General features: G+C 48.4%; 14 protein-coding genes across 38 annotated transcripts in view; 6 read left to right on the plus strand and 8 right to left on the minus strand.

The window, feature by feature from the left end:
- The first annotated feature begins 1091 nt into the window (after positions 1-1091).
- On the plus strand, positions 1092-3571 carry DNPH1 (2'-deoxynucleoside 5'-phosphate N-hydrolase 1). The gene is made up of 4 exons (XM_053602149.1): positions 1092-1384; positions 2820-2888; positions 3034-3144; positions 3324-3571. The coding sequence occupies exons 1-4, from the start codon at positions 1198-1200 to the stop codon at positions 3470-3472; spliced, it is 516 nt and encodes a 171-aa protein (XP_053458124.1). The 5' UTR covers positions 1092-1197; the 3' UTR covers positions 3473-3571.
- Positions 3572-3993: 422 nt separating this feature from the next.
- On the minus strand, positions 3994-47253 carry CUL9 (cullin 9). 6 transcript variants are annotated; one of them, XM_053600991.1, is made up of 41 exons: positions 47143-47253; positions 43051-43651; positions 42073-42227; positions 41248-41748; positions 40665-40800; positions 40317-40504; positions 39653-40058; positions 39085-39277; positions 37122-37329; positions 34727-34923; positions 34136-34353; positions 33052-33298; positions 32859-32964; positions 32073-32300; positions 31703-31793; positions 31394-31565; positions 29045-29150; positions 28653-28748; positions 28226-28401; positions 27827-27960; positions 27280-27459; positions 26980-27089; positions 26722-26904; positions 26422-26582; positions 25925-26150; positions 25642-25828; positions 15163-15308; positions 14921-15044; positions 14587-14786; positions 13724-13974; positions 12473-12818; positions 8175-8315; positions 7864-8028; positions 7458-7621; positions 7021-7114; positions 6192-6266; positions 5978-6088; positions 5697-5814; positions 5203-5336; positions 4428-4501; positions 3994-4345 (listed from the first exon to the last, which is right to left on the minus strand). In XM_053600991.1, the coding sequence occupies exons 2-41, from the start codon at positions 43643-43645 to the stop codon at positions 4144-4146; spliced, it is 7545 nt and encodes a 2514-aa protein (XP_053456966.1). In that variant the 5' UTR covers positions 43646-43651; positions 47143-47253; the 3' UTR covers positions 3994-4143. The 6 variants fall into 6 exon arrangements, 5 of the variants coding, with proteins under 5 accessions (XP_053456966.1, XP_053456967.1, XP_053456969.1 ...); XM_053600992.1 differs by lacking the exon at positions 47143-47253 and having other exon boundaries at positions 33052-33217; XM_053600994.1 differs by lacking the exon at positions 47143-47253 and having other exon boundaries at positions 13841-13974.
- Positions 47254-48207: 954 nt separating this feature from the next.
- Positions 48208-57649, minus strand: SRF (serum response factor). 2 transcript variants are annotated; one of them, XM_053600996.1, is made up of 7 exons: positions 56753-57649; positions 54789-55055; positions 52950-53211; positions 52284-52403; positions 50847-51038; positions 50437-50513; positions 48208-50251 (listed from the first exon to the last, which is right to left on the minus strand). In XM_053600996.1, the coding sequence occupies exons 1-7, from the start codon at positions 57275-57277 to the stop codon at positions 50156-50158; spliced, it is 1539 nt and encodes a 512-aa protein (XP_053456971.1). In that variant the 5' UTR covers positions 57278-57649; the 3' UTR covers positions 48208-50155. The 2 variants fall into 2 exon arrangements, with proteins under 2 accessions (XP_053456971.1, XP_053456972.1); XM_053600997.1 differs by lacking the exon at positions 56753-57649 and adding an exon at positions 55166-56664.
- Positions 57650-63399: 5750 nt separating this feature from the next.
- On the minus strand, positions 63400-137776 carry PTK7 (protein tyrosine kinase 7 (inactive)). Its single transcript, XM_053601000.1, has 20 exons — positions 137493-137776; positions 91279-91566; positions 90737-90839; positions 90132-90322; positions 89893-90043; positions 88787-88935; positions 88248-88514; positions 84174-84307; positions 83896-84031; positions 83635-83754; positions 81791-81940; positions 81518-81668; positions 81299-81426; positions 80037-80240; positions 79109-79264; positions 78392-78624; positions 77133-77213; positions 66255-66406; positions 64830-65008; positions 63400-64400 (listed from the first exon to the last, which is right to left on the minus strand). Exons 1-20 carry the CDS (start codon positions 137569-137571, stop codon positions 64240-64242), a joined length of 3213 nt encoding a protein of 1070 aa, XP_053456975.1. The 5' UTR covers positions 137572-137776; the 3' UTR covers positions 63400-64239.
- Positions 127618-128123, plus strand: LOC128593208 (60S ribosomal protein L32-like). The gene has a single exon (XM_053601026.1). The coding sequence runs from the start codon at positions 127666-127668 to the stop codon at positions 128071-128073; it is 408 nt and encodes a 135-aa protein (XP_053457001.1). The 5' UTR covers positions 127618-127665; the 3' UTR covers positions 128074-128123.
- Positions 137777-138944: 1168 nt separating the features above from the next.
- Positions 138945-158079, minus strand: KLC4 (kinesin light chain 4). Of its 4 annotated transcripts, none has more exons than XM_053601008.1 (16): positions 157962-158079; positions 155531-155812; positions 153470-153700; positions 152057-152138; positions 150462-150681; positions 149933-150020; positions 146544-146645; positions 146134-146307; positions 145693-145792; positions 145472-145524; positions 145218-145291; positions 144660-144768; positions 142031-142171; positions 141629-141744; positions 141231-141294; positions 138945-139414 (listed from the first exon to the last, which is right to left on the minus strand). In XM_053601008.1, the coding sequence occupies exons 2-16, from the start codon at positions 155786-155788 to the stop codon at positions 139364-139366; spliced, it is 1863 nt and encodes a 620-aa protein (XP_053456983.1). In that variant the 5' UTR covers positions 155789-155812; positions 157962-158079; the 3' UTR covers positions 138945-139363. The 4 variants fall into 4 exon arrangements, with proteins under 4 accessions (XP_053456983.1, XP_053456987.1, XP_053456986.1 ...); XM_053601012.1 differs by lacking the exon at positions 157962-158079 and adding an exon at positions 157506-157618; XM_053601011.1 differs by lacking the exon at positions 157962-158079 and adding an exon at positions 157388-157505.
- MRPL2 (mitochondrial ribosomal protein L2) lies at positions 157489-163898 on the plus strand. Of its 2 annotated transcripts, none has more exons than XM_053601016.1 (7): positions 157489-157624; positions 160036-160204; positions 161280-161421; positions 161535-161650; positions 161724-161834; positions 162161-162234; positions 163642-163898. In XM_053601016.1, the coding sequence occupies exons 1-7, from the start codon at positions 157523-157525 to the stop codon at positions 163852-163854; spliced, it is 927 nt and encodes a 308-aa protein (XP_053456991.1). In that variant the 5' UTR covers positions 157489-157522; the 3' UTR covers positions 163855-163898. The 2 variants fall into 2 exon arrangements, with proteins under 2 accessions (XP_053456991.1, XP_053456992.1); XM_053601017.1 differs by lacking the exon at positions 157489-157624 and adding an exon at positions 158215-158348.
- Positions 163899-164248: 350 nt separating this feature from the next.
- On the plus strand, positions 164249-180317 carry CUL7 (cullin 7). Of its 2 annotated transcripts, none has more exons than XM_053600998.1 (26): positions 164249-164546; positions 165301-165984; positions 166332-166483; positions 166913-167413; positions 167697-167838; positions 167938-168134; positions 168737-168977; positions 169525-169762; positions 169858-169963; positions 171856-172083; positions 172367-172457; positions 172561-172732; positions 172883-172988; positions 173265-173360; positions 173493-173668; positions 173968-174101; positions 174420-174602; positions 174863-174969; positions 175059-175241; positions 177276-177436; positions 177614-177830; positions 177942-178209; positions 178966-179111; positions 179244-179370; positions 179457-179662; positions 179922-180317. In XM_053600998.1, the coding sequence occupies exons 2-26, from the start codon at positions 165309-165311 to the stop codon at positions 180243-180245; spliced, it is 5178 nt and encodes a 1725-aa protein (XP_053456973.1). In that variant the 5' UTR covers positions 164249-164546; positions 165301-165308; the 3' UTR covers positions 180246-180317. The 2 variants fall into 2 exon arrangements, with proteins under 2 accessions (XP_053456973.1, XP_053456974.1); XM_053600999.1 differs by having other exon boundaries at positions 164250-164546; positions 165301-165888.
- Positions 180318-184518: 4201 nt separating this feature from the next.
- On the minus strand, positions 184519-196743 carry KLHDC3 (kelch domain containing 3). Of its 3 annotated transcripts, XM_053601015.1 has the most exons (15): positions 196502-196743; positions 194120-194332; positions 193769-193945; positions 193497-193612; positions 193255-193326; positions 192913-193126; positions 192751-192837; positions 192494-192602; positions 192288-192361; positions 187511-187658; positions 187317-187383; positions 186828-186932; positions 186301-186375; positions 186009-186126; positions 184519-185114 (listed from the first exon to the last, which is right to left on the minus strand). In XM_053601015.1, the coding sequence occupies exons 2-15, from the start codon at positions 194271-194273 to the stop codon at positions 184975-184977; spliced, it is 1656 nt and encodes a 551-aa protein (XP_053456990.1). In that variant the 5' UTR covers positions 194274-194332; positions 196502-196743; the 3' UTR covers positions 184519-184974. The 3 variants fall into 3 exon arrangements, with proteins under 3 accessions (XP_053456990.1, XP_053456989.1, XP_053456988.1); XM_053601014.1 differs by lacking the exons at positions 184519-185114; positions 186009-186126; positions 186301-186375; ... (1 more) ...; positions 187317-187383; positions 187511-187658 and adding exons at positions 190083-190712; positions 192084-192162; positions 195312-195432 and having other exon boundaries at positions 196502-196632; XM_053601013.1 differs by lacking the exons at positions 184519-185114; positions 186009-186126; positions 186301-186375; ... (1 more) ...; positions 187317-187383; positions 187511-187658 and adding exons at positions 190083-190712; positions 192084-192162.
- Positions 194910-198579, plus strand: MEA1 (male-enhanced antigen 1). 5 transcript variants are annotated; one of them, XM_053601025.1, is made up of 4 exons: positions 194910-195054; positions 197434-197714; positions 197801-197903; positions 198202-198579. In XM_053601025.1, the coding sequence occupies exons 2-4, from the start codon at positions 197445-197447 to the stop codon at positions 198351-198353; spliced, it is 525 nt and encodes a 174-aa protein (XP_053457000.1). In that variant the 5' UTR covers positions 194910-195054; positions 197434-197444; the 3' UTR covers positions 198354-198579. The 5 variants fall into 5 exon arrangements, with proteins under 5 accessions (XP_053457000.1, XP_053456996.1, XP_053456997.1 ...); XM_053601021.1 differs by lacking the exon at positions 194910-195054 and adding an exon at positions 196832-196934; XM_053601022.1 differs by lacking the exon at positions 194910-195054 and adding an exon at positions 196854-196963.
- Positions 198469-232340, minus strand: PPP2R5D (protein phosphatase 2 regulatory subunit B'delta). The gene is made up of 16 exons (XM_053601007.1): positions 232159-232340; positions 226969-227046; positions 205055-205259; positions 204639-204838; positions 204436-204546; positions 204205-204297; positions 203133-203263; positions 202946-203005; positions 202746-202854; positions 202467-202520; positions 201986-202156; positions 201754-201881; positions 200216-200317; positions 200049-200121; positions 199781-199897; positions 198469-199637 (listed from the first exon to the last, which is right to left on the minus strand). The coding sequence occupies exons 1-16, from the start codon at positions 232183-232185 to the stop codon at positions 199500-199502; spliced, it is 1797 nt and encodes a 598-aa protein (XP_053456982.1). The 5' UTR covers positions 232186-232340; the 3' UTR covers positions 198469-199499.
- A 7107-nt stretch (positions 232341-239447) lies between these two features.
- PEX6 (peroxisomal biogenesis factor 6) lies at positions 239448-254541 on the plus strand. 7 transcript variants are annotated; one of them, XM_053601002.1, is made up of 18 exons: positions 239478-240462; positions 243746-243909; positions 244341-244424; positions 247968-248070; positions 248155-248288; positions 249056-249167; positions 249863-250071; positions 250766-250961; positions 251179-251255; positions 251687-251807; positions 251888-252093; positions 252199-252260; positions 252466-252574; positions 253154-253270; positions 253395-253472; positions 253626-253765; positions 254074-254251; positions 254342-254541. In XM_053601002.1, the coding sequence occupies exons 1-17, from the start codon at positions 239581-239583 to the stop codon at positions 254208-254210; spliced, it is 2931 nt and encodes a 976-aa protein (XP_053456977.1). In that variant the 5' UTR covers positions 239478-239580; the 3' UTR covers positions 254211-254251; positions 254342-254541. The 7 variants fall into 7 exon arrangements, 6 of the variants coding, with proteins under 6 accessions (XP_053456980.1, XP_053456977.1, XP_053456978.1 ...); XM_053601003.1 differs by having other exon boundaries at positions 239478-240198; positions 240310-240462; positions 254074-254541; XM_053601001.1 differs by having other exon boundaries at positions 254074-254541.
- A 124-nt stretch (positions 254542-254665) lies between these two features.
- Positions 254666-257323, minus strand: GNMT (glycine N-methyltransferase). 2 transcript variants are annotated; one of them, XM_053601019.1, is made up of 6 exons: positions 257091-257323; positions 256141-256268; positions 255636-255752; positions 255302-255444; positions 255087-255208; positions 254666-254950 (listed from the first exon to the last, which is right to left on the minus strand). In XM_053601019.1, the coding sequence occupies exons 1-6, from the start codon at positions 257294-257296 to the stop codon at positions 254899-254901; spliced, it is 768 nt and encodes a 255-aa protein (XP_053456994.1). In that variant the 5' UTR covers positions 257297-257323; the 3' UTR covers positions 254666-254898. The 2 variants fall into 2 exon arrangements, with proteins under 2 accessions (XP_053456994.1, XP_053456993.1); XM_053601018.1 differs by having other exon boundaries at positions 254666-254997; positions 257091-257322.
- Positions 257324-268085: 10762 nt separating this feature from the next.
- CNPY3 (canopy FGF signaling regulator 3) overlaps positions 268086-278297 on the minus strand; it is a 10762-nt gene continuing 550 nt past the window's right edge. The window contains exons 2-6 of the mRNA XM_053601020.1: positions 273836-273959; positions 271939-272035; positions 269644-269766; positions 269281-269398; positions 268086-268796 (exon numbers count right to left, since the gene is read on the minus strand). Coding sequence (XP_053456995.1) covers positions 268573-268796; positions 269281-269398; positions 269644-269766; positions 271939-272035; positions 273836-273959 — 686 coding nt within the window. The 3' untranslated portion in view covers positions 268086-268572. The remainder of the gene's footprint in view (positions 268797-269280; positions 269399-269643; positions 269767-271938; positions 272036-273835; positions 273960-278297) is intronic.

Here is a 278297-nt window from a genome sequence, read left to right on the forward strand (position 1 = left end):
ACAAAATTAATAAATTATAAGGCCCAAGAGAAGGGGAAAAGGCAAGGTAGGAAAGGGTGATACCTGGGGCATGAGGGCTGCCATATTGAATAGGGTGGCCAGAGAAAGTGAACTGTGAACAAGGACTTGGAGGAGGTAAGGAGGGAGCCAGGGAGCTACCTGGGAGAACATAATTCTAGGCAGAGGGAATAGCAAATGCGGTGGCTCTGAGACCAGGGAATGACTTGGCATGCTTGAGGAACAGCCAGGAGGCCAACTCCACATCAGAAAGGTGAGCGAGAGTAATGGGAGCTGAATGGAGTTAGGGAGGTAGGAGGGAGACCAGATCATTTGGGGCACTAGGGGGTTTTCGCCTTTTACCCTAAGTGAGATGGGGCCGTTGGAGCGCTCTGAGCAGAGGAGGGTCACGTTCACAGGGTTGCTATGGCTGCTTAGCTGAGAGCAGGTCGCAGTAGGGAAAGGGGTAGACCTATCTGAAGGCTGTTGAGAGAGGTGGGGTGGAGGCTTAACCAAAGGTGGTGGCGGTAGCGGTTACCGTGGTGGGTGGCAGATTTGGTATGGACGTGGTGGCTCATGCCTGTAATCCCTGTAACCCTAGCACTCTGGGAGGCCGAGGCAGATGGATTACTTGAGCTCAGGAGTTTGAGGCCAGCCTGAGCAAGAGCGAGAGCCCTGTCTCTACTAAAAATAGAAAAACTACTCGGCGTCATGGTGGGCGCCTGTAGTCCCAGGACTTGGAGGTTTGCTGAAAGCTAACGCCATGGCACTCTAGCCTGGGCAACAGACTGAGGCTCTGTCTCAAAAATAAATAAAATAAAAATATAAAAATAAGGTGGGTGTTGGGGCGGGCACTCATTGTCACAGGAATTTGGGCTGAGACTGAAGGATCGCTTGAACCCAGCAGTCTGAGGGTGCTGTGAGCTAGGCTGAGGCCATGCACTCTAGCCTGGGCGCAGAGACACGGCGCTGTCTCAAAAACAAACAAACAAAAACAACCGAGATGTAGATTATGCCGGAAAGTCCAGTCCGCGTAGGGGCGGGTCCTGGGCTGGTCTGGCCGGATCCTCCCACCCCGCCGCCCCATCCCACAGTGGAGGAGGACACTCGGGCACAGAGCCCGCGCCGCGCAGGCCGGCCGAGTCACGTGGCCTCGAGCACGCGCCCCCTGGCGCGCGAGGGTGTGCGGCGGCGGGCAGGATGGCGGCGGCCGCGGCGCGGGAGCGCGGGGAGCCGGGGGAGCCGGCTCGCAGAGCCCTGTACTTCTGCGGGAGCATCCGCGGCGGACGCGAGGACCGGGCCCTGTATGGAAGGATCGTGTCGCGGCTGCGGCGCTTCGGGGTAGTGCTCACCGAGCACGTGGCGGCCGCCGAGCTGGGCGCCCTGGGTGAGGCCGCGGGGCGCGGGCGCGGGTGGGACGGGTCGGGCCCCCGCCTCTCTTCGTACCGCTGCTGCACTGGCAGCGGCCCAGCTCGAAGCCCGCCCTCCTGCTGGGGTGCTCCGTGCAGCCCCCGTCCTAGAAGGAAACGGGATGGGTCTCAGTCTGCTGTGCCCAGCAAGCTTGCGGGTAGGTGCCCGGGCGCAGAATTCAAGGATTATCCTCAACTTTGCTTCCTTCTTCAAGAACTCTCAATTCCTTTCTGGACGTTTGTAGGGAGGAGCAGAAAGGTGGATTGGACTGCTTTGTTCGGTTCCCACCTCACCCCACGGCACCTTCTTCCAACCCCAAAGGAAGCTTACCCTCCTGCCCGACTGACCGCGGTTCTCGGGACCACCCTCTCGCGCGCATCCTGTGTTCAGGCTGTTACTAATGTGCCCTGCCCGAGTTGCATTTTTTTGGCCGGGGCTGGGTTTGAACCCGCCACTTCCGGCGTATGGGGCCTGCGCCCTACTCCTTTGAGCCACAGGCACTGCCTGCTCCGAGTTGCATTTTTCTCAAGCGTAGCTCTGATGCGTTTGTCTGGAATCTTGTTGACCCTTCCAGTTGAAAATTGTGCTTTTAACTCTCGTGCTTCTGATCAGAAAACCTAAATTGGTTTTTCCCTTACCCTACCCAAGAGCAGATCCATGATTTGTGGGCTCTAATGCAATTCTGGGAGACCTCTTTGAAAAAACAAAAATCACAAAACAAAATCACTAGGAGGCTGGAAAAGGCATGTGCCAGTGAGGGACCTTGAAGCTTCAAGTTCATTAGTTTCATGATATTTCCACTTTGTGTGCTCAATGTGTCATCTGAGGAAGCTTTTTTAAAATGCAGTTTCTGATAGTCTGGGATAAAGCCTTCAAATCAGTATTTTGAACAAGCTCTCCAGTGGTTCTGCTTTTTTTTTTTTTTTTGTGGTTTTTGGCCGGGGCTGGGTTTGAACCCGCCACCTCCGGCATATGGGACCGGCGCCCTACTCCTTGAGCCACAGGTGCCACCCCAGTGGTTCTGCTTTGATGTGGGCAGTTGTGAACCTCAGAGGATAACATTTAGTCAAGCTGCAACCTGATATCCTTGCCCTCTGAACCCAGGATCCCTCTCCTACCTTAGGCCAAGTGCACAGGCACCTTTCCCTAATCACTCTGTTCCCTAGTTAGTCCTTTTCATATTCTTTCAGCCCTAATCACATATCCCACCTTCCACAGGATTGGATTCTTCCTGTGGCTATTCTATTTTCTCACTCCTTTTGATGAAATCTTAATGTTGGGCAGCCCCTTAGAGGTCTTGTAGCACAGGTCTCCTTCCCTCCTTGAGCAGGGTGGATATGGATGTGCAAGAGTATAGAGTTACGGAGAACCAGGGTGGGGCATGTCCTTGACTAGCTTTCCCTCAACTACAGGGGAAGAGACTCCAGAGGGTGACAGGCTCATCCATGAGCGGGACTTGGCCTGGCTGCAGCAGGCAGATGGTGAGTGGCCTGCCCTCCTACAAGCAAATTCCTCCAAATGTTAGATTCCTTGGACATCACTGACCTACACACCTAGAAGGGATGCCAGAGTTCCCTTCTCACCACAACCACACTGCCATTGCCTTAGTCTCTGCTTTCTTCCCAGTGGTCGTGGCAGAAGTGACCCAGCCATCCTTGGGTGTAGGCTATGAGCTGGGCCGGGCTGTGGCCCTCAATAAGCAAATCCTGTGTCTGTTCCGCCCGCAGTCTGGCCGAGGTGAGCACCCTAAGTCCTAGAGGGCCGCCCCTTCCCTCCCCAGCTTTCTGCAGGCATAGCCCTTGATTCCTTCATTCCAGGCTCTGTGCACAGTGCCTATCCCCAAAAGGGCTCAAGAAGGGGAGTGACATAGGGGGAGTGTGGAAGGGAGCCAGCTTCATCTTTCCCCTCCTTCCCAGTGCTTTCAGCCATGATCCGGGGAGCAGCTGATGGCTCAAGGTTCCAGGTGTGGAACTACGAAGAGGGGGAGGTGGAGGTCTTGCTGGATCGATATTTTGAGATTGATCCTCCTGAGCAAACAGCTGCCTCCCCTGGCCCAACCACTTGACTTAATCCCATTGAATAAAATTCTTATTTTCCAATCTCAGATACTTTTCTAGTACCATTCCTGCATCTTAGTTCAAGTAGCAAATTAAAAAGTATATCTAAAATTCTAACTTTGTCTGTAAATGTGGAGGGGGTAGGACAGGTCCTCATAAACATCCTTTTCCCACCCCACTTCACTTTAAGCTGTACAGAGACCCTTCAAAAGTCTGTAGGCCAAGAAGTGACACCCAATGCCCCCAACCACCTTCCAACCAGTGGAACATGTAAAGCTGCTTATGGGTGCTGGCCATTCTTCTGTCTCCTCCAAAGCTGGGCTAGGTCTGTACCTGGACCCATACCATGCCAGCCTTCACTTCCCTTTATCAGCTTAGGTCAAATGGGTCTGCTTTGTCCCATCTCTGAGAATAAAACAATCTGGAGGTCTAAAGGAAGCAGTAAAGAATGAGGGGGTAGGTGTGTGTGAGACCAGGGGAGTTGCAACGGGCTGGCTCTGATGAAGCTGCCCAGCCTGCTTCCAGAGAAGTATGTGAAAAAAAATTTATTCATTAAACAGAAGAAGAAAGTGCTGCAGACACTGGGATCCCCTCCCCCATGACAGTGAGATGGCTGGACTCCTGCCCCTTCAGTCCTGAGCCTCCAGGGCACTCTGGGTGTTTCTTGCATCCTGCCCCCTTAGTCATAGGCCTCATCATCCTCCTCCTCATCACCAAAGAAGAAAGTCTCTCGGTCCAGGTTCTCAGACTCCTCATCATAGGAGAAGCTGTCATTATCCAGTTCTTCATCAAACTCATCCTGCTGCCAGTCCAGCACATCATCCTCATCCTCGTCCTCCTCTTCCTCCTCTTCCACCTCCAGCCCTGAGGGGCCCTGGGGCCTAGGGAGAACCACCAGACTCAGGCCCAGAGGAAGCATGACATCTCCCACTGCCCCTCCGAGGCTCTGCCTACCCTACTCACTGATTGCCAGGCAAGTTGGATCCTTTCACCTCATGCACCTCTACTGATGGACTCTGGAGACCAACCCGGAAATCCTGGCAAGCAGACAGGAAGATGTGGGGAGAAGAGGACATTGGGCCTTTGTGCTTAGCATTCCTTCAGCTGAGCTTTCTGAGAGCCAGGCTCCTACTAGGAATGCGCCCCTTCTCTCACCACAGCGGCTGGCAAACCAACACTTCAGTGTGATTTAACTCACAGTTTACATGGACACCAGAGATGGGTGAAGTACCATCCTGTGCCTAAGGAATTTACAGTGTGTGTAAATGACCTAGCAGTCAGTAAGCAACCTGAGGGCAGGATTCATAGTTTACATTTAGCATCAGTGTACAGGAACTGGTATTACATTCACAGCCTGGGAGATCCCTTATGCCAGTAAGCCCATCCTCTGGCCCCCTCCTAGGGTTTTTAAGTCTACATACGGGAAGTATAGTCTGGAAAAGTTCTCCAAGCGATTCTGATGGGCACCTGGCTAAATACCCTTGATGTGGGATAACTACCCCCTTGATTTTTAGGAAACCCCAGAAGGTTGAGTGACAGGATCCAATGGTGTCAAGCAGGCTGGCCCAGGAGCTAGGATGTGTGCCCATGTCTCCAAACATCCATTCACACCCCCCTAACCCCACTGCCCTTGCTGCCTTTCCTTCTAGACTCATTCCAGCAAAGGGCTGTCTAGGACACAGGAGGACCTTCACCCCCACCCCTGCAGGGCAGAGGAGGTCAGGGCTGGGGGAGGCACCTGGGTGGAATGCTGCAGAATGGCAAGCAGCCTCTCCTGGATGCGCCGAAGCAACTCCATGCCGGTGCTGACACAGTCGGCCCGCAGGAGGCGCAGGGAGGAGGCCAGGTCTCTGCACCGCAGCAAGGTCTCCTCTGTAGAGAGGCAGGTACAGGGCTCCCTCCCTTCTCCCATTCTCATCTATTCCTTCCTTCAACAAACTATAGAACATCTACTACGTGCCAGGCATGGCTTGACCGACTCAGTCTCATGAAGCTGCCATTCTAGGGGCAGGATATAGAGCAGAATCAAAGAAAAAGGCAGGCAAAATCTGTGCCCTTAGGCACCGTACAGCACAGGCTTTTAGACCTTAAAAGCCATATGGTGAGCAGCCTATCAAGAATGAAAAAGAGGAAGAGGACGAAGGGAAGGTGGGGACAGTTTTACTTGTCAGGCTGGGGATGGGATGCTCAGCACAGAGAAGGAAGAGGTGGGCAGGGCTGGGGCAGGCTCACCGAGGAGGATCTGTAGGGCGTTGGTGTGCAGCTCCAGGCTCTCTGTCTGCTGCTCCACCACATCCATGTACTCAGCGTCCTGGCTGTAGAAGCTGTACACACAGGCGTAGGCCAGCACCTAGAGGCACTCCAGTCAGCTCTCCTTGCCACTCCCCACTGCCTTTTCCTTATTCCTGCCATCCGGGCAGGTCAGATGAAAGCAGCCAGGCCCACCAGATGCCCTTGGCACACCTCTGCACCTCCCTTCTCCCTCACCAGCTCCGGCTACAGCTACAACCAACCTTTCGTGCCTGCTCTAGTCCCCGGCAGGCATCGTTGAGGAAAGTGAAGGATTTGGGCGGGGGTACCTCATGGATGGCAGATACCCGGTTCCACAAGTTCACAGCAAACTCCTGTGCAGAGGGAGGTGTACCAGCACCAGCAGTACAGCCACACCCATCCAATTCGGACTGTCCTCCACCTCCCACATCTACCCACTGTTTCCTCCCTGCTCACCCGGGCCTGGTGATGGAAAGTGCACCTCTCGTTATAGTCCTGAAACCGCTTCTCCTGGCGAGCTGCTTTGCTCACCTGGTGAGGACACATTGAGAGGGTGACTGGGTGATTTGTTTGGACAGGATGGAGTTAATAATTAGGATAGCCATCATTCACCTTTCTACACTCCCCCAGATTTTTTTTTTTTAGAGACAAGAGTTGCTCTTTATCGCCCTCGGTAGAGTGCCATGGTGTCACAGCTCACAGCAACCTCCAACTCCCAGGCTTAGGTGATTCTCTTGCCTCAGCCTCCTGAGTAGCTGGGACTACAGGTGCCCACCATAACGCCCAGCTATTTTTTGTTACAGTTCGGCTGGGGCGGGGTTCAAATCCTCCACCCTGTACCCTACCCACGAGCCACAGGTGCCACCCCTCCCCAGATAATTTTCATTTAATCTTCATAAATGAGAATATGGAGAGTAGGTCATAGAAATCCCCATTTGTAGATGCTATTGATGCTCAGAGAAGTAAACTGACTTGCCTACAGCCACACACTCAGCAGTCAGGCCAGGCTCTGACTCCAGAGTCCTTGCTGTCACCACACTGCCCTGATGCTTCCTGAGAATGCCTGGCCCTTCTGTAGCCACCTCAGTGTGAGAAGTCCTGTTCTGGAACTGAAGGTCCTTGTGAACAGACCTCCCACTGTAGAATTCCCAGTACCTGTAGGCCCAGGTGGCTGTCCTAACCTACAGAACCTTTGTCCCAACAGCTTTGCACACACAGCCCCCTCCATCCAGGACCCAGTGGCAACACTCCTGATGGTTCTACCTGTGCCCTCCCAGCCCCTTACCATGGCAGAGCAGTTGTAATAGTCTTTGTGATTTGGCTTCCAGGGCTTGAGGCAGCGCCAGCAGAATCCGTGGTTACATTTGGCACAGGTCATGCTGTGGAGGAAGCTAGCTGGTCAGAAGACTCCTGCCTCTGGGCAGGGGTGTGCCAGGAATGCCAAAGGCCTGGATGCACAACTGCTGATGCCCTGGAGTCCGTCCCTCCCCAATCCCAATAGCCTCTTTAATCTTACTCTGCCCTACTGAACACACGCTTGCTTTTGAATTCCCCCACAGAGTACAGAGTTAAATGTGGGGGAAGGAACATGGAGATCCAGGAAGTCACTGAAGAGTGCCAGAGGGCTAGCCTGTATTTGCTGAGCTTTATGTCCCCTTCTGTATACCAGGCCTTCCCCCTCCTCCCTTGCCTCAGACTCCCCACAGCACCCCCAACTCTTACTGCAGGCATCCCTCGTTCTTCTCGATGGGAGCGTGACAGCTGGGACAGCGTTTGGAGATGAGCTTGGCCAGGTGCTTGCTTTGGGCCTCCACGCTCATGCCATCGTAGTAGCCACCATCATCAACCCACTGAGACATGTGGCCACAGCTGGCAGGGTAGTGTGCCTACAGCAAGAGTGGGTGGTGAGGACACAGCTGAGCCCTGACTGAGGGTGGCAGTGCTGGTGTGCAGGGGAGAAGACACAGGTCATATCTGGGGGACTCCAGGAAGAGGAACAGAGCTCGAATGGGTAGCAGAGGCTGAGGAAGGACAAGGCTAAGCATGTGTGGCAGGAGGGCAGAGAGTGCTGAGCAGGGAAGGAATGTGAATCCTTGGTCAGGGTTAGAGCCACCCAGTGGGCATCTACCTCAGGGAAACTACAGTTGAAGCAGGAGGCCCAGCCACACTTGGAGCAAGTGGTCCCACAGCCCAGGCCCTGGCGGCATAGGATGCGGTCACAGCCCTGAGGGTTGGTGCACCAGGTCAGGTTGGAGCAGCTCTCCACATAGCCACGCAGGAGTGCCTTCTCATACTGTAGGGAGTAGGAGCCACGAGGTAAGGACATGGCTCTCTAGAACACCACAGCTCCAGGCCCCCAGCACCCTGCAGCTGTGTCCATTCCTTGCGGCCTTCCCCTTTGGCTTTGCACTGGTGTCTCTCTTAGATGAGAGGGGATACCTTGGAGATGACCTCTGGTGAGGAGACAATGGCACGAATGAAGGCTCTGGTGGGCTGGGCAGGGCAGTCGGCAATGGGGCAAGTGCAATTGAGGACAAGGTTCTGCTCAATCCGAGTTGTCAGATACTCATTCCAGCAAGACTGGGAGGGAAAAATGGAGGGGCTACTCAGAGAAGCATAAGTGCAGCACAGAGGAAGATGTCCTGGTAACTAACCCACCTCATTCCTCCCCAACAATGTGGAAGACCAGAGACAAGCTTGCTTTTAGATCAACCTCAAAGCTGACCCTCATCTTTCCAGCTTCCATGGGTTTCACTGAGATTGAACCAACTTACAGTTGTCTTTGAGGAAGTATGAGTTATAGTATTAGCCTAATTACCATTGGGACAGACATAGGGGAATGGGTAAAGAGAACCAAGAAAAAGAGAAGGGTTTAAGTTCTAAGAAAGATATGGAGAGGGCAGGAAGGTCAGAGAGAAAGGAAGCCTGGGGGAATGGGTTGCCGTTCCTTTGGGCAGCTGGCCTCCTAACACTGTGGACACGGCTCTGGTCTCTTTTCCTAGCTCCAGTGGCTTATCTCTAATGACTCTGTCCTGATGTTCTATATCCCCAGACTCAGGCCTTGAACAGACTTGGCCTCTTCGCCACAAAACAGACTTGCCCACTGCATTCCCCAAACTGACCAATGCCACCGTCATCCCCCTAATCACCATTGTCAGAACCTTCTCTTCTCTTGCTCTCATATCACTCCCCACACTAAGTCAAGGCATTATGCCCTCACCCCTCAACCACCGCAAGAGACTGTCATGATCAGTGGTCTTTCCCCGTATCTCCCCAAGCCATCCATTTGGTATAAGCACAAGCAGTGGTCTACACCTCCTAGAATACTCCATTAACCACCCCTGTCCCTCACACTGTCTATGGGTGACCTTTCCAAAATGATGGGTCTAACCCCCGAGGAGACTAGGTGTATTGGTGGTTATCAAAATTCCTGGAAAAATATGAAGTATGTAAGTGAACTATTAGGTGCTTCACTCAAAGCAAAGTACCAAACCAAACTAAAATGAAACCTTTTTATAGTGAAACAAATTGGGAAACTGAATGCAAACTTCCTGCATTTTTGAGATGAAACAGGAACAATTTCTTCAAATTCAGACCTTACACTTACAGGCACACAAGTGCCTCAGGGTCCCTCATGGCTGAGGAAGGGGAAACATTGCCCTGCAGGGCCAAATGACACACAGGCCCTAAGAAGACCCTTGTGCTCTTGTCACTATTGTCTGGCCCAAGTGGAGTCCAACCTGCTGCCAATCCTGCCTGCCATGGAGGCTCACCCTGGGGGCCTTATCCAATTGCTCCCGATCCCCCAGCACCCTGCTCTCACTTCTCTTGCATTGCAGTTTGTGTCACTTGGCTGTGATTAATGCACAGGCACCTCCTTGGCCAGGGCTTTTTTTTGAGACAGAGCCTCAAGCTGTCACCCTGGGTAGAGTGCTGTGGCATCACAGCTCACAGCAACCTCCAACTCCTGGACTTAAGCAATTCTTTTGCCTCAGCCTCCTAAGTAGCTGGGACTACAGGCACCTGCCACAACACCCAACTATTTTTTGGTCATAGTTGTCATTGTTGTTTGGCGGGCTGGGCTGGATTTGAACCCGCCAGCTCAGGTGTATGAGACTGATGCCTTAGCCACTTGAGCTACAGGTGCTGAGCAGAGGGCTTTTTCTTTCTTTCTTTTTTTTTTTAGAGACAGAGTCTCACTTTGTCACCCTCCATAGAGTGCTGTGGCATCACAGCTCACAGCAACCTCCAGCTCTTGGGCTTAGGTGATTCTCCTGTCTCAGCCTCCCAAGTAGTTGGGACCACAGGCGCCCGCCACAATACCCAGCTATTTTTTTATTGCAGTTTGGCTGGGGCCAGGTTCAAAACCACCACCCTCGGTATATGGGGCCCGTGCCCTACTCACTGGGCTACAGGCACTGCCTGGCCAGGGCTTTTTAAATCAGCCTATTTTTCTCAGACTTGTTTTCAGGCTCCCTGTCTCTACATCTGTACAGGATGGGGTGTGCCCCAGGCTCAGTGACTCTTGCCCTGGGTGATGCCAGCCAGGCCTCGCTACTTCCTTCCACATTCAAAATCCACTGTCTACCTTCCAGTTCCACACAGGTGTCATCTCTGCGTCTGATCCAAACTACCACCATCCCTTGCCTCTTTGTGCAAGTCCCTGAATGAATGTCCTTGCTTCTACTTTTTTTCTGTCCAAGCCTTTTTTCTGCACAATGGCCAAAGTGATCTTTTGTGTGTGTGTGTGACAGAGTCTCACTGTGTCACTCTCAGTAGAGTGCCATGGCGTTGCAACTCACAGCAACCTTAAAATCTTGGGGTCAAGCGATTCTCTTGCCTCAGCCTCCCAAGTAGCTGGGACTATAGGCACCTGCTACAATGCCCGGCTTTTTTTTTTGTAGTTGTCGTTGTTGTTTGGCAGGCCCAGGCTGGGTTTGAACCCGCCAGCCCCGGTGTATGTGGCTGGCGTCCTAGCCCACTGAGCTACAGGCACCAAGCCCCAAAGTGATCTTTTAAAAAATGTCAATCAGATATCATTCTCTTGCCTCAGTCGAAGGTGCAAGTCCCTCAGCCCCACTCTTAATCTCTATCACCTCATATGACATTACCCAATTATATTTTCTTTCCTGCATTTATCATAAAAGCCTGCAGAGAGGGCCCTGGAATGAGACTGCCGAAATGCAAATCCTGACCTTGAGCAAATTATTTCATCCCCAGGTGTCTCCATTGTCATATCTGTCTCCATTGTCATATTCCCATATCTATAAAATGGGAATAATACAAACACTTACCTTATAGAAATTTTATGAGAATTAAGTAAAATAATTTATGTGAACAGCATGATGCCTGGCCTGTAGTGAACCCTACAAACATTAGCTGCTGTTATTAACTCTCTGATCATCTCTTGCTTGGACTTTTTTCACTGCCTCATACGGCACCCAGTACTATGCACATAGCAGATCCGTGAGAAATATTATTTCAATGAAGGAAAGTGTAAAGGAAATAATTAAGAACCTGGGGGAAAGGGAAGATAAGCAACTATGTGAGAAGAGTAACTAGGAGCAGAGAAAAAGGAAGGAGAAGAGAGTATGTGCACGCGTGCGCGCACACACACACACACACACACACACAAATGCACCTGTCCCAGATAACCCACAACTTTTAGGAGACAGGTAGAATTCATGGCAACAAGGAGGAGATGTGTTTGGGCTTGGCAACAGTTCTAAAGAGCAGGGAATACTACACTCACCACTCCAGGTTCTCTGCACCTCACCCGCTTCTCCCTGCCTTTGAACACAACTCACTCCCCATCTCCAGCCTTCTCAGCATCCTCTGTGCAGACACAAGCCTAACTCCCCATAACTCCCTTCTACTTTTGTGTTATTTACTGGTCTCTACCATTTCTTTTTATTTTTGTATATGATAAAAGCAGCAACGTTGCTCTGAGATGAGGGGACTTGAATGGTGATATAGAAACTATAAACTATAGTTGTTATCAAGCTCATAGCACTTTCTCATTGACAAAGTGCCTAGACACATTTTACATACATGTCATTTTATATATATGTATCAGTTCTCAAACCTGGCTGATAATTGAAATCACCTGAAGAACTGTTAAAACTCCAGATGCCTGGGTTTCACCTCTAGGATTTTGATTTAATTGACTTAACGGTAAAGACTGAGCATCAGAACTCACAAAAGTTCCCAGGGATTACAATATGCAGCAGAGTTTAAGATACGAGCCAGGCATGGTGGCTCATGCCTCTTGCACTCTGGGACACTGAGGTGGGTGGATCACTTGAGCTCCAGAGTTCAAAACCAGCCTGAGAAGAGCAAGACCCCGTCTCTACTAAAAATAGAAAAACTAGCCAGTGTTATTGTAGGCACCTATAATCCCAGCTACTTAGGAGGCTGAGGCAAGAGAATCACTTGAGCCAAAGAGTTTGAGGTTGCTGTGAGCTATGATGCCACAGCACTCTATCCAGGGCAATAGAACGAGACTCTCTCTCTCTCTCTCTCAAAAGAAAAAAAAAAAAGAATCACTGATATATATCACTGAATCCTAATGACCACCCTTCAGAGTGTCAAGGCAGTCACTTACAGATGACAGAATTAGTTTAAGCAGGAATAAAGGACTTATTCAACACTACCAGGCTAGGCCAGAACCTAAGAATTCCCAAGGGATTGCATTAGGGTGGAAATCCAGGGCAGGAAAGAGGCTGGCAGAGCCTCACCTTACAACAGAAGTGCATGCAGCAGAGTGATGGCAAGTCGTCATCAGGCTCCAGGGGGCTGACACAGACAGGGCAGTGGTCGGGGCGTGTCGGGGTAAGCTGCGCCTGGGGCACACACAACCCTGCTGCCAGCAGAAGTGGCTCAGGGTCATCACTGTAGCTCTGCAGCAGCTGTTCAGCACCCCAGTGGGAATGAGCCAAAAGGTGCTGAGCCACATCTGCTTCTAAGTTCAGCATCTCCTGCACCTGCAGCACTGTCTGTTCCATCAACCCTTCTACCTCCTGGGGGCTCATGGTGAGGCCTGCAGGTAGCTGCAGAGATGCCAGGGCGGCCATAGCTTCTGGGCTGGAGGGGAGAGAAGAGACAGCAGTCAGTACCCCTGCTCTGCTTGTCCAGCCAACTATGTATGTAACAGACCCCTCCCTGCACATCCTTGCTTGCACTTGCCTAGGCAGCCTGAGGAAAACCACCCAAACCAATTGTCGAAGCATGGTCCTCCACAGAAACATTTGTAAATGTGAGGGTACAGCTGGCTGCTGCAATTATTGGGCATTAAAGGTATCCATTGGGCAGGAATCAAGGTGCTAAGTGACCTATAGAGATGGGACTGTCCCGCCTGAAATAGTAGTGGCACCTCTGGGGAGAAACAGTAGTCTACAGCCTTCCTACTCAAAGTATTGCCTGTGCATCAACAGCAAAGCGTCACAGCTATCACAGAGCTCTACTCAATCAGGATCTGCATTTAACTCCATCCCCAGGTGATATGTTGCAGGCTGAGGTGTAGGAAGTTACTCTAGAGAACTCACTTCATACATGATGAAAATAGCAGGCATGAAAATCAGTACCACAACAGCTTCCAATGAACTGGATCTCTTATTAAAAGCTTTAGGGCAGAGCAAATTCCTCTGTAGAACAAACTTCTCAAAACTTTGAGCAGAGTGCAGTTATTAGCACTCAATACATATTTTCAGAATATTTCATGTTTGCTTAGAATTATAGACATCTATAAAGGAGCTGAAGTACCTGGGTCCCTTGCCTAAGGGCTGGCTCTCAGAGGATGGGGATACGTGGGCACTTCATTGGCAAGGATGGGAAGGGGTAATAATGCTCGGGGAAGGAATGAGGACTAGAAACAGAGAGAACAACAGGGAAAGGTAAAATGGGATTAGACAAGAAAGATTGGGCAAGGGATGCTGGCTCTGGCACAATCCCTCTACCTCACTGCAAGGTGAGAGTGGTAGGGTGACTACCTAGGCTTTGAGGTCTTGGTGCTCTGGGTGCCACAGAAAGGGATGTCTGCCTGACCCCTACAGGGCCCCATGGGCTCTGGAGTAGCATATATCAGGATCTGGGGCCGATCATCACGCCGTTTCACATAGCCCTGGCCCAGCAGGTGCAGGATGCAAGAGAGGACATCTGTACTGGTACAGGCCACACCCCCAGCAACAGCATGGCCCAGGCTTCCAGGGGGATTTGGGCCCTTTTGCCAGGCTTCTAGCACCTGGATGGGAGGAAAGAAATAGGCAGGTCACTTTTACCTGGGGAAGGCAGCCTACTAGGTGCAGTGCCTGGCTCTGCTACTTACTAGCTGTATGACTGTTGATTAGTTACTAACTTTTCTAATCTGTTAAATGGGATAAAATGATAATACTTATAGGACTATTATGAAGATCAAATAATCTAATCATGCAAACTCTTAGAGTAGAGCTTAGCATATGGTAAACACTCATACCTTATTTCTACCTTTTGACTGTCCTATCAGGAATAGAGTCAAGAGTCCTCAAACTACGGCCCACGGGCCACATGCAGCAGTGTGATTGTATTTGTTCCCATTTTGTTTTTTTACTTCAAAATAAGATATGTGCAGTGTGCATAGGAATTTGTTCATAATTTTTTTTTTTAAACTATAGTCCGGCCCTCCAACTATCTGAGGGACAGTGAACTGGCCCCTTGTTTAAAAAGTCTGAGGACCCCTGATAGATGGAAAGGTCACCCCACAGAGGTCTTATAGTAAGGGAGTTTACCTTCCTGTGTGATGACCTCTGACTCTAATCCCCAACTCCAAGCATGACCCACTCCCACCCCCAACTTCACAGGTGCTCCATCTGCCTACCAGACAAACCAGCTGATCAATGTGGAGGCCCTTCTCCCCATGGGCTTTGAGAATACGAATAAGAAGGCAGCTCAAGAGGTTCCTCTTCTGTTCCAGGGTTCGGCCTTCATCCTTCTCCACATTCAGGTACATCTGGGGAGGTATCAGCCACAAGGCCTCCCCTCTGGGCTGGGGCCCAGACTGACGAACCTGTAGCACGCCTGAAACCCACTCCCAGTCAGGTCCCCAAGGAGGGTAGGGACAGAAGAACGGGGACTATGAGGACCCCATTCTCCTTCCCTACTGCAGTCCTCCTGAGGGCCTCCCATCAACAGCCCAGCCTCCACTGACTTACCTCCATGTGGAAAGCCCCCATGCAGGGCCAAAGGGCCATTCTCTGAGGTGAGGGGCAGGAGGGCCTGGAGCAGCAGCTCTGGGGAGAGGTCAGAATTCTTCAGCAAGGTCTCTACTGACACCTCCTGGTGAGGAGAAAAAGGCCCCATCAGGAATTTAAAAAGAGGATGGAAGGGGAGCAGAGTTTAGCACCAGAACAGTTACTGATAAGGTGGTAGAGAAGACAGAGAGAGGCTAAGGTACCTCTGTCTGATTGAAATTCAACAGCAGCCACATCTGCACAGTGGACACATGCAGAGTTTGCTTCCCAAACTGCAGCTCGGCCCGGCCCAGCCACGTCCACTGCAGTCGCCTATGTGGCCCCACGTCCAGGACTGGATGGTTCTGACCTAGGAAAGTGTTGAGGAGAATGAAGAAGATGAAGAGCGGGGCAAACAAGGGGGTTAGGGGTTGAGGCATCAAGCTTTGTTTTTCTAGTCTCTGCAGAGAGGAGGGCTCCAGCATTTCCAGGCAGGCAGGCAACTTGTCAAACTTCTAGATCTCAGCCTTTTCTGTGCCTGCCTACCTGGTGAGCCACAGTCATTTAGGAGCCCACCCTGTGCCAGGCAGGTTCCATGGAGGAAACATTAGAGAGGAGACCTGCATTTTGCCCTCAAGGAGCTCACAGCTATAAAGACCTACTGGCCTAGGTCTCTTCCTCCTTCTGTGTCACAACTCAGGCAAGGTTAGCCTAGGACATTTGTTCATACTAGAAAGCAAGGAAGCTGTCAAAGGGAGAGTATTAAAAAGGATCAGAAGCCAATCTGAGAGACAGATACTCTCTGGCCAAAGATGGGACAATTTAAGCATCAAAAAAAAAAAAATAATAATAATAACATTTGCAATGTGTGATTGAAACACAAAATATTTTAAAATCTATGAGCTCATAATGATAGTTTTTAAAAAGACTTCTTTGATCACATTTAGAGGACACTAGGGAATCAATATATTTTTAAAATTTAGTTAAAAATAACAAGAAGAAGAGGGGGCGGCACCTGTGGCTCAAAGGGCCCCATATGACAGAGGTGGCAGGTTCAAACCCAGCCCCAGCCAAAAACTGCAAAAAAAAAAAGGAAACAAGAAGAAGAAAGAATCAAGGCTTTCCTGTATAAACTATATTTCAAGGTAACCAAATAATTGGTGGGAGGAAACATCTCTTTATAAAGAAAGCATTCTAGCTAATATGTGAAGAAGGAATGACAAAACTAGAACATCACTATTTTGTAATTCCTAACGAAATGACAGGTCTAAGCTATGATGATCAATGGCTGCATAGTGAAAAACTGATGGAAAATTACACATATGTACAGATGAGACCAACAACACTGAAGTGCACGATTCATGTCAACATCACAAAGATGTCCCAGCTATTTGAGACTGTCCTCCTGGTAGAAGGACGCATACCACTGATGAAGTACTCTTGCCCAAATCTGAATAAAATAGAAAAACTAGCCAGGTGTTGTGGTAAGTGCTTATAATCCCAGGCTGTGGAAGAGGATCACTTCAGCCAAGAGTTTGAGGTTGCTATGAGCTATGACGCTACCATACTCTACTGAGGGTGACAAAGTGAAACTCTATCTCAAAAAAAAAAAAAAAAAGGCAAATATGTCATTATTCATAATAAAGAGGGTAGAATTGATGACTCAAAAAGGCTGTCAGCTTAATCCTCCCCCCTCCCAAATATATGTATATATAAGTATTTGTAAGACACATGCCTATAACATAAGGGTATGGAAAAGTTAAAAGTAAAATGATACTAGAGGAAATTCTGATGAGAGTAGAACATTGGCATTGATTTAAATCATCTCCCTCTAAGATTGCTTAAACATTAGCTATGCATTGGAGAGATCAAATAGCTTCTTGACCAGACTGTACAAGTTAGCATCACAAACAAGGTGATGCTTTGAGATGTAACACCATGAGAAGTACATGCTGTCACTTACTTAATATTCAGCCTGGGAATGCAAACCCTGCATCTAATCACGAAATATACAAACTTAAAATGAAGAATTGTTTTAAAGATTTAAAAGAACTGTATTCTCCAAAAATGTCCATGTCATAAAAAACAAAACAAAAAAAGGCTGAGGAACAGTTCCATATTAAAGGATACTAAAGAGAACACCAACTAAGTATAACAGGTGGTCCTAGAATGGATCCTGTCCTAGACAAAAAACAAAGTCACAGAAGACATTATAGGTCAATTGACAAAATTAAAATATAGAAAGCAGATTAAGGGGTGACGCCTGTGGCTCAAAGGAGTAGGGCGCCAACCCCATATGCCAGAGGTGGCAGGTTCAAACCCAGCCCTGGCCAAAAACTGGAAAAAAAAAAAAAAAAAGTAGATTAAGATACTATACCGACATTAATTTTTTTAAACTGATAAATGAACTGTGGTCATATAAGAAAACCTTTATTCTTAGGAAATATGCACTAAAGTATTTGGTTTATTTGTTTGTTTTACAGTTTTTTTGACTGGGGCTGGGTTTGAACCCGCCACCTCCGGCATATGGGGCCAGTACCCTACTCCTTTGAGCCACAGGTGCCTCCCTGCACTAAAGTATTTGGGGGCAAAGGCCCAGCATATTGCAATTTATTCTCAATGGTTCAGAAAAATAAAGTGTCTATATATATATACACATATATATAAAAATCTATACACAAGTGCATACAGATACAAAGAGCAAATTTAAAAAGGCAAATGAAGAGGCCAGGCGCAGTGGGTCACATTGTAATCCTGGCACTCTGGGAGCTGAAGAAGGTGGATTGACTGAGCTCAAGGGTTCGAGACCAGCCTGAGCAAGAGTGAGACCTTGTCTCTAAAAATAGCCAAGCACTGTGGCCAGTGCCTATAGTCCTAGATACTTGGGAGGCTGGGGCAAAAGAATCACTTGAGCCCAAGAGTTTGAGGTTGCTGTGACCTGTGACACCATGGCACTCTACCAAGGGGGACAAAGTGAGACTCTGTCTACAAAGGAAAAAAAAAAGCAAAAAGGTAACTAAATTGTATACTTAAAATGGCAAATGTTATGTTAGATCTATTTTATCACAATAAAAAAGAGACCTAAAAGACTGAGAACTTTTCTCAGTGCAAAAACAAAAAAGTAAAAGTATAGAAAAAGATATGCCAGAAAGATACATGTACTAACCAAAGAATGTTGGTATACTATTACTACCAGAGAAAAATAGACTTCAAAAGAAAAAGCTTTGGCTCAGGACCCATAGCTCAGCAGTTAGGGTGCTGACCACATAGACAGAGGCTAGCAGGTTTAAACCCAGCAAGGGCCTGCCAAACAGCAATGACAACTACAATAAAAAATATAGCCAGGTGTTGTGGTGGGCACCTGTAGTCCCAGCTACTAACAATAAAATAAAAAAAGACAACAAAAACAAAAAAAGGAAAAAGTTTTATTAGAAAGAAGGGAGGCAACTTCATAATAATAGAAAGGTTAATTTATCCTGAAGTTTCTACACCTGCATAGTCCATTATGGTAGCCACTAAATACACGTAACTATTTAAATGTAAACTATTTAAAATTGAATAAAATTAAATACTCAGTTCCTCAGTTGTATTAGCCACATTCCAAGTGGTTAATAAGTACAAATGACTATCACACTGAACAGTGCAAAAAAAAAAAAAAAAACAACTTTTCCACCACTGCAGAAAGTTCTACTGGCACTGTTAAATAATTTTAAACTTATATCTAATAACATAGCCAAATATATGTACATATATATGAGAAATAAAATTGACATGATTAACAGTTTAAAAGTTCACTATAATAACAGTGAATTATAGCACACCTCTTTCAGTAGCAGATCAAGTAGACAAAAATTAGTAAGGATACAGAAGACGTGAACAATAGAATTAACAAGCTCAATTTACTGATATATGTAGACTCTTGTACCTAATCACAGAAGAATATACCTTCTTCTTTTTTCCTCTGGGACAGAGTCTCACTCATTGCCCTGGGTAGAGTGTTGTTGTGTCAGCCTAGCTAGCAGCAACCTCAAACTCTTGAGCTCAAATGATCTTCCTGCCTCAGCCTTCCAAGTAGCTCAGACTAAAGGGACCCACCATGAAGCCTGGCTAGTTTTTCTGTTTTTAGTAGAGATGAGGTTTTGCTCTTGCTCAGGCTGGTTTTGAATTACTGAGCTCAAGCAATCTACCCACCTCAGCCTCCCACAGTGCCAGGAGCCTCCCAGTCCAGCCTAATACACCTGAAACATACGATACACACATGGGAGGCTGGGGCAAATACACACATACACACACGAAACATAAAATCTGACCACCTAATAGGCCATAGAGGAAGTCTAGAACCATGTCCTTTGGCCTCAAGGGAATGAAGGTAGAAATCTAACATAAAAAAATAACTAAACAAGGGAGGCGGAGCAAGATGGCAGCCAAGTAACAGCTTCCTTGCATCTGGGCACCGTGAGTCTGGGGAGATAGGACTCCAGGCATCTCTGGCTGGTGGGATCTGCCTATCATCACCCCTGAGAGGATACAGGGAGTCAGCGAGAGACTTCTGGACCCCAAGAGGAAGACTAAAACAGTGGAAAACCGACAAGTGGTCGCGTGTGTTCAACCCATCTAAACCCGCCCGCAACTTCCACAGGCACGAGAACTTAAAGAGCAAGAGGAAGTGAAAGGAAAATTAGGGCAAGGAAACAGATAAAAGAAATCACTCATGAGGAAGAATCAGCAGAAAACTCCAGGCAACATGAAGAACCAGTCCAGAACAACCCCGCCAAGGGACCATGAGGTAGCTACTGCAGAGGATTCCACCTATACAGAAATGTTAGGAATGACAGAAAGGGAATTTAGAATACACATGTTGAAAACAATGAAAGAAATGATGGAAACAATGAAGGAAACTGCTAATAAAGTGGAAAATAACCAAAAGGAAATCCAAAAACAGAATCAAATCAGAGATGAACGATATGAAGAATATAAAAAGGATATAGCAGAGCTGAAGGAAATGAAACAATCAGGGAACTTAAAGATGCAATGGAAAGTATCAGCAACCATGCAGAAGAAAGAATTTCAGAGGTAGAAGACAAAGTTTTTGAGATAACTCAGATAGTTAAAGAGGCAGAAAAGAAGAGAGAGAAAGCAGAACATTCACTGTCAGAATTATGGGACTTTATGAAGCGTTCCAACATACGAGTTATAGGAATTCCAGAAGGGGAAGAAGAATGCCCCAGAGGAATGGAAGCCATACTAGAGAATATTATAAAAGAAAATTTCCCAAATATCACCAAAGATTCTGACACACTGCTTTCAGAGGGCTATCGGACCCCAGGTCGCCTCAACTCTAACCGAGCTTCTCCAAGACACATTGTGATGAACCTGTCCAAAGTCAAGACCAAAGAAAAGATTCTGCAAGCTGCCAGGAGTAAGCGCCAGTTGACCTTCAGGGGCAAATCCATCAGAGTGACCGCAGACTTCTCTAATGAAACTTTCCAAGCAAGAAGACAATGGTCATCTACCTTTAATCTACTTAAACAGAACAATTTCCAGCCCAGAATTCTGTACCCTGCTAAGCTAAGTTTCAAAATTGATGGAGAAATCAAATCATTTACGGATATATAAACATTGAGGAAATTCACCACAACAAGACCAGCTCTATAGGAAATACTTCAACCTGTTCTGCACACTGACCACCACAATGGATCAGCAGCAAAGTAAGAACTCAGAAATTAAATGACAGAACCTAACCTCCACACTGATGCAAAAGATAAAACTAAGCAATGGACTCTCACAAAATAAGACGAATAGAATACTACCACACTTATCAATTATCTCAATAAATGTTAATGGCTTGAATTCCCCACTGAAGAGACATAGATTGGTTGACTGGATTAAAAAACACAAGCCATCCATTTGCTGTCTGCAAGAAACACACCTGGCTTCAAAAGACAAATTAAAGCTCTGAGTCAAGGGTTGGAAGACAATTTTCCAGGAAAATGGAATTCAGAAGAAAAGAGGAGTTGCAATCTTATTTTCAGATACATGTGGATTTAAAGCAACTAAAGTCAAAAAAGACAAAGATGGTCACTTTATATTGGTCAAGGGAAAAATACAACAAGAAGACATTTCAATTCTAAATATCTATGCACCCAATTTAAATGCTCCCAGATTCTTGAAACAGACCTTACTCAGTCTGAGCAATATGATATCTGATAATACCATAATAACAGGGGACCTTAACACTCCTCTTACAGAGCTGGACAGATCCTCTAAACAGAAATTAAACAAGGATATAAGAGATTTAAATGAGACCCTAGAACAACTGTGCTTGATAGACGCATATAGAACACTCCATCCCAAAGATAAAGAATATACATTCTTCTCATCACCCCATGGAACATTCTCCAAAATTGATCATATCCTGGGACACAAAACAAATATCAACAGAATCAAAAGAATTGAAATTTTACCTTGTATCTTCTCAGACCATAAGGCACTAAAGGTGGAACTCAACTCTAACAAAAATGCTCGACCCCACCCAAAGGCATGGAAATTAAACAATCTTCTGTTGAATAACAGATGGGTGAAGGAAGAAATAAAACAGGAAATCATTAACTTCCTTGAGCCTAACAACAATGAAGACACAAGCTACCAAAACCTGTGGGATACTGCAAAAGCAGTTTTGAGAGGAAAATTCATCGCTTTAGATGCCTACATTCGAAAAACAGAAAGAGAGCACATCAACAATCTCACAAGAGATCTTATGGAATTGGAAAAAGAAGAACAATCTAAGCCTAAACTCAGTAGAAGAAAAGAAATATCCAAAATCAAATCAGAGATCAATGAAATTGAAAACAAAAGAATCATTCAGAAAATTAATGAAACAAGGAGTTGGTTTTTTGAAAAAATAAATAAAATAGATAAACCATTGGCCAGACTAACGAGGAATACAAAAGTAAAGTCTCTAGTAACCTCAATCAGAAATGATAAAGGGGAAATAACAACTGATCCCATAGAGATACAAGAGATCATCTCTGAATACTACCAGAAACTCTATGCCCAGAAATTTGACAATGTGAAAGAAATGGATCAATATTTGGAATCACACCCTCTCCCTAGACTCAGCCAGGAAGAAATAGAGCTCCTGAACAGACCAATTTCAAGCACTGAGATCAAAGAAACAATAAAAAATCTTCCAACCAAACAATGCCCTGGTCCAGATGGCTTCACTCCAGAATTCTATCAAACCTTCAAGGAAGAGCTTATTCCTGTACTGCAGAAATTATTCCAAAAAATTGAGGAAGAAGGAATCTTCCCCAACACATTCTATGAAGCAAACATCACCCTGATACCAAAACCAGGAAAAGACCCAAACAAAAAGGAGAATTTCAGACCAATCTCACTCATGAATATAGACGCAAAAATTCTCAACAAAATCCTAGCCAGTAGATTACAGCTTATCATCAAAAAAGTCATTCATCATGATCAAGTAGGCTTCATCCCAGGGATGCAAGGCTGGTTTAACATACGCAAGTCTATAAACATTATCCACCATATTAACAGAGGCAAAAATAAAGATCACATGATCCTCTCAATAGATGCAGAAAAAGCATTTGATAAAATCCAGCATCCTTTTCTAATTAGAACACTGAAGACTATAGGCATAGGTGGCACATTTCTAAAACTGATTGAAGCTATCTATGACAAACCCACAGCCAATATTTTACTGAATGGAGTAAAACTGAAAGCTTTTCCTCTTAGAACTGGAACCAGACAAGGTTGTCCTCTGTCACCTTTACTATTCAATGTAGTGCTGGAAGTTCTAGCCAATATAATTAGGCAAGACAAGGAAATAAAGGGAATCCAAATGGGAGCAGAGGAGGTCAAACTCTCCCTCTTTGCTGACGACACGATCTTATATTTAGAGAACCCCAAAGACTCAACCACAAGACTCCTAGAAGTCATCAAAAAATACACTAATGTTTCAGGATATAAAATCAATGTCCACAAGTCAGTAGCCTTTGTGTACACCAATAACAGTCAAGATGAGAAGCTAATTAAGGACACAACTCCCTTCACCATAGTTTCAAAGAAAATGAAATACCTAGGAATATACCTAACGAAGGAGGTGAAGGACCTCTATAAAGAAAACTGTGAAATCCTCAGAAAGGAAACAGCAGAGGATATTAACAAATGGAAGAACATACCATGCTCATGGATGGGAAGAATCAACATTGTTAAAATGTCTATACTTCCCAAAGCAATCTACCTATTCAATGCCATTCCTATCAAAATACCAACATCGTACTTTCAAGATTTGGAAAAAATGATTCTGCATTTTGTATGGAACCGGAAAAAACCCCGTATAGCTAAGGCAGTTCTCTGTAACAAAAATAAAGCTGGGGGCATCAGCATACCAGATTTTAGTCTGTACTACAAAGCCATAGTGCTCAAGACAGCATGGTACTGGCACAAAAACAGAGACATAGACACTTGGAATCGAATTGAAAACCAAGAAATGAAACTAACATCTTACAACCACCTAATCTTTGATAAACCAAACAAGAACATACCTTGGGGGAAAGACTCCCTATTCAATAAATGGTGTTGGGAGAACTGGATGTCTACATGTAAAAGACTGAAACTGGACCCACACCTTTCCCCACTCACAAAAATTGATTCAAGATGGATAAAGGACTTAAATTTAAGGCATGAAACAATAAAAATCCTCCAAGAAAGCATAGGAAAAACACTGGAAGATATTGGCCTGGGGAAAGACTTCATGAAGAAGACTGCCATGGCAATTGCAACAACAACAAAAATAAACAAATGGGACTTCATTAAACTGAAAAGCTTCTGTACAGCTAAGGAGACAATAACCAAAGCAAAGAGACAACCTACACAATGGGAAAGGATATTTGCATATTTTCAATCAGACAAAAGCTTGATAACTAGGATCTATAGAGAACTCAAATTAATCCACATGAAAAAAGCCAACAATCCCATATATCAATGGGCAAGAGACATGAATAGAACTTTCTCTAAAGACGACAGACGAATGGCTAATAAACACATGAAAAAATGTTCATCATCTCTATATATTAGAGAAATGCAAATCAAAACAACCCTGAGATATCATCTAACCCCAGTGAGAATGGCCCACATCACAAAATCTCAAAACTGCAGATGCTGGCGTGGATGTGGAGAGAAGGGAACACTTTTACACTGCTGGTGGGACTGCAAACTAGTACAACCTTTCTGGAAGGAAGTATGGTGAAACCTCAAAGCACTCAACCTAGACCTCCCATTTGATCCTGCAATCCCATTACTGGGCATCTACCCAGAAGGAAAGAAATCCTTTTATCATAAGGACACTTGTACTAGACTGTTTATTGCAGCTCAATTTACAATCACCAAAATGTGGAAACAGCCTAAATGCCCACCAACCCAGGAATGGATTAACAAGCTGTGGTATATGTATACCATGGAATACTATTCAGCCATTAAAAAAAAATGGAGACTTTACATCCTTCGTATTAACCTGGATGGACGTGGAAGACATTATTCTTAGTAAAGCATCACAAGAATGGAGAAGCATGAATCCTATGTACTCAATTTTGATATGAGGACAATTAATGACAATTATGGTTATGGGGGGGGAAACAGAAAGAGGGAAGGAGGGAGGGGGGTGGGGCCTTGGTATGTGTCACACTTTATGGGGGCAAGACATGATTGCAAGAGGGACTTTACCTAACAATTGCAATCAGTGTAACCTGGCTTATTGTACCCTCAATGAATCCCCAACAATAAAAAAAAAAATTAAAAAAAAAATAACTAAACAAAAAGAATTTATTTGAAAATTTAAAAATATACTTCTAAAAAACTAATCAAAGAAGAAACAATAATGGAAATTAGAAAATTCTTGGAACTAAATAATAAAAATCCTATCTAAAAGAAACTTACAGAACATCCCAAATCTCCATAAACAGCAGAAAGGGTAAACATTCATACAATGGAATATGACTCAGCAAATAGTAAAGAACCAGTGATACAAATGATAACAAAGATAACTCCTATAGACATTATGTTGTATGAAAGAAATCAGACACAGTGGAATACTCTATGATCCACTTATATGTTCAAATAGAGCCACAAATCTAAGCTGATAAAGGGAAGAATGATGGTTTCTTTTTGAGGAAGACACAGTCTGGGAAGGAGACATGAAGGAGGAAGCTTTCTGGTGCACTAAAAATATTCTGCATCTTGATCTGGGTGGTGGATATATGGATATATATGGAAATAATTCATTAAGTCTTATAATTAAAAATGTACACTTTTCTGAATACCAGTTATACTCCAATAAAACATTTTAAAAATAAGAAAACTTTACAGAATGCAGCTAAAGTAATACTGAGAGGCAAATGAATATCCTTAAATAATGTATTTGAACAAAGGTCTGGAAAGACTAAAAATTAAGTAAGCAACTAACTTGAAGTTAGAAAAAGAAAATAAAACAAATTCATAGAAAGTTGAAGGAACTGCTAAGAGCAGAAACTAATGAAACTACGACCCACATTTTTTCACCCTTCCCTAGGATTGTTATATTTTTCTGTTTATCTACACACTCTTATCCAAAAGTCCTCTCCTTTTTCTCTCTTGCCATCCCAAATCTCACCCCAATCTCCAATTTCCTCTCCCTAGCTCCTCACTCTGGCTGTAGAAACTGGAGAAACAGTCAAGGGCATCACAGAATTCTGTGGGAAGACACTTTCTGGGATGGTACAGGTAGCAGAGTGGGGAGACAGGCCAGCAGCGTGGTGACAGGACCAGTATAGAAACTGTTGGGCTTGGATCTTCAATAAATAGTTCTTTTTCAGCCTCCTCTTCCTCTTCCTCCTGAGGGATAGAAGGATTTCAAGCGTCCTTTGGGTTCCCTTTCTTTGGTCTAGGCATCCTTTACTCTATTGTCCCACTCTTTCTCCTTGCTCTTACCTCCTCCTCCAGTCCCTTTTCCTCCTCATCCTCCTGCTCCAAGAATAATTTGTCAAGCTGCTGGAGCTGGAATAGGTGGAACTGGCGCTGCAGCTCCTCAGAGGTGCTCAGGCTCTGCAACATCAGCTGGGGCAGGCGGTTGGGGAAACAGAGGCCAATCTGCTCCAGCACAGCTCCTTCCAGCCAGCTCGAGCCCACGCTCAGGAGACGGTCTGCCATGTAGTGTCTGCAGCACACATAGCCCAGGCCAAGGCTTAGCGTGGGTGCCAGAGTGGTCCAGTCTCCTGCTCCAGAATGTAGGTTCCTCTATTGCAGCCTGAGTCACAGGCCCTACTTCACCTCTTCCTTCCCACTCCCTTTCCTCCAGTGCACGGCCATCTCCACAACTTAATCTTTCCTCCCCACTGCCTCTTACCTCATCTTTCTGTTAGACTCAAAGCTTCCCCTTCTTTAGACTCTGTGAATCCCACCTCCTACCTTTCTGGACCTGCACTCACTGGTAGAAGTGCTCAAAAGTTGTGGCCAGCTCCAGGCCAGAAAGGACCATGATGGGTTCCAGGTGCTGCTGAAGCCTCCCCAGCATTTCCACTCCAGGGGCTCCACCAATCAGGCCACCCTGGATATGTCGGTCAATGTGCCTGGCAAACTGCTCACTCATCTGGGGACAACAGAAAGGGCACAAGCAAACCATGGAAAAGGGAATAGAAGAGTAGAATAGGAGTCTGGGGTGTGAAAAGAGGTGAACGTGAACATGAGCTTATGGCCCATGGTGGGTCAGGTAGGCTGGTGAGACTCACGTGAGCTGCAGTAAGGAAGGACTGCTGCAGCAAGGCCCCAGAGAAGCCACTGCGCAGAGCCAGGGTGAAGGCTGCCCGAGACCCAAACAGCTCTGAGCCTGCTCTCCACAAGTGTTCATAGAGTTTACAGTAACGAGGCACAAAGTCTGAGGCCCTCCAGGCTGCAGTCAGGAATCTACTGACCTAAGGAGAAAAGGCAAGAAATAACATAAAAGGAGCAGCCCCTCTCCTCCTCAGACTCCAGCTTCTTCTGCCCACCTGCTTCTGCACCACACGCAGCCAGCACTGGCTTATGTTCCTCAGGGTGCTGCTTGGAAGAACTGGTGCAGGTTCCAAGCTCCGATCCCGACCCTTACTGTTCTTGCTGACTGCAGAGACAGAGGGCACTCATCTTAGCCTGAGTAGTTCTCGGGTGCCAACCCCTTTGAAAGGCCCAGAGGTGCCAGGGGCCTGGCAAAGCCCAAAGCGAATCAGTAAGGAGAGTAAAATCCAAGGAGAACGGAGCCAGATATTACACTGCCCAGGGACTTAGCTCAAGTGGCCACAGCTGCTACTTACAGGGCCTAGTGGATGGCTCAGGAGGAGGCCCGGGAGGAGGCTCCACATGTACCAGTAAGTGGCAAAGGCGACGAACTTGAGAAGCAAAGGATGCTGCTCCACTCAAAGGTTTCCGAGATTTCTCTCTTTGCTCTAAGTACTGATGTAGCAGCCATCCCAGGGCACTCACACCTTCTGCATCTGAAAGAAGATAGGACAAGAACAGTCTCCCCATGAGAAATGGGGTGACAGACAGCCCAGGGCCGAGGAGGGAGGATGAACAATTGTACAAAAAGGTTTGGGAGCAGCAGGGCCCTACATCCTCCCCTCACCAAGGTCTGCTTCAGCTGGAGTCTGGGGATATGGTAACAGGGTGAGGTGGCAGGGAAGATTCAAATACCAGAGTCTCAGGGAGCAGTCCCTGGGGCAGGAAGGAGAGAGGAACACTGAGGTGGCAGGCCTTCAGGGATAAAGACAGGAACCAAGAGAACCAAGAGCATTAACTCAGGTGATCCCTGGGAATAATTACAAGGAGCTGGTTAGTAGGACCAGGTGCCGGGATGGTTACCAGGGGAGGTGATGTTCTGCACCAGGGGGCTGACCAGGGCCTCCCAGCAGGTCTTGCCCAATGCTTGGGCGGCCTCATCATCAGGGAGGAAGCGATCAGCAAAATTTTGCTCGTGGCGCAAAACCCTGTTCAGTCTGGAAACAAACGGTATGGTCATGAATTAAAGGCAGATTTCTCGGGCCTCCAATCAAGTGCAAATCAACTCCCAGTCACCCCATGCTTGGTCCCTTACCCAAGTCTTCCCTAACAGCAAACACTTCTCACCTATATTCACTTTTCCTTTCCTGTCCTGGCTATACAGCTTTACCTTTCAGATTCCCACAGAAGCATATCTTCTACTACCTACTTCTTGAAGTGTCCTGATTGTTTAACCATCTTCCCTCCTTGTATCCCACCCACCTGGGACAGAGCTGGAGGAGGCGTTTGCGGTCTTCTGCTATATCCCGGCTCCAGGCTTGTGCCTGAACTGTGTAGAAGAGGCATGTACGGCGACACAGCTGCTCCCGAAATAGCGGCCAAAAAGTGGGTTTGGGGCCCAGGACCTCCACACCCCGAACCCGGGTGTCGATGCCACCCTGTAACACATGCAAAGACTTATCCGTCACCTGAACCACTAAGGACTACCAGACCCAGGCCTCATACCCTGAGTTCCCTAGAGCTGCTTGGGGCATCCCCAAATCTCTGGAACTTAACTGACCATCTCCCAAGCAGACCAAGGAGAAGCCTTGGATAAAGCCCTGCTCCCCAAATGTTAGAAAATCCAGCTACTATAGAGACCCTGTGCTAGCTTCTAATCCTCAGCTACCAACTTCTTCCCTGACCCCACCTGCTGGCAGCGCTTTATGCGGATCTGGATGATGGGCCAGAAACGGTTCAGGTTCTCCAGGAGGATCACCCGGCTGGCGGAAGGCATGACATTCACCTGGCAGGGCAGGGAAGAGGAGGGAGAAGGTAAGCTGTCACCTCCACAAGTGGGTCTGGAAAAACTGTTGACAACAACCAAGTTGGTTAAGGTATGTGCCCATCACTTCTCCTGCACTGAGCCCAGGAACCTCCATGGCTCCACATCCCTAATTCTACTCTTGCTGTTTACAAGGTGATGCCTTCTCAGGGAAAGGGATATGGCCATTCCCCAGGGACTGGGTCCTTCCCATAACAAAGCCCTTGGGCAAACAGAAGGGTAGGGAGCAAGGTGAACGGGGGCACAAGGGTCCCCACCGCATTGAGCTCAGTGCTGATGCAGCTGGTGCTGTGACCCCCAAACACCACCACTCTGGCTGGCATGTAACTTGAGTCTTCACTGGCCACCAGCAGAGTGAGCTGCCTAGAAAAGGAGAAAAGAAACAGTCACACCTGGGCTCTGCTCATAGTTCAAAACTACTGTAACCTGGCCAGTGCAGTGGCTCATGCCTGTATTCCCAACACTTTGGGAAACTGAGGAGGGAGGATTACTTGAGCCCAGGAGTTTAAGACTAGCATGGAAAACAAGGTAAGACCCTATCTCTACAAAAAATAATAAAATTAGCTGGGGATGGTGGTGAATGCCTATAGTCCCAGCTACTTGGGAGGCAGAGGTGGCAGGATTGCTTGAACCCAGGAATTTGAGGTTGCAGTGAGGTATGATGATACCACTACAGTCTAGCCCAGCCTCAAAAAAATGAAAACAAAATAAAACAAAACCAACCACAAAAAACTACTTCAACCCATCACTTTCTTCTTAGGCTTTTGTTCCTCTGCTGGCTCTGACACATCAGTCTTCCCGAGATCCTCCCCTCTTTCCTTTATATTTCCCCAAAGTGGCTTCATAGTTTCACCTGACAATTACACACAAATGACTCCAAATCCGCACCTCTAGCCCAGACTGCTCCCCTGAGCCTTCATGGTTTGTACCCAACAGACATTTCCATGTCATGTCCCACAGGTACCACAAAGCCAGCATGCCCAAATAAAACATAAACTGTCCACACCAACCTTCCTGCCTTCCTTCTCTCCTGGGAAGTAAGACTGCCATCTACCCAGTATCCCAAAGAACACACGGTCACTGTGGACCTTTCCCTCTCATGGCATCCCTCACCCAATCAACAGCAAGTACTGTAGATCCCACCTCCAAGTATCTCCCAGTCCATTCTTTCCCCTCTACTCTTACTCCTGCCACCTAACACACTGATAATTTCTCAACTAGATCACTGCATAAACCTTCCACCTCTTTCTTCTGGCCTCTATCCCAAACTCCCATAATTGCCAGAGTGACCTTTCTTTAAAAATCTAGTTTTGCCTCTTCTCTTCTTAAAACCCTTCAATGGCTCTCCAAGTATGAGAATAAAGTTCAAACTTCCTAGCTGAAAAAACTCTTTTCTATCTGCCCCTTCCAACTTTTGGCTTCATCTCCTGTCCCTCTGATACGCACACCCTTCATTCTAGCCAAATACAATTACTTAAAGTTCCTCTAAATATAACACTTTTTCATTTTGCATGTACACTATCTTTATTCCTGGAAAATATGCTGCCTTCTCTTTATCTAGCTAATTTCAATTTCAAAATTCAGCTCAATCAACCCTTCCTTCCAGAAGGGAAGCCTCCTCTGAGCCTGCAGTAAGTCTCGGGATCCAAGGTACATACCAATTATAATATTTCTCCTTATTCTGTGCTGATATTTTTGCCTGGCTCCCCAACTAGAATACAAGATCCCCAAACATAGGCACTATCTTATTGTCCATGTACCTCCAGACCTTTGCACAGTGCCTGGCATAAAAGCCTGGTATTAAACAAATGCCCACAGGAGAAATGGTGAGTTGTTGATTTCCCTCAACACTAAGCATACGGCTCGGTGCCCATAGCACAGTGGTTACGGCACCAGTCACACACACCGAGGTTGGTGGGTTTGAACCCAGCTTGGGCCAGCTAAACAACAACAACTGCAACAAAAAATAGCCAGGCATTGTGACAGGTGCCTGTAGTTCCAGCTACCTAGGAGGCTGAGGCAAGAGAATTGCTTAAGCCCAAGGGTTTGAGGTTGCTGTGAGCTCTGACATCACAGCACTCTACTGAGGGCAACATAGTGAGACTCTGTCTCAAAAAAAAAAAAAAACAAACACTACGCACAGGGCAGTGACACTGGTAACACTGAGGTACAAGTCACGAGGCTCAGAGAGTGAGGAAATGTCTATCCAGGGGTCCTCAAACTGCAGCCCGCGGGCCACATGAGGCAGTTTGATTGTATTTGTTCCCATTTTGTTTTTTTACTTCAAAATAAGATATGTGCAGTGTGCATAGGAATTTGTTCATGTTTTTTTTTTTTTTTTAACTATAGTCCGGCCCTTCAACGGTCTGAGGGACAATGAATTGGCCCACTGTTAAAAAAGTTTGAGGATGCCTGGTCTATACTCAACCAACAGTGAAATGCGTTATCTGTTTGCCACACAAAATGGGTTTAAGTGTGTCCCGGGCATAGGGTTTACAGATGGGGTTGTGTGTACATGTGTACGTAGGTACATTGGAGATAAATACTGGTGAATAACAGCATGTGTGTGTGCGCATGCACATAAGCCCACACAAGTGTGTTCACACCTAACAAGAACACCACGGTGCATGTGCAGGGTGATGTAGTGGGAGCCAGTGCTGCCATTGGACTCCCAGTAGGTCTTAGGGTTGCGGTCCGTCAGCTTGCTGGCCCGGTGCGGGTTGGAGGACACCTCCACCTTCTCCCAGCACTTGTCTTCCTTCACTTCCACACTGGAGCCTGGAGACAAGTGGAAAGGGTGGAGGTCACAGGCTGGTTAGTTGAGAGAGAAAAAAAGAAAGAGACTAGGGATCAGGAAGGGAAGGAGAGAACAGATGCTGGATGAGAGCCAAGAGAAGACAGATGTGGGCACTAACCCTGGCAGAGATGCCTGAGGAACACATCAAAGAAGGGGATATTGATGGGTTGGTGGGTTCGTCTGTGGTCTTCTATCTGGCCCAGCACCATCTGTAGCCGGAACATTGAGAAAGAGGGGAAGGGGAGAGGGAGGAATATTGAGAAACATCCAGAAACAGGGATAGAGGAAAAAGTAAAGGTGCAATAGAACACTCAACCCCTTTCTCCTCATATTTTGACAGGACCATGTAGAGTAAAGGTTAGGGAACAAGTGCTCCTGATTTGCTACCACCTGTGCCAAATAGGGATACCAAAGGACGACACAAGTTGAATCCTCTTCCCATGTTTCTAACTTACATTCCCTTAGCTCCAGACTTACAAGCCCCTCACCTGGATGCAGCCAGCCAGGATGCTGGAGGTAAGTTTGCTGTAGAGCTGTGCATGTTTCTCACACTCTGCCACCAGGTCTTGAAGCTCACAGCCCAGCAGCAGCTGAGCTGAGTGCTTGTCCAGGACTTTGGAGAGGGCTTCTTTTGCTCCCAGACAACAAAGCACTACAGCATAGTCCTTATGCATTGAGGCCAGGCGATGCAAGAAGGAGATCAGCTCCTGAACAATCTGAGCCCAGAGGCATAAGGATTAATTTAAGAGAAACAAAGGGCCGGGTTAGGGTTAGGGTTAGGGTTAAGGGATGGGTTCAGTACAGCAAACATAATGGCTAAGGTTTTGGAGAAATGCAAAAGCCCAGGCAAAGAATACCAAAGACAGAGTGGAACAGAACATAGGGGTGCTGGGACTTTAGAGTAAGTTGTCAGTAGCAGAGCTTGGATACAGCTTCCCAGGCTTCTTTCTGCCAGGGCCAAATTATTTCAAGAGCCAACCTTAGTGTCTGAACCTCATTCTATAATGCACAAACCCTGGAGGTGGAGAGTAAAGACTGGATTGGTATACATGAACTTCTCCTAAACCCAGAAACTAAAATCCAGGTCTAGCCAAAGGTTTATACTTCAAAGACCCCTGGTTCCAAAACCTCTTAGATGATGTTAACACTACTCTTCCTATCCACCAACCCTAGCACCCTGAGCCCTATTCAGAAAGGCTCTGCTGTGTCCCCCCTCCAGTCTCATAAGGCAGTTTGTGCCTCTACCTCCCCCACCTTTGCCAAAGCTCTTATACCTCAGGATCACTGCTAGGGCCACTCAGACAGTTGAGGCAGGGCTCCAAGACCTCATGCCAGGGGAGAACCATTGCCTCCGGGTAGTCTAGCAGTCGGACCATGACCCTGGTGAGGGGATGGAAACAAGTGAAGTCCTTAAAGGCTGCCAGCTCCCTTTGCCCCAACACATGGATGCCTCAACAGGCCCCTTACCTTAGCACAGTCAGCAGCAGAGTTTTGTTGGGCCCCAGGGCATCCAGAGTCCGCAGCAACAGGAGAAAGGGCTGGGTCTCTTGCTGGAGGCGCTTGAGAAGAGGCCTCACTGCACCCCTTGGGCTAGCCTCACAGCATAGCGTGCGCTCCAACTCCAAGAGTAGTTCTGCAGATGGGCCCCCCACCAGGGATCGAATCAGTAGCTCAGGGGACCCATCCTGGCCCTGGGTGCTGGGGGTCTCCAGTGCTGCAGCCCAGACACACAGGAGGGGAAAAAAATGTATATAAAGAGGAATCTTACTAGTTAGTTAAACCAAGAAATGGGAATGTCCAGAAAATCAATTCGACATTTCCTCCCACATTGAGAATGTCTACAGTTTTTGTCAAACTGTAACAGATTTTCTTTTCTGGTCCCAGATATATACTTAGCTACATTCTTTTAAAAATCTAGTATAGCAAACACTGTCAAGTTAAAACACATTTTTTAATCTCATGTAATCATATGATTACCTTTTTATTAAATGTTAGCTATAACAAATACTGGCATTGTAATTACATCCTTATACTACCTGCATGGTAGCTTTAGATATAAAGACTGTAAAAGATACATATGGCCCTTTCAATATCCCTTGTACTTGTGGATTTTCACCTGTTTTTTAATCACAAAGCATTTCTTCCCCATCACATCAAAATTTCATATTTCTAGTCATAAACTTTCTGTACAATAAATTGCAACTCCTCTTAAGAAGGCCTCTCTAGATGTCATTTCAACCAATTCTACTGTCCACTGAGACTGAATCAAACCTAGCCCAGACAAGACAAGAACCACTTATATATAAAGTCATTCAGAGAAGGCAGTTTCCTTATGGCCTTGAATAGAATAGTCTTCTATTCTAGAGTCTCCCTCTCCTCTTAGTCATGAAGTTCTACTTAAGACCTAACTTGAGCACTATGATGCTCACTCATTTCCTGAAAATTTCTTGTGTCTTTCCAGTAAGGAGCTGGTATGTAAACCTTAGCCTTCCTGGCCAAAGGCTGGCACTGTATGATTCCTCAGCAGAACCAGCCCCCTCCACAAGAATACCTGTATGCTCAGGACTGCCTGGTGGCTCTGAATAGCGGTTAAGAAGCATCATGAGGATGGTGCGTGTGGTCGGCATGGGTTCTGTCCCCGGTGCTATCCCTGAGTGCCTAAACAAGGTGTCTCTCAGCTCTCGGGTTATAATCTGGTCTCCCAGAGTGTGGTGGTTGCACAAAAGCAAATTGAGTAGGAGCAGGCCATTTCTCACTGCAGAGGAGCACCTGGGCAGAGGGAGGTGACCCAAGAAGAAATTGACAGTGAATGCAATGGAGCTAGGGAAGCACATGCAGAGGGCCCTGCAGTTGGGAAGGAAAGGGCTCTAGTGGTCCCACTGAACCGGAACATCTGGCCCCCTGACCTCAGGTCACTCCACCCACCCTGTGAAAGAAGATCAGTGTCTCTCAGCCTTCTCTAGGAATTTCCCTACCCCCAACCACTTGGTCTTTCTTCCAGTAACAGTCAAGAAGGCACCAATGTTTTATCCAGAGGTGACAATGTGAGGGGAATCTCTGTGGAGCACATAAGCCTGGAGCAGAGTAGTAGCAGGGTTTGGGACTTAGCAGGAGTCTGGAGTTTGGAGGGTAATGCCCTGACCCCTCAGTGTTCAGCATCAGGATCACAGCTGCAGGGACAGTAAGGAGCAGGCTCTCGGATCCTGGGTGTGTGGCTGAGTCAATGCTGGCGAAGATCTCCCTGGTCATCTGAGCATCAAACAAAGGGTGGACAGAATCTCGGCCAGTAACAAAAGTGGTGATCTCTGAGGAGCTGGCTATGGCCAGCATCTTCAATGCCTATGAAGGAAATGTGGAAGCAGAGTTAGGAGTAGGAAGAGCCACCATGAAGAAGGGGTAAGCCAAGGCCATCATTCTAGACCTTAAACTTTGAGGCAGCTGAGTATAAGAAGAGGAGACAAATGGAAGAGGCAGTAATAGGATATTCAACACCAGAAAGTTGGGGCAAGGAGGAGGGAAAAGAAAAGAGAGTGAAAAGAGAGAGAAAACAAAACAAACAAACAAACAAAAAACCCAAGACAAGATAATAAAATCAGCCTGCCACTTCTCTCTGCCCCCAGGTTTCCAGCACCAAGGCTACCTAAGTAGGATGGCCACCACCGTCATCTTCCCTTCAGGCTGACACCCTCTTACAGTGTCTAGTTTTCACAAAAGGCTTTCCTTGACATTTCCCATCTCGGTTAACCACTCCTTCCTTTGCAAAACCTTTCTTCCCTTGAGTTCCATGACTTTTCTATCCTCCAGGTTTTCCTCCTACCTCTCTTGTGTTCTTTGGGCCCAATCCACAAACACGAGGTTCTCTGTTCTTTTTTTCTTCCCACCCTGTATCCTCCTCCAACCCAGGCAACCTGGTCCAATCCCACAGTTCCAACTTCTAACTATATGTCAACTCTCCCAAACCTGTGTTCCCTGGCCTTAGCCAGTATCCAGCCCTTCTCAACAAGGCTACTAGATCTCAACAAGATCATTTCACAAGCAGAGTGGTTGAAATTATAGGAAAAATACTTCTTATATGAAAACTTTTTGGCTAGTACTACAGAGGAAAAAAAATTAAAATGGACAGTACATCATTAGAGTAGAGTCTTGAATTTCTCTCCTGGTGAAAGGGTGGACCCTCTAGAAAAAAATTCACTAGGGATGGACTAGGCTAGAAATAATTTTCAGAACAACTATCCTCTGAGGCCTGGACCCTCCAAACAAATGCTACCTCATAATGAGGCGTTCCCTCTTTGGCTACCCTATGCTTCCCTGATTAGTTAGACCTTAATAATTTTATTTCTGGGCGAGACTCTGAATTTAGTGGTAAATGCTTTATTTTGGTCATGTAACTTGAAAGGATCAGAGAATTTGAGCATATGTGACCTAGACTGTGACTGCCTATCTGCTCTTAAAGGAGCAGCACCTCGTTGGCCCCATAAAGGAAAAGAGCTTCCTTGCCTCTTCAGAGACAGCTTGCTCTAAAAGGACATGTGCTTCTGTTCATGCTATTGTCATTATACTGTTGGAATCTATTCTGATCTCCCACTCTGGGACCCTTGGGCCATACAGAGCCATTGCGTCCACTACCAACCATCACTTCTATCTTTAGTAGGTAGGTAGTCAATTCTGTAAGCTCCCTGGATGAAGGCCTCTCTTCTCTATTCTTTGGGCCCAGGGTAACACCATAATGCCAATGCTGGCTCTGTTTTACCCAAATCTGGTGAGGGAGTATTTTCTTTGTAAGGGTACTACTCAGATAAAAGAAGAAAAAAAAGGTATTTTTAGTTGTTGCTTCTATAAAATTAGTTTGGGGGGGTTTCCTGCTGAAAACTTAGAAGGAATAGAAAATTAGTTTTTAACCAGACATCTAATTGTAACTAAAGAGGCACTAGATGTTCAACATACTTAGAAACTCAACTCCTGGGCGGCGCCTGTGGCTCAGTTGGTAAGGCGCCGGCCCCATATACCGAGGGTGGCGGGTTCAAACCCGGCCCCGGCCAAACTGCAACCAAAAAATAGCCGGGCTTTGTGGCGGGCGCCTGTAGTCCCAGCTGCTCGGGAGGCTGAGGCAAGAGAATCGCTTAAGCCCAGGAGTTGGAGGTTGCTGTGAGCTGTGTGAGGCCACGGCACTCTACCGAGGGCCATAAAGTGAGACTCTGTCTCTACCAAAAAAAAAAAAAAAAAAGAAACTCAACTCCTGATCTACTGCCCATACCCACTCCTCCTATAACATTTTCTCACTTATTAAATGGCTACCTCGTGCACTCTGCTGCTCAGTTTTACACCGGGAATCATTCTTTAAAAAAATCCTTTTTTCCTTTCTCCAAACATGCACTCACTCCCCAAGAATGTCTAGATCAAACTCTTAAATCTACCTGCATCTTTCCATCCCCTCATCTACCCCCTGGTCTAAGTCACCACAGTATCTCCTCAAGATCAGCAGTCCCCGGTCTGCCTGTCTTGCCCATCACTCTCTCATGCCAGGCCCAGTGACTCACCGCCAGCCCTGCCTGCTGCACCAAAATGGAAGTCTTATATTCTTGCATGCAAACCAGCACAGCATAGATGCCACCCTCCCTGGCAAAGACTGGCCGCCACTCGTGCTTGGTCATGAGCAGGTAAAGGAGGCGCAGGCCCAGCACCACCACCATCTTCTCTCCAACCTGGTTGGTCAGCAGCTCCACAAGTGTCTTCACTAGCTTTTCTCTGATAACAGAAGAGACATTGGGTCTCCATATCCCAAGGAGTCTTGCCTGATTCCCAGCCGCATCACCAACTGACTCCCATTCTAATCCCATCTGCTAAGATCTACATGGTTCCCTCCAGACTCCCCCACCTCCTCTCCTTACCTCAGCCTCACTCCAGATCCCCTCCCCTCTGCACTCTTACTGACTCTGGCTTCTCATCTCATGAAGGAGGCAGGAGAGCAAAATGGCTATTAATTCTGGCTTATCCTTTCAAATAAATCTATAAATTCAAAGTAATTCTAATCAAAATGCCTAAAATGTTTTAAAAAATACTATGACAAAAAGATTCTGGCAGTGGAAGAAAATGTTTGGGAAAAAAATCATGGTTGACTTGCTTATCATTATCAAAATACAAACCTGTAACAGTCACAACCTTGGAACTCGGCTTGGCACCTGTAGCTTGGTGAGTAGGGCGCTGGCCACATACACCGAGGCTGGCAGGTTGGAGCCTGGCCGGGGCCAGCTAAACAACAATGACAACTGCAACCAAAAACTAGCTGGATGTTGTGGCAGGTACATGTAGTCCCAGCTACTCGGGAGGCTGAGGCAAGAGAATCGTTTAAGCCCAAGAGTTTGAGGTTGCTGTGAACTGTGACTCCATGGCACTCTACCTAGGGTGACAGTGAGACTCTGTCTCAAAAAAAAAAAAGAAAGAAAGAAAAAAAGAAACCCTGGAACTGATACAGGGTAGCCAAAAGGATTAATAGCTGAGAGGACAGATAAGGGTAATATCTCAGCTAGTGAAGAAAGGAAGACTATAAAACATGATGTTGAGATATCTGGCTATACATTGAAAAAATGGTAAGTGGAGCTCTACTTTATACCATTTGCAAAAATGAATTACAAATGGATTTAAAAAAAAAAAAATAGCCAGGCATTCTGGCAGGCACCTGTAGTCACAGCTATTCAGGAGGCTGAGATAAGAATCACTTGAGCCCAAGAGTTTAAGGTTGCTGTGAGCTGTGACACCATAGCACTCTACCAAGGGCGACCAAAGTGAAATCTGTCTCAAAAAAATAAATAAAATAAAAAGAAAGTAGGGAGAGGGCGGCGCCTGTGGCTCAGTGAGTAGGGCGCCAGCCCCATATGCTGAGGGTGGCGGGTTCAAACCCAGCCCCGGCCAACACTGCAACAAAAAAATTAGCCGGGTGTTGTGGCGGGCGCCTGTAGTCCCAGCTACTCGGGAGGCTGAGGCAAGAGAATCGCGTAAGCCCAAGAGTTAGAGGTTGCTGTGAGCTGTGTGACTCCACGGCACTCTACCGAGGGTGGTACAGTGAGACTCTGTCTCTACAAAAAAAAAAAAAAAAAAGAAAAGAAAGAAAGTAGGGAGAAAAGAAAAAGGGAAAAGAAAAAACATAAGCCCTAGAGCCAAAAGGACCTAGATTTGAAACCTATAAAACTAAGCTAATTACTTAAATTCTCTAAGCCTGTTTCCTCGCCCATATAGTAGAATAATATCACTGCTTCCTCGGATGCTGGACAGATTTAATCAGAGAATGCATGTAAATAACTAGCACAGTGACACGCACAGCACAAGTGCTCCAAGAATACCACATATGAGCCATTATAACACCTAACCCTCCTGCTCAACTGCTCCTCAGGCTGCCCTCCTTCATCCCCAGCTTTTCTAACTCTTGATCTCATAGCTCCTTCCCTCTTACCACCACCTTTACTGCTGCTTCAACCAGAACCTCTCCCCCCACAACAAGCTAACCTCAGTGATTTGTCAGGATGGACCAGAGGGTGGTCCCGCTCAGTGATCTCCTCCACGGCCTGCGAGAGGGCAGAGAGCCCTGAAAGCTGCAGGTTTGCGTCCAAGCTGGAGATCTGCACAGTGGCCACGACTGCCGCCACATGCTGACCCAGGGAGCTGTGAGAACCAGGACCCCTCAAGGCTCTAGCCATTTCTGAAATTAATGGGGGAAAGGCAGTGGCTAAAAATTGTGGCACCTCTAAGCTGGAAGTCTTTAAAGGTCAAGCCAGTTACCCTGCTGATACTTAAACACAATATTTATTATTATAGCCTATATCCTTTTCCAATTGTTTGAGGGATCTAATGGTCAAACCATGAAATGAAGATACCCTAGAAAACGGACCCTCCTTTTCTGAAGAAAGGGAGCAGTGGTTAATTAGATATAATCAAGGTCAAAGGGAAAAATGGATGTATAGTTCCAAGGCATTTTCCCTGCAAAACTGGCCTTACTTAATGGCTTTCCTTCTACCCTGTGTACTTCTTCTGCCCCGGACTTTTTCCAACTTCTTCCTCCCAGCACTTGACTCACCCCTGGCTGTCTCCTTCACCTCAGGGGGCAGGGTCATCCTCTCAGTCACCAGAAGCTGGTTAAATAGCTGTGAATCACTCTGTGCCATGGGGGACTCAATCTTTGCCTTGGGGTGCTCTGCCTCTGCCTTAAGAGTCTCAGCCTTTGCTTTGGGAGACTCATTCTCTTCCTCCGAGAAGCTGGTCTCCAACTTGGACTCCTCTTGTGGATCTGGAGTATAGGAGTGACTTCGTGAAGTAGAGGAGCTGCTTAGTATGTCAAGCAGCAGTCCATACTTAGTGTAGATCTGGGAGTTGAGCAGGTCATTGAGGGTGCTGCCCTCAAACCGGTTACTGAGAACTTGCAGAAGACCCTCAGCCATCTCTATGGGCACAGAGATATCACCTAGGTCCTTTTCATGTAGGGTCTGTCAACAGAAGGGGTACGTGTTTCAGGGACAAGCAGAAACAAAGGTCCTGGCTACAGTAATGGAAGGGTAGCCATCCCCTACATGTCCTTCATGCCTTCTACATACTAGTCCCTCATAGTACTGTCTTGTCCCCAACAGGACTCACCCCCAACTATCTATCTCTAGCCTTCCCATAAGTGGTATCTAGAACTCAAGAGTCCCACCTCTAACCCTACTATAAGTCCCCTGCCAGGTATCTCAGGCCTGTAATAATACCTCATCCATGTTCTCTCGAAGATTCTGGAAAAGTGGCTGCTGCTCACATAGGTCCAACTTCTTGATGAAGAAAAGCAGCTCCCACCACTCAGCCTGGGTCAAATATCCCTCATTCTTCCGAGGCTCAGGCTGGAGGTATGGCAAAGAGTAGAGCCCATCCACGGGGTTCCAGTCCCGGGAAGGAAGTGCTAAGAATACAGGCATATAAGGATCAGTACCCATTAGAAGAGCCAGTTTCTGAACTTCTGGGGCTGCCTGGTCAGAAGTTCATCCCAGTCACTACTTCTTCATCCCAGTCACTACTCCTCTATTCAGAGACATGCTATCCACATCCCCTCTTAGGCTCACCTGTGCCCAGCACAGTAGCCCCTGATCCCTTCTCCACAGCTGCTGAAGCTGTATGCTCAGTAGATTCCTCTGGGCCCAGGATCTCCAACATGTGCCAGTGCACCCAGTAGGTGCGGCCTGTTGACTGCCAGAAGACCTAACATAAGGGAAGAATAAAGAGGAATGAGGAATAGAGAGGGCTCAGTTCTTTGAAGGCTTGAAAAGATATGCTCGGGTTCAGACCTGGGCGACACCCTCAGGTACACACCTGACTAGGCTTGGAAAAGCTTCATACAGCAAAAGGCTTCCTGTCTTCCCAACCAAGATGGCCTCTGCTCCCACACTCCCTCCTAGTTTCCTTCACTGATGCAGGTGGTGGTGAGGTATCTTGATATAGCAGTTCTGCTCCTGCTCCCTGGGTCTGAGTTTCTTCATGACCTCACAGCCCACCTGCCTCCCACCAGATTTCCTTGGCCCTCGAAATGACACTCCTCCAAATGCTGACCCTTTTTTACCTTTCCAATTCCCCTCCAGGTTTTCTCCTTGGGGGTCCATAATATAAAAACAGATCCCCAATAGCGTTCCACCACCATGCATAGCTCACCTGCACAAGAGGGATGCCATTCTTACTCTGCTGGAAAGCACCCTCATCCCCGGCACTGATCTCCTCGTAATCATCCAGCATCCGCACTCGCATCCCTGGCTGTAGCATCTGCTGCACGTATTCTCCATAGCCACTCCGGCTAGAGAATTCAGAGCGCTGGCGGAAGGCCCACCCTTGCCTTCTAGGGGTGGTGACAGTGGTGGGGAGTAAAGGGCTGGGGCCTGAAATGCAGGGCTGAAAGATGGACCGCACTGGCCGGGGCGACAGCGTGCCCTGTTCACTGAGGTTCCGTGCCCAGCCCATGCTCCGCACCAGCTCTGAAATGAGGTTGCCCACAGCCATGCTGAACTCCAGCTCCCGTTGTCCTCGGCTTTTCTCCCTTGTGGGGCATGGGGAGCTTTGGTCTCCAGCTCCTGGCTCTGGACTGTTATTGAGCTGATCCAGCAGGGAAGTCACACATAGATAGCGCTTCACCAGGGAGAAGAGCAGCTTTCCTGGGATCTGTAGGACACAGTCCTTAGGACAGGTTCATCTCTTCCTGCTTTTAGGCCCTTTCCTTCCCCCCAATATCCTCTTCTACAGGAAAACATAAAGGCCTCATCTCCAGACCTGTAGTTTTCAATGTAAGAAATACACAGGAAGTATCTTAAAACACAGATTCCTGGGTTCTAACCTCAGAAATTCTGAATGGGGAGGGAGGAATGAGCCTTCATTTTAATAAGCTCCCCAGGTAGCTCTGCTACTGTCACACAGTCCTGAACCACATTTTCAGAAATAATGCCTTAGGCTTTGTACACAGCATTTTCCCCACAGCTGGCAGAGTACCTGAGGCAGGTGAATACCCTCAAAGGCCATGCAGTGTTCTTCAGAGGACGTGGTTTCTGCAAACAGCTCCAGCAAAGTATAGCGGCTGTCAAAATCCATGTGCTGCTCAATGCCATCTTGCTGGCTCAGTGACAGAAGGACGTGAGCCCGACTTCCTGTAATCCACACCCAATCCATATCTTCTCCCCAATCTCTAATACTTTCTCCCTGCCTTTCCTAGACTCTATCCTCTACCCCAGAGGCTTTCAAACTTCATTACTGAGACCTACACCCAGAAATTTTACATGGTAATCTAGTACAAACATACACACATATAATGGAAGCATATATTTTATGCTATAAAATCTACCCTCACTAAATGCTATATACTTGATATTTTACATTTTAAAAAATGTTGGTTGTAACACATCAAATTGATTACAAAACCAACCAATAAATATCAACCCACAGGTTTTTTTTGTTTTCTTTTTGAGACAGAGTTTCAAGCTGTTGCCCTGAGTAGAGTGCTGTGGCATCATAGCTCACAGCAACTTCCAACTCTTGGGCTTAAGTGATTCTCTTGCCTCAGCCTCCCAAGTAGCTGGGACTACAGGCACCCACCACAACACCCAGTTATTTTTTGGTTGTAGCTGTTATTGTTGTTTAGCAGGCCCGGGCTGGATTTGAACCTGCCAGCTCCGGTGTATGTGGCTGGCACCCTAGCCGCTGAGCTACAAGCACCGAGCCTCAACCCACAGTTTAAAAAAGAATGCAATGTCCCATTCCCTTCTCTAGCTATGCACTGAGAATGAACAGATAAATCAGATGCTATCATTTTATTCTATTTACATACTTCAATAGCTACAAATCTTTCCTTTGCATTGAACTGATATTCACCAAATAGGAAGTGTTCTTACAGAGTTGGAAATCTCTCTTGTTCTTACTTCTAGTGGCCCCATTTTCTCCAATGCTTTCCTTCTTCCCCTGGCTATCTCTTACCAGCATCATGGGCTGCCAAAGCCTGCAGCATTTTGCCTGCACTCCGACGGATCTGAGGCTCAGGATTGCACAACATGTGCATGAGCAGGTCCAGGGCTCCTGTCTCCCTGAAGACACCAGTGAGAGGCCCAATGCTGGCATAAGCACTGAGCACATGGATGGTGTGGAGCACAGTGGCTGTGAGGCTTGAGGTTCCACCTTCTGCCAGCTGCCTGGCAGCCCTGCGTACCAGTGCCCGCACATCAGCCTCCATCTCTCCCATTGCCACTTCATCCAGGCCTCCTGGATCTCGGGGAAAGCTTCCTGAACCCCCGGTTGGTTCATGCTGAGGCCCCTTAGATAGTGTCCGTTCACCTAACAGCATTGGACAGTTGGCATAGACCTCGGGAGCTGATAGCCACATGAGGATGTGTTCTGCCTTGCCTTCTTCCACATCCACTTTGCCCACTTCCCCACACTTCAGGATACTCCATCTGATCAGGTATTCAGGATGTCCATCATGCCCAGGCCGCTGCCGAATGAGTTCTTCAGGATATGCTTGCAGCCGGGGCCCTAAGGGCACCATGAGGTCTCCAGCACGCCGTTCCCCCACCATCCTGACCTACCGGGACACACAAGAAGGATAAAGCAGTATAAGAAGAGAAAAAACTACACAGAGAGGGACAGAATCTTGAGACACAGAGAGGGTGGGTGGCGATTGGTATGCTTCATGGTAGAATTTAGAAGCCAGACAGAAAGGCAAAGAATAGGATGAAATAAATAGCTGAACATACATTGAGATTTATAAGGGGAGAATGGAGTGAAAACAGTGAGGGAATGAAATGAAGGGTTTTAAGGATTGGAAGAGTAGCATTCTGAGAGGCCAAGGTGGGAGGACTGCTTAAGATTAGGAGTTCAAGATGAGTTTGAACAAAAGTGAGATCCCATCTTTACCAAAAAAAAAAAAAAAAATAGCCAGGCATGGTAGCACATGCTTGTAGTCACACCTACTCAGAAGGTTGATGCAGGAGGATCACCTGAGTCCAACAGTTTGAGAGGTTGCAGTAAACTATGATGATGCCACTGCACTCTACTGGGGCAACAGAGTGAGACCTACTCTCAAAAAAAAGGAATAAGAAAAAAAAGAAATGGAAGAGGCAAGTTACAAAGAAGCTGAGAAGAGTAATAGGTGAGGTAACAACAGAATGACAGTTAAACAGGACAGTCTGGTAAGAATAACACAGGGATATAGGTCAAGACTTAGAAGGATGACATGAGTGAGCAAGAAGGGTCGTAGCATGTGAGACGGTGGGGTCAGAACACATGAGGAAAAGTAGGATAGAGGAGGGGCAGGACAGGGAGTATAAGTGGCAGAGTAAAGCTGAAATCTAGACATAAAGGGTGGACTATACCAAATACAGAGAATGGAGATGACAGGAGGCTAGGATACTAGGGCAGAAGGCTGGGTGGGAAAAGTGTACGGGAGTCTTGTGAAAGGGGGAAGAGCATGCGGAGCTGATAAAATTATGGGAAAGAAAGACTAGGTCCCAATCTACACTTATGCTGTACAAGGTCTGGTAATTTTTTGAACTCATCCTAGAAAAAGTGCTACACACCTCATTGCTGAATATCACTATGGTCACTTTCAAAGTACTCCCCTTGGGAAGCTATCCACTGACACCATCACCTGGTCCACCCTTCAAAGCAATTTTGGAACTCTTTTTCGGGAATGGCCATCAAAGCTGTCATCATATTACCCCAGATGTACTGAATGTCATAAAAATGTCTTCCTTTCAATATTTCCTTAATCTTTAGTTTAAAAAAGTCACTGGGGCCAGATCAGGTGAGCAGGGAGGGTGCTCTAATATAGTTATTTGTTTGCTAGCTAAAAACTCCCTTGTGGACAACGCCACGTGAGCTGGTACACTGTTGTGATGCAAGAGCCATGAGTTGTTCGCCAAGATTTTCAGTTAAGATTTTCCTGTTTCTCTATTGCTGTTTACTTGGTCTTCTATGCTTCTCACATTCAGCTGATGATATTGATGCATAATTTGACAAATGTTTGCAATGTTTTTATCAATTTTGCTTATTACCAGCTATCTTGACCTCTATCAGTGATACTTTCTCTCCCCTCAAAATCATTTAATCCATTTGTACACTGTTTTCTTCATGGTGTTAACCCTGTAAACTTGGACTAACATGTCCCTGATTTCACTTCCACTCTTGCCAAGAAATTAATTAGAATTAATTTAACAAGAAATTTAATGTTTGTTTGCTACTCTAATTCAAGCTCCAACAGTCTCACAATGGCACTCAAAAACAAGCAACAATAATGAATGCCACTCAGCAAGACATTGCCACGCTATGACATGAACACAACTGTGAGACACTGATATACCAAGGTTATGAAACTGTAAGGATGTCAGTCTTTGTATCAAAATGATATGAAAATTATTGCTCTCTACTTGCTTTCTTTCTCTGCTCAGGAGGCTTACTAGTAGGCTCCCTGTAAATTTCCCCTCATTTTTTCTGTTTTATTGTTTTAGATTTTCCTTTTCAAAAAACACTGCAAAGAGCAGACAAAAAGAAAAAAAAAAAGTGTTCTCTTTACATTTCATCAGTTCTCTATCTTTCAGAATTTGTTCTCATAGCCTCAAGGGGTCCTGAGTCATCCCTGGACCCAAAAAATAAGGTCTGAACATCAGGGCTCAGGATCAGAAACACCTGTGAAAAGTCTGTCTCTAACAGCAAAGACAGCTTGCTTATCATCTTGCCAGAGGAAAAGCAGATGGACCAGTTTCACAATACCTCCTGAATTTGACTGCAGTTACCTTTGTGTCTCTTTGCCCCTCCTTAAATTGAGCAGCTGCTTGATCTCAGCTGCAGGAATTCTTCCTTTTTTTCTTTGTGATGCCATCTCCCTGCTCTCTACTCTTTTACCATTCTTTCACTCTCTCATTCTCTAAGAAGATAAAATAAAGTTTATACTTTCATATCCTAATCTTGGTCTAGAGAAATTATTTTCTTGTCCCCCACAGAACACCTACTGAGCTTTCCACCCTAACAGAAACCTTATGGAGTAATCTGTGCAGTGCTGCCAATGTAAGTACACAGTGGACCCGAACTTAATTGTCAGATGTTGTATGTATGGTAAGAAACTAGGTCAGGTAGATACAGATGGAGGTGGTTATCTTAAGATTAAGGGAATGAGGCCAGGAAAGAGGCATATAGTATAGACTTCAGAGTCAGACAAGTGACTCTGAATTCTGGCCCTTTCTTTACTATCCATGTAGTTATTTAACCTCTGAGCATGTTTCCTCCCCTGCAAGATAGTAATAATGTTCATACCTGTTGTAAAACTTAAGATCATGTATGTAAAGCACATAGAACAGCATCTAGCACGGAGTGCTCTGTAAACATAACCTGACTACTCTTGGATGAAGAAGGTAGGGGAGGCATCAAATAAACGAAACGTTATTAAGTCAGATTATAAATGAGAGTGGGATAATCAGGAAAGATATGCATGTTATGATATTGCATATCTTTGACCTATGATATTGCAGTGTAGCGGCAACAGAAATAGAGAGAATAAGAACGGATGGTAAACCTAAATGAAGAAATGGTGGTCAGGACAGAAGTCTGGGATGGAAGATGAGAATAGAAGAAAAGAAGGGTGTGGGGCGGGGAAAGGATGTGGACCTCGATGGGGGTAGGGGTCTACCTGGGAGCTAGGCAAGGTAACCAGCGATGTGGCAACGGGCGTGCGATTAGCACATGGCAAAGCAAAACAATCAGGCCTGGGGAGGAGGAGGGACGCGCATAAGGCGGGCCTAGAACAGGAGCAAGTGAGGTGTGGGGTGAGGTCTGGACACAGGCATGAGACCAGCAGGCGGGTAGCAAGGTAAGACCCAAGCATGCAGACCAGTGAGGCGGTACAGCACTGGGAAGGAGTTTGGGGGCGGGGTGAGGCGGTGTAGAGAACGCTGACAGGATCGAGCGACTCTTCAGACACCAAGGCCTGGTTCCCTGCGTCAGCCCCACGAAGAATCGCTAAAGAACCGGAGAGGAGACGGGACGTAGGGGGACGGAGTCGGCGCGGGACTCTCCTCTCACCTCCTACAGCCCAGCTCGGCCCTTGCTGGGAGCCAGCGGCCGGTCCCGCCGTCCTGGCTCCACCTCTTCAGCAGCTGCCTTCCTCCCTTCCGGGTCACACGGCGGGCGCACGCACCGCCGGGCATCTACGGGTCCCACCGCGGCCCACACCGAGCGTGGCGGAACAGTGCGTGCGTGGAGCATGCGTGCTGTACCCGCGGGCGGCTGTGTGGGGCCGCGCTGCAGGTGGGGCAGCGCTCGGCTCTCTTCAGGAGCAGGAAACCCTGTCCATCAACTGAGAAGCAGCCCCTGCTGTCTGCCGAGTTGGCCTTCCTAATCCTCTCCCACTTCGAAACATAGTAACTCACACTCCCGCCTTAGGGCTGTCCTTTGATTTTTCAGTAGGTCACTTGTCCATAAGTTTCCCAAACCCCTCAGCAAGGCTTTGCCTTAGCTGTATCACTTTTCCCATTGGTTAAATTCGCTCTACTCTATGTTGGACTAAGGAGCTAGCAAAGCCACGCACAGGGAGAAAGTCTTCAGCCCTGCAAAGTGTTCTTTACATTAAATCATGTAGCGTTCAATTGCCCAAAACCTCCCATTAGCATTTCCGTTACCATCAAGCTGCCCTTGCTCAGAGCAGGAACTCTTTAAGGTTTGCTTCATGTTCATACCTCCCCATTCCCTATGAAAAAAAATAAAGCCAAAGATCCCACAGTCTGTGCACAAAAATGATACATTTATTGAAAGAGTATTTTTTTAATACAAAAGAAAGCTCTGTACATAGGACTGTGACCATGTCCACTATTCCTGGGTCAACATCCCAGGGGAAGTAGAAACCATTGACATACACATCCCACATTCACACGCACACATTCACTCAGGTGCGTGAGCACACGCGTGCACACACACACACACACACACACACACACACCCCAGAGCCACCGAGGAAGGAAAACACCAAGGGTTACTGCACATGTAAAGGTCACCTCATTCCTGACACAGGCATGTTCTCCCAAGGCCATGCTCACACAACACACATTATAAGTACTTTGCCTGATTCACTCACTGGGTCTGTTTTTTGTGGGAAGGAGAGGAGGAATTCATCAAGGTCTCCTCCCATGGGTAGGGGAGTGGGGAGTGAATGGTGGTGGAGTGAAACAAGAGCAGAGAAAAGGGGCTGGGCAGTTACAGACCTGAGTCCCAAGCTCCCCCCCTCTCTGGCCTCTGCCATGCCTCAGTCTTGAAAGTCACCCATCAGCCCCAGGTATCTCCAGGAGAAAGCCCAGAAAGGTGACTTCCATCTTGGCACCCCAAACTGGGGTAAGACAGCAATGAGGGTTAAAGGTTAGGGAGTTCTCAAAACCTATCTGCAAATCATCCCCTTGATGACTAGGCTGTGCGTAAAATCTTCCCCTACCCCTTCACCTAATCACAGAAGCAGGCTTGTTCCTACTGAAGGCAGTGATAGGGGTTAACACCCCCCCCACTAGCATATTTCTGAAAAGGTTCCCATTCTGGATATAGGTGGTGAAGGTATGCTCTGACAAGGGTAAAAGACCCTTTCCCCTATGCTGGCCCACCCTCAAGTCTACCCCAAAGGGGGAAAAGGGGGTGGGGCATGGCCCCTATACAAATTACATAAATACTGAGGTTACACTTAGAAAAATAAAGTCATTTTCTTCAAGGCTTTTTGTCTTAATTTAAAAAAGTTACAGTAGCTGCTCACTCCCTGGGAGAGCTGCCCATTTCTGGCTCCCCTATCACTGCACTCAGCCCAAGAGCTGCTCCCACTTATTCTGACCCCCGTTTCTGCCTTTCATTCCCTCCCAGACCCCACCTTGCTCACTGCAACTTGGGCCCCAGGCAGCTGCAGGCCTGGGGGAGCACAAGGCTGCAATGCCCATATGTGTGGCACAAATGAAGTCACTTGCCTCTACCTGATACCCTCCCACCCCCACCCCCATATTTGGTTTCCCTCTTCCCTCTCCCTAACAACAGCCCTAAAGGGCAAAAAGAGGCCCAGAGCTGTGGGTCACCCTCCCACCCCTGTTGGGGTATGGCCTGAGGGCCCCTCCCCCGGCTTTCTCCTGGAAACAACCCAGGACCGGGCAATCCCAGAATCTCACCCCCCCACACTGGTGGACCCCAAGCTCATGGGGTGGCTCTGTCCCCAGGGGCCCAGCCAGTTCTGGGGAGCCGAAGGGCTCCCCAGGGAAGGGGAGTTTGGGCAGAGAGGGGGACGAGAAAAACGCCATAAAAAAAAGTTAAATATTTTAAAAATATATATTTATAGATTTGTTTTCACTTCGTCTCCTCAAATAAAAAGTTCAAAATCAACTTTAAGTAAAGCAGCTGGGAGGAGGGGGGAAGACAAAGGGAAGAAGGGAACACTGGTGGTTCCCTCCAACCCAGGAGCCCCTGGAGGTCCAAGGGGAATGGCAAGGCAGGGCAGGTGGTCCCAGGAACCTGCCCAGTGCACAGGCCCAACTACTCAGGAGCTGAAGGGGCAGAGGGTGGCGGCGTGAGGGAAAAGCCCCCATCTCCTCAGCTGGCTCCCTGAGGGACAAGGGCAGTGCTCTTTTGACCCAGCCTGTGGCAGACACAGGACTGATGTGGGGTCAGCAAGGAGGCAGGGGAGAGGGCCCCAACTGCTTCTTCAGGGGAGGACACAGTGCCCAGCCCCACAGAAGGCCTGTGTGTGGGAGGTGGGGCACGGTCCCACTATGTAAGCTAATACTTATGGCAAACATTGAGCCAAGCTGGCAAGGGGAGTCTGAGGAGGGAGGACAGCCCCACCATCAACTGAAATGGGAGGTGGAGCTAGAAAGAGGGGAGGAGGAAGGAGGATGGGTGGAGGGCAGGCAGGCCCATTTCTTTGGCTGGAGTGAGAGGGCTCAGTCCTGTGGCTGCCCGCTCCTCCTCCCGCCTCCCTCCTGCGGCCCCATCAACATGTGTGTAAAGAAAACGTGAAAAGGCAACAATAAATAAGTGGTGCCGTCCCTTGGGCCATCTGTCAAGGGAGGCGGGCGGATCATTCACTCTTGGTGCTGTGGGTGGCATCCAGGTTCACCACCTGTAGCTCGGTGAGGTTGCTGCTGCTCCCGGCCTGCTGCCCTATCACAGCCATCTGGAGGGAAGGAGGGGTGTGAGGAGGGGGAAGGAGTCAGACCAGCCGGCTTAGACTGGCCCCTCCACCCCCCTCCACCAGAAAAACAGATGGGCCTCTGGGCTGTTGGTAAGGAGGTTCCCCAAGGTCAAGATAAAGAAGTAGCTAGCTATCTGGGATAGGGTGAGAGCTGCCCTCACACCTACCTGGTGAAGCTGAACTGCAGAAACAGGGATTTGCACTGTCCCAGACGGTGCTGTCAGGAACACCTGGGGGACGCCAGCTGCATTGGAAAACCACGGGAGATACTCAAATCTCTTGCTCAAGAGAAATTTTCAGATATTAGAGGAGTGGTGATATATGGACAAGTGACTGGGTAAGCCTCTCTGACATTAAGTGCTCAAGGGTGAGTGTGCCAATGTATCTGAAGATACATGTGAGGTATTAAGTATCCAAGTGTGCGTGTGTATCCAAATGGACAAACAAGAGTGTTCAGGTGTGTGTGAGCATCCAGGTCTATGTGTGTATTTGTATAGGAATGTGTATAGGAATGAGTGTGTGTGGCATGCAAAGAAGAAAATGGTGCTCCTTTCCTCAACCCTGACCTTCTACTCACCTTGTTCCTGGACCTGACTGTGGGACACCTGCATGGTAGATGGTGCCTGAGAGAAGGCATTCAACACGGTGAGGCTGCCATCAGCCAGGCCTGAGGTGGGGGCATACATCACCGCATGGGGGCTAGGGTACATCATGTGGCCGCCTACAGTCGTGGGCACGGATGATGTCATGATGGTGGCGGGCAGCGTCACTGGCAAACACAGATGCATTTCAGTTTGGCACTGGTCCCTAGTGATACCTCTGATCCACCCCAAGGAATTCCAGGCCTTCAGAGTTCTTTTGCCATTTCCCAAGTCAAAAGCTAGATAAGACTGTTCCTCTGCTTCCTGTCATAAACTAAGAAAAGCTTACTTTTTTCTTGAACACAACAGCATCAACCTTTAATTGTATTTTATTGCATCACACTATTAAATTGTCTATCTGCTGAATTCTCTGTTCTAAGACCCTAACCTCGGGAAAAATAAAGATTATAATGACTGACCTCCTCTCAGAAAACTCAGATACCCTCCTCTTAGGGAACTCTATCATCTAATTTTTTTTTTTTTTTTGCGGTTTTTGGCTGGGGCTGGATTTGAACCCGCCACCTCCGGCATATGGGGCTGGCACCCCACTCCTTTGAGCCACAGGCGCCGCCCAAAATCCAAATTTGTTTTTTTGCAGTTTTGGCCAGGGTCGGGTTTGAACCCGCCACCCAAGGTTTATGGGGCTGGCGCCCTACTCCTTGAGCCACAGGCACCACCCAGGGAGCTCTGTCATCTAATTTTTTATTTATTCTCATTCCTCCTCTCTTTTCCTCAATGCACAGTTAACAAATCCATCTTTTAAACAAGAACTTCTCAATTGCTCAAGCGAACATAGTCACCTGATAATCTTGTTAAAATGCAGAGTCTGACTCAGTAGGTTTGGGGTAAGGCTTTAGGTTCTGCATTTCCAAAAATCTCCCAAGTAATGCTGGTGTCTTAGACCATTACATCACACTTTGAGTAACAAGGTTGTAAATAACAAGAACTTAAAAGTAACTTTATTTTGAGAGTATCTTATCTTTATTTTGAAAGTATAGAGATATCTGAGGGGAATTTCAGCCGACAATACCTTCCCACAAGGAGACAGCTTCTCTATAAGTACTTTCTGGTAATTAAGCAAATGTTGTATCTTTGGACAAGTAACATTCTTTCTAGGCCTTAGGCCTCTCGTCTGAATGAGAGGTAACTTCAATGGTCCCTAATTTCCTCCTGGAATCCACAGCCCCACCTCAGGGCAGGATTCAAAACCAGCCATCCTCACCTGACTTTCCCATAAATCAGGCCAATAGCCTCAGTTTCTACTTCAAGAAATTCTCTGACCTTAGTTACAGGAGGGTTATTGCTAGGTACCTACTGCTAGGCCTCATGGAAGAAAATAGGCAGGGAGGGTGACAGGGCCATGAGCTATATACCTGTCCCGCTGGAGGATGTCTGCGTGAGGTCTGTGCTGCTGTCACGAGAGGGAGACGCTTGCTGTGGGGCCTGGTGTACCTGAATGGCCTGCACTGGGACTTGCTGGGCCACTGCCCCACCTATAAGACACAGAATCTTACTTATGCTCTTTCCCGCCCAATTGCCACCTCCACCAAGAACCCATAAACACCTCAGTCCCATTGGTTGGCACACTGGTTCCCAACTCCCATCACCATCTTTCCTGGGAGCCAAAGCGGCCATTCATGCCCCGAATCTCCTCTCCAGGAGCTCTTGCCTTTCCCTCTTCCTCTGATTCTAGGCCTTGCCTCTGCTTTCTTCAATTGACCCAGGAGCTGGCAATGACCCACCAAGGACACGATCTGCCCTTCAGTCAAGATAGGTAATGTCTTCTGCCCCTGTGGCAATAGGGATAGGCTAGCTAGACAAGACTAGAGGATATAGTTGAAACTTACAAGGATATCAGGGGTCTCAGTGGGCAGGGGCATACCTGCCAATCCTATAGGACAGGCTTCTTTCAGGCTCTGGCCCCTATTCACTCTCCTAAGCAGGGAAAGAGGTTCTCCTGGTGCTAGTTCTAAACCCAATTTTGGGTTGCTCAGTTTGCCCCAGGGAGGATCAATCTGTCCATGCCCCTTATAACTCACCAGGCATGAGGGTGAAGCTGGTAGGCAGCTGCATAAGGCCCCCAGAGGAGACAGGGCCACTGCCTGTACTCTTCAGCACAGTCCCGTTGGCACTGCTGACAGCGCTGGGGCTGACACTAGCAGATACTGGTGCCAGGTAGTTGGTGATGGGGAAAGAGGGACCGCTGCTGACTTGCATGGTGGTAGAGGTGCTAGGTGCTGTTTGGATGGTAGAGGTGGTACCTGGCAGGTTGGTGACTGTGAACGCCGGCTTCAGTGTGTCCTGCACCCAGAGTAAAGATAAACTGTGAGCTTCTACCCTGCCCCTGCAGATGCTTTGTGTAGGTTGAGAGCCCAAACCAAAAAATGCAGTGAGCTTTTGAAAGCAGTGAGCAGTTAGAAATCTCAATTCCACCATTTACCTGCTGCCTGACCCCTTTGGGCAAGATATTGAGCATTTGAGTTATAGTTTCCTATTTGTAAAAGGAGGATAATACCTACTGCCATAGGTTGTTGTAAAGATTAAATAGGTTAACATACATAAAGGACTTAAAGAACAGTACCTGACACATGAAAAGACCAAAATAAATATTTGCTACTCTTATGATGATGATCATCATCATAAATCCATGAATTCTCTGCCCCATTGGACTGTGGTTATCATGTTGGCTGGGTCTGGTCCCAGCTCAGGCAATAACAATCCATAAGACCCTGAGATAATTACTTTCTTTTTTTAGCCTCAGTTCTCCCTTTCTATAAACAGAAAGCAATGAGACTGCTGCATTTTCTTTGAAAGTTCTTCCAGCTCTTATTTGTCAGGTTTCTGAAATAGGGACTGAGAAGTTTTCAGGGAACTTGGGGTCTGAGAGAGATCTTGAGGGTTTGGCAATGAAGCCCTTTATGCCAAATGCTCAAGATTTAAATTACCAAAGGAACTTATCCAGCAAAATGTCCTGAGAATAAGTAAACTCCATTGTTACAAGGATTTGAAAATGATTACAGGTGTTACGTCACTGAAAGAGGGTAGCCTATAGCACTGACTCTCCCCACAGGAAGCCTTGTTCTAAAAAGGGGAAGGAAGAAGCTGAGAACCAAGGCACCAAGGCGAGAGGCGAAATGAGTCAACTAGGGGGCTCAAAAGCAGTGGATGGGTCAGCGCAGGACGTTTGCTAAGCAGCTGGCCTCGAGACCCCTGATTGGCGAAGGCGTTGCTAAGGCAAACAGTGCCGCTTCCTCCCATTGGCCAGTTAGTTGAGCACCCGGAAGATAGAGCTCACCACCCCCCAGCAAGGAAGCCCCGCCCCCTCTCCTAACCGGGAAAAGGAAGGGGGAGGCGTAACTAGGGTCGGCATCCCTAGCAGCAGGCAAATGCACGCCCTAACTGCCCAGGCTCCTAACATCCTGAAGGGTAGGCAGTTGGCTAGTGAGGTAGTTCCCAGCCCAGTCAACCAGCCTGCCTGCCCACAACAGTGCTGAGTTCCCAGGACTCTGGATCTCCGAGCGCTCCCTTCCTACTCCCTGGCGACCCAGCAGGCCCTCAGGGAGGGCAGAGCTAAGCTACGCCCCCGCCCCTAGTGGAGAGACAGCTGGCGGGAGGAATGCAAAGGCCCTGCCAGGCAGGCGGGCTGCGGGCGGGAAGCCGGTGTGGAGCCCGAGCCGGCCTTATATGGGCACGGAGGCCGCCCGCTTATCTAAGGAGCCAGCCTCCTGTCAGGAAAGCGAGGATGGACACCTGTCCCCTAGGATGAGGGGCACTAACCTGGCTCCACTCCACATCAGTGGGCATCTATCCACCTGTCCTGGGTGAAGGAGAGGGACCCCCTTCCCCCTCCTCCTCTCACATAGACAACCCAAACACACCTTGGTCTCCCCACTGCTGTCAGACTCCGACACCTGGTAGGTGAGATCTGTCTCTTCAAAGCCGGTGGCACTCATTCTCTGGTCTGTGGTGGGGTCTGAGCGGGGTGGAGAGTCTGGCGAGTTGAGGCAGGTCTGAATCAGTGCCTTGCCGGTCTCACTGGTGATCATGGGCTGAAGTTTGCGTGTGGCAAAGGTATACACATGGCCTGTCTCACTGGCCACCAGTAACAGCACCTGTGTCCCTGTCAGCGTGGACAGCTCATAGGCCTGGAGAGTGGAGAGGAAGATGGGCAGGTCAGCAAAACATTTTATCTCTTTCTTGGGAAGCATGAAAGAAAAGAATTACAGTGATCTAAAGCCCCCAGTCCCATAATGACCTTCATCTATAGTGACTCAGGTGGGGGTATGGGGTCTTATCAGTGCATCTGGAAGCAGCAAAACTATCCATTCTCCTCCTTTGAGGAGGGGCCCCACTGACCTGCAAATATTCCAAGCAAACAGTTACAGCCCCCCAGTGATGGAACATATAACTTCAGAGGATGTGGAGGATCCAGCTAGCTGCTCCCCAACACAGCTTGATGCCCAGAGCTCTATGGAATCTCAGCCCCTCTTCACTGTCACAGGGAACAGGATGGATCCCTATTACACTGGAATTCACAACAAGACATTAGTGATAAGGATCCACTTAAGCTACAAACTGTCCTATATTTCTTCCCAGAAACTCCACAGGCTCTAACTTATTGCCATAGCCTAACTTCTGCCCTATAATACTGTAGTACCCTTTTTTCTTTGTCTTGGGGAGGAGAAGGAAGGAAGGAAAGAAAGAAGATGGTTTTCCTTCATAAACCTCCCCCACCCCAACTTTCTCCACTAATGATGGAGTGGCAAGGGACACTGATAAAACAGTGTCTGGAGTGATAAGAGATGGGAGCTAGATTAGTACCAAATACACTGCCACGAACCCGATAAGGGGACTTTCAAGCATGGCCCCATAAATGCCATGCTCTATTCCCAACAAAGTTCCACAAGCCACCTTAGAAGTGGCTCCAGTTTCTTTATGGGACAGATATAAACACCAGCCAATGTTCTCAAGGTTCTAGCTTCTTGTTTCCCAACTCCTCTGCTACCATCCCTTCCCATATCCTCTACACTCAAGATGACTTCTTTCCTCACCACTTTTCACTGGATAATTGATGAGCAGAAGAGGAATTTCTAATTACCTCTGAAAATCCCCCCAACTTCCCCACAAACTCCATCCATGCACAGATTCTCCCTAAGTCTGAAAAACCCACTTGTCCCAAAGACTGGCTATTCTGCAGCCAGTCTCGCTGGGAGCATGGGGTTTCCAGTGGATGCAATGCAATGGAAAACACATGGCCAGCTAGGACTAGACCCCTGCTGGTCAGGGCAGCACCAGTTCTCCTGCTGCCTTACCTGGTCCCTATCCCTGGCCTGTCTTTCTGGCCAGCACAACTCCAGTGGTGCGCACCTTCCTTTCACACATGCTTGCTAATTGTTGTCATGCAGCTCCAGCCTCCTTACCTCTGTCCTTACCTTCTTTTCTGCTCCTAGCTTTTCCCCACCCTCCCCTGAACAACAGGACACACCAGACCTACTGACCCTAGAGACCCATTATACACCTCCCCGGCAGCCCTTGCAGGTTCCTATTACCGTTCCTTACTCCTTAACTCCGCAAGGGCCCTCTTCCTCTCTAGCGCCGGTCACTCCCACCTCGGCTCGTCTCCCCTTGATCCCGGACGTTCGCAGCATCTCCCCTCTCCCCACATTCCCCTGACGGCCCCTCCCCTTTGGCCCTCCCGGGCTAACAGCCATCCCCTCCCACACACCTCCTGCGGACTTGCCGCCTCTCACCTCCGTCTGGGCTCTGCCTTCCTTCTGGGCTCCCCCTGCGCTTCCCCACCCCTCCCGGTCCCCCGTGGCCGGCCAGCCTCCGGGCTCAGTACCTTCTTCATGATGCCGGTCTTCCTCTTGCTGAAGGTCGTGTAGCGCCGCAGCTTGTTGTCGATGAACTCCATCTTGATCTTCACGCGGCCCCGGGTCTTCTTACCCGGCTTGGCCCCGCTCACCGCCCCACTCACCGGCCCGTAGCCTCCGGTGGCCGCCGCCGACGCCTCGGGCCCACCGACCACCACGCCGAGCTCCATCTCGCTCAGGCTCCGCTTCAGGCCGCGCCGCTCCGCACCCAGCTCCTCCTCCTCGCCCGACTCCGAGTCGCCCTCGCTGCCACTGTAGAGGGCCCCGGTGGTGGGCGCCGGGGTGGTTGCCGCCGCTGCCGCAGCCTCCCGCTCGAGGCGGCCCGGCCCGAGTCCCGCGCCGTTCCCGGGGACCCGGCCCCCGTTAGCTCCGCGAGTCCCGCCGCCGCCACCTCCCGGCCGCCCCGTCGGGGTCCGGTTCAGGCTGCTCCCCAGGGCCGAGCCCCGGCCCAGAGCCGCCGCGGCCCCAGCTTGGCTCGGTAACATGGCGCTCATGCAGGAGGACGGACAAGCAATCAGCGAGGGATCGGAGCCTCCGCCGCCGCCGCCATCGGCTTCCCGGCTCCACCTGGCACTCCTGCTGCTGCTAGTGCTGCTGTCGCTGCTGCGGCGGCCGCTGCGAACCCGGGCTCCTGCACGCCCGGGCCGACCTGGGCCCTCACTTTCCTGCCCCTGTGGCCCGGGTTGCCCCAGGCCGCGCGCAGCGCCCCCTGTCCGTATGCTAAGGCGGCGCGCCCGGCGGCCGTCAGCGTCCCTCAGGGGGCAGGGGCTGCTGGCCGCGACCGAGACAGCGGGTGGAGGGGGCCGGGACCACGCGCTGGCGGCGGAGGGATCCCCCGACCCTTCCCCCCATATAAAGAGATACAATGTTTCCTTTTATGGCGAGGCCGCTCCTTATATGGTGAGCCCCAGCACCCCCGCCCCATTGGTCCGCGGTTCCGGCATCTCCGTCTCCTATTGGCCCTCAGGGGGGCGCTTATTTGCATAACATACCGAACTCGCTGCTGTCATCACGCGTCAGACCGCAACTCCGAAAGGGGAGGAGCCGACGTCCCTTAAAGAAACTGGACGCGAAGCACGACTCCGCCCCCTGAACCCGAGAATGATAGAATTGGTAGGCACTAGCGGAGAGGAAACCTGGGAGAGGACTAGAGCGCAGTCTAGCGGAGAAGGCACAGCCCTGGGAAATGGGCGCTGGGAGGCTGGAAACAAACACTGGGGAAGTCCCAGAGTGGATTATGGAGTTTGCAGTAAATGAGAAAATTAGCTCAAATTCCAAGGAAGGAGTGTACGGATAGATTGGAGGAATATGGTTTAACCTATATATAATGCAAAAAAGTTTTAAGCATGCCTTCCTGAGGGCAGAGTTACTGGCGGAGCGGAGGGTCCTGTGTGTCCAGATTCTTCGTGCCCCAGCCGCTCCGCCCTAAACCTTCCGCTCGTCCCGATTTCCCTTCCCTTTCCCTCTCTTTTTTAGGTGACGACACTTTCCCACTAGGCTGGCTCTCAGGTCCTCATCCATCAACCTCTACACTGGGGTGGGGGTTGTCCTCTGGTGGACTTATATCTGGAAAAGGCCTGGGGGCAGGGAAAGGAACAGTCAGACTCCGCATCTCGGATGGGAGCTGGGAGGAGAGATGGAGATCAGTGAAGACTCCCTGTTGCAAGCTGAGAAGGATAAAGCTCATCCCACATCCACTGCAAAGGCCTGGGAGAAAGTGCAGCCGGGCAGAAAGTACAAGAAAGCAAGCGTACACACACAGCCACATACACACATTTGCGCGCGCTCTTCTCTGGAAAGAGGAAAGGAAAACCGCATAGAAATTTTTTTTGAAGATTAAAACTAGGGTGCTGCAAACCCAGGTTAGGGTTTGGGTCTGAGTCTGCTTCAAAAAGCTTGGACTTTGCTGTTACAGAAATTATTCAAATCTGAAATCTGCCTCTTGGTAGCCCTGTGCCTAGAAACAAGTGATTTGATTTCTCCAAGCTCCGTATTCCTCAACGTCCATATCCATCCTAAGAGATTCTTAACGCACTTTTAATGAAATAAAGACTAAAGCGTGAAGTGGTCAGTGAATAGCCAATAGAAACTACCTGAGTTAAGTCATCTCATTCCAGGAATAAGGAGTTCAAGACTAGCCCGAGCAAGGGTGAGAACCTTCTCATTTTTAAAAAATAGATGGGCATTTTGGCAGGTGCCTATAGTCCCAGGTACTCAGGAGGCTGAGGCAAAAGAATTGCTTGAGCCCAGGAGTTTGAGGTTGCTATGAGCTAATAGTGCCACGGCACTCTACTGAGGGCAACAAAGTGAGACTCTAAAAAAAAAAAACAAAAACAAAACTATATATATACATAGCAACCAGCATTTATATATATATATATATACGTAGCATGTATATACAAATACATAGCAACCAGCATTTTCTTTAAAAAAAATCACCAATAGTCTTAAAAATAACTAAATTGATTGGTAAATTAAAAGTCTTTTTTTTTGGCTGGGGGTGGGTTTGAATCCGCCACCTCCAGCATATGGGGCCAGCGCTCTACCGCTTTGAGCCACAGGCGCTGCCCAAAAGTTTTTAAAAATTCTAAAAAAAAAAATCACAAAAAGCAAAAATAAGTATTGTCACATAAAACTTATTTGCATTCCGTATAGGTTGAACCATATAAACTTGCCATTCTATAGGTCAAGATGGTGGGATATTAACAATTTCATATAGTTCAATGTATATGCAACTTTATCCCCATCAACAGTTTTGGCCCCTGAACCTGCAATAATAGCATAGAGGGTAGCTCTCTTCCTCCCTACTTCCCAATAGTTTTATAGAGTTTTTTCTTTTTCTATTCCTAATTTACTTCATACAACAGGTAGTTAAACATATGGAATGTGTTAGCTCAAGAGGAAGAACAGGTCAAATAGATAAATAGGTTCCAGAAGCGTTTCAGGGGCCACAAATGGTGCTTGGGATTGTGTTTTGTTTGTGCAGCACAATGTTAGAACCACAGCTCTGGGGTTTCATTCCCAGATGGCCTCTAAAGACTTTTGTTTGAGACCTCTCCTTTAGACTTTTGACAGCCCTCAGCAGGGGCACCCCAGAGGACCACTGCTTTCTGATGTGTCCTGTTGGGAGGGCAACTGAGAAGAGCAAGTTACAGATTTTTCAAATAATCTGCCCTTTCTCCACCTTCACCCAATTCCAGTGTCAATGCCACAGCTTCTTTGCCTGCTTGGGATGGCTTCACATGCACAGCCCTTGTCATCACAGGAAGGAAGAAACTACTGCAGGATTAGAGGCCAAAACTGTTGCTAGGCATAAAGTTAAAATAAAATTGTCTCAAGTATGTGTTTTGTTTGAAACTAATAGTATTTAAAAATCAGGAGACTTTACATACAAATTAGAATATCTGACCTCTCTCAAAAATTTGGGATTTTTGGCACAGCACAGCCTAGATACCCACAGAAACACTATAACCCAGAGCTGAGTGGCCAAAGAAGCAGCATCTGCTCTCTGCTTCACTACAGACCCCACACAACCCACAGAGCTCAGGTAAGCTCTCTGCCTGTCATTTCTGAAGTGAGTTTGATGCTCCTCCAAAAAGTAGCACCCTGCAGTGGATGAGCTCATGTCCACTGCAGACCATGAAGGACCTCCAGAAGTGCACTGGAATTCCAGTCAGATCTCACACCACAGTTTCCACCTTAACCTTTCTTTCTTCTGGTTGTTATCACCCAAATATCAAAAGGTAAGGATTGATTTAAAATATACTTGTTACAACACCCTAAAACGGTTTTCATTTGGAACAACCCTTTACCCAGGGATTGGTAATTTTGCCTAGGGGCAAAGAGGGTCTCATTTGTGACTGCAGCATTAGGGCAAATGGAAAGGAAAGAAATTATGAGTCATTGTGTCCAGGAAAAGTCTGGAAAGCCACACTCCAAACACTAATAGTGCTTACCTCTGGAGAGTGAGGTTTGGGATGAGAGGGGTGTATCTTTTTTGCTTTATATAAGTCTGTGCCATTTGACTTCATCATAATTGGTATTACTTTTATTTAATTTCTTTATCTCTTAAAATTAAGCACAAATAAAAATAGGGCACAGGTAGAATAAATGGATTATGATAGGTTACACAGGAAATGGAGGCACATAGAAAATCCAGATACTGAGTAAGGGTGACTATTCTCCAAAGAGCAGTACCAATAGTGGAAACAAGGAAATTGAGTGGAGGAAGAGGTTTAAGCAAAGGATGAATTGAGTTTGGGCCAGGAAATCTGGCAGAGCAAAATGTCCAGTGGTAAATGGAGAAGAGGTATAGGCTAAGATTAGACCTAAAGCTTTAGGGACTGTCACGCTGAAGGGCCAGCTAGAGCCATGTAAGATTAGAGTCCTGAGGGTGGGAATGTAGGGAAAGGAAGACTAAGGACAGAGTCTCAGGAAAATAGCCATCTCTTGGGCCATCAGGAGAAAGAATGATCAGAGGAACTAGACAGACACCATTACAAAAATTGAGTCTGAAGAAGATGCGGCCAACAATGTCAGCCACTGTACAGTGGTCAAAGGAGGAGTAAGAAGAGGACTTGGTGATTAGTACTTCTAGAATAGTGCTTTTCAAATATTTCTGAGTACAACCTACAATAGCAAATCACTTTTACAATTTCTGGTAAATTAGATGATTGCTCCCAACTCTTCACATCTTGTGTTGGAATTACACATCCATATCCTTTGCCATGTGACTCTGCAGATCTCCTGCTGGTGTTAATGTTGGGTTTCACCATTTGACTTGCTTTGGCCAATAAAATGTTAACAGGCTTGTGGGAGGCTGGCTTGGGCTCGTAATTCTATCACTCTGGGAGGCTAAGGCAAGTAGATCACCCAAGCTCAAGAGTTTGAGACCAGTCTGCGCAAGAGCAAGACCCTGTCTCTATTAAAAATAGACTAGCTGGGTGTTGTGGCAGTTGCCTGTAGTCCCAGCTACTCAGGAGGCTGAGGCAAGAGGATCACTTAGCCTTTGAGTTTGAGGTTGCTGTGAGCTATGATGCCATAGCACTCTACCCAGCACAGAAAAAAATAAAAGTGGCTTGGTGCCTGTAGCGCAGTGGTTACGGGGCTGGTAGGTTCAAACCTGGCTCAGGCTTGTTAAACAACAACTATAACAAAAAATAGCCGGGCATTGTGACAGGTGCCTGTTGGCCCAGCTACTTGGGAAGCTGAGGCAAGAGAATTGCTTAAGCCCAGAGTTAGAACTTGCTGTGAGCTGTGACGCCACAGTACTCTACTGAGGGTAACATAGTGAGACTCTGCCTCAAAAAAAAAAAAAAAAAGTAAACAGGCTTGGGGGTCTTTTTTTGTTCTGTTGCATTTAGAGATGGGATCTCATTATGTTGCGTAGGTGCAGTGGCTATTCACAGGAGTGATTATATGCACTACAGCCTCAAATTCCTGGGGCTCATGCGATCCTCCCACTTCAGCCTCTTAAGTAGCTGTGATTTCACAAGTGTGTACCGCTGTGCCCAGTTCAGACTTGTGGTTTTAAATGTGCCTGCATGGTTTGGCCTGACCTCTTGTGTTTCTGCCACTGCTTAAGATCATGTTCCAGATGCCAGCAAAACTAGACCAAAACCAGACTTACAGCCTAGCACCAAGCCCCACTGAACTCAGCTAAGTCCAGTCAAGATCAGCCAAACCTCACCAACCTACAGATCCATGAGTGAGAAAAACGTTTGTGGTTGTTAAGTGACTGAGATCTGGGGTTTATTATGTAGCAGAACCACCCCAATATCTGACTAATGCACAATCCAATAATACATATATGGATCAAATATAACAAAATTTTATGAAATAATACCATAACAGCGTACAACGTACTCCAATAGTTTCTATTACATTTCACTTTTAAAAAATGTTGGTAGCAACCAGAGTTTAAAAACACTGCTCTAGAGAAATCAATTTTTTTCCATGTATTACCTGAAGAATGTAATACATGGAGTGTATAAGCAATAGTGGTTCACTTACTAGCTGTGTAACCTTGAACAAACCACCTGACTTCCCTGAGACTCAGTTGCCTAATCTGTAAAATGGAAATAATCTCATCTGGTTAAGAGTGGTTCCAGAGATTAAATGAGCTAATACATATTAAGTGACTAGTACAGAAGGAACTAGAGTAATTTCAGAATTAAGGACTCATTTCTTTAAGGATGGGGACCCACGCTGAAGTGACTGGAACGAGGTGGAGGATAACTGATGACACAAGGTCTAGGCATTAAGCACCACCTCTCTAGCTACTGTGTCTCACTCCTCTCGTCCAAAAGAGACTCAGAGTGCTGAGTTTGTCATTAACTCTAACCTGTTCCCCCTCATGCTTCTTCCCACCCTATCTGAGCCTGAGGACTAGGCCAGCTCATAGGGAATAAGCAACTGGCAGAGAACACAGGATCACGCAGACAACAGGTAATCTCAGCTACTCCACACCTGCCTTCTCGGTTGCCCTGTGCACTGGAAAGAAGGGCCAATATCTGCAGTTAGTCCTCTCCAAGCCCCACCAGACTCCATAAAGGTACCATGTATCTTTTCATCAGACAGGGAAGAAGGAACATCATTCGTGAGCCTTAGAAACAAGTTGTAAAAAAGCCTTCTTTATTGAGAGCAGCGAGTGTAAAAAAAACAAAACAAAAACGAAAACAAAACAAACACAAAACAATAAAAGTGTGAGGCAGGGGTGACCCACCCTCCTCATCTCCTCCAGGGCCCACCCCTTCCTCCCATGCCCACCCACCCAACGCTGCAATTACATACAAAAGCCGCCCGTGGTGCATACAAAAAGGGCGGGTTATATAGTGTCAAAAGCTCCTGAAAACTCCTTCATCTGCCAGGCACTTAGGATGAGAAAGGGAGAGAAAAGTGAGGGGAAGGCATGGATCTGGGTCAATGTGCACAAACCCATGGTGAGTAGGACTCACTAGCTGTGTCCTCCACAATCCTGGTCTAGGTACATAGGTGGGACCCATGGGCCAAGAGACTCCTTGGCTCTGTGTGCCCAGAACTTGAGAATATTAAGGAATTCCCCTCAAACCCAGGCCATCCCCAACCTAACCCTCCCCAGGCAAAGTTGACAGGTGAATGGCACAGCTGAACCTGGTCAAGGAGAGAAGTTGCAGGCCAGAAATTGGGGTTACCTGAGGCACCCATCTGTCCCTGATGGGGGAAGGAGGCAGAGAAAGCTGTCCAGCCCAAGGCCCTAGTCACCCAGTCTGGGTCCGAATCAGCCTCCTCAAGAGCTGAGAGTGAGGAAGAGGAAAAAGCCCAGGCCCTGCTCAGACCTGGGCAATGCCTGTGGTGCCCTGGCATGGGCTCAGAGCTCAGGAGAACAGGGGTCTCGCCCATCATGCTGTAGGCTCCCCTCAAGAGGTGTCCTCCCCTGCCCATGCCATCCTGAGGCACAGCCTGCGGGGCTCCCTCCTCACGGCTTGCTGTCTCCAGGGCTATCTCCCAGGGTGTTGGCAATCTCACTGAAGGAGGGTCGGTCCTTGGGGCTGAGGGCCCAGCAGCGCTGCATCAACCGGTAGAGCTTAGAAGGGCAGCCCTCGGGTTGTGGCAGTCTGGCCTTCCCAGCCTGCAAATCTGCAGGGAAGACAGTGGACCGAATGTTGGTCAAAACATTTAACAACCTGTCCAGGAGCCCACAGTTGCCACAAGTAGCTCCATGAGGATGTGTCTGCCACAGTCTTGGCCAGTGATGGGTGGGCGCAAGCAGCTGACAGAGATGACTCCATCCTACTACACCCTCACTCTCAGCTCACTCTGGTTGGCAGAACAAGGTCCATGCAGCACAGGACCCTGCATGGAACTGAAGTGAGTGACTAGACAGGTGTCAGAGTGGCTGGAGTAGGCACTAGAATGAGGGCTACTTACCAGTGTGAAAGTCTCAGTATTTTAACAACTCGAGCGGTTGTATCTGTGTACCTGCTAATTACCAGCCTGGGAGGGGAGGCGCACTGAACCTGGCCAGGGGACTATCTAGAATCATCTCCTGGAAATGCAGCTGCTTACCTGCCAGCACTTCATCATCTGCTTGCCCGTCATGGGGCATCTCTCCGTGGGTGAACACTTCCCACATCAGCACACCGAAGGCCCACACATCGGACTTGGTGGAGAAGTCACCTTCCAAGATGGCCTCAGGGGACATCCAGCGCAGTGGCACCCAGGCCTGGCGGAAGTGGTAGTACTCACTGCAGGAGAGAAGCAACACTGGGATAGAGGTGGGGCAGGAACACAGCCTGGTTCCCAGCTTCACCCTATGTCTGGGATGCATCCCCAGGCTGGGGCCTAGCCTTTCTACATCAAGGCACCCAGAGAAATTAGCAACATGAATACCAAGTACAGGAGTACACTGGATAAAATCTGGAGGCATCCACATAAGGTGTGATGGTTTATAAATGCCATTAAGAATCAAACTGCCTAGGCCAGACACGGTGGCTCATACCTGTAATCCTAGTGCTATGGGAGGCTGAGGCAGGTGGACTGCTTGAGCTCAGGAGTTCAAGACCAGCCTGAGCAAGAGTGAAACCCATCTCTACTAAAAACAGAGTTTGAGGTTGCTGTGAGCTATGATTATGCCATTGCATTCTACCTGGGGCAACATAGCAAGACTCTTTTTTTTTTTTTTTTTGAGACAAAGAATCAAACTGCCTAAAAAAAGCTAATAACCATACATACATTCTACATTGGTTTTAAAATGTGAAAAATAAGAACTCATTAAATGGACCGAGTTTTATTCCAATAAAACTAAAACCAATCATGACTACAGCAATAGTCAGACAAGGGTAACTTAGAATTAGGGTGACTCAAAAGGAAGTTCCTGGGGGCTGGGCATAGTAGCTCATGCCTATAATCCTAACACTCTGGGAGGCTGAGGCAGGTGGATTGCCTGAACTCACAGGTTCAAGACCAGCCTGAGCCAGAGCAAGCCCTCATCTCTAAAAATAGCCAGGCCTTGTAGTGGGCACCCACGGTCCCAGCTACTTGGGGAAGAGACAAGAGAATTGCTTGAGCCCAAGAGTTTGAGGTAGCTATAATGCCATGGCACTCTACCAAAAAAAAAAAAAAGTCCCTGGGAGACACTATGAAACGTGTAGGTATCCAGAGCAATCTTTGGCTGTGAGTGTTGAACTTTAAATCTTGGGCTTCAAAGTATTAATTACTGAATTCAGGAAGTTACAGAGGACTCCATACAAATTATTAAATTATATATAAACTATCACCAAGTTTGCCTACTTATAAAAAAAGTTTATAATTTTTTATCACTCCAGATAACTTACAACCATCAGACACTCATGGCCCACTGACTGGGAAGGCTCTGCCCCCACCCATGCTCTCCAGCTTCGTACTAAGCATGCACTAAGCCCTTTCCCGAAACCTGTATCTGTCCTCTAGAAAGCAGTGGGGAGCCCCCCAGCCCCACCCATGCCCTTCTACCTGTTGTATACATCCTTGCTGAGGCCCAAGGCTGACACCTTCACCTGTCTCTGCGCGCTGACCAGGCAGTTGCGAGCAGCCAAGTCCTTATGCACAAAGCGGTTGTTGGATAGGTGCTCCATGCCCAGGGCTACCTGGGTGCACAGGGCCACCTGGAGAGAGAAAGGAGCCCGTCACAGCAGCCCAGGAGTAGTGCTCAGTACAACCCTTGGTTTGTGGACTAAATGCTATTGATGTGCTGCTTAGAAGAACAGAAGCACAATAGCCTCAGCCTCCCTTCTGTAAAATACGAGTAATAACAGTACCTGCCTCCCCAGTTTGTTGGAAGCCTGAATTAAATGAAATAAAGTACCTAATACCATTCTGACATGCAGCAAATGCTAGTTAAGTGAGTGGCACATGGGGGTGGGGACTTACAAAATGACCAAAAAATAAGTGGGCAGAGTAAAAAATGAGTGGGCAGAAACAATAGCTTTTATGGGTTGTTTCTGTTTACTTCAAAAGTCTTTATTTTCTACTAGTTGTGTAAGAGTAAGAGTGTGTGTGCACGTGTGTGTGAGGGTACACAGACACACATGACTGGTTGCCTCCAAGGAAGGTAGAATTAGGGACATTTTTGGCTTACATTTTTCAAATTCTGGAAAAAAAAACCACAACCCAACAATGCCAGCACCCCAGAAATCCCCAAGGGTTCCTTCTCCAGCATACATTCTCCCTCACCTCAAGAGGTAACCACTACCCTGACCTTTGTGATAACAACTTTCATATTCTTTGTAGTCTTACCACTGTACATGTAAGCCTAAACAACATAATTCAGTTTTGCCTGTTTTAAAACCACCCAAAATGTAAACTTTATGTGCTTTTTTTTTCACTCAACATTGTGAGAGCTGTTTCTCAAAAAAAATTTTTTTTTTATTAAATCATAGCTGTGTAACATTTCTCAAATTTTAATAATTGTACTAGGTCGGTTTTTCATTGTGAATATACCATACTTTAACCATTCTTATACTAATAGCTATTTTGGTTACTTCCAGTTTGGGGCTATTGAGAACAGTGCAGCTATAAACATTTTTACAGGTGTACACATGCATGAGTTTCTCTAAGATACCCAGTGATGAGTCACACAATATGACTATCTCTAGCTCTACAAAATAATACCAAACTATTTTCCAAAGTATAAGAGAGTTGGAGAGACATTTCACTGACACTCTCTTTATAACTTTTGAACCATATAAATGTATATTATATATTAAATGTAAATAACAACATTTTAAACATTAATGAATTGAACAAATATTAATTGAAGCCAGCCACTCTGGAAACTGAGGCAGGAGGATCCTTTTATAAAAAAAATTATATATATATATATATATAAAATCAGTTTATTGCACTTTTTTTTTTTTTTGTAGAGACAGAGTCTCACTTTACCGCCCTCGGTGGAGTGCCATGGCTTCACAGCAACCTCCAGCTCTTGGGCTTACGCAACTGTCTTGCCTCAGCCTCCCAAGCAGCTGGGACTACAGGTGCCCGCCACAACGCCCAGCTATTTTTTTGTTGCGGTTTGGCCGGGGCTGGGAGTGAACCCGCTACCCTTGGTATCTGGGGCCAGCGCCCTGCTCACTGAGCCACAGGCACCGCCCAGTTTATTGAACATATTAATCCTTCTTAAATGTATATGCTCCAGAGAAACAAATGGGTCTTTAAATATACACAGTATTTCTGTCAAATGAATGTTCATCCTTATATCCAAACAGACCTAAGCAGTTAAAAATGTGAGAAGAAAAGAGTTATTAGCTATGTATCAACTGAGAAATCACCAAAGACCAAAGAATGCAGAAGAGAGAAAGAGGGGCTGAAAGGCCAAAGGTTGAAGCAGTGGGGAGATCTAAAAGACATGAGAACAAAGCCCATCACACTTTATGTACTAACAGCTCTAATCCATTTAAATATCGACCAATTTAACTCAGGCATTAAATTTTAAATAAAGAATGTGGGGTAGAGTTGAATCTGGTTGGTCATAAATTTCACATAAGACGTAGGTCTTTCAGAATCAAATCTTAACCTTGCTTTTCCTAACTGTTTTGAGTTAAAATAGATTATCCTTAAAGGCAACCTCCTACTGGTCATTCAAAGGAGCTTTTCTTCCCTATCCAAGCATACACCATAGCCACCACTCCCTCACACCTTGCTTATTATCTAAATTTAAGCCAATAAGGAAAGCTTCTAGTCTCACACGTAGGTTATGCCTAGATAACTGGCCTGATGCACAGACACAGTAATACTTGTCTGTTAGGAGCCAATGCTGGTACGGAAGTGTGGGTCTTATTTGTTGTTCCAAGTACATACAACACACAGCACTTCTGTATCAGATAAAGATGTGCACAATGGAAGATGAGGTATGGGCTCAAAGAAAGCAGTCAAATGGAAATCAAAAGGCTTTCTGAGTTCCCATATTTGTACAGCTCATCCAATAATGTTGAGACAATACAGTCTCACTCTTTTGCCCTGGATAAAGTTGAGGGCCGTGATATTAGCCTACCTCACAGCTGCCTAAAACTCCTGGGCTAAAGGGATCCTTCTGCCTCAGCCTCCCAAGTAGCTGAGACTACAGGCATGCCCCACCATACCCAGCTAATTTTTCTATTTTTAGTAGAAATGGGGTTTCCCTCTTGCTCAGGCTGGTCTCAAACTCCTGGCCTCAAGAGATCCTCCCACCTCGGCCTACCAGGTACAGAATTACAGGCGTGAATCACTGCACCTAGCACAATAATGTTTTTAATTACATCAGGTTTCTATATCATATGCTTCTCAGTCCATTCCTGAGCTACTCTGTTGTACTTTTCTCTGTTTCATAAATCTGAGCAGTGGAATGGGATCACACAATAGAGAACAGATGGCCAAGAGTACTTTTGAAATCGTGCTGGAGACCATTGTGATTGTAGATTTATCAGGACAAATGCTGTCATTACTGTTAATATTTGGATGATAAAATTCTTGTTGTAAATGCAACCTTGGATGGTTTAAAGGGATAATCTGTTGGGAAATGAATCATCAAGAAAAATACTTCAGGCTCGGCACCTGTAGCTCAGCAGCTAGGACACCAGCCACATACACCAGAGTTGGTGGGTTCGAATCCAGCCCAGGCCTGCCAAACAACGACAACTACAACAACAACAAAAAAATAGCTGGGCGTTGTGGCAGGTGCCTATAGTCCCAGCTACTTTGGAGGCTGAGATAAGAGAATCGCTTAAGCCCAAGAGTTTGAGGTTGCTGTGAGCTGTGATGTCATAGCACTTTACCGAGGGTGACATAGTGAGATTCTGTCTTCAAAAAAAAAGAAGAAGAATTATACCTGAATAAGAAAGAGTTGGTCCATGCCAAAGAGAGGTAAAATCAGAAAACCATGAGAGTGCTTATAAAGACCTAGGGTCCTTTTACCTCTACTGCCCTATCCAACCTTTGAGAGAATTCCCTTGTGTGCAAACAGAAATGCAAAGAGGTCCCTGTGACCTATGGGAGATTAAAGAACAAGTTTCTGGCCAGCTGTGTGTTTCTTCTGGCATACAGACTCACTCTCACTATCCACAGGGAGAAGTCACCACCACATAATCTAAGGATAGAGAGAGGAAGATAAGAGGTGACTGATAACCAGTATCACTGGTGATCAAGAAAACACAAACCAAAGCTTAGTGACCTATCACTTTACACAGTCAACTGCTAAAATTCAAACATGTGCCTGCAACTTATCTCAAATGGTTCAGAAAAAAAAACATAAAAAAAATGCCTATGAATACAAAAATACAGAGTAAATGATAAAGCAAATCGGGCAAAATGTAAACTAAACACTTTAATCTGGGTAAAGATTTTGTAGGAATTCCTTGAACTATTTTTTTTTTTTTGCAGTTTTTGGCTGGGGCTGGGTTTGAACCCGCCACCTCTGGCATATGGGGCCAGGACCCTACTCCTTTGAGCCACAGGCGCCGCCCCTCCTTGAACTATTCTTACACTTTTTAAAGTATAAAATATCAAAATTAAAACTTACTAAACACACACTTGCATATAAATGGATAATAAGCACATCAGAAAAACTAAGTAAGTAGAAGCAGGCTACCACGGACCAACGACAGTATGTCATAGATTAACCAAGGATTATTTATGTGCTCCTAAGATTCAAAAAGGAAAAAAAGTGAATTGGGGGAGCTGAGGGACTGCTGCCAAGCTACTTACCACAGTAAAAGCTCACCTATTCAGAGAGAAGGGGAAGGGGACATTAGCTGAACACCTACTGTGTGCTGGGGTCCCACGCTAGGCCAGCTGCCTCTTCTCACATGCACTGTGAGGTATGGCTCATCTTCTGCTTTGCTCGAGAACCCATAGTAAGGCTCTATACCCAGCCTAGTGCCAAAAGCCTGCCTCTTTCCTCAACACCAAAACTGCCTCTCGTGGATCGCATCACTAGTGACAGGCTGTCTGCCCACCAGTGCACCCACAGGTGGGGCTGCTAGCTATAGAACCAGCCCTCAGCAGCCCTAGCTGGCTCAGAGCAGCTTTACCAGCTCCCAGAGGTCACAGGAAGGCCAATAGAGGTGCTGAGCTCAAGTGCTGGGAGAGGGGACATTCCAAAGGCTTCTCCTGAGCTTTCTTGTACACTGGCCAGTGACATCCCTGTCTGCCCCACTGCCTCCTCTGGTAGTTTGCTAGCTATGATCACAATCTGTTGGCATATCATGAAACCAAATTAGTGAGTCTTTTTTTTTTTTTTTTTTTTTTTGTGGTTTTTGGCCAGGGCTGGGTTTGAACCCGCCACCTGTGGCATATGGGACCAGCACCCTACTCCTTGAGCCACAGGCGCCGCCCCAAATTAGTGAGTCTTAATCAGTATTTAAAAACAAAAACAAAAAAAGCCCAAGAAATGGAATAGAAAATATCAGAGTACATCATACATAGTAAAGGTATCATTTATGAAACTTTTTTCATTTTCAAAAATAATCAAATGCATCTATTGAATTGTGATGGAAAGTGTACTTTTTGCTATTTTGAGTCTCAGTCAAAAAAGTTTAAAAAAACAATGGTCTAGGCCAGGGATGGTGGCTCAGACCTGTAATCACAGTACTTTAGGAGGCCAAGGTCAGAGGACAGGTTGAGGCTAGGAGTTCAAAACCACCCTGAGCAACATAGCAAGACCCCATCTCATAAAAAAGAAGTTTTCATTAAATTAGCTGGATGTGGTAGCCCATACATGTAGTATTCCAATGCTCATGAGGCTGAGGCAGGAAGACTGTGCTTGAGCTCAAGAGCTATGACCAGAGCACTTCCCTCTAACCTATACAACAGAGGAAGACCCTGTCCCAGGCTCGGTGCCTGTAGCTCAGCCGCTAGGGCGCTAGCCACATACACCCAGGCTGGCGGGTTTGAACCTAGCCCAGGCCTGCTAAACAACAATGACAATTACAACAAAAAAATAGTCAGGCGTTGTGGCTGGCGCCTGTAGTTCCAACTACTTGGGAGGCTGAGGTAAGAGAATCGCTTAAGCCCAAGAGTTTGAGGTTGCTGTGAACTATGACCCATGGCACTCTGCCGAGGGCAACATAGTGAGACTTTGTCTCAAAAAAAAATAGACCCTGTCTCAAAACAACAGAAGTCTAAACGTGTGCCATTTAACAGAATAGTCACTAGCTATTGAAATTTAAGTTACTACAGGTTGGGTACAGTGGCTCACCCTGCAATCCTAGCACTCTAGGAAGCCAAGGCAGAAGGATCACTTGAGGTCAGGAGTTCAAGACCATCCTGAGGAAGAGTAAGACCCTATCTCTACTAAAAATAGAAAAAATTAGCCTGGCATAATGGTTGTACAGCAGTAGTCCCAGTTACCCAGGAAGCTGAAGTAGGAGGATCACTTGAGCCTAGGAGTCGGAGGCTTTAGTGAGCTAGGATAACACCACTGCACTCTAATCAGCCTGGGTGACAGAGCAAGACTGTCTCAATCAATGAATTTAATTTAATTTAAACAATAAAATTTCAAATTCAATTTGTCAGTTGTTCTAGCCATATTCCAAGTGCCCAATAGTGATGTGAGGCTAGTAGTGACCATACTGGCCAGCACGGATATGGCACCTTGCCACCATCATAGGAAGCTCTATAAAAGAGCACTGATGGCACTACATTAATGCAGAGGTGCTGAATGATTAACACCATCAACGTTGGGGAAAATCTCTTCTTGGTGCATTTCTTTACCAAAAGTGAAAACACAAAATCTCTGCAGAGCTTCTAATCAAACTTACTTAACCAGTGAAGAGGGTTAAAAAACAGGTCAGGAGCTCGGTGCCCATAGCACAGTGGTTACTGCGCCAGCCACATACACTGAGGGTAGTGGGTTCGAACCTGACCTGGACCAGCTAAACAACAATGACAACTGCAACAAAAAATAGCCGGGCACTGTGTTGGGCGCCTGTAGTCCCAGCTACTTGGGAGGCTGAGGCAAGAGAATCGCTTAAGCCCAAGAATTTGAGGTTGCTGTGAGCTGTGATGTCACCGCACTCTACCCAGGGCGACAGCTTGAGACTCTGTCTCACAAAAAAAAAAAAAAAAGGTCAGGGCCAGATGCTGTGGCTCACACCTGTAATCCTAGGACTTTGGGAGGCTAAGATAGAAGGATTGCTTGTGGCCAGGTGTTTGAGACCAGCCCGAGCAACTCGTGAGACACTGTCTCTACAAAATTTAAAATAAATCAGCCAGGTATAGTAACACATGCCTGTAGTCCCATTTACTTGGGAGGCTGAGGTGGGAGGACTGCTTGAGCCCAGATGAGGTTGCAGTGAGCTATGATGACACCATTGCACTCTAGCCCAACAGAGTGAGACTCTTACCCCCACCCCCACCCAAAAAAAAAAAAAAAGAGAGAGAGAGCAAGGGAGAGAGGATAGGCTGGACAGATTGGCAGGATTATCAAGCCTCCTGAGGATGGTATACTGGGTTTCCATGGGAAAGTAGAAGCTGCAAACCCAAAATAACCCCTGGAGTACTATCCTTAGAGTGTCCCAAATGCCACTGGTGGTAAAAGGGCCAGATAACCACTTAAGTGGTCATCATAAACAGGCCCAATTCTATTTCAGCCTTCAAAACCCTACGGCATTGTCTAGCTTATCTGTAAGTGGCAGACAAAAGCTTTGGAAACATGCCCTCATCAGACTTGAGATTTCCCCCTGCCTGCTCTCTCTGATCTGACTCACGGCTAAACAATCTGCTGCTAGTCAAGAGAAACAGAAGAAGGTAGACTGGGCACGGTGACTAACTTGCTATCTTTCCAGAGATGCAGTGCTTCTGGACATACTGGCTAAGTGAAGACAGTAAAAGAGAATTCCGTTAGACCTAAGCCAATTAAGTGTTTCCTTGCTACTGGGCAAGATGCCATGAGATGGTCACTGTATTAACTCTCTGCAACTGTTATAAAAGACACGATCTTTGGTAAAGACCAGACTCACCCCTTACTTTCCAACTTTAATACCCCAAGGGCTTACCCATGTTCTGGCCAACCCACTGTGACACAACTGAGATCTGCACACAAAAGGCGTCCTGTTTCCTGCCATGGCATCCTCTTGAATAAAGCCTGGTCCACCAAGTGTGCGAAGCTGATCCTGCCCTTGTCGTGTCTTTAGCTTGCAGGTGACCCATGAAGCAATCGCAGGTTACAGTTCTCTGCTGTCAGTTCTCTGACATCATCTTATCAGCTACTCTATAAAGCATTACCTACAATTATGACAACACCCAAAGCTTGTGTCTTTGATTTCTATCACTATCCCACTGCTATTCTGAAATCCTCCTGGGGCTCCCCTCAGCCCTCCCCCACCAAGTATAGCACCTTTAACTACTTACCTTTTCCTCTTTCCATTCTCCTGGTCACAGGACTATAAAGTGACAAAGTATCTGACTTCATTATTAGCACAAGGAAGTAGCTACAAGTTTTAGTATATACCTTACCTAAGAATTTTCATTTTCACAGAATCCCCAGAAGCAGTACTTTCCAAACTGCTGACCAAGACCCATGAAAGTCTCGAAAGCAATTTAGTAGGTTTATAAAAAGAGAGAGAACAAGATAGGCAATATCAAGTGCATCAAATATAGGCTGGGTGCAGTGGCTCACACCTGTAATCCTGGCACTCTGGAAGGCCAAGGCAGGCAGATTGCTTGAGACCAGCCTGAGCAAGAGTGAGTCCCTATCTCTACTAAAATAGAAAATTAGCTGGGCATTGTGGTGGGCACCAGTAGTCCCAGCTACTTGAGAAGCTGAGGCATGAGGATCTCTGAGCTCAAGAGTTCAAGGTTTGCTGTAAGCTACAATGATGACACAGCACTCAACCCCAGGGCAACAAAGTAAGACTCTGTCTCCAAAAAAAAAAAAAAAGTGCATCAAATACAGTGCTTGTGAAAGTTTAATTTTAGTTATATATGTGTGTGAACATGTACGTGCACACTAACTCATGAGTAAAATGCATTTTTAAAAAGAGATATGGGTATCGTTGTATTGTGCAGGCTAGCCTTGAACTCCTGGGCTCAAATGATCCTCTCTCCTCAGTCTCTTGAGAAGCTAGGACTAGAGGCACACACCACCTCACCAGACTTAAAATGCATTTCTTATAAGGGACTCTAAATTGATAAACATTTCAAATCCAATGGTCTCCATCAGGCTCCTTGAACTTTAATGAGCTTAACAATCAGCTAGAGAGCTTATTTGAAAACTTCAGGTCTTCCACTTTCAAATACTCTGATTCCTTCATTCTGAATTATGGTCCAGAAATCTGCATTTAAAAAAAAAAAGAAATCTGCATTTTTTTTTCTTTTTCTTTTTGAGACAGAGTCTCACTATGTTGCCCTCGGTAGAGTGCTGTGGCGTCACAACTCACAGCAACCTCAAACTCTTGGGCTTAAGTGATTCTCTTGCCTCAGCCTCCCAAGTGGCTGGGACCACAGGCACCTGCCACAATGCCTGGCTATTCTTTGTTGCAGTTGTCATTGTTGTTTAGCTGGCCCGGGCTGGGTTCGAACCCGCCAGCCTCAGTGTATGTGGCTGTTGCTGTAACCACTGTGCTACAGGCGCCAAGCCCAGAAATCTGCATTTTTTAAACAAGCAACTTCTCCATCTGATGCAGAATATTGTCCTTGAAGAGTATGGGATCAACTCATTAAACCTCCCCCATCAAATTTAAGATGCTAGGGCAAAAAAGGCAGGGAAAACATGTTCAGTAAAGGTGGTGATGAATTTCAGTCAAATAGAGTCCCTCAAGTAACATGACAGAGGTAACAGACTTCCTGTCAGCCAATGTCCTGTCCCAACTAGAGAAGCCTACCTTGACTCCCATCTCCTGAAGCCATCCCCTTCCTGCCATTCAACTACTTCCTGTCCTTAAGAACAGAACTCAAATAATTTTCTCCACCAGGAAACTTGTTAACCACACTGTCTGTCCACCTAAGGATACGGATGTCTTCAACATCTCTAATTTATGCCTTCCACTCCCTTTCCATGTCTTACATTCAATCCATAAGGCACTTGCCATATTCATTCACCTGATCTCTCCTACTAGATCATAACTGCCCCAAGGGCAGGATGCCTATCAGTTTCAATCTTATATTCCCAAGGACCCTCAGGGCCATATCTGGCTCAGTTAAAATTTGCTGGCTCTATGAATGTCCTAATTGTGAGATCTTTGGTCCTAAAATCCCACCTAGCTGGTACAGCATGCCCCATCCTAAGGCTTCCCTTCTGTAGCAGACAGTTCCCGCAGCTTCACAGAGATGAAGTAAGGATGTAGTGTTAGGGTCCAGGTCACTCACCCTGCCTGAGCCTTAGTAAATTCACTTACAATGGGAGGGGGTCAGCCTGAAGGACACAGAGCTGATTCCCCAGAAAGATCAGGGCACAGCCAGAATCTCATTCACCTGACAAATCAGCCAGCCACATCTTTCTGCTCTGCCTCCAAAGACTGTGACCTAGGTCACCCTACAAGGGAAGGAAGGGTCCCCTGGGAGGGAGGTCCCTAGCAGTTTCTGCCTACCCTGCTCCAAGCTTCAATTGGTTTATGAAGCCACTTCGATCCCAGCTTGAAAGCAGAATATCAGGTCATATGGAAGGAAGTGAATCCATTTCAGAGGGGTGAGCAAGTAAATGTGGGAAGAGACCGAGGGAAGAAAGAAGAGGCTGGGCCACAGTAAACCTCAGGCACTGGGAAGACAGGGACTGAGGTAGCAGCGGGTAGCAGGTAAACTTGCCTTCATCACTGTTTCAACTGAGGTCTGCTCCACCAAGGGGCCTCAGCTGGGGCTCTGTGGCCAGGACAACCTCTGCCCAGGAGGCAGGAGAACCTGAAGGAAATGCTGGGTAGCTCACAGCCAAGTGAGAGTGAAAGGTGAAAACCACAGAGGATGAAACCCAGGTAGCCCATTCATAGAAGGGTCTCCTACACTCAGAGGCTGGAGAAACACACTCAGGTCCACACTCAACCCAGGAGGCCCCCAGACTCATGTAACTTGCTGCTCCTCTGGCTCAGCACTCACTGCTTTAGGGAAGCTCCTTCTCCAGAAGCAAGGGCCAAGAGCAGCTCTTGTATGTGAACCCACCATGGCAATACAAAGCCACTGCCAAGCTACATGACCTAGGACAGGTCACTTACCCTCTCTAAGCTTCAATTTCTTCATCCAAAAAATAGGGATAGTTAACATATATTTCAGAGAACCACTGTGATAATTAAAATAACATATGTGAAGGACTTACCATAGGACCTGGACCATAGGAGCTCTCAATAAATGGCATCTCTCTTACTATAACTGCCCTTCCGGCTCACCTTTGGAGGACCTTTCCCTCCTTCCTTCCCTCCCTGTCCTCACCTTCTGTTTGGTGCTGAGGGGCTGTGACTTCAATTTTTCATCCTTGCTCTTGGAAATCCTCAGGAACTGTTTGAGGTCTCCCTAAAGGAAAAGCCAATCATCTCAGTCAGGTCACAGCCCAGCCACTTTCTCTAAAGCATCAAACTAAGCAGGTGCTCAGAGGCTTCTGCCCAGGGATGGAGTGGGAAGCCCTGATCTGAATGCCCACCCCAGCCTAGACCCTCTTCCTGTGGGGAAAGTCCATGGGCAATGCAAGAAATAAAATATAAATATATATATATTTTAGTATATACATAAAAATATATACAACTATATTTAAATACATTGTATTTAATATATGTATATATAAATATACATATATACAAATATAATTTTTTATAAATTTTTTATAATTTTTAAAAATATTTTTATTTAAAATTTTTTATAATTTTTTTTAAATATTTATATTTGTATTTATGTATATATGTGTATACATAAAAGAGGTGCCTTCTAGAAGCTCTCTCAGTAAGAAAGAGGAGAATTGTCATTCCTACCCTCAGGGTACCCCTAGACAGCCCCTGCCCTCAGTGAGCCAAGAAGAAAACAGCCCTCTACCCTTTGTCCTCATGGATCCCTGAGAGGACAGGAGTTTATAATGTAATAGCCAAACAAAGGATAGCCAGCAGCAGAAACCTGCACAAAGCACTCATTAGTACTTGCTAATGGAAAGTCTGAGAGTGACTCCTCCTTCCTCCTGCTCCAGAACAGGGTGTTTGAGGATCAGGGGGACCAGGGACTGGACCAGCCCGGGAATGAAGAGGAAAGGGCAGCTCTGGGAGGATAACTTAAGTGGAGAGAAGACTGATGGCTGGGCTAACTCTTGTGTCACAAGTGGTACTGAGGTGCCAGGGAAGGAAGGAAACACAGGTTCTCATAAGTTTATTTTCAAATGGGGACAAGACCTGGGGAGGGAAAAATAACAAACCAAAGAAAACCAGAGTGAGAGGACACAACCTGGAAGGCATCATCCATGCAGTGTGCAGAGTGAGACGCCCCAAAAGGACAACCCCCCAGACACAGACAAGAAAGATGGGGTCCTGACAAACGAGAAGCAGGCATCAGAAAGCTGGGAGGGCAGGAAGTTGAACACCTCAAGGTGGCAGGCAGGTAGAGGTCTCGGCTGAGATCATGCATGGTTTCCTTGAAGCCCCAGCCCTCTTCCCCAGCCCCTTCAGACACTGTCCTGCCTGAGATCCCTCGGTCCCCTGCCAATAGCATACCAGGTCCACATACTCCAGCACCATGTAGTGGGGCTCGGCCTCACGGCACAGCCCCAGGAGCCGCACCACATTAGCGTGGTTCAGCTTCCCAAACATTTCGAACTCCCTCCGGAAGTCCAACTGTTGCTGCTCGTCCTTGCTCTGCAGGCTCTTCACCAGCACCAGGGTCTCCGCCACTCCTTCCTCTAACCCCTGAGCCTTCGCCAGGAACACCTCCCCAAACTCGCTTTTCCCTGTGGGTATGAATCTGGATGAGCCAGCTGCCTTCCCCCAAGCAGGGGAAGCCCATGAATTGAGGGAGGTGCATAGTCTCTCCTACAGTGGGGAGGAGGATCTTTGCTACATCCCACACATGTGGGCTGGCACTAGCCTGGTGCTGCTGTGCGACCTCTGCCCCTCCCTGTCTCCAACAGTGTCTCCAACAGGAAAATAAGGGGTTGTACTAATATCCAGTTAAAAAGAAAGAGAAAAAAGGAGTCAATTCAAATAAAATATCAAGTAAATAATACTATAGGTAGTACGTAGGAATGACAAAATTTGGTGGTGAGGGTGGTGAATAACTAGCAACAGGGATGCTCTGGACAAGAGCCCTATCTATGTTCCCCCCACCTCTAACATTTCAGGGTTCAGGGACTTCAGGGCTACCTACGCATAACCTGGCCCCAAGACAGAACCACCTGCATTTAAGCAGAGAAAGCTGTACTCAAGGCAACCTACCCAGCGTGGTGATGGGCTGCAGGCTGGCCCGAGGGAAGTGCATCTTATCACTCGTGCTATGGCGTTTATTGGTGGCTGCAGGGCCAGAGCCCAAGCTGGTCAAGGCCACTTCTTCTTGGATCTCTGCTGAGGGTTGCCCATTCTGCAAAGGCCCACCTGGGAAGAAGGGGCACAGGAGAGTCAAGATGAGACCTGACACTCTGGCCACCAGGGGGACCTCAGTTCTCTTCCCCAGTGGGTCCAATCATAGTGTTCCACATGAAAGGACCCATCAATTGATGAACTAATGTTGGGGTTGGGGGCAGAGAGACGTACACATCACTTAGGGTAAGACCACTTACTGATGCAGCCTATTACAACCTGTGACATAGAACAAACTACAGAAGTTTGAATTGCTGTTCCCTGAACACCATACCTACATAGAGATTTTTATTTTCATGGGGCCTCCTACAGGACAAAGCTCTAAGTAGGCACAAAGGGAAAATCACAGCAAGGGAAACCCAACCTAAGCTGATAGAAGAGGCCCTGAAGTTCCTGAACACCTAAGCTGATAGAAGAGGCCCAGTATTCCTCCCAGGAAGCTCCAGAGAAGCAGATTGCTCATGGGGAATTCCTGGACTAATGGTGAGAGATAGACATGCAACAGAAACATGTATACATATACTAATTATGTCTGTGGCTTAGTGCTGGGAGGAGGAAAAGGCCAGGAATCATAGAAAGCGGGTCCGAGAGGTTCTGATGAGGAAGTCTTGAGCCAGGCTGCTCAGAAGCCAACTCCAGGCTTCCAGCTAGGGGTGAAGCAGCCCCAGCTCCCAGACTCAGCATTAGCCACCCAATGCCTGAGTGCCCCAGCTCTCTGCTGTGGCTGCAGGGGGGTACTCAGTTCCTGTACACAGGCACCCCCTTCCCGCCTCAAGGGGACCCTCACCATTGAGGCATTCCATTTCTGGCTCCTCGCCCTCGGGCTGCTTCTGTAGGCGCTTGGCTTTGCAGCGCTTCTTGCAGTAGAACATGAGGCCCAGCACAGCAATGATGTAGGCCACGGCAGCACCCACCGACAGCCCGATGGTCTGGATCATCTTGTAGGGGGGAGGGCTGCCCAGGCCCTCTGACTCCTCCAACATGGGCTTGTCTGAGAGACAAACAGATGGCTCCAGCCAAGGGCTGCCAAAGCTTCTCTACTAACCCCTTTCCACCTCACATAGGTGACATTCCAGACACAGAGAACTGAGAAGGTCACCACCTTTACTGGCTTAAAGAAGGGGAAGCAGGTTGTGGTACCCCACCAAGGTCATAGGGAAGGCTCTGAAGGAGATAAAGCCAGTGATTCCTAAGCTGGCTGTGCATAAGAACCTGAGACAGGGGACTCAAGTAAGAAACACACCTGCCAAGGTAACACCACAAAACCACACTATTTGTTAACAAGCTTCCTAAGTGACTTGACATTATAAGCTAGACCCTGGAGGACAGCATTTGGGAACTCCCAAGTTATTAGGGGAACTGAGGGAGAAAGGCCACAGGGGAGACCACACTAGATTCCCCCAACTTCCACACCACCCCCCATGGCTTCAACCAAGGGGCCTTGTCATTTCATTTTTATCTGTTTAATAGTCCACATAATACTTTCTATAGAAAAACAATTTGCTGCTAAATCAAAAAAGTCTAAAAAGTTCTCATTTAAAAACACGTTCCCCTTACATATGTAGAAACAAGTCCTCAGAGGGCAAATTAATCCTCCAAAGGCACAGAGCTGGTTAGCAGGAAAGGCCAGACCAGGAGAGCTGACTATCAGAGAAGCCAGTGCTGGGCCCTTCCCCGTCACACGCCCACATCATTCTCTCTGGGCCCTCAGGCCAAAGGAACCTTGCCCTGCTGTACCCTGACCAGATCCCTTCCACGCCCACTCAGGGACCCAGGGATATGTGTGTGGCTGCTGGAGACCTGGGAGGAAGGATTATAAAAAGAGAATACCCCCACTACACACACACACACACACACACACATATTCTCCAGCCATGAATATTAAATAAATGACAGCCAGCTCTAAGGAAGGAACCTAAAACACAGTAGAATTCCCTCCCTACCACAAAAATGGTGTAAGCACCTTTGTGTACAGGGCTGATGAGTACAAGGTGAGAAAGAAGTCTGGCTCTACCCTTCTGGTGCAGAACACCCCTCCCTAGCCCATACCCACGACATAGAGGGGGGCTTCTGTGTGCTTGATGTTGCAGCTGTTGCCTGCAATGCAAGTGTAGCGGCCTGAGTCCTCGGGGGCCACGTCATGGATCACTAGGGAGCCGTTCTGGAAGATGTGCATCCTGGCAGGAGAGAAGCCACAGCACTGGCCAGGTGTTGCCCACCTGGCCAGCTCCCAGGGAGACAGGGCTGCAGAAGAGGGAGAGGGTCTACCTGGGTCCCAGCTTGGTGGGGTCCAGGATACGGTCTTTGCCCTTCCACTGAATGAGTGGCTTGGGGTCCCCTTGGGCCTCACACCGCAGCAGGGCTGTGTGACCCTGGTACACAGTTGTGCGCTCTGGCTCCACCTTGAAGGTGATGAAAACTGAATGGGAAAAGACCAGCAAGGGATAAGGAGTGGTGAGCAAAGGGTCTGACAGGGTGCAGACTGCTGCCTCAAAGGGCCTGCCAGCCCCAGCCCCAGCCCAGGCCCTGCCATAGTCGCACCTGCTACAGTGAGCTGGACATGGGCACGGATCTGGCCCTGTGGCCCATTCGAGGCAATGCAAGTATAGTTACCAGCATCATCTCGAGTCACCCGGGCAAAGTGCAGGGTCCCAGCGTTGTCTGTAACCCATTCTGGGAGACTGCTCCCATCTGCAGGGGCAACAAAGGGAAATAATGGAATGGACCAGAGTTTCATGGCTGGCTGGCAATGCCCTCATTCCCTCACCTCTATTCAAAAACAGCATGCTATCACTCAATGACCACTCACAGGCAAAGTCCAAACCCTAAACTAGGTATTGAAAGCCCTCCATTGTTTACTCCTTTTCCAATTTTCAGTCTTACCTCCTTCTACTGCCCTCTTTAATACTCCACTTATGCCAAACTGGACTCAGACTGAGCCCAGAGTGGGTCTCATTCTCATCCTACTACCGATCATTTCTTGCTAGAACCTGTCCTGCTCTTTGCCACCATCCCAGGCTTCGGATCCATTGTGAGCCCACTTTCCCCAAGCATACCCCCAGACCTGAGCAGAGGGAGCCTCTGTCCCTCTCAGGAAGTACAGTCTCACTCTCTCACTCTCACTGTTGGAGGGAATGTAAAAATTGATCCAAACTTTCAAAAATTGATTTGGCAACTTGCATTAATGGTTGTAAAAATGTTCATACCCTTTTATACATAATTATTCCATTTCTGGGAATCTTTCCCAAGGGAATTAAACCTAAATCCAGAAAAAAAACCTTTGGCTTAAAGACGTTTATTAACAGCATTAAAAAAAGGTGTAGAGGGTGTTAACAACCCAGATCTCCAACATTTAGGGAATGCTTAAGTAAATTACAGTGACTCCAATCACTGGAATATTATTATAATCATCAAAACCAATATTTATGCAAAACATGTAAAAACATGGGGAAATGCTTGATAATGTTAATTTTAAAAGGATACAAAAATAGGGGCGGCGCCTGCGGCTCAAGGAGTAGGGCGCCGGTCCCATATGCCAGAGGTGGCGGGTTCAAATCCAGCCCTGGCCAAAAACCAAAAAAAAAAAGGATACAAAAATACATATAGTTAGCTACATTTTCTATTTCTATAACAAGTGTGTCTCAATCATGTAAGTTTAATAACTGAAAATATACATACAATTGCTGCGTAAAAACAAAAAGATATGCATAAAGAGTGGACACAGGCTCAAAGATGATAAAAGTCAGGATTATGCATTCTTTTCTCCCAAAATTTTTAAAGGAGTCCAAGTTACTTTTATGCTGAAATATTTTGGAAAATGGGAAGGGAGGATTTCACAGCACTCTCTGGACCAAACCAATCACAGTTGCCTTGAGTCACCTTACATGTTGTCCAGTTCTGTAATCTGACTCCTTTTGTGTCTGAATTTTTTCCTTTTTTCCTAACTACACTATAAATCAGCCCTACATTTCTTTTTCTTTCTTTCTTTCTTTTTTTGAGACAGAGTCTTACTCTGTCCCCTTAAGTAGAATGCCATGGCATCATCACAGCTCACAGTAACCTCAAACTCTTGGGCTCAAGCAATCCTCTTGCCTCGGCTTTCCTGAGTAGCTGAGACTACAGAAGTATACCACAATACCTGGCTAGTTTTTTCTATTTTTAGTAGAGACCAGGTCTCCTTTTTACTTAGGCTGGTCTTGAACTACTGAGCTCAAGCAAGCTACCCACCTTAGTCTCCCAGAGTGCTACTGATTACAGGAATGAGTCACCACACCCAGCCTAGCCCTACATTTCTTGCCTACCCCACATTCAGCTAACCCTCAGACACATGCATCTGCCAGTGGGTTGTCTTGCCTGCCTCTACCCCATGCCCGAATAGTACCTACCTGCCCGTACCCACTTAATGGTGGGCTTCTCTCGGCCTGTGGCTGAGCAGGGCACTGTGGCCTCCTTGTCAAACTCCATGCACTGCTGTGGCTGAGGCGGAGGTGTGAACTTAAGCTTTTCTATTTTAGTAGAGGGTGGGCAGGTGAGTGAAAAGAGAAGGAATTGAGAAAGCTGAATAGGCCAGGGCCAGGCCTGCTGTCCCCACACTTTTGTCTCCTGCCTGGCCAGGTAAGGACCTCTCCCCAGACACGCTGGCTCACCTAGCACTTGGACACGGGCTTGGGCCTCGATACTGCCAGCTGGAGTGCTGCTCACACAGCGGTACCATGTCCCATCATACACTTCCACACTGTTGATGCGCAAGGTCCCATTCTTAGAGACCTCAAACCTTGAGTCCTACAGCATAGAAGATATAAAGAGCTATCTCAGAGCCTGACCCACACCCAGCCTCAGGGGATAGAGAGCTATGGAGACCAGCCCAGAAGAGACACAAGGAGGAATCCCACACCCATCCACCAGCTACAGTCCTCTTTCTCACTTCTGAGATGAGCATCTGGTTTCTGAACCAGATGACAGTGGGCTCTGGTGTGGCCTGGGTCAGGCAATGCAAGTAGCCTGGTTTGCCCTCCTCCAGCTGGCTGTCTTGGGGCTTCTTCAGCCATGTGGGCACAGCTAGAGAAACAGAAAGAAAACAGTGAACACGTCCCCAAACCAAAGGACCCAACCCCAAGAAATTCTAATATCCTATTGGACCCTAAGTTCAGAAGCCCCAAGCTGCTCAGGAACAACTGTAGCAGTTACTCCTTAGGGAAGGTCCAGTGCCTGAGTTTTTTAAATGTTATCTTAGTTATTTGCGATAATAAACCCCAAGGAGATATGTGGTACTTTTTTTTTAAGATACAATTTTCTTTTCTATTATTATTATTATTATTTTGAGACAGGGTCTCAAGCTGTCGCCCTCAGTAGAGTGCCGTTGCATCACAGCTCACAGCAACCTCAAACTTTAGGGCTTAAGTGATTCTCTTGCCTCAGCCTCCCAAGTAACTGAGACTACAAGTGCCTGCCACAATGCCCAGCTATTTTTGTTGCGGCTGTCATTGTTGTTTAGCTGGCCCAGGCCGGGTTCGAACCTGCCAGCTTCGGTGTATGTGGTTGGTGCCGTAACCACTGTGCTATGGGCACCAAGCCCTTTTTTTTTTTTTTTTTTAAAGAGACAGGATCTCCCTCTGTTACCCATGCTGGAATGCAGTGGCACAATCATAGCTCACTGCAGCCTCAAACTCCTGGGCTCAAGGGATCCTCCTGCCTCAGTCTTATAAGTACCTAGGACTATAGGTACATGCCACCATACCTGGCTAATTTTTTATAGAAATGAGGTGTTACTGTGTTGCTCAGTCTGGTCTCAAACTCCTGACCTCAAGCAATCCTCCTGCCTTGGCCTCCCAAAGCTATGATGACACCACTGCACTTCAACCTGGACTACAGAGCAAGACCCTTTCTCTAAAAAAAAAATAGAAAAAACTAGCCTCAATCTAATTTCTCCCTACGAGGCCCAACACTATAACATTCATTCTAGACAAATGCTATCTACATTAACTCCAAAATACATCCTGAATTTGACCACCTCTCACCTCCACAGCCTCTATTTAAGCTCCTTTAACATCCCACCTAGACTATTACAGTCATCACTAACTGGTCTCCCTGTTATATATTCTTGCCCCTAGCATTCTAGGCTTCTCAGAACAGCCATAAAGATCTTCTGGAAAGTCAATCTACTTAAACCCTGAAAGGACATCCCATCCAACTTGGTGTGGCAGATTATTTTCAGTGATAGCTGTGAACAGTCCTCCCATCCCTTTCATCTCTTCAGAACATGATGTCAACACTTTCCCCCCATCAAGAGGCAAAGTCTATTTATCTTACTCCCTTGAATTTGGGGGTCCTGTGACTTCCCTGTCCAGTAGAATACAGTGGAAGTGCAACAGCTTCCTCTTTTGCCATGTTGGAATCCAGCCTCCATGTGAAGAAGCCTGGGCTAGCCTGCTGGAGAATCCACATGGAAGAGAACCACGACAGCCTAGTCAATAGCCCCATTCAACTGTCAGACATGTGAGTGAGCCCATCATGGTCAGCTGGCTGCAAACACTGCAAGCCCAGCTGGCAGCACATGGAACTAACATAAATCCCACCCACAAAGTCATAAGCAAATCAACAGCCACTGTTTCAAGCCACAACATTTTGGAGTGGTTTGTTACACAGCAATGGGTAATTGATACACTTGGAATACAAGCCAAAGTCTTTATTGTATCCTTCCAAGGCCCCACATGATCTGGTTTCCACCTTTCAGACAATCTCAGCCACTCTCAATATCATTTATTCAATATAAGCCACATAGGTATGATACCTCTGTCCCTCCAACATACAAGCCCATTTCTGCCTCAGGACCTATCACATGGCTGGTTCCCTCTTTATGTACCAGCTCAAATGCCACCTTCTATAGAAGTCTTCCCTAAACTTCCCTTGGTCCCCACCCTGACTCTATCACCCTATCACTTACCCTATTTTTTCTTCATAGCTCTCTTGCCACCCAAAATTATGTAATTATCTTGTTTGCTTTGTCACCTCTATTATCATAGAACATGAGCTCCACAAGGGGAGGGGCATCTGTCTGATTTGTTCACTGCTGCATTCCCAGTACAGGAAACAAACAATGTTCAGCACAGAGAAGGTACGTGACCCATCTCTCTGGGATCTCGTTGACTGAATGCTGTCCCAGAGCACTGCCTCCTCAGAACCCTACCGTCTACCACTCAGCACCTCATCTGCCCTTGCTTACGTCACGGACTCCCTCTCAAATTCCACAGGCCTCCTGCTCAGAGTGTAGCAAGAGGCACGTGGCATGGTTCAGTCAGAGTCTGCAGGATGACTGACCAAAGCCAGCTACTTCTGAACTTGAGCACACACAAGCATCACCCGGGCCACTTGTTAAAGACACCTCTGCCTGGTCTCCAACCCACAATCTGGGTCTGGAGATGTGAAGCGGGGCACTGGATTCTGTATTTTTATTTATTCATTAGACTCTGCATTTTTTTTTTTTTTGAGACAAAGTCTTACTTTGTCGCCCTCGGTAATGTGCTGTGGTGTCACAGCTCACAGCAACCTCCAACTCTTGGGCTTAAGCGATTCTCTTGCCTCAGCCTCTCAGGTAGCTGGGACTACACGCGCCTACCACAATGCCCGGCTATTTTTTGTTGCAGTTGCCACTGCTATTTTAGCTGGCTACAGCAGGGTTTGAACCCGCTACCCTTGGTTTATGGGGCTGGCGCCCTACTCACTGGGCCACAGGTGCCACCCAGACTCTGCATTTTTTTAAAGTATCCCTAATGAAGCAGGTGATCCACAGACCTTTCTCCATTGGAGAAAGGCTGTATGGCTTGTCTCTATGTCCATGTCACTGTGTGTGCATCCTGCGAGCACCTATGACACGTATGCTGTGCCTTCCCACCTGAATCACGGCCTGAGCATGAGAGCGCTCATCTTCTGAAATTTCAGTATCCTAAGGAATTCTATCACAATTTTAGATTTACAAAGCCCTTTTCAAATTCAAATTTTCTTGCAAATTTACTCACTTGCAAAGATGCTAGTAAAGGTAAAGCAGCAGATGGCAAAATAGTTTGTATATGTGTGTGTGTGTCTGGGGGCATATCACAGTGTGTGCTGTGTGTCTTGTTTGTTTGTTTGTTTTTAGACAAGTCTCACTGTGTCACCGTCGGTAGAGTGCCGTGGCTTCACAGTTCACAGCAACCTCAAACTCTTAGGCTTAAGCGATTTACCTGCCACAATGCCCAGCTATTTTTGTTGTTGTTGTTGCAGTTGTCATTGTTGTTTCAGCAGGCCTGGGCCAGGTTAGAACCTGCCACCCTCAGTGTATGTGGCCAGTGCTGTAACCACTGTACCACGGGCGCTGAGCCTGTGTGTCCTTTTAAATTACCATTAAGGTCTGGAACAAGGCATATTGTAAAGAAATAAATAAACAAAATAAATCCCTATGGCTGCAGCAAGGGTTTATCATATGTACTTTGGTCATATTTATTCCCTTTCCCTCCTCTCTTTTTTCATAGTATGTTTATTAAAGAAATTTAGAAAGTATAGCAAACTAAAACAAAATAAAAATCACCTATAATTTTCTCCACTGTTACTGCTCAAAAATGAAAAAGAAAAATATTTTTCATCTACTTCATTTGATCTTTCTAGCCATCTAGTAGGGTAGATGGTAGATTATTAGCCCTACCTATGGCCAGTCTGAGCACTGGAAGCAGAGTGGAACCCAGGTCTCCAGACTCCCAGTCCATTGCTCTTTCCTCTGCAGAAATTTTTCCACGAGGGATGTCATTACTTCCCCTCGTGCTCCCTTCCCAAGCTCTGTGCCTGGCTTCCACTGCCTCCTCCAACTCCCTGAAGCTGACTAATTCCCAAGTCCGCAGAACTCAGAGCTGAAAGTGCCTCAGGTGAGCAGCAGAGAAACTTCTGTCCATCACACCCATAGTTCAAGACCTCCTGTGACCTGGTCTCCCCACCACTTCTCTTCCACCTTCAGGGCAAAGGTGCTCACTAGCCACAGTGATGTTGACATCCTGTCGCCGCTGACCAGCCAAGTTTGCTGCATGGCAGGTGTAGACACCAGCATCACTCTCTGTAGTGCTGGCAAATACCAGCTCATGGCCCTTCTGGTAGACCCTGCCATGGGCGGGCAGCCGGACTCCTGCATGTTCCCACCACACACTGGGCTCCGGCAGACCTTTAGGGGGCAGGCAGGACACATGCTCCTTGCTACCAGCTGTGAACACCCGTGGTTCCAATAGTGGCATGTCTTCAATCTCTGCAGAGACATAAGCAGGAAGGGGACAGCCTGACTACTGTGGGTCTCAGGGTACAAGATGTTCGCCCACAGCAAGCCTAGGCCTTTTGCAACCACTAACACTTCCATGTAACCGTCTGCATCTCCTTCTCCTACCCCCAGCATCTTCTTCCTTCCTCTTCCCTCCAAGCTGCTTTCTGAGTGAAAATCTCAATCTTTCTGAGCCTAAATCTCTAAGTGCCAACAAGGTCAAAGGCAGCCCCCAACTCACCATCCCAGACCCAGGGACCCACCTGCCAGGCGAAGTGTGGCCTCCAAGATGATGGCTGGGCCCCTCTGCCCCTGGCCAATGCAGTGGTAGACCCCTGCATTGCGTGGCCGGACCTGGGTCAGCAGCAGGGACCCATTGGCAAACAGCGTGGCTCTGCGAAAGTGTGCAGGACTGCAGAGAGGAGAGAGTGCTATTTGGAAGAAGTGGCCCCGTAGGCTTCCTGCTAGAGGGAAATGAGGTGAAATCTCATCCTGCAAAGGTCGGAGATATAGGAACAAATCGACCAGGAAGAGGACAGAGAGAAGGAAGCTGACATCCCTCTTTGTGTGTGTGTATGCATGTGTGTGCATATGCATACATGCATGCACTTGTTCATGTACCTGTTCAGGTCTGTGCGCCAACTACAAAAGGCTCAGCTTTGGGAGCAGTGAGGCAATCAGCAGTACAAGTGAGAGGAAATAATCAGCAGTGTACAACCATTGAGACAGAGGGGCAACCTTTGCACAAGGCCAAGCTGCTAAGGCACCCAGTTCTAGAAGTCAGATCCCCTGGGCCATACCAGATGAACTACTGATGATGTCCTTAGGGCTGGAGGCAGGTGGGATGGAGCCTCTAGCCTAGGAGCCACACCCCCAAGAACCATGGTCATGCCTGACACCACAAAGGTACTCTCTGCCCTCCTACAGCCAGAGTGGCTGGAACCTCCTAGCATCTTCTGGAGGTGTTTGGTTCCTCCAAAAATGTGTGTGTGTGTGTGTGTGTGTAAGGTGCTTTTGCCATCCTGGATCTTGCTATCTAGACTATAACCTACTAGGTCCCCTGTGTCCCTCCCACCCCTGGATCTCTACCCTAATCATCCCAGAAGATGCAGACAGGCAAGGGAGGAGCAGGCAGAGAAGTAAAGCCATCACTAGCTCAGACTGCCTTTGTGCAAATTGGGAAAAGATGCCCTTCCCAGGGACTCTTCTCTGTACAGTCTGTGTGAAATATTCCACTGCCATCTGCTGGAAATCTGAAGTAATACATCTATGACATGGGTTACACGAATTATACTCCCTTTCAGAGAACACACACGTGTAGAACACAACCTACATCGCTGTACTGGATGCTCCCAGCCAGATACCTTACCGACTGCGGTTAGTGATGGGAGTGTCATCCTCAAAGACCCACTGCAGGCTCGGGGGTGGCTGGGCTGAGAACTGGCAATGGAACATGGCCTCCTCATTCCTTGCCACTACCACGTCCTGAGGCGCCAGCACCACCCTGGCAAAGCTTTCATCTGGGGCAGGGGAAAGTATGGGTAAAAAGACAGGATGGTGAGGCCGCTCCCATCCCCCCCACCTCCTGCATCACCACCTCAGGCTCACCAGCAATGCTCAAGGTGAAGTTCTGGCTGCTACAGGCCTGGCCAAAGGCATTGTGGGCACAGCAGGAGTAGAGGCCACTATGCTCAGGGCCAGCTGGCCGGAGAGTGAGATTCCGCTCCTTGCTGCTGACAGTGTGGTTGCTCTGACCATCAGAGAGAGGGCTCCCATCTCGAAACCACTGGTAGGCAGGCCTGTGGGGCAGAGAGAGTCAGCACCAGAGGGGACGGGTACTCAATGGGCAGTAGAGAGGTTATGCGATCAGAGGGCCAAGGCTAGACCCTTCAGTTTACAAATGGAGAAACTGAGGCCTGAGGAGGGGAAGTGGCATGCATAAGGGGACACAATAATTCAGAGCAGAATCAGATTGAGATTCTAGATCTCTTGCTTCCCAGAATCCAGGGATTGATCACTCCACACACAATGTGGGCCCTCCTCGGGTTGTGGGCTGATGTGGGCAGCTTCTGGAGAGGAATGAAGAGCACTGTGGTGGTGGAGGGAGTGGTCACAGGATGAAGCAAGGCACATAGCACAGACTCTAAGATTTGGGGAGAAGTCCCTGCCTACCTAGAATAACCCTTCCCTCCCCACCCTTCTTGGCTCCTTACCGAGGATGTCCGTCAATGTGACAACGAAGAGTGACCTGTGTCTGTGGCTGGATCTCAGCTTCTGAGGCTGGATGCTTCAGGACCACAGGACCTGCCTCAATCCCTACAGCAGAGGCCACGGTTGCAGTGAGGGGAAGAGCAGAGCAGGGACAGGAAGGCAGAGGGAAAGGAGGACAAGCAGGAACCGTGGAACCTTGAGGTTCTGGAGCCAACAGACATAGGGAAGCCCCAGGAAGCTGAGGCTGGGGCAATAGATAGCAGATACCGAGTGCACACCCAGTCCCTGGCAGGCTGAGCCTGACACTTGGCCTAAGGCTTGACTGCCCTTTCCACTTGTGAAAGCATCTAACGGAACTTGAAGGAAAAAATATTTTTTTTAAAAAATGATGTTTAACCTCCTCTTATCAACACAAGAAGAGCTGATGACAACTACATTCTGCCTGGCCCATTTAACTAAAAATGGAAGAAGCTGAGGCCAAGGAGGGGTCCTCCAGGGTTCAGAAGTTTAACAGGGGGACTGGGCACAACCCTCTAGCTCTCACATTTGATGTTGAAGGACGCATTGGCACTGCGGGCTTCCTCTCCAGTGATGTCATCCCGAGCCACACACTGGAAGTTGCCAGAGTCCTGCAGCCGGTCCACAGCTGCAAAGCTCAGGCTGCTGCCCTGGGTGAAACGCCGCTCAGTGTCCTGGACAGGGGCCCCATCAAGCAGCCAGGACACAGTCACTGGGCCTGGGGCTTCAACTTCACAGCGGAGCAGCGCACGGCGCCCCTGCAGTGCATCCTGGGAGGATGGCTCCTTGATGAAGACAATGGCTGCTTGGGCACCTGCAGATGGGGACATGGGAGAGACAGGGTCAAGAAGAACTGTACCCTCTGTCCTAACACAGGACAAGAGGAAGAAAGGGGCTATGTATAGAGGAAGTGTCTAATAATTTCAAGTGTGAAGAATCATGATACTATAATTGCCAAGAGCTGACTGAGGAACTATGTGGGGTAAGCTGCTGGATACAAAGACATAGTACCCTATCCTCAAGAAGTCTCAAGTCTGGAGGGGCACAGAGAACAATTACAGAGGACACAGTTTTGGTCATGTAAATGCCAAATTAATGTTGTGGGTAGTCAGTGCCCCTAGAGCACAGAGGAAGAAGAGATCCCTGAGGACTGCAGGCCGACTGACCGTACAGGAAGAGAGCCTAGACCTGCAGGGTCAGACCACAGGAGGTCTTAATGCCAGATGACACTGCAGGTAACTCTCCCTATCACCCAGAACCAGGAGGTTAAACAAAGTTAAACCATGACCCTAACAGCTTGCTGGGAAGATTACTTGTATTCACACACTCCTTGAGAGTCCCCACAGGACTCTCCCCACAGGAAGGCTTTGACTCCTACTCTCAGATGCTCTGTAGCCCAACGTTCTCGAGGGTCTCCTTTTGAAGAATCCACTCCATCACTGGAGAAGCCAATATTCTCTAGAAACCTGGGCTATTGTCAAAGACATGTCAGGGCCACTCCCATGTCTTCCTTTCTATCCCTAAGAATCCATCTATGGCTAAGGCCAACTTCCCTGTACTCAGCTGAGAGATGAGCCAAGCAATTCCAGGATTTTAAGTAAAGCCCTTTCCTTTCCTGCATTGCTATAGTTCAGCCAGGACCAGGGGACATCCATGGATAGGGAGGTCCCTGCAACCAAAGGTAGAACCACAGCCGGTGGGAACAAAGGGAAAAGTAAGAAGCCTGTGCTGAGCAGTAGATGGGTTAGGGAGGTGGAGGGCAGGGCCAGGCAGGTGGGTGGCATTGTTTCAATAGCAGCAGGAATAAAACATACTGGGCTTTGTTCTTGGCCCAGGTGGGTGCCATGGAGCCACTGGGCCTTGAGCACAGAATAGGACACCCCCTGCAGGCAGGTGGGTGACACTGTTTCAATAGCAGCAGAAATAACACACTGGGCTTTGTTCTTGGCCCAGGTGGGTGCCATGGAGCCAGTGGGCCTTGAGCACAGAATAGGACACCCCCTGCAGGCAGGTGGGTGACACTGTTTCAATAGCAGCAGGAATAACACACTGGGCTTTGTTCTTGGCCCAGGTGGGTGCCATGGAGCCACTGGGCCTTGAGCACAGAATAGGACACCCCCTGCAGGCAGGTGGGTGACACTGTTTCAATAGCAGCAGGAATAACACACTGGGCTTTGTTCTTGGCCCAGGTGGGTGCCATGGAACCACTGGGCCTTGAACACAGAATAGGACACCCCCTGCCTGCCCTGGAAGAAACAGGTCACCTGGGACTGCTACATGAAGAAGCAGGGTCTGTCGCTGGCCAAACTGAGTCAAGCAAGGGTAGAAAGGAAGAAACTAACAGGGTTCTCTCTATCCCCTCCCAAACGGAGATTAATATTGACCCAAAGAGCACCCTTCCAAGTCCCTAGAGGTGGGGTTCAGTTCTTTAGGGCATGAGAGTTGGTCTGATCATAACTCAATGTCAAGACAAGTCCATGATCTCTGAGGGCTGGGTCCATGTGAGAGGCTGCAATGGTGTTAGTCCATCTCCCAACATTCTCTGAGGCTCCAGCCTGCATCTCCTGACATAAAACAATAGAAAACACACACACACACACACACACACACACACACACACACACACGCGCGCGTGCGCTTTTTTTTTTTTTTTTTTGTCGGGGCTGGGTTTGAACCTGCCACCTCTGGCATATGGGGCTGGCACCCTACTCCTTTGAGCCACAGGCGCCGCCTTCACACATTACTTCTTAATGGGGCACCACTGATTCTTTGGATGGGACAAGTCTCCATCATGCTGGGCTATCCCACCCACCATTGGAATTAACAAATCTGCCCTCCAGGCATTGCTGAGCACCCCAGGCCACTATGACAATCCAAACATACCCCTACACATTTCTAAATGCTACACCGGAGTGTGGCCCTGGCCCTGCCCCTGTTGGACTTTGTGGTCTAGAAGGGGAAACCCAGGTCCAGGCATATGAAGGGATTTACCCAAAATCAGGTAACTCATTTGTGGCTGAGCCAGGACCATGACCCAAAGAAGCCAACTCCATACTCTTCCCAGCCCCATCAAGGGACTCAGAAACAACCTTGGAAGTATCTGATCCTGCAATGGGAGTCATTCCCCACAACCACAGCCAGATAATGAGGTAGACACACCTCTTGCAACAATGCCAAGCATATAAGGGCACATGGCAAACACTGGCTGAACTGATGAAACCCTGTAAGTATGAAACAAGAACAGGCGTATGGGGCCAGGCAAGGTGACTCACGCCGGTAATCCCAGCACTCTGGGACACCAAGGTAGGAGGACTGCTTGAGGCCAGGAATTTGAGACCAGTCTGGGCAAGATGGAGACCCCATCTCTACAAAAACTAGAAAGATCAACCAGGAGTGATGGTGCAAGCCTATAGTCCCAGTCACTCAGGAGGTTAGGGCAGGAGGACTTCTTGAGCCAAAGAGTTTGAGGTTACAGTGAGCAATGATGATGCCACTGTACTTTGGCCTAGGTGATACAGCAAAACTCTATCAAAAAAAAAAAAAGAAAGAAAGAAAGAAAGAAAGAGGAAAGAGGGGAGGGGAGGAGAAGAGAGGGTAGAGGAGAGGAGAGGAGAGGAGAGGGCATATGATGGGATACTTCACAAGCATCTTTCATGATACAAATGGGCAGCTCCAGACTGAAACCCCGGAGGACTTCTGCAAATGTGACTCACCAAAATCTAGGAAACCTCAACCCAGAATTCCAGGATGCCTGTCAAAGACCAAAGATCACTTGCTCTCAGAGTGTGGGTGAACCCCTACTTCCTCACTCAGCTTCTGCAGACATGGTGGTGAGTCAAAAGTGTTGCCCGTGCAGAGGAGCAGCTAAGGGGCTGGAATTAGGCTAGTTGGTTCCAATCCTGCTCGTCACACTCACTGTGTCTGACCTTGGGCAAGTACTGCAGATTGTGTGCGCCTCAGCTCCCTCCGCCTCTCTGGAGGGTGTCACGCACTGTAAACATGGGCAGTGCTTTGGAAGGAGTCTGCCTTCAGTAAATGGCCGCCACTGTCATTCTCATGATTACCTTTCCTGCTCCAAGACTCAAATTCTAAGAAGATTAGAAAGCTTCCCGCTTGCCAAGACCCAGGCCCACTCCCAAACCCTGGACAGAGGAGGAACCACCTCAGCAGAGAAGTCTGAAGGGAATAATCAAGTGGTGGGTGGGATGGAGGGAAAGGGGCCCTGAGTGGCAGGAACGACAGACCACCTGCTATAGAAATTGCAGCTGGGAGAAGAGACAACCTGACTTAGAGGGACCCCAAATCGCCCCCACCTCAGTCTCCAGCATCCCCTCCTGAGGATGGGGCTGGGCTGCTCCATAGTTGTGGTGAGAGATATTGCATTCCCAGACTGCCACTCAGAGCCCCCTGCGCCCCCATGACAGGGCCTGGGAAACATCAAAGCCAACCCCGCTGGGGCCTCTGTCCTGACGTCAGCTCACAGCAGGTCCTAGTTAGTGCTTGGCTGGGGCAAACTTTAGATGTTTCCAAAGGCAGGGAGACCAGCTACCAGGCCTGCTCCAAGCCCTGGGCCATGAGGCTCCTCACCCAGCCATGTTTGCTCAGAAGACAGCCTGCGGAGTGCCCAGTCCGGCCTCCTGCATTGACTGCAGGAGGAGACGCTGGTTTGTTGTTTTGGGTTGGGAGAAAAAGGGCAGAAGATTTAGGAGCAGAGAAAGAAACATCAGACTCCAAAAAAGGAGAGGCTGGCAGATGAGGGACTTTCTGCTTCAGCTTTATCAGAAGCTGATACCAACAACAAGAAATGAAGGACAAATGATACAAAAGGAAGGCTTGTGGGGACGAAGGTGGTATAGTCACCAGTACCTTCCTGTTCCTTCCCTCTGACCTGAGGATGTCTTCAGGGCTGTGGTCTGGGAAGGCCCTTCTCTGTGGCAGGCACATTGAATCTGGGCTTCTCCAGGCTGCCCCCTTCTCACAGTCCAGCCACACCTTGCATCCCTCCCACTGCACCCGCAGCCTCAGGGAGACACATGGCCATATGCCCCCAAGCAGCCCGCTCCATACAGCAGCTTTGCCCCTACTGCTCCCTAGTGATGCCACCTTAGTGCAGCCTCTATGCTCCCTTCTCCTGGCTATGAAATGGGAACACCAGCCCTACCACCCAGGCCGTGTGAAGGCTAAGTGGGTTCAAGTGCACAAAGTCTGCATACAGCACAAAGCACACAGAGGCGCTGCTCCCCAGGTAGGAGCCTGCCCCCACTGGGCACAGTGGGCCTTCTCAGCAACAACAGGCAGGCAGAGCCATCTGCCCACACCAGGTGTGGACCCCAACAAAGCTGGAGCTGCCAATGCCCAATAAGGACATTTCTCAAGCCATTTCCTTGGCTCCCTCACAGCCATCTATATGCAGTCACTCACTCTGCCTGTGCCTCCAGGCCCAGCCCCTAGAGAAAAGGCCAAATAGGCAGCAGCCCAACTCCCGCACGCCCTCCACCCACCACCCCCTGCAAGCATCTGGTCTGGTGCCCACCCTCCTTGCTGTTCTTTGGGCTCCAGGCCCAGCTGAACCATGCCTGTATATGTGTACATACGTAAGTATAAACACCATTGTTACAGAGAGCAGAGAGCAGCAGGAAGTTTCTCCTAAGTGTTCCCACTCTAAGTAATTTCAGCTGCTTCAGCCCTAGTCCCCACCCCCCATCATCTGGGCCACTCAACTACCCATGTCTCAGGGACTAGTCCTGCTAGTCTAGGAAAAACACCACCAGGACCTCTAAGGCCCCAGAACCTGCGAAACACTACTGGTTAATTCTATCAACCTCCTCTCCCTCTTATTAAAGAAAATCCCATCCTTCTGACAAATGCCTCAGGACCAGGCTGAGATACCAAGATCCAGGTTGAGCAAGGAACTTGATGCTACTGGCCCAAAAGTCCTCCAAGAGTGTCCTCCAGAAAGGGATGGGGATTTTGCATGGTGTGTGACTGTGTGAGTGGCAAAGTCAACCAGCCATACATACAAACGTGGCTGACTCTTCCACTTAGTCACTGGCTCCATGGCCTGGGTCCCTTTAGGGAACATCCTGAATCCCAAGTGGGCCCCAGAGCTCAAAACAAGGTGGTTCATGTCAGAGCACACACAGATGCCCGACGGAGAAGTTTGCTAACTCCCCAGTCTGGGATAACAGCACCAGGGTCCAGGACAGGAGAAGCAATCCTCAACCTGAGAAGTATAAATGTTCCATGTAAGGAGTAGCCCCCAGGCTTCTTAACCCACAGAGGACAGGCCTCCTCACAAGTCCCCATCATCTGGAAACTCTAAGGACAGCAAGTAAAAGGCTCCATGGTGCCCTCCCCAGCCACTGCACCCTCCATCTCCCCAACCCCTATCCTCCTCCCTGGGGGGCCAGCACACTGCGCTGCAGGCCCTCAGCCCTCCAGAATTCGACCGGAACATTTTCAACTACTTAAGCCACTCTAAAGGCCCATGGCTCAGTTGCTGCAGAAATAAGTCACTTGGATGAACAGTAAGGCTAATCATCACCCAGTTCACCCAAGTTGGCAGAAACACAAAATGCTGCAGGGTTATTTGTGAATCTGGGGATTTGGAATGTCCCTCTTAACTACCACCAGTACTCTCTACATGGTTTGAGCACAAGCAACTCAGATTGCTCAAGGTCACTGAATGGGGACCACAGGGGAAAACAAGATCCAGCAAGCTGTAGAGCACAAAATTCCGACCCCCTTGTCTTCCCAGGGTCTGCAAAGACCCTACGTTCACCCACAGGAACCTGCTGCCTCCTTATGTCCATCCCAGCCCTTCCTCTTAGCAGGACAGAGCCAAGGACCTTGCTGAGTTTCTCAGTCCTGGGATTTAACTGTCAATATCTGGAGAGGTTCCCACATCCCTAAAGAAGAAACAAAACCACCTCACCAAGGACTGAAGCAGAAACAGCCTAGCAGGCCAGCTCTTTCACTTTAGGCAAAAACCACAACTCAGATGTACCCAGCACACTCCTTGGAGGACCAGAAGGGGCAGATCAACTTATAAACAGCAGGAGTAGGGCCATAGGTCTACCATTATGTGGTATCCAAGCTTAGAGTGACAAAAACACAAGCTGGAGATGTGGGCTAAGGTGTTCCCCAGCCAAAGGCCACACCATCAGCCTATGGAACCTGCTTCTCATCTACTAGGGCTGGAAGGGTTCTGTCCAGTACACGCCTCTCACTCTTAGTGACCCTTAAAAATGGCTGTGGTATCTCCAAGGAAGGAGCAATGAATGTAATACCCAGCTGGAGTGAGGTGGTGTCACCAGATGAAAGAACATAGGACAAGGAAAGGAACTTGAATTCTAGTTCTGATATATCCACTAGCAAGTAGGGTAGTCACTAAAACCGAACATTAGATTAGCTGCAATGAACCTCAGAGGCAGTTACAGAGGGCTTCCCAGACCCCCTGCCCCACAGCCTCCATCCACCTCCAGCCAGCCAGCCCTCAGCACCTATTTGGCAAATGTAGTGCCAGGCCCCTGGAGGGATTAAGAATGACCTTCCAACAGCAGGTGTGTGGGGTCTGAGGCAGCTGGTGCTACAAACAAGGATCGAGCATCTTTCTGATAAACCCTATGCAGCTGCCACAGGAGATCTACTTCTGCCATCTAATTCCCCCATTCCCTTGGCCACATGCTTGCACTGAAAGCACACTAACTGCCTTCAACACCCGGATATGCCTGCCTCCAACTGAGGGCTTTATCCCCCAAACTAGACTGCAAGCTCAAGGGGAGGGCAAACATTTGCCCAGCATGATACTTCAGTGCCTAGTGCCTGGGCCTCATAGTCAATACCCCTTGAGTATGTGTACAGGAATGAAGTCACTCAAGTGTCCATCTGATCTGAAATCTTGTCCTATATCTACTTTTATCTATCTTGGTCAACCTCTTGGTCTCAGTTTTCCTCATCTGGAAAATGCCAGCCTTCAAACTGATTTATTGATTCTTTCTCAGCCCACAGGTCCTTATAATAATCAAATAAAATTTTAAGGTTTTTTTTTTTTTTGTTGTTGTTGTTGTTTTGAGACAGAGTCTCACTGTGTCACCCTCAGTAGAGTACTGTGGCATCATAGCTCACAGCAACCTCAAACCCTTGGCCTCAAGTGATCGTCTTGCCTCAGCCTCCCAAGTAGCTGGGGCTACAGGTGCCCACCACAACACCCAGCTATTTTTTTTTTTTAGAGATGGGGGTCTCGCTCTTGCTCAGGCTGGTCTCAAACTCTTAAGCTCAATCCACCCATCTCAGCCCCCCTGAGTGCTAGGATTATAGGTGTGAGCCACCCTGCCTGACCTATTGGTTTTTTGTTTTGTTTTGTTTAAGACAGAATCTCACTCTGTTGCCCTGGGTAGAGTGCTATGGTGTCCTACCCTCACAGCAACCTCAAACTCTTGGGCTCAGTGACCCTCTTGCCTCAGCCTCCCAAGTAGCTGGGACTACAGGCGCCTGTCACAATGTCCGGCTAGCTTTCCTATTTTTAGTAGAGATGGGGTCTTACATTTTTGCTCAAGCTGATCTCGAACTCCTGATCTCAGGCAATCCACCCACCTCGGCCTCCCAAAGTGCTAGGATTATAGGCGTGAGCCACTGTGCCTGGCCTAAAATTTTGTTTTAAGAACAGATACACACAAGTCTGCCTATTTTTCTGGGAAGTTAAAAACCCCTAGAAGTTCTAGGGAACTGTGGACCCCAGAATTAAAATCTCTTTGGACTAAAGAGACACTTTACAGGGGTGAATACTGGGAAGGAGGCCCAGAAGAGATCTGCCAGAAGCCATGAGTTCTCTGCACCCTCCAGGCCCGGGAACAGATTCATTCTCAGCCCAAACCAGAGAGAGACAGCACCCAGCTGTCTCCTGAGGAGTCAGCGAGGAGCCTGGAGAAATAATATGCATGCCAGGGAAGGTGACAGGACTGCTAGACTGGAAAACTGGGAATTGAGCCACAGCCCCAGGAAAACCTCAGTGGTGATCTGCCAGTGCTCTTAGGGACCCATAGAAGACAAGGAGCCCACCTCCTCATTACTCAGAGAGGAGGGAAAGGGACTTGCTGCAGTCTGTACAGCCACTCACTGGAGGGGCCCAAATCTAGGGTGCTGCCAGGTCTCCGACTCCCAGGTGCAGTAGTGAGGGTCTCTGAGATGTTCAGGATCTTTCAGAATCCATGAAAAAAATTGCTGTGGTGGAATCTGGGAGTTAGCTTCCCAATTTCCCTCCTATAGAGGCAGTGGGCAAATGAAATGACAGGCCAAGTACCATTGGACCTCACCTTTGTCTGATGATTCATTTTCAAGACAGCCTCAGAGAAGTCTATGATCCTCCATTTTATCAGCTGTTTGTACTCATCACTGCCTCCCACCTGGCAGGCTAATAATCCAGGCAGATGAGCACAGCCCATAGATCTAAAATCAGGGTGGCCATGCCCAAATTCCCTGTGGCAGAGAGGACCTGACTCCTTACTCTTTACCCTACCTACACCCCAACACTGCTGAACACCTGGAGGCAGGGAGAGGCAGGGAGGGGCATGGAGTGGCCTCAATTCCATTCAATGAGGAAAGTTCTCCCCGGCTTTTAAAGAAATTAAAATGTCCCTAAACCTAATCTGTCTAATGTGGTAGCCACCAGCCACATGGAGATAGTTAAATTTAATTTAAATGAAAATTCATTTCTTCAGTTGCACTAGCCATATTTCAAGTGCTCAGGAGCCACACATGGCTGGTGGCCACTGTACTGACTAGCGTAGGTAGTGGAACAGCTCCACTCTGAAGAAAGCTCCATCAGGGCTCACAGCCTGCAGCACAGTGGTTATGGCACTAGCCATATACACCGAGGCTGTCGAATTCGAACCCAGCCTGGGCCAGCTAAAACAATGATAACCCCAACAAAAAAGTAGACAGGCACTGTGGCGGGTGCTTGTAGTCCCAGCTACTTGGAAGGCTGAGGCAAGAGAATCTCTTAATCCCAAGAGTTTTAGGTTGCTGTGAGCTGTGATGCCACGGCACTCTACTCAGGGTGACAGCTTGAGACTCTGTCTCAAAAAAGAAAAGAAAAAAAGAATGCTCCATCAGGTGGCAGTCCCTCACTGTCTGGCATTCCCTCACTGTCTGACCACCCATTTCTTGCTGGGCCCAAGGCATGGACACATTTCTAATCTAAAAAACACTCAATACAGCCTTATTTTATAGACAAAAGGAAACTGGAGTCAAGGTAGCCTAGTAAATGGCAGGGCCAGGAATTGCCCCGGATCTGTCTGGCTACAAGCCTGCGTTCTTTCTCTGATGCCAAGCTGGCTGCTTTTCATTTTATTCACTAACTCCCTTTTTTCCACATCCCCCCACAACCATTCTATTGTGTTTAATGTAAATCCTTTTGTATGTGCTCTTGCAAAATGTGATTGTGGGGTTTTTTTATGATTGCAGGTATTTTTCACTCATGTGAATGATCTTGCAATATATCTCACACCTCACTTCATACTTCTTTCCACTCAGTGCTCTTTTAAGGCTCCCTCTTCTATATCCTGCTAATCTCCCTGATAGATGAATGCACTGTTTGGGGAAGGGGGGGGATGAGTAAGTGGATAAACAGAGCTACCCATAGTTTGAAAATTATTCTTTAAGTCTATATTGTCCTCTTTGCATGCCCCCCAAAAACCCTGCCCTGGCCTCCACTACTTCACCTATCCCCCAAGCCCCATCTCTTTCTCACTCCTCTGGGTATCCTCAGAGCCTCATCACACACACCCAGCTTCTCCTCTTCACCTTCTTCCTCTCCCTAAGCCCAAAAAGTCACTAAAGGCTGGACCTCAGCTGGTTTCAAAGGGATAAGAGAAAATAAGTCACATACTTTTCTACTTAGAAGTGCTCTGCAAACCACTTCCCAGAGCAGACAAAAGAGGGGAATGTGAGGAAATCACTTTGCTATGTTGTGATGTGGAAAGCACAAGCCACTCAGGGCCTGCAGCAGCAGGCTGCATTTGCCACACACCCAAGGACATGCAGCACTGCTTAGCACATGCGCAAGAGCCTGGCTATCCCCTCCTCACAAGACAGGGCCCAGGAGTCAGAGCCTCAGACCATGTCCCAAAGGCCCCTCCCCCCAGCCTTCCTGTGAGCAGAGCTTCTCCACCTGTTCTACCAACAGCTGTTTCTGAAACCCTGCTTTCTCTCCAGAGGGGGGTCTTAGAAAGGGCTGCTCTGTCCAGGTCTTTAAGGCAGGCTTTAGGCCTAACCTGAGACACAAAGAGAAGACTCCAGAATGAGGGAAGGGGGAGGACAATGCTTGGAAGAGCCACAGGTTTGAAGAGGCAAGGAACGCTGCACTCCTGGACCCAGGGTGAAGGGGAAAGGGCATGGGGGCAGGATTTTGCATGGTGCCCATCACCTCCTTCAGAAGACAGATCCACTCCTGAGGTCACCAGAGAACCACCTCTGCTACCATCATAGCTGACTACAACAATGCACAGGAGAGGAGGGAAAGATACCTTGTAGTAGATAACTGCAGCCATGATTACTGCTCAAGTATTACTTGAGGTAATGGAGTCCCACCCAGTGTAGTTAAGTGAACCCTGGGGGCTGGGGGGGCAGTTAATGGCCTGGGTTAGGTGGACAGAGGAGGAAGTAGTGGAAGGCAGGCCAGCTGCTCAAAATCTGATAAGGTCAAACTATCAGATTTTCCCAGATACTTCCAGGATCCTTATAAACTTCATTTTACTACTTAAAATATAAACTCTCTAATCAGGCAAAAACTATTTTATTCTTTTGTTTAATCTCTTAACTGCATTATCGTTTCTGTTATTTTTAAGGAAAATAACCATAAAGAGTCATACTTTTTTTTAAAAAATCAGCTATTTAGAAAAAGCATGCTAGTGGCTGGGTGCAGTGACTCACGCCTATAATCCCAGCACTCAGGGAGGCAGAGGCAAGTAGATTGTTTGAGCTCAGGAATTCCAGACCAGCCTGAGCAAGAGTGAGACCCCAGTCTCTACTAAAAATAGAAAAACTACCAAGTATTATGGCGAACGCCTGTAGTCGCAGCTACTTGGGAGGCTGAGTCAAGAGGATTGCTCAAGCCCATGAGTTTGAGGTTGCTGTGAGCTCTGATGCCATAGCACTCTACCCAGGGAAACAGAGTAAGACTCTGTCTCAAGGAAAAAAAAAAAAAAAAATAAGAGGCAGCGCCCATAGCTCAGTGGGTAGGGCGCCAGCCACAGACAATGAGGCTGGTGGGTTTGAACAAGGCCCCAGCCAGGTAAAACAACAATGACAACCACAACAAAAAAAATAGCCAGTTGGGCCGCGCCTGTGGCTCAGTGAGTAGTTCGTTGGCCCCATATGCCGAGGGTGGTGGGTTCAAACCCAGCCCCGGCCAAACCGCAACAACAAAAAAATAGCCAGGCGTTGTGGCAGGCGCCTGTAGTCCCAGCTGCTCGGGAGGCTGAGGCAAGAGAATTGCATAAGCCCAAGAGTTAGAGGTTGCTGTGAGCCATGTGACGTCATGGCACTCTACCCGAGGGCGGTACAGCGAGACTCTGTCTCTACAAAAAAAAAAAAAATAGCCGGTTGTTGTGGTGGGCACCTGTGGTCCCAGCTACTTAGGAGGCTGAGGCAAGAGAATTGCTCAAGCCCAAGAGTTTGAGGTTGCTGTGAGCTGTGATGCCACAGCACTCTACTCAGAGTAATAGCTTGAGACACGGTCTCAAAAAAAAAAAAAAAGAAAAAGCATGCTAGCTAAAGATAGCAAAATGAGTATTTCAATCTCCAAATCAATAACAACAGATAAAAAATACAAACCAATGGATAAATGACAGGAACTCTTTATAAGTTATTTTTAAAAGCACCAAAATCTTACAACTCATCACCAGATGTCTAAAGCCTAAGGAAACCTACTTTGAGGGAAAACATCATAAAACATAAAGCATACACAAAAGGCCAAAGAAGAAAGAGCTCCTAAGAGTAGCTGATGCAATAACTGAACTGAATAGCCAAAAAAATAACAAAGACTTAAAATTTATTTCATGCCTACTCTGTTGATCGTTAAGTCAGAGTCTGCAAGGCACCAAGATCTGGCTTCACTTAAGTCTGGAACTGGCTGTGCCTCCATTCCAGAAGGTGCCTCTTACAGACGACCAGAGTCATGCAGACAGAGACACAGGGGAAGACACCAAGATGAGATGACCAGGCCAGGGAAAGGTGGAGGGGGGTGGAGGAAGATGGAGAGAGAAGGAAACAATGTGTGCGGTGGCTGGGGAGGGCCTCGTGCCTATATCCTAGCATTTTGGGAGGCCAAGGCGGGTGGATTGCTTGCACTCCAGAGTTTGAGACCAGCCTAAGCAAGAGTAAGACCCCATCTCTACTAAAAATAGAAAAAACTAGCGCAGCATGATGGCCGGGCCTGTAGTCCCTGCTACTTGGGAGGCTAAGGCAGGAGAATCGCTTGAAAACAAGAGTTTAAGGTTACTGTGAGCTACAGTGACCCCACAGCACGCTATCTAGAGCACAGAGTGAGATTCTGCCCCCCCAGCCCCAAAAGAAAGGGAGAGAGAGAGAGACAATGTGAGACCCAGACCCTGAAAGAAGGAGAAGGTGAGAAATCACCAGGCAGAGAGACAAGGACAGAGGTGAACTGAGAGACAAAGACCAAATAACATGAGGCATAGGGACACAGAGAGAAAAGGGGAAGACAAAGAGGACACAATGTGCACACACGCATGCAAGCGCACAGCTCCACCCGGCAGGTCTGTCCTGTGTCTCCAGTGGGGGGGCCCTGCATGCCCCTTCACCCTCCCCAGCAGCCTCCAGGACTCTCAAGACAATCCCTGGCCATAGGCCTAATGACTGCCCAGGATAACCCCAGACACAAAAGGTTACAGCTTGTCTGTAAGTGGGAGGCTGGAGGGAGCAAGATGGGAGGGGAGAGGACTCTATATATACCAGATTCAGAGCATTTATAATGGAGAGCCCTCAAATTAGAGGCTCCTGGTAAATAATTCACCAGGAAGAGTACAGTACCTTCTTCCCTAAGCTCATCCATTATTCACCAAGATAAATGTGCCATATTGTTCTACTTCCTGACATCTCAAATGGTCTGAGCCATTAGGCCAGCAGTGAGACGACAGACAGCAGGGCAATTTCCACCCAACTTTTCCAGAACCCCTGACCCAGCAATCCTGCTGCTTTGGGAACTTAGATCAGCTGCTCCTTAAGCCAGGGCAACACACTCAGCTTCCAGGAAGAGCCAGGCCTGAACTCAGACTGTGAGATCCCAAGGACAGGCCCACACTCAGCCTAGGCCTCAAGAGCCTAGTGCCAGATGGACACAACAATGATACCCAGAAAAGTTCACCAGACCTCTCAAGGGGAAAAGGAAAACACCTTGTTTGAATTTGTCTAAGGGCAATACTGTTCCTAAACAGTTCCAAGAGTTTGATTTTGACGCCAAATGAGTGCCAGCTAACACAGAAAGACTTCCATCTTAGACTTCATTCTCAGCAAGTCATCCTGTTCTTCAGGCCTTAGTTTTCCCACGTGTAAAACATGCTAGTAACACCTGCTGTCTATTGCGCAGCCCTTCCCCTCCAAGAATGAAATACCTTTGGGAAGCTTAAAGAACAACACAGCTTGTAAGCCTGGGCACACGAGTATAGTGCAGGATGGGGATGCAGTCAAGAGCTCAGACTGGAGTCAGACTATCTGCACTCAAAGTTCCACTCCCTCGCTTATCAGGAGTATGACCTTGGACAAGCTGTTATGCTTTTTTATCTATAAAAATGTTGGACCAGGCGCGGTGACTCACGCATATAATCCTAGCACTTTGGGAGGCCAGTACAGGAGGATTATTGGAAGCCTGGAGTTAAGAGATCAGCCTGAGCAACACAGTGAGACCCCACTGCTACAAAATATTTTAAAAAGTAGCTGGGTGTGGTGGCATGCACCTGTAGTCCTAGCTACTCTGGAAGCTGAGGCAAAAACATCACTTGATCTCAAAAGTTTAAGGTTGGCCGGGCATGGAGGCTCATACCTATAATCCTACCACTCTGGGAGGCTGAGACAGGTGGATTGCTTGAAGTCAGGTATTTGAGACCAGCCTGAGTAAAAGCGATACCCCATCTCTAAAAACTAGCAGGTGCCTATAGTCCCAGCTACTTGGGAGGCTGAGGCAAGAGAATCACTTGTGCCTAAGAGTTTGAGATTGCTGTGAGCTATAACATAGTGAGACTCTTTCTAAAAAAAAAAAAAAAAGTTTAAGGTTGTAGTGAGCTATGATGATGCCACTGAACTCTAGCTCAGGTGATAGAACAAGACCTTGTCTCAAAATAAACCCAAAACAGGGTGGTGCCTGTGGCTCAGTGAGTGGGGTGCTGGCCCCATATACCAAGGGTGGTAAGTTCGAATCCAACCCCAACCAAACTGCAACAATAAAAAATAAATAAACCCAAAACAAAAAATGTTAATACCAGTATCAACCTCATGAGCTTGTTATGAAAAGATTAAATTCAAATGTTAACACAGGTGTTATGTTTAGAACAATGCATGGCACATAATAAGGACTATTGGAGTTTGGACTGGTAGCTATTATTTTGGTCTTTATTATGTTTTGGGATTTTTCATGTCTTAAGATTTGCATTTGGGCAGGTGTGGTAAGTCACACCTGTAATCTTGGCACTCGGAGAGGCTGAGGTGAGAGGGTGGCTTGAGGTCAGGAGTTCAAGACCATCTTGAGCAAGAGCGAGACCCCCTGTCTCTACCAAAAATAGAAAAATTTAGTCAGGTGCTTGTAGTCCCAGCTATTCAGGAGGCTGAGGCAGGAGGATCGCTTGAGCCTAGGAATTTGAGGCTGCAGTGAACTATGATTATACATGGCTCGGCGCCCGTAGCACAAGTTTAAGGTTGGCTGGGCATGGAGGCTCATACCTATAATTATGGCGCCAGCCACACACATCGGGCGCCTGTAGTCCCAGCTACTTGGGAGGCTGAGGCAAGAGAATCAAGAGTTTGAGGTTGCTGTGAGCTGTAACACCATAGCACTCTACCAAGGGTGACATAGTGAGACTCTGTCTTTAAAAAAAAAGAACTATGATTGCACCACCACCCTCCAGCCTAGGCAACAAAGACCTCATCTCTAAAAAAAGAGAGAGAAAGAGAAAAAAATGAAAAGTAACACTCAACACTGATAAATATATGGGGAAAATGGTTCTCCTACTTTGCTGGAGGAAGTAGTATAAATTATACTAATTCTCTTCTGGAAAACGGTTTAGTAATATTATACCAATGTCCTCAAAAATTTGTGACTTTCTCCTTGGAGAAGTGGCTGATTCCAAGTTTGGGGTAGGAAATGTACAGAACAAGCCTGGAATTCCATCTTACCATACAAGGAAACAATTAAGGACTAAGCAAGGTCTCATCAAAAGGAGCAGGACTATTTATACATCCACAAGGGTAAGAGCCATAGGTGCTTGAAAACATCAAATTCAGTTTAAAAGCCCTGAGTTCATAATGATGCCTAAAGCTACTCATTGGCCAATGTGGAATAATGCTAGAAAACCAATTCATTGTTTTGAAAACAGGTAAAGAATCAAACATTTATTTTCCTTTTTTTTTTTTTTGGAGACTAGAATCTCACTTTGTTGCCCTAGCTAGAGTGTAGTAATGTCATTACAGCTTCACTGTAACCTCAAACTCCCAGGCTCCAGCGATTCCCCTGCTTCAGCTTCTCCTGAGTAGCTGGGACTACAGGTATATGCAATCTCACTTGGCTAATTTTTCTTTTTCTTTCTTTCTTTCTTTCTTTTTTTTTTCTTTTTTGTAGAGACAGAGTCTTACTCTTGCTCAGGCTGGTCTTGAACTCCTGACCTCAAATGGTTCTCCCACCTCAGCCTCCCAAAGTGCTAGGATTATAGATGTGAGCCACCATATCCGGCTGAGGTTTGTCTTTATAGAAGTTTCCAGAATATCATAGAATAGAATATCATTTTACTACCCTATTTATGGCTATTAAAACATAAGGAAATAATGGATCTAACAATGATGACTGATGGCTATGTGACCAGATGTTATGTGTCTATTAAGGACAGTATACATAAAAAGGGGAAAAAATTCAAATCTGAATCCAATGAAGCCTCTAATCTGACTTTATTAAAAAATTTAAGGGAGGCTGGGGGCAGCGGCTCATACCCATAATCCTAGTACTCTGGGAGGCTGAGGTGGGTGGATTGCCTGAGCTCATGGGTTCGAGACCAGCCTGAGTCAGAGCAAGACCCTGTCTCTAAAACTAGCCGGGTGTTGTGCTGGGCACCTGTAGTCCCAGCTACTTGGGAGGCTGAGGCAAGAGCATCACTTGAGCACAAGAGTGAAAATAAATTTAGAAAACAAGACAGAAGTTACATAACAATGTGACACCAACTAAAATAATAACTATAAACACACATCCTCTGAATCTTCTATTGTTCCCATAAATAGCTATTAAAACATAATATAGGCTCACCGCCTGTGGCTCAAGCGGCTAAGGTGCCAGCCACATACACCTGAGCTGCGGGTTCGAATCCTGCCCAGCCCGCCAAACAATGACAGTTGCAACCAAAAAATAGCCAGGCGTCATGGTTGGTGCTCATAGTCCCAGCTACTTGGGAGGCAGAGGCAGGAGAATCGCTTGAGCCCAGGAGTTGGAGGTTGCTGTGAGCTGTGATGCCACAGCACTCTACCCAGGGCGACAGCTTGAGGCTCTGTCTCAAAAAAAGAAAAAAAAAAATACAGCTGTTTAACATTTTATATGCTTACAACTTTGTCTTCCCTACCAGATTCTAAGCTCCTTGGGGGCAACAGCTGACCCTCACACTTGTCTGTCTCCTCCACTACAGGTGCCTTGCCTGCGAGGGGTGCTCAGGAAACGTCAGCTCAGTTGTGGTGGTTTTACTGAACCAGATAATTCAGGAACATTATTCCTATATGAGGTGGAATCAGCAGGGTCAAAGCCCAGTACGGGATCCTGGTAGGCAATTACATTAATTATCATTATTAATTCAACCATCATTTATTTAGAGCCTACCATGTGCCAAGTACTTCATAAGACACTGGGGATAAAGAGAGAAAAACATACAATTACCATCTTTAAGTGTCTCAGTGCAGTGGGGGAGTCAGACAAGTAAACTATAATTACAGTAATAGCTAAAACGTACTGACCACTCACTATGTGCCAGGCGTAATGCCAAGCAGTTTAACCATATTAGCTTGTTAATGCTTACGCCCACACAGTAAGTGCTACCATCACCAATATGCAGGAAGAGGAAACTGAGGCACAAAATGGTAAAGCAACCTGCTAAAAGCCATACAACTGTTAAATGACAAACACAGGATTCAAATCTCAACTCCTCTGGCTCCAGAGGCAAGCCTATTGTAATCCCTATGTCTTACCGTATTATCGGACAGAATGACAGGTGGGTGCAAAGGGTATACAAGAGAAGAGAAGTCTCTAGGTCAGAGTAGGGGGATAAGGGCTCAGGAAGAATCCTGGAAGAAGGGTCTTCAATATAAGTTTTATGAAGGAATGGAGGTTGGCAAACAGAACAAGTCAGAAGTACAAGTACAGGGCACAGTCAGAGAAAGCAGAGTAACTTGGGATGCTCGCAGTTTAAAGGATGAGAGGGAAGTACAGGTGGGCCACTAGAATTCTGGTTTGGGGCAGGGTAGCAATGGAGGTGAAATATAAATTTACCTTCCTCAGGCTGTTCCCCCTCACTGTTGGTGCCACAGTGAGTCCCTGTTTCCAAGGAGGTGGTTGCTAGGATAGAAAATGGGCTGAAGGCTCGGCGCCTGTGGCTCAGGAGGCTAAGGCGCCAGCCATGTACACCTGAGCTGGTGGGTTCGAATCCAGCCCGGGCCTGCCAAACAACAATGACGGCTGCAACCAAAAAATAGCCAGACGTTGTGGCAGGCGCCTGTAGTCCCAGCTACTTGGGAGGTGGAGGCAGGAGACTTGCTTGAGCCCAAGAGTTGGATGTTGCTGTGAGCTGTGACACCACGGCACTCTACCGGGGTTACAGCTTGAGGCTCTGTCTCAAAAAAAAAAAAAAAGAAAAGAAAATGGACTGAAGAAGCTCTTTGTCATAGAGACCACACCAGGCACAGTCACAGAAGGCTGATGAGGGAATAATGCCATACCTGCTATATTGGCTTCCTGGTGCTGTCATAACAGATCACCACAACTGGGTGGCTTAGAACAACAGAAATTTATGCTCTCACAGTTCTGGGGACCAGAGTGCAAAATCAAGGTGTTGGCAAGGTTGATTCTTTCTGAGGGGGAGTGTGTCCCATGCCACTTTCCCAGTTCCTGATGGCCATGGGCAATTCTTGGTGTCCCTTGGCCTTGTACATGCATCACTTCAACCTATGCCCCCATGGTCACATCCATCTTCCTCTGTCTCTTACGTCTCTTCTCTTTTTCTCATGGGAACCAACGGTGATATACAATTGGTCACCTTAATGAATTAATCTTAACTTGATTATACCTACAAAGATACTAATTCCAAATAAACTCCTATTTACAGGTACTAGAGCTTAGGGCTTTAACATATCTTTTGTTGGTGGCGTCTGTAGCTCAAGTGGCTAAGGCGCCAGCCACATACACCAGAGCTGGTGGCTTTGAATTTGGCCCAGGCCTGCCAAACAATGACAACTACAACCAAAAAATAGCCAGGCATTGTGTCAGGAACCTGTAGTCCCAGCTACTTGGGAGGTGGAGGCAGGAGAATCGCTTAAGCCCAGGAGTTTGAGGTTGCTGTGAGCTGTGACGCTGTGACACCATGGCACTCTACCCAGGGCTATAGCTTGAGGCTCTGTCTCAAAAAAAAGAAAAAAATGTTTTGTTGCTATACTGTTAACCACAGACAATTTTCCAAGCACCTGTTCACATGATTCTAGCTCATTCATTTCAACCATTGTATACTATTTTACTACATCAATTACCCATAATCTATTTATCCAATACCCTAGTACTGGGCATTCATGTCATTTTCTTTTTTCTTTTTTTCCATTATAAAGAATACTTCAATTGAACTTCTCTGTACAGATACATAGGAACACTTAATAAGAGTGCTTCTTTCAGCTTGGTGCCTGTGGCTCAAGCAGCTAAGGCACCAGCCACATACACCCGAGCTGGTGGGTTCAAATCCAGCCTGGGCCCGCCAAACAACAATGATGACTGCAACAAAAAATAACCAGGCATTGTGACAGGCGCTTGTAGTCCCAGCTACTTGGGAGGCAGAGGTTTTCTGTCTCAAAGAAAAAAAAAAGGTGTTTCTTTCTATATGATGACTTCCAAAGAGAAAGGGAACAAAGAGAATGCAATTTCAAGTTTGAATGCTCTTCAAAAAGACTGCACCAAGGCCAGGCACTACGGCTCGTGTCTGTAATCCAAGTACTTTGCAAAGAAGAATCAATAGGATTTCTTGAGGCCAGGAATTTCAGACCAGCCTGGGAAAGATCAAGAATCTATCTCTACAAAAAAACAAAATAATTACCCAGGTGTGGTGGCGCACACCTATAGTCCCAGCTACTCAGGAGGCTGAGGCAGGAGGAGAGCCCTAGCCCAGGAGTTTGAGGTTGCAGTGAGCTATGATGATGCCACTGCACTCCAGCAGCCAGAAAATGAGACCGTCTCAAAATAATAATAATAAGATGCAGCAATTTATGCTTCCTTTATGCTTAATATCTTTGTCAGTCTGAGTGACTTTAATTAGTACTTTGTTTGAGACATTTAGTTTTTCCTTAACAAGACAAGGCAATCTTTCATGTTTACTGGTTAGCTAAATTTCCAATTATCCATTTCTATTTAACTTTGTTGCCTATTTTTTCTTGTTTATTTTTACTGTTACTTTTCTCTCATTGATTTTCTGATTGTCCATTTTCTATTGAACTTTGTTGCCTATTTTTAAATGTTTGTTTTTTACTGTTACTTTTTTCTCATAAATTTGTAATCAATAAGTTCATAAATACAAGACCTTTTCTGCATTATATGTTCCATTTACTAGCCCCCTTCAATGTCATTAAATTACTGCATACCTACTACATACCAAGCATCATTCTAAATGCTGAGAATACAGCAGGGAACAGGACAGTGAAGTTTCCTGCTCTCAATCGTTACTTAACTTCTTGGAAGCAAGATGCATTTGACCAGGCTCAAGAGCTCATGCCTATAACCCTGGCACTCCAGGAGGCCCAGGCAGAAGGACTGCTTGTGGTCAAGAGTTGGGAGACCAGCCTCAGCAAGACCCTCAAAATAGAAAAAAATTAGCTGGACACAGTGGCCACTCCTGTAGTCCCAGCTACTCCAGAACTGAAGAAGGATCACTTGAGCCCAGGAGTTTGAGGTTACAGTGGCAATATGATGACACCACTGCACTCTAGCCCAGGCAACAGAGAGACTCTATCAGAAAGAAAAGAGGAAAGGACAGGCGGTGCCTATCGCTCAGTGGGGAAGGTGCTGGCCACATACACAGAGGGTTTGAACCGGCCTAGGCCTGCTAAACAACGATGACAACTGCAACAACAACAACAAAACAAAGTAGCCGGGCGTTGTGGAAGGCGCCTGTAGTCCCAGCTACTTGGGAGGCTGAGGCAAGAGAATCGCTTAAGCCCAAGAGTTTGAGGTTGCTGTGAGCTATGATGCCACAGCACTCTACCCAGGGTGATAGCTTGAGACTCTATCTCAAAAAAAAGAGGAAAGGAGAGGGAGAGGAGAGGAAGAAAAGGGAAGGGAGGAGAGGGAAAAGGGGAGAGCAAAGGGAGGAGAGGAAGGGGGGAGAAGGGAAGAAAAGGGAAAAGGAAAGGAAGAGAGAAAGAAAGATGGTTTGGGCTGAAAACAGAGAGTGAATTCTTACCCTTGGGTACAAAGTTGCCTTGAAATTAACTTAAACATTGTCCTCGTTTGATCCATTTGAGAGCCTTCTAGGAAAATCTACTCTGTTCTCCAGCTGTCCCAGAAGGTCCACCAAAAGAAAAGTGTGGTTAGTGAAGGTGGAAGCAAGAACAACTGATGGTCAGGGGTGCCTTTCCCTGGAGGGACAAGCCACAGCCCCAAGCACCCAGAGCCTGAGTTTGAAGAACAAAGGAAGTTTTACGGAAGAACAATTCCTCTTCACTCCAAGTAGAGGAGGGTATCATTGAAACACTACTTTGGATAGCCGGGCGTCGTGGCGGGCACCTGTAGTCCCAGCTACTCGGGAGGCTGAGGCAAGAGAATCGCTTAAGCCCAGGAGTTGGAGGTTGCTGTGAGCTGTGTGAGGCCACGGCACTCTACCGAGGGCGGTACAGTGAGACTCTGTCTCTACAAAAAAAAAAAAAGAAAGAAACACTACTTTTGGTTTGACTCTACTTCTTTCCACAAGCCTCTAGGAGGTGATGTCTAATCGTGTATGTTTGCCTCTGACCTTTCCTCCACCCATTTGGAGGGGGGTTAGCCTCACCTGCAGATAGCACACATGTAGATATTCTGCACCCATGCACACACACCCCTCCATGACTGCTACGACAAGGGGATAAATTTGCCTGATCAGGGATGAAAAAACAAATTTCTCCCCTTCAGATTAAAGCCCGTTGTTCAACCTAGTTTTTACCACTAATAAAAGTGATATTCAAATCTCCATCTGTGCAATCCCTATGTCTGTCTGGTTTTCTCCCTTTCTCCCCCTCCCTACCCTATTCCCCAAATTGGTTTAGAAAGAGAAGGGGAGGCCTGATGGATCACGCCTGTAATCCTAGCACTCTGCGAGGCCAAGGTGGGTGGATTGCGTGAGCTCAAGAGTTGGAGACCAGCCTGAGCCTAGGCAAGACCTCATCTCTAAAAATAGCTGGGCATGTGGTGGGCGCCTATAGTTCCAGCTACTCAGGAGGCTGAGAATTGCTTGAGCCCAAGAGTTTGAGGTTGCTGTGAGCTATGATGCTACGGCACTCTACCCAGAGCAACAAATTGAGATTCTGTCTCAGAAAAAAAATAGAATGGTATTTACTACTTCAATATTTTTCCATTATATTGGTTTATGCATCAGTATTTTGGTTTATTGATTTTGTGAATAGATAAATGTTTCCATTGTATTTTCTAAACGGTTACTTGCAGCTAAACAGTAAACCTTCTGGGTTATGCATATGTTTTCTTTTTTTTTTTTTCTTCTTTGAGACAGAGTCTCACTTTGTCACTCCCAGTAGAATGCTATGGCATCATAGCTAACAGCAACCTCAAATTCCTGGGCTCAAGTGGTTCTCTTGCCTCAACCTCTAGAGTAGCTAGGACTACAGGTACCCACCACAACATCCATCTATTTTTTAGAGACCAGGTCTTACTCTTGCTCAGGCTGGTCTCGAACCCATGAGCTCAGGCAATCCACCTGCCTCGGCCTCCCAGAGTGCTAGGATTACAGGCATTCTATTTGGCAAAATGAGCAAATTTCCTCATTATTGGGTTTCCCATGTAAAAAATGGTACCATCGGGCGGCACCTGTCGCTCAGTGAGTAGGGCACCGGCCCCATATACCAAAGGTGGCGGGTTCAAACCTGGCCCCAGCCAAACTGAAACAAAAAAATAGCTAAGCATTGTGGCGGGTGCCTGTAGTCCCAGCTATTCGAGAGGCTGAGACAAGAGAATCGCCTAAGCCCAAGAACTGTGGAGGTTGCTGTGAGCTGTGACGCCAGCGTTGAGAACAGCGTTATATTTCATTTTTAAGTATAATGTTGACTGTAGTTTTAGATATTTGTTTAAAATCAGGGATGGATGTTTATTTGCATCTGGTGTCATTCCTGCCTCTATTGAAAGAATAGTGTAAGTCCTCTGACTGCCTATTTTGATGAATTATATAAGATTAAATTCTCCATGCATTTTTTTGCGGGGGGAGACAGAGCCTCACTCTATTGCTTAGGGTACAGTGCTGTGGCATCAGCCTCGCTCATAGCAACCTCAAACTCCTGAGTTCAACTGATCCTCTTATTTCAACCTCCCAAGTAGCTGAGACTACAGGTGCCCACAATACCACCTGGCTAATTTTTCTACTTTTACTAGAGACAAGGGTCTCACTCTTGCTCAGGCTGGTCTCAAACTCCTGAGTTAAAGCCATCCTCTTGCCTCAGCCTCCCAGGGTGCTAAGATCATGGGCATGAGCCACAGCACTGGCTCCTCCATGCATTTGGAATACATCTTTACTTGTTTATGGTCCATTATCCTCTAATACAGTGTTAGATTTAACTTACCAGTATTTTATACTAAACTTTTCTATCAACATTTCTAAGTAGTGTGGTTTTTCTTTTCTGCACTATCAGTCAGCCTTTGACAGCAAGGCTATATTAACTCGGTGACATACATGGGATGCCATCCATCTGTTCCCTGGCTCTATGACAGTCTATGAAATATTATAGGCTCTATTTCCTCAATGCTTTTCAAACTGTCCTTTTAAAACCATGTGATATAACATATATTTCAATTGTTTTTAATAGTTACTGGCCTATCCAGTCATTCCAATGGCTTCTGAATAAATTTCAGTTATTTGTATTTCCCTGGTATAGATTTCTAGGCATACCATCAAACATGGCAACCCTTAATACTAAAATCTTTTCCCGTCTCGATCACCATTATAATTATTAGTATGCATTTTATTAAATGGTAGCCCTCTGTTGAATGGTAAGCTCCTTGGAGACAGACACTTTGTTTATCTCATTTCCTGTTCTATATCCCTAGTGTTTTACTGGGTACCTAGAACGTACTCAAGAAATAGTCACGGGAGATCGGGGGTGGGAAGGGATGAATGATGAGAAATTACTTAATGGGAACAATGTACCTTGGTTGGGTGATACATACACTAAAAGCCCAGATTTTTTTGAACTTCACTGAGCATCTGGGGCAGCGTTAGGCTTTGTGGTAAAACTAAGAACACGATTTTGATCCACTTGCTCCCGTCTCACAAAAATAACATAAATACAAAATCTTGTATGCAGTTTTGATAGGTTCATATCCTTTGACAGAGCAACTTTTCTTCCAGGAATTTATTCTACAGATATACAAATATTGTGGTGGCATTCTTTAAAATAGGAAACCCTCAGGAACCAACCTAAAGTCCACCAGTAGAGAATGGGTCAAATAAACCAGGGAAGGAGGGCAGGGTAGAAGGAGTACAGAGAGCACTTGCTTCAGGCTGAGCTTCCTCTTAAAACACATAGGGGCCTTCCTGCCCCCACCCCATCTTGCACCCCCAACTCAGCAAGGTCCCAGGAGAGGAAGAAACATAAGCGGGGTACGCGGGAGGAGGTTAAATAATGAATTGTAAGTATGTTTTCTTTGGCCAGGGTAGTCTAGCCAAGCTCTGGGGGCTGTTGGGCAAACATTTTTCATATTTTAGTGGCTGGCCTATGCCCAAGGCAGTCAGAAGTTAAGTAAGCTTTGAATGAGCTGTACCCACGCTCTCCCCAGCCCCAAGAATTCTTAATGAGGTTCTAAGGCAGCGGCCTCCAGCAAACTCGTGTGGCCTTAAATATCACTCACCCTTCACTACTTTTAATGAATGCAAATGATTCAGCAACAAAACACTTAGCCTGGAGTGAAATCCATCTTTGTGTGGCTGGTTTCACCAGCTTACAGCCCAGCTCAGGCAGAGGTCTACTGGGCAGGCAGGCACACAGCCCAGGAGAGCTCCAAGTGCCCCAACTAACCTGGGCAGACCCACCCCCGACCCCCGCACACCCAAGGCAGTGGGAACACACTGCAGGAAATGTACAGCACAAAAAAAGGACCCCTGCTCTATTCCACCCCAACTCCACCCATCACCCAACAAGGTGCAGACCCTCACGTCTCCACCTCTTTACGACTCTGGATCTAGGGCAGAGGAAAGTGTGAACAGAAAAACAAAAGGTATTTCTTTGCTCTAATGAAAGGGGTTGGTCCTAGGAACCTCAAAGGGCTATCCCGTCAGCCTATATCCAGCTAGGGCATTCAAGGGCACCTCATCCAAGACACGCCCACTCTCCACCCCCACTACATCTGATGCCAGGTACCAGAACTCACCCACTGAGAACCTGAAAAGCTCACTTGGATCCTCACCCTCCTTTACCAACTTCACGGAAGCAACAAAAACAGAGGCAGTATAAATAACCCAATTTACACCCTGTTTCCAAAGTTCTCTTTTGGCAGCAAAAACTGAAAGCAATTTGTCAGGAGTCTAAGAGCAACTTTTAACTCATTTATTTCCAACCTGGGGCTCAAGGGGATTTGTTGCCCAGTCAGCCTGATCAAAACCTCCGGCCTAGTCCAGAAAAGGCAGCTGTTAATTCAGCCACCACAATCTTCACTTGCAAGATCAGCCACTGGCTGGAGATCCACAGAGTTCCATACAAACTCTCTCTAGGCTTTCCTGGTCATGGAGGTAATACAGAATCAAGGGGTGTAAGACCTAAACCAGGCAACTGGCTAAACTCAGAGCAAATGAGGGCCCACAAGTATCTATTTACCTGAGTACCTTAGACATACAAAGGGTCTCATACCTTGGTTGACTTGGTTTGAAAGAAATTACTGCCTTTCAGTCTTCATAAGAAAGAAGACAGGAAGATCAACCTCCTAAGAATAAAAATATTTACAATGTCTTTTAGAGAGCCTCTGAAAATAAAGTTGTAATCATCAAAATTGCCCTTGGCCGTACATCCAAGGCTTTCAGGGAAAGAACAACGAAATTTTTCTTTATTTTCTTTCTTTCTTTCTTTTAAGGCAAGCGAGAAACAGGTTTATTAAGAGAAAGTCCCTAGCCGGCGTTGTGGCGGGCGCCTATAGTCCCAGCTGCTCGGGAGGCTGAGGCAAGAGAATCATGTAAGCCCAAGAGTTGGAGGTTGCTGTGAGCTGTGTGACGCCACAGCACTCTACCCGAGGGCAGTAAAGTGAGACTCTGTCTCTACATAAAAAAAAAAGAGAAAGGGCAGCGCCTGTGGCTCAGTGAGTAGGGCGCTGGCCCCATATGCCGAGGGTGGCGGGTTCAAATCCAGCCCCGGCCAAACTGCAACAAAAAATAGCCGGGTGTTGTGGTGGGCGCCTGTAGTCCCAGCTGCTTGGGAGGCTGAGGCAAGAGAATCGCGTAAGCCCGAGAGTTAGAGGTTGCTGTGAGCGGTGTTACGCCACGGCACTCTACCCAAGGGCGGTACAGTGAGACTCTGTCTCTACAAAAAAAAAAAAAAAAAAGAAAGAGAAAGTCCCAGCTACTGGGGAGGCTAAGGCAAGAGAATCACTTAAGCCCAGGAGTTGGAGGTTGCTGTGAGCTGTGTGATGCCACAGCACTCTACCGAGGGCAATAAAGTGAGACTCTGTCTCTACAAAGAAAAAAAAAAGAGAGAGAGAAAGATAAGTTTACAGAGTGAGATCAAGATACAGGCTTACAGAGTAAGACATGTCCACCACAGGCAGCGTACGGGCCCTCACTGTGGTAACAAAAGGCAAAGAGGCCTGAAAGTTTTCTTTTTTTTTTTGAGACAGAGTCTCACTATGTCAGCCCTCAGTAGAGTGCTGTAGTGTCACAGCTCACAGCAACCTCAAACTCTTGGGCTTAAGCGATTCTCTTGCCTCAGCCTCCCAAGCAGCTGGGACTACAGGCACCAGCCACAACACCCAGCTATTTTTTTTGTTGTAGTTGTCATTGTTGTTTAGCAGTCCCAGGCCGGGTTCAAACCCACCAGCCCCTGGGTATGTATAGGCGCCCTAACCACTGAGCTATGAACGCTGAGCCTGAAACTTTTCTTCTTCTTTTTTTTTAATTTTATTTTTTTATTGAGACAGAGTCTCACTTTGTGGCCCTTAGTAAAGTGCTGTGGCATCACAGGTCGCAGTAACCTCAAACTCTTGGGCTTAAGCAATTCTCTTGCCTCAGCCTCCCAAGTAGCTGGGACTATAAGCACCCGCCACAATGCCCAGCTATTTTTTTGTTGTAGTTGTCATTGTTGTTTAGCAGTCCCAGGCTGGGTTCAAACCCACCAGCCCCTGTATATGTATAGGCACCCTAACCACTGGAACTATGCACGCTGAGCCTGAAACTTTTCTTCTTTCTTTTTTTTTTTTTTTTTTTTTTTTTTTTTTTTGTGGTTTTTGGCCGGGGCTGGGTTTGAACCCGCCACCTCCGGCATATGGGACTGGCGCCCTACTCCTTGAGCCACAGGCGCCACCCTCTTCTTTCTTTTTTAATTTTATTTTTTTATCGAGACAGAGTCTCACTTTGTGGCCCTTAGTAAAGTGCTGTGGCATCACAGGTCGCAGTAACCTCAAACTCTTGGGCTTAAGCAATTCTCTTGCCTCAGCCTCCCAAGTAGCTGGGACTACAGGCACCCGCCACAATGCCCAGCTATTTTTTTGTTGTAGTTGTCATTGTTGTTTAGCAGTCCCAGGCTGGGTTCAAACCCACCAGCCCCTGTATATGTATAGGCACCCTAACCACTGGAACTATGCACACTGAGCCTGAAACTTTTCTTCTTTCTTTTTTAATTTTATTTTTTTATCGAGACAGAGTCTCACTTCGTGGCCCTTGGTAAAGTGCTGTAGCATCACAGCTCACAGTAACCTCAAACTCTTGGGCTTAAGCAATTCTCTTGCCTCAGCCTCCCAAGTAGCTGGGACTATAGAAGCCCAACACAACGCCTGGCTTTTTTTTTTTTTTTTTTTTATAAAGACAGGGATATCACTCTGGCTCAGGCTGGTCTCAAACCTCTGAGCTCAGGGCAATCCACCCTCCTCAGCCTCCCAGAGTGCTAGGATTATAGGGGTGCCACCACGCCTGGACAAGCCTGAAAATTTTCTTGACACTGCAACAGGGTTCTTCCTGATTGTCCAAGGCACATTATCTACAATACCTTATTCTTTAAGACACTCTTATAGGAAGCCAAATAAAGTAAAGAAGGGCATTCACTTGATAGAGGAGCTGTTAAGTTTTTACCTCCTCAGCTCCTTTCCACCTGGGCATACCTACCAAGGGTTAAACTTCTGGGTAACAACACAGAAAGGATGCATTCTGAAACCCCTATAAGGTGGAGTACCTAAGCCTACAGAAGTAAACATATGAAGCTAATGTGTCCTGAAAGGTGAAAGGTGACATTCGGCAATGTTCCAGGAACAAAACAGAACAAACGGCACCAGCTGTCTCCATGAAATTAAGATGAACCCCACTAACCCCAAGCTGCCAGGGGAAGAAAGTGCTACCTCCCATCACCCTATTTCCAGCCTCCACCCCTAACTTTGACTGTGTGCCTTCTCTGTACCCTTGTCTTGTTAATTACTCTCTTCTGGTTCTGTCTTCATTGCTTTTCAACAATCCATTCCTGGAGTGACTCTCCAGTCTTCCCCAGGAACAGCTCAACCTTTTGAAATGGAGACTTTGCCATCAGAGAGACTCAGACAGATCCTTCCAGGTTTAAGCTGACCCATCAAAGGTAAATAGAACTTGTTTGTTTCCATAATAGATTGTTTGCCCTCTTAGGACATCTACCTCCTCTTTTGGACAAATCTTGCCTTCTGAGGACTTAAAAGTCCCCCCACAACCCTACATACATGCACACAATAATTAGCATGATGCCTCATGCCTTAAGCATCATTTGTTATTTATGTGCCTGACTAAATGGAATAGAGTGTCTATTAAAAGTTACTGGTGGGGGGGCAGCGCCTATGGCTCAAAGGAGTGGGGCACTAGCCCCATATGCCGGAGGTGGCAGGTTCAAGCCCAGCCCCAGCCAAAAAAAAAAACAAACTATTAAAAGTTACTGGTGGGCTGGGCAAGGTGCCTCAGGCCTGTAATCCTAGGACTCTGGGAGGCCAAGGTGGGTGAATTGCTTGAGCTCATGAGTTTGAGACCAGCCAAAGCAAAAGCAAGACCCCATCTCTATTAAAAAATAGAAAAACTGAGGCAAGAGTTGGGGATTGCTGTGAGATATGATGCCATGGCACTCTATCCAGGGCAAAAGCTTGAGACTCTGTCTCCAAAAAAAAAAAAAAAAGTTACCAGTGGATGGGAAGCAAAAACAGGCCTGCAAATTAATCACCTTAATCAAAGTTACTACCATCATTTATTGAGCATTTACCAGATCACAGACCTAAGTCCTTCACATATACTGAATTTCAAAAACTCCACTGATTTTAAGAGACACCATTATTTATGTTCACTACAAGGAAAAATAGTACCTGTTGAACTAAGACACGACACTATGTACAATAGTCCCCCCTTATCCTTGGGGGACACAGTCCAAGGCCCCAGTAGATGCCTGAAACCACAGATAGTACCAAATCCCATATATACTGTGTTTTTTCCTATACATACATTCCTATGATGCAATTTAATGTATAGACATAGTAAGAGATTAACAATAATAACTAATAACAAAATAGAACAATTACAACAACATGCCACATCACTGCTCTGTGCTTTGGAGCACAGTAAGTAAACTTAAGGTTATATAAACACAAGCACTATGATACTGCAACAGTTAAGCTGGACAGAAGGTACAGCAGAGAGGGACAGTCAGCAATTTCATCATGAGACTCAGAATGGTATACAACCTTAAACATGTTTTTAATAATTTTTATTTTTTTTAAGTCATTTGTACATAGATCATGAATACATTTATGCCATTATGGAGTTCAATGTGTTAATTATTTGTACAAATTGGAGTGCTTACATCCTACTAATCAACATAGCCTTCACCTCATTTACCCAATTACAGCGTTAAGACATTTGACAACCTTAAACTTTTACATTGTTTATTTCTGGAAGTTTCCACCAAGATTTTTCATCTATGGTTGACTGTGGTTGACTGAAACCACAAAAAGTGAAACCATAGACAAAGGAAGACTAATGTAATTGATTATAAGTTACATCCCAATTTCAAAGATGTGAAAAGAAAGAGCATCTTAGAATCAATGAAATATACTATATACTATCTCACTTAATTCTAAGTAGAATTCTTATGGAATTGTTATTATCTTCATCTTACAAAGAGGTAACTGAGGCTCAGAGAGGTGATGTGAACTGACTAAGGTTTCTCAGCCAGTAAGCTGTGGAGGCAGAACTCAGTTCCTGAATAGATTTCTGAATTTCCCTGGAGGAAGGGGACAAAATGAGGGGCAGCTCAAAAAGACCCTTCCGGGTTAAAGCTGCCCATCAAAGGCAAATAACACTTGTTTGACTGATCCCTAAAATTAGGGTCTTTCTTCAATTGCACCTTCCCTGAGCCTACTTCCAGAAACAATAAAAGGAAAACAGGTTTCCCTGGCTCCTTCCTTGCAAAACTGGCTGGAAGTGAGGGGGAACCTCTCAGCCAACTTGTTATATATAAAGCACATTTAACGAGCCTTTCAAGTCCTGAGAGTGGGAGAAGGAAGGGTTCATTGGAAACCTGATACTTTAGCAGCCAAGCAAGAGGGACAGGATCCTTAGCATCAGCCTCTGGGGATAAACACCATCCCAAACTCCTTTGTCTTCCAGAAGGAGATACTTCCGGGGGGTGAGGGGGCAGGCAGGAGGCAGCAATGCTTTTTATGACAAAGCCCACCTAACAACAACCATCCACTGGAGACCTGGCTGGGGTCTTTGTACAACCCACCTAACCATAAACTCTCTATCTTTTCCTGAACCTGCTGGGGTTCCTCTCTCCACAAATACCTGTGACCATCATAAACACCCTTAAACAGCCCTAGTTTACTGCTGCTGCTAAATGCAGCCTGCCTGCTGCTAAATGAGGGCATTTGTTTCAAATTTGCAAATACCGAAAGCAGTGGAAACCTAAGTCCGCCCCTAAAATGAAATGTTCTGCATTCCTCGGGGCCTGAAGCAACCACGCTTCAAAAGCTGTGAGAGGCCCTGGCTGTTTACTCACTGGTGGGGCTATTGGGAGAGCTATTTCCCTGCTCCCTGAGGAGACTCCTTTGATCCAGGCCGGGTGGGAAGGGGCAGACAGAGGTGCCACCCGCACCCAGGGTAGGCTGCGCCTGCGCTCTCGCGCTCCTTTCCAGGTCACTAGCGGTAGCTGTGGAGCGCCTGGAAAAAGGAGCCTCTTGGGAAAGCCCAAGTAGAGACTCGCCTAAAATTGCTGCCTGGAGACTGAGCAGGCCAGCCCAACTGGCCGCCTCCACAGAATCTCTCAGACTATCTTCAAAGGCTCTTCAGACAGGGGTAAACAGGCTAAGAGAAGGCACAGGAGGTCCAGAAGCAGGGACAGCATCCTAGCTAGCCTCTTACACAAGAAATAAAGGGCAAATTCCCCACTCCATTCCCCCATTACGCCAAGCAACCCAGGATACTCAATCTAAACAGGGTGCAGGCGATTACTGAATAAAAGCCTTTTGTTCTGCAAAGGGGTTTTCAAAAAGGGAAGGGGAAGATGAGAGAGACCTTCCTCGAGGCCCCCAGGGCTGTTCCATGACCCCACCTAGCCCCCTCCCCTCAACACTCCAACTACAGGAAGCCTGGACCCCTGGGATAGAGAAGGAGCCCAGATCACAGGCCCAAAGCTGCTGTTCAGTTGGGCATTTTTTAATTGGCCGGTTTAACCATTGGTTTAATTTGCTAAATTAACCAAACTGATGGAATGATCTGTCTTTGTGTTGAAACTACAAGACAAAGCATTTCCTTTTTTTTTTTTTCCTTAGTCTGCAAGACAATGTTTTCTTTGTGATTTGTTTTGTTTTTCAGGTGGCTAGAAATGAACTTTGGATCTCAAGTGCCATCCTACCACATCACCTCTCTAAGTACTTCTTGGCCAGAGGATGTTTTCTCTCTCTTCTCCCAGTCAGGAAAGGGAAAGAGCTGGAGCTTTCTTGGGTTTTTCTGTTTGTTTGTTTGTTTGTTTGGAGGGTTTTCTTTGACAGATGAGCAACAGTGGAATCAAATCACCAGAGTTGCCCCTTTGTAGCCTTCCATCACAAAACACAGGTTCCCACATTGAAACCTGAGAACTTCTGAAGCAAAAGAACAAACTCAAGAGTGGTCTACAGGGGTGGGCACGGTGGCTCACACCTGTAATCCTAGCACTTAGGAGGGCCATGGATTGCTTGAGCTCATGAGTTCGAGACCAGCCTGAGCAAAAGCAAAACTCCATCTCTACTAAAAATAGAAAAGCTGAGGCAAGAAGACCACTTGAGCCTGAGTTGGAGGTTGCTGTGAGCTATGACGCTATGGCACTCTACCCAGGGCAACAGCTTGAGACTCTGTCTCAAAAAAAAAAAAGAAAGAAAGAGTGGTTGACAGTTCAGCAAAAAGGAGATACACCTGGCAACAAAAAACAGTAACAAAAAAAACTTGCATCTCCCAGAATGTCAAATGTCATGGTCCAACCTCTTGTGAACACTCTTAAGAATTGAAAGACTTAACTCCAGAGCCAGAAGTTGAAGAGAACCCTAAATGATCAAGCCCCTACTATGTGCCAGGGCCTGAAGTACCAAGTGTGGGCACATCTACACACATCTTATGCAAAAGTATAATAGTAGCTCAGCGCCTGTGGCTCAAGCGGCTAAGGCACCAGCCACATACACCTGAGCTGGTGGGTTCAAATCCAGCCCAGGCCGCCAAACAATGACAGCTGCAACCAAAAGAAAAAAAAAAAATAGCCGGGCATTGTGGCAGGCGCCTGTAGTCCCAGCTTCTTGGGAGGCGGAGGCAGGAGACTCGCTTGAGCCCAGGAGTTGGAGGTTGCTGTGAGCTGTGATGCCACAGCACTCTACCCAGGGTGACAGCTTGAGGCTCTGTCTCAAAAAAAAAAAAAAAAGTGGGCGGCACCTGTGGCTTGGTGAGTGGGGTGCCAACCCCATATACCGAGGGTGGTGGGTTCAAACCCAGCCCCAGCCAAACTGCAACAAAAAACAGCCGGGCGTTGTGGCAGGTGCCTGTGGTCCCAGCTACTGGGGAGGCTGAGGCAAGAGAATGGCCTAAGCCCAGGAGCTGGAGGTTGCTGTGAGCTGTGATGAAACAGCACTCTACCAAGGGCGATAAAGTGAGACTCTGTCTCTACCAAAAAAAAAAAAAAAAAGTATAATAGTTAGAAGCAGCAAACTCTATTAACCACTGCAAGATGACTCTGTTACCACCTACATACTCTCCACCACAGTAGAGCCCAGTGTATGACTCCCGGCAGGCAGCAGTGGTCTGGAATGTGGCAGCACACCTACAAGCCAGGGCCTGTAACTGCCTGTGACCTTACAGTACCAGGAGAAGGCTAAGGACTCATAGTTTCATAAGAAAAGTTCAAACCATGGGAATTCAGGCACTGTATTCCAGGTTTTTAGACTATAGATAGGCTGACAATAACTTTTTTTTTTTTTTTTTGAGACAGAGTCTATGTCACCCTCAGTGGAGTGTTCCTGGTGTCACAGCTCACAGCAACCTCTAACTCTTAGGCTTAAGTGATTCTCTTGCCTCAGCCTCCCAAGTAGCTGGGACTACATGTGCCCACTACAACTCCCGGCTATTTTTTTTTGTTGCAGTTGTCGTTGTTGTTTAGCAAGCCTGGGCCGGTTCAAACCTGCCTGCCTTGGTGCATGTGGCCGGCACCCTAACCGCTGAGCTATGGACACGGAGCTGACAATAACTCTTTGAAACTTTTAAGATATGTACAAACCTCCAAGTGGATCACTGAAAATCTTAATCTAGCTGTTTTATAGAGGGGCAGGGTGGATTCACCATCTGGAATGCTAGAGTGCAAAAGATCTCTCCATGTATAAATTATTGAGATATTCCTTATGGTAGAAAGATCAAAAAGCTTACTCCACCCTCTGACTCTGCTCCTGAATCCACCAAAAGTGTTGTCTCATCTGCAAAATCCACTTCCCCACATTTACTGTCCTCCAAGGCATGCATTTGTAACATTTCCTAGCGATGATGGATATACAAGAGCAAACAAGAAACTGGCACTCTGGTCTTAGCTCTATTCCTTACCAGCTCTGCAGTGCTGGGCAGATATACTTTTGTGCCTCAGTTTCTTTACCTAACAAATGCTACCCCTCCCCCTAAAAAACACCATCCTTGTCTGCCTACTTCTCATCCTTATTGATAAGATCATATGTCAGTGTGAGTAAAAAGCATTTTGTAACTACAGAGCAGGGTGCAGTTGTTTTACAGAAGAGGCTTTCCCAAGCTACACTCAGCCCTTTCTTCCCAACTTTAAGCTTCCCATCAGTTTTCTTCCTTCTGTACAAAAGAAGAAAAGGGGACTGACCAGGTAAATATTTCTGCCTCCTCTTACTCAGATAAAATCTCTCACCTTTTTTTCCTCCCATAAGAATTCCTTCCCGGGCGGAGCCTGTGGCTCAAAGGAGTAGGGTGCTGGCCCCATATGCCAGAAGTGGTGGGTTCAAACCCAGCCCCGGCCAAAAACTGAAAAAAGAAAAAAAAGAAAAAAAGAGAACTCCTTCCCAAGCCTCTCCAAAATTTACTCAAACCTTCGATTCTCCTTTGCACCCAGAGAATTATACCCTAATTCCTACATCACCAGTTGATCAAGTCTAAACACATCTGTACCCACGCACTAGAGACTCCAAAATAAAACACAACCCTGAGATTAAAATGCTCACCCCAAACAAAGGGCAAGGAGGAGAGCTGAAAGGTATGGCAGAAACATGGCTGGAGGTGCCACACAGGGCCAGTCTCATAGGTCACCATGGCAAGGGGCCTTCAAAGTCTTCTGTTCTCCAGTTGAGGCCCAGAGAGGAGGATGGGACTTGCCCATGGTCAGACAGAATTTCTGGGGCAAATGTGGGAGCAGGGTCCATATCTCTCTGCTTTGAACCCAGTGCTCCTCCAGGTGCCTCCTCAGGCTGAGGCGGTATGGACAGTACCAGGACATCCACAGCTGGAGCCCATCAAGACGTAGGCCTCGCCTTTTGAGACAGGTAATACCACTTCTCTTGCAAGAATTCCTCCACATCAGGAATACCCACACACTTTACCTGTGGCCATGGGAGGCCCTGGTGTCCCTAGGGAGAGAGGAGACAGGAAAACCTGACGCTCCTTGATAAAATGTGAAATAAACTCTAAGCCAGGTGCGGTGGCTCACACGGGGTCTCCTAGGACTCTGGGAGGCCGAAGCAGGTGGATCAGCTGAGCTCAGGAGTTCGAAACCACCGTAAGCAAGAGTGAGACACCCCCTCCCCCGGTCTCTAAAAATAGCCAGGCACTGTGGCAGGCACCTATAGTCCCAGCTACTCCGGAGGCTGAGGCAAGAGGATCACTTGAGCCCAAGAGTTTGAGGTTGCTGTGAGCTATGATGCCACAGCACTCTACCAGAGTCAACAAAGTGAGACAAGGCAAGGGAAGAGAAGGGGGAGGTGGAGGGGGGAAGGGAAGGGAGGGGAGGGGAAAGGAGGGGAAGGGAGAGAAGAAAGAGGAGAGAGGGAGGAAGAGGAGAGAAAGGAAAGAAAAATGAACTCTGAGTTGCCCTCTCCCCCACTAGAGACTCAGCCAGCCTTTTGCATCACTTAAGGCTAGGATCCTGTATCTATAACACAGCAAAATCTTCCGGTGGAGCGAGGAGCCCACAAATAGGCCAAGACCTCAGGAGCCACAGATCTACAGTGTGGAGAGGATACAGTCACCGGCTCCAGCCTCCGAGGCTCCTCCTACTATTGTACATTTAGGTAGCAGTGCCCTACCTCACCTCCACAGGAGGAAGAACAGTAGTGAAAAGGGCTAATCTAAAGCATAGCATTAGCACAGAAGTCATAAAAATCATCTTGACCCATCAGCTGAGAGGCTAAGAGTCATTAGTTGCAAGATCCTCGTTCCATTGAGACAGTCACATATAACTATATAGGTTGTGCATTGCTTAAGACACCTGGCCAGCTCTCTTCCTTGGCACTACCTACGGAGGTGGCCGCCATCTCTTATTCAGCATCATGGCCGCCCTCAGAACTCTTGTGAAGCCAAAGATCGTCAAAAAGAGGACCAAGAAGTTTATCCGGCACCAGTCAGATCGATATGTCAAAATTAAGCGTAACTGGCGGAAACCCAGAGGTATTGACAATAGGGTTTGGAGAAGATTCAAGGGCCAGATATTGATGCCCAACATTGGTTACGGGAGCAACAAGAAAACAAAGCATATGCTGCCCAGTGGTTTCCAGAAGTTTCTCGTCCACAACGTCAAGGAGCTGGAAGTGCTGCTGATGTGCAACAAATCTTATTGTGCAGAGATTGCTCACAACGTTTCCTCCAAGAACCGCAAAGCCATTGTGGAAAGAGTGGCCCAGCTGGCCATCAGAGTCACCAATCCCAATGCCAGGCTGCGCAGTGAAGAAAATGAATAGACAGCTCATGTGCACATTCTATTTGTGTTTAAATAAAACCATAAATACTGGGGGGGGGGGGGGAAAAGACACCTGGCCAAAGTGTCAATACTGAAATGCTGCTGGAAGTCCACTAGCCAAAGTCTTGAGCCCCGGTGCAGGGCTGGACCCAACTGGAGGAAGGGGTACTTACTGCTAATGTACACAAAGGCACTGTATGAGCTAGCTGTACCTCAGCAGTCTCCAAAGCAGACAAGCATTCCCCTCATTGCTCCACCACTACCCCAAGAAGGAGACATAAAGAGCCAGTGTGTCCCCTGGGGGAGAGACCCTGCATGCCAGTGCCCACTCTGGCTTCTATAACCACCTGGGAAGAACCCTCCACCCTGGGCGGCACCTGTGGCTCAAAGGAGTAGGGCGCTGGCCTCATATGCCGGAGGTGGCAGGTTCAAACCCAGCCCTGGCCAAAAACTGCAAAAAAAAAAGAAAAGAAAAGAAAAAAATAAACTCCACCCCTGATCACACAGCACCTCAGGAATCCCCACAGCCTAGGTAGAAGTTTCTATAAATTACACAGATTTGCTCCATGGGGAAACCCCCACAGCTACCCTATGATGATAGAATCCCTTCCCTTGGGTATCATAAAAGTCTGCCTAGGCTGGGAGAAGCACAGTTTACTACCTGTACTACACAGTTTACCTGGAAGAACTTCAGCATGCCAGGAGAGATGCAGCCCTGAACCAGCACTGATGCCCTCCCTCCCTCCTCCAACGCTTGGGAGAATCTACTAGTGGGATAGAACAACTGCATAGATCCAGGAAATGCAAAGTGGTTGTGCCCACATTTCTGAGCTGCTGTTGAAATGCTGAGAGACACATTTAGAAAACCTATCCTTATGAATGAGGAAACCATTTCTAAGGCTACCAGTCAAGAGGGACTTTGTTGAACCCTTGAAAACTGTTGTAGAGAGTGATGACTGGAAAGAAAGGTTAACTTCAAAGAGAGACAAAGGGCCAGGACAGTCTCAGGGAGAGTTGTCAGAGGTAGCCAGAGGTCAACATCTCCACCAACGATGAGTGTTATGTCACTTCACAGGGGCAGGAGGCGGGGATCAGCATTACTTGCAGATGAGCAAACAGAGACTCAGAAAAGTTAATAAACCAGCTCAAGCTGAAGTAACTACAGAGCAATTGAGCCAGGACCCAAAAACAGAAAAACCGGCGTCACAGATCCATAGATGTCTCTTCTCTCACTTCATCACGCATGGCTGCTGGCTGCCTACATCTACCATATTTAGAAGTTCTGGCCCTCCTCTCTGAAGCCCTCCCACTCCCCATTTGCCTCCATGTCTCAGAGTTACTGTTCCACACATTCTGGAATGTTCTATTCTACTTAGCACTTTGCCAAATGGTGTCTTTCATTATTCTTCATCTGATTCATATCTCTCCATCTTGTCTACTTCCTGCCTCCCACCCATCCTTAACTTCACATAGAAAACATACAAACACTTTGAATGGACTCCCTCCTAAGCCCCTCAATACCAATATCACCCTCTTTCTCTCAATACCACAATCTTCCTTCAGACTGACAAATTCTGCTTACCCAGTGGTTCTCAAACTTGAGTATAGGTAAGAATCTCAGAGGAAGCGCTTTCTTTTATTTATTTATTTATTTATTTTTAAGGAAGCTCTTTCTAAATGCAATTTCCTTTTGGAATTTGAATGATGTAGTTGGATTGGCTATTCTAAAATTATAAATTAAGGCTCAGTGCCCATAGCTCAGTGGTTAGGGCACCAGTCATATACACCAGGGCTGGCAGATTCAAACCTACTCCGGGCCTACTAAACAACAATGACAACTACAACAAAAAAATAGCCGGATGAGAATATTTCAGATTGTATATGAATCCCGCACATTGTACCCCTTGATTGCACTAATGTACACAGCTATGATTTAACAATAAAAATAAATAAATTAAAAAAAAAATAGCCGCAGAGAGGCGCCTGTGGCTCACTAGGTAAGGCGCCGGCCCCATATACTGAGGGTGGTGGGTTCAAACCCGGCCCCGGCCAAACTGCAACCAAAAAAAAAAAAAAAATAGCCGGGTGTTGTGGCGGGCGCCTGTAGTCCCAGCTACTCGGGAGGCTGAGGCAAGAGAATCGCTTAAGCCCAGGAGTTGGAGGTTGCTGTGAGCTGTGTGAGGCCACGGCACTCTACCAAGGGCCATAAAGTGAGACTCTGTCTCTACAAAAAAAAAAAATAGCCAGGTGTTGTGGTGGGGACTTGTAGTCCCAGCTACTTGGGAAGCTGAGGAAAGAGAATCACTTAAGCCCAAGAGTTTGAGGTTGCTGTGAGCTGTGGTGACATGGCACTCTACCCAGGGTGACATAGTGAGACTCTGACTCAAAACAAAAATTGAAATTAAAATTCACAAATAAGAAAATAATTTAATGACTCCTCCCCCAATGATTCTGATAAGCAACTCTGCAGGAAGGCCCAGGAAACTAAAATTTTAACCAGTACCTCTGGTTACCTTCCTCCCACTGTACTCTCCACTATACATTTTTGATAAACATACATCTACATCTTCTTAACATGTGACTCAAATCCTTACCCCATGACTTGGGATCTAAGTTTTCAGAAGTTTTATATATATACACACACACACACACACACCAGCAAGTGCATATCCTGCGTATCAACTTCTAACAGGAGCTTGGGATCTGCAGGACACTTGGTCAATCATGTCCCAGTCCCCTGTAATGCACATAGGGAGACAAAGAGCCTGGCAATGCAAAACCAAATAGCATGAGAGGAAAGGTGCCAGCATGTGTCAGCCCTTCAAACCAAGCTTCCTCCCTGCCCCACTGCCATTTGTGTAGCATTACTGGGGAGGAAAATGGCCTGAAATCAGAGAAGAAAAGAGGATGGAAAAAGTGACATAGTACAGAGGACTTCCTCAAACCACTGACAAACTGTGGCAGCTCCCATCCCAGCTCCACCAAAGCGCCAGGGGGCTCCCCTGGGCTGAATGTGCACTCAGCAGTGAATTCAAAGAACCTCGTGATAGGACTCCAACACAGTCACAATGACAGAACTACAACACCTTCAGGAAAAAAGACAAGGCAGATGGCAGCCAGAGCAGAAATGTGGAAGGGGCAGGCAGCAATTCCAGGGCAAGACTAGGACCAGTGCCAGAAACCATGCCCTGAGACTACAGCCCTATCATGTGGCTCTGGGCAGGGGTAGCGTCCAGGCACAGCAGCAGAGAGGCGTGTTACTGAGGTTAGGGAGTGCACAGGGAGGCTAAGGGATGCAGGCCAAGGACATCCAACCCTGCTTAATGACCCTTTCTCTATTAGGAAAACACCAAAGACTAAATCCCTGGCCCCAAACTACTTTGGCTCAAATATTAGCGTCTGAACTGACCAACCTCCATCCCAGATGAGTCTCACAGAAGCTACATTGGCTTAAACACAAACTCACACAAACCTCCTCACTCCAGAATATGAAATGCTCCAAAGACTAACAACACTACAACTGTTGATGCCTAGAAAAGACATGCCTCCCTTTATGAACCAAATGGATTCCTGAAAAGTCATCCACAAATCCAGTTTCTCCACTGGCTTTTGTTATGAAATGAGACATATGCTTCTCTAGGAAAAGCTGAGTCTCCAAGAGGAAATAAACATCACATTTAGTGTTGCAAACCTTCTAAAGTCAGACATTTATTGGACAAATTTTATTTTATTTTTTTTTTGGCAAAAACTAATTCAAATTAAGCCCAAAGTAAGATAATTATTTTGAGACAGAGTCTCACTCTGCTGCACAGGCTAAAGTGCCGTGGCATCAGCTTAGCTCTCAGCAATCTCGAACTCCTGGGCACAAGCGATCCTCCTGCCTCAGCCTCCTGAGTAGCTGGGACTACAGGCACCTGCCACAATGCCCAGCTAGTTTTTCTATTTTTAGTAGAGACAGGGTCTCACTCTTGCTCAGGCTCATCTCAAATCTGACCGCCAGAGTGCTAGGATTATAGGCATGAACCACCATGCTTGGCCCAAGGTGAGAGAATTTTAAGCGTTCACATGAACTAAGTTATTTATTTATTTATTTATTATTATTTTTTTTTTGTAGAGACAGAGTCTCACGGTACCGCCCTCGGGTAGGAACTAAGTTATTTAAAGCAAAACTTCAAATATTATATAGATAATGGGCCCCTAATTTATATTGTTGCCAACAGGAAATCTCTGCACCTTGAATTTTGGTACAAACAGGGGATGCCTAGACCAAGACTTCTAGAACTCAGGGGTGCAGTCACCTGGGGATCTTGTTAAAATACAGACTATGGGCCGGGTCGTGGTTCACGCTTGTGTTCTGAACACTTTGGGAGCCTGAGCTAGGTGGATCACCTGAGCTTAGGAGTTTGAGACCAACCTGAACAAGAGCAAGACCCCAAGCCCAGGAGTTTGTGGTTGCTGTAAGCTATGAAGCCACAGCACTCTACTCAAGACCACAGAGTGAGACTCCATCTCCAAAAAAAAACAACAACAACAAAAAAAAACATGCAGACTGTGATTCTGCCATATTCTCAGGGAATGCTGATACCACTTGGCTTTGGGCCTTATTTTGAGTAGCAAAGTACTGGATAATCTAGGCCCCTACACAGGAAGAGATCTCAGCACCACTTTTTAACCTGCGGGCTTTAAAGACAAGTCAGCTTCACACACAGAGGCAGTTGCTCATGCAGAGAATTTGGAGAAAGCCAAAAGCCCTGCCACATTCAAACCAGAAAAGCTAACACCAAAAACAGCCAGCCCAGAAATATCCCTTGATTCAACCATGGCACAAGGAGAAACAACAGTCCCAACCCAGAGATACTAGAAAGGGCACAAAAGGATGCAAAGTGGATATTTAACTTTGCCCTTCACCCAAAAGGTTCATTCATTTTCAATAAATATAGATAAGGACCCATTATAAATAAGGTACTGAGACCAAACACGGGGGTTTACACCTGTAACCTAGCATCCTGGGAAGCTGAGGAGGGTGCATTGCTTGAGCTCTGCAGTTCAAGACCAGCCTGAGCAAGAAGACTCTGTCTCTACTGAAAAAAAAAAAAAAAGAAATAAAGAAAGCTGGGCATTGTAGTGGGTGCCTGTAGTCCCAGCTTCTTGGGAGGCTGAGCCATGGGGATCACTTGAGACCAGGAGTTTGAGGTTGCTGTGAGCTGTGACACCAAGGTACTCTAGCCTGGGCAACAGAGTGAGACTCTGTCTCGAAAGGAAAGGAAAGAATGGAAGGAAAGGAAGGAAGGAGGGAAGGAAGGAGAGAAGAAAGTAGGAAGGAATGAACGAACGAACAAACTGTACTAAATTCTACAAGGGGAGCTCTTCGGTAAATTAAAACCCAACAGGGGGGTGGTGCTTGTGGCTCAAGGAGTAGGGTGCTGGCCCCATACACGGGAGGTAGCGGGTTCAAACCCAGCCCCGGCCAAAATCTGCAAAAAATAATAATAATAATAATAATGAAATAAATAAATAAAACCCAACAGTGGGTAATCCTAGCACTCTGGGAGGATGAGATGGGTGGATTGCTTGAGCTCATGAGTTCGAGACCAGCCTGAGCAAGAGCAAGTCCCTGTCTCTACTAAAAATAGAAAAACTGAGGCAAGAGGATCATTTGAGCCCAAGTTGGAGGTTGCTGTGAGCCATGATGTCATGGCACTCTATCCAGGGCAAGAGCTTGAGATTCTGTCTAAAAAAAAAAAACCCAGGCTCGGAAGCAGCTGAGGCGCCAGCCACATACACCTGAGCTGGCGGGTTCGAATTCAGCCTGGGCCTGCCAAACAACAATGACGGCTGCAATCAAAAAATAGCCAGGCGTTGTGGCGGCGCCTGAAGTCCCAGCTACTTAGGAGGCAGAGGCAGAATTGCTTGAGCCCAGGAGTTGGACATTGCTGTGAGCTGTGATGCCAAAGCACTCTACCCAGGGTGACAGCTTGAGGCTCTGTCTCAAAAAAAAAAACAGGAGCAAAAATATAGAAGGTGTCCTATGAATGACAGAGTCCAGGCATCCACTTTCTGCAAGAAAAATAGGACAGCTTCAGGGAGGAAGTGGATGTGGTGCTGGGCAAAAGAATGGGAAAAGGCAATACACACCAGAGGACTCACAATAGAAAAGAAAGGTCAGAGAAAAACAGGTATGTTTTAGGAGATGGCAAATAGGCCAGCTGGACTGGAATAGAAGATCCTGGTAGGTAAAAAATGCCTATTACTGGGAATAAGCAGGAAACTGAAGGTATATTGTAGGACATCACAGAAGAGGGAAGACCAAGAAAGAGGCTCTTTATATACTTCATTATACTTAATTCTCAGCACAACTCCAAGAAGTAAGCACCTTACAGAGGTAGCAAACTGAGAAGTGAAGAAATGTGTCCAGAGCCATAGGGCCTATCAATGAGTTTGAGTTGCTGCTTTGCCAAATACAGTCCACCCTCCTTAACTCTGGGTTCCACAGCCATGGATTCAACAAACCAAGGACCAAAAATATTCAGAAAAAAAAATAACAATACAACAATAAAAGATAATACAATTTTTAAAATATAGTGTAATAACTATGTACACAGCATTTACATTATAGGAGGTATTATACATTATATAAGATATAACTAATCTAGAGCTGATTTAAGTATATGAGAGGATATGCCTGGGTTATATGCAAATAACCAGGTCATTTTATATGAGGGACTTTAGCATTTTGGGATTTTGGCATCCTTAGAGTACTAGAACCAATCCCCTGAGGACACCAAGGAACAACTTTATTTCCTTTCTATCCACCACTCAATATTCCTTTGAATACCAGGTATTTAAGTATAACCTTTGGCAAATGATGTGAAAATCACCCCTCCCCTCCTACCATATTGCCCAACAGCTGAGAAAAGCCATCACTAATGAAAGCAATGCTTAGGCCTGAATTATAGGTTGCAAAGCCTTGAGGAATCTAAAAGACATCCTATCCCAGAATGTGATGACTCAATTTCCCCAAAGAAGGGCCTGGAGGAAAAAAAACAGGGAGGGGGATGGGAATGGGGATGGGTAGTGGCCACACTGACCAGATGGAGTTAAGAATCCCAGGTTTCAAAAGTCAAGCATTCTCCTCCTCCACCATATTTATCACAATGGGGATCTCAAAGTTTGAAAAGTAATAGTCATTTACAGCATAATTACCCAATCTTCAAAATGGTCTAATCCACAAACCTAGCCAGCCTAGGTCCCTCACTCCAGCCTTATTAACAGTGGAGTTGCATTACAACTCCAGTTAATTACACAGTTAAACAATAAGATGGAAAATTCTACTATGACCTATTAAAAAGTTGTTGCTTCTTAGCCGGGCATTGTGGCGGGCGCCTGTAGTCCCAGCTACTTGGGAGGCTGAGGCAAGAGAATCGCCTAAGCCCAGGAGTTGGAGGTTGCTGTGAGCTGTGTGAGGCCACGGCACTCTACCGAGGGCCATAAGTGAGACTCTGTCTCTACAAAAAAAAAAAAAAAAACTTAAAAAAAATACTAAAAAAAAAAAAAAGTTGTTGCTTCCTTTAGTCTTGCATAGTGGGGTGGGTTGAGTCCCAGGATTTCACTAGAAGACAGCGGGGACCTTGGGTGAAACTGTTTACAGCACATGGACAGGTTCCATACCAAGGCACATTTAGTGGAATTGATTTAAGGCTCTCATTAAAACGTTCCTTTGTTGAGCACACCACACCCCCTCTACCCCTGAGGAGATTCCAGACCTCCTGTCCCCAGCCCTCAGCCTACCCTAACTTCCCCCATAGGCCATTCCCTTTGCTAACCCATCACCAGATTAACATCTATTAACATCAGAGTCATCTTCTTATAGAAGGAATCTAGCATTTGCCAAATGAGAGCCCATCTCTACCAGAATCTCCCTTGACTCCAGAATTCCAAACAGCAGCAGTGAAGGCAGCCACATCAGTCAGACCCACACACCAAAACCCAACCAGACGACCTAGGAGGCCTGTGAGCTTGGGCTGCTCACCCATATGGCTGGGTCTCCATTCTGGCTGCGCAAAAAAACCTCCATACTTCCTCTGGGAGTAGATGTGGATTCTGCCATGAGCAATAACCACCACACATATCACAAAAAACACAGAGCTACTCTAGAAATACCTCCTCCAAATCCCTAGAGCTTGTCTCTTTCCTAGGTTACATTTACCTCTCCTTGTACAACTGGGGGTGGGAGATATTGATTCCACCAGCGCCAAAACCCCTCAACAGCTGGCAGGCCAGGAAGATGTTAGAAAAGGCAATTCCGTACCTCTGCCCTCCCCATTGCCACTCCTCAAAGGAGAGGGAAAGTGATAAGCTAGGGCAAGTCCCTTGGACAAAGTTCCCCAAGAGAGAGCTGCTTTGCGAACCAAAAGATTTTGTGTTTTGAAAGGGCTGTTTGGGATGTGCGGGTAGTTTGGCACTTCGACACCTCAGCAGAGACTCTTAGGTGTGACCAGGCCAGGAAATAAAAGCTGCGGGTGTTTGCGGGCGCGGGGGGGGTGGGTGGTCCTGTCTACCCTGGAGATGCGGCCACACCCTCATCAAAACGCTGAGGCCCTCCAAGAAAAGCCAGGGTGAGCTCTTTCTGCCTTTCTTCCCTAAGAAAAAGAGCCTTCCTTTCTTCTGTGAGTATAGACAGAATGGAAATCCAGGAAGGAGCAGAGTAAACCCCGTCCGCACCTTTCAAGCCGGCCATGCCCGATTTTGGCAGCGGCCTTTACACATTAGTCACCACGACAGCCTGGGACCCTCTGTCTCCCGGAGTCGACTCAGGCACCAAGTGGGCTCCAGGCTCGGGCCGTGAGCCTGAGGAGATAGGGCCGCCCCTAATTCTTCCCTTCTTCCTTCCCACTGGCTGGGCCATCTGGGGTCCCAGGTTTGCCCAGGAACTTGGAGGAGGGAAGCCGGGAGCGGAGTAGGTAACAAAGCTCCGCGCTTTGCGCGCTGCAGGTCGGTGGAGCATCAGGCCCCAAGCCGGCCACCTTCACCTGGACTGAGCCTGCCAGGGTGACTTCGTCTCTCTCACCGCACTCCCACCCCCAGGGCGGGTAATTGTTTCTCCGCAGAAAACTCCCCACCTGGGCCTGGGAGCCGGCAACTCCCGGGCGTTCTCGAGCAAACTCTCGGGTCAGGCCGGGAAAACTCTGCAGAGGCTGGAAACGTGTCCCCGCGGCGCGAGTGGCAGAGGGACCCCGACCGAGTTCGCGGGGGCTCCTGGCGCCCTTCCGCCGGGACCTTGCAAGCCCAGGGAGCCTCTCCAGGACACCAGGGTTTCTGCGCCCGTTCCAACTGCCTAAACCCACCTCCCCGGGTAGCCCTCTTTGCCCGTAGGACTCCTGTGCTTCCCGAACCCTTCTCCCCCAGGTCGCCAGGACTCACCGCCCAGCAGCGGCAGCAGCAGGACGCTAAGCAGAGGCAGCCGGAGGGGGCTGGCCAGGGATCCCCGGGCAGCTCCCATCGCGGCGGGCTCGGGGAAATGAACCGGAGGGCGCACCGCGGGCACGTAGACAGCGCTCCGCGGCCGGCCCAGGAGGCGCCCAGCACCCAGCGCGGGCGCTGCCGCAAAAGCTACAGCTAGAGCCCGAGCTAGAGCCCGAGCCGGAGCTCGAGCCCGAGGCGTCCAGAACCAGAGCCGCGCGCCGCCGCCGCCAAGCCCCGCCCCACGACGCCCCCTCCCCGCAGGCCTCCGCGCGGCGCCCCGCCCCTCCGACGCCCCCTCCTCGCCAAGGCGGGAGGAGCTCACCGTTGGAGGAGGGGTCTGGAGAAGGAAGGGGAACAGAGGGAGGAAGGTTCCGGGAGTGGAAGGAACCTTAGCGAGCGAGGTAAGGGAGTATATACACAATGTGCCCACCTTCTAATTTACAGGGATCCAGGGAATCAAAGTGACTTTTGTTGATTCCACGGTCCCTAGGGAGGATGGTCAGTTCTGGACCTACCTGGAGGTTCCAGGGAGGACGAGGGAAGATAGGCCCTAACCCATTCTTCAACCCCCAAATCCTAAGGGAAACTTTGAATAGCAGGGTGTTCTGGATGTCTCCAAGATAACATGTTACTGTGTAGCCCCAGGATAGATGTAGCCTGGAGAAGGAGAAGAAGAGTGCTTGGCGGGGGTCTGATTTTGCTCTGGACCAATCTGGACCCAAACATAGACTCGGCTTTGAAAGCCAGGCTGAAGGCTGTTAAACTGACAAATTCATCCCAAGTCCATCTCCAGGCAGTCTGGGCTATGTCAGGGCATGGCCAACTCTCCAGCTGTGGGGAGGCCCAGCACAGCCCTTGTTCCAGGCACCCCCACCCCCCCAGCGCCACCACCCCCACATTCTTTCTTTGTTGTGAAAGCAGCAAGGGGTGTAGGAGGAGGGTCAGGAGGAGTCAAGCTTTAGAAGATGGGCCCCAGCTGCTGCTCAGGCCTCCAGGATATGCTCAGAGGGGATAGATAGTGCCTTGTCTTCCCTCTGGCTCCAAAGGTCCCCCCAGGTCTGCTTAGCCTTCCCTTCCCCCAAGCAGCTGGAAGGAGGAGGAGCAGCCACAGAGGGCCTCACAGCCAGCAGAAGTGGCGCCAGGACTCCAGGGTCCTGCCACATGGCTACCACATGTCCCTGACAACCCAGTCCACAGCACCTTTTCCATGGATTGTGGGCCTCCTTCCCCATCCCCCAGATGCCTGCCTGCAGGCTGTGCTGGAGAGGATACAGACAAGGGGAGAAGAGAGGAAAGATCAAGCATCAACAGTCCTCCTGTCATCCCATCCATCACTGCCCCTTGCCCCTCTGTGAAGGGCCCCAACACAACCCTTGCTTTCTACCCTCTTCAATCAGGTATCAAGCAGCAGAAAGTTTACCTGATTCTTTTATTTAAGAAAAGTGAAATACATGGACCTGAAGTGAGGCAACAGAGGTGGGACAAGGAGAGGCCAGAGCAAGGCAGCTTGGCTGGCCAGCCCCAAACCCTCTGACAGAAAAGCCAACAGCAGGCTACATCTCTGAGGTGTATTCTTGCTTCTTACCCACCTTGGGGACCTCAGAGCTGGCTACTCTAGAGGACCACAGGGTGAGGAGAGGGTATCCTGAGGGCTATTCCCTAAGGGGGATTCCTGAGGAGGGAGCTGAAACCCTAAGGGCAGCAGCAATCTTCTGGTTAAACTGTTCCCCCTTCCCTGTCCCACCTTCAGGTGGGAAAGAGCCAGGAGCAATGGGGAATGCTGTGAGGACAATGGGGGGACCCAGCAGACCTCCGGGATGGGTTGAATGTCAGCTGCTTGAAGAGAGGTCCAAAGTGCTGGCACTGAGGCCCCGGGAGACCTGAAACAGACACCATCACCCCATTAGCCCAGGGACCTCAGCCTCCCAAAGACTGCCCATCCATCCCATGGCCACAGTCTATCTCTGGATCTAGGATGGGGCCCATAACATAAACTCCCAAGTCCTAGGGCTTTTTTTTTGAGACAGAGTCTCACTATGTCACCCTCAGTAAAGTGCCATAGCATCACAGTTCACAGCAACCTCAAACTCTTGGGTTTAAATGATTCTCTTGCCTCAGCCTCCCAAGTAGCTGGGACTACAGGCACCCACCACAACACCCAGCTATTTTTTTGTTGCAGTTGTCATTGTTGTTTAGCAGACCCGGGTTGGATTTGAACCCACCAACCCCAGTGCATGTGGCTGGCACCCTAACCACTGAGCTACGGGTGCAGAGCCCCTGGAGCTTTTCTTTCATAGCTCTGCTAGGATTTTCCAGAAGTCCACAATCTGGTGGAGAAACTACCTGGAAGAGCCACATAAATACCATCATATACTTTGAATGTGTTGATAAAAATGGTCATTTGCTATAAAAATACCATTAAATTTATACCATTTGCTATCAAAATCTACCATTTTTTTCAAATGGAGATTATTTAGTACTTTTTTTCCTTTTTACTTTCTCATCTACTACTAAGTCCCCAAGGTAAAAAGTAAAGTGGCTGTAGGAGAAAAAAGTTAGTACCCCCCAAATCATTCTTTTTTACTTTTCCCCAAGAGATAAGTTCTCCCTCCACTGCCCAGGCTGGAGTGCAGTGGCAAGATCATAGCTCACTGTAACCTCAAACTCATAGGCTGAAGTGATCTTCCTGCCTCAGCCTTCCAAGCAGCTCAGACTACAGGCATACACCACCATGCGTGGCAAATTTTTTTTTTTTTAGACAGAGCCTCAAGCTGTCACCCTGGGTAGAGTGCCATGGCATCACAGCTCACAGCAACCTCCAACTCCTGGGCTCAAGCAATTCTCTTGCCTCAGCCTCCCAAGTAGCTGGGACTACAGGCACCTGCCACAACATTTTTTGGTTGCTGCTGTCATTGTTGTTTGGCAGGCTCGGGCTGGATTCGAACCCGCCAGCTCAGATGTATGTGGCTGGCACCTTAGCTGCTTGAGCCACAGGCGCCGAGCCATTTTTTTCATTTTTTATACAGACAAGGTCTACTGTGTTGCCCAGGCTGGTCTTAAAATCTTGGGCTCAAGTGATCTTTCCACCTTGGCATCCCAAAGTACTGAGATTATAGAAATGAGCCACCATGCCCTGCCCAAAATTATTCTTGAATTATTTTTATTTATTTATTTTTTTTTGTAGAGACAGAGTCTCACTGTACCGCCCTCGGGTAGAGTGCCATGGCGTCACACGGCTCACAGCAACCTCTAACTCTTGGGCTTACGCGATTCTCTTGCCTCAGCCTCCCGAGTAGCTGGGACTACAGGTGCCCGCCACAACACCCGGCTACTTTTTTTGTTGTTGTTGCAGTTTGGCCGGGGCTGGGTTTGAACCCGCCACCCTCGGCATATGGGGCCGGCGCCCTACTCACTGAACCACAGGCGTCGCCCTATTCTTGAATTATTCATAATTCCAAAGTATCAGTTTAGAGAATATCAGTTACTATTTCCCTCCTAACTTATTTGCTATAATATCTAGCCTAAAACTGTCCATTGGTGGTCACTACCCCAACAAGCTCTCTGCCTGTTTCCTTAATGACTCTTATTCCCTTTCATCCAGGATGACTTTCTCCTCTTCTCTAATTCCCACTGGGCTTGCTTGCTAACTATCCTTTCTTTCTATCCCACCAATATGCTCACAAGCACTGCTCTCACCTGGAGGGGTGCTGTACTGGGCTGATTCAAATAGTTCAAGGAGGCTGCTCGCTTCATGTTGGTGCTGCAATGGAAAAATAAAGAAGTGAGGCCTCCTCTCTTATTATTGAATGGCCCTAAGTTTGTAGGCCTCTTGGGCGCTGCCCCACAATATCAAATTGCTGTCTGCCTCCTCTCCCACTCTTATCTGTATCAGGGACCAGCATCTCCTCAGGTACCTTCATCCCCCCACACCACACTGGGTCACCCATCCTACCCAAACTCTCTCTCCATGGCCATCCCATTGACCTTTTCTATGTTTCTTTCTAAGACACTTCTCCTCCAGAGATCAGGGGCCAAAGGAATTGGAGTTGAGGGTTTACTTGCCTGCTTTGCCACATCTCAACCTCACTGTGTACCTGGAGGGCCGAGGCTCAGTCCCCTGGAGCTTCCTCACCAGGAGTTCACTGCTTCTACGAAGCACATCCCGGATCTTGCCCAGAGAGCCACTCCTCTGCAGGGTGCCACTGCCATCCTAAGCAGAGACGAATGAGCAATAGAAGCTAAGGGGATCCCATGAAGACTGGCTTCTGAGTTTACTCCTGCCATTTCTTCTGTACACATCCTCCAACCCCAAAACCCAGTGATTAAAAACAAGAGCCCTGTCAAAAGCTGGCTCCCAGAGATAACCCTGAAGGGATAGACAGACTAACTAGAACAGGGACAACATGCCCTCACTCTCTACATGAGCCCAGAGAAAGGCAAGCTCAGAGCCTCTCACCACCAGCAGCAGGCAATCAAAAGGCAATGATTACACTTACCCCTGACCACTCCACAGCCACAGAAGCATCTTCACCTCCCTCAAATTTCACACTATCCCCAGCACCTTCCTGGGAAGTCCTTCTACTGTCACCTTCCCCAAGCAGCTCTGCCACCTTGGTCTGGCTGATAGGGTCGGTTCCCTGAAAGGAAAAAGAAGCACCTAGAACTTCCTACTCCTTAGCTCCTCAGAATGGGCTTTCAAATTTTATTTTTATCATCAACTACTGCAAAGAAAACATTTGTTCCTTGTGATGTCCAATATATACCTATAGGAATAATACCTTTCTATTAGTAATGCAAATAGATACATATATATTTTTAGCCACATTAACCTAAATTGACCTAACCACATTAACAAATTGATTTCATGACCTACTGAGACCCACAATTTGAGAAACTTTGACGTAGGGCTGTCCTTCAGTCTCACTCCCCTTACTCCATACCACCCATTCCACTTCTTATGAAAGGGCAGGGTTTCCCCTTTATAATCCCGTTTAGTAAAGGGAACCTTGAACTTGGAATCCTAACCACAAAGAGTAGGTAGAATACAAGAGCTTTTTTTTTTTTTTTTTTTTTGCAGTTTTTGGCCAGGGTTGGGTTTGAACCCACCACCTCCACCTCTGGTATATGGGGTCATTGCCCTACTCCTTTGAGCCATAGGCGCTGCCCAAGAAGAGCATTCTTAAGAACAACCACAACCGGCCAGGCATGGTGGCTCATGCCTGCCATCCTAGCACTCTGGGAGGCTATGGCGGGTGGATTCCTTGAGCTCAGGAATTCAAGACCAGCCTAAGCAAAAGTGAGCCCCCATCTCTACTGAAAATAGAAAAACTGGAGCAGTGCCTGTGGCTCAGTGAGTAGGGCACCAGCCCCAAGTACCAAGGGTGGCGGGTTCAAACCTGGCCCCGGCCAAACTGCAACAACAACAAAAAATAGCCGGGCGTTGTGGTGGGCACCTGTAGTCCCAGCTACTCAGGAGGCTGAGGCAAGAGAATCGCCTAAGCCCAGGAGTTGGAGGTTGCTGTGAGCTGTGTGATGCCACAGCACTCTACTGAGGGCGACAAAGTGAGGCTGTCTCTAAAAAAATAAAAAAATAGAAAAACTGAGGCAAGAGGGTTGCTTGAGCTCGAGTTGGAGGTTGCTGTGAGCTAGGAAGCTACAGCACTCTACTCGGGGACAGCTTGAGATTCTGTCTCAAAAAAAAAAAAAAAACAGGGCAGTGCCTGTGGCTCAAGGAGTAGGGCACCGGTCCCATATGCCAGAGGTGGTGGGTTCAAACCCAGCCCTGGCCAAAAAAAATAAATAAATAAATAAAATAAACCCTAAAAAAAAAAAAAAAACAACCACAAGCACAAGACTGCCTCACTTTCTTCTCCCCACTGTCTTTGTTAGCCTCTCTTATTCTTTTTTTTTTTTTTTTTGCAGTTTTTGGCCGGGGCTAGGTTTGAACCCACCACCTCAGGTATATGAGGAGTAGGCCAGCGCCCTACTCCTTTGAGCCACAGGCACCGCCTTAGGCTCTCTTATTCTTTCTTTTTTTTTTTTTTTTTTTGAGACAGAATCTCACTTTTTTGCCCACAGTAGAGTTCAATGGCATCATAGCTCACAGCAACCTCCAACTCTTGGGCTCCAGTGATTTTCTTGCCTCAGCCTCCTGAGTAGCTGGGACCACAAGCACCCGCCATGACGCCCGGCTATTTTTAGAGTCTTGGCTCTTGCTCAGGCTGGTTTCAAACCAGTTTAGGCAATCCACCCTCCTCAGCCTCCCAGAGTGCTAGGATTACAGGACTGAGCCAAGCTTTTTTTCTTTTTTTTGTAGAGACAGAGTCTCACTGTACCGCCCGAGGGTAGAGTGCCATGGCGTCACATGGCTCACAGCAACCTCTAACCTCTTGGGCTTACGCTATTCTCTCGCCTCAGCCTCCCGAGCCAAGCTTTTTTTGATACAGAGTCTCACTTTGTTGCCCTGGGTAGAGTGCTGTGGAAGGCATTTTTTTTTTTTTTCTGTAGAGACAGAGTCTCACTTTATCACCCTCAGTAAAGTGCCGTGATGTCACAGCTCATAGCAACCTCCAACTCCTGGGCTTAGGTGATTCTCTTGCCTCAGCCTCCCGAGTAGCTGGGACTACAGGTGCCCGCCACAACGCCCAGCTATATTTTTGTCCTGCCACCCTTGGTATATATTTTTTTGATACAGAGTCTCACTTTGTTGCCCTTGGTAGAGTGTTGTGGCTTTTTGTTTGTTTATTTGTTTTGTTTTTAGTTTTTTGAGCCAGCGTCTCTATCTGACAGGATAGAGTGTGGTGATTCAGTGTACACAACCTCAAACTCCTGGGCTCAAGTGATGCTCCTGCCTCAGCCTCCCGAGTAGCTGGGACTACAGGTGCACACCACCATGCTTAGCTAATTTTTTTGTAGAGATAGAGTCTTGCTATGTTGCCCAGGCTGATCTTGAACTCCTGGGCTCAACAGACCCTCCTGCCTTGGCCTCCCAAAGTGCTGGGATTATAGGCATGAGCCACCACACCTGGCCTCATCTTATTCATAGGATGCTCACAAGAAGCCTCAGTGGTTCCTTGTCCCCAGGGCCCTTTCTTCTTGGACCTCCTTCCCCTCCAGATTTCCGACCTGTTTCCAGGAACGCAGGGCACATTCTTCTAGGGTCTCAGCTGCCTCCAGCTTTCCCTGGCGTCTGTAGAGAGCTCCTAGGTTTCGCAGTGTAGTGTTCACTGTGGGGCTGTGGGGAGTAAGACCAAGAAAGGAAGAGAGGGGTGGCTCAGTTGGTAAGGCGCCAGCCCCATATACTGAGGGTGGCGGGTTCAAACCCGACCCCGGCTGAACTGCAACCAAAAAATAGCTGGGCGTTGTGGCAGGCGCCTGTAGTCCCAGCTACTTGGGAGGCTGAGGCAAGAGAATCGCTTAAGCCCAGGAGTTGGAGGTTGCTGTGAGCTGTGTGAGGCCATGGCACTCTACCGAGAGCCATAAAGTGAGACTCTGACTCTACAAAGAAAAAAGAAAGGAAGAGAGAACGGGGTAAGGAAAAAAAAAAAAAAAAACAGGAGAGGGTGGGAGCAGAGCTAGGTCAAGAGAAGGTCAAGGGAAGAAGGCAAAAAAGGACCAGGAGGCTGGATTAGGGCTTGGATGGAGGGCATTGGAGGCCAAGCCAGCTTTTCACTAGCAGCTCACCTGCTCACTTTGCAGGCCTTATACCAGCCTCCATACTCAGTATAGGGTGTACTGCCCTCTCGGTGGTGCCGGCTCTGTATGGGCAAGGACAGGGGAGTCAGAGATGCTAGGTATAAGATGGTATGGAGCTAGGGTACAGGGTGGGTTGGGAAAGGCACCATGCATCCGGGGCTAGCGCTGGGTGAGAAGAGAGAAGCTGGGCTAATGCAAAGAAGGCAGAAACCCCAGTAGCATTAGGCTCTCCACTCACTCACTTTGCTCATTTCCTCCCGCTCCTCTGCATGCATCCAGATAGGCTTGTGATCATCTAGGGGTGACATATGGAGTGGGATAGGGAAGTTAGAGAATGGCCCTGGACAGCATAGGGGAAATCAGGACCCAGACACTGACAAGGCTGGACTAAAGGGGTCTGGCTTTCCCTAGGAATCACTGTGGTCTGTATTTCTTTTCCTCCCTGCAGGCCCCTCACACTCACCATCCACTGACCCAAACTCTTGCAGATGGGCACGGGTCAGGATCTCTTTGTATAGTGTCTCAGCCTCAGCATACTTGCCCTGTTTCAGGTAACAGGAAGCCTGGGAGGCAGGAAGACAAAAATACAAAAGGAAGAGATGGAGGGAGACAGGTCTTAGCCAGGCTCAGAGTGTTGTACTTCTTGTGTCTCTATGACTTTCCCCAGAGATCCTCCTCACACCTTCTTTTCTATCCATAGCATCAAGGGTATTCTTGCCGTACTACCAAGGGGCTATGGAACTTCTGCCACTGAAATGAAGCAGATCCTTCATCCTCAACCCAAAGAGATGTGCAAAGTTGATGAGAACAGTGTACCAGATCATGATGCTTCCCAATTCCAGGACCCAATTGGTGGGCTTTTCTCTTTTCCACTTTACACCCACTTTGTCCCTTCCTTCCTTACCAGGTTGTTCTTGGTCCGGGCAACATTAGGGTTGTCTGGCCCCAGCTGCCCCTCATAGATGGCCAGTGCCCGCTGGTAATAACGTTCCACAGCCTCATACTTGCCCTGGTTTTGGCACAACAGAGCCAGATTGTTCAGCTGCTTTGCCACATCTGGGTGGTCAGTGCCCAGGACCTGAAAGGGAGCAAAGGAGTGGACAGATGACTATGATTGTGTGTGTGCACATGCACACATGGAATGCATGTTAACAGGGAGAGCAGAAGGAAAGGAATGATGGAAAAGGGAAGGAGATAGAGATAAGAGAATGAGAAAAAAAGAAAAAAAAAAGTGAGGGAGAAGGGTCAGACCTGAGGAGAGATGTGGAAAACAGTTTACAGCAACATGGGAGAATGAAGAGAGGGCAAGGGTACCTTTTCTCGAATCTCCAGAGCCCTCTGGCACAATGGCTCCGCCTCCTTGTATTTGCCCCTTTTGCCATAGAGCACAGCCAGATTGTTGAGTGTGGCAGCCACCTATGAAGAGAGGCCTGTCCCCATCAGACGCTGATACTGCAAAGGACCTATGAGAAACTAAGGTCCTCCTACTTGCCCAGCAGGTCCTGGTACTGCACAACTGCAAGACACTCTCTTACCGTAGCCAGAAGCTGAGTGGAGGGGAAACTGCTAAATAGGATGGCTCTAAGATTCTATGGGGTAGTACCGCCCTCTAGGGGGATTTATAAATTTCTGAAGATGTTCTTTTGGTTGCCATAAAGATTGGGGGCACTATTACCTTTGGGAAGGCAAAAACAGATGTTCTACATATGTGGGACAGCTCTGCCAACTTTAGAATGTTCTGCCAGACATTCAAACACTGAATGTAAACTTTGACGTTTGGTAGGATATCAAGATAGGAGTTACGTTTTCTGATATATATCATCCCTGCCCATCACATACAATAGGGAATTATTTTCATGTAGCTCATTTTCAAAAATATCTTATTTTTGGCTAGGCACTGGTGGCTCATGCGGCTAAGGCACCAGCCATATACACCTGAGCTGGCGGGTTCGAATTCAGCCTGGACCCGCCAAACAACAGTGACAGCTGCAGCCAAAAAATAGTCAGGCGTTGTGGCAGGCACCTGTAGTCCCAGCTACTTGGGAAGCAGAGGCAGGAGACTCGCTTGGGCCCAGGAGTTGGAGGTTGCTGTGATCTGTGATGCCATAGCACTCTACCCAGGGCAACAGCTTAAGGCTCTGTCTCAAAATATATATATATATATATGTGTGTGTGTGTGTATCTTTTATTTTTTCTTTTTCTTATTTTTCTTTCTCAAAAAAAAAAATATATATATATATATCTTATTTTTCTTTTCTTTTGAGACAGAGCCTCAAGCTGTCACCCTGGGTAGAATGCTATAGCATCACAGGTCTTAGCAACCTCTAACTCCTGGGCTCAAGCTATTCTCCTGCCTCCGCCTCCCAAGTAGCTGGGACTACAGGCGCCTGCCACAACACCCCACTATTTTTGGGGTGCAGCCGTCGTTGTTTGGCGGGCCCGGGCTGGATTCGAACTCACCAGCTCAGGTGTATGTGGCTAGTACCTTAGCTATTTAAGCCACAGGCGCTGAGCCATCTTATTTTTCATTTTCTCTATTGGACAATCTATCATTTACCTTGGCATGTTATGCCTAGTTAAGGCTACCTGTCTCTTAATCTTTTTATTTATTTATTTATTTATTTTATTATTTTTTTTTTTGTAGAGACAGAGTCTCACTTTATGGCCCTCGGTAGGGTGCCATGGCATCACACAGCTCACAGCAACCTCCAACTCCTGGGCTTAAGCGATTCTCTTGCCTCAGCCTCCCAAGTAGCTGGGACTACAGGCACCTGCCACAACGCCCAGCTATTTTTTATTTATTTATTTTTTTTATTTATTTTTTTTTTTGCAGTTTTGGCCAGGGCTGGGTTTGAACCTGCCACCTCTGGCATATGGGGCCAGCGCCCCACTCCTTTGAGCCACAGGCGCCACCCTCTCTTAATCTTATATTCAAATAAATCTGTGCTAACTTAATATAACACTGAATTTTAATTAAGCATCTACTGAGGGTGGCGCCTGTGGCTCAAGGAGTAGGGGACCGGCCCCATATACTGGAGATGGTGGGTTCAAACCTGGCCCCAGCCAACAACAACAACAACAACAAAAAAGCATCTACTGATACTTCTGCTCTTTCATTTCTCCAGCACTTAAAAAAATTTTTTAGGGGCAGGTGGTACCTGTGGCTCAGTGAGTAGAGCGCAGCCCCATATACTGAGGGTAGCAGGTTCAATCCCAGTCCCAGCCAAACTGCAACAAAAAAATAGCTGGGCATTGTGGCGGGTGCCTATAGACCCAGCTACTCGGGAGGCTGAGGCAAGAAAGTCACCTAAGCCCAAGAACTTGAGGTTGCTGTGAGCTGTGACGCCACAGCACTCTACCGAGAGCGATAAAGTGAGACTCTGTCTCTACCAAAAAAAAAAATTTTTTTTAGGGCCTGGCGCCTGTAGCTCAGCATCTAGGGTGCTGAGCCCTAAAGGAGGCTGAGGCAAGAGAATTGCTTCATCCCAAGAGTTTGAGGTTGCTGTGAGCTGTGACACCATAGCACTCTACTGAGAGCAACGTAGACTCTTGTCTCAAAAAAAAAAAAAAAATTTTTTTTCTAGGCTGGGTGCAGTGGCTCACACCTGTAATCCTAGACTCTGGGAGGTGGAGGTGGGTGGATTGCTGGAGCTGAGGAGTTCCAGACCAGCTTGAACAAGAGTGAGACTCCATCTCTACTAAAAATAGAAAAACTAGGGTGGCACCTGTGGCTCAGTGGGTAGGGTGCTGGCCCTGTATATGGAGGTGGCAGGTTCAAACCTGGCCCAGCCAAACTGCAACAAAAAATAGCCAGGTGTTGGTGTTGTGGTGGGCAAGAGAATCTCCTAAGCCCAGGAGCTAGAGGTTGCTGTGAGCTGTGACACCATAGCACTCTACCGAGGGCGATGCAATGAAACTCTGTCTCAAAAAAAAAGAAAAATAGAAAAACTAGGCAGGTGTTGTGGCAGGTACTGTAATCACAGCTACGTGGAAGGCTGAAGCAAGAGGATCGCTTGAGCCCAGGAGTTTGAGGTTGCTGTGAGCTGTGACACCATGGTACTCCAGCCTGGGACAACAGAGTGAGACATTGTCTCAAAAAAAAAAAAAAATTTTTTTTTTTTAAGAGATAGGATCTTGCTATGCTGCCCAGGTTGGTCTCGAACTCCTGGACTCAAGTCATCCTCCTACCTCAGCCTCCCAAGTAGCTGGGGCCTATGAGTGCAAGCCACCATGCCCAACTCTTACATATACTTCTTATATGGAATGGCTTACTGGTCTTACTTCTTTTAAATCCAAAGTTAATCATTTTATATCAGACTGCTTTGTTATTTCTTCTAGCAGAGTTGTATTTAGTATAGCTATTATTATATTTTTATATTTTATTGTATATATTGTGTTATTGTTAATTAATTTCTTTGTTTCTCTTTTACATTAATTAGGGTAGCATATTAACTTTTTTGGAAATAACATGTGGAGGTAGGATATGTTATCTATGAATTAAAATGCAAGGAAATATTCATTATGAAAAGGAATCATTAAGTTTTAGAGAATTGAGAACCACTAGGATTTCTGGACAGTGCCTGGAAGGAAGATGTTCTCATTCTTCCTTCCTAAGCACTTTTAGTAGTGAACTGAAGACATACAGATGGACAAGGTGAGAGGTCAAAAGAGCAAAGAGGGAGATGAGGGCAAGGAATACCCACAGCAGGGTGGTCCCGGCCCAGGGTGCTCTCCCGGATGCTGAGGGCATCATTCAGCAGGTGGGCAGCTTCCTTATACTTATTCTGGTCCCTGGAAGAGGACAAAGGTGACAGGAGTTACCCTGAAATCTGTCCCCAAGACAGCTCCTTCCCTTTGTCTCTTTCAGAGGACTGAAGTACACTTAGGGATTGGGAACTTTCTTGGGGAGACTAGATGCCTGATGCAAGTAGTGTGAGGGCTTCACTGACACACTCATGCCATGATGCAGAGCACTTCCACAGGTTGTAAGAACCAAAAAATAAAGAAAGAAAGGATGCTCTCCAAAAGAGAAACTAGAGGAACAAAGAGCCTAAGAGGTAACTATTTTCTGAGGTTAAGGGCTTAGGTGTGGAAGGAGTTCTGGTGTATGAGAAAGCACCCTAGTTGGGTATAGCTGGGAGGCTCAGCAGAGAGGAGAGGCCGAACAGGAGCCAAAGGAGGAGCAGGGTGGGAATGTGGAGATTTTGAGTGATGGAGGAGGACAGTACTCACCGATACACCAAAGCAAGGATGTTCAGCATAGTGGCAACGTCAGGGTGGCCGCGCCCAGATGTGCGCTCTAGGTCTTCTAGTGCCTGCTTGCAGAGTGGCACAGCCACCTCATAGCGACCCTGAGCAGCATACTGGATCACCAGGTTGTGCAACGTACGCAACCTTGCTGGGATCTCATATCCACCCTGCTGGGCTGCTGCAGAGCCCTGGCCCCTGGACACTAAAACATCCCAGAAAGTGAACAGATTTCCTCAGAGAAGTCTTCCTCTCTCTTTTACTGTCTGCCCTCCCGACTTCCCTCTCCATGTCATGTTTCATACTTGTGCCCCCCCCATAAATGAGTTATCAATCAAGACCTGCCTCAACTTCTATTCTTTTACCTACTCCTTTGCACCTGTGCCCATCACAATCACATTTGTTAACCCAGTAATTCATTCATTTGACAATAAGCATGAGCCAGAGGCTGTCCCAGTAATACAAAGATGAAACAGACCTAAGTCTTTCTCTTCAGGAACTAATGCTATTCCCAGCTAAAGGTTATTCTTCCACTAGACTGTGAACTCCTGATTGGCAAGACTTGTCACTTTCATCTTAGTAATCTTAGTGCCTAGCATAGTGCCTGGCAAATACAAAGTATTTAATAAATGTTGATGAATAAGAAGGACACTGAGGAAATCAAAAATACTAGCCTATGGTGGTGCCTGTGGCTCAAAGGAGTAAGGCGCCAGCCCCATATGCCAGAGGTGGTGGGTTCAAACCCAGCCCTGGCCAGAAACTGCAAAAAAAAAAAAATACTAGCCTAGGGGCCGGGTGCCGTAGCTCATGCCTGTAATGCTAGCACTCTGGGAAGCCCAGGTGGGTGGTTCACCTGAGCTCATGAGTTTGAGACCAGCCTGAGCCAGAGTGAGACCCCATAGCTAAAAAGAGCTGGGCGGGCGGCGCCTGTGGCTCAGTCGGTAGGGCGCTGGCCCCATATACTGAGGGTGGCGGGTTCGAGCCCGGCCCCGGCCAAACTGCAACCAAAAAATAGCCAGGCGTTGTGGCGGGCGCCTGTAATCCCAGCTACTCGGGAGGCTGAGGCAAGAGAATCACTTAAGCCCAGGAGTTGGAGGTTGCTGTGAGCTGTGCGAGGCCACGGCACTCTACCGAGGGCCATAAAGTGAGACTCTGTCTCTACAAAAAAAAAAAAGAGCTGGGCATTGTGGCAGATGCCTGTAGTCCTAGCTACTTGGGAGACTGAGGTAAGGGGATCACTTGAGCCCAAGAGTTTGAGGTTGCTGCGAGCTAAGATGTCATGGCACTCTACCAAGGGCAACAAAGTGAGACTCTGAATGATTTTTTTTTGCAGTTTTTGGCTGGGGTTGGGTTTATACCTGCCACCTCTGGTATATGGGGCCGGGGCCCTACTCACTGAGCCACAAGCACTGTGAGACTCTGTATCAAAAAAAAAAGTACTATCCTAGCTCATGTCCCACCTCCAGAGGAAGTGAACAGCTTAGTTTGGAATAGTGAACATCTTGTGTACAGGGTGGGCCACAGCTGAGACCAGCCTCCTGCTGCCACTTTTAATCCTCCAGCTCCAGAGGCAAACTTACAGCCATTGCTGGGGTCCTCTTCCTCCTCATTGGGGAAGAGGTCATCTAGGGAATCCTTGGGGGCATCACCTTCCTTCTCTTCCTAGAAGGGAAAAAACAGCATGTCAGGGCCAAGATTATCTCCAGTGGCCTCTTCAGGGCATCTCTAAGTCATGGAATCACTGATAGATGGGGCTTAGGAGAAGAGCCTTCTTCCTGACTCTGCCCTTGAGGAGGCCAGCATCCAGCCCAGCAAAGCTCAGGCCTCTGTTATTTGTAACATCCAGAGATGTTTTGGACAAAAGCTCATGACTTTCCCTTCCTTCACATGCAGAAAGTATCCTTCCTAACCACCCTCAATCTCTTCCTCCTCCCAACTCTTATAATTACAGTCCTGTGCTGATCCCCATGTATTTACATTGATTATATGTTTGTCCTGTCTCTCCTGAAGGAGGGAGGGAGGGCGTCTGATCTTACTGACAAATACCCAAATTGTATGGCTCAGCCTTGTGCCTCTGCTCATCATGTCCCACTGCTCTCCCCATCTAACCTGCTTCCACAGTGTGAACTGCAGCCTTATACAAATACTTCCAACCCTCCTACCCAGCTCCACTGCTGTACCCTATCCAGGTCATCTCTTTACTGTCCTGGGACAGATTAGCTTTCCAGCCCCCCTACCTTATCTATGATACCCTCACCTCCAGTCTAGGAAGCTCTTCCCTCTTCCTCATAATGCTTCAAAATCCATCCCATTCCCAACCAACTCCTAACTCATTCAACTGAGAAATCCAACTAAATCCTACCCATCTCTGTACGCTGCCTCCTCTGTGACTCTCTCTCAGACCATTCCAGCCCTCAGGCACCTCTCTCCTTGGGAGTCCTTCCACACTGACTGAACTATCCCTCCTTGCTGAGCACTTGCTGCTTTGTGTTGTCCTATACACATTCTTGTGTAGGCCCTGCTCCCTACAGGGACATTATAAACCCCAGGACACAGGAACTCTAATCTTCTATAGTCCTTTATCTTTCCCACACACATCTTCTTGTCCTGTATAAGACAGAGATACAAAAATGCCTGTCAAGTGAGGGTTAAAGTCCACACATTTTGAGAACAAATTTTAGGAGGGTCATGTTTAACTGGGCTATGCTTTCCCTAATGGTAGCACTTAGGATTCTGGATTGGAATTGTCCAGGTGCTTATCTGTCTCTCCTCACAAACCTGTAATTATGAACGCAGGAACTCTGCCCCATTCAGTGGAGTGCACAGTGCCTGGCACACAGTAGGTATTTAATCAAATGTTGACTGAATAAGTGAACATTGTTTTCCCATGGGGCAGAGCTGCTGGACCCTAAGGATGATGACGCCATTGCCCCCATGTTTGCAGTAACCCCCAGCTGCCCACCCTCCAGCTCGCTTTGCCTGTGCACACTCACCGCAGTGTGCCCATCCTCATCATACTGCCGCAGCTGCCCCAGAAACTCCAGGTGCTTCTTTTCCTCCTCCAGCTGAGCCACAGCCTGTTCACTGCGCTGTAGCCGCTGCTGGGTGCCTGCCAGCTCGTCCCGAAGCCACTGGTTCTCCTGGCATAGCCGCCGCACCTGAGCCCGCAGCTTCTGTTTCTCTGACTCCACTGTGCTCAGGTGGCTGGCTAGGGCCAGCATCACCTAGGTGGGCACATCCCATGAGCTCCAGAGTCTGGATGGGAGTGTTCAGGGATAGGAAGGAGGGGAGCACACTGGGAGGTGGCAAGTCTAGTGGGGGTGAAGAGGAGCCAGGAGGTGCGGGTGTTAGCAGTAGCTTTGCCTTCAAAATATACACTGAATTCAGTTGTTCACCACCTCCATCGCCATCACCCAAAGTCAAGCCACTATCAATTCCCAACTGGATTACTACAGTATTCTCCTCGCTGGCTTCCCTGTTTCTTTCCTTGCTCTTCCACAGCCTATTTCAGCGGTTCTCAATGTGGGTGGTGACCCACAGGAACTGTATTAAAGGGCCACGGCATTAGGAAGGTTAAGGACCACTGGTCTAGTTAGACTGACAATGTCAAGTTAGACCATACTACTTCTCTTCTTAAAACATTCCAATAGTTTCCATCTCACACAAAACAAAAACAAAGCTCTCATTAGTCGAGCATTTTGGTGAGAGCCTGTAGTCCCAGCTACTTGGGAAGCTGAGGTGGGAGAACCGCTTGAGCCTAGGGGTTTGCAGTTGCAGTAAGCTAGGCTTACACCATGGCACTCTAGCCTGGACAACAGAGTGATACTCTGTCTCAAAAGACAAAAACTAAAAAAAAAGTTCTCATGACAGCCTACAAGTTCTACAGGAGCTGTCTCCCTCTGCCCCAACCCACAACCCTTGGACTTAATTTCTACTTTGCTTCTGCTCACTTATTCAACTTCAGCCACAATGGCCGCTTGCTGTTCACTGAACTCACTGGACAGGCCCCAGTTCAGGGCCTTTGTACTTGCTGTTCTCTGTCTACCACGCTCTTCCCCTACTTATTGCATGTCTCATTCCCCTGCTTTCAAATCTTTCCTCAGATGTCACATTTTTAGTGAGGCTTTTTTGACCACCCTATTTAAAATTATACCCTCTCTCCATACTCCCTAGTCTCCTTCCATGCTTTCTTTCTCTCTTTCTTCATTTTTGATACAGGCTTTCACTCTGTCACCCAGATTAGAGTGCAGCATTGCCATCACAGCTCACTGCAACCTCAAACTCCTGGGCTCAAGTGATCTCTCTCCCCAGCCTCCCAAGTAGCTGGGACTACAGGCACCTACCACCACATCTGGCTAATTTGTATTTTTATAGAGACAGGTCTTACCATTTTGCCCAGACTGGTCTCAAACGCTTGGACTCAAGCAATTGTTCTGCCTGGGCCTCCCAAAGTGCGGGAAAAACAGCTATGACCTCCATGCCTGACCTACTTTTATTGTTTTAACCTTAGCAATTATCACTCTGGCATACTGAATCTTTTACTTGTTTACTTGTGTAGTGTCTGTCTCCCCCAACTAGGAAATGCCAAAGATTTTTTTTGGGGGGGACAGAGTCTCACTTTGTCGCCCTTGGTAGAGCTGTGGCATCATAACTCACAGCAACCTCAAACTCTTGGACTCAAGCAATTCTTTTGTCTCACATCCTGAGTATCTGGGACTACAAGTGCCCACCACAACGCCCTGCTATTTTTTTAGAGAGGGGGTCTCACTCTGGCTCAGGCTGGTCTCCAACCTGTGAGCTCAGGCAATCTACCCATCTCAGCCTCCCAGAGTGCTAGGATTACAGGAATGAGCCACCGCACCCGGCCTGCCAAAGATTTTTACTGTCATGTTCAGTGATATATCTCCAGTGCCCAAAAGAGTCCTGGCACCGAGTAGGGGCTTAATAAATGTTTACCAAAAGAATGGAAATGTCTAGGACAAGGTTATTCCCAAGTGACCCCAAACATCCAATCAGATACCCTAGACTACTTGGTATCACCTCCACCCTCTCACCTGGGCCTCACTCAGCCCCAGCTCAATGTTTTCCATAGAACGGCGCAGCTGTCGGGCCTTCTCATGTACCAGCCCTTCCTCGTGGCCTCCTTGCTGTAGACATTCTATGGTCTGGGCCAGGCTTTGCAGCACAGCTTGGTGTTCACTGTGTAGGGCCTCCAGCCCTTGGCTCACCAGCCGAGTGCTCCCCAGGATCTCTTCTTGGCTGAGCCGGTGCCCTGCAGGCTCATCCCGCTGCCCCAACACAAGGCCTGACATCCTGGCCTGGAGGCCTCGCCCAGCCTAGGGAAAAACAAGAGTTCAGCAGGTGTAAAAAAGATACAGGGTGGGCTGAGATACAAAGAAAGGGACAAAAATATGAGTGATCCTGTGACTTAACTGGAGAGAGAGACTGGTATAGTAGGGAGGGAGTCTATGTCACTAAACACAAAACTAAGATTGTGGACAAAGAGGGATATAAATTGACTTAATTAAATAAAAACTATAGAAAGAACAAGGGTGCTTAGAACTAGCAGGGGGATTCAGGACTTAGAACAGACAAGGATTTGGAGAGAGCTTGGGTTAGGAAGAGGAAGCATGGAATAAGAGACAGTACTACAAGGATCACAGAGTGTGTATCAGAGACCTTAAAAGGGAATAGGGTTAAAGTAGACAGGAGATACACAGAAAATAGTGCAGGGGATTAGAAAAAAGGGGAAAGGCCAGGTATAGTGGCTCATGTCTATAATCCTAGCACTCTGGGAGGTGAGCCAGGTGGATTGCTTGAGCTCAGGAGTTTGAAATCAGCCTGAACAAGAGTAAGACCCTGTCTCTATTAAAAATGGAAAAATTAGCAGAGTGCAGTGGGTGCCTATAGTTTCAGCTACTTAGGAGGCTGAGGCAGGAGATCACTTAGTCTAGGAGTTTTGAGGTTGCAGTGAGCTATAATGACACCAGTGCACTCTAGCCTAGGTGACAGAGTGAGACTCAAAAAGAAAGAAAGAGAAGAAAAGAAAAAGAGAAACAAAGAATTTTTTTTTTGAGACAGAGTCTCACTATGTCACCCTCAGTAGAGTGCCATGGCATCACAGCTCACAGCAATCTCAAACTCTTGGGCTTAAATGATTCTCTTGTCTCATCCTCCCTAGTACCTGGGACTACAGGCACCCACCACAACGCCTGGCTCTTTTTTTTTTTTTTAATTGTTATTGTTGTTTGGCAGGCCCAGGCTGGGTTTGAACCGGCCAGCTCCGGTGTATGTGAATGGCACCCTAGCTGCTGAGCTACAGGCACCGAGCCAAGAAAGAAATTTTAAAGTTAAATCAGAGAAGAACAGGAAAAGAAGGAAACAGGAGCTTTCCTTGAATGATCCAGATAAGAGGGCTCCAGAAGGCTCAAGGTCTTCAGGCTGGATCACCCATAGAACTAAGCCCAGCACCTCGAAATTTGGTTTGCTTTGCCTCTTTTGCTACCAACCTTCAATCCATACTTCCCAGCCCCCCAGGATTCAGTCTGTCTTCTCATTTCCTCAAAAGGGCTTTGTTTCTCACCTTCGAGTCCTCTTACCTGTGTGCAGAGCCCTTGGTTGTGGCACCCAGGCGGGAGCCCGGAAGAAACTCTACTCAGTAGCCAGGAATTTGGAAGGATTTGCCCTGCCCAAAGTCCAGAAGTCCAGCATTTACACTCCTTCTCTCACCACTTCACAGCCACCCAGAAGACCTGGCACAGAGCCACACCCAGGACAAACACCCTCCCTCCCTCTGTCTACAAAGTCTTCAAAGAAGCCCAATGTCCCTTCTCCTTCCCCAAGCCAGCCTCCCACCCCAGGCCTGGGGAGCTTCTTTCTCCCAGAAGGGAGTGAGAGACTTAAAAACCTACGGCAAGAGGCCTGTCTGGGAAAAGGTGACGAGGAAAACGTGGTCACTTCCAGCCTGGTCACGTCTACGGTTTTTCTCTCTGTCACGATCACCTACTAACAGGTTCTGAGAGGAATCACCTTAGGGTGCCTCCCAAATGCCTGATGATGCGGGGAAGAATAGGAGGTCTGCTGAGCGGCTGCGGGGGTCACAGGGAAACGCGGCGCTGGGAGCTGGTCTCCTGGACTTGGGAATGCGGGTGAGGAGTGTCTCAAGCTGCCGACCTCCCCTGGGGCCCAGGGTGGGGACAGAGATGGGCGGGGGGAAGTGCGGTTGGACTACTGAGGTCCGTGTCTCGGGCGAGGACCTGCCGGCCCGAGGTCACTGAGCCAGTCTGTTGCACAGGGGGCGGAGCAGGCATTCTGTCTGTCTGTCTGGACGCCGAGGGGCGGGGAAGAATCGCGGGGGGCGGAGTTTTTGAGTATGGAATTTTGTGAAGTTGGTTAGAGAAGGTTTGTTCATCCGTCTGAGAGTGCGGGGATAAGACGTGGCGGGGCCCTCAATCCTCAGCCTCAGAAGTACCCTCAAAGACTTACCTGCAATCTGTTGGTCTGGCTGCCTAGCTTGCCGGTACTGTCCCTTTAAATTCATTATGGCTGCCGCTCGAGGCAATTGTTTTGACGGCTCTAAGGGGCGTGGGCCTGTCACTTGGTCGCGTGACCGCGGAGTCGCTCGAGAATTGGCTCTGGTTCTCTGCTCCCCCTCCTTTACGTTATTGGGGAGCGACTGAGCCGGGAGTTTACGTCATCTGGGAGCGCCGGGTAGACCCGCTAGCTAAACTAAAGGGAAGGGTGGCTTGCTGACCCTAGCAGAACCTAGCTACACCTATGGCTCTGTGGGCATTGACCCGTGCTCTAGGTTCCCTGAACCTGGCGCCCCCGACCGTCGCCGCTCCTGTCTCGAGTCTGCTTCCCGCCGCCCAGGTAATCCACCTTAACCGAGAAGAATGTTTCCTTCTGGCTGCCGTGGTGTGGGTAGCCGGGGATGGGAGGCGTGGTGTGCAAGTCAGGTTAGAAATCTTGAAGGTCCGTTACCTTGTATAGATCATTCTCAGCTTTCTCCTCTGCGAGTATTGCGAACTCATAGGTTGAAATTCTTCAGATGAGATACTGCAGGTGAAAGTGCTTGGCAGATCACCGGTTGAACAGGTTTCAGTAATAACACTGAGTGCCTGTGATAAGCCAGGCATACGTAGTAGATGTTTCAAGTAACTAAACTTTCAACCACTGTGCAAGGAAGTCATGATCCTTCCCATTTTGTAGAGGAGAAAACTGATAAGCAGTCCAGGATCACACACAACTATTGGAGCTAGGCAGTATGGCTTCAAAGCCTGTGCTCTTAATCCTGATACTATACCTACAAGGATGAGTTATTGCTGAGATTAGAGAACACTGGGCAAGATACTAAGACTAGGGACCTTAGTGAAAGTATTCTAAGGGCAACTGGCGAATAACAGAAAAGAGAAATTATAAGTTTTGCTCCTCTGCAGCTCTCTGGCTGATTATGGTGGAGTTTGGAAGATGTTTATTTAAAATTCAAAACCAGGCTCGGCGCCTGTAGCACAGTGGTTACGGCACCAGCCACATGCACCGAGGCTAGTGGTTTCGAGCCCGGCCTGGGCCAGCTAAACAATGACAACTGCAACAAGAAAATAGCCGGGCGTTGTGGCAGATGCTTGTAGTCCCAGCTACTTGGGAGGCTGAGGTAAGAGAATCGCTTAAGCCCAAGAGTTTGAGGTTGCTGTGAGCTGTGATGCCTTGGCACTCTACCGAGGGTGACATAGTGAGACTCTGTCTCCAAAAAGTAAAAATATAAGTGGCGCCCGTAGCTCAGTGGGTGGGGTGCCGGCCACATAACACCCAGACTGGCGGGTTCGAACCCGGCCCGGGCCAGGTAGACAACAATGACAACTACAACAACAACAAAAATAGCCGGTGGTTGTGGTGGGTGTCTGTAGTCCCAGCTACTTGGGAGGCTGAGGCAAGAGAATCGCTTAAGCCTAAGAGTTGGAGGTTGCTGTGAGCTGTGACGCCATGGCACTCTACTGAGGGCGACATAGTGAGACTCTGTCTCAAAATGATAATAATAATAAAATAAAAAGAAAATTCAAAACCAAACCAGTCTACTCTGAAATGCTGGGAATAAAGCAAGGAACTAGACAGAGATGATCCCTCCCCTCCATTCATATGTGAAAAACTCTCAGAAACATAAGGCAGAGGGCAAAGCCATTTCTGCTAATGGTGGTACATGGATGTGTGGAAGTTACTAGTTCTGAAGAAGGTAGCTGTTTAGAAAAGGAAAAAATTTCTGAAGATGAAGAGTTTTCAGCCAAATTTGGAAGGAGATGACCAGGAGAGGACATTCTATTGAAGAAATACTTCAGAGGTAAGAAGATCAAATGAGGAGAGGTAATCAACACACATCTGGATAAACATTCTGCACTGGTATCCATGCAAGCTGTAATGGGTAGAGTTTTAGAACAGCTGGTTTGGGACACTTCCAAGAGGGAATGGGCTGCAAGCTAAAATTGGTCTATGTTTTCTTCCTTGGTTCTCTGATGCTTCTCTTTCAATTAGCTTTCAGGTGAAAGAGATTTCTTTTTATCCCTAGGTGATGAACAATGCCTTTCTCCAACTGCCCTCTGCCTTGATGTTGCTCCCCTATCGCACAGTTCTTACTTCTGTGGCCCTCAATGCCAAGTTTGTGTCCTGGAAGAGCCATACCAAGTACACCATTAGACCATTGAAGAAGAGGAAGTCTGGGGGCCGAGACCACACAGGTGGGAGCAAGGAAATTTAAGCAAAAAAGGGGGAAAACATGCTGATACTCTACACTTATATATTCATACACTTACACTTTGTAAGGCAGAGGGATGTAATTAAGCATTAATTGGGCTTAATGGTATGTGCATGGAGGCCAGAGAATAGAATAAAAAGTAACAGAGAACAGGTCTGTGCCCCTAATGACAATCTTTAAGCCAGGCACAATGACTCTTGCCTATAATCTCATCTACTTGGCAGACTTAAGTCATGAATTCAAGGCTACAGTGAGCTATAATTGTGTCACTGCACTCCAGCCTGGGTGACAGAGTGAGACCCTGTCTTAAACAAACAAACAAACAAAAATTAATAATTGAAGAAAACTGGCCAGGCTTGGTGGCTCACACCTATAATCCTAGCACCCTAGGAGGCCAAGACAGTGGATTGCAGGAATTCAGGAGTTTAAGACCAGCCTGAGGAAGAGTGAGACTCCATCTCTACTAAAAATAGAAAAATTATATGGGTGTTGTGATGGCACATGTAGTCCCAGCTACTCTGGAGGCTGAGGCAAGGGGATCATTTGAACCCAAGAGTTTGAGGTTGCTGTGAGCTATGACACCATGGTACTCTACCAAGGGTGACCGAATAAGATTCTGTCTCAAAAAAAATTATAACAGACACAGTGGCATGTGCCTGTAGTCCCAGCTACTTGGGACGCTGAAGCAGGAAGATCACTTGAGCCCAGGAGTTTGAGTCTAGCCTGAGCAACATAGTGAGACCTTATGTCCTTTTAAAAAAAATTTTTTTTTGTAACAGTTGAAATTATTTGAGTATGAGTTACATGGCTCTCAGTAAACTTATTGAATTCCATGATTTGAAAATACTTTATCTGGAAGCTTTATACCATTCACCAAGTTTTGGGTAGGTGTTGCCCCACTGCCCCTTGCTTCAGCGCACTGTGCAAATTTTTATCACTTTGTGCTTGTGCCATGACACTGAAAAGCTCTGCTCTCTGGCTGAGGGTGGGCCAGTTCCTGATGCTTTGAGCTGAAGTAGTTTGACGTAGGTTATGTCTTTGAACTATCCTGACCACAGGCCGCATCCGTGTGCATGGTATTGGTGGGGGCCACAAGCAACTTTATCGCATGATTGACTTTCTGCGTTTCCGGCCTGAACAGGAGACCAAGCCTGAACCCTTTGAGGAGAAGGTTATCAGAGTCCGCTATGATCCCTGCAGGCAAGTTTGGGATTCGGGATGATAATGAGGAGGTCTAAATAACTGTTGTGTAGCTTCTCAGAAAATGTGGGACTGCCTAGATGGTCTGTTCACCTGTCCCTTATCCGGAACAGGTCAGCAGACATAGCTCTGGTTGCTGGGGGCAGCCGGAAACGCTGGATTGTTGCCACAGAAAACATGCAGGCTGGAGATGTAATCCTGAATTCTAACCACATCGGCCGAATGGCAGGTGAGAGGTGGCTACCAGATGTCTGGGCTGAAGGCTGCAAATGTTCTAGTGTTGATGAAATTCTGTTTTATAGTTGCTGCCCGGGAAGGGGATGCACATCCTCTTGGGGCCCTGCCTGTGGGAACCCTCATCAACAACGTGGAAAGTGAGCCAGGCCGGGGGGCCCAGTATATCCGAGCTGCAGGTATGAATGAGAAAAGGAGCTGTGTGGGTCTTACAATTCAGAAGACCAAGAAGTGCCTGAGATCAGCATTTCCCTGAACCTACGGGTCTACATCTGATGCTGGCACAAAAAAAAAAAAAAAAAAAAAAAAGGAAAAACCAAGGAACATGAGAATGAAGATGTGCTTGTATTTTCATCTAAAACATTGGGTATATCCTTCTTTGTTCTATCTGCTCCTAAAGGGCAGTATGTGGGATACAGCCCCAATATAAATTTCCCCTCTGTCCCTCCACCCCTAATACCACTGCCTCCTTTGTGAAGGGTGGCAAAACTACTTTTTCCCCCAGGGACATGTGGTGTGCTGCTTCGGAAGGTAAATGGGACAGCCATCATCCAGTTGCCTTCTAAGAGGCAGATGCAGGTGTGTGGGGGGTACTGGTGGGAAGGATTAGCAAAGGAGGAATTTTTAGAATGTACCTTGCATGACTGTGATAGCTCCCAGGTGTTTTATAAGGCTAGGAACTACCTTGAGCTGGGTCTGTTCTTTTCTGCCTTGTGGCCGGTTGACACCATAATGGAACAAGGAGCAATGACTTTTTTTTTTTTGAGACAGAGTCTAACTATGTTACCCTTGGTAGAGTGTCGTGGCATCACAGCTGACAGCAACCTCAAACTCTTGGGCTTAAGCGATTCTCTTGCCTCAACCTACCAAGTAGCTGGGACTACAGGCGCCCACCACAATACCCAGCTATTTTTTGGTTGCAGTTATCATTGTTGTTTGGCAGGCCCGGCCCGGGTTTGAATCCGCCAGCTTCAGTGTATGTGGCCAAAGCCCTACTCACTGAGCTCAGGTGCCGAGCCGACTTTTTTTTGTTTTAGACCAAGTCTCACTCTGTCACCCTGGATAGAGTGCTGTGGCATGGTAGCTCACAGCAACCACAAAGGCCTTGAGTTCAAGCAAACCCCTTGCCTCAGCCTCTCAAGTAGCTGGGACTATAGGTGCCCACTAAAACACTGGCTAGTTTTTCTACTTTTTAGTAGAGATAGGGTCTCGCTCTTAATTCAGGCTGGTCTGGAACTCCTGAGCTCAGATGATCCCACCCATTTTGGCCTCCCAGAGTGTGAGAATTACAGGTGTGAGTCACCGTGCCCAGCTGATGATTTTCAACTATCCAGTTTCTACTGGAGGACCCTCATTTTTTATTTTACTTATTTTGAGACAGAGTCTCACTCTTCTGCCCTGGGTAGAGTGCCATGGCATCATAGCTCACAGCAACCTCCAAATCTTGGGCTAAAGCAATTCTCTTGCCTCAGTCTCTCAAGTAGCTGGAACTATAGGCACCCAGCTATTTTTAGAGATAAGGTCTTGCTCTCCCTCAAGCTGGTCTCCAACCTGTGAACTCAAGGCAATCCACCCACCTTGGCCTCCCAGAGTGCTAGGATTACAGGCATGAGCCACTGAGGTTGGCCTCAAGTGATCCTTTTGCTTCAGCCTCCCAAGTAGCTGGGACTACAGGCACTTGCCACAATTCCCAGCTAGGTTTTTCTATTTTTAGTACAGATGGGGTCATACTCTTGCTCACACTGGTCCTGAAGTCCTGAGCTCTAACAGTCCACCTGCCTGGGCTTCCCTGAGTGCTAGGATTGTGGGGAGTGAGCCAGCACACCCCAGCCAGGAGGACCCACATTTAGCTTCAACCGTGTGCATTTCTCCTCTCCTCTACCTGCTCATTGAATGTAAGAAGCCTCCCAAGAGCTGTTCCCTCAACACTGTCAGGCTCTCCTCAACCCTATCTGTGCATTCTCCCTTATCTGCTTTCTCTGGCAGGTGCTGGAAACGTGCATAGCAACAGTCGGCCGCGTATCCAACGTTGATCATGATAAACGGGTCATTGGAAAGGCAGGTCGCAACCGCTGGCTGGGCAAGAGGCCTAACAGCGGGCTATGGCATCGCAAGGGGGGCTGGGCTGGCCGAAAGATTCGGCCACTGCCCCCTATGAAGAGTTATGTGAAGTTGCCCTCTGTTGCTGCCCAAAGCTGATGTTCCAGAACTCTAATAAAATGGTCCCCCATTTTTATCTGTTAGTTTTGTTGTTTTCTTTTTTATGGGGATAAGGGTAGGTGTGGGGGAAAAAGAGCAAAAGTATGGGAGGAAGAGGAAAGAAAAGATGGATGGAGCCCAACCCCCAGTTGCTTTGGATGCAATGGAGGAGGGGGTAATGACCTCCAGGACCATTCTGGGTTAGACTTTAAGAAACGAGAAAGGCACTTCCGGCGTTAGGTGGGAGGATAAAAAGGAAGAGGAAAGGGCGGTGCATAGGAGGTGCCTCGCGTCCCCGCCGCGGTGGCACCCGCAGCTCCGCCCCGGCGCTCGCAGGGCCCCCGGCTTTCCGCTGGGTCCGGCGGAAATGAGGCGTAGCCATGGGCGGGCAGCAGAGCCCCCAGAACTGGGCTCGCGGTACAGCTGGCAGGGACCAGGCTCCGCCCTGCCCCAAAGGCCTCCGACCCACGCACCGGTGGTGACAGTGGCCCGCCCCGAGTCCTGGGTCCCCACGCGCCACACCCCCTGCCTGCCTGCCCGCCAGACCTGCGGAGGCACACCCCCTCCCTCCTCTCCGCCTCCACCCCTGGGGGGTACAGGCGGGGCCCAAATCTTCACCTGCATCGACGCCAGCTTCTGTGCTAGCTCTGCGAAGGACGGGCCTCACGCCAGGAACCCGGTGGACTTCTGAGGTGGCCAGAGCCCCGCCGCGGCCCCCTACCCTTACCCTGAATTCTTGTCCGCCCACTCACCCCATCTCTTGTCCTCCTGTCCGGTGGTGCTTCGGCATTCTAGTTTATTAGGCCTAGGCCCTCCCCCACTACCGTACTGCACGCCCCCCAGCCCTCACCCCTCCATCCCCCACCCTAGCTTCTTGGGTCTCGGTTTGCTTTCCCCAAGCCTCTTGCCTTGCCGCACCCCACTGGCCCTTCCAGCCCCGGCCTTTCCTCAGCCCATCGCTGCCCGGGCTCGCAATCCCCCACCAGTACTCTGGGTCTTGACTCTGCACCTCACACTCCGGTGCTGCGATCCTAGAGATAACACCCCTTCCCACACATATTAGGGATCTCCCTCCCAAACCCCCCACATCTGGACTTCACACACCCTATTCCCAGGGCTGCTGCCCCAGGGTCAAAGCCTTGGGATTCACTTGTAACTCCAAGGCTGCCTGCCCTCACTGTCCCCCTCCCACTGTTCAGACTAATCTACTCCAGGCTACAGAGCCTTGGAGACCTTCCTTTAGCCCCCAAATTTTGTATGCTCTGAGAACAAATACCCCAGTGTTCTGCTTAGGCCTGGCGCCACCCAGTGTGTAGCAGGCAATTCCTGGGCCCTGCTTTTTATCCCACCCAGCCCGACAGCTGTTGTTGCTTCTCCAACTGCTGGATGTTCTTGATTTTCTGACCTCTCCTCTCACTCTAGCTGTTCTTTTCCTGTGTGTTCCAGGTGCCAGGATGGTGGGGGAACTCCGCTACAGGGAATTCAGGGTGCCCCTGGGACCTGGTTTGCATGCCTATCCTGATGAGCTGATCCGTCAACGGGTGGGCCACAATGGGCATCCAGAGTACCAGATCCGTTGGCTCATCCTCAGGCGTGGGGATGATGGGGAAGGGGGATCCAGCCAAGTGGACTGCAAGGCTGAGCACATCTTGCTATGGATGTCCAATGACGAGATCTATGCCAACTGCCACAAGATGCTGGGCGAGGATGGCCAGGTCATCGGGCCCTCCCAGGAGTCTACAGGGGAGGCTGGGGCCCTAGACAAATCTGTGCTAGGGGAAATGGAAACCGACGTGAAGTCCCTGATCCAGAGAGCCCTTCGGCAGTTAGAGGAGTGTGTGGGCTCCATTCCTCCTGCCCCTCTGCTTCATACTGTCCATGTGCTCAGCGCTTATGCTAGCATCGAGCCCCTCACTGGGGTATTCAAAGACCCAAGGGTCCTGGACTTGCTCATGCACATGTTGAGTAGTCCCGATTATCAGATTCGCTGGAGTGCCGGCCGGATGATACAAGCCCTGTCCTCCCATGACGCTGGTGAGGGGCCGTGCGGGGAAGAAGGGAAAGCAGGAGAGGGGCTGGGTCAGCTCAGGGACTCACAGAACACTGTGGCAGAAGCCTCTGACCTTACCAGTACGTAAATGATTCTGTTGCCCTTCTTATCGGGTTGGATGACAGGAGGTGGGAATGGGACTCCACTTTAGGAGGTGGGTATCTGCTGGAAGAGGAAAGACTGAATCCTTAAGCACCACATATTAGTTGGCTTTCTATGCAATGGAAAGGTTTAGCCTATCACAGATTGTGTGTGTGTGTGTGTGTATGAATAGTAAATTTTGGCTTTTGAAACAAATCAGCAAATCAGTCATTCCCACTGTGTGGCAGCAAAAGGACTGATTGTATTGAAAGAATAGAAGTACTAGGAGAGAAGCCTAGGAATGGTGAGGTTAGGGAGCAGTTACTGATTGGGGTGTGGATTACAGGGACCCGGACCCAGATCCTTCTGTCACTGAGCCAACAAGAGGCCATTGAGAAACACCTGGATTTTGACAGCCGCTGTGCTCTGCTAGCACTGTTTGCACAGGCCACGCTTTCTGAACATCCCATGTCTTTCGAGGGCATTCAGCTGCCACAGGTATCCTGTGGGGGGTGCAAGATGGGGACAGCTATGAACAAGATTTAAAGATCTGGTCTTCAGAGGCTGGACAAGGTGGTCACACCTGTAATCCTACTACTCTGGGAGGCCGAGGTGGGTGGATTGCCTGAGCTCAGGAGTTCAAGACCAGCCTGAGCAAGAGCGAGACCCCATCTCTAAAAAAAAATAGCTGGGAGTTGTGGTGGGCACCTGTAGTCCCAGCTACTTGGGAGGCTGAGACAAGAGAATTACTCGAGCCCAAGAGTTTGAGGTTGCTGTGAGCTATGATGCCAAGGGCAACAAAGTGAGATTCTGTCTCAAAAAAAATAAAAGACCAGGTCTTTGCACCTGTTTATGGAAGACAGTGTGGAAAGAGGGGCCAAAGATGGGACAAGATGAATGATGTAAGCCAAAGGTTGTATCTCACAGGTCCCAGGAAGGCTGCTCTTCTCCCTAGTGAAGCACTATTTGCATGTCACCTCCCTCCTGGATCAGCTGAACGACAGTGCTGCAGAACTAGGAGCCCAGAACAACTCTGCTCCTGACGAGTTGAGTGGGGAGAGGAGTCGGCTGGAGCTAGAGTTCAGTATGGCTATGGGCACTCTGATCTCAGAGCTAGTGCAGACCATGCGCTGGGACCAGGCCTCAAGTAGACCAGGGAGCTCAGCACGGCCCTCCTGTTCCATTTTCCGGCCTCAGCTGGCAGATGTGAGCTCAGGGCTTCAACCTGCCCAGGCCCAGCCCAGTGTCAGGAGGTCAAGGCGGTTTCGCCCCCGCTCTGAGTTTGCAAGTGGCAATACCTATGCCATGTATGTGCGGGACACGCTGCAGCCAGGGATGAGAGTGCGGATGTTGGATGATTACGAGGAGATCAGTGCCGGAGATGAAGGGGAATTCCGTCAGAGCAACAGTGGCGTGCCCCCTGTGCAGGTGAGTGCTGCACGGTGGAGGGATGCTGTTGGGGATCTATTGGGTGGGGCATAGGTGGGCTTCCATACAGGGAGCTTTGGCAGCCCAGCCAAAGAGAAAACCCTCAGTAAGACTGGGGTGGTGAAAGGGTATCAGCAGGTAAGAGGGGCCAGAGAATATCTAGGTTTAAGAGACTGCCAGTGTTTTGCTATTTGGTCATCACCCTGAGAGCTAAGACCTCGTTCTGGACCACAACCAGTGGTTCCTCTCTTCTCCTTTCCTCACTTTTGTTCCCTGTCTCCAGGTGTTATGGGAGTCAACAGGCCGCACCTATTGGGTACACTGGCACATGCTGGAGATTTTGGGTTTTGAGGAAGACATTGTTGAGGACATGGTCGCAGCTGATGAGTACCAGGGGGCAGTGGTCAGTAGAGCCTTGAGTGGAGGTAAGTTCAGAAAGGAAGCAGGGGTCAGCTCTGAGCAGGAGAGCAATGGTTGGCTGGGTCGGTAGTGACATGCCTGCGTCCCATGGCCCATTTCCACAGTCCTGCCCTCCTGGCGCTGGAAGCCAATGACAGAGCTCTATGCTGTACCTTACGTACCGCCTGAGGATGAGGACACTGAGGAGAGTGAACACCTGACCCAGGCCGAGTGGTGGGAGCTCCTTTTTTTCATCAAGAAACTGGATGGACCTGACCATCAGGAAGTTCTCCAGATCCTCCAGGAGAACCTCGATGGGGAGGTAGAGCCAGCATGAAGACACTCAGAGGTTGGAGGGCTCCACTGCAAGGGCTGTATTGTAGAGCATTAGAAGGCTCAAGATGAGGGGCGGCGCCTGTGGCTCAGGTGGTAAGGCGCCGGCCCCATATACCGAGGGTGGCGGGTTCAAACCCGGCCCCGGCTGAACTGCAACCAAAAAATAGCTGGGCGTTGTGGCGGGCGCCTGTAGTCCCAGCTACTTGGGAGGCTGAGGCAAGAGAATCACTTAAGCCCAGGAGGTGGAGGTTGCTGTGAGCTGTGTGATGCCATGGCACTCTACCGAGGGCCATAAAGTGAGACTCTGTCTCTACAAAAAAAAAAAAAACAAAAAACAAAACAAAACAAAAAAAAAGGCTCAAGATGAAAAGTGGAGGTCAGGCAGCGTAAGGGGCTATTTGGGGAAGGGAGAGGTCTGGAATGTTCAGAGGTGGGAGATGTTGCTGAATTGTTTGGGAGGAGCCAGCTGCCAGCCACGAGAGGATCAGGATAGAGGATGTATGTGTGGAGAGAGCTCTACCCTACCTAGGGTCCCATGGAGCCTTGGTGCTGGCAGGGCTGCCTGCAGTAAGAGTTTCTCCCTGACAGCACATTCTGGATGATGAGATCCTGGCTGAACTGGCCGTGCCCATAGAGATGGCCCAGGACCTTCTGCTGACCCTACCACAGCGACTTGATGACAGCACCCTCAGGGACCTGATCAATTGCCGTGTCTATAGGAAGTATGGGCCTGAGGCCCACTCAGCCCTTCTAGAAGCCCAGCAGGATGTCCTCCTCTTGGAACCCCAGGCCCAGGCTCAGAAATCAGAAGATCCAGCCAGAGTGGAAGGTGGGTGGCCAGACAGGCACAGCAGCTGAGCACACTTGCCTTTAAGGCCTTATTAGCACAGGAGAGATGTCTGCTGATTTTATGCAGTCCTATCTGGAAGATATGGCACCTTAGGAACAATCTGAAACTTAGGGATAAGCAACCAGTGGAGAAGCAGACATTGTGTTCCCTACAAGAATGAAAGAGGATGTAAAGTAAGAAAACTGCAAGACAGTTTTGAAGCCTTAAAAAAGCCTCACATTTAACTTTCCTATTGTAGAGACAAATTTCTACATGCCTTTAAATGTAGGAAAATGCTCTGCTCTTTGCAAACAGAAAGCTACTTTGTTATTTATGAACATAAGGTATAAAATTTGTCATAAAGTTGCCTTGTGAGTACATTTAGAGATGTTAGATTTCCATACCTAAAGTTTAGGGGAACAAAAGAATTTAAAAACATTTTTAGGAGAAATTAGAAAAAATATTGAAAGTTATGGAATCGTCTATCCTTTTCTAAGCCTTCATATTACTAACAATGGCCAACTCTTGTGATTCCCCATCCCTGTAGTGAAAGAACCCCTCTCTCAGAGCCCCAGTACTCCCCTGCAGCGTCTGGTGGAGGGTTATGGTCCTGCTGGGAAAGTCCTCCTGGATCTGGAGCAAGCCCTCAGCTCAGAGGGGATCCAGGAGAGCAAGGTCAGGCCATTCCTGTTGCAACTGCAGCGGCAGCCCCAGCCCTTCCTTGTCCTGATGCAGAGCCTGGACACTTCAGAGACTAATCGGGCCTTGCACCTGGCTGTTCTGAGGTGAGGGGGTGTGAGAAGCGGAGGGGGGAGGGTGTAAAAAGGGGGTCTCTGAGGCTGACTGCACATCTGTCTGCCCTCTCGCCTCTATTCCCCAGAATCCTGATGAAGTTGGTGGACTTCCCTGAGGCACTGCTGCTCCCCTGGCATGAAGCCATGGATGCCTGCATGACCTGCCTGCGGTCCCCAAACACTGACAGAGAGGTATCCCTGCCCTGCTCTGGGGAGATGCTGGGAGGGAGAGGACATAAGGCAGCCACTGGTGAGGTAGAACCCTGGGCAAGGGTCTGGAGGGTATGACAGTCTTTGTGCTCTTAGTTTGAGTTTTTCTTTTAAAATTGAATTTTACTTTTTTTAATATGTAATATATTCTCATAGCTCACAAATCAAAACAATCAGGTATAGATTGAGAATTCACTCTCACTTGAATCTGTTTTCCTAGTGTTCCCCCATACTCCTTCTTAGTAATTGCTTATGTATTCTCCCTGTATTCCTTTATGCAAATATAATATGTGATCTTACTTACCATCCTCTACTTATTACACAAAAGAAGATATACATACATACATGTATAACATGAAGAGCCTCCATGGCTCCTCTTTTGGTGAGGCCTATGGGAGAGGGGATGAGGGAGGCCGTCACATATCAGAAGTCCCCTGCAAGGTCACAGAGGGCTTCAGAAGGGGTCAGAGAACTAGGGTCATGGCCGTGCAGTGGTTTCTGAAGTGGACTCACTGAGTGCCCCCGACACAAATCCAGTCCCTCTCAGTCCTCCCCCCAGCCATCCAAGTGTCCGTGCTTGGGGGTGTGAACATCTTAAAATGCAGCCCCACAACTGGTTCTTTTTCTTTCTTTCTTTTTTTTTTTTTTGAGACAGAGCCTCAAGTTTTTACCATGGGTAGAGTGCTGTGGCATCACAGCTCACAGCAACTTCTAACTCCTGGGCTCAAGCAATTCTTCTGTCTCTGCCTCCCAAATAGCTGGGACTACAGGTGTCCGCCACAACACTCGACTATTTTTTGGTTGCAGCCGTCATTGTTTGGCGGGCCCAGGCTGGATTCGAACCTGCCAGCTCAGGTATATGTGGCTGGCGCCTTAGCTGCTTGAGCCACAGGCGCTGAGCCTCTTTTTTTTTTAGACAGAGTCTTATTTTGTCACCCTCAGTAGAGTGCTGTGGCATTATAGCTCACAGGAACCTCAAACTATCGGGCTTAAGCCATTCTCTTGCCTCAGCCTCCTAAGTAGCTGGGACTACAGGTGCCTGCCATAACACCCAGCTATTTTTAGAGACGAAGTCTTGCTCTGGCTCAGGCTGGTCATGAACCTGTGAGCTCAGGCAATCCATCCGCCTCGGCCTCCCAAATCCTGGGATTACAGGCATGAGCCACTGCACCTAGCCTTTTTTTTTTTTTTTTTTTTTTTTTTTGAGTCAGAGTCTCACTTTGTCGCCCCTGGTAGATTGCCCTGGTGTCATCATCATAGCTCACAGCAACCTCTAGTTCTTGGGCTCAAGTGATTTCTCTTGCCTCAGCCTGCTGAGTAGCTGGGACTACAGGTGTCGGCCACAACACCCAGCTATTTTTAGAGATGGGGGTCTCGCTCTAGCTCAGACTGGTCTTAAACTTGTGAGCTCGTGCAATACACCCACCTCAGCCTCCCAAACCACAACTGGTTCTTGGGACAGCTGGGCTTGAATGAAAGAACCCAGGGATGTTCTTTGCAACTGTTGCCAACAGACTCAGTAGTCTAAAACCCCAGGTGGCAAGGCATTTCTTGGCTCTTGCTTTTCAGTTTGTCTTTGGTTTTATAACTCCACCTGGCTCTTGTGTCTCCTTTATCCCTATCTTTTTCTTTCTTTTTTTTTTTTTTTATTTTCATAGATACATGTGTTCATTAGGCTTCCACTTTTTTCCTTCACAAAATTAAAAAGGCTTACACTTTAACAGTAATAACCATGTTTAAGATAGGGACCAGAAACAATATCCCTATCTTTTTACTTCCTCACTCTACCTTATTCACTGCAGCATCCTGGGTATATTCTACAGCAGATACCCTTATGGCCCATGCCCTGTTCCCCCTTTACCTCCCCACCCCAGGTGCTCCAGGAACTTATTTTTTTCCTGCACCGCCTGACATCGGTGAGCAGGGACTACGCTGTGGTGCTGAATCAGCTGGGAGCCCGAGATGCCATCTCCAAGGCCCTGGAAAAGCACCTGGGGAAGCTGGAGCTGGCCCAGGAGCTGCGGGACATGGTGTTCAAGTGTGAGAAGCATGCACACCTCTACCGGAAACTCACAACCAACATCCTTGGAGGCTGCATCCAGGTCAGGAGGAAGGGCAGGGTGAAGCTTGTGGGCTCGGAGCTACATCAGAATCTTCAACCTAATCAGTGGCAGGGAAGGGGCCATGTTGCTGCAGCTGGGAACAGCAGGTGACACTAGCAAGCCTGGGGTATTCATTCGCCACCACTCCTCCTCATCTGGGCCTGCTCTGCTGGTGTTATGGAGGAAGTTCCACCACTGCCTGGTCTTCCTTCCACGTGTTTCTCTATCTATCCGTGTCCTTCCCTTCTCCCTGTGCATCTTCTCTCTGATGTTCCGGCTGCAGATGGTGCTAGGCCAGATCGAAGACCACAGACGAACCCACCGGCCCATCAACATCCCTTTCTTTGATGTGTTCCTCAGATATCTTTGCCAGGGTTTGTGCCTGTTTCCCCATTGCTCCCTATCTCCACCCCAAGGTCTGTTTCCCCTCTACACCCTACCAGCCTGTGACCTCCACGCTTTCCCACTTGTCTCCAGGCTCCAGTGTGGAAGTGAAGGAGGACAAGTGCTGGGAGAAGGTGGAGGTGTCCTCCAACCCGCACCGGGCCAGCAAGCTGACGGACCGCAACCCCAAGACCTACTGGGAGTCCAACGGCAGCACTGGCTCCCACTACATCACCCTGTACATGCGCCAGGGTGTCCTCGTCAGGTGAAGGCACTCCCACACATTCACTAGCCACATACCTAAGCTTTTTCGTGACTTCCCTGTATTTGCCTTTGGGGAAGCACCCTCCCTGGGCTTTGTCTGAAAGGACATGACAGTTTCTAGTTCTGACTGATTCCTTCTCTCCACTCCCAGGCTGTTGACTCTGCTGGTAGCCAGTGAGGACGCAAGCTACATGCCAGCCCGGGTAGTGGTGTATGGGGGTGACAGCATCAACTCTCTTAACACAGAACTCAACTCGGTAGGGGCCCCTGTGTGATGAAACCACCCCTCACGGGATCTGCCTCCTGTCCAGACTCCTAACCCTAAACACCTGTTTTGAGCTCCACAGAATCCTTTATTCCTGTGCCTATGTGGCCAGAACCTGAATGGCAGGGGCGGCATTAAGACCCCTCCCTTGATTAGGACCCTACACGTCCTGGGACTGGGGAAGGGAGGGGCACAGCAAGGGGACTGGGGTGTTCTCAGTACTCCTATCCACAAGTGTGGAGGTGAGAGCTTTCTCTACCCCTGCCAGGTGAATGTGATGCCCTCCGCCAGCCGGGTGATCCTCCTGGAGAACCTGAACCACTTCTGGCCCATCTTCCAGATCCGCATAAAGCGCTGCCAGCAGGTGGGGCCAGGGGTGTGAGGTATGGTCCTGGTTCTTGGGCAGTTCCAGGGATGAGGCTCAAGGACGTAGATGACCCCAGGTCATCATGAGGATGGTATGTAGCAAGTGAAAACAGGCTTGTGTGTGTTTCAGGGCGGCATTGATACGCGCATTCGGGGGTTGGAGATCTTGGGCCCCAAGCCCACATTCTGGCCAGTGTTTCGGGAGCAGTTGTGCCGTCATACCCGCCTCTTCTACATGGTTCGGGCACAGGCCTGGAGTCAGGACATGGCAGAGGACCGCAGGAGTCTCCTGCACCTGAGTTCTAGGTGTGTAAAAGTCTATGTGCCTGTATCTGTAGGAAAGGTGGCTGCCAGGCAAGGGTCTCTGGAGGCTGTAAGATGGACGTTTAACACTCTAGGTGAGGCGGAGTGTTCTGAGGTGTTGGGAGGGGAAGGAAGGATAAAGAGAACAGATTTCTCTGGCAGGCTGAGAATGACATAACCAGTTAGCGCAGGGCAGGGCTTCATTCTGGATGCTAGGGGCCCTCTGGCAATCTTAGGCCAGTTACTCAGGTAACTTATGCGTCAAGCCTCTGACAAATTTCTTCTCCCATCCACATCCCCAGACTCAATGGGGCTCTGCGCCAGGAGCAGAATTTTGCCGATTGCTTCCTTCCTGATGACGAGGCCGCCCGAGCTCTGGGCAAGACCTGCTGGGAGGCTCTGGTCAGCCCCCTGGTGCAGAACATCACCTCCCCTGGTAACCATCCTGGCACCTGGTCTCTTTACCTTCCCATTGCTTGGCCCCACTAATCTGTTCCTTGCCCTAACTTAGAATCACCCAGGTTATGTTCTTGACCCTTGCCTTACATTCATAACCCTAGTATCCTCTTCCCACAGCCTAGTGATTGCCCCCTTCTCCATTTCTCCCAAGTACCAGCTGACACTGTAAGATCAAGAGGGCCCTTGACAACCCCCACCTATCACTATCCAGTGGCTATTCCTCTGCATTCCCAGCCAGCTTCACCTCTCCCACTGAAGACATACTATGCCTTGGTTTGTTTGTCTCAATCTCTAGATGAGGATGGCATCAGCCCCTTGGGCTGGCTGCTGGACCAGTATTTGGAGTGTCGTGAAGCTGCACACAACCCCCAGAGCCGCGCAGCAGCCTTCTCCTCACGGGTGCGCCGCCTCACGCACCTGTTAGTGCATGTTGAGCCCTGCGAGGCGTCCCCTCCGGTGGTGGCCACTCCTCGACCCAGTGAGTACTGAGGATTCAGGTGGCAGCTGTAGGTAGGAGCCTTTGCCTGGGCCCCCTCTTGAATGCTGCAGGCTCCTGTCTATCCTTGCCCTTCCCCTCCCTGTGTGCTTAGCCTGTTCTTCCAGGTTTGTGTCACCCTTGTCCAGGAACATCATTTTGGGTGGCAGCATGTCAAGAAAGGCATCTGAGCTCACCCTGGGATGGGGATGTGGGAGTCGAGGGGCTGCTCCTTGCTTCTGCCACTTTCTCTGTCTCTACAGAGGGCAGAAACAGAAGCCATGACTGGAGCTCCTTGGCTACTCGGGGCCTTCCAAGCAGCATTATGAGAAACCTAACCCGCTGTTGGCGCTCTGTGGTGGAGGAGCAGGTGGGCAGGAACAGGTGTGGAGAGAAGGGACACTGTGACGGTGGTGTGTTGGGTGTCAGCCTCTTCATGCTCCTGCACCTTCCTTCCAGGTGAACAATTTTCTGACGTCATCTTGGCGGGACGATGACTTTGTGCCACGCTATTGTGAACGCTTTAATAATCTGCAAAAGTCAAGCTCTGAGCTGTTTGGGCCACGGGCAGCCTTCTTGCTGGCGCTGCAGAATGGCTGTGCAGGGGCCTTACTGAAGCTCCCTTTTCTCAGAGCTGCCCATGTAAGCCAACACCCTCTCCTCACTCCTGGGTCTCTCTCCATAAACTCTCCCTTCCTCATCCTTTCGTTCCGATTTTCTGATGAGCATATGTTTGTATATGGCCATGCTATCAAAAACTTGAAAAAGAGAAAAAAGAAAAAAAAACAGTGGGGCAGCACCTGTGGCTCAAGGAGTAGGGCGCCGGTCCCATATGCCGGAGGTGGCAGGCCAGCCCCGGCCAAAAACCACAAAAAAAAAAAAAAGAAAGAAAAAAAAATAGTGGCCTGCAGTGAACCATCCTAATATGTATATCTTTGTGATTAGCATGCTTTAATAGTTTACTTACAAGTAGCTACAATACTCTGTCCTATTTTTCTTTTTTTTTTTTTTTTTGTAGAGACAGAATCTCACTTTTATGGCCCTCGGTAGGGTGCCGTGGCCTCACACAGCTCACAGCAACTTCCAACTCCTGGGCCCAAGCGATTCTCTTGCCTCAGCCTCCCGAGTAGCTGGGACTACAGGCGCCCGCCCCAACGCCCGGCTATTTTTTTGGTTGCAGTTTGGCCGGGGCCGGGTTTGATCCCCCCACCCTCGGTATATGGGGCCGGCACCCTACCGACTGAGCCACAGGCGCCGCCCCCTATTTTTCTTTTGACTGTTACATTAGAAGCCTTTTTCAGTGTTGGTATTTGTCCTCTTTTTTTATTTTTGCGCAAATACCATGTAGGGATATACTGTGATTTATTTCACCATTCCCATTCTTTTTTTTTGCAGTTTTTGGCTGGGGTGGGTTTGAACCCTCCACCTCCACCTCCGGCATATGGGGCTGGCCACCATTCCCATTCTTTCAACAAATATTTAATGAGCACTTAAAATGTGTCAGGCACTGTGATAAGAGCTCAAGATAGAATGGCTATCAAGATAGGCAAAGCCCCTCCCCTTTAAAGTTTACAGTCTTCTGGAGAAGATGCAATTAAACAAACAACAAACTAAAATGTGATAAGTACCCCGTAAGCAAGGGACAGTGCGGCAGGAGCATGAAGCCCTGGCTACTTGAATCACTTCTAGTCCTATTTTACTAGTAACACCGCAGAGCGATATATTCATACACATAAGTTCCTTTCTCATTTTATTTATTTATTTATTTTTGAGACAGACGGTAGAGTACTATGGCATCACAGCTCACAGCAACCTCAAACTTTTGGGCTCAAGTGATTCTCTTGCCTCAGCCTCCCAAGTAGCTGGGACTGCAGGCGCTACAACAGCTGGCTATTTTTTTAGAGACAGGGTCTAGCTCTTGCTCAGGCTTGTCTGAATTCCTGAGCTCAGGCATTCAAGGAATTCCTCACTCACCTCCCAGAGTGCTAGGATTACAGGCGTGAGCCACCACACTCAGCATTCTTTTCTCATTTTAAATGATTTTTATTAGCTTAATTTTTAGACCCAGTTAATGTGAAAAAAGTTTCCATATTGTTAATATTGCTAACGTGCACAAATGTTAATGATTGTATAAAATACTAACAGCTGGGTACAACATGCCTTGCTTCAGTGATGTATATGCTAGTCTGAACTTCATCACAATGCAATATATCAATATAGCTAAATTGTACTTGTACCCCATGATTATTTAGAAATAAAAAGTAAATAGAAGGCTCGGTGCCTGTGGCTCAAGCAGCTAAGGCACCAGCCACATAACACCTGAGCTGGTGGGTTCTAATCCAGCCTGGGCCTGCCAAACAACAATGACGGCTGCAACCAAAAAATAGCCAGACATTGTGGTCGGCGCCTGTATTCTCAGCTACTTGGGAGGCGGAGGCAGGAGACTCGCTTGAGCCCAGGAGTTGGAGGTTGCTGTGAGCTGTGAGCACTCTATCGAGGGTGACAGCTTGAGGCTCTGTCTCAAAAAAAAGTAAATAGAAAAAAAAAAAAAAAGCGTTGACCAACTTAGACAGCTGCCAGCCATTCACATCTACTTTGCAGACCCTCCTCACTGCTCCCACTCACCTGTTCTGTGTGTGCTTGTTCACGGTTTTCCTATGCTCTGTTGATGCCCAGGTGAGTGAGCAGTTTGCCCGGCACATCGACCAGCGGATTCAGGGCAGCCGGATTGGTGGAGCTCGGGGAATGGAGATGCTGGCTCAACTGCAGCGCTGCCTAGAAGCAGTTCTCATATTCTGTGGCCTGGAGATAGCCACCACCTTTGAGCATTACTACCAGTAAGTGTGGACCTGGATAATGGGAGCAGCTGGGTTGGGGGGCAGAGTGGCAGGGGCAGGGGCAGGGTCAGCTCATGGGGCCTAGTGTCCGGGATATAGGCAGGCTGGAGCCCTGAAGCGGGAGACTGAGCCAAACTGGCACCCACACTAAGCCTTGGCCCGGGCTGCATGCTGCAGGCACTACATGGCAGACCGTCTCCTGGGTGTGGGCTCGAGCTGGCTGGAAGGAGCTGTGCTGGAGCAGATTGGTCCCTGCTTCCCCAACCGCCTGCCCCAGCAGATGTTACGGAGCCTGAGCACCTCTGAGGAGCTGCAGCGCCAGTTCCATGTCTATCAGCTCCAGCGGCTCGATCAGGAACTCCTAAAGTTGGAGGATACAGAGAAGAAAATACAAGTGGGTACCTTGGAAGGGATGAGCAAATGGGTAGATAGGAAGGAAGGGAGGAAGAGCAGACTGGAGGAGGAGGAGGAGGCCATGGCACCTGGGAACTTTATGCCCCTCCAGGTGGGCCAGGAGGCCAGCGGCGAGGAGCATGAGAGCGAGAAGGATGAGGAAGCTGGGGTAGCAGCGGCGATGGGCGTGGTGGAGGGAGAAGAGGAGGAGGAGAATGAGGACCTCTACTACGAAGGGGCAATGCCAGAAGTGTCTGTGCTCGTCCTGTCCCCACGCTGCTGGCCTATTGCCTCAATCTGCCACACACTGAACCCAAGAACTTGCCTGCCCCCCTACCTAAGGGGCACTTTGAACCGATACTCCAACTTCTACAGCAAGAGTGAGCAGCCAGACAGAAGGGACTGGGGAGCAGATGGGCTACTGGGAATGGACATGGTATTGTGGGTAGACCCTGGGCTGGGAGCTTTGATGTGAAAAGGATGGTAGATTAAAGATGGTGCCAAGTACTATCTGACACCAGATCCCCAGATGGTTGCCTTTTCTATCCTTAACTAAGACCCAGGAATCTCTTTGTGGGTAATGGAGAGGATGGAGGCAGGATGCACCCAAGGCCACCAGAAAGTGCTTTCCCTTGGCAGATGTCTGGCTTCTTCTGGTCAGTCACCTGTAACCTAAATCCCCACTGGGTGTTGATCTTTGGCTGGGTAGCAAGAAAGAAGGGGGAAGAGACTCAGACCCCGCCCTAAGGGGACTCCCAGACTAACAGAGTACTGTTCCCTCTCTCATCATTTTCCAGTTTGATGAGAACCCCAGTTCCTTCATCCCTTCATGATTTTGTCTCCCTAAAAAATAAAACAAGGCAATCCTCAAAGGCACTGATCAGAGTCTTACTAACAAAAGCCTAAGCCCAGGGTGGCTTCCAGGTTCTTTAGGCCTGCCAAGGAGGTATGCACAGAGAAAGCTGAGATCTGGAAGCTCAGACCATTAGCCACAATGTCTGTAAATGCTGGGGCTGCACACACTGCAGAGATAAGGGGTGAGCCTGACCGATGATGTGACCTTATCCCAATCCCTGACTGTTAACTACCTCCTTTCCCTGCCTCTTGTCTTCTCCTCTACCCTGGTTCTTCTCCAGGTCAGAGACACCCTACCTTAGAGCAAGGCTCACAGAGGCGACTGCAGTGGACGTGGCTGGGCCGGGCTGAGCTGCAGTTTGGGGACCAGACCCTGCATGTGTCCACTGTGCAGATGTGGCTGCTACTGTATCTCAATGATCTGAAGGTGGCCCAGCCTTTCTGCCTTTTTGCACTTTGTCCCTCACTGTTCTTCCCTAACCCTCACCTCCCTATTCTCCCCTCCATCTCTCTGCTCCACTTTTTTGGGGATCCTGAATGTTTTCCATCATCTCTTAAGGTGGTCTCTGTGGAGAGTCTGCTGGCACTCTCAGGGCTCTCTCCAGACATGCTGAATCAGGCGATTGCACCTCTCACCTCTTCAAGAGGCCCCCTGGACCTTCATGAGCCAAAGGATGTACCAGGGGGTAGGCACTTAGTCAGAGGGCCCTCTGCTCTGAGCTGGGGTTAGGCTTCTCATGGGCATCCACGGAGCAATCAGCATTTATTTCAGGGGTGCTCAAGATTCGAGATGGCAGCGAGGAACCCAGGCCAAGGAGGGGCAATGTGTGGCTCATCCCACCTCAGACATACCTGAAAGCTGAGGATGAAGAAGGCCGGAACTTGGAGAAGAGACGGAACCTTCTGAACTGTCTCATTGTCCGAATCCTCAAAGCTCATGGGGAAGAGGGGTTGCACATTGACCAGCTCGTCTGTTTGGTAGGTGGGGATAGGCACAGTAGGTTAGGAGGCCTTGTTGGGGAGGTGGGGGTCAGAGGGAGCAAGAGCGGTCCATAGGAGGAGGTGGGTCCACATTTAAAGTATGTGGTTCATTTTGCAGCCTGTGGGTATGAGTGAGATCAGGGTGCTCTTAATGTCCTTGGGGTCTGTCCTAGCAGCTTGTGATTGAATAGAAGCTATAGAGGTGGGTAAGCTTGGTGCCTCTGACCTACTGTTACCCTTTCCTCTCCCATACCAGGTGCTGGAGGCTTGGCAGAAGGGTCCATGTCCTTCCAGGGGTTTGGTCAACAGCCTTGGTAGGGGGTCTGCCTGCAGCAGCACTGATGTCTTCTCCTGCATCTTGCACCTCTTGGGCAAGGGCACGCTGAGACGCCGTGATGACCGGCCTCAGATGCTGTCCTATGCAGTCCCTGTGACTGTGATGGAGCCTCACACTGAGTCCCTTAATCCAGGCTGTTCAGGCCCCAACCCACCCCTCACCTTCCACACACTGCAGATTCGCTCTCGGGGTGTGCCCTATGCCTCCTGCACTGGCACCCAGAGCTTCTCCACCTTCCGGTAGCCCTGGAGATGGGGTCTGGAGGAGATAGGGCTGGGACTTTCTACAGAAATAAAACACAGGAGTTTGATTATATGACCTGTATGTGTTTGGCAATTGCTAGAGATGTGAACAGGGAAGGAGGAGGGGTTTTCCTGGCTGAAATGGAGGAAGGAGCTCTCTGATACTATGTGTCTTACAACACACCAAGAATCTTGTTAGCATGAGGATCATAGACTGGGGGAAAGGTAGCAGGAGTCAAGTGTGACTTAGATCCCCTTCTAGGCCAGGGGATTCAGTAGACCAGGATGATTTCATCAGCCTCTTCTCAGAGGGTGTGCAGTCAGAAGCCCTTTTACTTGGCAGGCTGGAGACCCAGGCCCACTTCAGCTGCTCACCAGATGATTTATAACTGGTGCAGATTATCAAGCAGGGTTTCATTTCCCTTGCTTGTGGAATTAGTCCAGTGGGACTCTGATGAGTAACAGGTGTGGAAGCATTTGATATGGTCAAGGCCTTACTAGTGAGTCCCTATTTTGACTACCACACTCAGGACTGATTTTGATTCACTGGCATTTTCCCTAAATAAGGCTGACAATTGTGAAGGTGAAATAAAACACCTTTGGGCCACAGCAAGGACCCAGAAACCTGAATGTGTATTCCATATGATCATTTAGGATCTGGGTTAGAAGCAGCTCAGAAGGAAATGCAGTACATTTCTTAAGTTCTTCCTACCAGCTCTTCCACTTTGCCCTTCTTCCACTCCAATGCCTCTACCCTTTCTCTGGGCCTTCAGAGCTGCAGTGTCCTCAAACTCCTACCCCAACTAGCCCTATAGGGAAGCTCCTGCCAGCATGGGGGTTTGCTTGATCTGCTATGATTGGTTCCCTTGGCCCCACCCACACTGAGGGAAGGCAAATCAGGCTAGGGACTCTGTGTCAGGGATGGAGCTGTCTCTTGGCAGGACCTCTGGGGGTTGGAGGGAAGGAGGGATGACCCAGGCATTCCCAGGTTGACAGGGAAAAAGCTATAGAAGAAAAGAGGGGTAAGAGTCAGGTGGCAAGGCAACTGAGCACCATCCAGTGCCGAGATTTAGAATAGTCTATAGAGGAAATGAGGCCAGAGCCTAGGAGTCAGACTGTTTAGGGTAAGGCCACAAAACAGGGCAGGGGGTGGGGTAGGGTGGTGAGTAGGTGACAGAGGAATTGTGCTTGCTTTGCAGTATCGGTCCTGGGCTCAAGCATCCCTCTGGCCTAAACCTTCTGAGTAGTTGGGACTTCATGTGCCACTATGCCCAGCTAAGTTTTATAGTTTTTGTAGAGATGTAGTCTTACTAAGTTGCCCAGATGGTCTCAAGCCATCCTCCTGCCTCAGCCTCACAAAGTGCTAGGATTTACAGGCATGAGCTGCCACATCTGGCTAAAATACTGTATACTCTGGATGGGTAAATTGTATAGTATGTGAACCGTATCTCAATATAAATGTTACCAAAAAAAAAAAAATAAACAGGCAAAGTGTGGTCGCTCACAACTGTAATCACCCCCCCTTCCCATCCTTGTGAACACCCCACCACAAATCAAGATAGAATATAAGGCCCACCTCCCACTGGCTGCTGGCTTTCCCAGTGCTCCACCCCACCCGCACCATGTGACCAAGCTTTGGCTAATTGGAGCGAGGCAGGAGAGAAGGCCCAGAGTACACTTTTGTGTGGCAATTTGGTACCTTCATACCAACATTCTAGTTCTGAGGTAGAATTTAGAACGCTTGTAATTGCTTAAACGTTATTCCCCCTACCCATCTTTTTTTAAAGCTGCTCTCCAACCTTCTTAGTGAGTCCAGTAGTTGAACGGAGTTTTGTTTTTTATCTGCTAGAATCCATTCTTTTGTAAAGTTAAGATTGACACACAGGACACTGGGAACCTTGCGGCACTGTACCTCCCCACTCCCTTCTGGCTAGGCTCAAAAAAAAAAAGTTTTTCTTTTTAAGAGACAGAGTTTCAGTTTGTCACCCTTGGTAGCGTGCTGTGGTATCACAACTCTAACCACAGAGCTATGGGCACTGAGCCTATCTACCCTTTTTTAAAAGTCCTGTTTGGGATTATCTGGGCTTCCTGATTCTTGGGGTGCAAACATGTATCTATGTTTTTTTTTTTTTTTTTTTGAGAGTCTCAGTTGCCCTTGGTAGAACACCGGGGCATCACAGCTCACAGCAACCTCAAATTCTTGGGCTTAAGCGATTCTCTTGCCTCAGCCTCCCAAGTAGCTGGCACTGACTCTTACCCCTCTTTTCTTCTATAGCTTTTTCCCTGTCAATTCCCTGTCAACCTGGGAATGCCTGGGTCATCCCTCCTTCCCTCCAACCCCCAGAGGTCCTGCCAAGAGACAGTTCCATCCCTGACACAGAGTCCACCACAGGCTATGTTTTGGTTGTAGCTGTCGTCGTTTGGCAGGCCTGGGCTGGATTCAAACCCACCTGCTCCGGTGTATGTGGCTGACACTCTTACCACTGAGCTACAGGCGCTGAGCCTATTTTTTTTAATGTAAATTTTTTGTTTCATTTTTAGAGACAGGTCTTGCTCTTGCTAAGACTACAGTGCCACCAGCCTAGCTCACAGCAACCTCAAACTCCTGCTTTAAGCAATCCACCTGCCTCAGCCTCTTAAGTACCTGGGACAACAGGCTCCCCCCATAATACCTGGCTAATTTTTTCCTTTTTTTTTTTTGGTAGAGACAGAGTCTCACTGTACCGCCCTTGGGTAGAGAGCCATGATGATGTCACATGGCTCACAGCAACCTCCAACTCCTGGGCTTAGGCGATTCTCTTGCCTCAGCCTCACGAGCAGCTGGGCTGGGACTATAGGCGCCCGCCACAACGCCCGGCTATTTTTTTGTTGTTGTTGCAGTTTGGCTGGGGCTGGGTTTGAACCCGCCACCCTCGGCATATGGGGCCGGGGCACTACTCACTGAGCCACGGGCGCTGCCCAATTTTTTCCCTACTTTTAATAGAGAAAGAGGTCTTGCTCTTATTCAGGCTGGTCTCAAACTCCTGAGCTCAAGGTGTCCTCTTGCCTCAGCCTCCCAGAGGGCAAAAACTATAGGTGTGAGCTACTGCACACAGCCCCTTTTTTTGAAACAGACTCTCTCTGTTACCCTGGGTAGAGTGGCATGGCATCATAGCTCATAGCAATCTCAAACTCTTGGGCTCAAGTGATTCTCTTGCTTCAGCCTCCCAAGTAGCTGGCACTACAGGCGCCCGCCACACCACCTGGTTAGTTTTTCTACTTTTAGTAAAGATTGGGTGTCGGGGAGACGGTGTCTTGTTCTTGCTCAGGCTGGTCTTGAACTCCTGAGCTCAGGTATCTGTAGAGGAATGGACACCATGCTTGCAAGGACAGTTACTGATTCTTATCACATCAAAAGGAAACACTAAGAACAGGACAGTCTCCTGGCAAGCCTAGAGATATTTTGTGACTTAGGGGCAATCCCCCAAGTAACTTAGTGTTCTGGAATGAGATAAGATCAGTCACTTGTTAGCAAGCAGATGTTAAACGTTGATGCTTGGTGCTCCTTCCTGGGGCTTGTGGGGGAAGAACACGTTTGGAACGAGCACGTGGCACTCCTTACTCATGCAGCCCTTGTATGGCATTACTTTAACTGTCCACACCTGTTGTGTATAACCTTAATACCCATTGCGAAGGGGGCTCAGGGCTCTCTTGCATCTCTGGTTAGCCCACCTCTTGCAAGCTAGCACTTCAATCTGTGTCCTGCTTGGTTCTTTTGCAGCGCCGGGAGGTATCAAACTCCTGAGCTCAGGCAATCTATGCCTCAGCTTCCCAGAGTGCTAGGATTGTAAGTGTAAGCGACCATGGCCGGCCTTCCTTGAAATTTTATCTGAAAGAATTCTCAAGGTCTCGGTTAAAAAGAACAATCAAGAGAGGACTACATTTGCTTTTGCCAAGTGCCTGGAGACACTTATCAATCTGAGACCACTTTAAACTAAATTATCAGCTTGAACATGAGGGCCAGCTGTGCTTACATATCCTAAACGGACCTTTATGTCCCCACCTCCTACCTTCCCTTGTATCCAAAACCAAAGCCAAGTAGGCTGAGTTATGAGATTGGTTCACCTTTGAAATGACTGTGTATCCTTGAGGGGCCCAGATTTGAAGGAAGGGTCTCTTATCTAACTTTCCAGTTTGTAGAAGCTTTGGTTTTGTTGCCTACTCCCCTATATAGCCCATTAAACCAGTAGCTCTAGGCCCACAAATCCCACAAAAAAATCAAAATAACAAAAAGATGTGTAAAAAGAATGTTTATGAAGTGGCTTCTACATAAAGTCCCAGCCCTGGGAATCACAGACTCCATGGCCTTCACTGGCCTCAAGGTGACTCACTGGCCCCTTTCTTCTATACCAGAATCGTTAGTTTAAGGATAGAAGAAAGTCACAAGGACATAATGAACCAGATCCAAGCAGAGGCAATGTGGCATGGCAGAAGGCTACAATTCTCTCACCTGGGCCTCCCAGAGTGCTAGGATTACAGGCATGAGCCACTGTGTCTGGCCTCAGTTACTCTTCTTATCAAGCTCTATGAGCAGTGGAAGAGCCCTCTAGCCTTCTCTGAACCAACTTAGTTCAAAAGCAGCTGTGATCCTTGCTCTTGAACTGGAAGGAATCAGGAAAACAGGCCAAGCCCAAGACTGTTCCCATAGATCCATGTCTCTCTGAGGCAGTGGCAGAGCAGAGAACAGTTCTTTAATACTCTTTGTTCAAAGGAAGTTGTCTCTTGTCCTTGCCTGCATTTCGGCGCCTCTTTCGACTCAAGAAGCTCTCCAGCTTCCTTCTGCGTCTCAGCTCCTTGAACTTCTCAGCTAGGGCCAACTGGCGCTGCTCAGCTAAATAACAGGGAGAATGAAAGCTGGTGAGGAAAGGATAAACCTCCTCCCCCTTTTCCCTTCCACAAGCCAGGTCAACAACTCCCAGCCTTTATGCTGGGATACGTGGATTGTTTAGGCGTCCTCAAACTTTTTAAACAGGGCCAGTTCACTGTCCCTCAGACCGTTGGAGGGCCAGACTGTAGTTTAAAGAAAAAAACTATGAACAAATTCCTATGCACATTGCATATATCTTATTTTGAAGTAAAAAAACAAAACGGGAACGAATACAATCAGACTGCCTCAATCCCACGGGCCGCAGTTTGAAGACCCCTGGTAGAGTTCACTGGTGTGTGAGCAAGTCAACTTTTGATATGCTCTATCTTTTTTTTTTGTAGAGACAGTCTCACTTTATGGCCCTCGGTAGAGTGCCGTGGCCTCACACAGCTCACAGCAACCTCCAACTCTTGGACTTAAGCGATTCTCTTGCCTCAGTCTCCTGAGTAGCTGGGACTACAGGCGCCTGCCACAACGCCCAGCTATTTTTTGTTGCAGTTGCCACTGCTGTTTTAGATGGTCGGGACTAGTTTCGAACCCACCATCCATATATGGGGCCAGCACCCTACCCACTGAGCCACAGGCACCACCCAACTATGAGTTCCTTCCATGTGCCTAGTCTAGCATGCGTGGGGGAAACAGATGAAAAAAATCCCTGCCATGATATACTAGAATTAGGGATACAAAACTAATTACAAATAACCCTTCTACTATTTCTAGTTTTCTCTAAGTAACTGTGGGATCCAGCCTTCACGCCTTCCTTAAGGGAGCTCAATGACCTTCAATACTGTACCTTGACACTATAGCCTCCACACTCCTGTCCCAGTAACTGGCCTACAACCGTTAGGTCTCACTCACATTTCTTTAGGAAGTATGGCCGATGGCCCTCCTGGGCCTGAGCCCGCCGTTCATGCTTCAGGGCCAGGCGCAGCTCCTGCTGCCGCTTTCGTTCCTGCTGTGCCATTTCTTGCTGTTCCTGGGGAGCAAAGATCAGAGTAGAGAGGAGACGATGGTGGGGAGAGAAGGGAAGGGGAGGAGAGGGTAGGAGAGGTGAGGGAGGGGGAGGGGGGAGGGGAGGAACCAGAGGAACTGTGAACACCTCCCACCTATAACTGCTCTTCCTACCCACCTGAAATTGTCACCCACTCACCATTCTCTGAAGCAGCTGCTGCAATTTCTCGTGCTGCTCCCCTGAACGGTGCTTCTTCAACTGCTTTTTCACAAGCTCCACATTGAAAAATGAGCATGAGGGTTAGTATTCTGTACACGTTACCTGAAAGTCTTTACCAAGAATTATTTTAAGAAATTCACATATATTTTTAGCTCAATAACACTGAGGCAGTTAATTATTATCGTTTTTATGATTAGAAAACTAAAGCACCGATAGACTAGTAACTTGCCAATTGGTGACACTACCAGTAAATTGAGGGGCCAGGATTTGAACATAAGAATCATGGTAGGCAGAATTAAATCTGCTCACTACTACGCTTCCTGCTCACCTCTGCCAAATTGTCTAACCTGTGCTATAGTTTCCCACCTCTAAAAAACCCCTTGAAGCATACCTCTTTTTTTTTTTTTTGTGTGGTTTTTGGCCGGGGCTGGGTTTGAACCCGCCACCTCTGGCATATGGGACCAGCGCCCTACTCCTTGAGCCACAGGTGCTGCCCAGAAGCATACCTCTTTTTCTTTGGCTCGGATGTCATCTAAGAATTGGTATGTTTTGTCAAACACCTCAGGATTATATTCCCCTGACAGATCATCGAAGCGGGGGTCCCGAGCGACCTTTGGAGAGAATAAGAGAGTATAAAACAGAACTGTTTTTTTTTTTTTTTTGAGAGACAGAGTCTCACTTTGTCACCCTATAGTGCTGTGGCATCACAGCTAACAGCAACCTCAAACTCCTGGGCTTAAGCAATTCTCTTGCCTCAGCCTGCCTAGTAGCTGGGACTACAGGCACCCACCACCATAAGGCCCAGCTATTTGTAGAGACAAGGTCTCACTCTGGCTCAGGCTGGTCTCAAACTTGTGAGCTCAGACAATCCAAGCCATTGGTCTCTCAGAGTGCTAGGAGTACAGGTGTGAACCACCACATCCGGCAAAACAGAACTGTTTAATTGCTTTTTACTGAAAGTGACAGTGAGAAAGTGCTTCCTGCCTTTTCCTCACCTTTTTACAGATGGGGACAACCTGCCGTAAAAATGGTACTTGGATCTTGGCTGACATTTCCAAAGGCCTATCGGAGAAATTAAAAGAACAAGTCAAAGGGACTCCAGTCTTGGTCAAAGGCTTCCCACCTGCCACCCAAGAAAACAGACATCTACTCAAGGATCAACCTCCTTAAGGCAGTCATTGGTCCTCACCTGTACTTATCTGCAACACCTGGACTTTGGACAGGTGGTCTAGAAACCTGTTTCTTACTGCTGTTTGCAGCTACCAACTGTTTGTAGGTCTTAGTGCCCACTCGGCTCTGCAATTCCAACAGCTCCTCAAATGACATGTTCGATGTACCTACAGAAGGTAGGGACAAACAGCTGAGCATGCACCCCGCCATGGAAAAGACATCATCCCATCCTCATTCCTTAGGTTGTTGATCCTTTCTAATATCCCTCTTAGACCGGTCATTATTACAAGTTCCAGCAGCATAGGCTATAATGGTGTTACACTGACACCTAACTCCCCAACTATTTCAGCTCCCTGGTGCCTCATCTTGCTAACTCAGGTGTGTATGTAAAATCAAAGGTGGACCAAATCATAGTGCCTTCTTTTTCACCCTTTTATTTTTTCTTCTATTTATTTATTTATTTAGAGAGAAAGTTTCACTCTGTTGTCCCGGGTTAGATTGTCAGTGCTGTGTTGTCATAGCAACCTCAAATTCCTGGGCTCAAATGATCCTCTTGCCTCAGCCTCCCCAGTAGCTGGGACTATAGGTGCTCGATATCATACCCGGCTTATTTTTCCATTTTTAGTAGAGATGGGGTCTCACCCTTGCTCAGGCTGGTCTCAAACTTCTGAGCTCAAGCAATCCACCTGCCTCGGCCTCCCAGAGTACTAGGATTACAGGCATGAGCCACTGCTCCCGGCTTTACCTTCTCTTTTAAATTACTCCTTCACAGATTTCCCCACAAGGGCCTCCATCTCCCTTGCTCACTTACTATTGCCAATGTACTGGTTCATACTCTTAGCATCTTTCACCTCAATCAGTTTTCTCGCCTCCTAACTAGTCTTCCCAACCTCCAGCCTAAATCCTCTCAAAGCTGCACTCATCACTGAAAATGAAATCACTCCCACATACACCCTTCATATCATGCCACTCCTGGATTCTAATACTCCCAATGATTTCCATCTGCTCAGCGTAAAAGCCGTATGTTTTATAATGGGGTGAAAGCCTATGGGACCTGGCTATGTATGATGTTTCTAATCTCATCTACTAATCTCACTCTTCTCAACTGGCCGCTTGGCAGTATATTCCCACCTTGGTTCCTTCGCACACGATGTTGCCTCTAATCGGTACACTTCCTCCAGACGTAGACACTGCCTGCTGCCTCACCTTCTTCAAGCCTTTGTTTAAATGTCACCTAGTGAGGCCTTCTCTACCTTTTAAAAACTGCAACTCTTCCTCTATTTCTATTTCTGTATCTCTTACCACTTAAAAAAATTGAGGTATAATTCACATAAAACTCACCCCTTTAAGTATATATATATATATATATTTTTTTTTTTTTTTTTTTTTTTTTTCTGAGACAAGACTCTTGTTTGTCGCCCTGGGTAGAGTGCCCTGGCCTCATAGCAACCTCAAACTCTTGGGCTTAAGCGATTCTCTTGCCTCAGATTCCCAAGGAGCTGGGACCACAGGCGCCGCCACAACACTCGGCTATTTTATTTTTTAAGAGACGAGGTCTCGCTCTGGCTCAGGCTGGTCTCCAACCTGTGAGCTCTGGCAATCCATCCGCCTCGGCACCACGCCCGGCCTAATTTATTGTTTTATTGCTATTTTTACTGCCCCTAAGCTCCAAGAGAACAAGAATGCTTTGACTATTTTATTCACTACTACTATCTCCAGCAGCTAGAACTGTGCCCAAATAAGTCTGCGGAATTCGTTGAATATTGACCTACTAAGGCTTCTATATTCTTTTCCGCCTTCGAGCTATTGTATAAGCAGTTTTCCCTTGCCGAAAAAACTTCATCTACCTTTAAGAAACTATATCCTGTCTCAACTCCCACTTTCCACTGCGATAAGGGACCTCCCAGTGTTTGCCTTTCAGAAAATTTCGCAGTCTTACCAAACCGCCTACAGGATCCGGACCTCCGCCAAGCTGCTGGAAGCACTCCTCCCTATCCCCGGCCCCATGCCCTCACCCCTCCGCAGGTCGTGGGCCGCAGCGCCAGGCTCCAGGTCCCCGCTCTCCTGAGCCCCGCGGGGACCACAGGCCGCAACTCGGGCTGACGAATTCGTTCCGGGCATAAGGTAGCACAGCGCAGGCAGGACCAACGGCACTACTTCCGCTCGCGGCGGCTGCCGCCCCGCCTCTTCCGGCGTTCCCTGGAGGCCGGATCTCGACGTGGTGATGAACCGGCAGAAAATAGACCGCGTGCCCGGGCGACCGCTGGGAAGCCCGACCTAACAGAGACCCCGCCCCGGAGAGAACGTCGCAACCTTCCGTCCGAGTTGTACGGCGCCGAGTTCCACGCCCCGGAAGCTGGAGCCAAGCCTTGTCGGCACTTAGTTTCTTTCTTTTTTTTTTTTTTTTGCAGTTTTTAGCCGGGGCTGGGTTTGAACCCACCACTTCCGGCATATGAGGCCGGTGCCCTACTCCTTGAGCCACAGGCTGGCTAAGAAGCCAGAACCTCAAGAGTGCCCGCCCTCAGTACCCAGCCCCCACTGCAGACTCCTGTCATCTCCACCGTATTCCACAGGAACACACCACACGTTTGGAGATTTTAATTCATTTTTACAAAATCTGAACTGGCTGAGCCTCAGGGTACAGCAACAGCTCAGGGAGGGGTGGGATTATCTGCTGGTCCCCACCTCTCCAGGTGGGGGGAGAAGGTCTCATGCCAACAGCAGCAACTCTCAGCTCCCAGCCAATGCTCATGGCTCAAGCAGGGAGTGGGGTGGGTGTGGAGGTTGGGGTGGGAGGAGGGGGAGGGGGAAGCTCCCGAGGCTCAGACACTGCTTGCTTCTCCCTTCTCCCCATTCCCTTCCCAGCAGAGCTTAGCTGGCCTGGGGCCGAGCAGAGACCCAGGAGCAGTTGGAGGGAGGTGGATGGGGACAGAGCACCAAGGGGAAGGGGCCCTCAGCCCAAGGAGGGGAGAAACCTAGCCCTCCCACCCCTACAGCTCCCCACTGAATTCACAGCACGGAAAACACCTCTAGTCCAACAACTCCACGGGGAAGTATGCGGAGTCCAGGGTCCAAAGGGGCAAGCGGGTGAGAGACGGGCAGGGGCAGTGAAGACAACAGCAGGCTCAGGAAGGTAAATGGCAAAAACTTCCTCCTACCCATGGGAGGAGACGATGGGACGACTGATATTGCTGTTGGTGGTCATGGCATTCAGCTCCCACCTGGAAGGCCAACAGTGACAGGCAGAAAGAAGAGGGAGTTCCCACCTCAAGCCCAGAGTTGCTTGAACAAAGTTACGAACACATCAGTCCCTCCAACTTCCTAAAGCTCAACCACCCACAGCCACCTCCTTCTTCTAGTCCTACTAGGTTCAGACCCCACACACCACCAAATCCAATACCACCCACTCTTCCACTTCCAAGCTCATACAGATTTCCTGTTTATGTTTATATATACAATCCCATATCCCAGCACCTGGGATTTGTGTACACATCTCAGTAAACATCCCGACCTACCTTTCCTGCTCTGCTCAGATCCAAACAGGCAGCCCCTCCATCTCACCCCCATTAGGAAAGCCCAGTTTTTGTTCTCAATTCCCATTCTTTTTAGGTTCTAACCTCTCCTATCCTCCCTGAGGCCTTCCTCACCTCCCACCATAGTAAAATTAAATCCTCTTTTTCAACAATTCTTTCACACTACAAAGATGTATCAAGTACCTCCTTAAGCCAAGACCCTAAACAGTCTACTTGGTATTAGGTACTTACACATATGTCAATCTTGGACCAGCCTGGGATTCATCAGTTCAGATTTGTATACTCTATGACACCAAATACTGAACACACAGACCCTCAGCAAGTAAGGGTTAAACTGAACTGATAAAAGCCAAGGGAAATGTTTCAGAAAAGCAAAAACATACACATAGTAACTTTTTTTTTTTTTTTTTAGATACAGTTTTACTTTTGCCCTTGGGAGAGTGCCCTGGCCTCATAGCTCACAGCAACTTCAAACTCCTGGGCTCAAGTGATCCTCTTGCCTCAGCCTCCTGAGTAGCTGGGGCTACAGGAACCCGCCACAACACCTGGCTATTTTTAGAGACAGGGTCTCACTCTTGCTCAGCCTGGTCTCAAACTCCTGAGCTCAAACAGTCCACCTGTATTAGCCTCCCAGAGTGCTAGGATTACAGGCATGAGCCATCACACTGGGCCCTAAGAATGGAATTTAAAAGGAAGCAGCCAGAACCTGGAACTAATATGATGTGGAAGCTCCTAAACGTGTCTTTATTTTGCAGCTAGGGTCTAAGAGTTAATCATTCTTAGCATGTTAACAAATACTGTATAAGCTCAGGTCTCAGAAAGTAATGTTTCTGAGCTTGGTTTGAAAAACTGGATTTTTAATTTAAGTTACGCAGCTGACAGTTTTATTATACGATGGCTATAACTTCACCTTCTTCTACCTCATTTCCCACAAGCATACTATTATCTTCAGCAGAAGAAAAACTTCTGTTTCCTCCATACTGAGACCAAGCTAATTAGGTCACACCTATGCTACTTGTTCATCCTCAACCAGTCCCTTCTTTCTAACCACTCACGTACCTGATGTCATGGGGCAAACAGGACTGGTCCAGGTTATACTGAATCACAGCCAGTTTGCACAGAGTCTTCAGACTAGGGCCTTTAAGGGAGGAGGTAGTGGAGGAAGGAGATTGTCAAAGCTCAGGAAAGGATCCAGTCCTGGATATCATCACCCAAAGACTGGGACCCTGATGGCAGAACCACTTCTGGAATAACTATACTTACTAAAGTCCAAAATGTGTAAGTCAGAATGATCTATGAGGTCAAACTCATCTCCCAGGCCTTCCTCAGGAGATGGACTGTAGGGATTAAAAGAGATGAAGGTAGGAGGAAAACTACCCACAAGACCCTCTTGCTCAAATACCTCCCACTCTCTGGGTTAGTCACAGACTTAAGCCCCTCCCTGAGCCCCTCCCCTCTCTCCTCCTAACCTGGTACCCCCAAAGAGGACAATCTTGTCACCAACAATACAGCAGCACTGGCGCCGGCGGGGACATGGTCCCTTTCCCTTCGGTTCAATCTTTTTCCAAGTGAAGGATACTGAAGAGAAATTTATATGGCAGTTCAATACCTGCCCAATCCAGCTGTCTTCCCCAACTCCCATCCCCTCACCTACTAAGAATTATTGTTTTCTTTTCCTCCCATATCATTTGCTCCTGGGTCCTCCCCTAAAGGCAGTGCTCTTTACCAGGGTTAAACTTCCAAAGGTCATGGAAGTGCCGGTTCAGCCTTGCATTATAGCCACCAAAGATGTACAGCTCCCCATTGTAGCCAACTGGAGAAGAGAGGAATGCCAAGAGTGTGAAGAGGGCAGGAAGGGGGACTCCACAAGGAAGTAACAAATACTCACAGGCTGAGTGGCTCCGACGCCCCTCAGGCAGCACTGGGGTGGGTGGACAGTCTAGCCAGGCCTCAGTTCTGGTGTCAAAGACGCGAATGCGGTTGCAATAAATCTCATTGTTAGAATGGAATGGCCCAAAGCGGTCAGCACGGCCTCCAAAGACATACATGTGACTGCCCAGCATTGTGGCTGAGTGGAAGTCCCTCCAGCGTGCAGGGTTTCCCTGGGTAGGGGAAGAGAGATGGGAGAGGGGATCAGCACAAAGACTGGAAGGAGATCTGCTCTCACTGTTTCAGCTTCCTATGACTTCTTCAATGGAGGGTAGGGATCTGGGAGAAAGAAAGAGCAGACCTTTGTACAGATAAGGGTCCAAGTCATGGTGCTGGTGTCTAGCTTGTGAATGTCATTGGAAAAGCAGTCCGCCTGAGTGGGAAGTGAAAAGGAAGAAAAGAGAGAGCCAATAGTCACTCTCTGATCCAGTATCTCTCCCTTTAAAACCTGCAAACAAGCCAAACCTTCCCATTCCACCAGCCTAAATTCTCTTTCTGCTTTCTCATTCCCACCAGAAACTTCTAGTTTCTTCCCATACCTACCAGCTGTTCGTAGCCCCCGAAAATGTACATGATCTTGCCCAGCACACAAGCTGAATGTCCATCCCGGGCCCCAGGAATTGTTCCTGACACTCGAGGTGTGGACCATTTGTGAGTATCTAAAGGAGGTAAGAGAATTCCCCAGGTAAGCAACCTCTGACACTCCCTCCTAACTTCTGGGGTGCCTTATTCCCCACCCTCGCCATCCCTGGCCTTTCCCAGGCTACGAGGGCACCATTTGGCAGAATATAGCCTTTCTTGAGACCCATACTTACTGACATCAAAGGCATACAGCACATTGCAGGCCCCTTCAGTGTCATTCCGCCCGCCCCACAGGAAGACTGTGTCGTCGATGAGGACGGTTGAGTGTCCATACCGCATGTAGGGGACCACAGGAGCCTGCCCGCGGATGGCGGGCCTCACTGGGGGCAGTTTTGTCCAACGCAAGGACACTGTGGGCACAGCTCTGCTTAGCCCTGGGAACCTCCCTCCAAGCTGTCCACTGTTCCCCAAACCAATAATTCGTCCCTAATCCCCTTGGCCACAGGGACCACCACCAAACCTCATTTAGCCACCCATTTCCCTCCCTGTTGTGGGCACTAGAGACAATCTCAACATTGGCTTACCTGCATTGAAAATGTGCACATCTATCTGACGCAGTGTCTCATAGTCTTCACCAGAGCAGTAACCCCCGAAGGAGTATACCCGGTGCCCAACAGCCACTGCAGCATGGTTCACCCTGCGGGGCCCGCCCTCCAGGTGCACTGTCCACCGTAACATCCCCTGGGCCACTGGTTACAGCAACATGCCCCCCCGGCACGGCCTGCTGCCTCCGCTACCTGCACGCAAGTCAGGGCCACAGGCTTCTGAGGCAAAGTTTCATCCCCGTTCACTGTCACTCTACCCAGGACCAGCCTCCAAGTGTCACCCTGGTGGCCCTCCCACACCACCCCTCTGCAGGGACACTAATCACAGCTCAGATGGCTGGCCCTGACCCAGGGAAGTTGCAGAGATCAGGGTGCTAGCCCTGACCCTGTGTTCTCCAATAGCATAGCGTGGGGCCACTGCAACCTGATTGCCAGCTCAAGAGTTTGTTGATCATGGTCACCCCCTACTCACAGAGGATCCACCCTATCCCCATCTTGGCACAATCTCTAAGTCCCCTTTCCCAGGCTGGTGTGTTCTCTTGTCTTGGCTCTGTTCTGCTTACTGCCACCTCTCTAAGAATCTCTGTGTTCTTTAAGGTGGGGAAAGGGATCTCAAAATACTCACAGCTATTAATAGCTCAACCAGCCCCAGACAGTCCATTGAAAGCTGGCATGGATACTTCAAAGCAGAAAAGCTTTTAGGCTTTTAGTGGAACAGTGCCCCTACCCAGGATAGGGTGGGACTGATCCAGAACAAGGACCTCCATGTAACCATGGTTGTTTAGCCCCTCACAGGGTACTCGTCTTGCTGAGCTGTTTCCATCGGGGTCACTCAGGGCCCCCCACAGGCACAAGGAGTTCCTCTGACAGCTGTGCCTGGTATGTTGCCAGGACTAGGAACTTAAGCCAGAAAGGTATGTGTATGCTTGAGACTGGTGGTGAGGTGGGGGCAGGGAAGAGGGTTTTTCTCCTCTTGCCGTTTCCTCAACCCTGCTATCATGGTAGAGAACAAGCCATTTCCAACAGCTCTTCCCCAACTTGGGTCTATGAAAGGGGGATGGGGGGTGCACTGGAAAGGGGAAGAGAGGCAAAAATGCCTTTGGCATTTTGGGGAGGGGGTATGAGAAAAACCCAGCATGAGATCATGATCTCTTATAGACAACCTGCCAACCTAGTGATAATGGGTACATTTGAGGGCTCTTTCAGGCAAATCCTCTTGCAACTGGCAATGCCTTTGCTGGCAGGCACTTGCTTGGGTTTGGGTAGATCATCTGCTCTCTGTTCAAGAAGCCCTGGTGGAAGGAAGGGCCAGGCAGAACCTTAGGCACAAAAAAAGCTCAAATAAGGGAGACCCCTTCCAGGAAAGAGATGTGGATTTCAGCTGGCTTGCCAGGCGCACCCCACCCAACCTCCCCCAACCCCACATCCCATGCTTTAAATAGTTACCCTACCCAACCTGAAATAGCTCCAGCAGGAAGCTACCCTCACTTTATTACTTCTGCTCTCAATCGGAAATATCTTGGATCTGGGCTTGTGGGGACAGTTAGGGGGTCAAAAGGCTTAAGAATGTTAGTCCTTTATAGCCTCTATTCCACCCCTCCCTTCAGGTATGTCAAGATAAAGTAAAAAAATGCACAGGAGATATAAGCAATGCCAACCAAAGGTGGAGAAAAAAAATCTTAGTTTCTCCTCCATAAGGACAACTCAAACTCAAGGAGTACAAGCCCTCAGGGTCTTAGGGGGTTCTTTTATCTCTGGGTCTCTCTGACGCTCCATCACTGACGCATTTTCAAGCTTTTTGGATTCCTTTACTGTATCTATCCCTCTCTCTGGCCTCTTGCAATTTTGAGTCTCTATTTCTGGCCTTTCTTGATCGCCTGAGAGCATGGCAGTTTTCCCATTTTTCCTTCTCCCACTACATCAAACCACCCAACAACCCTCCATATTCCCACTTCCACTAAGAAAAGAAAAAAACTAACATGCACTGACCACAGATATTCCTCCCTGAATATGACTCTATCCCTATCTTCTTCCAGACACTCCAGCCTCCCATCCCCCACAAAGGCAGGCACCCCCTTCCGCCGGGGCTTCCATTATGTTAATCTTCCCCGTTCTCCTCATAACCCAGTCTTCCTTCAAATTTCCTTCAGTGCCTCCTGCAGCCACCAGGTCTCTTCCACTGGATTCCTCACCATCCTCCCCACCTCTGCTTTTCCCATTAATACTCTCCCATCATCCCCCTAGATCGTCCCCACCCCCTCCTCATCACTCTCAGGCCCCTCCCCCGCAACTCCAGCTCCAGGTATGGGCGCCCCCAGCCCCCCCCAATTCTTCCTTGCCCCTCAATCCGTCCCAGGCTACCTGCCAGGCCGGGCCGGGGCGGGGCCGCGGGTCCTCGCGCTGCCTGCAGCCTAGAACCCGTTGCGCGCCAACCGACGTCTCGGTCCCCAACGAGATAAACACAGCCAGGCTCGGTCCTTCCGGTGGGCAGCTGTCTGCGCACGTGCAGTCGGAGCTAAGTGCCCGAGACCTTCTGGGACTTGTAGTCTGCAGCTTTCCAGAGGGACGTGAAGGTTGAAGAGGGGGCTAGAGCCTAAGGAGAGATTCTGCGCATGTGCAGATATGTGTCAAGACCGAGGGGGTCACTGGGTAATGCAGTCCTTTGCTTTCTAGGCAGGGGATGGAGGGGGCGGGCGCGGGGAGAACTCCTGGTTCTCACTAGAGTCAGTCATGAGCATGGGGCGGGGCTGGAGGACGAGGCGCCCCAGCACGTCCTGCCCCGCCGGAAGTGAAGGTGCGGGTTCGGCCGCGGGCTCTGAGCGGGTGAGGCGCGCGGAGACCCCGGCGCCGAGATTCAGTGGGGGTGGGTGGGGGAACGCCGCAGCTGGGGCCCTTTGAACAGAGCCCCTGAGGGCTGAAGGGCGTCTCTCAGGCGGTAGGGAGGGAAAACCCTAGGAGAGGAGGGAGGGGGAGGAGGGTGGTTACGCCCTGTTTGGGGGAGTCTACTGACCTCGGGTTCCCAAGGAGGGGTGGGTTTCTGGCAGGGGTATCTTTTAAGGGGTGGTAGGGCTCCGGTTGAGCTTACTTAGGAAGTGACAGAGCAGGGTGGGTCGGACCCAGTTCTAGATAAGAGCCCGACCTAATAGGATGGAGGGGGCGGAGGGAAGGTGCACGAACCTTGGGGATTGGGAGCTGGTTTTGTAGACGCTAAAGGAGACTACAGGGAGCTGGATGAGAATGAATGTGGTGCTGGTTCCTTCCAATCCTTCTATCCTACCTCCTTGTTCTTACAGCCCCTGCCCGGATGGCAGCAGTAGTTCTAGGGGAAGACACCATGGGCCCCGAGCGTATCTTCCCCAATCAGACGGAGGAACTGGGACCACATCAGGGACCTTCAGAAGGCACTGGGGATTGGAGCAGCGAGGAGCCTGAAGAAGAGCAGGAGGAAACGGGAGCTGGCCCAGCTGGCTACTCCTACCAGCCCCTCAACCAAGATCCTGAACAAGAAGAGGTGGAGCTGGCACCAGTAGGGGATGGAGAAGATGTAGTCGCTGACATCCAGGATCGGATCCAGGTATGGTGGAGGAGGGTGTTCCTGAGTAGGTGAAGCTGGGATCTGTGAAAGGCTGGACCTGAACTGTCTTCTCTCCGGCCCTGTAGGCCCTCGGGCTTCATTTGCCAGACCCACCAATAGAGAGCGAGGATGAAGATGAGGGTGGAGCTTCGGCATTGAGCAACCACAGCTCTATTCCCATGGACCCAGGTAAAAGAGATCATTCTTTCATTCTGGAGTAATTATGAACAAAATGGACTGGGCAGAGTCAGCGGAAGAAAGTTACAGAGGAAAACCCTATTCCAGAAAAGATACTGAGAGTTTATAAACTAAGATTCTTTAGAGTCCAGGTAAAGTGCTATTTTGGTAGACCTGAGGATGGGCAGACTTGTCTAAAGATGGATTCGGGGAACCACCAGCCCAAAGGCTCTGGGTTGATTCAAGGATTGGGGAGGGCAACTTGTCCCATTGTTTCTATGCTCTAACTGGCCTTGGGCTGTGATTTCAGAACATGTAGAGCTGGTGAAAAGGACGATGGCTGGAGTAAGCCTGCCTGCGCCAGGGGTTCCTGCCTGGGCTCGGGACATATCGGATGCCCAGTGGGAAGATGTGGTACAGAAAGCCATCCAAGCCCGGCAGGCATCCCCTGCCTGGAAGTGACCACACGGAGAGCTGCCTTACCTCCCCACATTTCAGGCCAGAACCAGCACAGGACTGAACATGTCCATCTCCATGTTCACTACCTCCCTTTCCACATCAAGGCAAATCAGACTTCTTCTCAGAGACCCACTTTATTCAGTTCTGTACATAAGGGGACATCGGCCCGAGCCCAACCCACCTTAGCATGTGTCACTCTGTGGAGAATAAAGCACCCTATGTACACAGCTAAAAGCCATACTGCCTGTGCCCTTGGAACCTGGGTCCAGCCCTTCTCAGCCCCTTGTCCCTACAGGGTCCTAAAAGAGACAAATGTGGGTCTGTCCAGTATCAGCAGAAACAAGGAAATAAATAGGTGTTGGCAGGAGCTACGCTTGCAGCATTGCTCCCTGCTTCCTTCTTTCCAGCGATGGGAACCAACAGCACAGGAAAGCAGTCAGCTCCAGGGTAGTCCCTTCCATGTTTGTAATCCCAGGGCTGCTGCTCACCAGAGGGGTCACAGGGTAGGGTGTTTTCTCCTTCCCCTCCTTGGTTTATCTGGGCCCTCTATTCATCATTTATGGTCCCTAGCATATACTTTTCTCCTTTTGACCTCCCACATTGTCTTAGGCAGTGGGTAAGAGGAAATAATATAACCTCATCAGCCTGCACACTGCTGGAACTGGGGGCCTATTTGTGCTGCTGAGGACTGGCTTCCCTCCAGCTACTTGCTCCAGGGGCCAATGGGGCTTGACATAACTTTGGTGAGAATAATCTCCTTCTGTTCCCTACATGCCTTTGCAGGGGAGAGAGAGGAGAGAATTCAAATGAGAATGAAGGGAAGAGTAGAGGAACAAATGTATTCCTGTGTGTGTTTTTCTCAGAGCAGCCTCAGGTAGCTGTGGGGTTAGGAGCAGGAGGGAACAGGCATCCCCAGGTTATTTGAGCACCGAGCATCTGAGTGCTCGGCCTGTCTGTACTAGCCACAGGGAGGCATGAACACATTTGGGGGTGAAGAGGAACCCACTTTGTGGGTGTCCCTACTTCCAAGTGCCCGTATCCCCTCCCTAGAGTAGTCAGAGAGGCTCTGCCTTGCCCCAAGTCAGCCAGTAGGGAACAGAGGGTGGAGGGCTGAGTGGGCTATGGCCCTGTGATGGGAAGGTGATGGGGTCAGAGAGCCTCCTGGCTGGCAGTTAGGAACTCTTCGGCCCGCTTGTGGGCCTCCAGTGCCTTGATGGTATACACATCCTGGGGCAGCTCTGATTTCCTCCGCAGCAGCACTTTATCCTTCTTGATGTCCTTTAGCATCTGTGTGTGGATAGGGAGAAGGTGAGGAATGGTGACCAATTCCCAATGAATTCTGTTGTTTCCTCCCCTTTTGGACGCTACTGTTCATGTCCCCTTTCCCTTCCAGAGCTATTATTTTCTGCTCCCACCCCATTCCCTCCTACCTGCACAGCCTCAGTCTCCACTGTCCTTTTTAGAAGCTGGATATCCTCTGCTGTGGGCGTCTCTGTTTCCATTGAGTACACAGGGGGCAGTGGTGGAGGAGCTCGGAACATGGGATACTGAGAGCAAGAGGAGGGACAGATGAGTGGTGAGAACCACTTCAGACATTTGTGGGCCTGTTTGCCTCATACATGTTCCTCCTCCAACAAATTAATTCTCTCCAGCTCAAGATGGGCCCCACTGTTCATAGCAGTGGCAGAAAAACCTCACCTGGGGATTAAGCCGGGCGAGCTCCTCTATTTTTTGCCACATTTCTTCCCTTTCCTTCATTCGGAACCGACCCCTGAGGGAGCAAAAGTAGGATTGGGGCTAGGCTTGAAAGAAGCAAAGTGAGCTGATGGTAGATGATGACAGTCCTCAGGGAGAGAGATACTCACTTCTGCTTCTCTGCCTTGTACTGTTGTGTGCAGTCATCAAACAGCTTCTGGTTCATTTCCATAAACAGCTTCAGGGCATTATAGATCAGTCCATGGATGGTCCTGCCACCCAAAAGAAAGATAAGGGATGCGAGGCCAGAGCCTGCCCTTATTGCCAGTACCTCAATTTGCTCTTTCCTAGGGGGTGTCTCTGCTTAGAGTTTTCTCATTTACTACTCCCATTTCACAAACCTCTATAAAATATAAGCAAATAGCTCTAGCCAAATCATGTGACTTAAGACTAGTCTTTCATCATCTTTACAATCAATATTAGTCCACCAGAGCACTAATGCTTTCCCCCACCCTATGCTTCAAGGCCTACCTTCTTCCCACCACTTCACTAATGGCCTCCCAGCAGCATGATGGACTGCATTACACAGACCACACTGTATTTGCTTTTAGCAGAAAAGTCTTTACCACTCCAAGATTCTTTACATAAACTCTTTTAAGAGGCTCACACCTGTAATCCCAGCACTTGGGGGGCCAAGGCGGGTAGACAGCCTGAGCCAGAGTGAGACCTCGTTTCTAAAAACTAGCCAGGTGTTGTGGCAGGCACCTGTAGTCCCAGCTACTTGGGAGGCTGAGGGAAAGAGAATTGCTTAAGCCCAGGAGTTTGAGGTTACTGTGAGCTATAATCCCATGGCACTCCACCCAGGGCAACAGCTTGAGATTCTGTCTCAAAAAAATAAATTAAAAAAGAGGGTGGGTGGCACCTGTGGCTCAGTGAGTAGGGCGGCAGCCCCATATACGGAGGGTGGCGGGTTCAAACCCGGCCCCGGCCGAACTGCAGCATCAACAACAAAAAAAATAGCCCGGTGTTGTAGCAGACGCCTATAGTCAAAGCTACTTGGGAGGCTGAGACAAAAGAATTGCCTAAGCCCAGGAGTTAGAGGTTGCTCTGAGCTGTGGGATGCCACAGCACTCTATCAAGGGTGATAAAGTGAGACTCTATCTCTAAAAAAAGAAAACAAAAAACGTGGCACCTGTGGCTTAGGGGGTAGGGTGCCAGCCCCATATATGAGGGTGGTGGGTTCGAACCTGGCCCCCGGTCAGCTAAAACAGCAGTGGCAACTGCAACAAAAAATAGCTGGGCGTTGTGGCAGGTACCTGTAATCTCAGCTACTTGGGAGGCTGAGGCAAAAGAATTGCTTAAGCCCAAGAGTTTGAGGTTGCTGTGAGCTGTGACGCCACAGTATTCTACTAAGGGCGACCAAGTGAGACTCTGTCTCAAAATTAAAAAAAAAGCTAACATCAGCTTCCCATAGAATAGAATTATGCTGTGATGTGACCTGCAGAACAGCTGACCACCAGGAACAATGTCATGTTGCCCTGCTGTCATGGAGATCTCTCACGTGGGCATCTTACCTCTCTAGTCTCCCAAGGTCCTATCAATATGCAGTGTCACCCTATTTGCTGAGTGACTGGGGAAGACCCCTGGCTCTTTAGTTCTTTCACACTCTCAAAGGTTCTAAAAACAGATCCCCACCCCAGCACCTTACTTGTTCCAATGGCTCTTGGAGTTCCTATAGAGTGCTGGAAACATGATGGGGAGGACTCGGGCAGCATTGTCACTTATCAAGCTCATGATATACTCGTTGTTCCAATAATAGAGAGCGCGCTCTGCCACCTGGTGGGGAGAGGTGGGACTCAATGTGGGTACTGCTTGTTTCACTTAAGACCTCAGTTTCTGGGAGGCAGGGACTGGGATATGCTGCTGGGTCTGAGTGTCACCTGGAAATGGGGACTGGAGACACACTTGGCAAGCTGGCGGAAGAGTGGTTCCATCACTTTGCTGAACTCTGAAGGTTCAATGACATCTAGAATCTCCTCTAGTTCATTCAAGAACATCACTTCTTTAGGACTGTGGGTCTTGGGCCAAAACTTGAGAAGTCCCACAATCACCTGTGAAAAGAGGAGGCCATGAGGATAAAATTCTCTACACCTGCCTGCTTCTCCAGGAAGCTTTCCTGCCCACTCTTCCCCCACCCTGGTAGGCACAACTTAGATGACCTCAGCTAACCGTTGTTCTAGCTTAGATCTGTTTTCCAGGTGTATATATAGATTTCACTTCTCCTTCAGATAGGAAACCACATTACCTATCAGGTCACAGCCCTTCTGAGCACCTGCTTAAGCCACTGCTCAACAGCGACAAACTGGCAAGTGATGCCAATGACAGTGAGAGGTGGACCCTGGGGCCCAGAAGGGGAATTACCGGCTCAGTCAGACTGCTCTCCTTCTCCAGGAATTGTACCACACAGTATGCCAACTGCAAGAGTTCGAGGTAGAAATGAGGTGAGATGCAGGTCCCGAAGATCACAGAGAGGTCAGTGACAGAAACAAGACCCCAGAATGCAAGAGGAGGTGTGGAGAAGAATTATCCCACCTGTTCCCCGCCTCCCTTATCCCAGCTTCTGCCTTCCCACTCTTCTTTTCTCTGCTGCCTGTGTTGGGGATCACACAGTTGTTGCCCATCAGGAGGAGGGCAGCTCACCTGAGGGTGGTAGACACTAAGGGACTTGACCTTGTGAAGGGGAAGCAAGACACGGATAAGGAACATCTTGTGCTCTTCCTTAAGAGGCAAGGCAAAGCCATTGATGATGCTAGGAATTAAGGGGGTCTTGTTAAGGCCAAGCTGAATGCACCAATCCCCCAACTTTTTTCAAGCATCTGTGCCCTAACCCCACTTCTTACCTGCCCAGGATCTCCAGGAGCTCGGCAATCCCGTTGTGATGCTCTGTCTCATAGATGAACCTGGGGGAAGAAAAAGGGCTCTTCTGACAACCCCTGATGTCCCTCCAGCGTTCTGCAGAGCCCTCCTACCTCCGTGTTCCCACTCCACCTCTGCAGGAGCTCACTTTATGCCTAAGCCTGGACTCACCTGTAGAAGATGTGGTTGATCTGCCTACGAATATAAGCCCGGAGCCCCAAAAACTTGCCATAGATGCGATGTAAAATGGTCTTGAGGAAGTCCCGCTCTCGAGGATCTTCACTGTCAAATAAATCCAGGAGCTGGCAGCAGGAGGGATGAAAGGCAGCAAGTAAAGCACTGGCCAGAGAAAGGCTGGGGCTGGGGTGACACAGGGTCCTGCCAGGGGAAACCCAGGTTTTCTGAAGAAAGGAAGTGGGGACAAGTCTCTGAAAAGCAGAGCAGTTCTATTACACTGCTCTACCCAAAGTGATGTCTGGGTATGCATGTTTATCAACCCCATTGTTTCCCTCCATTATGTTGGAAGCTCCTTAAGGGCACAGTAGGGTTATTTTGGGGTTTGTTTTTTGGGGACACAGTCTCACTCAGCTGCCCTGGGGTTGAGTGCTATGGCATCATAGCTGACAGCAACCTCAAACTCTTGGGCTCAAGTGATTCTCTTGCCTCAGCCCCGCAAGTAACTGGGACTACAGGCATCAGCCATAATGCCTGGCTATATTTTAGACAAGGGGTCTCGCTCTTGCTCAGGCTAGTCTCGAGACAGAGTCTCACTCAGCTGCCCTGGGGTTGAGTGCCACTGCATCCGGCCAGGTTGTTTTAAGACAGGGTCTCACTCTGTCACCCCAAGTAGAGTACAATGGCATCATCATACTCATTGCAACCACACACTTCCTGCCTCAGCCTCCCGAGTAGGTGGGACTACAGGTGCCCACCACAATACCTATCCAATTTTTTTCTATTTTTGGTAGAGGCAGGGTCTTGCTCTTTTTCAGGCTTGTCTCAAACTCCTGACCTCAAGCCTCCCACCTCAGCCTCTCAGGGTGCTAGAATTACAGGGGTGAGCTATTATGCCTGGCAAGAGAATAGGTTTGGTAACTCCTCTCATAATCTTGTCCCAGACATAGCTAAAGCCCAATATATTGAGCATAAGGGGCAAAAGCCACTGGAACACAGCAAAGGGGGGCTTGGGATAGAGTTCAAGGAAAAGAAAGAGGAGGGGAGGACAGGAATCTCAGGGACTCACAGCAAGGACAAACTTCTGATCAATGTACTTCTTGGCTATGTTTGGCTGGAAATCAGGAGACTCAAGGAAACGTAAGAAAAACTCATACACGAGCTGTGGAGGGAAAGAAGTATCCACTGAGGGTATTCCCAAGGCCTGGGAGATACACCCTTGCTACAACACTCAGAGTGTCTCCATTCCCCACAGTGTCTCCTTCCCCACAGAGGCCAAGCTGTCTCCTTGCCCTAGTACCTGGAGATGTGGCCAGGCAGCTTCCAGGGTGGGCTCATCTTCCTCTGGGTCAAATTCAGCCCCTGTGGGATTTGATGAAGGTGGCAGTGTCCGGAAGAGATTCACTGAAAACTGACAAGTAGAGCCAGGTTAGAGCTCCTTCCAGGCTTCTCCAGGGACTCACTCCCCACCCACCACCCACTATGTCCTTTCCCTGTACCCACCATAGTGACAGCCTCAGGGTAAATGGCCTCAGTGACAACATCACGGCTATGGGTGATGTATTCCACCATCTCATTGAGTCCTGCCCGCTTTACTTCCTTAAATTTGAGGTCACTGAGTGGGTCTGACACGAAGTCAAAGAGGACACAGCACTGGCGTAGCTTCTGGATAAACAGCTCCTCCCGCTCTTGGGTTGGTGAATCTGTGGGGGACCCAGCAGTCAGGTTCTCCTTCCCAGACCTACACTGCCCTGCCTTACTTGCCCTTCACAGCCTTCCCTTAGCCCACCCTGCTACCATCTTGCTCCCTCATGTTCTCTGGAACTCCTTTCCCCACAAAATACCCCCAAAACTCCATTCCACCAATACCCAGTACCCTCTAGGCCCAGGGCAATAACTCCCTGACCATTTGTAAGTACCTTTCAGGGCAGGAAGCTTCTGCAGCTCCCGGTTCTTGCTGAGGTTGAAGCGGGAGGAGCTTTGCCTTCGTTCCTTCTTGACAATCTGAGGCCCCCCTGAGTACTTGATTTTGCTGAGCTGTGTTGGGGGTGGTGTGCTATTGCTGGGACGCTTGTTGGATGATGGTGGCTGAGACTGGGACTGGGTCTGGGACTGTGGCTGGGCCTGGTCAAAAAAGTAATCCATTGAAGTCCACTCCCCAACATATGCCTCCCACCCTGTGCCTGAGCCTCCCCAATCCCCCAGAGGATTGTCTGTGCCTATATAGACCTGGGCATTGAACAGATTTCTCCTGCCCTGAAGGTGCTAAAACCAGGGTCAAAGAGTTAACTACAGGTTGTAGTTCTGGCAGGGATAGTCAAGAATTCATGTCTCCCAAAGTGATGCTCACGCCTGTGCATAAAGACCCTTCGAAATGTCCATTCCAGTTCATGAACAGGCCAAACTGTTGCATGGTTAGTGAGAAAAGTAAGAAAAGTCATTATCTTACCAGTAAGGGGCAGGGGTACTAACTAAAAAGAGACATGAGGAATCTCTGAATAATGGAAACACTCCATCTTTTCTTTTTATTTATTATTATTATTATTTTCTTGAGACGGAGTCTAACTATGTTGCCCTTGGTAGAATGCCCTGGTATCATAGCTTACAGCAACTTCAAACTCTTGGGCTTAAGCAATTCTCCTGCTTCAGCCTCCCAAGTAGCTGGGACTATAGGCGCACACTATAACACCTGGTTAGTTTTTCTATTTTTAGTAGAGATGGGGGTCTCGATCTTGGTCAGGCTCATCTCAAACTCCTGAGCTCAAGTGATCTACCTGCCTTGGCCTCCCAGAGCGCTCATTATAGGCGTGAACCACCACACCCAGCCAGAAACACTGCATCTTGACTGAGTCTGAGACGTGGTACATAGCACGTACATACCTGAAGATTCCTTGAGCAGTACATCTAACATTACTGAATGTGTGACATACTTCAATTAAAAGGTAAAGGAGGTTCGGCACCTGTGGCTCAAGTGGCTAAGGCGCCAGCCACATACACATGAGCTGGCAGGTTCAAATCCAGCCTGGGCCTGTCAAACAACAATGACAGCTGCAACCAAAAAATAGCTGGGCATTGTGGCGGGCGCTTGTAGTCCCAGCTGCTTGGGAGGCTGAGGCAGGAGAATCGCTTGAGCCCAGGAGTTTGAGGCTGCTGTGAGTTGTGATGCCATGACACTCTACCCAGGGTGACAGCTTGAGGCTCTGTCTCAAAAAAAAAAAAAAACAAAAAACTAAAAGGTAAAGGAAATAAATTCCTTCTCATGCTTCAGTAGTTTTACTACTAGAAATTCAGCTTAATAAAAATCTAAGGCCGGGTGCAATGGCTCACACCTATAATCCTAGCACTCTAGGAGGCCAAGGTGGACAGACTGCTTGAGCTCACGAGTTCAAGACCAGCCACAGCAAAAGTGAGACACTGTCTCTACTAAAAATAGAAAGACTGAGGCACAAGGATCTCTTGAGCCCAAAGTTAGAGGTTTCTGTGAGCTATGATGCTGCCACAACACTCTATCCAGGGTAACAGCTCGAGACACTGTCTCAAAAAAAAAAAAGGGGGGGGGCAGCGCCTGTGGATCAGTGAGTAAGGCAAGGGTGGCGGGTTCAAACCTGACCCCGGCCAAACTGCAACAAACAAATAGCCAGGCGTTATGGTGGGCACCTGTAGTCCCAGTCCCAGCTACTTGGGAGGCTGAGGCAAGAGAATCGCCTAAGCTCAGAAGCTGGAGATTGCTGAGAGCTGTGTGATGCCAGGGCACTCTATAGAAGGCGATAGAGTGAGACTGTCTCTACAAAATAAAAAAAAAAAATCCTAAATTTTGGGCAGGTGCAATGGCTGCTGCCTCTAATCCTAACACTTGGGGAGAGTTGCATGAAGTCAAGAGTTTGAGACCGGGCTTGGTGCCTGTAGCTTAGCAGGTAGGGTGCTGGACAGGGCTAGTGGGTTCGAACCCAGCCTGGGCCTGCCAAACAACAATGATGATGACAACAAAAACAACAACAGCCAGGCATTGTGGTGGGCACCTGTAGTCCCAGCTACTTGGGTCTGAGGCAAGAGAATCGCTTAAGCCCATGAGTTTGAGGTTGCTGTGAGCTGTGACGCCACAGCACTCTACTGAGGGTGACATAGTGAGACTGTCTCAAAAAAAAAAAAAAAAAAAAGCCAAGAGAACAAAAATGAAATCAATAGAACTGTTTTTTAAAAAAAGAGTTTGAGAACAGCCTGAGAAAGAGCAAGACCCCATCTCTACAAAAAATAGAAAAATTAGGCAGGTGTGGTGATGTGCACCTGCACTTCTGGCAACTCAGGAGGCTAGGGCAGGAAGATTGCTTCAGCCCAAGAGTTTGAGGTTGTAGTGAGTTATGATGACACCACTGTACTATAGCCCAGGTAAAAGAGTGAGACTCTGTCTCTCCACTCTCCCCACCACCCCCCAACAAATCCTAAATTTTTCAAAAAGTTTTGTGTGCAAATACTTTTAACAGCCTCATTGATAACAGAAAATAAATGGAGGGCGGCGCCTGTGGCTCTGTGAGTAGGGCGCCGGCCCCATATGCCGAGGGTGGTGGGTTCAAACCCAGCCCCGGCCAAACTGCAACAAAAAAAATAGCCGGGCGTTGTGGCGGGCGCCTGTAGTCCCAGCTGCTGGGGAGGCTGAGGCAAGAGAATCACGTAAGCCCAAGAGTAGAGGTTGCGGTGAGCCCATGTGACGCCACGGCACTCTACCTGAGGGTGGTACAGTGAGACTCTGTCTCTAAAAAAAAAAAAAGAAAGAAAATAAATGGAGCCTTTCGGCCGGAGACGCCATCTTCCAGTAATTCACCAAAATGACAAACACAAAGGGAAAGAGGAGAGGCACCGATACATGTTCTCCAGGCCTTTTAGAAAACATGGAGTTGTTCCTTTGGCCACATATATGCGAATCTACAAGAAAGGTGATATTGTAGACATCAAGGGAATGGGTACTGTTCAAAAAGGCACGCCACACAAATGTTACCATGGCAAAACTGGAAGAGTCTACAATGTTACCCAGCGTGCTGTTGGCATTGTTGTAAACAAACAAGTTAAGGGCAAGATCCTCACGAAGAGGATTAATGTTCGTTTTGAGCATATTAAGCACTCTAAAAGCCGAGATAGCTTCCTGAAATGTGTGAAGGAAAATGATCAGAAAAATAAGGAAGCCAAAGAGAAAGGTACCTGGGTTCAACTGAAGCGCCAGCCTGCTCCACCCAGAGAAGCCCACTTTGTGAGAACTAATGTAAAGGAGCCTGAGCTCCGGGAACCCATTCCCTAATGAATTCATGGCATAATAAGCATGTAACATAGCACACAGGAGTACTAGTGGACCCATGTTTTTAGGCGCAAGAACCTATTTATTCCCCATGAGCTCATGGCATAATAGGTGTACAGCATAGCACACAGGATAACCAATAGCCCCCATGTAACAGTGATACAAGGTGCTGGAACCTATTTCCCATGAATTTAAAAGTCAATCAACACTTTGTCACATTCAATGGCAAGGTGTCTCCCTGAGCGACTGGAACCTCTTCCCCTATGAATTCATGGCATGGTAGATACAAATAATAGCATAAACATGTTTCTTATTCATTCACTACAAGTGTGTTTTTTTCCCCCCAAAGAAGTATTAAAGCAAATTTTAATGTGTCCTAAAAAAAAAAAAAAGAAATGTAATATCAGAGTTAAAATTGTATTTATGAAAACTACATAATAAATAAATGTAATCACACATAGTTCAGCTATGATAAATATCTTTAGGAGCATAGTAATTGACCCCAAGTTGGTGATAAATATTCTGGAAGGGGGAGAAATGTCTGAATGGCTTAATTTTCCACAGTAGAAAGTCAACAGGAAATATCTGAATCTCAAAAAATTTTTGAAAAGTAGTGAAATAATCTAATTTGCAAATATAAAACTTAAATCTCTGAGGAATGAGCTCAGAATGGAAAGTGGTTGCCATAGAGCAATGGGAGAGCAGCTGGGGTAGGAGCTACACTTTTCATAACAAGCCCAAAAGTACTATTCAACTTTTGAACAATATGTGAGTTATCACACAGATACATTTTTTTTTTTTTTTTTTTTTGAGATAGAGTCTCACTCTGATGCCTGGGCTAGAGTGCAGTGGCATCATCACAGCTCACTGTAACCTCAAATTCCTGGGCTCAAGAGATCCTCCTACCTCAGCCTTCTAAGCAACTAATACTAGAGGTGCGTGCTACCATGCCTGACTAATCAAAAAAAAAAAAAAAAATGGTGGCGGGGGGGGGGGAAGGCCTGAGCGCAGGGGCCAACGCCTGTAATCCTAGCACTCTAGGAGGGCAAGGTAGGAAGATCACTTGGGCTCAGGAGTTCGAAACCAGAATGAGCAAGAGCAAGACCCCATCTCTATTAAAAATAGAAAAATTAGCCAGGCCTTGTAGTGGGTGCTGTAGTCTTAGCTACTCAAGAGGATGAAGCAGGTAGACTACTTGAACCCAGGAGTTTGAGGTTTTTGTGAACCAGGCTGATGCTATACTTTAACCTAGGGCAACAGAGTGAGACTCCAAATGAAAAAAAAAAAAAAAAGATCCTCTACCTCAGCTTCCCCAAAGTGCTAGGATTATAGCCAGGAGCCACTGAGCCTGGCCACAACAATAAAAATTTAAAAGAAAACAAGGCTAGGCGCAGTGGCTCACACTAATAATCCTAGCATTCTGGGAGGCCGAGGCAGTTGGATTGCTTGACCTCATGAGTTCCAAACCATCCTGAACAAAAGTGAGAACCCATCTCTGCTAAAAATAGAAAATCTAACTAGGCATTGTAGCAGGCACCTGCAGTCCCAGATACTTGGGAAGCTAAGGCAATAGGATCGCTTAAGCCCATGAGTTTGAGGTTGCTGTGAGCTGTTATGCACAGCACTCTACCCAAGGCAGCAGAGTGAGACTGTTGTAAAAAATCAAAACAGGCTGGGCACCTGTACCTCAGTGGTTAGGGCACTGACCACATGCACCAGGGCTGATGGGTGTTGGAACCCAGACAAGGCCTGCTAAACAACAAAAAATAGCCAGGCTTTGTGGTGGGCACCTGTAGTCCCAGCTACAAAGGAGTCTGAGGCAAGAGAATTGCTTGAGCCCAAGAGGTTGAGGTTGCTGTGAGCTATGACATCACAGCACTCTACCAAGGGCAACATAATGAGACTCTGTCTCAATAAATAAATAAAATAAAATAAAAACAGGTGGCACCCGTAGCTCAGTGGGTAGGGTGCCAGCCACATACACCAAGGCTGGTGGGCTTGAACCCCACCTGCGCCAGCTAAAAGCAACAATGACAAGTGCAACAAAAAAATAGCTGGGCTTTGAGGTGGGTGCCTGTAGTTCCAGCTACTCAGGAGGCTGAGGCAAGAGAATGGCTTAAGCCCAAGAGTTTGAGGTTGCTATGAGCTGTGATGTGACAGCACTCTACCAAGGGTGACATAGTAAGACTCTGTCTCAAAAAATAAATAAATAAATAACTATATATGCAAAATGAGTTGACCCACGTTAAAACACATGCACAGAACCAAAAACTACGTTCAGAAAAGGCAAGATCAAGTTGACCACTGTGTTAATGACTACCTTCTGTATAATTATACACAGAGATTACTTTTTTCCACATTTCTAAATTTTCTACAAGCTAACACTGCTTTTATAATGTGAAAAATACAGCTATACATGTGAAGCCCACTTTCCAAAGTTTAAACATAGGTATCTGCAAGGCTGTCTACCCACAAGTACTCCTGGACTGTTCAGGCAACCACCTTTTGGGAGAAGAGAGGCTGAACCAGAGGATACACCTTGCCCCCAACCAGAGATTTCCTTAGGACTGAGGAAAGAGCCCATGTCCACCTGGGTACCTACCCCACACGAAAAGTTGACCTGCTGTCCTCATACCTGCTACCCCACTCCTCTTTCCAGCCCCCATCACAAACTCCTTTTTGGTTAATCTTTTATTTTTAATTATTATGGGTATGTTATGCCCAGATCACGAAGTCCCCAAAGACCACCAGGGAGCCAAGTCTGATGCAAAAGCAAAGAGCCTTTATTGCAGCAAGCTCAAGCTCAGGCTCCTGGGGGCTCTGCTGCAAAGGTTGCAAGCCAGGAGCCCAAGATCAAGCTTGCTGCAATAAAGGCTCTTTGCTTTTGCATTGGCCTCAGCTCCCTGGTGGTCTTTGGGGACTTCACGATCTGGGCATAACATTCGGGGGCTCGTCCGGGATCCCCAAGATCCCCTGAGGACACCCGACCTGAAGAGCCGTTAAGTAGTAAGTGTTTGTCTTGTCTATCGTGGTTATTTATTTTATTTTTTGTAGAGACAGAGTCTCACTTTATGGCCCTCGGTAGAGTGCCATGGCATCACACAGCTCACAGCAACCTCCAACTCCTGGGCTTAAGCGATTCTCTTGCCTCAGCCTCCCGAGTAGCTGGGACTACAGGCGCCCGCCACAACCCCCAGCTATTTTTTGGCTGCAGTTCAGCTGGGGCCGGGTTTGAACCCGCCGCCCTCAGTATATGGGGCCAGCGCCTTACCGACTGAGCCACAGGTGCCGCCCTATCATGGTTATTTTTTAAAATTGGAAATCTGTAAAAGGAGTGGTCGGTGTGAAGTCAAGGCAGACGCGCTGGAGGCTGCCGGACAGGAGTGCCGAGGAGACGTCCCGGCCTCTTCTGAAAGAGGAGTCCTGACCCCTGACCCTACAGGATTTGCTTGCAGTGGCTGAGAAAGTATATAATAATAGGGAAACTCCAGAGGAGAAGCAGACGCAAGCTCAGGCCAAGCAAACTCACGACTTGGCTAAAATCCTGCTGGCTGCCACTGCTGTTGAGCCTCAGGATTGGCAGGCCTGGCTATGGCGACTAACGCACGCCTGGCTACGGTGACTAACAGACGAAGGTGAGGAAAAACCTTGGGGGGCCCGCCAGCACCTACAAAAGGACTAGTGCACCTACTGCAAGGAAATGGGACACTGAGCCAAAGAATGTCCTAAAAGGGGAGCTGGCAAGCCTGCCCCCCAAGGTAAGACCCACATCCCAGAGCTTGGGGAACTGAGTGACTAGAGGGGTCAGAGTTCAGCACCCCTCCCTGAACTCAGGGTAACCCTTAAGGTGGAGGGGATACCAATAGATTTTTTAGTAGACATGGGTGCCCAACATTCAGTACTTATAGCAGATCAGGGTAAACTGGACACAAAGAAGTCTTGGGTTCAAGGGGCAACAAGGGTGAAACAGTATTCATGGACTACCCGAAGAACTGTGGACCTAGGCATGGGCTGGGTATCCCATGCATTTATGGTCATCCCAGATTGCCCATACCCCTTACTGGACAGAGATCTGCTGAATAAAATTGGGGCCCAGATATTCTTCAAGCAGGATGGACCCCAGGCTACAGATAATCGAGGGTGCCCTATACAAGTTCTAACTGTCCAGCTAGAGGATGAATACGAACTTCACCAACAACCACCACGAGCACAAGCTGACATTGGTGCTTGGCTCCACTCCCATCCTTCAGCATGGGCTGAAACAGGAGGAATAGGGCTGGCCATTCATCAGCCCCCAGTTCTGTTAGAGCTTAAACCTGGAAAAGAACCCATATGGGTCAAACAATACCCTATGCCAGAGGAAGCAAAGAAAGGAATACTTCCACATATTAGGCGCCTTCTACAGGCAGGAATTTTAATCCCTTGCCAGTCAGCATGGAATAGTCCCTTACTACCTGTCAAGAAACCCCTCACTAATGACTACCGTCCAGTGCAAGACTTGAGGGAAGTCAATAAACGAGTGATGGATATTCACCCAACTGTGCCAAACCCATATACGCTCTTGAGTGCCTTGGCCCCAACTCAGACATGGTACACAGTTTTGGATTTGAAAGATGCCTTTTTCAGTCTACCCCTAGCTCCACAAAGCCAGGCTATGTTCACCTTTGAGTGCAGTGACCCGGAGGAAGGTATCAATGGACAACTGACCTGGACCTGCCTACTGCAAGGCTTCAAGAACTCTCCGACTATCTTTGATGAAGCTCTACATGAAGATTTAGGTGAGTTCCATAAGCTACACCCCAGCCTAACTCTCTTCCAGTACGTAGATGACATACTGATAGTGGCTGCTGATGAACAAGATTGCCTACAAGGAACGAGGGATCTACTTGCCACTCTAGGAGACTTGGGATATCGTGCATCAGTGAAGAAAGCCCAGATCTGTCAACAAACTGTAAGTTATCTGGGATATGTGCTTAAGGATGGCCAAAGGTGGCTGAGTGAAGCCAGGAAACAGTCTGTGCTCAGGATCCCAACTCCCACTACTCCCAGGCAGGTGTGGGAATTTTTAGGATCAGCAGGATTTTGCCGGCTGTGGGTGCCAGGATTTGCTGAAATTGCCAAGCCCCTTTATGAAGCCACCAAGGAGGGGCAGCCCTTCCAATGGTCAGCAGACAGGGATTCAGAGAGCTCAAGACTGCCCTACTAACTTCTCCTGTGTTGGGCCTCCCTGACATAACAAAACCCTTCCATCTGTATGTGGACGAGCATAAAGGGGTGGCCAAGGGAGTACTGACTCAGACTCTGGGACCATGGACTTGTCTAGTTGCCTACTTGTCTAAAAGACTGGACCCAGTGGCCTCATGATGGCCTCCTTGTTTACGCATCATAGCAGCCACTGCCCTCTTGGTAAAAGATGCAGATAAACTCACTCTAGGACAAGAACTGTTAATAATTACCTCCCATACCATTGAGGGGGTTTTGAAGCAGCCACCGGATCGGTGGATGAGTAACGCCTGGCTGACACATTATCAAAGCTTGCTGCTAAATCCACAGCGGATTTGATTCCTACCTAGTGCAGCCCTAAATCCTGCCACTCTCTTACCTAACCCAAATGCAGAAGCACCATTCCACCACTGCCAGGACATATTAGTTCAGGTCCACAGCCTCCGCCAGGACCTGACCAACCAGCCACTGCCTGATGCTGAGGAAACATGGTTCACGGATGGTAGTAGCTTCATGAAGGACAGACACAGGTATGCAGGGGCGGCAGTGGTCTCTGAGTCAGAGACATTGTGGGCCGAGCCCCTCCCGAGTGGTACCTCTGCCCAGCGGGCAGAACTCATTGCCCTCACCAAGGCCCTAGTTCTGGGGAAGGGGAAGAGAGTCAATGTCTATACTGACAGCCGTTACATGTTTGCCATGGCCCATGTCCATGGAGCTATCTACCAAGAGAGGGGGCTACTGACTGCAGAAGGTAAAATGGTCAAGAATAAACAAGAGATACTAGATCTCCTAGCCGCCATCTGGCTGCTGAGGAAGTTGGCCATCATTCACTGCCCAGGGCATCAGAAGCCAATCACTCCAGTAGCCAGAGGTAATCATCGAGCAGATGAGGCTGCTAAGAGTGCAGCCTTGAGTGCAGCCCAGACCCTAACCATCAGCCTACCAGACCCGGGGGCCACCAGTCCTACCAGAGGCACCTGAGTACACCTCGGCAAACCTAGCATACTATCCCCCAAGCACACAGCACTCCACAACATCATGGCTGGTGGTGCACTGCTGATGGGAAGACCCTCCTTCCGGCACAGCTAGGAATGGAGGTACTGCAGCGTATGCACCAAGCCACCCATACGGGCAACAGGAGATTGAAACACTTGGTCCACCATGCGAAGATCAAAATTGAACGACTGGATGCCAAAGTTGATCAGGTAATCAGTGACTGCAATGCTTGTCAGCTCACAAACACCAGGACCGCTGGGCCAACTGCCCAAGGGACCCGAGAATGGGGAGATAAACCTGGTGCATATTGGGAAGTAGATTTCACAGAAGTTAAACCAGGATGGTTTGGATATAAGTACCTATTAGTTTTTATAGATACCTTTTCCGGATGGGCTGAAGCCTTCCCCACAAAGCACGAGACCGCCCAGATGGTGGCAAAGAAATTGCTGGAAGACATCCTCCCCAGGTATGGACTGCCTGCCCTGATCGGCTCCGACAATGGCCCTGCCTTCATATCTCAGGTAACACAAGGGGTAGCTACTGCCCTGGGAGCAACCTGGAAATTACATTGTGCTTACAGGCCCCAGAGCTCAGGTCAGGTAGAAAGAATGAATAAAACCTTAAAAGAGACCTTGACCAAATTAACTCTTGAGTCTGGCAGGGACTGGGTGGCTCTCCTTCCCTTCACCTTGTATCGGGTTAGAAACTCTCCTTATAAGCTTGAGCTCACTCCTTACGAAATACTCTATGGGAGACCACCACCCATTGTTCCCAACACTCGCATAGATATATTAACTGAAGCAGATGAAAATTTTCTCCTTTCCCTGGTGTGTGCCACACCTTCTGGGGGCAAGACATGATTGCAAGAGGGACTTTACCTAACAAATACAATCAGTGTAACCTGGCTTATTGTACCCTCAATGAATCCCCAACAATAAAAAAAAAAAAAAAAAAGTTAAAAAAAAATAATAAAATAAAATAAAGAAAAATTTCTCCTTTCGCTTCGCTGTTACCAGTAGGTACAAAAAGAAAACTGGAGCCACCTGCGAGCCACGTATGAGGCAGGTCCTGTGCCTAAACCCCACAGTTCCTGCCTGGTGACTGGGTCTATGAGAAAAGGCACCACTGGCAAACACTGGAGCCCCAGTGGAAAGGAACCTATGTTGTGATCCTAGTGACATCCACCGCTCTCAAAGTAGATGGCGTTGCCTCTTGGGTACACCATACCCACGTCAAACTTGCGGACCCGTTCGCCATCCAGGAAGACTTCATCCACAATGGAAGATTCAGCAGGACAGAGACAGTCCTTTGAAGCTCAAGCTGCAGCGGTCTCCACCCGCTCCACGCTGATACTATTACTTGTATGTACCCTCTCATACGCTTACCCCCCGTATGAATCCTCACCAACCGTATAATGTTACCTGGCAAGTGTTTGGGGGACCAGTCCACGGGTTTGAGGGAGGCTCTTACACCTAGTCTGCAGAATGGACATTATTGAACACAACCTGGGGAATACACCCCAAATAACACCAATACAGATGGTGAGCCTGAAAGCCAGCCATTGGACTTCCAATAGTGCTTACTACATGTGCCCGGGTCACAAGGTAAATAAGTGTGGAGGGAAAAGTCATTATTTTTGTCAACATTGGAGCTGTGTTTCCACAGGTCAAATTTGGTGGGTGCCTCCTAATCGCCCTGACTTAAGAGAAGCAAGAAGGAGCCCTGGTTTAGGGTGTAGATGAAAGGGAATTCTGAGTGAAGAATGGTCGTGTGACCCAGTGTGCATTCAGTTCACAAGCCTAGGGAGGGAAAGGTATACCACCTGGGAATCTGGCAAAACTTGGGGAATCAGGTTATATACCCCTGGCAGATAGTGTCCAGCCCATACCCCTGAGATAAAGGAGGTTTTTAAGATCAAGGTAGTGTACAGTCCTATTGCGACTGATGGCCCAACCTGGCTTGGACCTAACCGTATTCTTGAGCCCCCAATAGGCATCCCTGAACCCCTCACAGGCCGCCAAACGTCTCTCAAACCGACAACTTTCGCCCCGGAGACAACCCTACCCAGGAGTATCACCAGTGCCCATTTCAACACAGATCCCACCTGGGGCCTACTGACAAGTACATACCAGGTGATGAACTTAACTAGACCTGATTTGACGGTGGCCTGTTGGCTCTGCTTTAGTGTAGAACCCCCTTACTATGAGGCATTTGCTATTTTTGGGAAACTACACCCTTGGGGGGACCACAGCCTGCCGATGGCATCAAAATCATCCTAGACTTACCCTTCAAACAGTAATAGGAAAAGGCATGTGTATTGGAAAGGTGCCCACCTCTCACTGACACCTATGCAATGCCACCAGTCAGTGGAATGGTATAGGATATCTGATACCTTCCAGCAATGCCTGGTGGGCCTGTTCCACAGGACTAGCTCCATGCATATATGCGGGAGTCTTAAAGCAAAATCAAGATTACTGTGTCTTGGTACAACTAATACCTAGGATAATTTACCATGAGAAAGACACAGTGCTCCAGAGATTCCTTGACCCAACCCCACGCAGAAAGTGGGAAGTGATCACCGCACTCACCATCTCAGCGTTATTAGGAATGGGTTTAGCTGGAGCCGGGACGGGAGTGTCTGCCTTAGCCCTCCAGGATAAAAACTAAGGAACCCTCCAGGAGGCAATTGAGTGGGATATAGAAAGAATAGAGAAATCTATTACCTTAGTCCAAGAGTCCCTGACCTCCCTCTCTGAAGTGGTATTGCAGAATCAAAGGGGACTGGACTTGTTATTCCTCCAGCAAGGGGGGCTGTGTGCGGCCTTAGAAGAAGAATGCTCGAGTGAAAGAGTCCATGGCTCTTGTAAGGGAAAGATTGATAAAGCGCAAAGTAGACAGAGAAAATAACCAAAGCTGGTATGAGTCCCTCTTTAACTGGTCTCCCTGGTTGACCACCCTAATACCAGCCCTAGCTGGCCCCCTGATACTGTTACTCTTACTCCTGACAGTAGGCCCTTGCATCATCAGTAGACTCATCACTTTTGTACAAGAACGCATTAGAGCCATACAATTGTTAGTTTTAAGGGGCTAATATCACCCCCTTGCTGAAAGAGAACTAGAAATGACAGAGATGGAGCCAAGCCCATGATTGGGCTCCGGGAGTCACAAGTATAGGGGGGAATGAGAGAGCTAGACCAGGGTGGCGCCTGTGGCTCAAGGAGTAGGGCACCGGCCCCATATACTGGAGGTGGTGGGTTCAAATCCAGCCCCAGCTAAAAAAAAAAAAAAGAGAGAGAGAGCTAGACCAACGCCATCTTAGGCCGGAATGCCACCATCTTAGAAGTTACATTTCATTTTCACTGCCATCTTGTTGTATAAGTTTCACTTTCCTGTAAGAGCAGGCAATTCCCCAAAATCATACAAATGCAACCCCCCAATCAGAAACCACCCTCTATATCAGACCACTTGGTAGCCAATCCTGAGATGTCCCCTGTCCCAAAGCCCTGCACACCCCTCCCACTACCCCGTATTATAAAAACCCCATGCCCCAGAGCTCGGGGCTCCTGGCTTGGAACCATTGCAGCGGAGCCCCCAGGAGCCCAAGCTCAAGCTTGCTGCAATAAAGACTCTTTGCTTTTGCATCGGACTCAGCTCCCTGGTGGTCTTTGGGGACTTTGCGATCTGGGCATAACAGGTACATAATAGTTCTAAATATTTACAAGGGACATGTGATGTTTTGATGCAGGCATACAATGTGTAATAATCAAATCAGGGTAATTAGGGTATCCATCACCTCAAGCATTTATTATCTGTGTTAGGAATACTCCAGTTCCACTCTTTTTTTTTTTCTTTTCTTTTTCTTTAAGAGACAGAGCCTCACTTTATCGCCCTTGGTAGAGTGCCATAGCGTCACAGCTCACAGCAACCTCCAACTCCTGGGCTTAGGCGATTCTCTTGCCTTAACCTCCTGAGTAGCTGGGACTACAGGTGCCCGCCAGAATGCCTGGCTATTTCTTTGTTGCAGTTTGGCCGAGGCCAGGTTTGAACCCACCACCCTCGGTACTAACTACTGAGCCACAGGCGCTGCCCCAGTTCCACTCTTTTAGTTAAAGTATACCCTAACTTATTGTTGACCCCAAACCTTTTTTTTTTTTTTGGAGACAGAGTCTCACTTTGTCACCCTTGGTAGAGTGCTTTGGCATCACAGCTCACAGCAACCTCAAACTCTTGGGCTCAAGTAATTCTCTTTTCCTCAGCCTGCCAAGTAACTGGGACTATAGGCATCCACCACAACGCCCAGCTAGTTTTTAGAGACGAGGTCTCACTCTGGCTCAGGCTGGTCTCAGTCAATCCACTTGCCTCAGCCTTCCAGAGTGCTAGGATTACAGGGGTGAGCCACTGCACCTGGCCTGCAAATTCTTATTCCTTACTATGAGAATGGGAGAATTTGAAATCCACTGGGATGGGAGAGGGGAAGAAGACAGAGATATTATCCTTTGCAAACTCTGAATATTTTTAAGAACAATTATATCGGGCGGCACCTGTGGCTCAAAGGGGTAGGGTGCTGACCCCATATGCTGGATGTGGTGGGTTCAAACCCAGCCCCAGCCAAAAACTGAAAAAAAAAAAAAAAAAGAACAATTACATCAGCTGGGCTCAGTGGCTCACACCTATAATTCTAGCACTGTGGGAGGTTGAGGTGGGTAGATCACTTGAGCTCATGAGTTCGAGGCTAGCCTGAGCAAGAACAAGACCCTGTCTCTACTAAAAATAGAAAAGCTAGCCAGGCATTGTGACAGGCTCCTATAGTCCCATCTACTTGAGAGGCTGAGGCAAGAAAATCACCTGAACCTATTAGACTGAGGTTGCTGTGAGCCATGATGATGCCGTGGCACTCTACCTAGGGCAACAGCTCACAACAACCTCAAATTCTTGGGCTTAAGCGATTCTCTCGCCTCAGCCTCCCCAAGGAGCTGGGACTACAGACATCCAACACTTCGGTGTCTACCCCTTACCACCAATTCTACCTGTCTGTTCCATCGGTTCTGAGATCGCACATTGCATAGTGACACCTCTTGCTCAATCCGTTCATGTGTCATCCCCTTGACTAGATCCCTTTGAGAGCCAGAGTCCTGGTTTGCACCTGTCTGGATCTCCCCAGTTCTGGGACCTAATAGGCATTCAATAAATGTTTGATGGTTGACCGACCAGGAGCCAAGGCCCTCAGTTCCTTGCCAGGCTCTTCCCCAAAGGCCTTTCCTCTCCTGTCCCAACTCAGGAGCCCTCAGTGAGATTCTGTCTAAAAAAAAAAAAGAACAATTACATCAAGTTTGTGGCCTATCTGGGGATAAGAGAACAAGAGAAGAGCATTGGGTCCAATCTGGGCAGGACTGTGGGTCAGTGCGGCTCATTATCATTCTAGGCATCTCACTCTCTTCCGCCTGATAACAACTTGACTAGGGAACAAGGAAGGGGCAGGAGCAGTCAGTCAATACACCCCTCAGCCAGTGTGAGTTTAGTTAGACAATACAAGATACCCCAGAGTCTGGGGTCTCCCTGTGTACATATGGCAGATGAGTCATACTTTAGTGGTGGTGGTGGGCTGAGTAGAGGTGGGAGAAAGGGAGATGGTTGGGGGAGGCAATGCTAGGAGTGCCTCTGGAACTCCCTTCTTCAAATCTCCATTTCCCTGCCTTAGGAACATCCAAAACCTTATCTGTGGAGCTCAGCTCTCAAGAACACACTCAGGCCACACACCCTGCCTCGGTTCGACTCCTGGTTCTGTGACTTATTAGCTGTGCAACCTCCAGAAAGTCATAAAAAGCTTTTCTGTACCTGAGTTTCCTCATCTATAAAATAGGAAAAACAATAGAACCTAACTTAGAAAGGATTATAATAAGGATGGAAACAAACAGTACATGGCACATAACATTTTTTAAGAGTACCTTCTACTGGCTCAGTGCCTATAGCACAGTGGTGACAGCGCCGGCCACATACATCGAGGCTGGTGGATTCAAACCTAACCCAGGACAGCTAAACAACAATGACAACTACAACAAAAAAATAGCCAAGCCTTGTGGCAGGCGCCTGTAGTCCCAGCTACTTGGGGAGGCTGAGGCGAGAGAATCGCTTAAGCCCAAGAGTTTGAGGTTGTTGTGAGCTGTGACGCCACAGCACTCTACCAAGGGTGACACAGTGAGACTCTGTCTCAAAAACAGAAAAAGAGAATACTTTCTTTTACTACTACCATTATTATTTCCTATACCTGGATTTTAGGAATGTAGCCTGGAAATGCCTTTTTTTTTTTGTGAGACAGAGTCTCACTTTGTCACCCCCACCCCACCCCAGTAGAGTGCTGTAGTGTCATAGCTCACAGCAACTTCAAACTCTTGGGCTCAAGCGATTCTCTTGCCTCAGCCTCCCAAGTAGCTGGGGCTACAGGAGTCCAGCTATTTTATAGAGACGGGGTCTCGCTCTTGCTCAGGCTGGTTTTGAACCTATGAGCTCAGGCAATCTATCCGCCTTGGCCTCCCAGAGTGCTAGGATTACAGGCGTGAGCCACTGCACCTGGCCCCAAAGCCTGGAAATGCCTTCTTAACCTAGCATACTTCAAATGTTTCTTTGAGTCCAATACTCATCTTGTTTGAAAACAGGGACCTAAGGCTGGGCGCAGTGGCTCACACCTATAATCCTAGTACTCTGGGAAGCTAAGGTGGGTGGATAGCTTGAGCCTGAGTTTGAGACCAGCCTGAGCAAAAGCGAGACCCCATCTCTACTAAAAATAGAAAAACTGAGGCAAGAGGATCACTTGAGCCCACGAGTTGGAGGTTGTTGTGAGCTATGGTGCCATAGCACTGTGCCCAGGCAACAGAGTGAGACTCTGTCTCAAAAAAAAAAAAAGAAAAAAGAAAATGGAGACCTAGGAAATCACCGCATCTTTCTAGACTCAGCTTAAGTCCCACCTTCCAAGAAATCTTCTTAGAGCATTCCAACACTTGGGTGTCTACTCCTTATCACCAATTCTACCTGTCTGTTCCATCGGTTCTGAGATCACACATTGCATAGTGACACCTCTTGCTCAATCCGTTCATGTGTCATCCCCTTGACTAGATCCCTTTGAGAGCCAGAGTCCTGATTTGCACCTGTCTGGATCTCCCCAGTTCTGGGACCTAATAGGCATTCAATAAATGTTTGATGGTTGACTGACCAGGAGCCAAGGCCCTCAGTTCCTTGCCAGGCTCTTCCCCAAAGGCCTTTCCTCTCCTGTCCCAACTCAGGAGCCCTCAGAACAGATATCTGTATAGCGTCAGGAGCAGTCAGGGGGAAAAACATCAGTGATACTTGGGTAAGGGACTCATGCCAGCCTGAGAACAAGACCCCAAGGAAGAACATGTATCTGTCCTCCCAAGTAAGATGCAGACACACTGAATCTCCATGAACCTCATACTGAGGAGACAGCCAGAGAAAGGAGGCATTCTTCCTAGGAAGCGATAAGCAAGCCTTCAGTTTTCTCTGCCATTAAGGAGGGGGTTAGACTAGATGCATGGTTTTCCAACCATTCTCCAAGTAAGGTTTCGAGAAAATGGAAGGTTATATGGCTAAAAAAGACAATGTCCAAAAAAACCACCCAATGAGCTGATGCCTAAGGTTCCTTCCACACTAACATTTTGTTGAAGACTAGAGTGGCTAGAGAGCAGCTGACTGGGCCAGTGTGCCCTGCCCCAACTTCACTGGGCCACCCTGCTCTTGTAAGGACCATTGTCTCCCAGGCCCCAGAAACAAGAAGCATCTGAGAGACAGCTTATTAGCCAGCAAAGCCCCTGTTGCCAATCACCCTTCACTAGGAAACATGTTTGTCAGAAAGGAGATAAGGGGTTATGTCAGCCACTCACTTCATCTTCAACTGCTTCTCCTAAAAGCTCTAGCCTCTGACTTCTCCACTCACCTCCACTGGGGGTAGGAGGCAAGTAAGTGCCCTGAGAAGCTGCTACAGCCGTCAGAGCACAGGGGGACACTGACCAACGGCAAGCTGGCCACTCTAACCTCTACTCCCTACTTTGTCCTGTCCAATCCCACTTCTGGGAACCTACAAAGGGCATTTCACCTGCCTAAAGTATCTTTTTCTTCTACTTCCAAATTCTCAGCAGGATCTATATTCCTGGGTTCAGGGCTCCAGCAATTGAGTACAATTCTCAATTTATGCCCCATACTCACCCTCAGGAAATTCCAACTAAACTTGCCCATTGTGAATCAATCCTGGTCCAACCTGCTCCTAACATAGCCACTACGAATAATTAAACCCAAATATTTAAATATAAATACAATCAGCTAGGCATGGTGGTTTATGCCTACAATCCTAACACTCTGGGAAGCTAAGGTAGGAGGATCGCTTGAGGTCAGGTGTTCCAGATCAGCCTGAGCAAGAGCCAGACCCCTCTCTACTAAAAATAGAAAAATTTGCTAGGTGATCCCAACAACTTGGGAGGCTAAGACAGGAGGATGACTTGAACCCAAGAGTTGGAGGTTGTTGTGTGCTAGGTTGAGGCCATGGCACTCCAGCCTGAGAAGCAGAGTAAGATTCTGTCTTCAAAATAAACAAATAAACAAACAAGAGCTAGAAATATAATTTAAACACTACTGACAGTGTAAAAAGAAGATAAAATATAAAATTAACAGAAAAATGCAAAGATTTATATCTTTTGCACAATGAACTAACTGGCCTAATAAATGAAGGTCATTTTAACTTAAAACCCGCAAAATCACAGAGACAGTCTCTCCTGTAGTGACATCTAAAGCTCTATCTAGCCAAGCATAATTCTTTCCTCCTTCATTAAACAACATGTTAAGCATTAAAGATTAAAAGTTTATGTGCAGGCCAGGCACAGTGGCTCACGCCTGTAATCCTAGCACTCAGGGAGGCCAAAGCGGGTGGATTGCTTGAACTCATGAGTTCGAGACCAGCCTGAGCAAGAGTGAGACTCCCATCTTTATTAAAAATAGAAAAATTGGGCGGTGCCTGTGGCTCAAAGGAGTAGGGCACTCCCATGTGCTGGAGGTGGCGGGTTCAAACCCAGCCCCAGCCAAAAACTGCAAAAAAAAAATAAAAAATAGAAAAATTAGCCAGGTATTGTGGCCGGCACCTGTAGTCCCAGTTACTCAGGAAACTGAGGCAAGAGGATTGCTTGAGCCCAAGAGTTTAAGGTTGCTGTGAGCTATGATGCCACAGCACTCTACTTTGGGGCAACAGAATGAGACTCTGTCTCAAAGAAATAAAAAAAAGAAAATATAATAAACCTTGGCAGCTATAATTATTAGATCAATTACAAAGACTGACAAATGCTTGATGCAGAGTGAATTTGGCTGGAAGAGCCCAAAATTCTGGACTAAAAAAAAGGCAAGGGGGGCGGCGCCTGTGGCTCAGTCGGTAAGGCGCCGGCCCCATATACCGAGGGTGGTGGGTTCAAACCCGCCCCGGCCAAACTGCAACCAAAAAATAGCCGGGCATTGTGGCAGGCGCCTGTAGTCCCAGCTACTTGGGAGGCTGAGGCAAGAGAATCGCTTAAGCCCAGGAGTTGGAGGTTGCTGTGAGCTGTGTGAGGCCACGGCACTCTACCGAGGGCCATAAATTAAGACTCTGTCTCTACAAAAAAGAAAAAAAAAAAAAAAAAGGCAAGGGAAGGGCAGCGCCTGTGGCTCAGTGAGTAGGGTGCCAGCGCCGTATACCAAGGGTGGCGGGTTCGAACCCAGCCCCAGCCAAAATGCAACAACAACAAAAATAGCCGGGCATTGTGGTGGGCGCCTGTAGTCCCAGCTACTCCAGAGGCTAAAGCAAGAGAATCGCCTAAGCTCAAAAGCTGGAGGTTGCTGTGAGCTGTAACGCCACAGCATTCTACCAAGGGTGACAAAGTGAAATTCTGTCTCTAAAAAAAAAAAAAGCAAGGGAAGAACTGTGCCAAACAAGTTCTGAAGACCACAGCCTCATAGCCTGGCCATAACTTCTCCAGCATTGCCCTCCCATCCCATACATGGATACACTTCTGGAAAATCATGGAGCAGAATTCCTGTAGCTACTTCATACAGAAGAGCCCTGAGCAGCCTTTCACAAAACTGAGCTCAAGTGACCTCAATGCCCTCTTTTTTTCAGACAGTTTCAAACAGACCCAATACCTTGGGCATATTTGTCCAAAAGGCCATGGAGAAATTGCAGCAGTTGGTCTCATCATATTTCTTAACCTGTTCAAGCCTTCATTTTCCCATCTATGAAATGAGAACATTATACACTAAGGTCCTTTCCAGCTATAATTTGATGCTGGTTCATTTACTTATTCACTCATTAATGCATTCAAATGCCAGGTGGCTCCACTGTGCCAGGCTTTGCAGCAATGAACCAGAGCCTCATGGAGCTCCTGTGCTAACCCAGAAGACAGCCAATAAACAAAGAATTCATGACTTGGAGCCTATAGCACAGTGGTTACGGCACTAGCCACATACACTGAGGGTGGCGGGTTCAAACCGGCCGGGACCAGCTAAACAACAATGACAACTGCAACAAAAAATAGCCGGGCATTGTAGTGGGTACCTATAGTCCCAGCTACTTGGGAGGCTGAGGCAAGAGAATCGCTTAAGCCCAAGAGTTGGAGGTTGCTGTGAGCTGTGATGCCACAGCACTCTATCGAGGGCAACATAGTGAGACTCTGTCTCAAAAAGAAAAAAACCAGGGCAGTGCCTGTGACTCAAGGAGTAGGGTGCTGGGCCTATATGCCGGAGGTGGTGGGTTCAAACCTGGCCCTGGCCAAAAACTACAAAACAAACAAACTAACTAAAACCAATGAATTCACAAATAATTATTTAATTAAAATTGTGGTTAGGTTCTACCACAATTTCTTTTGTTTAGGTTCCACCATTTCTTCTGGGTGCCAAAAGAACAACTAATAGGAGCCCTGACCACACATCCTAGGGATGGGGGTGACTGGGTGAAGAACACTGCTTCAAGGAAATGACATCCAAACTACCTAATAACTAAAGAAGTGGGAGTGAGTAAGGCAAAAGATAGGAACAGCTCCCTAAATACTCCTTTCTCTCCCTTTAAATCCTGTTTCTGAGTCTCTCTTGCTTCTTCAAATGTCATTTGCCAGCTACCAACCACATTCCCCGTGGGGCCCACAAATGTCCTCATTCTTTTTTTTTTTTTGCAATTTTTGCTGGGGCTGGTTTGAACCCACCACCTCTGGCATATGGGGCTGGTGCCCGATTCCTTTGAGCCATTGGTGCTGCCCCTAAATGTCCTCATTCTTAAAGGGAAGAAAGAGCCTAGAGTGTCTTCCCAGAAGCACCTCCTGTGAACCAAGTGGTGAGTACATAGGTATGGGAAAGAAGCAATGGAGATTAACACATAGGGCCCTCCCTCACAGTTCACAGTCGGTGGGAGAGATGCAGAGATGCAGACGGGAACAAATGGCCACAGTGCTGAGTGATAAGGATTATTTCAGAGACGTCAAACCACATCAGACCTAAAATGATGGTCACAGGTCTTAAAAGTGTTTGAATCTCTTTAGAAGTGTTAGGACCAGAAGTACCCAGAAAAATCTAAACCCAAGGTTAACCCCAAACACTTGTTAATCAGTCTCATCTCCCATAGGACCTGCCTATGATGCAGGAGGGAGGAAGCAGAGAACACCGATCACCAGCTTCCAGGTGCCCGCTGGACGTAGTCAGGGGATGATCTGCCATCCAAAGCATCCGCTACGCATCCCCCTAAACATACTCTGGACTTCCTTAAGTCCCTTCCTGCTCTAGTGCTCCCTCAGCTTGCCGTTTATTGCTTTATAGCCCAAGACTGCTGAGCTGCACTGACCTCTGCTCAGAACTGTCCTTCAGTCATGCTCTCATTTTATGAAGACCAATGGTAAGTCTTGCCTGACTCAGGGATACCAGCCACTCCCAACCCCGGGCCTCAGCCAGAGCCATACTCATGTCATTTGTCACCTAAACACCTATGGACTTTCCTCCTTTTCCCCAGACCCTCGTGATTTTTGCCCTGTGATAAAGGAATTTTAAGCACTCTAAGTTGGCGGACAGGGAAACAACTTTCACAGGAATCTCTGGGGAGTTTGAAGACCTAAAGAGTTCATGTGGTTTACACTAGCCAAAGGGAAATCTTACTTGAAGGTAGTCTAGATGGGCTGTCCAGGTCCCTCCCAGGCTATGGAAGCCTCCTTCCCTTCTGCTTAGGTAACTTCTGGCCCCTGGGATCTCTTATCCCACTAGTCATCCAGGAGTTGGAGCTGGCACCTGCACTACAACTAGGGCTGTGCCTACATTTATTACCTCCTCAGTGTTCTCGCCTCCGCCATCCTTGCCTGAGCTGCTGGGCTTGGCCGTGCCTTTGGCAAGCTTGGGGGGCTCCTGCAGGCAGAAAATAAGAGAGGTATGGATAGTAGTCACCAGGAAAAGGGAGAGGCCTTATCCGGACCCCTTAGATCTTTGTTGCAACTATCCTCTGTCCAACTGAATCAATCAGTCAATCAATCAGTTAGAAACTACCTTGTGCAGGAGAGGGGAATATGGGGGGAGAGGCACAGTGGATTGTACACAAGGGGACAAAGGTAGATTCTGCCCCTCCAAGGAGTTTAGAATCTAGTTAGGAAGTTATCCCTAACATACACTAATTAAGCATGAGACTGCTCTTTCATCTTTCACCTTACCAGGTTGGTATAGAGGCTGGGCCGGTGAGGGCCTTCAGTCAGGTCAGAACCAGGGTGGACAGGCTTAGGGGAAAACCATCAGGGAATGAGCTGCTCAAACTGGCTCTGGCTAATGTGGTTAGCGAAGTGCCAGGAAATCACCTCTTTTCCCTCAGAGCTATCAGGGAAGACTGGGAGGCATTTTTTAGATGTCACAAATGGAACCCAGGCAAGAGGGTACTACTGGCATTTAATCAGTGGGTCCCAGGGAACCTAGAGGGTGAGTAAGAGGTACAGGAATTGTCCCATTAAAAATGCCAAGAGTGGGCGGCACCTGTGGCTCAAGGAGTAGGGTGCCGGTCCCATATGCCGGAGGTGGCGAGTTCAAACCCAGCCCTGGCCAAAAAAAAATTAAAAATGCCAAGAGCATCTTGTTTGACAAAGCAGTGGGACAGGGATGGGACAAAACCCTTATTTGTTACAAACAGTGAGCACCAGTCTGAGGTTTCACATGGGAACCTGGTAGCTGGCTCAGAGCCCTAGCCTGCCCAGCATCAATTCCTATGTGAAGGGCCAAAAAAAAGCAACTGCACAGGGACAGAATGGGGAAAATGGGAAAAAGACTTGGGGATTTAGGTCTGACTAGAAGCTCAACACAAATCATCTGTGAGCCATGGCAGCCACTGCAGCTTACATGACCTTCCAGCCTATTAATGGACCCATGTAGAGTGCGTGCCACTGACGGGGTCATCCTGAGGGATCTGGTTCAGTTGTGATCATCAGACTTTGAGATGAGCAATGACAAATCCCAGTTTTTCTCAGGGAGAAATGCAAGTCACACTGGGAGTTGATTCAAAAGCATGTCCCAAGAGCAACAGCTGCAGGAACTGGGATTTTTTTTTTTTTTTTGCAGCTTATGGCCGGGGCTGGGTTTGAACCCGCCACCTCCAGCATATGGGGCCGGCGCCCTACAGGTGCCGCCCCTGGAACTGGGATATTTAACAATTGAAGGAAGGAGTCCTGGGAGATGAGGAGCAAGATGGATCTTAAACAAATGAGGGGCTGCCATGTGGACTGAAGATGCAACTTGTCCACATGGACCCAAAGGCTGAAGTTGCAGGAAGTTAGGCTGAAGCTCTAACCCAGGAAGAATTTTCTCACAGAGCAGTTGCACAAAAGCTGGCTACCTAGTAAAGCTGAAAACTCCCCAACCCTGAAAGCATTCAAACAGAGGCTGGGTGACCTCATGTAAAACATGTTGCAAAAGGGATTCAAGCCTTAAAGGAGGGCTAGATTGGAGAATCTTGGAAATCACTTCCAGCTCTGAGATTCTGCAATTCAATAGCAGCCAAGCCCCTTCAGGGAGAAGTGTTAAATTGAGTGATTTTGACTATGGGGCAAAAGGATTTCAGGGAGAAGAGAGCTTTGTGTGGGCTGGAGCTGGGGGAAGGTTTCTTGGGGGCGAGAAGGAAGAAAGGTTTGGTATGGAGCAGATCCACACAGTACCACTGGGGGCGAGAAGGAAGAAAGGTTTGGTATGGAGCAGCTCCACACAGTACCACAAGGGGGAAAGGGCCCCTTCTTTGGGCTGAGCACTCTCTCACTGCCCACTGACCTAGCTGGCCACACTGACCACTTGGTAGTTCTGAGCTTAGGCTGGAACAAAGCATGGAAGAAACACAGGCAGGACACAACACTGAAGTGTCTGCCTGCACTCACCCCAGACATAGGTTTCTTGGACAAAGCTGACCCGTCTTTGTACATGTCTGATCTCTCTGCTTCATCACAAGCTGCCTATTCTTTTTTGTACTCTTCCACCCACCCTACAGCACTCAGGATGATGCCTGAGACATCTCTATCAGTGAATGTACCTAAGAGAGATCCAGTTGCCTTGGTGTGCAGGTGTGAGTAGGCATGGGGGAACCAGGCCCACAACCCTTGCTCCCTGGTTCCTGCAGAATAGGTGAAATGCAAACATTTCAAGCACTGCATAGCACCAAGGTTAAGAGTATGAGTTTGGGGGCCAGGTAATCCTCATGCCTGTAATCCTAGCACTCTGGTAGGCCGAGGTGGGTAGATTGCTTGAGCTCACAAGTTAGAGACCAGCCTGAGCAAGAGCAAGACCCTAAAAAATAGCCAGGCATTGTGGTGGGCACCTGTAGTCCCAGCTACTTGAGAGGCTGAGATAAGAGGATTGCTTGAGCCCAAGAGTTTGAGGCTGCTGTGAGCTATGAGGCCATGGCACTCTACCAAGGGCGACAAAGTGAGACTCTGTCTCAAAAAAAAAAAAAAAAAAAAAAAGAGAGAGAGAGAAAGAATAAGTTTAGAGCCAGCCCTGTGTTTGGAGCCCAACTTTTACTAGCTATATAATTATGAGCAAGTAGTTTTCTAGCCTTTCTGAGCTTCAGTTTCCTAATCGATTAAATAACAATCATAGTACACACCTCCCTTAGCACAGTATCTGGCACACACAAGCCCTAAAGTTGGTCAATGTTATTACTATTATTATCAATAAGAAGAAAGTGGGAGGGAACAGGGGCACCCCACTCAGGAACATAAAAGAGATAAAAGTCAGATCACAACATGAGGAAAAGGGAGGGATGCAAATTCCCCTAAGAAACTGACCTAGCACCTATACACTAAGCACCTACTGTGTGCAAGGGAGGTGCCAAACCAAAATAGAGTTTACTTATTATTTCAAGGGGAAAGAAAAAGACTTGTCCTCAATTAATTCCAGTCCAAAGCCAAACAAAAACAGGCCATAAGTGGCCTACCAAATATTCTGCAAATCCAAGAAAGAAGGGAGAGCTCATTCCTAACTAAGGGTTCAGAAAGGCTTCCAGGAAGAGGCTGTGAAAGATGGCCAGGACTGAGACCAGCAGAAATGAAGAAGAAAGGGCCCCATCCAGGGCAAATCTCAGTCACACTATCACCCTACTCCTCCTCAGAGCTTGCCAACCATTGAAAGTGGCCGAAGGCAGCCAAAAATCAAAGGTAGAAAGTTAAACCTGTTTGGCTCCACGCACCAATCCTTCCAACACCATTTTCAATCAATTACTTATACCCATAGTCCTAGCAAGTCTAAGGAAGGATTTCTCTTCTTCTCAATCAATCATTCTAACAGGCAAAGGCTTTCTGCAAATGGGATAGTATCTGGCCCCAAAAACTAAAAACTACAGATGAGTGGACCAGCTTCCCCTAAATTCCATAACCCTCTGCCCCTGGTGTGGCTGACTTCCGTGTGCATCATTTTATAACTGAGTTGCCCAAACCACCTCCAAGCCCCCACTCCCCAAGAACAGGGCCTGGGTGGGGCACAAACCCTGTCCAGATCTAGAAGGTTCAACACCTAGTACACCATCACCAACCCTATACTCAGAACCTCAGGCCCTGAGAGGTTACAGGGACAAGCCAGAATCACAGATGGCAAATATACAATGGTCCCAGGATAAAAAGTTGGACTGGTAAGTCAGAGATGGCAGCCTACTAACCCAGTCAGCCAGAGGGCAAATTAAAACAATACACCTCTGGGGTCAACACGCAGGTGCCCCAAATACCAGGCCAGTGCCAGGAGAGAAGCTGGGGGAGGCTGGAACTGGTATCCTAGCATCCTCTGTGTGAGTCTGTACCTCAAAGGAACCACACTTCTGAGTCAGACCTCAGCAACAGCAGGAAACAGAGGGTAGAAAAAGGCAGGGATAAGGAACAGAGGAAGGGGGCATGGAGGACGAAGAGGAAGGTAAAGAAAACAACGTGGAGAAATGGTCGTGTCAGGACATCATAACAAAGGCATGGGTGTCCAGCGGTAGCTGGCCTGCAGGGTAAGAAGGAACACTAATCTGACAGTGAGAGAAGATCACTGATTTGAAGATAGTATGCCTCAGGAAAGGCAGAAATTCAGCACTGATGCAAAAAAGGGAAAAATGCAAAGGTTATCCTAGGATTAGAGTAAGGGGAGGAGCCTGCTCAGATTAGGAAAGGTGACTGGTCTAGGATGCATCAGGGAGCCAGTTGATGTTAGGAGGGCTTTAGTACAGAAAAGGCCTTTAAGTCAGGAGATCTGATATTACAGCTGGGCCTCCAGCAGGCTGTATGACCTTGGACAAGTCCCTTCCCCTGTTGGGGCTTCAGTCTCTTCATCTGTACCACCAGGGATTGTACTGCCTGAGCTCACAGGTCCCTTTTAGCACTGACAGTCTGAGGTTCCATCAACAAAAAGAAGGGCTCTGTCTTAGCTTACAAGTTTGTGTGTGAAGGAATAAGTAGAGGGAGGGGCCTAGGCCAGATCTGGGTGGTGAAGAAAGAAAGCAGCGCTGTTCTAGGTCAGGGGCTTGGAGTGGAGGGAGAAGAGGTTGTAGAGGACTGTGGAGTGGCAGGTCCAAGCTGGTGAGAAGAGGAGCAAATAGGCTGCGCAGGGCAGGGGGGAGGGGGCAGTCCTGGAGGGAGGTGCAGTTTCAGAAGAAGAGCTGTCCCAAATAGGTGGGGGACGGGGGACTGGGGCTGGAGGCGGGGCTGGGGGAGCTGGGGAGTGACCTGGAAATAGAGCGGATCTGGAGGAAGGAGGTTACCCTGGGCCAGAGGTAAGAGAAGAAATGGAGGGAGGGAGAGAGGTGTATTTGGGGTGAATCTCTCTGGGACAAGGTGGGGAAGCTATCCTAGCTGCGGCACCGGCTGGAGGTGCTGCCAGCGGCGGGGGCGGAGGGCTGGCCCAGTGAGTCCTGCGGGGGCCGGACGGGAGGGTCAGTCTGTGGCTGTCCCGGGCCTGGCTCGGGCCCCTCCCAGAGCTCCAAGCAGGCCCCAACACCTAGGCGTGCGGGGGAAAGGCCATGCTCACCTTCTCCTTTTTCAGTTTATAGGGCATTTCGGCCCGTCCGGACCCGGCACAGCTCCTGCGGCCCCGATCCGGCTCCGGCTTTGCTCGGCCGCACTCGGCCCGCTCGGCGTCTCTTCGCCACCGCCTGCGCGCTGCGCCCGGGTCGAGCGGTCTCTGCGCCTCCAATTGGCCCGAACTCTCACAAACCTGCCTGACAACCAGGCGCCGCCTCCTCCGATTGGTCATTGGAGCCAAGAGGCTTCTTTTTTTTCTCATTGGAAAGAAAGAGTACAAACCGCCAGGGTTCGACTCCCAGAATTGGTTGAAGTGGGAGGTCCCGCCCGAAAGTGGGTCGAGTTTAGTGAAGGAGGCGGGGATATGGGGAAACCCAAGCTTGGCTGGGAGTGCTGCGCTTAGGCGTCTGTTGTGCGTCGGCCTTGGCCATTCTTCCCAGCGCTTGGATCTCTGTTCCTTTCCTTTTCAAGTGGCTCTCATTTTCCCCACACTGCAACTCCGTCCAGTACGAACTGGAGGAAAGAAGCCCTAAAACGAAGGGCACTTTTCTTCAATGGGGTAATTAATACTAATTGCAGGTAGCAAAATTAGTGTAGAGCGCTCCCCAAGAGCCATCCAGGGCATCTGCTTCTTCAGACAGGAGTTGCAGAACAGAAAGGGCTGGGACCTGGGCGAAATGAGATGAGAATCCCTGATTTGTTGCAACTTTAGGAACAGGGTCCTCGTTCTTACTACAAATTTCCTGGGATTGAAGAACCACCTAAATTTGAGCAGTTGGGAATGCAGTGGAAAAACCACCTTATTGTTCAGCATCTTGGAGAATGCTCAACACTCTGCCCAAACCAATATTCTAATGCAGGCGTCTTTAAACTGCGGCCCGCGGGCCACATGAAGTTGTGTGAATTGTATTTGTTCCCATTTTGTTTTTTACTTCAAAATAAGGTATGTGCAGTGTGCATAGGAATTTGCTTATAGTTTTTTTTTTTTTTTTAAACTATAGTCCGGCCCTCCAACGGTCTGGGGGACAGTGAATTGGCCCCCTGTTTAAAAAGTTTGAGGACGCCTGTTCTTTTTTTTTTTTTTGTACAGACAGAGTTTCACTTTATTGCCCTCGGTAGAGGGCCATGGCGTCACACAGCTCACAGCAACCTCCAACTCCTGGGCTTAGGCGATTCTCTTGCCTCAGCCTCCCAAGTAGCTGGGACTACAGGCGCCCGACACAACGCCCAGCTATTTTGTTGTTGTAGTTTGGCCAGGGCTGGGTTTGAACCCGCCACCCTTCGTATATGGGGCCGGCGCCCTGCTCACTGAGCCACAGGCGCCGCCCGTGAGGGTGCCTGTTCTAATGGGTAAGAGTTCCTATCCTCAAGAGTTCACAGCCTGGTGAAGTTTACAGACTTGTATAAACAGATGATTAAGATACAGTGTAATAAATTACACAAATCTAGAGGCAACATAGAGGAATAGGTTTCAGACAGGCTACTCCAGTTGCAGATTGACTATGTCAGGAAACTGGAGAAGGTTCATCAGGAGGAAGCCTGCAGGCCCTGCGCCGGCACGGTGGTTCACGCCTGTAATCCTAGCACTCTGGAAGGCAGAGGGGGCGGTTAGCTTGAGAGCTCACAAGTTCGAGACCAGCCCTTGTCTCTACTAAATATAGAAAACTGAGGCAAGAGGATCGCTTGAGCCCAAGAGTTGGAAGTTACTGTGAGCAATGATGCCATGGCACTCTACCCAGAGCGATAGAGTGAGACTCTGTTTCAAAAAAGGGGGGGGGGGGCACCTGCACCTCAGTGATTAGGGCCCCAGCCCCATATACCTAGGGTGGCGGGTTCAAACCCGGCCCCAGCCAAAATGCAACAAAAAAATAGCTGGGCGTTGTGGCGGGCACCTGTAGTCCCAGCTACTTGGGAGGCTGAGGCAAGAGAATCGCCTAAGCCCAAGAGCTGGAGGTCTACTGAGGACAACAAAGTGAGCCTCTGTCTCAAAAAAAAAAAAAAAAAAAAACAGTAAGCCTGCATAGCCAGGTTGAGGCAAGAGGATCTTTTGAACTCAAGAGTTTGAGATTGCTGTAAGCTATAACGCCAGGGCACTCTACCCATGGTGACATAATAACACTCTATCTCAAAAAAAGAAAAAAAAAAGGCCTTCATGGTGGCAGGTGCCTATAGTCCAACTACTGATAAGGATGAGTTGAGAGAATTGCTTGAGCTCAAGAGTTCAAGGCTATCGTGCATTGTAATCATGCCTGTGAATAGCCACGGACTCCAGCCTGGGCTAAATTAAAACAAGACCTTGTGTCAAAATAAATAAATAAATAAATATTTAAGTCTGTAGTCCCCAGCTAGGAGAACAGTGGGAATGCTGATGAAGAAGAGAGGATGGAGTGGGAAACATGTAGAATCAACAGGATGTGATGATTCATGGGACTGTAGGGGGATTGAAACAGAAAGGGAAGAGTTGAGGATGACTTCTAGAAGTGGTCAGAGATACAGGAGGAAAATTGGTGTCATAATGGGAAAGGAAATACAAGAGAATTGACCAATATAGTCAGAAAGATAAAGATGGAACAGCATCGTCTTGATTCTGCAATTAGGAAATTACAGGTGAATTTTGCCCAGGAAGTTTTAGAGGAGTGGAAAACATTTTTAGTAGAAGAATTTTAGTAGAATTCTTCTTAATTGAAGAATAATAAGGAATGAAGACAAGTATAAAGATCTTACAGAAGCATTAATAGTATTTGGCTTTCAGTGACTACTGATGATTTCAAGGTAACACAAAGTGGACTGCATGCCAACCATTATTTAGTGGGGGGAAATTCTGAAAAGAAAGGACATTTATTTGCAGATGGCTATTTGTGTCTCTAAGAGTGCTGATCCAGACAGGATACCAGATGTATTTACCCATTCCCAAGAGCACCACAGTCCTGAGGCCTAGAGTTTTGCCTGCCAGGGGTCCTCAAACTACGGCCCGTGAGCCACGTGAGGTGGTGTGATTGTATTTGTTCCCGTTTTGTTTTTTTACTACAAAATAAGATATGTGCAGTGTGCATAGGAATTTGTTCATAGTTATTTTATTATTTTTTTTTTTTTGTAGAGACAGAGTCTCACTTTATGGCCCTCGGTAGAGTGCCGTGGCCTCACACAGCTCACAGCAACCTCCAACTCCTGGGCTTAAGCGATTCTCTTGCCTCGGCCTCCCTAGTAGCTGGGACATAGTTTTTTTTTTTTTTTTTGTAGAGACAGAGTCCCACTTTATGGCCCTCGGTAGAGTGCCGTGGCCTCACACAGCTCACAGCAACCTCCAACTCCTGGGCTTAGGCGATTCTCTTGCCTCAGCCTCCCCAGCAGCTGGGACTACAGGCGCCCGCCACAACGCCCAGCTATTTTTTTGGTTGCAGTTTGGCCGGGGCCGGGTTTGAACCCGCCACCCTCGGTATATGGGGCCGGCGCCTTACTGACTGAGCCACAGGCGCCGCCCAGTTATTATTTTTTTTTTTTTAAACTATAGTCTGGCCCTCCAATGGTCTGAGGGACAGTGAACTGGCCCCTGTTTAAAAAGTTTGAGGACCAGGCGGCACCTGTGGCTCAGTCGGTAAGGCGCCGGCCCCATATACCGAGGGTGGTGGGTTCAAACCCAGCCCCAGCCAAACTGCAACCAAAAAATAGCTGGGCGTTGTGGCGGGCGCCTGTAGTCCCAGCTACTCGGGAGGCTGAGGCAAGAGAATCGCTTAAGCCCAGGAGTTGGAGGTTGCTGTGAGCTGTGTGAGGCCACGGCACTCTACCAAGGGTCATAAAAGTGAGACTCTGTCTCTACAAAAAAAAAAAAAAAGTTTGAGGACCTGTGGAAAGCATATCTAGGCATATCCTCTTTGGACTTATGCCATCACATCATCTAGCCAGCCATTGGTCCCTATGAGAGGCAGGGAATAGAGTCACATATAGTAGTACCACCAAATGGGAACTTTCATCCATGAGAACCCAATAGATAGTGTATTTTTGCATGCTGTTTTAAAGACGTAGGAGTGGACAATTTCACATTTAGGACTGGATGTACCTCCAGGAACTACAATCACGTTTTTTTTTTTGAGACAGAGCCTCAAGCTGTCGCCATGAGTAAAGTGCCGTATCACAGCTCACAGCAACCTCCAACTCCTGGGCTCAAGCGATTCTCCTACCTCTGCTTCCCAAGTAGCTATGACTACAGGCGCCTGCCACAACGCCCGGCTATTTTCTGGTTGCAGCTGACATTGTTGTTTGGTGGGCCCAGGCTGGATTCGAACCCGCCAGCTCAGGTGTATGTGGCTGGCGCCTTAGCCACTTGAGCCACAGGCACCGAGCCTGTTTGTTTTTGAGACAGTCTCACTGTCACCCTGGTACAGTGCCCTGGTGGTTGCTCATAGCAGCCTCAAACTCATGGGCTCAAGTCATCCTCTGGTCTCAGCCTCGTAAGTAGCTGGGAGTACAGGCGTTCTTCATCACATCTGGCCAGTCTTTCTATTTTTCGTAGAGATGGAGTCTCACTCTTGCTCAGAGTGAGAGCAAGACTCTCACTCTTGTTCAGTCTTGAACTCCTGAACTCAAGCAACCCACCTGCGTTGGCCTCCCAGAGTGTTAGGATTACAGGCCACCACACCTAACCTATAATCAGAGATTTAAAAATATTTTCCTGTCGGCTGGGCGTGGTGGCTCACGCCTGTAATTCCAGCACTCAGGAAGCCACAGTGGGTGGATTGCCTGAGCACAAGTTCGAGACCAGCCTGAGCAAGAGCGAGACCTCATCTTTAAAAATAGCTGGGTGTGGGCGGCTCCTGTGGCTCAGTGAGTAGGGCGCCAGCCTCATATGCCGAGGGTGGCGGGTTCAAACCCAGCCCCGGCCAAACTGCAACCAAAAAATAGCCGGGCGTTGTGGCGGGCGCCTGTGGTCCCAGCTGCTAGGGAGGCTGAGGCAAGAGAATCGCGTAAGCCCAAGAGTTAAGAGGTTGCTGTGAGCCGTGTGACGCCACGGCACTCTGCCCGAGGGCGGTACAGTGAGACTCTGTCTCTACAAAAAAAAAAAAAAAAAAAAATAGCTGGGTGTTGTGGTGGGTGCCTGTAATACAAGCTACTTGCGATGCGGAGGCAAGAGAATCGCTTGAGCCCAAGAGTTTGAGGTTGCTGTGAGCTGTGACATCACAGCACTCTATAAGGATAACAAAGTGAAATTCTGTCTCAAAAAAAAAAAAAAAAAAAAACACAAAAATTGGCTTGGCGCCTGTAACTCACTGAGTAGAGCACCGGCCACATACACCAAAGGTAGCAGGTTCAAGCCTGGCCTGGACCTGCTAAACAACAATGACAACTGCAACCAAAAAATAGCTGGACATTGTGGCGGCTGCCTGTAATTCCAGCTACTCAGGAGACTGAGGCAAGAGAATTGCTTAAGCCCAAGAGTTTGACATTACTGTGAGCTGTAACGCCATGGCACTCTACCCTGGGCGACTTAGTGAGACTCTGTCTCAAAAAAAAAAAAAAAGAAGAAGAAGAAAGAAAGAAATTTAAAAAAAAACAACAAAAACTTTCTTGTCTTTCTGGGAATAGAAATACCTTACAACAGAGCCAGGTGTGTATTTTCACTCCTGTAGTCCCACCTACTCAGAGCCCAGGATGAGAGGATCACCTGAGCCAGGAGTTCAAGTCCCGCCTGGATACAGTGAAATCTTGTGTCTCTAAAAAAAAAAAAAAAGAAATAACTTACAGCATGTAAATCTAACATTCAACTAGTAGATGCTTCACTTGCAAATTTTTCAGGGATGTATAACACACAACATAAGAGATTGCCTCAAGGGCGGCGCCTGTGGCTCAGTTGGTAAGGCGCCGGCCCCATATACCGAGGATGGCGGGTTCAAACCCAGCCTCGGCTGATCTGCAACCAAAAAATAGCTGGGTGTTGTGGCGGGTGCCTGTAGTCCCAGCTACTCGGGAGGCTGAGGCAAGAGAATCACTTAAGCCCAGGAGTTGGAGGTTGCTGTGAGCTGTGTGATGCATGGCACTCTACCGAGGGCCATAAAGTGAGACTCTGTCTCTACAAAAAAAAAAAAGAGATTGCCTCAAGACACAGCTGTGAAGAAAAGGAGAAAGGTGGGCAGTAGCTGGGAAGAGAATGCAGAATCCAGAAAGAGGAGATTGCCACCATCCAATCCATTGATTGTAAGTGAAAATAATTCGTTGTTTTGTTTTGTTTTGTTTTGACACAGAATCTCATTCTGTTGCCCAGGCTGGAGTGCCATGGCATCAGCCTACCTCACAGCAACCTCAAATTCTTGGGCTCAAGAGATCCTCCTGCCCCAGCCTCCCCAGTAGCTGGGACTACAGAGCACCTGCCAAAACGCCTGACTAATTTTTCTATTTTTAGTAAAAACAGGGCTTCTCTCTTGCTCAGGCTGGTCTCAAATTCCTGAGTTCAGGCAATCCACCTGCCTTGGCCTCTCAGAGTGCTAGGATTACAGAGGTAAGCCACCTTGCCTGGTAGAAAATAATTGTTAATAATTGAAAATGTGGCCTACCACTATCTGAGCGTTGTATAGAGCAGTGGGGATGGAGACAAGGATGGAATCTAAGTAACAGCACAGGTGTGGAGCAGGCTGTTGGTTTGCTGCTTATGACAGAGACCCTGCCCCCCTCCAGGATAGAAACAGTGGGTAAGTCTCCAGTTTGCAAGAATTGAGGGGAGGAGGAGATGAGAGGGAGAAGATGCTTTGTCTTTGATTCTTGGTGGGAGCAGAACGAACACGACAATGAACAGGACAAGAAGCACCAGAACGTGGGTATTGTGTAGGATGTGCTAGAACAGGTGTGGCAGCACCAAGCACTCCATTTATATGAATCACATGTAGTAATTCAGTCAGCAGCCACTACACCATCAGCAAGTCTGAGACAGTTTTCTAATCCTACCCCACTTGAAAGGCAACCCTTAAAACTCAGTGCCCATAGTTCCACAGTGGAAACGTCAGAGTTCCACGTAGGAATCAACTCCTTCCTAAACATTCCACTCTCAGATCCCAGCACTGGGTCCCGCAGTCTGGGCCATACTGACTGCTCGTACATCAGTCAATAAACTGTTCAGATCATGCTCCCGAGCAAGACAGTTGAGAGGCCAAACTCTCATCGAAAGGAAGGCACAGCCCTGTAAACACAGGTTCAAAGGGCGCATGCTTAAAGGCTACGCAACCGCAGTCATTGTGGTTACTGCCTTCGAGGCATGGTCCAGGAAATCAATCCCCGGAGCAGCGCAACCTCTACAAGCATGCGCATTGCACCCGTCGTTCCTCCCATTTTTCTTCACACCTCCACTGACGGAAGCGGAAACGACGCTCGCTCCGGAGAATAGTCCCGCTAGCTGGCTCCGGAAGCGGTATTCCTTTACCTGCCTCGTTGGTCTCCCGTCAACATGGCGTTGGCTGTTCTGCGGCTTCTGGAACCTTTTCCGACCGAGACATCCCCGTTGGCAGTGCTGCTGCCGCCTGGGGGCCCGTGGCCGGCGGCGGGGCTGGGCATGGTGCTGGCCCTGCGGCCTGCAGGGGAGAGCCCAGCAGGGCCCGCGCTGCTAGTGGCGGCCCTAGATGGGCCGGGCGCGGAGACCGAGGAGCAAGGTCCCGGGCCCCCGGAGCTGCTGGTTAGCCGCGCACTGCTGCGGCTCCTGGCTCTGGGTTCCGGTGCGTGGGTGCGGGCGCGGCCAGTGCGGCGGCCCCCGGCGCTGTGCTGGGCGCTGCTCGGCGCCTCGGCGGGGCCAGCGCTCGGACCCCGAGTCGGGCAGCTGCTGGTGAGGCGCGGAGAGGCCCTGCCAGTGCCTGGACCGCGGGTCCTGGAGACGCGGCCGGCGTTGCAAGGGCTGCTGGGTCCAGGAACTCGGCTGGCTGTGACTGAGCTACCTGTGCGGACCAGACAGTGCTCGGAGAGTGGGGACCGCAGCAGGCTCCCACCTCCACCCATGGTGTCCTCTTTTGCGGTTTCTGGCACAGTCCGGCGACTCCAAGGAGTTCTGGGAGGAACTGGAGATTCACTGGCAGTGAGTCGGAGTTGTCTTCGTGGCCTCGGCCTCTTCCAGGGAGAATGGGTATGGGTGGCCCGGGCCGGGGAGCCATCAAATACTTCTCAGCCACACTTGGTCACAGTGCAGGTCCTAGAACCTCCCTGGGACCTCTCTGAGAGGCTGGGACCTGGCTCTGGGCAGCTGAGAGAGCACCTGGCTGACGGACTGGCGCTCGTGCCTGCCACGTTGGCTTTTAACCTCGGCTGTGACCCTTTGGAAGTGGGAGAGCTCAGCATTCAGGTAGGAGACAGGACTGAATTCAGGAGTGTTTCCTCTTATGCCCTCTTCTCTGTCTTAACTGAATTGGAAGACTAGAGCTGTAGAATTTAGGTCTCTTATTCCATATGATCTTGGACTTTCACTTAATATCTCTTAGAGCTATTTATTCATTCTCTATAATCAAATCATCATAAGCCTTCATAGTGTAGTAGTGCAGTTAGTGTTGCGTACACAGGGCTTTCATTTGTTCAGGTGTGTAGGGACCCTGCAGCCTCAAGGCCACATGTAGCCCTCCAGATCCCCCAGTGCAGCCCCTCAACCAAATCCAAACTTTACGGAACAAATTATTTTACTAAAAGGATTTGTTCTGTAAATTTGGATTCAGTCAAAAGGCTGCACTCATGTATCCAGAAGGCCTCATCTGACCCCAAGGCTGCTGGTTCCTTACGCCTCAATGCCCAGCCTTTTCCTCAGTGTCCATCTAAAGATGACACCTTCTTCACAAAGCCTTTCATAGTCTCACCACCACAAACATAACATGACTTCTTCCTCATATAGCATTTTGTACCTTTCTTGGGGCATTTACTTTATTTGGCTTGATTATGATTACATAATCTGTCTAATCCTCAATTACATATTGTAAATTGAAGGAAAGGGCTCTATTATCTTTGCAGCCTGGCATTTAATTTTGATATTTTTATTAAATACGTCCCGGAGAAGTTTTTGTTTTCTGCCTTTACTTCAAGAAGACAGTTGCATCTGGAGGGCACAAATACAGTATAATGTTTATAGGCTGGTACTATACAATTAAATATATATAAAGAAATTAGAGTAAAAAATTCAGTTCTTCAGTTGATTTAGCCACGTGTGGCGGGGAGTGGGGGACTATAGGTGCGTACCAACACACCTAGCTCATTTTTTTTTAAACGAAGTCTTTGTCACCCTTGGTAGAGTGCTGTGGCATCATAGCTCATAGCAGCCTCAAACTCATGGGCTCAAGTGATCCTCTTGCCTCAGGTTTTCATTTTTAGTAGAAATGGGGTCTCAGGGCCGCGCCAGCCCCATATAATGAGGGTGGTGGGTTCGGACCCAGCCCCGGCCAAACTGCAACAGAAAAATAGCCGGGCATGTGGCACGTGCCTGTAGTCCCAGCTGCTCGGGAGGCTGAGGAAAGAGAATCGCGTAAGCCCAAGAGTTAGAGGTTGCTGTGAGCCGTGTGACGCCACAGCACCCTACCTGGGGGCAGTACAGTGAGACTCTGTCTCTACAAAAAAAAAAAAAAAAATAGCTGGACGTTCTGGCGGACGCCTCTAGTCCCAGGTACTCGGGAGGCTGAGGCAAGAGAATCACTTAAGCCCAAGAGTTGGAGGTTGCTGTGAGCTGTGACACCATGGTACTCTACTGAGGGCAATAAAGTGAGACTCTATCTCTTTTTTTTTTTTTTTTTTTTGTAGAGACAGAGTTTCACTTTATGGCCCTTGGTAGAGTGCCATGGCATCATACAGCTCACAGCAACCTCCAGCTCCTGGGCTTAAGCGATTCTCTTGCCTCAGCCTCCCGAGTAGCTGGGACTACAGGCACCTGACACAATGCCCGGCTATTTTTTTTTTTTTTTTGGTTGCAGTTCAGCTGGGGCTGGGTTTGAACCTGCCACCCTCGGTATATGGGGCCGGCGCCTTACTGACTGAGCCACAAGCGCCGCCCGACTCTATCTCTTAAAAAAGAAATGGGGTCTCACTCTTGCTCAGGCTGGTCCCAAAACTCCTGAGCTCAAGCAACCCATCACTTCCCAGAGTGCTGGAATTACAGGTATGAGCTACCACAGCCACTCACACACCTGGCTAATTAAAAAAAAAAAATTATTGTATTTATTTATTTTGCGTTTTTTTTTTTTTTTTTGCCAGGGCTGGGCCTGAACCCGCCACCTCTGGCATGTGGGGCTAGCCCCTCTGCCTTTGAGCCACAGGTTCTGCCGCCCCCCCCCCCAATTTTTTTTTTTTTTTTTTTGAGACAGAGAATCATTTTGTCACCCTTAGTAGAGTGCTGTGGTGTCACAGCTCAAAGCAACATCAAACTCTTGGTAATTATCTTTCCTCAGCCTCTGGAGTAGCTGGGACTACAGGTGCCTGCCACGATGTCTGGCTATTTTTAGAGACAGGGTCTGGCTCTTGCTCAGGCTGGTCTCGAACCTGTGAGCTCAGGCAATTCACCCACCTTGGCCTCCCAAAGTGCTAGGATTATAGGTGTTAGCCACCTATATCACCTGCACCCACCTTTATCGCTTCACTTTATCACCCTGGGTAGAATGCCATGGCGTCAAACAGCTTCTCACGGCAACCTCCAACTCCTGGGCTTAGGCGATTCTCTTGCCTCGGCCTCCTGAGTAGCTGGGACTACAGGTGCCCGCCACAACACCCAGCTAAAAAAAATTTTTTTTAAGAGATGGAGTGTTGGGCGGCGCCTGTGGCTCAGTAGGTAAGGCGCCAGCCCCATATACCGAGGGTGGCAGGTTCAAACTTGGCTCCGGCTAAACTGCAACCAAAAAAAAAAAAAATAGCTGGGCGTTGTGGCAAGCGCCTGTAGTCCTAGCTACTTGGAAGGCTGAGGCAAGAGAATCACTTAAGCCCAGGAGTTGGAGGTTGCTGTGAGCTGTGTGATGTCATGGCACTCTACCGAGGGCCATAAAGTGAGACTCTGTCTCTACAAAAAAAAAAAAGAGAGAGATGGAGTGTTGCCGTATTGCCTATGGTGGTCTCAAACTCCTGGTGTCAAGAAGAACTAAAATGCTGTGATTATAGATGTGAGCCATGGTGCCTGGTCACTTTAGCCACATTTTAAGTGCTCAGGGGCCACATGTAGGTATAGAATATTTCCATCATTGTAGAAGATGCTATGGGGCAATGCTGGAGTAGCCAATTAATATCACAGGATGTCAGGAACTCTTTCAGCTTCAGTGAGATCATGTCCTTTTCCCACAGTCACTTAATGTTAATCTCAGGGCATGCCTGGTGTCACTCAAAGGATTTGTGGGAAGGAATGGCTTTACCATTTCACTGGCTCTGGGCCAAGTTTTTGGAGCTAGAGTCAAGAAAGGAGATAGCATCTCTTCTTGCTACCTGTTAAAGGGAGAAGTTTGTTTTCTAGGGAAGATGGAAGTATTCACCTTTGCTACCTCAGGCCCTGCCTCCCCCAAGCCTTGTGATTAGGGGAAGGATAGAGGATGAAAATAGATAAATTGGCTGCTAAGAGAGTAGAGCCTGCACTGTAGGAAAAGTTTATAAAGTGGTGGTTATTTCTCTAATAGAGGTACTTGGAAGGCTCCATTGCCTCTGAAGACAAAGGAAGCTGCTCACTGCTGCCTGGGCCTCCATTTGCCAGAGAGTTGCACATTGAAATTGTGTCTTCTCCCCACTACAGCACTAATGGAAATTATGACCATGTTCTTTACCAGCACTTTCAGACACCCAGGTTAGCTACTTACCCTTTGAAAGAGAATAGCATCTCACCCTTACCACTCTTCTCTCCCATGCCTGAGATCCATGTTCCCCAGAGCTTCTGGTTATAAGAAGCCACATTTTAGGCAAATTATAGGTAGGAACCTCTCAATGTGTCAAGCAGACCCCAGAAGAGAAATCCAAACAATGTGAATTTGGGTACTCCGAAAAGAAACCTGTTTGATTAAAGAGGCTTCCAAAATAACCAGAATCTTGCTCTGCCCCTCCTGGTATCTGATCCCCAAGTCTTTCCACCATTTCCTCCAGTCCATCCTAGGTCTGATGTGTTCCCTAGAGAATTGCTTGGGACCTCTGGGGTGGGGAGGAGGGGAGAGGAGGAAGATGTGTCAGGCACATGCTCTTAATTCCCATTGTGAGCTGACCAGGACTACTGCTGTGTTACAGGTTAGTCCAGGAAGGGGATATTCTGTGTGTGCCAACAGTTGGGCAAGTAGAACTCCTGGAAGGAAGTCCAGAGAAACTGCCCAGGTATGCAGCTGTCTTCTGTCCTACAGCTGGGATTGGTAACCTGGGTGCAGGAATTCTACGATTCCTTGCTCCCAACTTGTATGTTTTGTGTTTAATATTTTGTCGTGTACATTTTTCTGGAAGGTAGATCCATCCCTTCTTCAGTTTCCCAAACACATGTGAGAAAAGGATTAAGAACCACTGACTGCTAGCTTTGGGAGGTGTTTATCTTCAAACTGATCAGTGGTCCTAAGTAAAACAACAATAATGGTTTAATGGCCTAGACCAAGATGTAATTCCTTCCTTTCCATTCTTAGCCATGGGATTGTTTGAGCCAGGACACATACCAACCATATCTCAGTGTAAAGAAACACAAGGTTTGATTTCTGCCCTAAGTGAAGTGTGCACAGCTGCTTATCAATCCTATCTCTGAAAACAGGGAAGAGAGAAGGGTTGCTGCTGTGCTCGAGAGGCCTACTCTCTTTCATATCCTCAACAGAGAATGAGGAATAGAGTATTACCTGAGCCAAGAACCCAAAACTAGAAGTCCAGCTTTTCTCCTGTTACTCTGACCAGAGAGGTTCCATGTAAAATGGTGAGAAATAATTAAGAGACTTCTTTGACCTGTGTGGATGGAGGAGGGACTTCCCTGTAGCCCATACAGTGCCTCTGTTCTGGACTGGTTTCTTGTAGTGGTTCATCAGAAAGGGAGCACAACTAGTAGAAGCACTAACCCAACTTGAAGAGCCTTCATGTTCAAGGTCTCTGGCCTGGCCAGTCTGGGTCCTCTGCCAGGAGAGAGATGCCTTATCTGGTGCCTGATTTATCCTTGATCAATATCCAGAGCTTGGACAGTGCTCAGTCCCCCAATATCAGTGCAGTTTTGTCCAGATGAAGAGCCTACAAGTGAGTGCCCTTTATACTCCATTTAGGCTCCATGGCACGTTTTTTGAGGTTTGTCAGATTAAGTCTATGACTGGCCCTTATCAGTTACTTCCTACCTCCATCACCCCTCTCAAATTTGGCAAATGCCTATGAGCTAGATTTCTATAGGAATACTGCAGAATGCCCATCCTTTGTACTTTCAAAGGAAAATGGGTAACTTGGGACCCCAGAGACAGACTAGCAAGCCAGTTCTGTTTCTAAACCTCTGCTGTCCCAACCCTGTAGAACCTGCCTTCCTCCTGAGCACTGAGCATGTGGTTTTTCCCCCTCAGCAAGTCCCAAGGAAAGCAGAGTAGGGATAGGGTCCAAGGTCAAGTAGAGAGGAGTGCTTTAGGCCGCCCTGGGAAGCCCTGCGAAGGTTCCTATGATTATGATCCTTGGAAAGGAATTGTGCTATTGGTGGTGTTGACTTCAGCTTTCCCTCTTCTCCACTTCCCAAAATCAGGCTGCACAGGAGCCAACTCCACTGTTGCCCATCTGGCTCTCTGGAACACCACCCAGTGTTGCTCAGCAATGTCCTGATAGGTTCCAGAGCTCTGGCCGTTTATTCACTGAGGTGGTTGAACCACCCTCCACCAAAGAAAGTTGTCTCTCCCTGACCCTCACAGTGCTGTCCCTTATCTCATTCCTATACAGTGAGTGCTATATACACTGACTCAAGGTGTCCAGCTTGATTGAAATTCTGTGTTATGGACCCATACATTGATTAAGTTACTGTAAGATACAGTTTTTCTTACGTTCTACTTTTTACCACAGTTACTGCCAACTGTAATACAAGAGTTTTGTAATACTAAACTGGCATGCCTCCCCCCACCTTGAGGTACTCCCACCCCTCTTTGATGCCTGTCACAGGGAGCAGCTTTTTTTTTTTTTTTTTTGAGACAGAGCCTCAAGCTGTCACCCTGGGTAGAGTGCGGTGGCATCACAGCTCACAGCAACCTCCAACTCCTGGGTTTTAAGCGATTCTCTTGCCTTAGCCTCCCAAGTAGCTGGGACCACAGGCACCCACCACAATGTCCGGCTATTTTTTGGTTGTAGTGTTCATTGTTATTTGGCAGGTCTAGGCTGGATTTGAACCCACTAGCTCTGGTGTATGTGGATGGCACCTTAGCTGCTTGAGCTACAGGCGCAGAGCCCAGGGAGCAGCTTTTAAGCAAAAGGATTTGTACTCTGATTGGACCTTAAAGAGGCCCACATTATACTCTGGCTCTGTCATTGCTTACTACCCCAGAATTAAAGAGGGTTCACTTTAAAAAAAAAGTTCACTTCTTTTTCTGGAAAATTAGGTAACAACTGTTACCAATGCTATTCCCTGTTAGTAGGTTGAATAACCCAAACTCACTATGACACTAGCCAATGACTACACAGCCATGGTTAAGCATTAGAATTGCTGGGGGAGCTTTTGAAAAATAGAGATGCCTAAGCCCCACCCCACACCTATTGGAGCAGAATAGGGGTGAGGCTGAAGCCTGTGAAGTCTTCCCCTCACCCCAAAAAGGAAGGAGAAATGTTAATTTAAAAATTTGAGATATGATTCACATATCATAAAATTCACACTTAAAATGTATAATTCAATGTTTTTATTATATTCATAAGGCTGTACAACTAACATCACTGTTTAATTCTGGATAATTTTTATCACCTCTAAAAGAAATTCTGTACCCATTAGTAGTCATTGCCTATTCCCTCGTTCCCTCCCACAGCCTCTGACAACCACTAATCTACTTAATGGAATCATATAATATGTGAATTTTTCTTTTTTTTTTTTTTTGAGACAGAGTCACAGGCTGTCGCCCTGGGTAGAGTGCCATGGCATCACAGCTCACAGCAACCTCAAACTCTTGGGTTTAAGCGATTCTCTTGCCTCAGCCTCCCAAGGAGCTGGGACTACAGGTGCCCACTGCAATGCCCAGCTGTTTTTTTGTTGCAGTTGTCGTTGTTTTAGCTGGCCTGGCCCAGAGGGAAACTTTTTTTTCTATTTTTAGTAGAGGTGAGGTCTCACTCCTGTTCAGGCTGATCTCCAACTGCTGAGCTCAAGCAATCCTGCCTCAGCCTTCCTGAGTGCTAGGATTACTGGTGTGAGCCATCATGCCTGACCCATCTACCCTACTTTTTAGAGTTTCACAGATAATTTTAGTATGTAGCCAGAACAGAGAATTATTATTCATCAGATGCCACTATTAAAGATTCTGCGTGTAATTAGATTTTGTGGATCATTGGGTAAGTACCAAGGGACCCTTCCCAGAAAGATTTTTGGGGCTGGGTAGGTACCCATTTGAGGGAAAGACTGCATTCTGAAGCCAGTAGAAATGATTAGCTGATTCATCACTTAGTGCAGCAGCGGCCTCTCCCATCGGAGCGGGTGGGTAGGCCATTGGGCCTGAAGAATCACCCCTAGAGCTCTCTGATGGTTGTCATGGGAGAGCAGGCATAGTCCTACTCTCAAAATGGTACAATCCAATCAGGGAGATAGGAAAGGCCATCTGCATTCCTTTTCCCCTACCCTCCTGGCCCCTGCCATGTCTCAGGGCACTTATTTGTGCTGTTCTTGAATATGTCCTCTATGATTGGGAAAGCCAGTCTCTGGATCGGGAGTTCATTTGGGCCTCTTTCCTGCAGGTGGCAGGAGATATTTTTTAAAGTAAAGAAAACAGTTGGAGAAGCTCCAGGTGGACCAACTAACGCCTACTTGGCCGATACCACCCATACCTCCTTGTACATGGTGAGGTCCCAGAGGTAGGAGTAGACCTAGTGAAAGGGATAGAAACAGTTTTTAGAAACTAAAGCTTTTCCCTGCCTTTCACAGGTAGGTTCTTCCCTGAGCCTTGTTCCAAGGCTTCCTTCAGGAGAATTCACTCTCTGGAACAGTTTATCTCCTCCGGGCCTGGAGTCCTTGGTAACTGACCTCTGTGCTATCCTGAAACCCCGCCTCCAGCCAGGGTGAGTGAGGCCACAGCCACAGGGTATGAGAAAAGCCTACTCAGAATATTCCTGGGAAGGCAGCTGCCAGGAGAGTAGTTACCAATGCTCTGGTCAGAGTGGGATTGGGAGGACTTTCCTCTAACCCAGTGGTTCTCAACCTGTGGGTTGCAGCCCACAGGAACTGTATTAAAGGGCTGCAGCATTAGGAAGGTTGAGAACCACTGCTCTAACCTGTATACCCAGTCAAGTCACCAGCCTATTACTTTCTGTAAGCAAATTCCCAGGCTCCTTTTCTCAGATAATCTCCATCCTCCAGGTCAACTCTGGAGGAAGAATCTACCAGGTGCAGCTGTGTCTTGAGATTGCCCTTCCCCTCAGGGAGCCCACTGGTCATGGTGGGCTCCATTACCCTGGCCCTGAAGGACACAGCTCCCCATACTAGTGGCCCAAGTAGAGAACAGACCCCTCCTTAATGCCTCTTGATACCATCCAGACCAGACCTAATAGTCAAGGCTTTATTGAAGGCACGGTGATAACAAAAGGGAATTAGTTTCTGGTTGTTGCATATGCTCTATGCCCTGCCAGAACATCATAGGTGGTGTGGGAGATAGGGCCTCACCATGCAGAGACAGCCCTGGACTTGGCAGGGAAGGGTGGGCAGGAGGAGGGACTCAAGGAGAGAAAAACAAGGTGTCTGCTTTCCAGACCCAAAGGTCCCTGTGTTACTGATCACTTTAAAGTTTGGGCACAATGAAGGTGGTTAAGTGTCTGTTCTCTGGTTGCAGGGGTGCCTTATTGACAGGAACTAGCAGCGTCCTTCTCTGGGGCCCCCCGGGCAGTGGGAAAACCACAGTAGTTGCTGCTGCCTGTGGTCGCCTTGGGCTCCACTTACTGAAGGTGAGGGTCTCTGGAGAGAAGAACCCTACCTACCTTCCCTCCCCAGCTCAGTTGCTCCCACTATTCTTCCTCTCCCCTCCCTCCTCCATCTAGCTGAACCCTAACACTTCAGCCCAGTGGGTCAGACTCGTTCCCATGATGCTAAGCTATTGAGAGGTGCTTTTGAGAAGGAGGGGCTTTGGGCAGGGCACAGTGCTCATACCTGTAATCCTAGCACTCTGGGAGGCCAAGGCAGGTAGATTGCCTGAGCTCAAGAGTTTGAGACCAGCTTGAGCAAGAGAGAGCAAAGACCCCTCTCTACTAAAAATAGAAAAACTAGCTGGGCGTTGTAGCAGGTGCCTGTAGTCCCTGCTACTTGGGAGGCTGAGGCAAGAGGATCATTTGAACCCAAGAGTTTGAGTTTCCTGTGAGCTATGATGGTTCCACAGCACTCTACTCAAGGCAACAAAGTGAGACTCTGTCTCAAAAAAAAAAGAGGAGGAGGAAAGGCTTTGAAGATTTTGGCAGACAGTCCAGGGAATGGGGCAGGGTAAAGAAGAGGTGGGATTTGGCCAGTGTTCCTTCCCTTTTCCCTGCTCTCCAGAGAAAAAGATGGCCTGCATCTTCTAACTTCTCTCCCCAAATTCTCCTGCTGCAGTCATGCCTGCCCCCTGCTCACAGGCTTCTTGGAACCCCCCACCCCCACCCCCTGCCAGGTGCCCTGCTCCAGCCTCTGTGCAGACACTAGTGCAGCTGTGGAGGCAAAGCTGCAGTCCACCTTCTCCCGGGCCCGCCGCTGCCGGCCTGTGGTCTTGTTGCTGACAGCTGTGGACCTTCTAGGTCGGGACCGTGATGGGCTGGGTGAGGATGCCCGTGTAGTGGCCACACTGCGTCACCTCCTCCTCAGTGAAGACCCCATTAGCAGGTATTTATACAAAGCTCAGCTCTCCTAATTCTCTTCAGCCTTTCAGTCCTCTCTTCCCCACATCCCTCTATGGCTTCTCAGACATCTAGCACTCATTTGACAGCCTTGAGCTCAGAGTCATAGGGGAATCCTGAGGGAGGAAGAAATGGTCTAGTATTTCTTAGAGAACATTCAGTTTTTTAAAAAGCACAAGGCCAGGCACGGTGGCTCACGACTATAATCCCAGCAGTCTGAGAGGCTGAGGCAGGTGGATTGTCTGAGCTCACAGGTTCGAGACCAGCCTGAGTAGGAGCAAGACCCTGTCTCTAAAAATAGCCGGATAGTGTGAAGGGGGCATGTAGTCCCAGCGACTTGGGAGGCTGAGGCAAGAGAATTGCTTGAGCCCGAGAGTTTGAGGTTGCTGTGAACTGTGACACCAGAGCACTCTACTGAGGGCAACAAAGTGAAACTGTCTCAAAAAAACAAAAAAGCACAACCTCTGCCCTGGATGAGCTCACCATGTGAGGGGGGAAACAAAGGACCCCCCCCAAGGTATCCCCATGGACCCCCATGCAGGAACTGGGGTAGGTGTTCCCTGCCTATCCCATCTAGCACACTCCCCTCCCCTGCCCTTCTGCACCTCCCTTGGGACAAGGCAGTGTTCAGGAACTGCCAGACACATTGCCACCCTCAGCTCTCAATCCTCTGTCTGCAGCTGCCCTCCCCTGATGGTTGTGGCCACCACAAGCCGAGCCCAGGACCTGCTGGCTGATGTGCAGACAGCATTTCTGCATGAACTGGAGGTGCCTGTGCTATCAGAGGGGCAGCGGCTTAGCATCCTGCGGGCCCTCACTGCCCATGTTCCCCTGGGCCAAGAGGTGAACCTGGCACAGCTGGCGCGGCGGTGTGCAGTGAGTGTCAGGGTACCAGGCCTCCCTGGGAGGTTACAGGTCCTTTGTCACAACTCAGTACTGCTACCCTTCATGTGAGGGTAGAAGCCCCCAAGACATCAACCTTGGGCCTTAAAAAAAAAAAAAAAAAACACTGGGCCTCTGCTCCAGCTGGGATCAAACCCCCAAGTGTTTGTGCCTCTGTGTCCTGCTCATGTTTCCTCTCCCTATTCCCTAGGGCTTTGTGGTAGGGGATATCTATGCCCTTCTGACCCACAGCAGCCGAGCCGCCTGCACCAGGATGAAGAACTCAGGGTAAGGGCGGCGCCTGTGGCTCAGTGAGTAGGGCGCCGGCCCCATATGCCGAGGGTGGTGGGTTCAAACCCAGCCCCGGCCAAACTGCAACAACAAAAAAATAGCCGGGCGTTGTGGCAGGCGCCTGTAATCCCAGCTGCTCGGGAGGCTGAGGCAAGAGAATCACATAAGCCCAAGAGCTGGAGGTTGCTGTGAGCCGTGTGACGCCATGGCACGCTACCGAGGGCAGTAAAGTGAAACTCTGTCTCTACAAAAAAAAAAAAAAAAAAAGGAACTCAGGGTAAGGGGGGTTGAGCACAGGAGGGGAAAAATGGCAAGGGGAAATGTATGTGAGTGGCTGGTTGATAAGAAGGGAGAAGGGAATTGGACTGTGATGGGGAGGAGGCCTCACATGAGGTACTCCAGAGGCCTCCCTATATTTCTCTTTGTAGTTTGAGCGAGGAAGATGAGGGGGAGCTGTGTGCTGCTGGATTTCCCCTCTTGGCTGAGGACTTTGGGCAGGCACTAGAGCAACTGCAGACAGCTCACTCCCAGGCCGTCGGAGCCCCCAAGGTGGCAACTCCAAGTCCTTGGAGGTGGGATAGGAGCTGCCTCTACCAGCATATCCCAACCTAACACTTCCCATCTCCTAGATCCCCTCAGTGTCCTGGCATGATGTGGGCGGTCTGCAGGAGGTGAAGAAGGAGATTCTGGAGACCATTCAGCTCCCTCTAGAGCACCCTGAGCTGCTGAGCCTGGGTTTGAGACGCTCCGGCCTTCTGCTCCACGGGCCCCCTGGCACTGGCAAGACCCTCCTGGCCAAGGCAGTAGCCACTGAGTGCAGCCTTACCTTCCTCAGGTGGCCTAGGGCCTTGGAAGGGATGGTGGGTGGATTTGGTGCTGCCCTAGAGGTTGACTGTGTGCGCATCTGACGGGTCTCACCTTCCTGTGTCCTCTCACTCAGTGTGAAGGGACCAGAGCTCATCAACATGTACGTGGGCCAAAGTGAGGAGAATGTGCGGGAAGGTGAGTGAGCAGAGAAGGCAGGCATTCCCAAACCCGGATAGCCCCATGCCATCCCCACCCTTAGGCTGCTCACAGTCATTCCTAGTCCTCCTTTCCACAGTCAAGTTTCTGTCCAGCTGGATCTAATTTTGGAGTGCCATTGCTCAACTGTCAGAACCCAATTTCCCTCCTCCATTTCCTCTCCTGTGAGCCCCTCTCTCTTCAGTGTTTGCCAGGGCCCGGGCTGCAGCTCCATGCATTATCTTCTTTGATGAACTGGATTCTTTGGCCCCAAGCCGAGGGCGAAGTGGAGACTCTGGAGGTGTGATGGACAGGTGGGGGTTTGAGTGGGAATAGAGTCTGGGGTCCAGGTTGGGAGGGATGTGAGATAGGTCACAGCAGTCTTTTTTTTTGTTTGTTTGTTTTGTTGTGGTTTTTGGCCGGGGCTGGGTTTGAACCCGCCACCTCCGGCATATGGGACCGGCGCCCTACTCCTTGAGCCACAGGCGCCACCCGGTCACAGCAGTCTTAAGACCAGAGCCCAAAAATGGAAGTTCCTGCCCTTTTAGTTCTGAGATAGTATAATGGAAGCCAAAAGGGACTTCATTAGGTAGGGGACACTGAGGAAAACAGGGGCCATAACCAAACAGAGGACCCTGTGGAAACAGCAAGGTGTGAGCTGAATATGGTGGCTGTGCCTATAGTCCTAGTCCCAGCTACTCAGGGAGGCTGAGGCAAGAGGATTACTTGAGCCCAGGAGTTAGAGGTTGCTGTGAGCTATGAAACCAGAGCACTCTAGCCTGGGGCAACAGTGTGAGACTCAAAACCTCCCAAAACAGTAAGGTGTACTACCCCATGCAGGTGCAAAGGCTGAGGGGCCAAGGACTCTCTCACCTTCGCTTCCTCCTCTACAGGGTGGTGTCTCAGCTCCTGGCTGAGCTGGATGGACTTCACAGCACTCAGGATGTATTTGTGATTGGAGCCACCAACAGACCAGACCTCCTGGACCCTGCCCTCCTGCGACCTGGCAGGTGGACACCCCTGTGCCTCACCACTGCTAGGCCCATTTGGGCTTGTCTGTCCACCTGCATCCTATGCCTCCTTCACCCTCATGGCTGGGTTCCCTGACACTTACACCTGCCCATCTCCCTAAAGATTTGACAAGCTGGTGTTTGTGGGAGTGAGCGAGGACCGGGCTTCCCAGCTACGTATTCTGAGCGCCATCACACGCAAGTATGCCTTGGTAGAGGAAGACTGCCTCCCACAGAGCTAGGGGCTTGGGATGGTGGGGGATGTGTGCAGCAGTAGGATAAGCTGGTTGGCAACAACTCTCAAGGGAGGAGGTGATGCAGCCCTAGTTGTTCCTTTCCCATATCCCTACAACAGATTCAAGCTAGAACCCTCTGTGAGCCTGGCAAACGTGCTGGATTGCTGCCCTTCCCAGATGACAGGTGCAGACCTCTACTCTCTCTGCTCTGATGCCATGACAGCTGCTCTCAAACGCAGGGTTCATGATCTAGAGGAAGGTAAGCCACTTGCCAGCCCCAAAGGCCATCCAGAAAGCTATGGAAACTAGGGTGTGCCTGTAGTCCAGCTGCTGTAGAGGCTGAGGAGGATGGCTTGAACCAAGAGTTTCAGGCCAGCCTGGGCAACATAGGAAGATCCCAAAAAAACTGGGAGACAAGCTGGATTTCAGAGGAAGGACTGTTGATATTTGGGGGATTCTTAGCAGGAAGATGCCTTCATAGGGTTCTCCCCTGCCTGGATATTGACCACAGCCTCTGTTCCCACTTGGGATGGGGACTGGGTCTTATCTCTCACTTGTCACTTCCAGGGCTGGAGCCTGGGAGCTCAGCACTGCTACTCACCATGGAGGACCTATTGCAGGCAGCTGCCCGGCTGCAGCCCTCAGTCAGTGAGCAGGAGCTGCTCCGGTACAAGCGCATTCAGCGCAAGTTTGCTGCCTGCTAAGAGCCTCCTGAAGTCTGGGACCCTGCCCACAGTGCCTAAAGGTACCTCGCTAGCTTCACATTGAGCCATGAGCGGGAAGGGCCCCTCCTCAGGCTGCTGCCCACCCACCTGAAGGTACCTCCTCCCTCCAGGAGAGCCCCCAGGTGCAGAGTGAGTGGCATTGAGACCCCAGTGAGAGCTCAAAGGCATTGCCTGCCTTCTTGCCCCTTCTTCCAGGCTGGCTCTAAGACTAAGACCCATCTGCTCAGGGGGAGGGCTGTGGCCTGGGATTCTGGGGATTGGGCTGAGAGGGCCAGTTCTGTGGCTGAAAATAAAGTGTTTGCCTCCTTCTGCTGGTGTTGTGGTGTGAAAGATTGGAGTGGGGAGAGCAGGGTGGTGGGAGGAGTAAGCCCTCAGGGAAGGCAGGGGTGGGCACTGTGAGTGGAATCCTTCTGACATAAACATAAGGCGTGCCAGAACTGAAAAAGGCACAGACTATATTGTTTGCCCTTCTGTTCACCTGAACCCACATCCCTGTGCCCCAGCCGTGGTCTGCTCTAGAAGCTGCTGGTTCCCATCTCCCAGACAGATCTGGAAGTGCTTGGGTACAGAGGGTCATGGGAACTGAGGCTACATTCAGTCTGTCCTCTTGAGCACATGGATAAAGTAGCAGGGAATGTAGGCCTGACCCGGCTTGTAAGGCTTGAAGTCACCCAGGATGCTGTGCTGGCACTTGCCCCCGAAGGCTGCTTGCAGCAACTCTGTGAAGGATGCCAAGCGGTGCGGGTAATAGGAGAGCCGAAACTTACTGCAACAGAGCCCCGGGCCAACCGTGAAGATTAGGGGGCTCAGTTCCCAACACCACCACCACTGCACCCCCACCAAGCCAAACGGTACCTCAAGCCAGAAGAACCATCCTGGCCAGCCCCTGGCACCTGCACTGTGTAGTCCAGGGTTACCATGTGGGCTTTGTTGTTCACTGTCAGCACTGATGTTGTGATGTCCTTGGTCAAGTCACTCTGTCAGTGGTGGTGCAGGCTGCGTTAGCCTCTATAATACCTCAGGGGCCCTGGACCCCAGAGTCACACCTCCCACTCTGGACCCCCTTTCACCTTGTAGTAGATGTTCTTCCCTGGGGGTGCACAGCCTGTGCCGAGGATGTGGTCATAATTGCGATGATCAATGACCAGCAGGCCCCCCGACCGCACCATGCTTGCAATGTTCTTCAATGCTAGCTGGTGTTCACTCTGGTCCCCTGAGCTCCAGATAGGGATAGAAAGGCTTTGTCTGCTCAGGGCCACCAGCACCAGTCTCCCTCCCACCTCTCCCCTTCCCAGGGGTGCCAGAGCCAAAGCAGAGAGTGCTTTGGCAGGAGAGCAAGTGCCCAGGGGTCTGTGGAAAGGGGCTCAAGGCAAGGGCCGTGCCCAAGGCCACACCCTCTCCCACCTTTGCAGTCTGGCAAGTGGGCAAAACTGTTTCCAAGGCAGATGACAGCATCAAAGCCACCCCCTGCTGGCAAGGGCACATCTTTGTTCAGAGTCATCCAATTGGCTTCTTCTATGACTGGGGGAGGGAGGGCAGGAAGGGAAAGAGGAATCAGGGTGGCACCATGGTACCCAAAGTACCCACCTCCACCAAATGCAGTCCTGCCTCAACTTCTTCCTCAGGACACACATCCAGTGAGGGGAGGAGGGAAGAGGGAGCTGTAGCTGGGGAGGAGGGCTCTGTTCTTCAAGGTTTTTATTTGGGGAGGAATAGGACACTATAAACAGTTAAAACTAGCTCTTCACACCTAGTGCCAAAGCCTCACATTTCAGGGAAATGACAGTAATTTTTTTGTGCTCCTGAGGAAATCAAAACACCTCAACCCTCTGCCCACCCAATCTAAAGGAGCCCAGGGTAATAGTGTTCCTGGTGGCTGGGCTGGAAGGGTCTGGCTGGACTTGCATACCCCACTTGTCAAAGGCTGGCTCGCGCCGCCGGTTCCAGCGCTCTTTAAGTGCATACTTCAGCATCTTGTCACTGGCATCCACACTCGTCACGCTGAAGCCCTCTTCCACCAGCATGATGGAGTCCACCCTGAGTGGGGCCAGGGATGAGAGGCAGAGAGGGACAGTGAGGGGGTTTGGGAGGGCAAGGAGGAGGCCCAATGCCAGACACTTCTGCCTCAACTCTTCCGGGTCCATTCGCCTGCTTCCTTTACCCAAACCCCCTCCACTGACCTCAGATAACCTCACGAATCTGTTTCCTATCACCATGTAGCAACTTTTTAAAAATCACCTTTCAGAGCTAGGCCCTCTACAAATGTGCATTAATCTTCACAGCAACCCTGCAAGGTAAAGGGCACTATCCCATTTGAGAGACAGGCAAACGGGCTCCTGGAGGTTAAGTAACTTGTGGACAGGAGGCAGTATCATGGTGGTTTACATCACTCGCAACCCCTAAATAATCTCCTCTCCACTGAACTGGGAACTTTTATTCCCTGAGGCCTAATTTCCCCAATGGTAAATACTACTACTTATCTTGGGTTTCTGTGATTGTGTGAAAAACCGATGTGTCAGGGCTTGGCATGTGCAAATGTTGAGCAAATGTTCATTGTTACAGCTGCCCAAGGCCATCACAATAGGAACATTACTGTAGCCAGGATCCAAGAAGCCTCTCTGGCCGGGAAGCCCCACGACCCCTCACTTCTCTGCCCACGCTCTCACTCTCCCTCAGTGTCCTGGGCCTCTTCGCAGGTGCACTAGCAGTGCCCATTCCTGGCCCTGGAGTCCCACCTCTCCAGACCCATGAAGGCTGCCCCGACGTGCCCGGCCGCGGTCCTCTGGTCTGGCAGCCGGGCTGAGCCAGATCCTGCTGCCTACTCCACCCTCTCTCACGCGACCCCCCGCGCGTGCTCACCCGGTGCCACAGGCCACGTCGAGCACCCGCTGGCAGCCGTGCTGGCGCAGCAGCCCGAGCAGCCATGCCTTGTACTCGGCGGTGCGGCCGCGGGTGTCCCCGATGTAGAGCTGCCACACGCGCGCCGCCTCCCCGTCCGCATACTGGTCCGGGAGCCCTTCGGCTGCCACCCCTAGGGAGCGGGTCCGGTACACGCTGTCCACCATCCTGAGCCTCGCCGGGCTCCGCAGACGGCCGCCCGCACTTATAGAGCCGGCGCTGCTCACAGCCCGGCGGCCAACCTGGCCAATGGCAGGTGAGCGCGGGGACACGCCCCTGTTGGGCTCTGGGCCCTGGGCCTGCCGCTGTCTAGGTGCGGGGAGGGCGCTGCCTGGGCTGGGCCCTTTTTGCTGGCCTGAGTACTCAGCCCTTTGTGCAATCCCAAAACGGCAAAGGACCCTCTGATCCTCCCAGCCCTCTGCCCACTTAACCTGAGCTGCTAGAAGGACCCGGGAGGGGCCAGGGGATAGGGGAGCAGTGAGACTGTCCACTCTACCCCCACCCCAGTTGCAAAGAAAGACAATAAAACTTCAAAATCCACACAGAGCTGAGCTCCTAGGTGGGTAGGGTTGGATTTGTGGCACCATGCGCCAGTAGTAGCCAGGCGTTCAAGGCCAGCCTGAGCAACACAGCAAAAACTGGCTGGGCGTGGTGGCACATTTCTGTAGTCCCAGCTACTGGGGAAGCCGAGGCAGGATAGCTTGAGCTCTGGAATTTGAAGTTGCAAACTCCACTGCACTCCCGCTTGGGCAGCAAAGCAAGACTTTGTCTCAGAAAATAAGTAAAATAAAATATTTGAAAAATTACGTAGCTTAGGGAAATTTACTGTCTTTTTTCCCACTTACTACTTTCTTTTCTATTTGCTTGGCCTGGGAAAGGAACACTGAAGACAGTAAAAGGGTCGTTCTTTCGGGTGGCGCCTGTGGCTCAGTGGGTAGGGCGCCGGCCCCATATACAGGGGGTGGCAGGTGCATAACCCAGTCCCGGCCAAACTGCAACAAAAAAATAGCCAGGCGTTGTGGCGGGTGCCTGTAGTCCCAGCTACGCCTAAGCCCAGGAGTTGGAGGTTGCCGTGAGTTGTGTGACGCCAGGCCCTCTACTGAGGGCGATAGAGTGAGACTTTGTCTCTACAAAAAAAAAAAAACAAAACTCTGATAGCACCTGAGGTAAACCTGGATTTTTTTGGACAGAGTCTATGTCGCCCTCGGTAGAGTGCCATGCCGTCACAGCTCACAGCAACCTCAAACTCATGGGCTTAGGAGATCCTCTTGCCTCAGCCTCCCAAGTAGCTGGGACTACAGGCGCCGGCCACAACACCCAGCTATTTTTTGTTGTTGTAGTTATCAGTGTTGTTTAGCTGGCCGACCCGGACGCGTGTGATGGCAGCGGCTGTCCCGCGGATGCAACGCAGGCTGAGGCCGGCCGGGTGAGCTGGCAGCTCCTCGTTGTTCTGTCACCGAGGCCGGCAGCGGCCGGCGGGCGACGGCCGCGGGAGCAGAAGGTGGCGGGCAGGTGCAGAGGCGGCTGCAGGTCAGGAGCACATCGAGCAGCAGCAGCTTGAAGAGCAGCAGCCGCAGAGCCCCCAGCCGCAGCGCCTGGCCCGGTATCCCTGCGCCAGGAGGAGCGGGTTAGGAGACTGCAGGAGCCCCCGCCCTAGCCAGGGAAGAATGTCCACCGGAGCGGGGGGCCTTGTCGTCTGCCCTTGCCATGTCCTCTCCCCATCGCCTCCCTCCTCCAGGGAAAGTCTTTCCTGGTGTCAAACCTCAGGTCTTACTGCTAATAAGTACCTTACTAGCCTTCATCTTACTTTATTCCCCCAATAATCAGTGTCCCGGGCCTGCTAAACAGCAATGACAACTGCAACAAAAACAGCCGGCGTTGGTGGCGCCTGTAGCTCCAGTGGCTAAGGCGCCAGCCACATGCACTGGAGCTGGCGGGTTCAAATCCAGCCTGGGCCTGCCAAACAATGACAACTACAAGCAAAAAATAGCCGGGCGTCGTGACGGGCGCCTGTAGTCCCAGCTACTTGGGAGGCTGAGGCAAGAGAATCGCTTAAGCAGGGGAGTATGAGGTTGCTGTGAGTTGTGATATCACAGCACTCTACCCAGGGCAAAGTAGTGAGACTCTGTCTCAACAAAAAGAAAACAAGGCTGGGCACGCGTGGCTCAGTGGTTAGGGCACCAGCCACATGCACAGAGGCTGGTGGGTTCGAACCCAGCCAAGGCCTGCTTAAAAAGAAAAAGAGCCAGGCGTTGTGGTGGGCGCCTGTAGTCTCAGCTACTTATATTCCTGTCTCAGCCTCCCAAATAGCTAGGACTACAGGCCTGGCTAAGTTTTCTTGTTTTTTATCTCTATGTTGTCCAGGCCAGTCTTAAACTCTTGGCCTCAACTGATCCTCCTATCTTGGCTTTTCAAAATGCTAGTATTACAGGGATGAACTACCAAGCCTGGCCTCAACTCTTCTTTTTTTTTTTTGAGACAGAGTTTCAAAACTCAGAGACTAAGGCAAGAGAATTGCTAAGCTCAAGAGTTTGAGGTTGCTGTGAGCTACGACGATACAGCACTCTACCTAGGGCAACACAGTGAGACTCTGTCTCAAAAAAAAAAAAGAAAGAAAATCAGTATAATCACATCAAGTTATGAGATGTACTAGACACTTTGGGTCTCAATATATAAGGACAAGTGTTTTTGTTATTTTGGTATTTGTGGGCTTTTTCCTTTCTTCTCCCCATATTTATGTAAATAATAGTGAAACCTGAGAGAAATGCAGTGATTTGTAAATTTAGACTTTTTTGCTCACCCTTTTCACATGGAAATGACACTCAAAGAATGGATTAAGGAACTCTGATGAAAGTATTTAGAGGCTAAAACCATATGCTCCATATTGATAAGGAAATTATTTATATATTTTAAATATCGATGTTTTTAAACTACACAGAGAGGATTAGCATGGCCCCATTTGAAGATGACAAGCAAATTCATGAAGCATTCCAATAAAAACAGTTGTGAGTAGCTTCTAAATGTACACACTTTCCATTTCGATAACAAGATTTTTGTTCCCACGTTAGTAATGGTTGGATTTCTCATCCAGAAAATTTTTTTGAGACAGAGTCTCACTATCTCTCAGAAGAGAATGCAGTGGTGTCATCATAGCTAACTGCAACCTCAAACTCCTGGGCTCAGGCAATATTCCTGTCTCAGCCTCCCAAATAGCTAGGACTACAGGCCTGGCTAAGTTTTCTTGTTTTTTATTTCTATGTTGTCCAGGCCAGTCTCAAACTCTTGGCCTCAACTGATCCTCCTATCTTGGCTTTTCAAAATGCTAGTATTACAGGGATGAACTACCAAGCCTGGCCTCAACTCTTCTTTTTTTTTTTTTTGAGACAGAGTTTCACTTATTAACCCTCGGTAGAGTGCTGTGCTGCCACAGCTCACAGCAACCTCCAAATCCTTGGGCTTAGGCGATTCTCTTGCCTCAGCCTCCCGAGTAGCTGGGATTACAGGCGCCCGCCACGACACCCAGCTATTTTTTTGTTGTAATTTGGCCGGGGCTGGGTTTGAACCCACCACCCTTGATATATGGGGCCAGCACCCTACTCACTGAGCCACAGGCACCACCCTTTTTTTTTTTTTTTTTATTGTTGCAGTTTGGCCAGGGCCAGGTTTGAACTCACCACCTTCAGTATATGGGGCCAGTACCCTACTCACTGAGCCACAGGCACCACCTTCAACTCTTCTTTACATGATGTTATTGACATTTCATTAGGTTGAATATTGTATCTATTATAATAATCTTCTTATTCTATTTATTTGAGACAAGGTCTCTATTGCCCAGGCTGGAGTGCAGTGGTGTCATTATAGCTCACTGCAACCTCAAACTCCTGGGCTTAAGCAATTCTTCTGCCTCAGCCTCCCCAGTAGCTGGGACTACAAGCATACGCCACCACTGCAATTATGAATTATGTATCTAGAGTTAACTATAAATGGGAGACATTCTGACTGCTTAAATTTTTTTTTTTCTTTTAGAGACTAGTTTTTTTTTGTTTTGTTTTGTTTTTTGCAGTTTTGGGCTGAGGTTTGGACCCACCACCTCTGGAATATGGGGCTAGCACCCTACTCATTTGAGCCACAGGTGCCGCCTGTAGAGACTGGGTCTTGCTATGTTGCCCAGGTTGGATTTGAAATCTTGCACTCAAGTGATCCTCCTACCTCAGACTCCTAATTAGCTGGGACTACATCATACCCAGCTTTTTTTGTCCAGTCCAAGCTGCAGAATAAAATTCTTCTCTGGGCTGAGTATGGTAGCTCACACCTGTAATCCTAGCACTCTCCAAGCTCAGGAGTTCAAGACAAGCCTCAGCAAAAGTGAGATCCCATCTCTACTAAAAATAGAAAAACTAGGGGGGCATTGTGAGGGGCACCTGCTAGTCAGGAGGCTGAGGCAAGAGAATTGCTTAAGCTCAAGAGTTTGAGGTTGCTGTGAACTACGATGACACAGCACTGTATCCAGGGCAACAGAGATTCTGTCTCAAAAGAAAAACAAAAATAAAAAAGACCTCTTCTAGCCATTAAAAAAAATGGAGACTTTACATCCTTCGTATTAACCTGGATGGAAGTGGAAGACATTATTCTTAGTAAAGCATCACAAAAATGGAGAAGCATGAATCCTATGTACTCAATCTTGATATGAGGACAATTAATGACAATTAAGGTTATGGGGGGGGAAGCAGAAAGAGGGATGGAGGGAGGAGGGTGGGGCCTTAGTGTGTGTCACACTTTATGGGGGCAAGACATGATTGCAAGAGGGACTTTACCTAACAATTGCAATCAGTGTAACTGGCTTATTGTACCCTCAATGAATCCCCAACAATAAAAAAAAAAAAAAAAGAAAAGAAAAAAGAAAAAAAAAAGACCTCTTCTCTGATAACTGTATCTACCACACACTGAACACTGGGACACTGAGGGAGGAATGGGAATACAACCAACTGTTTGGATTCTGCTAGCAGAAATATCATAATGGGTCCCTTTTGGAACTTTTTTTTAAAAGTCCTGTTGAATAAATGTAAAATAAAGGAGTTACAAACATCTGACACACAACTCACACAAACAGAGGCTATTACAGGTAATAGGTAATTGTACCTGTTACAACTTACATACAAGTTCAACTTAAGAACAAACCTACAGGAACGATCGCATTCGTAACCCGGGGACTGCTGTAGGTCTCTATACCAGTCCATTAATGTTACAACTGTAACATTAATAATGGCAGCTACATTACAATTAAGCTTAGTGCATCAATGAGAATTCTGATGTGTAAGAAGAGAGGTTCTTTTCGACCACATTGATAAAAGCAGTTTTAAAGAGTCCTCACCTCTAGTAAGATCTCTCCAATATACACAGATATGCTCACTGAGCTATTCTTCAACGTAAAAATTATCTCTGTTTGGGCCCTGATACCGGACTCAGCATTCATTGCTCATTACAACAGGTGACTTAGCATATGCCATCACACCCAAAACACTGTTAGTGAGGACAGCTGAACTTTGAAAAACTTGGGGGCCAGGAGCTCCAACTCCCAAGTCAGAAATCTGTGTATAACTTCTGACTGCCCCCAAACTTAAATACTAATAGCCTATTATTGGCCAGAAAGCTTACTGATAATTTAAAGTTGATTAACACATTTTTTGTATGTTATATATATTATATACTAAACTCTTACAATAAAGTAAGCTAGAGAAAAGAAAATATTAAGGAAATCATAGGAAGAGAAAATACATTTGCTATTCATTAAGTAGAAGCAGATCATCATCATCTTCACATTGAGTAGGCTGAGGAGGAGGAGGAAGAGGAGGGTTGGAGCTGCTGTCTCAGGGGTGATAGGTTTTTGGCCAGGGCTGGGTTTGAACCCGCCACCTCCGGCATATGGGACTGGTGCCCTACTCACTGAGCCACAGGCGCTGCCCTCTCAGGGGTGATAGGGAAGAAAAATCTTGTGCAAGTGGACTCATGCAGTTCAGACCTGTGTTGTGCAAAGGTCAACTGCAATTTCTAACAAAATGACATTTGGCTTTTGAGTATCTTTTTTTTTTTTTTGGACAATCTTTTATATTTAGGGGCAGTTGGTGCTAATAGATGTTTCCACCCCTGGAGACGGTGACTGGACCCATTCACAAAAATAGAAAACTTAGCATGGACCATACATCTGCCATGAAAAGTGGGGTTTCTTTACTTTCAAGAACAAGAAAGGGTAAGTTTGGTCATACTTGGGAACTGTAGTGGTGCAGGGCTGCTGTGAACATTGGGAGAACATAAGGCTCCACTCTTTTTTATTTTTTTTGCAGTTTTTGGCTGGGGCCGGGTTTGAACCCGCCACCTCCAGTATACGGGGCGGCGCCCTACTCACTGAGCCACAGGCGCCGCCCCAACAAAGCTCCGCTTATTTTTTTTTTTTTAGAGACAGAGTCTCACTTTATCACCTGTGGTAGGATGCCATGACATCCCAGCTCAAAGCAACCTCCAACTCCTGGATTTAGGCGATTCTCTTGCCTCAGCCTCCCGAGTAGCTGGGACTACAGGCGCCCGCCACAACACCTGGCTATTTTTTTTGTTGCAGTTTGGCCAGGGCTGGGTTTGAACCCACCACCATTGGTATATGGAGCCGGCGCCCTGCTCACTGAGCCACAGGTGCCATCCCAAAGCTCCACTTTTAAGGGTCTGCCACTCACACAATAAACCCCATTGGTTTGCATATTTATTATGATAATTTTCTGGCAGGTATTTAATCAAGTGTCTTATTCTAACAAAATTCATATTAAAATTTCTTTTGTTGCTCCGGGGTTGAGTGCCGTGGAGTCATACCTCACAGCAACCTCAAATTCTTGGGCTCAAGCAATTCTTCTGGCCTTAGCCTCCGAAGCAGTTGGGATTACAGGTGGCTGCCACAACACCCGGCTATTTTTAGAGACCAGGTCTTGCTCTGGCTCAGGCTGGTCTTGAACCTGTGAACTCAGGCAATCCACCCATCTTGGCCTCCCAGAGTGCTAGGATTACAGGCGTGAGCCACTGCGCCCAGCCATTTTTTGTTTGTTTTTGCCAGAGTCTCACTCTGTTGCCCTGGGTAGAGTGCTATGGTATCATAGCTCACAGCAACCTCCAACTCTTGGGCTCAAGCGACCCTCCTGCTGCAGCCTCCCGAGTAGCTAGGACTACAAGTGCATGCTACAACGCCTAGCTAGTTTTTCTATTTTTAATAGAGACAGGATCTTGCTTATGGCTCAGGCTGGTCTTGAACTCAAGGAATCCTCCCACCTCGGCCTCCCACAGTGCTAGAATTACAGGTGTGAGCCACTCTGCCTGGCCAAGAGTACATTGTTCTAATTTGCACAAAGATGTACAGAAATAACACCTAGGAACTTGGAAATAAGCAAAGCCTGCCTTCTAGGAGCTGCCCTTTAAATGAATACAGAGGTCCTGATGCAGCCTCCCTTGAGAAAATGTCTATGATTTTACTATCTGAACCTGTGTTGTTTTTTTCTTTTTTTTGTAGAGACAGTCTCACTGTACCGCCCTCGGGTAGAGTGCCGTGGCGTCACACAGCTCACAGTAACCTCTAACTCTTGGGCTTACGCAATTCTCTTGCCTCAGCCTCCCAAGCAGCTGGGACTACAGGCACCTGCCACAATGCCCGGCTATTTTTTTGTTGCAGTTTGGCCGGGGCTGGGTTTGAACCCGCCACCCTCGGCATATGGCGCCGCCCAGTGTTTTTTTTTCTTTTTGAGACAGAGTCTTACTTTGTCCTGGGTGTCGTGCCGTCTTTGCTCACAATAACCTCAACCTCAAATTCTTGGACTCAGGAGATCACCTTGCCTCAGCCTCCCAGGAAGTTGGGACTACAGGCACTCACCATGCCTTGATATTTTTTCATTTTTAGTAGAGTAGGGGGTCTTGCTCCTGAGCTCAAGCAATCCACCTGCCTTGGCCTCCCAGAGTGCTAGGATTACAGGCATGAGCTACCATACCTGGTCCTGAATCTGTGGTTCTAAATCATGAACTTGGTGTAAACTGGCCTTGTGGTTTTTCTATCACCCTTTGTGGCTCTGGTTGATAGACATCATCAACAGAGATGGATCCACTCTGGGGTTCAGAACAGTCATGTTTCATAGGATAAGAGCCTGACCTCATGTGACTTCACTGAAGTCCTGCTTCCACTTAGGACAACACTCTTGGTTTCTCATAAAGTGAGTTCCAGCTGGCCTATCTTAAGAACCATGAGAGGCTCGGCACCTGTGGCTCCAGCAGCTGAGGCACCAGCCACATACACCTGAGCTGGTGGGTTCAAATCCAGCCCGGGGCCCACCAAACAATGATGGCTGCAACCAAAAAATAGCCGAGCATTGTGGCGGGTGCCTGTAGTCCCAGCTACTTGGGAGGCGGAGGCAGGAGACTCGCTTGAGCCCAGGAGTTGGAGGTTGCTGTGAGCTGTGATACCATGACAGTCTACCCAGGGCAACAGCTTGAGGCTCTGTCTCAAAAACAAAAACAATCAAAAAAGAACCATGAGAGATGTTAAGCATACAGATTCCTGGTCCCAACCCAGCAGGTCTGGGGTAGACCCAGACATTTTTATGTTCAACAAGTATTCTGTAATCTGTCATAGGAATTTAAAGAAAAAACAACAAATCAACCAACCAGCATTCCAGGTGATCCTTATGTCTAGATGAGTTTAGGAAATCCTGTTCTAACGTTTCTGAGAAGGGGAGTGAAGTCAGGTTAACTTGAGCTTAGACAGTCCCCTTACCATACAGATAGGAAAGGGGATGGGAAAGTGGGAGGCAAAACCCAAACCCAAGGAGCCTTATATGTGTGGTGGGGAGAGAAAAGGAAAAACTTAGGAAGACGGATCCTGCATTCTGCCTTTTGTAGCGTATACCAGAATCTGCCTTCTGGGTGGGCTGTGGGAAGAGCTAGCAAGGGTGTAGCAAGCCTGCGCCTTGGTAGGCATCACGCAGTAGCCACAGGTCAAAGAGCAAAGCAGTCACAGTGCTGCCTGCCCTCAGGTCTGGGACTGGGTCCAGGATTGGGCCATGGGACCAACACCCAGTGAGAGGTTAGGTCTTTGCCTTGTCCTACTTTAAGGATCAATGAAGCTCTGGGGACAGAGGACTGAAATGCTGTGGGTTAATGACAGGATGGTGGAATCACACTGGCCACCAAATTCTAGAGTCCACGGGGCTGCAATTTGATCCCTGTCCTGGGTTCTAGCCCTTTCTGACACCCCCACCAGCCATGCTCAGAACAAAGTCCAGGACTGGTCTCTATTTGCTCACTAGCCCCTTCAACAGAGGGGACATCAGTCCTGGAGATGAGGTGGAGGCTAGACTAAAAAAGTACCCTCCAATGACCTGTTCTAAGCCTCAAAAGCTAAGGGAGGAAAAGCTTCTACTCCGCTTCATTCCATACTCTGCAGCCTTGGCTGCCCCCAATCTGGGGGAGTTGAAGAGAGGCTGGGCCCAGGCTATGAGGGTGCCCCCCTCATTCACAGGAGCTTGGGCCCCAGAGCCCCTGCACTATACTCAGGGAGCCTTGAGCAGTATATCCTCTCCTACCCATTAGGCCCAGCTAATGAAAGGATGAGGTGGAGTCTCATTGTGGGTGCTCAAAGAGGGCACAGATCTGGCGAGACTTTCTGATGTTCTCTCCTTCCAAGAAGCCAGTGCTGCTTCCTATTTTCCTTTATATATATATATTTTTTCTCCCCCTTTTATAATAAAAGAATCTTGGTGTTGGTAATGGATTAAGGCCAGGAACCAAACCAATTCAATATGAATTATACTGTCAGTGCCAGGTGTTGAGGAAAGAGGTCCTGGCAGCTGTGGACAATACAAATGGACTTGAAATCTGAAAACAAGTCTGAGTCCCAGCTATACCACTCATTAACAGTAGGATGGCTGGGTGTGATGGCTCACTCCTGTAAACCCAGCACTCAGGCTGAGGTAGGAGGATAACCTGAGGCCAGGAGTTTGAAACCAGCTTGAGCAACACAGTGAGACCCCATCTCTACGAGAATGCTAAAATTAGCTGGTGTAGCAGCACATGTCTGTAGTCCCAATTATTCGGGAGGTCGAGGTTGGAGTATCCCTTGAGCCCAGGAGTTCAAGGCTGTTGTGAGCTATTACTGTGCTACTTACTACACTCCCACCTGGGTGACAGAGCAAGATCCTATTTCAAATAAAAAAGAAAGAAAAGAAAGGAAAGAAACAGTAGGACCTTGGGGATATCACTTGACTTGAGCCTGTTTTCTCTTCTGTAATACAATATAGGGCTAAAAGCACCCACCTCACAAGTGTGTTGTAACCCTTAAAATTAAAGCACTGTGAATATATACAATTGTCATCACTATTGCTACCAATTGCCTTGATCTCTGCCCTCAGGACAAACTGGGGAGGGGCTTGAACCTTCCATCTCTTCTCCCTAGAGGCCAGATTCCCTAATGCTCCCCAGGCTCAGAAGAACATGGTGTAACCAGGTGTTACTGGGAGACTGAGATGTCCTCTCCTCTGGGTTCCAAGTACAATAGTTAGGAAGAGGAGAGTGATCAAGTGTGATCATCAAAGAACAAGGTTCAAGACCAACAGGCAAGGCCAGATGGAGGTGGGAAGGGGGGGCAGAAAGCCAGTAAACTTTACACAACAAATGGGCAAAGAGGAGAGGCTGGAGAGAGGGAGGAAAGGAGGGCAGCCAGGTGCCCAGGACACAAGTGAGTAGCGTGAGCCAGGGTCAGTGCACTGTTCTGGGCCCTCCCTGCATTTGCTGTTCCAAACAGTTGGCAGGTTCAGTCTTAAAGGGGAAGATGGGAGTAGTCTTTCACTCCTCAGCCCCAAAGGCTGGAACATGAGAGGCAGGGAAGAGCAACAAGGGGCTCCTGGGCACCTCTGAGGCCTGAAGAGGACTCAGAAATAGGAACCAAAAGGCCAGGTTTTTACTCTGTGAGCCCTGTGGAGGGCAGGCAGAGTGCAAGGTGCCCACAGGAAGGGTGAACACAGAGCCGCTATGGGGTGCTGCAGTCTTGCTTCCCTCTGAGCGTAGGAGGGAGGGCAGGTAAAGCCCCTGCTTGCCCTCCTCATGGGCTCTGGACCCAGTCCTGGTGCCCAGCTCTGACACCTATCTCTCCTGAGTTCACGTTGGCGTCCTCAGTCTGGAAACCACACGACCTGCCCGAAGCCCGGGTCGGGAGAGAGATGCGTGGCAGAGGGTAAAGGCTGACATAGGCTGACCATAGCTGAGGATTTCTTCCTGGAGTTTGTGTCTTTTCTTGGCAGAAGAGGGCACAGCCCAGGCAGGGAGAACCTGAAGGTAGCAGAGCCATCTTTGCCTGCTAGAGCCATGGCCCAGGTGCTTCGGCTGCAAAGTCAAGGTTCTCGTTACAGGGGACACTGAGTTAGGCTCAAAGCTCATCAGGGGGGCTGTGTGTGAGGGGGGATGCCTTCTGAATGCCCTCATCCTCCTCGGGGATGGGGTCTCCCTCGAGGGCACCCAGCTCCTTCCTTTGTTTGCTGCTGCTGCTCCTGCTGCCCGATGCCTTGGTCCTGCTGTTCTTCTTCTTGGACTGCTTCCCTCCCAGCGCAGCTGTGTCTCCCTTCTTGCCAGACCACTGCTCTGCCAGGCAACCTGGGGTGAGGAGAGATACTCAACAGAGGTACCTCAGGATTGCTGGGTGAGGAGCACTGATGGGGGAGCCACTGGAAACAGCAACTGGAACTGGTGCCTGACATCGGATTTCTATTTCTTCTGTCTTTATTCTTTTTTTTTTTTTTTTTGGCCGGGGCTGGGTTTGAACCCGCCACCTCCGGCATATGGGACCGGCGCCCCACCCGCTGAGCCACAGGTGCCACCCGGATTTCTATTTCTTATTTCACTGTGGCTGCCAGGCCCCTCTGGGGCACCTGGCTCATTTGCATGTTATTCTGCCCCAGGTTTCAGTGCCTCTTACCTTACCACTGCTCACCAGGGCCCGAGGGCAGAGATCCTACCATGCCCTCTGATGCCCTCTATTTCCTTTCCATCCTCTCCGACCCACCTCCCTGGAGGGAGAGCAAACAATGAAATCATCCAGGGCAAACCTGCCCTGCCTTCTCCAAACCCTTGGACTCACTGGTGTCCTTTCCCTTCAGCACGTGGTTGGCGCAGAGGAATTCTGTCAGGTCCTCCTCCTGGTGGTTCCTGTACCAGTCCTCGATCACCTCCTCAAACTCTTCCACCAGCACATCACACTGTCAATCACAACACCTCAGATTGGCAAAGCCCAGCCCCCGACTGCTCCTAGAGGAGCTCAGCTAGGCCTTGCAACCCACCACAAGATAGGCAGGTGGCTGTGATCTACCCAAGTAAACTGAAGGCAGAGAGGTGAAACGACTAAAGTCACCCAGCCCTTGGTAGCTTCTTCAAAGCAGACCCACTCCCCACTCATCTCCTTCCCATTGGGTGCAATAACCTCCAAGGGCTGAAGGGCCTGTACCTGCTTTTTGAGGTCAGCCACCTCTGCAGAAGTCTCGTTCCACAGCTCATAGGGGATGTCCATCACCACCTTGACCCCTTTGTGTACCAGATTGTGTAGCGTCTCAAAGGTCTCTGACATGCCCTGGAAGAGGCAACCAGACATGGGAGGCAGAGTTGCCTTCTCTACCCCTGCTCTCTTCTCCCAGTGGTGTCTTAAGAACACATCTCTGTGAAGTCAAGACCCTCTATAGCAGGGGTGTCCAACCTGCAGCCCGCAGGCCACATGCTGATTTTGTGAGGACTTTTTTGCTTATCTGTCGTGTCAGACATCATGAACAGTATGCATGGACCTCTTTTTTACTAATCAGCTTTTACAGTGTTTATGTATTTAATGTGTAGCCCAAGACAACTCTTCTTCCAATGTGCAGCAGAGATTTAAAAAAAGGCTGGGCACCCCTGCTAAAGCTTCTTTTCCTTGACCTCACCCTCCCCTCCCCTTTTAGGGCCTGCTTCCCACAATCCTTACACATATACAACCTGACCTGTCTCCTCAAACTTCATCTTTTCACAAGATTGCTGTTGTCCTCAGGCCCTTTTATTTATTTTGAGACAGGGTCTCACTCTGTCAACTGGTCTAGAGTGCAGTGGACTAGAATGCAGTGGAGCGATCATAGCTCAGAGCAACCTCAAACTCCTGGGCTCAAGCCATCCTCCTGCCTCAGCCTCCCAACTAGTGAAAGACTACAGGCAAAGTGCCACCATACCCAGTTAATTTTTTCTATTTTTAGTAGAGACGGGTCTCATTCTTGCTTGAGTTGGTCCCAAATCCTGAGCTTAAGTGATCCTCCCATCTCAGCCTCCCAGCCAGGTCCTTTGAATTTATACTCCTTTTCCAGGCAATAAGTTTGTCTTGGCTATTTTCCCTCACTATGGTTGGATATACTCCACCTCAAAGATCAGTTTAACTCAGTTCATTAAGAATTACTTCCTTGGGCGGCGCCTATGGCTCAAGGAGTAGGGCGCCGGTCCCATATGCCGGAGGTGGCAGGTTCAAACCCAGCCCCGGCCAAAAAACCAAAAAAAAAAAAAGAATTACTTCCTTCTTTATTTTCCATCTGCACATTAGGCCCCCAAATGACCATATCAATGTATTTAACTGCTTCCCTACTGATGGACAGCTCCATTATTTCCAATTTCTTTTTTTTTTTTTTTTTGAGACAGAGTCTCACTATGTCACCCTGGGTAGAGTCCTTTGACGACACAGCTCACAGCAACCTCAAACTCTTGGGCTTAGGCGATTTTCTTACCTCAGCCTCCCAAGTATCTGGGACTACAGGCATCCGCCACAATGCCTAGCTATTTTTTGTTGCAGTTTCATTATTGTTTAGCTGGCCTGGGGTGGGTTTGAACCCGACAGCCTTGGTGTATGTGGCTGGCGCTGTAACCACTGTGCTGTGGACGCCAAGCCTGTTTCCAATTTTTTTAACTATGGAAAAAAATTGTAAACGCTTTTTACTAAAGTAAATACAAATGTATTATTGAGTGCAAAATTTATATGAGTTTCTGCTGCTTGAGACTATAACCTTAGGTATTCTAGGGTTTTATAACTCATCACCCTTGCCAGAAGGAAACTTAGGTAGAAAAATGTTGGTGGTGGGCAGCGCCTGTGGCTCAAGGAGTAAGGCGCCGGTCCCATATGCCGGAGGTGGCGGGTTCAAACCCAGCCCCGGCCAAAAACCACAAGAAAAAAAAAAATGTTGGTGGCAACTACCTTACCACATGGCAGGCACTGAAGACAGTGAAAAAGAACGATGGGTCTGTTGTAAGCAGCTTATTCTCTAGGGAGAGAAGCATTCGTGCACATAGTTAATGTACTAAATGTCACACAGGCACTCTGGTAGGGATCTACGGAGGTACCACGTGGGCAAAGATGAGGAACTAGGCAATCACTGCCCCTAAATATTTTGTGACAGCTCCCCTAAACCCTCACATGTCTGCACATCTTGGACCCTGCTGAGTTCTCCCTGTTCAAGTGTCTTAGGTCCCCATGCAAACTGCCAATCTGGATCATTTCTGCCTGTGTCTAAAACTGAAACAGGACGCTCATAGACAGGCTCAGCCCGGCATGAATGTGCCTACTGCCACTGAAAGGTCACTCAGGAAAAGAGGAGTATAAATGGCAATCAAAGGACGGGAAGAGGCCAGGAGGGAAACTCCTAGGGCATCATCCTCAATTTGCACTCACACGCAAAGACACTCTCAAGATGCACGCAGGCCTGGCCCAGAGGGGTTAAAGGATAAGCACAAATCCTACCTTGGCAAACCGGTTGCTGCCCGTCCTCTCCTTGTGCAGACTGTAGTCCAAAAGCCTCTTGCAAATGGTCTCAGTGACTTCAATTAACCGTAAGTCCCTGCCGAGACAGCAGCACAAGAGGAACTAAGTTCCTCTCTTAGCCCCAGTGAGTTAATGGTCCATCCCTCCAGCCCTGCGGCCCCAACACCTGTGCATCTCACCAACAGGAAGTAAGTCAGAGCTGGAAAGAAGATAGGGCATCTGATTTGGGAGCTCTGAAATGCTGGAACCCAGACCGAAGAGACAATATTTTAACAGCTCTAAAGCTCTGTTTTGTAAAGTTAAATAATTATGTACATATGTATCTATCTATCTATCTATTTAGAGACAGGGTCTATCTCTGTTGCCCGGGCTAGAGTACAGTGGTATGATCACAGCTCACTGCAACTTCAAACTCCTGGGCTCAAGAGATCCTCCTGCCACAGCCTCCTGAGTAGCTGGTGCCTACCATAACATCCAGCTAATTTTTTCTATTTTTAGTAGGCATGGGAGTCTCACTCCTGCTTAGGCTAGTCTTGAACTCTTGAGCTCAAGGGATCTTCCTGCCTTAACCTCCCAGTGTGCTAAGATTACAGGTGTGAGCCATGGTGCCCAGCCCTTAGATTTTTTTTTTTTTTTTTTTTTGAGACAGAGTGTCACTATGTTGCCCTTAGTAGAGTGCCGTAGAGTCACAGATCACAGCAACCTCAAACACTTGGGTTTAAATGATTCTCTTGCGGGTGGCACCTGTGGCTCAATGGAGTAGGGCACCGGCCCCATATGCTGGAGGTGGCGGGTTCAAACTCAGCCCCGGCCAAAAAAAAAAAAAAACAACTGGAAATGATTCTCTTGCCTTAACCTCCCAAGGAGCTGGGACTACAGGCAGCTGCCACAACACCCAGCTTTTTTTTGATTGTAGTTGTCATTGTTGTTTGACAAGCCCGGGCTGGGTTCAAACCCTCCAGCTCCAGTATATGTGGCTGAAGCCATAACCACTGTGCTACAGGTGCTGAGCTAGCAGCCCTTAGATTTTTTTTTTTTAAAGGTTCTTTTCTAGGGGTAGAGACAAGGTTTCAATATGTTCCCCAGGCTGGTCTCTAACTCCTGGCCTCACTGATACTTGAGTTGGCCTTGCAAAGTGCTAGGATTACAGGTGTGAGCCCGTGTACCTGGGAGTATTTAGTTTTTAGTGTTTTTTTTTTTTTTTTAAGACAGTCATGCTCTGTCATCCAGGTAGTATACAGTGGTGTCTATGTACTCACTGTAACCTTAAACTCTTGGGCTCAAGCAATCCTCCTGCCTCAGCCTCCCAAGTAACTGGGACTATAGGCACCTGCCACAATGCCCAGCTAATATTTCTATTTTTAGTAAAGACAGGGTCTTAATCTTGCTCAGGCTGGTCTTAAACTCCCAAGCTCAAGTGATCCTCTTTCCTTGGCATCCCAGAGTGCTAGGATTACAGGGGTGAGCCACTATGCCTGGCTCCAAAATATATTAAAATTTTGATAGTAAAATATCATTTCATCTTGAAAGGATGAACTTAGCTGAGGATTGTTTTTGTTTTTATTATTTATAACTGGCAAAATGAAAAGCTGGTAATCCTATGATAGCAATATTTTTAAAAACTGCATTGATCCAAGAAATCGGAGTCTGGGAATCACTGGTATAGTCCAATAGTCTTGTTTTTACAGATAAGAAATCTGAAGCCCAAAGAAATTAAGGGATTTATACAGGTCGCACAATTAGTTGGGGGGTGAGGAGGGGCAGAACCAGCAGGCAAACTTGGGTCTCAGTTACTGCTGACTCCCTTCTGGTGTGTTTGCTCAGCTGGAAAGGAGAAGAAAACAGAGCAGACCAGGTCAGGAGCCCATTCACTTACGACTTGGTGTATTTGACTCCAGATGCCTTCTGGTCCAGGATGCCATAGCCTGTGCCAATCACCTCCTTGGTCTTGCCTGTTTCCTCAAAAGCTGACTTTAGCTCAACGGCGACATATTTACAGACTGGAGAAGGGAGAAACAGTACAGTCTACTAAGCGCACCTGAGTCTACTGGGAGGTGAGCACCCACAAGGAAGGGTCAGTACCAAAGCACCAATGGAGTCCATTACATGAAGCTGTGGTTCCAAAATCCACTGCCCCCCCCCCCCACATCTACTCTTTTTTTTTGGAGACAGAGTCTCACTTTGTTTCCCTTGGTATAGTTCCATGGCGTTACAGCTCACAGCAACCTCAAACTCTTGGGCTTAAATGATTCTCTTGCCTCAACCTCCCAAGGAGCTAGGACTACCAGCAGCCACCACAATGCCCAGCTGTTTTTTGGTTGTAGTTGTCATTGTTGTTTGACAGGCCCGGTTTGGGTTCAAACCTGCTAGCTCCAGTGTATGTGGCTGATGCCCTAGCCACTGAGCTATAGGTGCCGAGCCCCCATATCTACTCTTGGCCCTGACTTTATTTCTTCCACCATCCGCCCCCATCCCCCTTAATCCTATCATTTATTTTAAAATATTCCATGGGGCGGCGCTTGTGGCTCAGTGAGTAGGGCGCCGGCCCCATATGCCGAGGGTGGCGGGTTCAAACCCAGCCCCGGCCAAACTGCAACAAAAAAAAAAAAATAGCCGGGTGTTGTGGCGGGCGCCTGTAGTCCCAGCTGCTCGGGAGGCTGAGGCAAGAGAATCGCGTAAGCCCAAGAGTTAGAGGTTGCTGTGAGCCGTGTGACGCCACGGCACTCTACCCGAGGGCAGTACAGTGAGACTCTGTCTCTACAAAAAAAAAAAAATAAAATAAAATATTCCATATTCTCCTTGCAGAGCTTCCTCCAGTAAAAATGAAAAAAAATAAAATATTTCATACATAGAGAAAAGCTGAAATAGTACAGAGTACTTGTATTCAACAGTTGTTAATGATTTGCCACAATCTATCTCTAATATGTAATAATATAACATATCTCAAAAACATATACATTGTTTTTGCTAAACCATCTTTAAAGTAAGTTGCAAATATGACCTTTCACCCCTAAATATGTAGCCATGCATCCCCTAAGACCAAGGACCTTTTCCTACATAACCACAAAGCAATGATAATACCTGGAAAATTAACAATTTTGACATCATCTAATAGTCCGTGTTCAAATTTCCCTTTTTGTCCCAAAAACACCTTTTGCAGCTGTTTTCTTATGTGTTCCAACACCAGCTCTCTATTCCTACCAAGTTAATTTGCTCCATCCCTTCCAGTGAAACCTTGTTCCTACAGAAACATCTGTACATTTACCTTCTCAATTCCTCTTATTCTTTCTCAGTTATTAAGGAACTCCTACCTGTCAGGGGATGTGTCTGAGATAAAAACAAGGTCCTGGCAGCGCCTGTGGCTCACTGAATAGGCGCCGGCCCCATATACCCAGGGTGATGGGTTCAAACCCAGCCCCAGCCAAACTGCCACAAAAAAATAGCCAGGGAGGGTGGCACCTATGGCTCAGTGAGTAGGGTGCTGGCCCCATATACCGAGGGTATTGGGTTCAAACCCGGCCCCGGGCAAACTGCAACAAAAAAATAGCCCAGGAACTGGAGATTGCTGTGTGCTGTGTGACGCCATGGCACTCCACCAAGGGCGATAAAGTGAGACTCTGTCTCTACAAAAAAAAACACAAAACAACCCCCCGCCCCCAAAAAAACAAGGTCCCTTCTTTCCAGCTACTCAGTCTAATGGAGAAGACAATTGTAAACAAATAATTACCACTACAAAGGAGTGGTACCTCTGAGGGTGTGAGGTGCCCAAGGCCCTGGCAAAGTGCTTAAGGCCTTCTAAGGGCTTCTCTGCTCATTCTCCCAATTGTATATTATTACTAAAAGCCTCTCTCCCAGGAAGCTATTTTGGACTAATCCCCTTTCTTTGGTTTCATTCTGAGCCTGGGTGGGATCCATGTTCTCCTAAGGGTCTTCAGTCATCTCTTGTGTCTCTCCATCTAGACCACAAGGGTCCCCAAAGTGTGCATCAGGTGTTAGATTTTTTCCATATTTCTCTAATCTAAGACTCTATATATGTTAGATGCTTGATAAATATTCCTGATAGAGACTGTACCAAGCAGCTTCTGATGCCTCTGAATGGAATATTGTCTGCAAGCTAAATGCCATCAGGAGTTTAAACACTGATGGCAGAGTATGCTAAAAAAGCAATTTACCACACAAAAATATATTTGTTTATGCCCTGGAGGCATAAATGTTATGGTGAAATCTTATAACATATACACTGACTGAAGGGTTGGAGAACTTGGAACACATGAAAATTTCAAGTCATAAGTTAGTGATCTCAAAGTCTACAATGAATTGAGGATATTTCATCCCCCTGGTTCTCCATCCAGGACCATGTGATCTCTCTTCCTTTTTCGGTCCTATACTCTGCAAACTCATCATTTTTCTAGCTTTTTCACCCCTTCCTCCTACCTCCCTCAAACACGTAGTACTCCAGGAGAAAGAGAAAGAGGAGGCTTGAGGGCGGCACCTGTGGCTCAAGGAGTAGGGTGCCGGTCCCATATGCCGGAGGTGGTGGGTTCAAACCTAGCCCCGGCCAAAAACCACAAAAAAAAAAAAAAAAAAAAAAAAAGAGGAGGCTTGAAACATCCTTTCTCTCCTATAGCCATTAACCACAACCTTGTTTCCCAATTTTGCTACACATTACCTCTTCAAGACCTCCTTTGGAAATCCCACTCAACCAGACTTGGAGGAGACTCATGGTACAGACCTCAGACCCTCATGGACAACCACCCATGTTTTTCTGGCAAGTTCTCCTTCTTTGTGCTGAGGCCTGCTCCACTCAGGTTACTGAGGCAGGAGGCAGGCTTTGTGGGCCAGACACAGTCAGCATTTAATAACAAAGGTATAATACAATAAATAAAAATAAATAAACATTAAGAGGAGCCTAAGGATTGAAGCCTGCCAAGCCATCTGTGACTGAAAATCTTAAATCTTCACCAATTATAAAATGAGGCTGGGCTAGAATGATCTCTAAGCCAGCTCTATGCTTTTAAGAGTCTGTAAATGCCTCCTAAGGAAAAAAATGTGAGCTTCTTAGTCTAGTACAATAATAAGATAAATAGTATGTGCCCTTTGGTATCAGAATAAGATAGAAAACAAAGAGAACAGGAAGCAAAATCCCCAAAGGGTATCAGTTAGGACTGGAGTCTGAACAGAAGGAAAGCATCCTAACCCCTATATCTACTCAAGAAAGTAAGGAGAAGGCACAGACTAGAACCCATAGTGGGTGACAGTGAAGTCAGCTTATCTCTGGAACAGCTCACTTTTAATCTCCCCAATGGAAGGATTATGTCTCCAAACACCCCACCCCCAACACCCAATGCTTAGGGAACATCTGGCCTAATATAAGCTTTTAGTTCAGATGAAACAGATGCACAGCCAAGTGTGTGTTAGAGCTTCCCTAACTTCCCTGGGGTTAGGGAAGTGTGAAGGATTGAGTGAAGGTCTGAGGAGAAAAGGGAGAAACGGAGAGGAGGAAAAAGAAGTAGGCCCTTCAACCTGAAGCTCCTCATCTCGACTCCTCTGTTGGGATTCCGTATTTCTAAAATCTTCCTCCTCCACCAAGTTCACTCCAGGCTCTTATCTAAAGTGACCCCTTAGGGGGTCAGACCTTTCTCCTTCTCCACACACACCCATAGCCCCCACTTAATCATATTTATTCCAAAAATGCATATTGAGTGCCTACCGGAAACTCTGGGATTAAATATCTGAGAAAGTATCTGTACTCAAGGAACTGTTACTGGGGGCGACAGACAACTATACACATGAGGTTGCAGTGAGGGCACAACGGGGAGAGTCTCAGGTTCTTCTTCCCCCCAGATGAGTCATATGGACGTTTTCAGTTCCTCAAACTCCTTTGCTTCTTAGCCGGCAAGCCCCTACATCTAAATGTGTAGGAAAGTACATCTGTACCTTCCTCTTAGTGGGCCCCTGTCTTTCCGCTTCTCTTCACCCAGATAACTCCTAATTACTCTTCAGGCTTCCTTTATGAAGGCTTCCTTGTCTCCTGTTCACACACAGACATCGCCCCCTTCCACTCCAGGTTAGATCAGATGCTCCTCGCCCGGCTTCCAAGGCCCAGTACTTCCCCTACCTCGGAATCTACTACCTCGAATTATATTATAACAGCTTGTTTCTACAAGTTTGTGAACTCCAGGTGTACCGAGACGGGATCTCTTGCCCACCCTGGTGTCCCAGCGCCCAGCAGAATGCCAAGCACACAGTAGGTTCTACCAACGAAGACCATCCAGCTACGCTTCTCTGCAAGCCCCGCCCCTCCAGCAGGATACGCCCCGTGGGCCCCGCCCCCTCAC

The sequence above is a fragment of the Nycticebus coucang genome, chromosome 9, assembly GCF_027406575.1.
Source record: "Nycticebus coucang isolate mNycCou1 chromosome 9, mNycCou1.pri, whole genome shotgun sequence".
Lineage (NCBI taxonomy): Eukaryota > Metazoa > Chordata > Mammalia > Primates > Lorisidae > Nycticebus > Nycticebus coucang.

Bases quoted from the DNA above. Each gene is read 5' to 3' on its own strand.
- DNPH1 (XM_053602149.1), top strand. From the start codon at position 1,198: ATGGCGGCGGCCGCGGCGCGGGAGCGCGGGGAGCCGGGGGAGCCGGCT. The intron at 2,889-3,033 runs GTGAGTGGCCTG...CTTTCTTCCCAG, and splicing joins CTGGCTGCAGCAGGCAGATG to TGGTCGTGGCAGAAGTGACC. The intron at 3,145-3,323 runs GTGAGCACCCTA...CCTCCTTCCCAG, and splicing joins CCGCCCGCAGTCTGGCCGAG to TGCTTTCAGCCATGATCCGG.
- CUL9 (XM_053600991.1), bottom strand. From the start codon at position 43,645: ATGGTGGGGGAACGGCGTGCTGGAGACCTCATGGTGCCCTTAGGGCCC. The intron at 37,330-39,084 runs GTTAGCTTGTTG...TTCTGTTATCAG, and splicing joins CATCCTGACAAATCACTGAG to AGAAAAGCTAGTGAAGACAC. The intron at 28,749-29,044 runs GTGGGGACCCTT...CTGCCCTGCCAG, and splicing joins TCAGCACTGAGCTCAATGCG to GTGAATGTCATGCCTTCCGC.
- SRF (XM_053600996.1), bottom strand. From the start codon at position 57,277: ATGAGCGCCATGTTACCGAGCCAAGCTGGGGCCGCGGCGGCTCTGGGC. The intron at 53,212-54,788 runs GTGTGTTTGGGT...CTCTGGGTGCAG, and splicing joins ACAGCAGTGGGGAGACCAAG to GACACACTGAAGCCGGCGTT. The intron at 52,404-52,949 runs GTGAGTTATAAG...TGTGTCTTATAG, and splicing joins CAGCTTCACCCTCATGCCTG to GTGGGGCAGTGGCCCAGCAA.
- LOC128593208 (XM_053601026.1), top strand. From the start codon at position 127,666: ATGGCCGCCCTCAGAACTCTTGTGAAGCCAAAGATCGTCAAAAAGAGG.
- PTK7 (XM_053601000.1), bottom strand. From the start codon at position 137,571: ATGGGAGCTGCCCGGGGATCCCTGGCCAGCCCCCTCCGGCTGCCTCTG. The intron at 81,669-81,790 runs GTGCGACTATGG...TTTCCCATTCAG, and splicing joins TGTCCAGCTCACTGTAGCAG to TTTTCATCACCTTCAAGGTG. The intron at 78,625-79,108 runs GTAGGTTGCCTT...TCATACCCACAG, and splicing joins GCAGCCCATCACCACGCTGG to GGAAAAGCGAGTTTGGGGAG.
- KLC4 (XM_053601008.1), bottom strand. From the start codon at position 155,788: ATGTCAGGCCTTGTGTTGGGGCAGCGGGATGAGCCTGCAGGGCACCGG. The intron at 150,021-150,461 runs GTGAGTACTGTC...GTCCTCTTCCAG, and splicing joins ATCCTTGCTTTGGTGTATCG to GGACCAGAATAAGTATAAGG. The intron at 145,292-145,471 runs GTGAGTGAGTGG...TTGCCCATACAG, and splicing joins AGCGGGAGGAAATGAGCAAA to AGCCGGCACCACCGAGAGGG.
- MRPL2 (XM_053601016.1), top strand. From the start codon at position 157,523: ATGCCTGATGATGCGGGGAAGAATAGGAGGTCTGCTGAGCGGCTGCGG. The intron at 161,422-161,534 runs GCAAGTTTGGGA...TATCCGGAACAG, and splicing joins GTCCGCTATGATCCCTGCAG to GTCAGCAGACATAGCTCTGG. The intron at 161,651-161,723 runs GTGAGAGGTGGC...TCTGTTTTATAG, and splicing joins CCACATCGGCCGAATGGCAG to TTGCTGCCCGGGAAGGGGAT.
- CUL7 (XM_053600998.1), top strand. From the start codon at position 165,309: ATGGTGGGGGAACTCCGCTACAGGGAATTCAGGGTGCCCCTGGGACCT. The intron at 172,084-172,366 runs GTCAGGAGGAAG...TTCCGGCTGCAG, and splicing joins TCCTTGGAGGCTGCATCCAG to ATGGTGCTAGGCCAGATCGA. The intron at 173,669-173,967 runs GTGTGTAAAAGT...CCACATCCCCAG, and splicing joins CTCCTGCACCTGAGTTCTAG to ACTCAATGGGGCTCTGCGCC.
- KLHDC3 (XM_053601015.1), bottom strand. From the start codon at position 194,273: ATGTTACGGTGGACAGTGCACCTGGAGGGCGGGCCCCGCAGGGTGAAC. The intron at 192,362-192,493 runs GTTAGGAGGAGA...TAATCCCTACAG, and splicing joins GTCCTCTTTGGGGGTACCAG to TCCATCTCCTGAGGAAGGCC. The intron at 186,933-187,316 runs GTGAGGAAAAGG...TTCTCTCCAAAG, and splicing joins TTGTCCCCATCTGTAAAAAG to GTCGCTCGGGACCCCCGCTT.
- MEA1 (XM_053601021.1), top strand. From the start codon at position 196,871: ATGAGCATGGGGCGGGGCTGGAGGACGAGGCGCCCCAGCACGTCCTGC. The intron at 196,935-197,433 runs GTGCGGGTTCGG...TTGTTCTTACAG, and splicing joins CTGCCCCGCCGGAAGTGAAG to CCCCTGCCCGGATGGCAGCA. The intron at 197,904-198,201 runs GTAAAAGAGATC...CTGTGATTTCAG, and splicing joins CTCTATTCCCATGGACCCAG to AACATGTAGAGCTGGTGAAA.
- PPP2R5D (XM_053601007.1), bottom strand. From the start codon at position 232,185: ATGCCCTATAAACTGAAAAAGGAGAAG. The intron at 199,898-200,048 runs GTGAGGTTTTTC...TCTTGCTCTCAG, and splicing joins TCGCCCGGCTTAATCCCCAG to TATCCCATGTTCCGAGCTCC. The intron at 199,638-199,780 runs GTAGGAGGGAAT...ATCCACACACAG, and splicing joins TGGAGACTGAGGCTGTGCAG to ATGCTAAAGGACATCAAGAA.
- PEX6 (XM_053601001.1), top strand. From the start codon at position 239,581: ATGGCGTTGGCTGTTCTGCGGCTTCTGGAACCTTTTCCGACCGAGACA. The intron at 252,261-252,465 runs GTGAGTGAGCAG...CTCTCTCTTCAG, and splicing joins TGAGGAGAATGTGCGGGAAG to TGTTTGCCAGGGCCCGGGCT. The intron at 253,473-253,625 runs GTATGCCTTGGT...TCCCTACAACAG, and splicing joins CTGAGCGCCATCACACGCAA to ATTCAAGCTAGAACCCTCTG.
- GNMT (XM_053601018.1), bottom strand. From the start codon at position 257,296: ATGGTGGACAGCGTGTACCGGACCCGCTCCCTAGGGGTGGCAGCCGAA. The intron at 255,445-255,635 runs GTGGGAGAGGGT...TCTGGAGCTCAG, and splicing joins CCACTTGCCAGACTGCAAAG to GGGACCAGAGTGAACACCAG. The intron at 254,998-255,086 runs GTACCGTTTGGC...GCTCTGTTGCAG, and splicing joins GATGGTTCTTCTGGCTTGAG to TAAGTTTCGGCTCTCCTATT.